This window comes from Felis catus, chromosome E3 (assembly GCF_018350175.1).
Source record: "Felis catus isolate Fca126 chromosome E3, F.catus_Fca126_mat1.0, whole genome shotgun sequence".
Lineage (NCBI taxonomy): Eukaryota > Metazoa > Chordata > Mammalia > Carnivora > Felidae > Felis > Felis catus.
Genome location: NC_058383.1, coordinates 5,670,996 through 5,896,371, shown reverse-complemented (window position 1 = coordinate 5,896,371; position 225,376 = coordinate 5,670,996). Strand labels below are relative to the sequence as shown.

Below are 225,376 nucleotides of genomic sequence, written 5' to 3'. Positions count from 1 at the left end.
ACACGTCAACTCCTTTATTTCCCACTGTGGATGGCCTTTTTCCTTGTGAAAAAAAGATGCTCAGCCATGGCAGCTCTGAACTCACCTCCTCACAGCTTGGCAGCCCAAGAGGAGGGAATACAAATTTTAAAATCCCAGGGAAGCACTCTGATTGGCCTGGCTCAAATCATGTGCCCTCCCCTTGGGCCAATCCCTGAGCTAAGGTGCTATAGTTGGCAGCTCCCACTAGAATGGCCCCCTCAGGGTGATCTGGCCATTCCAGGGAGTGGGTGGGGGGGTCTGGCCAGACAGAAAGGGTCCACTGAACCCCCAGAACAGGAGCTCTGCTTAGCTCCTGTAAGGACTGTCCCACATGGCCAGGCAGGCACCTGTCTTTCCCTCCCCATGTCCCCACCTTGCCCTCCCTCAGCAGCCCTGGCAGAGAGGAATCAGAGTGTACAAGAAATTTGATGCTTACTTCCGGAGACACAGGTTGCATGCAGAGAGTTACAGAAAGCAAACTGAAGAAGAAAACAAGCAAATTGAGACACAGAGAGGTCTGACAGCCCAGCAGGGGCTCAATTAAATGACACACTCTGGGGAGCCTGGGTGGCTCAGTAGGTTAAGTGTCCAGCTTCAGCTCAGGTCATGATCTCACGGTTCGTGGGTTCAAGCCTCGCTTTGGACTCTGTGCTGACAGCTCAGAGCCTGGAGCCTACTTCGGATTCTGTGTCTCCCTCTCTGTCTGACCCTCCCCCGCTCACACTCTGTCTCTCCAAAATGAATAAATGTTAGAAAAAAATTTTTAATAAATAAATGACACACTCTTCCTCTCTCTGTGGTCAGGTCTCTTGACAGCTGAGCCACTGTGAACTGTCGCTAAGTTTCTATACCAGACATCTCCCCCCGTGCCCGCTGGTGCCCCATTTCTACTCTCGGCTTTTGTCAAAATCCTGTTCAAATGTATCATCTAGGCACATCAAGGCACCACATCACTAACTATTCTTGTCAGTCTTTAGTAACTGATGAACTAGTCCTTCAGATTAGCCAGTGGGAGAGCCCATGCTCTCTCAGCAAGAGGTATGAGACTCGGCATGCCACACTGCGTGTAAAGAAAAAGCCTCCTGGGAGAAGATGTCCGCACTCCCTTGTGGGGATTCTGAGCAGCCAGAAAGCAACGTGAGGACCCAGGCACTGTGGGGCAGAAGAATGCTGGGGAGACACCATTGGGTGCTCATGTTTGAAATATTCGTCATGTTCCAAAGAAGAGGTGACTCTATTTCTTGGGAAAAAAAAAAAAAGTGGAACACGGTCTGATTCCAGGTCAGAGGCCAGCTTTGCACGCTTCCTGGAAGTTTACAGACAGGGGGAGCTACAGCAACCCTAGGTAGTCTCCAACTAATCTCACCAACCCCCGCCCCTGCCCCAGACTCTCAGTGCTGTGGCCTGGGCAGCACAAACAGGACCCTCCTGAAAGAGAGGTCAGTCAGAGGGCCCTGCTGCTCTTGGGGAGCCCAGTATGTCACGATTGAGCTGAAAGCTGCAATGGCTGACGGTTGGGGCCTCCACGAGCTTTGGACCTCAAGAAAACGCTCACCGTCATTTTCTGCTTCTGTGGGAGGGGGAACCGAGGAAGACGGCAGCACAACGAACAGGGGGTTAACTTCAGGAGCGGCCAGTCCCACCTCCGCTATCTGCCCTTCCCTCAGCCTTCCTGACCATATTGTTCCTTCGGACGTACTGTGCCAATATAAGCAGTCATCAGTCGTCATTACTCTTCTTGTTAATTTAACCAAAAGTCGTGTTTTGTACCGGATAGGTGCAGATGGCTGCGAGAAAAAGTTAATCGCTGCTTTTGGTCACTGAGACCCGGGGAAACCCGGCCAGGTGAACAGAGGCTACAGCTGACCCGTTACCGAATGCAGACACCCTTGGAGTCAGGGGGCGGGGCGGGGGGGCGGGGTACGTGGAGAGAAGCTGCTCTCATGCTTACAAGTTCATGAGTAAGGAAGGAGGCTCCGTTGGGACCCTTCGGTATTCGACCTCCGTCTTCTGGGGGCCATTACAGCAGGGCTTTTCAATAGCATAAAGTTTATTTGCCCTCCCACCCCCATCCCCACCGCCAAAAAGCCGTAAACCCAAGGAAAGAAGAGCAGATGAGTTTCAGAATATTTCTCTGAATGGCTGTCAGACTCACAAGTCTTTTTCCTCTCATTGATTGCGCGGCCACCCTCCCCAACACCCATGCTTTCCTTCCCTGGGTACCGGTCCATTACTCCATGCACCTGCCCGCCCAGCCTCTGGGCACTAGCTCTGAGGAGCAATTACCAGGGTCCTGGCTGTTTGCAGAAGCCGCTAATATCAAGTCTCATCAATGACCATACTTCCAGGAAGCCACAGAGAGCTCTGTCCCCTGCCGCCTGGAATTTCATTTGGCTCTGGCACCAGAACCATCTAGAAGGGGATCAGCGGCATGTCTGGGCACTTAAGCCGTTTGTGGTAAGAGGATCCGGATGTGCAAATGGCTGAGTTCCCTGATATTGGGTTGTTTTTTCCACTAGATGAAAAACAGACTTTTTTTCCCCCAACTGGCTGCAGCTCCATTCAAGTACTGACAAAAAGAACTTATGGTGGCACATTATATACACGGTGAGTCTTTAAAAGAGAAGACTTGCTTGGTGTGAGGCCCAGCTTGGTGACACGGGGTGTCTGACGTTTTTGTTCAGTAGTCACCAAGCCCCTTTTTGTGCACGGTGCCGTGGGGCCTGAGCTGAAAAGGAAACAGCAAATGCGTGATGAAGGAAGACTGAGAGGCAAGGGGAGGGCACGGGCATGCGAGGCTGAGGATGCCTCGAAGACCCAGGCTGAGGAGGGCATAAGAGGACCTGGCCAGGTTAGGGACTTGTACCACCAGGGCAGGGGCTTCACGCAGGCCAGGCCGGAAGTAAACGCCCTCCCCCTGTCACCTGTTACCTGAGCAGCATCTCAGGTGGTGGGCTGAGTAGGCAGGTGAAACGGGTGAGGCCAGAAGCAGGGAGGCCAGCTAGGAGGCTTCCTTACGAAACATTTATTCAGCTCCAACTGTGTGCGGGCAACATGCTGAGTCCAGAGGTGCGACAGAGAGAAGACGGACCAGATCCTGCCTCCCCAGGGCTCCGATCTTGGATGATAATCAGGGAAACAGATGTTGTGATACATCATGAAGAAAATAAGCAAAGAGGAGAGGAAGCCGGAAGCAGGGGCCAGCCATGTGGATGTTGGCTCTCTTCCAGCCAACAGTGTAAACAGAGTGAGATGAAGGTGTTCAAAGGGCTTTGGATCCTTTCCTTAAACCGTGCAGAACCCTTTCGGAACGTGTCAAGCCCTGGGGCCACAGAACTCTCCTGAAACGTGCACGCAGCCCTTTCAGCCCATTTGCACAACCCCACTCTCTCGGCTTCCTCTCCCCCCAATTCTGGGCCGTACTGACGAGAGGAAGGGGGAGCTTCACTCTCTCTTCCAGTGAGCTAAGCATGCTGCTGCCAGAGCCAGTTCTGAGCCTTTTCCCCACGCCTTATTTTATTTTATGTTTTTGAAGATCACACTCCTACTAGGAAACCTGGCTCATGTGGATGCCCCACGTGGGCAGAGGTGTTTTAAATGCCACGTAGACAGCACAACTGAGCCATGTCTGGATGCCGTACGTTTTTAGCCACATGAAAAGAGCAGGGCTTTGTTGGCGCTGCGGGGATTAAGTTTCAAATCTGTTAGATCCGAGATCTCAGTGGCTGCCAAGGCAAGTCACCCGGTTAAATAGCGACGCTACAAATAGATCACTGCCAGGAACTCCTCCCAACAGTGGGGCTGTGGGAAGGCTTCGATGCGAGGAAAGTGGGGGGAGCCTTTACTTCCCTCAGCCTGTGTCCACACGGCACCCCGAGTCACGACGGAGTCCTCCCCAGGACACGCACTCGCTCGGGGCTCCTCTGCCACTTGGGAAAGGTGATTTGGGCATGTGCACCTGGACCTGTAGTCTTTGTGTATATTTATGCGTTTGTTTCTGAACGGATGGCGTGGTGGCTTTGGGGCACCTCGAGCTGAGGACATAAGAAGGAGCGGGTAACTGGCTTTTTCAGGCCAAGGTTTCATGCTAAAGCCTGCTCGTCCCCAGTGTGGGAACCAGTTGTGCCAAAGAAAAGCCTCTTGGCCACGCCAGCCTCCTGTGACAGAGAAGGATCTGGGGACTCCTGATTCCTTTTAGGAGTATGTGTGGGAATATTTTCCCCGTTGAATGAGAAGGGAAAACCAACTGGGTGTACTACAATTTTGTACTACAGTTCAGTTCAGATTACCCCAGAATTCTGTGCCCCCGGGAGTTAGCACAAACCCCGTAAGTCTAGGGCTCCCCAGGGCTACCCGAATTTCAGACACCAGCCACGCTTCAGGGACCACCAGGCCACCCACACTTCTGAGCAACTGGCTACAAATTTGGGGATTTCCACAACACCCTTGAATTTGATAATTCTCTGAAACGACTCACAGTATTCAGTGCATTACCGAGTTACCTGTCACGAGGGATAAAGATACCTGTGTCCTGCAGCTCCAGGCTAACCTCACTGTTCCGCACGTCCGGGAGGGGGCTCCACCTCTCCTGATGAGATTGGAAAAAACTCGCACGTGCTTCGAAATTCTGATGTGTCCGCTTTCCGCCCAAACACCCAAGGCGCTGCCTGAGTTGAGAGAGATTTCCCCCACATTTTATACGATCAAGAAAAGAGTTGGTCCCCAAGCTTGCATTTAATTCTGCTACCTTGGGTCTTGAGCTATTAAAACTTTATAGAATTCTTTCACAGCCTTCCCCTGGGACCTTCCCGCACTGGCGGGTGCTACACTTCAGAATTTATGCTCTTTCCTTCCTGAAATTGAAGATTTCATGTCTTTCCTTGCTACATCTCACCTGGGCCACGGTAGAACAAATTACCTTGGCAGAACACATCCTTACCAACTGGTAACACCACAGGACAGAAACTAAATCCACACTTGAAATAAATCTGAGCAGAATATTTTGAAGATCATCCAGAAATAATGTGCTGCTAGCTAACCCATTACTTGGAGATGGCTGCATCTGGGCGTGTGATCTCGGGGTGAGGATTCACCCCACGGAGTCCCCAGGAGCTGGCCTGGGAGGCACAGGCCTGGAGAGGATGAGCTGGAATTGGAAGAGTAAGGACTGGGCCTTAGGTAGTGGGGAGGACGCGTCCATCCTACTCCTGATTATTCTGAAAAAGAGTTGAACTAATTCAAATTTCTGGTTATTGATTCTAAACTTTTCTTCCCCCAACACAAGCCAAGAGAGAGGCACCCGGCCCGAACTCCACTGGGCTTTCTTTGAACATATTCTTTGTCGATAGAGGTGACCTCAGACTCCAAAATGAATCTCTCTTATGGGCAGCAGAAGAGAAAAACAGGAAGAGAGGCCAGAAGTCTCAGTGGAGGCAGGCACCCACAGCACCTTCTCCTCAGTTTACCCCTGAGACCTCCATCAGAAAAGCATCCAGGTCACCACGGTCCTCATCAGATAGAGGAGGAGACCGAGATGATCAACTTGTGAATTCTTGTCCTCCTTCCTAATGCTATACAAGGCGCATGTGGCTTTCAAGTTCCTCAGATATTCCATGGGGGCCCCTCCTTCGGTGCTTCCTATGAGGTCCATTTGTCCCGACTGGACTTTTTCCAATCCATTCCTTTATGAAATGCCAGGATGATGAAAGGAACTTATTGGAACCTGGGGGGTTATATGAAATGGGCGGGTCACCTTAGCCCGGCCTGGGCCATCACACAGAGGTCATCTGGACACATGACCGTGACTTAGCCGTTTGTAGCGACGATGTGCTCAGTGGGAAGAGGCAATTTCAGACTGTTCACGAGTCATAAACGCCTCCCTCCAAAAGCACATCTTAAACTTTTTAGAAAATGCTTAAGTAAAAAGAACGATAATCCTTGCTTGGAACTGAATTTTTTTTTTTTTTTGTAAGTATAGCAGCTCCATCGTGAATCATACTAATTCTACTCTAAAATTACACTTGACCCCTCAAAGGAATTGATCCAACTGCATACCTCCAGACCATGATTCAGCCCTTCTGAGTGCTAAAAATGTCATTTTGCTCTCCAACGGCTTAAAACAAATTGATGTATTTATATCCTACCAATCTGTAAGTTCTCAGGGTGTGAATTGGTTGTTTACTGTAAAGAGAAGGCAAAAAGTAAGAATTGTAATAGTGGTGGGCTCTGAGGGCTGAATGCCAAGAGCCAGAACAAGCCTTCTGGGATCAGATTGGATAACCCACCTCCGGGAGCTGGTGAGGGAAGAAAGCACCCCACGCGCCTAAGAGGAGCAAAGGCCCGCCCCCTACTGCTGATAATTGCAAACTTGTCCTAGCAGTCATCAAAGGAGTGTGGGTGACAATGGCTGGCGTTTGTGGAAGTAGGCACTTAATCCCTACAGCAGCCTTGGAGGTAGCTGTGGGCATCGTTCCCATGGCACTGAGGAGGACACTGAGCTGGAAAGCACAGGGCAGAGTCCCCACCGGGTTCTTCGCCGATGCTTCCCAAGCCCCACTGTGCGCTTAGAGCCCAGGCCTCCAGGCTCCCCGGCCACCCTAAGCCCTGGCACGTAACTTTCATCGGAAGCTCATAGGAACCGACTGTGTGTTCATATAAGAAGAGATCTCTGCCGTGAGCCTGGGTCCCACCTGAGTGCCGCAGGGCAGAGATGGCTCACAGCGATTAGTGCAGACCGACAAGGCCCAACTGGCCCCACTTCTTTCCCACAGGACAGTGCTCTGGACAGCCCGACGAGGAACCAATGTTTCACTTACTTCTCTCCAGGCTGAGCCATGAACAGGGTTTAATTAACATAAAATACTTGAATGGTCATTTTGACCTTCACTCGTGTGTTTGGGGTCCTACCTGACCAGCGAAGCGAAGCGTTGCCTTTGATTTTTCTCCCTCGATTGGATTGGTCATATGCCTCATTTGGTGAAAAATGGGCTCCCAACACTGAGAGTTGTATTTTTTAATAAAAATGGATTTGTGATCCGGGGCTTACTTGTGTTTACAACTCATATTGGCAACAATACGGTAATTTGTACGTCAGAAAACAGAACCGCCGCCCCAGAGGCTGCAGAGCTGCCTCCGAATGTCACGCTCTGTTTACGAAATGCCACGCCGGGCCCCAGGGGCCTGCAGCCTTGCTCGCCTGGACGCAGGGCAGCCTGAGGACCCAGATGAGGGCATGTGCTTCAGAAGAGGCCTATCATTTTATGGGGAGACAGAGGTCTGGAACGACAGACCTGAGCAGGACTCTGGGGTTGACCTTGGCCAGACCCCAGGGCCTCCGGTGTGTCACGTGCCACTGAGCTTCAGGGCCCTGGGCAGATCAGACAGGTGGCTGTGATGAGAGGGACACAACCGGCTGGCCCTCCCTGTGCACTCCTGATGGTGCTGGCTTCCTGCTCAGAAGGGCCATGTCGTGGCTGAAGAATGTCCCCACCACCACCCTGGAAGTTCATGCCCACCCAGAACCTCAGAATGTGGCCTTGTTTGAAAACAGGGTCTTTTCAGATATAATTAAGGTCTTACTAGAATAGCACGGGCCCTAAATCCAACGGGATGGTGTCTTTAAAAGAAGAGAGACACAGACACGCAGAGAAGGCCATGAAAGGAGAGGCAGAGACTGCAGTGATGTGTCCACCAGTGAAGGGACACCCAGGACTGCCAGGAGCCACCATGGCTGGAAGAGGCAGGAAGGACCCTCCCCTAGAGCCTGGGGTGAGGAGCATGGCCCTGCAGACAGCTGGATTTCTGGACTTCTGGCCTCCAGAACTATGTGATAATACATTTTTATTGTTTTAAGCTACCGGTTTGTGGAATTTTGTTAGGGCAGCCCCAGGACACCAGCATAGGCTGCTTTGCCGTTAGGTCCAGAGCATTCTGGCGCCTCTGATCTTCCCCTGGACTCAGAGGAGGCAGAGGCGGGGAGAAGGGAGGAATAGGACGGCGCTAACTGTCCCTGTCCCCACACTTTTCCTCAGATCAGTGGCCTCACACACCCTTGGAACCCATGGTGAAAGGGACCCTTTCACGTGGTGAGGAGGAGAGAGCCACCGCTGTGCCCTGGGTCACCTGGAGCCGATTTCTCCTTTGTTTTTTTGTTTTTTAATTTGTTTAGTGTTTATTTATTTTTGAGAGAGAGAGAGAATGAGTGGGGGAGGGGCAGAGAGAGGGGGAAACACAGAATCTGAAGCAGGCTCCAGGCTCTGAGCTGTCAGCACAGAGCCCAACTCAGAACTCGAACTCACAAACTGTGAGATCATGACCTGAGCCGAACCGACTGAGCCACCCTGGCACTCTGCCCATCTCTCCTTTGTGACCTCAGGCAAACCGTGGCCTCCCTCCCCGCCGTAAACCTCAGTCTGCTCCCTCTTCAACGGGCATTCAGTGCCTGCTCATGTTCAAGGCCTGCCACAAAGTGGACTCTCGCTAAATGGTGACCAGCAGGCACGACACACTGGCCAGCATAGTGGGAATGGAAGTTCAGGGGTAGTAAGTGTCTTCTTAGGAAGGCTTCCTGTGTCCCTCCCACGGAAGACCCCGGAAGGATGAGAGTAAGCTCAGCCACGGTTGCCGGCTGACCCAGAGCAGCGTGTCTCTCCTGAGATCACGTCGAGATGCTCTGAATGGACACTCTCGGATGACCCAGTGACCATTGCCTCCAGCCAGCGTACCAGGACGCATGGCTGGCAGGAATGAGAAAACACACCGGAAGTCTGGAGGAGGAGGAATCGGGAAGGGCCAGGCCTCTGAGCAGCACAAACTAGTCAGCTGTCTGCCCTGAGCGAGCCCGGTGTGGGTTAGTGAGCGCCCCCAACACCTCTTCGTGCCTCCTCATTCCATTCCAGATGCAAAGCTCACAGAAAGTGAACGGCTAGTCCAGAAGGGGGGGGCGGGGACTGCACGCCCCTTAACTACTGCCCGGATCTGCCTTTCTACCCAGATGGTGCGGTAGGGCAAGGTGGGAGAGGATTCCCCAGGAGGAGCCGCAGGCCTGGTCGGGGAGGGTGAAGTGATGGACCCCAGGGGCCAGAACCCGGTGCCCGACCTGCACCTGGCTTGATCCTGAGAAGCGGGGACAGGAAGGTGTGACATGCTCGCCACCATGGGCACCTATGTCTACAGCCCCCGCCACTCTTCTTCTGAGGGTGGGATCGCTGTGGGGCGTCTGGGCCCCTGGGGGACACAACGTCACCCACGGGGCAGAGCACAGGACGCTGCTGCCTGGTTTAACCCTGTCAGGCACACGCTGCTTCTGCAGGGCACAGCTGGCTCCAGAGATGGGAGCCCGAAACCAGGGAGAGGGGCAGGACTTTGGCGGTGGCATTGGCAGCCACACCCCTTGGACAGGCTCCAGCAAGCCCACTGCCCTCATCTGCTCAGAGGTCACAGAGAAGGACGGCAGGGCTGGGAAGGGAGGGGCGGGGGCTTGCCCAGGGCCTGAGGCCAGTGTGGGACCCAGGCCGGAGCAGCGGGAGTCTCCCAAGAATGTGATAACTTGCAACCTGTCACGAAGCCGTAGCTCTCCCACAGAGGGAGGAAGAATGTGCAGTGGGCCCAAGAATGTTAATTAAAGTGTGCGTTAGCAAAGGTGCAGTTAAAATCGAAACAAACAGGGTGTGCTAAGTGCAGGAAGTTTGGGCAAATGGGCTCACAGTGTCCCTTTGTTTACCGAACACCTGTTACCTGGCAGGCAGGCCCTCAGTGCTGGGAACAGAAACCTGCCGAGGATACAGGCACCTGAAGGCAGAGACTTGATGCGTTTACACCTGGACACCAGGCCGAGGCCAGGGCCTACGCATTGTGCATGGACGGTGCTCAGTAAACCTCAGCCGAATGAATGAATGAACGAATGAATGAAACATGATTGAATGAATAAATAAGCCTAATAGGGGAAACAATCTAAACGTCTAAATGCAGTCAGGAGGGGAACAGGATTTGAGCTGCAGAGGAGAGAGTAATCAATTCAATCTGTGAGCAACCCAGTAAGGCTGCCTGTGGGAGGCAGCATTTGGTCTAAACCTGCAAGATTGAATAGAGTTTTGGAGACTGGAAAAGTAGGCCACAAATATATGTGTGTGTGTATATGCATACATATATGTATACATACATACACATATATCCATTATATATGTATATATACGTCTCACAAATATATGCATACATATATATGTATGTACATATATGTACATATATATACAGATTCTAGAGCACTGAGGCATCTTTATACGTGGCAAAAGGGTCACACCAAGATCCCCAGAGGAAGTCGAGGTGGGGGACAGAGTTTGGCCCCAGGCTCCAAGGGGAAAGTCCAGTTCCTGGTCCTGTACTGGTGTGGCGTCACAGCGAGCAGTTAGCTGCCTCTCCCCTGGCAGGGAACACAGCGAGACCAGAGCCTCTGGGTCGTTCCCTGGAGAAGGGGCCCATAACAGGCTGAGGGGCAGGGGCAGTGCAGGAGGGAGCTTGGCCCTTTCAGAGCCCTGATCTGCATGGCAGCCAGACAGGCGGGTTCCTTCCATGCCTGGCTTTCAGAGGAGAAAGTGGAAGCTTAGAGATGACACTCCACCAAGGCCGTCCGTCTGGGGAGGAAGGAGCTTGGACTTGCACCCAGAACCCAGAACCTCAAGACCAAAATTTATGACCTTGCACACCCGGATAGTTGGCAGAGCGGGGTGCCCACTGAGAGGGGAGTGAGGGGGCCCCAGGCTTCGGGAGGAGGCCGGGGGGTGGTGTCAGAACCCTGCCCTTGCCAAGCAGGCCCTCTGCTCAGCATATCACTCCCCTCCCAGACTTGAGTCAGATGTGGGTCCCAGAGGGAGTCCTGGAAGGGAAGTGGGCTGGGAGCTGAGCTCAGTGCTCCTCTGTCCTGGAGCAGCCCCCTCCCCTGCCATTTCTCCTTAGGCCAGACCTTCGAATGGGAGGCGTTGTTCCCTTGGGGTCACAACGAGGCCCCCTCCCCCATCAGAACTGCAGACACGAATAAATCAACTTGGCCATTTCTGGGCTGGTGGGAGTGAAGGGGGAGCAAACTCCTGTGTGTGTGTGGGGGGCGGGGTTCCAGGTGAAAAATGACAGTGTCGCCAAGTAGGCCTGCAGCCAGGGGTGGAATGAAGCTCCCTGCAATCCACGCAGGTCCAGGGAGCTGTCACCCTTGGAAAGGCTAGGCCATTGCCTGGCTGGCACACCTACAGGGTCCCTCCAGGTGGCCCATATCCCCCTCCTGTCACCCATCACTTCCCAGATGAGGGTTTTAGAAAGGGACCCACTTTAGAGCTCTGGTTATCATGGGAAAAATCAAACCCATCAGAAGAGAATATGCAAAGATACCTACTGTCTTATCGGTGTCGTGAGAAAGGATCGTTGAGGTAAAATACTGACTCTCATACAAATATAAAATAAACGTGTGTCAAAGATCTTACTGAACTCATCAGTTAATGAGGGAATCAGTGAGATAGGACCTGTGGTTTGAAAGAGAATTGAAAGAATCACACAAGGAAGGCAGACACTGATTTGCAAACAGACGCAAAATGGCGGCAGCAATATTCTGCCCTCCAGTAGACACACTTGGCTTGCTTTTCGCTGGACAAGAATCAACTGCATCATCATCAGCTTTCTACAACTTGCAGACGTGAAACAGCACAGAAACAAGGAAAGGCAGAGACAAGGAAAGGCAGAGACAAGCTAGACAGGCCCCTCTCTCATCCCACTTGCCTAAGGAGCTGTCCCCACAAACTGCCAGGAGGCCTCTCTGTGTCCCACCGCCCTCTGGGCACAGACTCCCCTCCCCCTTCCACCAGCCTTGCCGTCACTCCAGCAACGACCGTCCTGCATCGTCATCGCATTGTGACGTCTACTGGACCACTCCCAGCAGCATAAAAACAAGCTGTTATGCCTCCCACCTAAAATCATAAAAGAAATGTCTTTAAAGAAAAAAAGTCCTTGATCCCACTTCCTTTGAAAGCTACAGTCCTTGTCTTTGCTTTTATTGGCGGTAAAACCCTTGGAAGGGTTCCCTCTTCCCTGCTCTCTTAAGCCCACCTGGCTAGAATTTGCTAGCCTCTCCCCCGAGGTGCTTGGGATTTGTCTGCTGGTGCCACGGTGACAAAGTACCACAGATGGGGGGCTTGGCCAACAGACATTTATTTCTCGCGATTCTTGGGGCTGGAAGTCTGAGAGCAAGGTGTAGCAGAGTTGGCTCCTTCTGAGGCCTTTCTTTCTTGGGGTGTAGACAGCAGTCTCCTCTCTATGTCCTCACGTGCTCCTCCCTCCATGCATATCTGTGTCCTAATCACATCTCCCTACAAGGACACCAGTGCTACTGGATTAGGGCCCACCTCTCATTCTACCATAATCACCCCTTTAAAGGCCCCCAAATAGTCATGTCCCAAGATCCCAGGGTGTTAAGGCTTCCCTGTATGAGTTTGGGGAGGACACACCAGCCCATCACCATTGTCAAGGTCAACAGTGACCCCTGTTTTGCTCACAGTCCCAACTCTCACCGGTGGCTTCTCTGCACCATGGGCTTGTTCCTTCTCTTCTCTTTGACTTCTTTGACTTTGAGAAGGGCCCCAGAGCTCAGCCTCCTTTTCCTCTTCATATGGCCTTACTCCCTTAACCTCGTTCAGTCTCCTGGCTCTAAATTTCATCCATAGACAGACAACTCCCAGTTGTACATCCCCAGTCTGGATCTTCCTCCCAAAGTCCAGACTCCTGTCCAGCAGCCTGCTAGGAATTGTCCAGTGGACATCTAAACTCAACCTTCCCAAAGCCCTAACCCTGACTTTCCGTCCCAAACCTCTCCTCACAAGGTCTTGCCCACACTTGTTGGTGGCAGCCAAGGTCTTCAGTCACGTCTGACTCTTCCCTTCCCTCATACCCACATCCAATCTGTCTGGAAATACTCTTGAAAATACATCTGGAAAGCATCACTTCTCACCACCCTGGTCCAGGCCACCATCATCTCATGCCTAGATTACTATGGCCTTCTGCTAACTGGTCAACCGGCTATGTCCTTGCCTCCCCCTACGGCAGGTAACGCCATTCCTTTTATCAAAACCCTGCAGTGCCTCCCCCTCTCATTCAGAGTAAAAACTCAAATTCTTCAGTGGTTTCCCTCAGCTGCCACCATGCAGCTGTGGAAACACACCAGGCACACTCCTGCCACAGGGCCTTTGCACTGACTGTCTCCCTGCCCAGATGCTCTTCCCCTGGATCTCTACTTGGCTACTTCTCTGGTGTCCTTCAAGTCTTTGCTCCAATGCTGCCCACTCTCTGAGGCTTCCCCTAACAGCCTTATTCCATATCGAAACTCCTCCCTAGTACTCAGCCCACACGACTTGGCTACACTCTCAGCCCTTACCTGGCTGGGCTTTTCCTTTTTCCATAACCCTTCACTCCTCTAGCCGGATACAGAAACTCCAGATGTATTCTGCTTTTTGTTTACTGTCTCTCTCCCGCTGGAATGTCAACTCACGAGTGAGGGATGTCTGATGTCTGGTTCACTAATGTCTCCCAAGCACATAGAACAGAGCCGGCACCCAGCTCCTTCACCAGTCTCATGCAGGGTTCTTTCCAACATGAGAAAACATTTGCTTTCCTTGCCTCCGCACGCCGCATCTGTACCACAGCCCGGTGCCTCCCCTCCCTGAGGCTCGGCAGGTAAAAGGACACACCAACCAGGGTCACCAAGCCAGGAGGACGAGAAGAATTCGAACCCAAGACTTTCTCACCCCAAGCCTGCAGTCTTTCCCCAAGAGGTGGGCAGGCCTTGGAGGGCAGCACCTGAGTTGGGTGTGTCAGGTCTGCCCTGTGTCACCTCCTTGTCCTTGTCCCCCCAGACTCAGCAGCAGAGCCCTGGTGATCCGATCAGAGGGTGCCAGTGTTGACAGAAGCTCGTACGCTCCCAGGAAAGACAGGCTGTGTCGCCGTGGAGAATTTAATCTCCGAGCGCGTGCCCTTGTCCAAGACCACGTCCGGGCAGCGTGCAACCCGATAAGGCTCTGCCCCAATTAGCCTCGAAGTCTGCAGCACCTGGCACGAGATCTGGGGACGCTGGCAGAAGCAGCTGTAATCCCATCCAGAGAAAGGAAAAGGGAGAAAGAAGAAATGTCCTAATGCAGCTGAGAACTGCTCCTTGCCGTCGGCCTACTGGCACTTGGGTGCACAAGGAGGCACCTACAGGGCCGTGCCAGTGAGCGCTGATTGAACACCTGCAACCAAGTGAACACTCCTGGGTGGTAGTATTTGCCCCATGAGAGGCCCAAACTGTGCGTTTTGCAAAACGGCCTTCAGATGTGGATGGATGAAGCGGCCTGCACACCCCCACCCAGTCCACACACAGACACGGGTCCCGCCGTGCGCCAGACCCGAGTGAAGGACCCGAGGGTGTTTGGGGAAGGAGTCCCTTGGGCCCATTTCTAGTTACTATGGGAGCTAGAGAGCTGCGGGGTGGGGGGCACTGGGGAGGGGGAAGTCCGGCCTGGACCTTTCCCAGCTCTGTACTGCGCCCTGGGATGCCGTCCCCTGCTGGCCCCTGGGGAGCACTCCTGGGGGTGAATGCTCCCCAGAACAATGCAGGTGCGGATGAAAACCTAGTTTCCTTCTGCCCACAGAGGAAGGCTCGCCCTTTCACAGGACTTTACCAGGTGATTCAGGAGAGCTGGGAGGAAGTCGTCAGGAAATATATAAACAGCCTCATTTTAAAATCCTGGCTTTCAGATCCCACAGACTACAGTCAGTCCCAAATGGCCGGTTCCTCCTGGCACCTCTCTGCCCCCATCAGGTGGCCCCTGGCACCTTCTTGCTCTCTGGACTCAGAGCTTATCCGGTGGGTCTGTGGCTGGGGGCGTGGAGCCCGATGGGGGCTCAGAGGCCATCTGGGAGGCAGAGATATCTCTCTGCAACACCGAGCACCCTCTGTGATAATCAGCTTTTATAAAGAGACTGTAGTGCAGCTTCCTGCATGGCCCTTGAAAAATTTCAAACCAAGCAAATGCAGAGAATCCATTTTCCTGCTTACAATCCACACTCCTTTCCTAGGGCTGCCGTAACCAAGAGCCACAGGCTGGGTGGCTCCCGCAGCCGAAATCTATCGTCCTTGAGTTCTGGAGTCTAGAAGCCCCAGATCAAGGGGGTCGGCAGGGCCAGCTTCTCCTGAGGCCTCTCTCCTTGGCCCACAGGGGCAGTTTTCTCCTGTGTCCTCCCCCTCCCATTGTCTTCCTTCTGGGGGGGGCCTCTGTGTCCAAATTTCGCCTTTTCATAAGGACACAAGTCCTATTGGATTAGGGCCCATCCTAATGACCTCATTTTAAATCAATCATCTACAAACAACCTATTTCCAAATAGTCACATCCTGAGATCCTTAGAGGTTAGAACAGAGGAATGGGGTGGGGGGTGGGGGCACGTGGGACACAATTCAACCCATAACGACACCTGAAGGAGGGAAAAAAAGGTAGATGAAATGGACAAACCAATTATACCCCAAATATGATCTGCTGTCTGTGACCACCCCCCAAGTTTGGACAAGGACAAGAGGGGGATGCCGAGGCATATGCTCGAAGGGCAGACCTCAACACCGGAGGTCAGTCTGGAGCCCTTGAGTGAGTCCAGACACCCTCCACATCCGTGGGTCAGCTTCGGGATAATAAACCACGTGGGGTTCTCATGGGGCTCACAGATAGAAAGCGTTTACAGAGATTTTTGGAATCATTCAAAACCCTCACTCGGCTCCCCAGGAACTGGTCGCCCCGGAATGACCAGGCTGGCAGAAATATGTCCGTTCCTGGGCACAAGGACCATTTTCACAGGAGACGCGTGGGTTGATTTGACCCAACAGCCTGCTCATCTCCACCATTTTACCCCCACAAACTGCCCCGGGTTGAGCAATTGTCTTAAAACCATGGCAAAGTTGAGGATGGATGGAATTGTCTGGAACATCTATAAAGGGAACCCAGAAAGCCCAGGCAGCCGATCATGCTCAGGCTCTGTGGATTGTCTGCCCAGGGCAGCTCTGGCCGCCGAGCTCAGGCCTCCATCTGGCATCTCGAGACCTGTTAAAAAGGCTGATGTGGTTTTCCTGTTGACGAGACAGACTGAATAAAGGAGAGAAATATAGGAGTGTACCCACAAGGGAGGGCTATCGGTGAATGAGAAACGTCAGCGGGTTTCTGGAAGATAAGGAAATGAATGGGACCACGTGGCACGGTGAAATGGGGGGGAAGCCCAGACGCAGGATCCAGTGTGGGGGCACTCCAGACCTGATGGAGGCTGGGAGCAAGAGAGAAATCAAGAGTGGGGTGGTTATGAAACACCTACTTCTGTGTGCCCTCCACCAGCTCCCTTCCCAGCACCTGCCCCTCACAGCTCAAGAAAACTATCACTCAATCCAAGGCAGACCACGGGGCCATTAGGAGAGAGGGACCCTGTGCCCAGAACTGCCTTTCTCCAACAGGACTCTGGGGCCGACCTTCCCTCTACCCTCAAAGGGAGCCCAGTCATTGGCACACCCGCCTGAGGTTCAAAGAGCCCATTCAGGGAACCAACACAAGAATAAAAAAGAATATAACCATCACCCATTGGGAGAGGCAGGAAAGCAGGGAAGAGAATGGTGTAAATGAACTAAATTATCATGGACCATAACAGGGTGGGTAGTTACCCCCTAAACTTGGTAAGTGAAGCAGCAGAGGAAGAGGCAGATTGTCTCGTATGCCAGCCGCCATCACTAGGCAGAAACGGGGAGGTTGTCCTGAGTAAATGGGATGGGGACCGGGGATGGGCCACCCTAAGCTCTTCCATTCCGTCTGATTTATAACTGAGCATCTATATCATTGTAAACAGCCTTGGTAAATTTTCTTGACACACGAGAACATTCTCACAAGACTGATGGGGCATGGGCACCAACCACAATGGAGAAAGTTTCTGGTTGCCCCATTTTCAGAACTGTTGGCGAACATCTTCTCAGAAGACATTACCCTTCCTCTGTCCCCAAGTCATCTGGGGCAAACGAGCTTATATGCCGATTTGGATAGAAAAGGAGTAACGGTGCAGACTGAGGGGAGGAGCAGAAAAAAATGTTTAGAACTTGGAGTATCCAATCCACTTTATATTTGTTTTCATAATATATTTTTTTAAGTTTCTTTCTTTATTTTGAGAGAGCAAGGGCGGGGCAGAGAGAGAGGAAGAGAGAGAATCCCAAGCAGGCTCTGCACTACCAACACAGAGTCTGATGCAGGGCTCGAACTCTTAAACCACAAGATCGTGACCTAAGCCAAAACCTAGAGTCGGACACTTAACCAACTGAGCCACCCAGGTGCCCCACCTTATCTATCTTTCTTTCTTTCTTTCTTTCTTTCTTTCTTTCTTTCTTTCTTTCTTTCTTTCTTTCTTTCTTTCTTTTCATTTAAAAGGCAGTGCTGATAACAGTAGGCCTGAGAGCTCACATGGTGTGTGTCCAAAGATGACAGCTCAGTGAATGCAGATGGAATCCAGAGGTCCTTCTGAGCTGTGTTCTAGAACTTTCTTTGCATCTCATGGGCTCAGAGTGCAAAAGAGGAGAAATACAAATTCACAAGCCCAAGCTCTCTGTTCTATTTCTCTTCTAAAGTAAGAACTTTCACCACAAATACATGTGTGAGCAAAAGCTACAAAGTCCCCCAGCTGAGCAAACCGCCAGGTCTGTGTGTGTGGCTGTCTTTACTGCAGGCGGAGAATCTTGTTCAATTAGATAAAGATTGATAGGTGAGAACAGAGGGGCAAGAAATCTCTGCAAACTGCCTTTCCTGCACAGGCCTGCATCCTGTTGTTTGCCTTTTAGTGACATTGACCCTAGTCATAAAATGCTCCTGACTCAGGAATTTGAGACCAGAGAGGTGAGACCATCACTTTTCTTACCTGCCCAGCCCACGTTGTGAGGTTGGAGTTCCCTAGAGATGAGACACACCCAGCTGGGCCTACCTCTATCGGGATGTGTCCCCTAAGGCCGAGCCCAGTGTCTACACCGCGGATGAGTCAGTGCGGCAGGGGAGGGAGAGACGTTATGGGTCCCAAGGGTTGGGTATCTGGATTGCTGGGTGTTCATACCCTGTGCGGGGACATGTTTGAGATGAATAGAGACGTGTGTGTGTAAGAAAAGGCACTGCACCAAACACATCATCACCATCGTCCCTGGAAGTTGGGAAACAGGAGGAACCAAGTTTTAAATGTGAGACTCTCTCTATACAGAAGAGCCAGTTGTGTACATTTCAGTCCCAAGTCCAAAGGCAGGAGAAGACTAATGTCTCCCACCTAAAAGAAGGTCAGACAAAACGAATTCCCTCTTATCTAGGTTTTTTGTTCTATTCAACTGATTAGATTGGGGCCTTCAACTGATTGGATGAGGCCCACCCATATTAAGGAGGGCCAGCTGCTTTATTCAGCCTACGGAGTCACATTCTAATATCATCCAAAAACACCTTCACAGATGCATCCAAAATAATTTTTGACCAAATATCTGAGCACCCAGTTGTCCCGGTCAAGTTGAGACATAGAATGAACCATCACAGGTAAGCACCAATAGTGGGCACCATGACCCTGGTGTCTGTGCTGAGGGTCTTGTGTGCCAGTGTCCCTGAAGCCACAGCCTTCCTGGGCCCAAGCTGAGCCCTACTGATTCATTTAATAAACGCTTACATAGCACTTGCTATGTTCCAGGCACCATTTTATAAATATGACTGATTTCTTGGTGCAAAAACAAAAACTGATTTCTTGGCACATGTATCTTGAGAAACTTGAGAGTATGCTTTTAGGATAACTTCATGGCAGTGGGGTTGCAGGGAGTATTTTTAATTTTCATAATTATTCCCTAACTGTCTTCTGGTACAAGGACACTGATTCATACTCCCACCAACAGTGTAGGAATATGTCTACTTCACCAGCCCTGGGGCATCCTGGTTTTCCATTTTTGTTATCTGATAAGTGAACAACAAATTTCACTATTGTCTGTTTTACATGCCCTTCATTAAGAATGAGGCCGGGCATCTTTCCCACATTTGTTGGCCATTTGTATTCACTTTTCAGTAAATCGCCCGTTCACATCCTTTGCCCATTTTTTCTATTGGGTTATTTTTTCTTGTTGACTTATGTGAACTCTGTAAGGCAAGGAGATTGGCCTGCCACATATGTCTGCCACAGACATTGCAAATATGTTTCTCCCAGAATTTCATCTCCCTCTTGACTCCGTTATGGTCTACTCTATCAAACAAAAGTCTCCGATTTTTATGTAGCTAAATTTATTGATTATTTCCTCTCCGAGCTCTAGGCTTTGCATTTTATTTCACTCATGCTCTCTTCTGTAATTTTTATGTCTTTATTGTTTTTAAATTTTTATTCTGAAGCAATCATAGATTTGCAGGAAGTTGCTAATATAGTACAGAGAGGGGTCCCTGTACCCTCACCCAGTTTCCTCCAGTGGTTACAGCTTTTGTGGTTATAGTTCAACTTGAAAACCAGGAAACTGACATTGGTTCAATGTGTGTGTATAGTTCTGTGCCATTTTGTCACTTGTGTAGATTTGTGTGGCCACCACCACAACCAAGATACAAAACTGTTTCATCTCCACAGAGATCTCCCACACACTGCCCCTTAGTCAGACCAGTCCTCCTTCCCCTACTCCACCACTAGCCCTTGGAAAGTACTAATCTATTTTCCATACCTGTGATTTTTTTTCTTTTTTCTTTTTTTAAATTTTAAATAGAGTATGCAAGTGGGGAAGAGGGGCAAAGGGGGGGGGGGGAGAGAGAATCTTAAGCAGTCTTCCACATTAAGTGCAGAGCCTGACCAGAGCTTGATGGCACAATCCTGGAATCATGACCTGAGCTGAAATCAACAGTTGGACGTTTAACTGACTGAGCCACCCAGGTGCTCCTATGATTTTTTCATAAGTGGAATCACACAGCATACGACCATTTGAGATTGACTGTTTTCACTCGTCATGATGCCCTTGAGATCATCCAAATTGTTGCCTGTTTTGACAGTTCATTCCTTTTTACTGCTGAGAAGTATTCCATAGTATGGATATTCCATAATTTGTTGAACCACTCAACTGTTGCAGGGCACTTTGACTTTTTCCAGGGTTTTTGGCTATTTCAGATAAAGTTTCTATGCACAATTGGACTTTTCTGTGGACATAAGTTTTCCCTTCTCTGTGATAGATATGCAGGAATGCAATTGCTGGGCCGTATATTAAGCATATGTTTAATTTTTTTAAGAAACCGCCAAATTATTTTCCTGCATGCCTGTTTTTTCTAATTCACCCTGTCAATCTCTGTCTTTTAATTGGTATATTTAGACTATTTATATTTAATGTAATTACTGCTGTCAGGGCTTAAGTCTACCTTTTTTTGCTTGTTGGTTTGTTTTCCATTCTTTCTCTCTGTTTCTCATTTCTTGTTTTCTTTTTTCTGCCTTCCTGTGGGTTACTTGAACATTGTTTAGAATTCCATTTTGATTTATAAATAGTGTTTTGGAATATGTCTCTTTGCATACTTTGTCATGATTACTTTAGGTATCTCATGAAACATCCATAATAGATCATAGTCTACTGATACTGGCGTTTAACCAGTTCAAATGAAATATAGAAACCTTACTTCCCTTACACCCCATTATACTCTCCCATTTATAATATAATTGTCTTAAATATTTCCTCTACATATATGGAGGACTTGTCAAATATGCTAGAATTTTTGCTTAACCATCAAACATAATTTAGAGAACTCAAGAATAAAAGGAAAGTCTGTTGTGTTTACCCATATGTTTACTCTTGCTATTGCTTTTTCTGGTGTTTCAAGATTCCTGTTTTTAATCATTTTTATTTCTGTTTTGAGGACTTTCTGTAGCCATCCTTTTAGGGTAGATGAGCTGGTGACAAATGCTCTTAGATTTCCTTCCTCTGAGAGGTTCTTCATTTCCTCTTCATTCCCAAAGGATATTTTTATTTGATATAGAATTCTGGGTTGGTATTTCTTTCTTTAAGCTTTTGAAAAATATTGTGCTGCTTCCTTCTGGCCTCCACAGTTGTTGTTTTTTTTTTTTTATGTTTATTTATTTTGAGAGAGAAAGAGGAGAGGTAGGGAGGGGCAGAGAGAGGGAGACACAGAATCTGAAGTGGGCTTCAGGCTCTGAGCTGTCAGCACAGAGCCCAATACAGGGCTTGAGCCCACAACCCACGAGATCATGACTTACAAAAATTTGAACATGGTGTGTCTTAGCATGGACTTCTTAAGGTCTGTCCTGTTTGGGGTTCACTCAGCTTCTTGCACCTGTAGGTTTATGTCTTTTGCCAAACTTGGGGAGTTTTCAGCCATTATTTCTCTGAATAATTTTTAGCCCCACTCTTTCTCCTCTCCTTCCAGGACTCCTATGGAATGAATGTCAGACCTTTTGTTGTCATCCCATAGGCCCCTGAGTCTCTCTGTTTTTGTGTGATGATGACTTTTAGTCTTTTCTCTCCATTGTTCAGACGGGGTAATTTCTATTGTTCTATCTTCATGTTTACAGATTCTTTCTTCTGTCCATTATTGTGCTGTGAAACCCACCCATTGAGCTTTTATTTTGGTTCTCTCATTTTTCAGTTCTAAAATTTCCATTTGGTTCTTCTTTATAGCTTCTATCTCTTTGCTGGAACTTTATGTTTCTTTGCTAAGATATTCTACACTGTCTTTTGTAACATGCGTGTTTGTTATTTCCTGTGGAAGCATTTCTATGATGGCTCCTTTAACATACCTGTCAGATCATTCTGATCTCTGTGCCACCTCAATGTTGGTTTCTGTTGATTGCCTTATCTCATTCAAGTTGAGATATTCCTGAGTTTGGGTATGATGAGTGATTTTTCTACCGAAACCTGGATATTTTTGGTATTATATCTTGAGGATCTGGATCTTATTTAAATGTCCTATTTTACCAGGCCTCCTGTGACATCTCTCTGGCAGGAGAAGGGGAAGGCCTCCTCCTAGCTGCTATAGGTGGGGTAGAAGTGGAGGCTCCCCTCTAGGCCTCAGCTGACACTACCCCAGGAGGGAGGGGGAGTGGCCCTTGTTACTTCCCACTGGGTGGTGCTTACCACCAGGCTCCATACACAGCCTCCACCAAATCCACAGAGGGAGGGGGTGTCCTTACCACCAGCAGGAATAAAATTTGTGGCTCCCCATTAGGGCTTTCTCTGCCACCATTTTGTCAAAGGGGAGGGGGAGTGGGTTGGGGTGCCTCATTACAGTCTGGCAGGGGTGAAGGTTTGGGCTCCTCACTCAGCCTGTGTTGGCAGGGGTAGGGCCTCTGTTTTCAGTAGTGCTTGGCAGAAGTGCAGAGGTCATTGTCTAAAGTTGCCTGCTTTACTAGGCTCCCACTTTCCTTGTCCTTTGGCTAGAGAGAGCAGATTCTTCGTAGGGCTTTTTTTTGTCTGTACCTGTTGGCATTTCTAGGTTGCCAGCCTCTCTGATACTCAGTCTGAGATATATAAAGTGCACACACACACTTATACATACACACACATCAAGCTTCAAGGAACTCACTACCATGTCATTCCTTGGGTCCTAAGCTCCCTGGCCCGTCTGCCTTCTCCCCACCTTTCAGAGACTTCTTATGTTTGTTTTCCATACAATGTCCAGGGATATTAGCTATACTGAGCAGGCAGAATAGAAAAAAATACCTATTCCATCTCTTCAGAAGCCATGGCCTTCTTTCTTAGTAATACATTTAGCCCTCTGATCCATCTAGAATTCATTTTCACATAAACAGTGATGTAGGGGACCCCAGCTTCATTTTTTCCAGACTATTCCAAGTCTCTTTCAATACCGCTTATTGAATAATCCCACATTTTCCCACTGATCTGAAATGTTATACATCTTCCCCTGCACATGTGGGGCTGTTTCTGAATGTATTCCCATTGGCCTGTGTGCTTCTTTAGCGCCAGATGCTTACCTATGCACCAAACATAGGCGGTGTTTGCTGAAACAAACATTCTTCTTCTGTCCAAGGGCCCACCTCTTCAGACACTGTCCCCACTCTCTGAAAGTCACCATGATTCAGAGCAACATAAATTTAGTGTCTCACTGTTCTAGAGGCCAGGAGTCCAAAACCAAGGTGTTGCAGGACTGGTTTCTCCTTGGGGCCTCCATGTTTCTCCACTAGCTGCTGGTTCCTGGCAGTCTTTGGAATTCCTTGGTTTGTAGATACACTGCTCCAATCTCTGCCTCCATCATCTCATGGCTGTCTTCCTACTGGGCGTCTCTGTGTCTTTTCTCCTCTTATGATTGATAAGGACCCCAGTCCCATTGGATGAAAGGCCACCTACTCCAGCAGGACCTCATCTTAACTAATTACATCTGCAATGACTCTATTCCCAAATAAGGTCACATTCTGAGGATGGGGGAAGGACATGAATTTTGAGGTGATGCCCTTCATCTCTGTACAATCCCCAACAGGATGCACTTGTCAGGACCCCCCAGCATCTCCAACATCCATCCACCTTCCCCAGCTCCTCAGTTTGTAGCAGGAGCTCCAACTTCACAGCCCAGCCAGGGCCTCCGTCTGCCCCTGGGTGGGGATCACTCTGCACTGCAGAAGCCCAGCAAACCATCTCCCCCAGCCTGCTCACACCTCCTCACTGTCCCCCATGTGGGCCTTTCTTGGATGTGCAAGAGAAGAGGAGCGGCCCATTAGGGGCTCAGACAGGGTGCGAATTCCTTGGTCTAGACAGTAGGCAGGGTGGGACCCTGCCCCTGTCCCCCCCGCAGATGGACACCAGCAGAGGATGCAGTCAGGGGCCCCTCTATTGGGGCAGATGGTGTCCGGCGCTCCCCTCCATGGAAGGGACAGACATCCGTGAGAATATTTTTCCACTTGCCACCTTGTTCAAAATCCATAAAGTCCTAATCACTGGAGTTGCTACCCTGTGTTGAGAACCAGTTCACTGTCAGGCATATCACATAGACTGTTCCTATTTCTGGGAAAGCTCTGTGGTGGACACACTGCTCCCATTAAACAGAAGAGGACACAGGCTCTGAGGAAGATGCAGACAGATTTGAACCAGCTTCACCTGGCTCCTCCCCCCACCCTTGGGGGCCCCGTGGGGGCCTCACAACCTGGCTGTTCTGCTGGGTCCACCCTGTAGTGCTTACTGTAAGACCACTGGGTTCAACCTTAAGATAAGTTGTTCACGGACATAACCTTCATCTTGAGCCAAGGAGAACCCAGAAGCTTCGCATGCAATTTGTCCAATCAGCATGAGGGAAAAAGGGCCCTCCCCACAAAGTTATTTTCATGAAGAGCAGAGTTTTAATATTCTTTCTCTTGAATTTGGGGAGTTTGCATTTAAACTCTTTCAGGCACCCCCTCTTTTTTTTTATTTTTTTGCAGATTCATTAGCACTAGATCAAGGCCCTGCTGGGACCTTTCCAGCCATCGGCCACAGGTGATGGTGTTTCCATGAACCACATCACCACCTCTCGGGGAGCAAGATGCCTCCCCCCACTCCAGCTACCTCAGCCCATCACTTCTCCCATGTGACCAGGCCCTCCTGGGTCTCAGTTACCTCTAGTGAGGACCGTGAGTCCCGGTGGCCCAGAGGTAGTCTTGGGTGCCAGACTCCAGGTTTCACATCCCTGCTCTGCCGTCTACCAGCTGAGCGAGCTTGGGTGGGCAAGTAATTTAACTTCTTCCAGCCTTCCATTTCTTCACTGGTATGTGCCCCATGGGGCTGCTGTCAATTGAACACCACAGTGCATGCAATGAGTTTGGCACAGCATCCAGCCCATGGACTGTTCTTCAGAAATGCAAACCGCCAATCTTGCCATCACGGTTATTACAATTGCTGCTCTTCAGGCAAGACAACAATAACTTGCTGGTCTAAAATGCAGGAGCCTCTGGACTCCCAAGGACCAAACTGGAAACAGAAATGTAAGTCACTGGTTAGACCAGTGTCGCTATGAGCAAGGGGGTCTTGATTATTGGCTTGCGTCCGCTAATGACAGCTTGACATTTGTGCTGTGTACACATCCACCTGCACTTGCTGGCACATGCGGCCTTTCCTGCATCTGCGGGAGGGGGGCTGGAAAGACAGCTGTCAGTCATTTTGCAGACAAGCCACAGAGAGGACTTCACCGAGGTCACACATGCGCTGGGCAGACCATGGCGCCAGCCGACTCTGTCTGGTTCCATCCCTCTAAGCTCTTACCTTGGGCTCTTCTGCCTTCGACCCCACCATGCCTGCATGGGAGAATTCTGGAACCCTCTCTGGGGACATCTTTGCCACAGCCCCTTCATTTTTAATGCAGATGTTTCCTGGGGAGATCTTGGGCAGGTTTGGGGGTGACCTTCACCAGGAAGCCTGGCCTCCCTAGGGCCTGAAACAGCACCGGCCACACTGTGGGCGTTTTCCCATCCACGTCATCCATCCTTGTGGCTAGAGGAAGCTCCAAGCCTTGCTCCAGGATTTGGAGTATGTGATGGGTGGATTTGGATGTGTGGTCAAACCACAATTGCCCCCAAACACTTGATAGCTTCGTTCCTTTCACCAAACTGTAACGAGCACCCACAGTGTGCTTTATGCCTTGGAGATACACTGAGAGGAGCCCGCCAGTCCCCTGCCCTCATGGAGAGACAAACGACAAACTCCATACAAGCAACTGAGAAGATACTGGGTGTGAGGTAGGTGCAAGGTGTTACAACAAGATGACATCATGGAAAGTGATCGGATGTCCCCTTCAGATGGGCTGTCACAGAAACTCACCATTTAGAAGGCACCCACACTTGGTCTGAAGGAGCCAAGCATGTGAATATCAAGGAGACAAACATTCCAGGCGGTGAAAACAACCTGTCAAAGCTCCTGAGGCAGGAGTGAGTTTGCATGCTTAGAGAACAGGGGAGGACCAGAGCTGCAGTCAGGGCAGAGAGGACTCTACAAGGTGTGGAGACAAGCCCGACTCCAGAAGGCTGGAAGCTGGGGTTCAAGATCGTGCTCTGTTCGGGCAAGCCCCTTCCCCACCAAGCCTCATGCGGCCCAAACAGGGAGTGCCCTATGTAGACACCACCCATTTATCCCAGTCACCGGGCCTCAGGACTCCCCAGAGTTCCACACTATGCAGGCAGTTTGGTTGGTTGACAAGGATGGGACACACAAAGTCCTTGAGACCCAGACGCATTTCTGTATGTCATCTTCAGCAAGGACCACTGCCCCCAAGGTCTTCCCCGTGCTATAGGCAATGCACCCTGTGGCCGGCTCATGGGCACCCACAGCCTGACCTCTCTATCTCCAACCACCGCCATGACAAGGGAAGCCGCACTTGGCTAGGCTGCCGTTTGCACATTTCACCAGCACGTTTCTGTTAACTCTGTTCTCCAGCATAGCTGGCAGATGAGACCTTCTGTCTCAATCAGATAGCCTGGTTAATGGAGCATTACCTCTATACCTTCCATGGATCTCCCTATCCCAAAGAATTACAAAACAATAAAATGCATTTGGCACTAAAACCTCAGTGACCATAATTTAATCTGGCTCTGATAAACAGAGAGTCTCACCAGGATTTTTTGTTGCCTGAGAGTCATAATTATGAGTATCGGTTTCTATTTGTACCGTAAATGTGCAGATCTGCTGGTTAATAGACATTTCTGGTAGGCGAAAATGCTGTATCGACCATCTCTTATGATCTACACCCTTTGCCAACCCGGAGAAGTAACACATACAGATGAGGACAGTTTCCTCCATCCCACAAACACCTGACTTAATGAAGATGTACAATACTCTATTTACTTGCCCTCATTCCCTCCAAAACTTGCATCCTCAGTGTATGACAGACGTTTGCAGACACCGAATATCTTCGCACTCCACTCAGGCAAGATCTTCAGCAACGTGCCTTTCCTCCAGGAAGCTGGATGATGCTTGAGAATCAGCAATCTGCTTCTGGGTCCTTCTGCCCTTGCCAGTCAACGAACTAATACAAATCTACTCCATCAGCCCCTGGTAATTAGACTCTGCTGAACTGATATATCAGATGAACACAGCAAAGTTTAAAAGAAGCCCAAATTAATCTCACTGAGAAAAGGGGCCTGATGCACTCTGAGACACTATTGATGTCAGGAAGATGCAGTAAATTTTATTTTTATCATTCCACATAGATTGATGTTCTCATTACCTATCATACTCACATATGATAAAAAGCAAATGTACAAGTGCCTGTTTTCCACAGAGGCGATCTTGTACGCTGTATTGAGGATGTGATCATTATACTTACACATTTTATAGTAATGTTTTCTTAACAGCCAAAAGCACTTTCATTTAATATTAATAAAACAGATGTTTGGTTGAAAGTGGCTGGAAACCATATGGCGTTCGCACGTTCAGAAATGGCAGCGCCTCCCTCTGCACTGTTCTCTAAGGGGCCCCACCCCTGCCCACAGAATCTGGGGCAAGCCGCTTCATTCAGTCCTGATCCCCCTATCTTGCCTCGTGTCCCTAAGTGAGGGTAAATGGGGGAGAGTAGAAATCCCATTATCGTTAGCCAAGGTCCAAAAGATGAGGTGCCCCTAAAATGGACAACACACTCCTTCTGCCATTTTTGCATCATCCACCCTTTCACCAGAACCAACTATAATTTTGAAAGGAATTGAGAGGCACCAAACAAGTGGCTTTAGCAGCAGAGTCAATCCCGGTAGTGCTTAAGGGGTGGTGGGAAAGGACAGTGCTTCTGTACTGAGCCAGAACTCTGAACACATACGAGCCTCTTGCAAACTCTGTTCTTGGGGCCGCGTGACAGCGCTCCCGCCCAGCTATAAGCCTGGCCACTACTCCCTCTCATCATCATAAAAAAAGCAGCTGGTTGGTAAATTTCCCCTTGGCAACCTCTTGTTCAGAGAGAAGATTTTTGAAACGTGTGGGGATGTTTTCTCTGTAACATTCTGGAAGATCCAACACTCGGCTTGTCCCTGACAACCTGCCCTATAAATAAAAGTGAAAATCCCACACCAGTGATACGGAGCTGGGGCTGGCCTCCTTGCCTTCCAGGCAGACAAACCCCTTATCAGGAATGCCTCCTGTACAAGCCAGGGAAGGAGTACGAGACTAGAGCGGTGAAGATTAGGACATGGAACTTGATGAATTTATCTGTTGGCAAGGCTGGCCAGCAATACAAACACGCAGAGCAATGGTGGGGTGAAAAGGTTGGACACTGTCTGGCTTTGAAGAATAAAATGCTTGCAGCCCTGATCAAAACGGGGATCCTGGAGCACCCCCAGGGAGTGGCCCTGGGAGTGTGCAAAATTGATGGATGCTTTGCTGTGTTCACAAGAAGCCACATTGAAGTCTTATTTCAACTCGAGGCTGAACTCCTCCAAATGTTACACTGCACAAAATTCTCTAATCCACAGGGACGCCAAGACCTCCGGTCAATTACCCAGATAACCTGGCCTTGGGTAGACACATTATCTGGGAATCGATTGTTTCATTTGACACAAGCAGGGTGCCTGATGCGCGACAGGCATTTGGTAATGCTTTTAATGAATGGCAGAATGAGTGAATTAACAGATACAGGGATGCCACGGTTTTCTCGGGGGTGATGGGTTAGCACTCCCAACAAAATGTGTTTATAGTCAAACTGCCTTGGAGAAACCCTTGCCTGAGCCAGGGACAGCCAGGACGAGTGTCACCCTGGCAGGGATTCATGGCCACGTTAACAGACTCTATTGGGAGCATTTGCATCATTTCCCAGAAGGGCCAGCTTTCCTACAGGACAGTCCCGTGTCCCTGGCTGCACCCATGTGGATGGAGCAGTGGGCTGGCTGGTGTTCCGTGCCTGGCTGCACAAAGCAATCGGCTCGTGTGCCAGAATCCACTCTGCCCAGCCTGGGGAACAAACGCACTTCCCACCTCAAGCTGGAGCCCACGGTCCTGTGCGTTTACATCAGTGTTTTCCTGTCCCACCACCCACCCCTCTTACAGTTATGCCAAGCGTGATGATTAAATTCTGGAATTTTAAACAACTACGTGAGGCCATTGCAAGGCTGAGCTGGCCGTTTGAAATCCGGACAGCTGTAAGCTTCATTCGCCCCAGGAATCGATTTGCTGTTCCAAGCCCCAGGCCCTGGGCACCCATCCACACTGCAAACACGGAGCCTGCAAGGCCAGGAGCTCCTCCCCTGGCTCCCGGAGAGAAGGGTGTGCAGGGGTGCCAGGAAGCCAGGGAATTTCAAGGGAATGGTGGAAAATTATGCTCACTACCAATAGGTAAGAATGTCTCAGCAGATGAATAATGAAATGGTCTTCAATAATCCATCGGTTTGTATTTAAAATTCCAAAATGTTATAAAATCTATCTGTCTGCAAAGACACTGTTTCCGAGTGAGGTCGTACTCACAGGCACGGCGAGCTAGGACTCGGACGTCTATTTGGGGAGGTCATTATACAGCCCACCGCATCCGCAAAGACTGGGGGCGTCAAGGTTACCAGGGAAGTTGCTGAATCCAAAGTCACTTCTGTTGCCTGTCCATCCACATCTCATCTTTCCTGGTGTCCCCAGGTCCCCCGGAACCCCACTCTCCCCGTGGCTCTCCTCCTGCCTCCCCCCACCTCCCCCACGGGCTTCCTCATCCAGGGGGGGTCGCCTGGACGTCCTTGAGGTCAGAAATCATGGCGGTGGCATCGGCCACTCTCCCTCTTACACATCTGATCCCACAGCAAGTCCCATGTGCACCATCTTCAGAAAAGACCCCGAATCCAACCGAGTCTCACCGCCCCCCTGATCTCAGGGACCTTCATCTCTCCCAGACACCGCATGAGCCTCCAGAGGGATGTCCCTCTTTCTGTCCCACTCAAATCCATTCTCAACAGCAGCCAGCGTCACCCTGTGAAAACATGTCAGCTCAAGCCAGCTGTCCATTCAAACGCTCCCATGGTGCCCATTTGACTTAGAGAGAGCCGAGTCCTTGTAAGACCTACCAATCCCTCCCGGATTGGGCCTCTGATTATTTTTCTGAGCTTTACCCTACCCCCACCCCCACCCCCATATAGCCTCCTTCTTTTTTTAAAACAAAAATTTTTTTACATTTATTTATTTTTGAGAAACAGAGTGAGACAAAGTGTGAGCGGGGGAAGGGCAGAGAGAGAAGGAGACACTGAATCTGAAGCAGGCTCCAGGCTCTGAGCAAGCAGTCAGCACAGAGCCTGATGCAGGGCTCGAACCCACGAACTGTGAGATCATGACCTGAGCCGAAGTCGGACGCTCAACCAACCGGGCCACCCAGGTGCCCCCATATAGGCTCCTTCTAGTTCTCAACGGCCCCCAGCATACTCCCCACACCCCACACTGGGCCTTTACACAGGCTGTTCTCTCTTTCTGGAATGGTCTTTCCCTAGATACCCAATTGGCTCCCTCCTCCACCCCCTCCAAGTCTCTGCTCCAACATTGCATTCTCAGTGAGGACCCCCTGGCCATCCTATGAAGATTACAAACTGCCCCCTGGCCCTCCCGATCCCCACCGTCCTCCACTCAAACATACACTCCCAGAGTGGGGATCTTTGTGTCCATCCCCACAGATCCCAACGCCTAGAATAGAGGAGACACTCAGCCAGTGTTTGTTGAATAAATGAAGTGAAGTGAGAAAAGGATGCCAGAAAAACAGAACGCTTCAACTATAAACTATATCATATACCAAAAGGTGTATATAACCTTTACATATAGTTTAAAGAACAATACACACCCAAGTACCCAGCACCCAGCTTAAAATAAAAAGATGGCTCGGAGCGCCTGGATGGCTCAGTTGGTGAAGCAACAGATTCTTGATCTCAGCTCAGGTGATGATCTCATGAATCGTGAGTTCGAGCCCTGTGCTGACAGCACGGAACCTGCTTGGGATTCTCTCTTTCTTCCTCTCTGCCCCTCACCGGTTCACGCTCTCCCTCTCTCTTTTTGTCTCTCTCTTAAAAATAAACATTTTGGGGGCGCCTGGGTGGCGCAGTCGGTTAAGCATCCGACTTCAGCCAGGTCACGATCTCGCGGTCCGTGAGTTCGAGCCCCGCGTCGGGCTCTGGGCTGATGGCTCAGAGCCTGGAGCCTGTTTCCAATTCTGTGTCTCCCTCTCTCTCTGCCCCTCGCCCATTCATGCTCTGTCTCTCTCTGTCCCAAAAATAAATAAACGTTGAAAAAAAAAATTTTTTTTAATAAATAAATAAATAAACATTTTGAAAAAATATATATGGCTGTTCATTTGAGTTCCTGTGTGTCCCCCATCACAGCCCCCTCCCAACCCTCCAAGTTAATCTCTATCCTTCATTTGCGTGAATCATTCCTCTGCTATTTCCCCAGTTGTATGTATCCCTGAATACATATAACACATATATTCTACATCCACATAATATATATGATAAATATTGCCCATTCACAAGTTTTAAAACAGAAGTGCTGGGGCGCCTGGGTGGCGCAGTCGGTTAAGCGTCCGACTTCAGCCAGGTCACGATCTCGCGGTCGGTGGGTTCGAGCCCCGCGTCAGGCTCTGGGCTGATGGCTCAGAGCCTGGAGCCTGTTTCCGATTCTGTGTCTCCCTCTCTCTCTGCCCCTCCCCCGTTCATGCTCTGTCTCTCTCTGTCCCAAAAATAAATAAACGTTGAAAAAAAAATTTTTTTTCAAATAAATAAAAAATAAAACAGAAGTACTGACCGTTGTAGTCTCCAAATTATGGGCGACTTTTCATTTTCTTCTCGTTCTTTTCTGTATTCTCCAAGCTTTTATGATAAATATATGTTATGCTTCCAATCGGAAATGATGAACTACTTGCCCAGAGACACCTGAGCTGTTCCACTGTGACACAGGAAACATGCTTGTTTGTGAAACAAATAAATATTGTTTCTGCACACATGTCCCTCTCAGACCTACCCTCAAAAAAAAGCTTTAGATTTGTTTCTTGTAGTGGAGAAGGAAATATCGCTGACACGAATCTCGAAACCAATGTGCCCAGAGTGGCTGTCCGGGTGAGCTGGGGAGAGGCAGATGTCCCAGGTGCAGCCCAGTGCTCGGCTCTGGTGGCAGCACCTGGCGTGTGTGCTGTTTCACTTTCTGTGATTTGTGAGCTGATGTTTGTCGTGAGCAGGGACTTGTCTCTTCTATTATTAAGGACACCAACAGTCCTATATTTTTACTCCTTCGCCACTGCCTCTCCGGGGCAGTGGGCTGGGGGCTATACCAGGCCCCCAGCCCCGCCCACCCTCCCCCTTGACATGACCTCAGCCATGCCGCTCAGAGCCCCGGCTCCCTTCTGTGCAGCAGGCAGATGGAACCTGGAGATCGGACCTGGCCCTGTATGTTTGTGGTTTTCATACTGTTTCTTAGCCTCTGCCTGGGCCTCCCTCTGGTCCCAGGGAAGGCTCCGTTTCTCCGTGCCTCTGCTTCCCCATCTGTGAAATGGAGATGACAAAGAATTCCGACGCGGAAGATCCGAGGGGGACCTCAGAGCAGGGCCTGCTCACGGAGAGCTCTCTGTAAACGTGGGCTACAGTCCTTACACTTTTTCCCCCTCTACTGTTTCGGGAGCTAGAGATACTCCATTTCTAGGATTTTAGCAGTTGCTCTTACATTTTTTAGCAGGGATCTCCTGTATCATGAAAGGCCGCCCTGAATCACAGGGCTTCAGTGCACCTTACACATCCTTTTGTGCCTCCCCTACTTTCCATGATGTGTGGTATTTTACTAGCATCTTGTTTTTAAGCGTCTTTAACGTTAGCCTTTTGTTATTACAGCCAATATTCACTTGGAAGCAAAGACTTGTGGATTTTCTCTGGGGGCTCCCCTGCATTAACAGCAGCCCTAAAGCCTCAGGCCCCGCTGGTCCGACTGCCCATCACCTCCCTGACTGGACGCACACCCGCACCCCGACACGGACGCTTATGCCCACAGACACACGCACACAAACACGGACACACAGAGATGCCTACGAGCGTGCACACAGACACACGCACATGCACGTGCACACACAGCCGGTGACTTCGAAGCCAGGCTAGTCCCGAGTTTTCACCACTGTACGACGATTATGTAAGATGCGAACTACAGTGGGGGGGGAGGGGGCGGGGGCCGGGCAGGTGAGGGTATATTGGAACTCTCTGTACTATTTCTGCAGCGTTCCTATGAGTTTCAAATGAATTCAAAATGAAACGTTTTTAAAAATTAATTTGGTGACTTCTTAAAAATATATATTCCTGGGCCCAATGCAACTCTGTGGAATCAGAGCCCCTGTGGGTGGGACCCAGGCAGCTATGTATTCTCCAGACCCCAAATGCCGTCGCAGTCTGATGTATTAGCGGTTAGGACTGCCGACAGATGACTTTGGCGGGGGACACAGTTTAGCTCCTAAGGGTTGAATATACTGATTTCCTCTGGCCTCTGCCTGTCCTTCCAGGACATACATGTCCTGCTCCAGGCACAGCCCCAGGGTGGCACCATCCCCAGGCCGCATAAAGCACCCACCCTCACTCTCCTGCCATCTCCCCTGGTAGGACTGAGGGTGGCTGGTAAACCTTACGTTGGGAGCCCAGGAAGGACCAGCACTGGGCCAGGGGCAAAGCCCAAGTGGGGAGAGGCTGGATGGAGAGGCCATAGGCACTCAGAGCGTGGGGCTAGATGCTGCTTGCTCCAGAGAGCTCCATTTTTAAATTTTTCTTGACATTTATTTATTTTTGAGAGACAGAGACAGAGTGTTAGTGGGGGAGGGGCAGAGAGAGAGGGAGACACAGAGTCTGAAACAGGCTCCAGGCTCCGAGTTGTCAGCACAGAGCTCGACGTGGGGCTTGAACCCACAGACCGTGAGCTCATGACCCAAGCCGAAGTCGGCAGCTTAACCAACTGAGCCACCCGAACGCCCCAGGAAGCTACATTTTTAACAGAGGACGCTTGCGTTCCACAAAAGCTGGGAACCCCAAGTGCTCACCCATAAGGGCCCATCAGGGCTGAATGCACTGGCCAATAAAACTCACTACTGATGATGGAAATGTGCCACATCTGCTTCGCCCAATACTGTAACCACTGGTGCCATGGCTATTGAGGACTTGAATGTGGCTCATGCAACTGAGGACCTGAATTTTGACTTTTATTTAATTTTCACCTAAACAGCTGCATGTGGCCAGTGGCTGGCGGATAGTCACCAGCACTAGCCCCTTGCGCCTCCTTCCCATCCCGTGCTGTGCGCAAACACCAGGCTGGCATTTTACGTCAGCCTTAACACCCACCCTCAAAGTGGGGACGTGGAGGACCAGGCAGGCCAGGGGGGGATTTGAGTGGTCGGGGCGGGGGTGGGACTTGCAGGCACTTAACTGAAATCTGCCTCCTCCCCAACCACTACTGTCTAGGCAGCCACAGCACTGGTCCCTGCAGCTCTGAAACCAGTTTGGAATTTACCTCTGGAGGAGAGCCACTCAAGAGAGGGCAGCCTAGCGCTTCATCAGTAATGAAGGAGCAGCCACAGCCCTGAGAAGCCTCACCCACTCTAGGTTCCTGGAGCCCCAGGGGAGAAGGATGCCTCCCTTCTCTCGCAGACTGGGCCAGGCCAGGCCAGGGCACAGAAGGACCGCCAGGACAGGCTTCACCCCAGCCACGGCACAGACCTCTGCCCTCCAGGCATGGGCAGCAGAGTGGCCTCGACTCCCCTGGGTCCCCACTGGCCTCATCTGGCCTGAGATGGGAGTCCATCGACTGGCCCCAAAGGTGGCTTCCCACCCCCTGGGCACAACTGCCAGCTGGAATTGTCTGAATCCTCTATGGTAGCAACAAAGAAGCCAGGAATACAGCAGCGGAATCCAGCCCCCGAGGGAAACCAGGAGCGAGACCTTGGCAGGAGAGATAAAAGGACAGTCTTGCCATTTTGGTCACAGAGCCTGTGGTCTGGAGAGGACAGCCCGAGAGGCACCGGAATGCGCCAGTCTAGAGCAGACCCGAGATAAGGATTTGAGGCAAGTAGTTTCTCTGGGAGGTGACCCCCAGACCCCGGAAGCACTGCGAGAGGCAGGGCAGGTGTTTTAGATTGAACTGTGTCCCCACAAAATTCTATTTATTTATTTAGAGTAAGAGTGAGCAGGGGAGGGGCAGAGAAAGAGAGAGGCAGAGAGAGAATCCCAAGCAGGTTCCTCATTGTCAGCAGAGACCCCGACTGGGGGCTGGAACTCACAAACTGCGAGATCATGACCTGAGCTGAAACCAAGAGTCGGACACTTAACTGACTGAGCCACCCAGGGGGCCCCTGCCCACAGAATTCTTATGTTGCGGTCCTAACGCACAGAGGGGCTATATTTGGAGACTGGGCCTTTAGGGGGTTCCTAAGGGTGGACCCCGCTCGAATAGGACTGATGTCCTTCTAAGAAAAGGAAGAGACACCAGAGCACTCATTCTGTCTGTCACTCTGTCTCTACCTCTGTGGCTCTCTGTGAGCAGAGAAGAGGCCAGGTGTGGATGTGACAAGGAGCCAGAAGGAGAGCTCTCACCAAGAATCAACACTGCAGATGCCTTCATCTTGGACTTTCAGCCTCCAGAACCGTAACAAGATACATATTTGTTGCTTAAGCCGCCCAGTCTGTCATTTTTTGTCACAGCAGCCCTAACAAACTAATTAATACAGGAGGGAAAGTGGCTAATAAGTCACCAAGCCCATCTTTCCTCTTCCCTAAATCCCCCAGGGCCCAGTACCAGACAGAGACCACCCTGTAGCTCAGAGCCCCCCCCCCCCCCCGGACTATTCAAACCAACGAGTCCTGGCTGTTTGCCTGCCCTGACTTTCTCCAGGGAAACCCAAGAAAGGATTCGGCCTCTGCTCTCCCCTCCCTCTGGCTTCTGTTGCCCACTCCCTCTGGCCTCTGCCTCCTGACTCTGGCGCCTGCCCACCTGGCCTGCCTGGATGTGTGCCTCTCATTTCCAGGAGAACTGTAACATTAAACTTTTCTTTCAATGACATTATCCTCTGCACATTGTCACTCAGTCACCTTTATAATTTAAGACATGGTTACGGATCACAGACCCAGGGGAAGGTGAGGTCACGGAAGACAAGAAGGAAGAGAAAGACTGTTCAGAAAGGAGGTAAGGCTGTCCGTGCATCCTGGATGCTGGCCAGAGCCCAGGGAGCAGACTGGCACACCCATCAGACCCACCCAGAGCCCCGAGCTGACTCTGCCAGCGGGCCAGCAGGCCAGTGGGTGGCGTGCATGGAGGGGATGCATTCAACAGGTGCACAGAGCGGACTGAGCGTCTGGGCACTGACCCAGGGCCCAGGAACAGAGCCGCGCTGGGAGGAGAGGGGAGGTCAAGGCAGGTTATGTAAGACTCATGCACATTTGCAGGCTGGTGGGAAGGGTCCGGGAGGGCGGGCCAGGTTGCACATGTCCCGTTGGGCGCCTTCCCACACAGGCTGTGCCGGTGACTTCCCTGAAGACCATGAATAAATGATTACAGATCGACATTGATCCACAGACCTGAGGCCCGTTTTATTTCTGACTCCTGTCTTCTCTAGTGATTGCTCTGAATGGATGTTGAGAAAGTAACCCCTGTTCCCTAATAAAAATAGCAGACTCCCCGCACCTGCGAAATGCTTTCCCAGCATGCTCTTCCTGCTGGTAGCTTGTCCCACCCTGGCCACGGCCTCGGCGCCCCTGATCATGGGTCCTGCTGCCCGTTTACAGAGAAGGGGGTTGGAAAGACGCCCTATGAGGGTGGGGCCTGTCTCCACAGCTGCCCTCACAGACTTCCTCACAGTCTCCTCACAGCTGGTGGGAGCTTGTGGGGTGCAGGGAGTCGGGTGGGGATGGAGTGGGCTGGATGGACAGATGGTCTGTTACAGCCAGAGCCCCTTCTCTCACAGAAACAGAGGCAGGCATTCTTTTGACAAGAGGCTTTTTTTCAGAGGAGCATCTCTTCTAGAAGGTTTCTATTCCAAAGACCGAGGCACGTCTGACATGTTCTCTTACCCCAGCACTACAAGGGCATAAATTTCCCTTGCCAGTCTCCACTCCTGCCCTGTGAGTTACAGCAGCTTCTCAGTCATTTATTATTCTTCATTATTACGGTGACATATTCAGCCATCTAATTCATGGTCTCCAAGCGCTGACTTCATCTCGCTCCCTAAACGCTCACCGGCTGGAATTTCTTCTGACAAACTCCTGGCCCCACTCTGGCATTATCTTTCCCCAAACAGGCATGATCATTTAGAACTTTATTGGAGATCTCGTAAAAGAGCCCTTCAGAAACAATCAGGGCTTCGATGTATCACCGATCACTTAACACTTAGGAAGGACACACATAAGGACAAGATGAAACTGCCTGCTCTCACTGCGCCACAGAGGAAGTTCAAGGTGCCACCACTGCGGTCATCCGGGGAGGCATCGGAGATGTCCCCTGGCTCATCAGAGACCCCCTGACTGCCACATCCATGGAATGCCTGAGTAGGGTGGAGACTGGAGCCAATATCATGGGTTCCCTCAGGCTGCCAGCTCAGCTGGAGGGGAGGGGCGGTGAGTCCTCAGACCCTCTGCGGTCACTCCATTTTTTTTTCTTTCTTTTTTTTGAGAGAGAGCATGATTGGGAGCAGGGGGAGGGACAGAGAGATGGGGGAACAGAAGATCTGAAGCGGGCTCTGCGCTGACGACAGCGAGCCCGATGCACGGCTCGAACTCACGAACCTTGAGATCATGATCTGAGCCGAAGTCGTAAGCTCAACAGACTGAGCCACCCAGGCACCCCTGCGGTCACTGCTGCTGTGGCCCCACTGGCTCATGCACCCAGTTCCCGCCCGCGCGTTGCCTCCTACTCACTGCCCAGGGGGACCCCTGCTGTGGACCCCAACCTTCCCTCCCTCAAAAGTTGCCTGCCCTCCTTCTGTTCCTTTTAGGGACCTGCCTGCACTCACTGGTCTAAGGCCATGCCGTCTGGTACCACATTCTGCAGTGAGAGACATATTCTCTGTCTGCACTGTCCAATAGGTAGCCACCGGCCATGGGTGGCCGCTGAGCACTTGAAATGTGGCCCATGCAGTTGGTATATGCATTTTTAATCTTATTTAACTTTAAGTTAAAATTAAATAGCTCTTGGGGCGCCTGGGTGGCTCAGTCAGTTGGGCGTCCAACTTCGGCTCAAGTCGTGATCTTGAGGTTTGTGAGTTCGAGCCCCACATCAGGCTCTGTGTTGACAGCTCAGAGCCTGGAGCCTGCTTCAGATTCTGTGTCTCCCTCTCTCTCTGTCCCTCCCCGACTCATGCTCTGTCTCTGTCTCTCAGACAGAGAATATTATATATTTATATAATAAATAAATGTTAAAAAAAATTTTTAATTAAATATCCCCATGTATGTAGTGGTGACCAACTGGAGAAACAGGTCCATGGCGGGGTGGGGGTGGGGGGCTTGTCTGTTCATGTGGCATATGTCATCTCTCCCAGAAAATAATCGTAGTTAACGCTGTCCAAGTTCTTGACAGGTGCCAGGCATGATGTTAAGTGTGCTGTCCACGATCCCATTTCGTGTTGATGACGACCGTGTGAGGTAAGTATCCTCATACCCCACTCTACAGATGGTAAGACTGAGGCTCGGGGAAGGTAAGGCACGTTGCTAAAAAGAGCTTCAGACCTTGGCAGTCCAGACTAGAGTCTAGGAGAAAGCGGGCAGGCTTCCTCCACGCCACAGGGGTCTGTGTGATAGGCTGGGCTCTGTAGGATGTCTCTTCTCGCTGGGTCTCTGGAGCAAGATGACGCACGGCCGTCCGATGCCTGCACTCTCAGCAGGAGCAGGGTCCTTCCCACCGTCTCCGGGTGGCTAGGAATATTACTGTCCCTTCTCTGGTTCACGCAAGCTTCACACCGCCGCCCCCTCCCCCACCCCAGCATAGGGTGGTCCACCGCAGCCGGGGTCTGGTGTTACCCTCTCTCTTGTGAGCCTCAAACAAGAGGAAATGTTACAACAGCAGCCGTTTAGGTACGACATGAAGGGTACTTTGCAGACACGAGAATGGGCTTCAAGGGAGATGACAGCAGCAGCATCTCTGAAGAACCTTAAAGCAGTGCGGCTTTCTGTCTGGGATCCTTATGAGAGGGTTCCGTGCAGAGGCAAGGGGAGGACCAGAGGACCCCTGCAGTGGCCCCTTGGAGCCTCTAACTTTTTCTGTGAAAACTGCTCTTTGTCATTAAAATCCCTCTGTCCATTGCTTGAGGAAAGGGAATACGGAGCAAGATGTAAAGAAGTAACTCTGGGACTAATGGGGTGCCCTCTCTCCTAGACTGATTCTCCTAGGATTCATCTCTTCTTTGCTAACCCTTGGTTTCTGCTCCTCTTCTCAGGGAAAGTCTGTTCCTCCCTCTCATGAATAGCTTTGTCTTCTGCACACTCTCTGAGACTTAGGATAAGAAGGCGTTCCGGCAAATGGAGCCGTTGCGACTAATGGTGCGTCCTTCCTTCCTGCCCTGGCTGGAACATTCTCTGTTCTTGGGTCCGGGACTCCCCTACCCACAGGAAGTTGTGTGGGGCTTCCTTTCCTGATCAGATGCTCTGTCCCTAAAACAGAACAAAACCTCCCTCACCGTCATCCCCTCTTCCAACTCACTGTGGGGGGGATGTCAGTCGTTACTAGGCAACCAGCTGTTCGGTGCACTTTTCCCACCCCAGAGAGCACCCAGGTCAGAGGCACGCAAGTCCAGAGGCAACGTTACATCTTCTTTTCAATTTCTTTCTTTCTTTCTTTCTTTCTTTCTTTCTTTCTTTCTTTCTTTCCTTCCTTCCTTCCTTCCTTCCTTCCTTCCTTCCTTCCTTTCTTCCTTTCTTTTAAGCACTGCTACTTTTATTCCTCTAAGATCAGGCTATCATTGCTTTCTTCTCAGTCTTGCTAACTGGATGAGAAAGAGAGACACCTCATCCATTTGTGGCAGGATCACACAGATTCACACTGCGTGCAGATGTGCGTAGTGTGGTCTCTTTATTCCTCTACAGATGATATCTATAAAATAATTCGATCTTCCCCCCAGGCCTACACCCCATTTGTAGCTGGAGGAAGGGGAGGGGAGAGAAGAAAATAAAATTTAGTGCCATCCAGTAAACACAGCGTGCCCTTTCATAATCTAGTGGTCTTTTTGTTCCCTTCAGGGTTTCTCTGCCCTCAGGTCCCCAAGAGGACCCCCAGCCCCCTTGAGATGGTGTTCCAGCCCATGTGGATGTGGTTGGTTTTGTGACCTCATGACACTAGGGCAAAGGGGCCCTTGTGCTTGGATGAACACGTGGCTGGTGCCTCCTGAGAAGAACTGGCTATATACAACCTGCAGGCCTCCGTGCCCAAGGAAAACGTGCGGTGCTTTGTGCAAAAATTGTTAAGAATTTCGGGGCGCCTGGGTGGCTCAGTCAGTTAAGCGACTTCGGCTCAGGTCATGATCTCGCAGTTTGTGTGTTCCAGCCCCGCGTCGGGCTCTGTGCTGACAGCTCAGAGCCTGGAGCCTGCTTCGGATTCTGTGTCTCCCTCTCTCTGCCCTTCCCCTGCTCTCTGTCTCTCTGTCTCTCTGTCTCTCTCTCAAAAATGAATAAACTTAAAAAAAAAAAAAAGAATTTCAAGATGGTGACAGGGCACATTAAGCCAAGTGCGGGCCCTTCTGGGTACAGACCCATGAACTGCACAAGCCACATACCCACAAAGTTGGTCCGGCCCCCAGTGTTCATGTGCAGACCTGCCTCTTGTTAAGGTCTATGGCCGAGTGAAGGCTGTTGGAGTCTGCGCTCCTGGGACTTGGTCAGATCCAAAGATGGCTCTGACCTTTCTTGCCTCTGGGAGGGGTGCTATGCCCCATCCCCCACCAGGGCCCAGGAGGTTAGCCCTACAGCCCTTTGATATGGAGCCCGCAAGTCTCTGCCCAAAGGTCCCAACTCCAAATCAAGCCAGAAGCCCACACACCTCCTCGCTCTCCCAGGAATGTGGGTACTTCCGGTCCTGCCCACCTCACATGGAAACAAGGGCACTTGGAGGAAGTGGACTGACTCAGGGCTTCCCTCTTCCTACCAGGTGGGGAAGGCAGGCTGAGAGGCCACCTGCCCCCGCCCCCACCCAGACTCCTAAAAAGGAGGTGTAACAGAGGCCCCTATGTAATGCCTCACCCATGGGCACCCCCTGCCTGGGGAGAGGTGTTTATGATACAGGCTCAGTGTCCCTGTCTCCATGTCCCTCTTACTGCACGAGCCGCTGGGCTCAAAGAGACAGATCCCCTCCAATTCAGTGCTTCTTGAGCTACTAAAGGGGGAACTAAAGTAATTTCAAGAACCTTTACTTCTCTTGACCAAACCTGGCTTCCTAATCTGGCTGCATACTTAAAAATCCTATTTTGTGCATCAAAACTGATATTAGCTTTCCTCCTTTTTGTGAGTCCTCTACCCCTGTCTCCCAGGAAACTGAAATGGCTTTGTGTTCTCATGGCTGGATCTGGAGCCCTGGCAGAACAGTTTCACAAGGACAAGTGCCAAAGGACAGAGGGCATGGCCCCGTGGCTCACTCATAGCAGGAAGATCCACCCTGCCTGGGTGAGGTCCCTGTGCTAGGGTGCCAAGGGTGGGAGATGCAGAGATCCCCCCTTTCAGATGAAATCTCAAGGAGGAACAAATGTGAATTTAGCAAAGGTGAGTGGAGATGAACAGGTGCAAGAAAGCAGGGGTGGGGTGGGGTGGGGTGCGGGGGGGGGGGGGGGGGGGGTGGCAGGCCACCTGCCCTGGCTTAAAGGGGCAGTCCCCGGCTCATGCTCACGCGGCCACAGCAGGGAATGCCAGCCTGCTAATGTTTTCGCAGATTTGTTATGTGTTTAATGTTGACAGTTCATTCCAGTGTTTAAAAAATAATAAAACCGTGTGGTACATCATGCAGGAACCAAACAAAGCATTTTCTGGCTGAATCCAACCACTAAAAGAACAGAAGGAAGACTGGACACTGGGAATGAGGGAGTGAGGTGAGGCGGGAGGCGGATCTGGCAGGATCATGTTGTATTCTGAGAGAAATGTGTTCCCATCCCTGGGAAGCTGCGATGTGGTCTCAAACAAGGCACAGTCACCACCAGACCTGCGTCTTGAAAAGACCCCCACTGGTTGGTGCACAGAGCCTGGCTCCAAGGAGAGAGAGTGTCCTCAGTTGGGAGGACAGAGCTGACCATGTGGTGGCAGCAAGTGAGGAGAGATGTTTAAGAGGTAACACTGGTGAGCCCTAGAGGTAGACAGTCATTAAATAAGCCAAGAGTTGATTCCCCGACACAAGCCAAAACTACACATTAAAATCAACTCGGGGGGCGCCTGGATGACTCGGTTGGTTAAGCTGCCGACTCTTGATGTTGGCTCAGGCCATGATCTCACAGTTCGTGAGGTCAAGCCCCATGTCGGGCTCTGTGCTGACAACAAGGAGCCTGCTTGGGATTCTCTCTCCCTCTCTCTCTCTGCCCCTACCCCAGTCTCTCTCTCTCTCTCTCTCTCTCTCTCTCTCAAAAATAAATAAATAGACATTTAAAAAAAATCAGCTCGGAAACTGGCAGGGATGTGGACCAATGGAAAGTCTTACTAGCTGCTGATGGGAACGTACAAGGGTACGCCCACCTTGGAGAACAGTCCAAAAGTTCAAGAACTTCTACATCTGCCATGTGGCCCATTCTTTCCTGGGTGTCTACCCAAGAGAAACACACGTCTCCACACAGAGACTCATACCTATGTCCACAGCAGCTTCATTTGCAGTAGCCAAAAAGTAGAAACAATGGAAATGTCCATCAGTGGGGGAGCATACACATAAAATGTAGTGTGTCCACACAATGGGATGCTGCTCAGGCAGCCTGCTGATCGATAACAATGTGAGTCCTTTGCAGCTCATTCTACTGAATGAAGGGAGCCAGGTAAAAGAAGGCTACATACAATATGACTTCATTTATGTAAGATTCTACAAAATGCAAATGAATTGAAAGACCCATCAATGGTCCCCTGGGGGTGGGAGGGGAGGGATGAATTTCAAAGGGCCAGAGAAAACTGTGCAAAGCAATGAAGTCTTTATTTTGAGTGTAGGGTCGGTCTCTGTGTGTGTAATATATATATATGTATATATATACATATATATATGTATGTATATATATATACATATATATATATATATATATATATAATACATACATACATAATATGGGGCACTGGGTGGCTCAGTAGGTTAAGGGTCTGACTCTTGGTTTCGGCTCAAGTCATGATCCCGTGGTTCGTGAGTTCAAGCCCTCCGGCATCAGGCTCTGCAGTGCTGGTGCGGAACCTGCTTGGGATTGTCTCTCTCTCCCTCTCTCAAAATAAACTTTAAAAAAATCTTTAAAAATTTGTACACTTTAAATATGTACAGCTTAGCATACTTCAATTATATCTCAATAAAATTGGAAAACATTAACTCAAGGAACTGGAATAAAATATTCTTTTTTTTTAATTTTAAATCTGTTTTATTTATTTATTTTTATTTATTTATTTATTTATTTATTTATTTATTTATGAAATTTATTGACAAATTGGTTTCCATACAACACCCAGTGCTCATCCCAAAAGGTGCCCTCCTCAATACCCATCACCCACCCTCTCCTCCCTCCCACCCCCCATCAACCCTCAGTTTGTTCTCAGTTTTTAACAGTCTCTTATGCTTTGGCTCTCTCCCACTCTAACCTCTTTTTTTGGAATAAAATATTCTGAGGAGACCCCCATGACCACATCTGGCTCTGCATTTCTACCTCTTTTAACCCAGCTTCTAATTTTAGACAGAAAATAAAAAGGAGAGGTGAAGACACCAAAGTGAGATCTCACTTTAGAAAGGTGTTGAAAATATATTAAACACTGAGATTTACCATAATAAATTAAATGAATAATTTCAGATCTCTCTTGTCAAATGCTAAAAAAAATTTTTTTTAATTAGCAAGTGCAGAGAAAACTAACGTGAGCTAATCATTTTAAGGACTATATCCTAGTATGTTCTAATGAGTGGCTTTTTAAAATTTGGTTTTATTTTTTTTTAAGTTTATTTATTTATTTAGAGAGAGGGAGTGTTGCGCCAGCAGGGGAGGGGCAGAGAGAGAGGGAGAGAGAGACAATCCCCGCACTGTCAGCTCAGAGCCCAACGTGGGGCTTGGTCTCACAACCATGGAATCATGACCTGAGCGAATATCAAGAGTCGGATGCTTAACCGACTAAGCCACCCAGGCGCCCCGATTTTATTCTTCTAACAGCTTTTATTTCCAGATTTTCTTAAAGGGGCTTTCTGATTACATGTTTTTAAAGTACAATTTGGAGAGAACAGGTCAGGTTTTAAATGACTGTATAATGATGTTCCCTTAGGGCACAGACTTGGAAGCTGGCCAGTCCTTAGGTTCAATCCCAATCTGTCTCTTGTTTATTGTGACTCTATTTGTGCCTGTCACAAACAAATAGTTCCTCCATTTGTAATACAGAGCTAATGACCTCCTCGTCTCCAGTAACACATACTATAGAGATTGAACATGGATTTCCTCCCTCTGCAGTGGTAGCTGATAATTATTAGATTTTATACTCAGTCCTGAAATTGCTGTCTCCCAAAAGGATATTTGAAAGGGGGGAATAGCAATGTTCATTCCCTTCGTTCAAGTCTGATTGTTGATCACACAATGAACTGGACCCTTCTGGATGCATCGTAAAACGTTCTCAAGACAATCCCACTTTTCGTTCCTCACCTGCCAGGCAGCTGAACCACAGCTTTATGAAATACGACACGAGTGTTCTTTTATAGCCAGGCATTCATCTTCAGACTCCTTGGCATACGAGTCCCTCCAAGTTATTTTATTATTTCCAAGAAACTGTAACTGAGCCTTTTTATATACCTTCTGTTGTCATAAGAGTGATCATACATAAAGCATGTCAACCAAATATGAGAAAGGCATCCTTCATGTAGTTTACGGTTTCCTGGAGACAAACGCTCTCTGGGCCTGGTCAGCTGATGCCTCTGATAGGGCATTGAATGTAGCTTTTCAAGGAAAGGAAACCTGGGGCCCGACCTGTAGAAGGTCCTGGTCAGTTCAGCCAGTGGTCTGGGGTCTACCTGGGGTCTGGGGTGCAGCCAAGGTGCTGAGCTTGGGCTAGATGGCTAAGGACCAGTTGGCTGTGCTGGTCTCAGCCACCCCTCCCTCTGTGTCCCCCCTACTTTCTGAGGTTCCAGTCCAGCGTGTTAACCCCTTGTCGCCTCCCCCTTTCCTGTCTCATCTCCTTGTTCCAACGAGGCAGACCTGGTTCAGCTTGCCTTCCTGGGCCTCGATTTCTCAGTCTTTAATATGGGGATAGAAAATATGCCAGCATTGGGTTTTTTTGCTTTTTGTTTTTTAATAAGGATCAAATCAGATGGTGGCAGTGAACACGCTTTGTAAATTACCCAGAGGTGCGCTGTTATTGTCATTATCATTCCTGCTTTGCGGCAGGGAGCCCCAGGCCCGGCGGCATGCATATAAACAGCCAATGTTTGCCACTGTGTCCCTGCAGAAGCGCTGCTCCCGGGAGCCGGCTTAGCCCAGAGCTGAAGAAATCATCCACGACTCAGGAATCACCGGCCTCCCCGCCCCCCAGCATCTCCTGCCTCCTAAAGGGATGGCCCGAATCCCCCAAAAGTTATGAAAAGTAAATGTAGTCTCATTAATTCTGGAAACAAGCAAGTGCAGAGGGAGAAGAAAGATGACGACCCGAATTCAAGGACAAGGCAGAAGGGGACCTGAAGTGCTTGCGGGGGGGTGGGGGGGCGGTGAAGGTACAGGGACCCCAGACTCCTGCACGGGAGCTGACAGCCAGGTGGAATAGGAGAGGTGGGGCAGGCCTCGGATAGGGCGGGGCACAAGGATGGGGCGAGGCACTCCGGAAAGGACCGGGCAAGCCGGATGGGGGCGGGGTGCACAGGGCGGGGCCGGGGCCCACAGGAAGGGGGCGGGGCTTGCGCGGGGAGTAGAGGGAAGATGTGGCAAGGTTGGGGCCAGGCGGCAAGCTGGCAGGACAGCTGGGGCCGCCCCAGGGCAGTTGGGGGATGCCTGGCAGCGATTACCCTCCGGGATGACTGTGGCTCATCCAGAGAAAGAATCAAGGGGAAGAACATGTCAGATGGGGGGAATAGCATATCCAAGTGCGGTGGGTTGAATTGCGACCCCAAAATGTCATATGTTGAAGTCCCACACCCCAGCACCTCACAATGTGACCATATTTGGAAATAGGTTCGTTGCCGATGTAATTAGTTAAGATGAGGTCATCTAGTAGGGGTCCTAATTCAATGTGTGCTGTGTCCTAATTTTGGGAAAATGTGGTCGCAGTGATGCTCATGTAGAAGAGGCCGCGTCGAGGGACACAGGGAAGACAGCTACCTACAAGCCAAGGAAAGAGGTCTGGGACAGATTTGCTCTCACACCCTCAGAATGAACCAACCTGCCCACACGTAGATCTTGGACTCCTGGCCCCCAGAAGCCCTGAGATGATAAACCCATGTCGTTTAACTGCTTTGGTACAGCAATTCCAGCGACCAAGTCACAGAGGTCTGAATGAAAGGGCACGGTGTGGAGGACTGCAGAAAGTTTGCAGCCAAGCAGGGAGCAGGAGTGGTGCACATGAGGCTCAGGACAAGGGGGATCAGGGAGCCACGTTCAGGAGGTTAGGGTTTGTCTCGCGTCCATGGTGAGGCACGCAGGCCTTCTAGCCAACGCAGAAGGTGGTCAGTGTGGGCTTGAGGAAACCCACTCTGGCTGCAGAGACGAGGAAGCTGCCACGGACACCTAAGCAAGGGATGGAGTTCAAAGGCAAGGGAATGGCAGGAAGAGGGCCGCTCCGGGAGTGTGCGGCATCCTAGTCAACAGGACTCCCAGGGGCCAGCACGGGGTGAGACATGTATCAGGCCGTGCAGGGCCGCCGTAAGGGAGCACCACACGCCGGGCGGCAGAAACTGCAGGCATGTATTCTTTCACAGTCTGGAAGCTAGAAGTCCAAGATCAGGGTGTCTGCTGGGTTGGTGGGTCCTGGGGCCCCCCTCCTTGGCTTGTCTCCATGGACATCTCCTCACATGGTTGTCCCTATGTGTGTGTCTGTGTCTTAATCTCCTCTTCTTAAAATCTTTTTTTTAATGTTAATCTTTTTTTTGAGAGAGAGAGAAAGCAGGGGAAGCAGCAGAGAGAGAGGGAGAGAGAGAATCCCAAGCAGGCTCCATGCTGTCAGCGTGGAGCCTGACACACGGCTGGATCTCATGAACCTGAGCGGAAACCAAGAGTTGGACGCTTAACTGACGGAGCCACCCAGGCGCCCCTTAATCTCCTTTTCTCATAGGGACACCAGGTATGTGGGGGAGGGCTGCCCTAATGGCCTCATCCTCATTGATCTTTCAATTCCACTGTACGTTGTTTGAGCCCATATGACATGAGACACAATTAAACGCCCCTTTCACATCTCCATTTCCCTGCTGTGTCACTTGCTTCCCACAACTCTACAATCTCCTAGAATGCACTTGGGGAGTTTTAGCCGAGGGCGAGTGTGTGTCATTTGAAGCTTGCACGGATCCGTAGCGGTGGCTTCCTGTGGAGGTGCTGCACTGGGCTGGCGCTCCAGTCATGGGCTCTTTGGAACAAACAGTGTTGACATCTGCGTGATCTTGACTCACAAAGTGTGAATGGAATTGTAATCAGCTGTGGCCCTAGTGGCTTCTTCCCACAAGGCCGGGGGTGGTTGACTTCCCAACAGTAGAGAGTCTGAAAGCCTGTGTGTGTTCTTTAAACTTGTGTCAGTGGTTGACTCCGGAGATGGTGTGAGGAGAGGCACGGCTGGGGCAAAGGGGGCCTTCCCAGGCCAGCATGGTGCCAGTGGGGGGGCACAGAAGGGTCTGGAAGGAAGACAGGCCCGGGAGCACACTGGGCGGAGAGCTCTGCTGGCCTTTAATAGAACCCTCAGCTCCACATCCCCGAAGGCAACATTCCCAGCTGGTGGTCTGCCTCATTCCGTATACCTCTTTTTTTTTTTTTAATGTTTATCCATTTTTGAGAGAGGGGGGAGGGAGAGAGAGGGAAGGACAGAGAGAGGTGGGTACAGAGGATCTGAAGCAGGCTCCTCACTCACAGCACAGAGCCCAACACGGGGTTCAAACTCACAAACTGTGAGACCATGACCTGAGCCACCCAGGCACCCCTGTGTGTACCTCTTTAAAGACCCTATCTCTGACACCTGAAAGGACCCAGGACAGGCCTACTGCTCCCCCCAGTTGGCCCTCACAAGGCAACCATTTTTCCTGGGAATCTGCCAGTATCTGGGTTCAGCCTTCCCAGCCCGCTCAGAAATCTAATTTTCATTCATTTGAGTGAATTTATCGAGCTGGCACCACACCAGACGTTGATTTTCTGGGCACAGTGAAATGGATCCATCTGTCTTGGGGGTGAACTGGCACCAACCAAGTTCAAAGAATCTGATAAATAAAAACCTCAATGCCAATTTAGTGGTTGGCCCTGTGAGACAACAGCCATTGGGTGTGCAGGTTGATAGGCCAGTAGCCTCTCTCCCTCAGAAGACCTCCGACGAGAGCCAGGTGACCACTGGGGGCCACTTTGGGTGGACAGGCTTTCTGGCAGACTAACTACCGTTTCTTGTCCAACAGGCAGGCCTCCCGGAGAATGACTGATGCCCTAAAATTTGCCCGATTAGCCTGGAATCAGAACAAGGAGAGTGAGGAAACCTGAGCGGGGGCTCTGGGCCTGCACAGCCTGAGGTTCCCTCTCCCATGGCAGGGATTGGCCATCGCGAGCTGGCCTCGATGCCTCCACCAAGATGCCTCCTGCCTGACCCCAGCTGGACGGCCTGCCCACAACTGTCCCCGGGCCCTGGCCTGCCACTCCCCTTCTTTCTACCTGATCTATTTCCAAACAGAGTAGGATTCAATTGGCCAGATTTCCATCGACTGAAATTGTAAAACGATGCCAGGCTACCTCCAGGCATGTGTCCCCAAATCCCAGAGTTCTGGATGTTTCCAAAGCCTCCAGCCTTATTCACAGACCCTGGATGCTGCCAGAGGCAAATCCCAGCCAGAGCAGAGATGTAACTTCTCTGGGCAGCCCCACTGCCAGGGACAGATTTTCAGGCAGGAAACCCCAGCATCAGGACCTCTTGTTTGCTTGGGCCCCTGTGAGAGCTGGAAGATCCTGGGAGTCCTAGAACATTCTAAGTGGAGAGAAAAGCCAGGAAATCAGCAAATGTGGCTAGTAATTTGCCTAAAGAGATAGCAGAAGAGAGTGACCTGAATTCCCAGGGATCCAGTACTCTGTGCTGATTTCCTTTCTTATTCTAAATAAATATTCACTTCCATACCTAGGTGCATATTGCACTTATGTATTCTTTTTCTCAAAGGGAATCCCTCAGATAATCAGAGCTCTGCTCTCCCACTCCTGCTAGTTTGCCTTGAGTCCTCATTCCAGGATGGTGCTGGGAGTGAGGGAGTACCCCCTCGAAGACGAGAGGCTCCTTTCCTTCCGGAGTCACAGAGACATTGCCCAGGAAGCGGGTTGAAATGATGAGCCAGAGAAAGAACCTAGAAGTTTTCAGCGTAGAGCCTTCAGTGTGTAAAGGAGCACTGGATGTGAGCTCTGCCCCCACAGTGAAGAATACTCACTAACCACTGGGCCCTCTCCAAGGAGACCACCATGTTGGAAATACCTACTTGGCTGGTTGCAGCCATGTTTTTGCTTCATTTCATTAAAGGGAGAGACTTTCATCTCTTAATAGCACACGTCTTCGTGTTCTTTTCCAGGGACATTTTTAAGCTTAAAAGAAAAAAATAAAACTTTGAAAATCGCTTTAAACGTTAAATCACGAATTTTTGTGCCTCCCCCTCAAATTCAAAATAATGTAATTTTTGCAAACGACAGAAACATCAGACATCTTCCCTCAGTCATCTGTCTGTCTGACTGACACATTTTTAGGGACAGGCGACTGCAGTGCTTAATTTATGTCTTTGTGTGTTTTAACGAGCTTTGTATAATTATTTTGATCTGGGAGTTGCTGTATGGCTCTGTTTCTCTCATTAGTCATCTCCTGAGGAGTTGTTTGTCATCTCCTCACCTGTGGAGAGTTCTCCCCACCCTGCACTCCATTGTGTGTCTGCGGGTTCCCTCCCCATCCCACCCCCGCATAAGCTGGGCTCCATATGGGAGTTCTTCGGGTGCCAGATCCTCCCTTCATTCAGGATAAAGTCTGTCACATACAGACGTGAGGGGGAGGAGCAGTAGCCAGGGCCCCATCACCATGTGAACTGGTGGTAGGGCCCTGGACGCTGCAAGTTTCACCTCCAAGAGCAGACATCCACCTCCCCCTTACGGAGTCTGCTTCCTTCCGCTCTCTGCCCCCACTCCCAGCTGGGGCCCCAGACCCCTTGCCTTCCACAGTGTAAAATGGCTCCCCCACCCTTTGCAAGAGTTGCCACCACTCTGAACAGCAATCACAGAAGCTAATGCATGATTCATAGGAGGCTCTTGGCCTGGGAGTGAGTGCCAAGGGAGAGGATCATGAGGCCCACAGAAGCACTTTGGTTCAGGGAACATTCTCTCATTGATGCACATCTGTGCTGCCTGGAAGTGCATTAAAGAGAATCAGATGTGCTGCTACTTCTAAAATAGCTTTTGAATGTGCAAAGTGCCCAGGGAGGATGGGGAATGGCACAAAGCTGACGAGGCACTGGGCTGCTAGAGTTTCATTCCGGCTTTGTCCTTGAAGCACAAAGCACCACGTGCCCAGTAGTGGCCCTCCTGGGCGCTTGGGGAAGAGAGAGGCCTGTCTCAGCAAGTGCAGGACCACTGAGACCAAAGAGCCCAGCACTCCACCCCCTCAAAAGTTCAGCTCTTTTGGCTCTGTGGCCATTTCAGAAACACGGATATCTTTGTCATCCTGCCTAACAAGGAAACCTCCCTATAGCCCTCACCAAAGGCCTCACTTTGGCCGAAGTGGCCAAAGGGCCCGACATCCTGGTTCAGCCCCAACCCCACCACCCACCACCTCCCTACAGTCCTCGGGGGAGTCACCAAGCCTGGGGATAGGAAAAGCATGCCCTCCTGATGTAAAACTCCCCAGACGGTACCCCACCAACTTCTGATCTGCTTGTCTCTGTGCTATAGGGTATTCAAAGGGACCACTTGTCCTGGGGACAAGACCCACAGAGCTGCCGGCCAAGGAACACTAAATCAAGAATGTGTGTGAAAGCCAGGGCATTGGCCCAACACACATATATCCATCATGGCTTCCAGCGGTAAGTGATTTAAATCTCAACACAAATTGGCCTCACAAAAAGAGGGAACTTATTAGTACCCATAGGTGAGGTTGCCTTCAGGCACAGCTGTATCCAGGCATAGAAACAATGTTGTCAAGACCCTCTAATGCTGCAGCCCATGACCCTGCCTTCCCCTCTGTTGGCTTCATTCTCAAGCAGGCCTGTCCCATGTCATAACTTTACAGCTTTGCCACCCCAGTGGAGGGAAGGAAGGAAGGAAGGAAGGAAGGAAGGAAGGAAGGCAGGCTCTTGTCCAAGAGTTCAATGAGAGTCCCTGTGACCAGGAAGATGGATTGAATGATGAGCTTGGGGAAGAGAGATGTCAGCATTCCCGAATCTACACAAAATGAAGGAAGAGATTCCTAGAGGAAACTCAGAGTCATCAGAAGTACAGGGACAGTGTGCTGGGAAGAGAAAAACACTGAGGACCCAACATGGAATGAAGATGGGACCCTGTGGCTGGTCTGCTATTTACACAGACTGAAGCAATTATTCCTCCTTTCAGGTTTGTTCTCCCCAGGGCTCAGGTTACAGCACTTGGTATTTGAGCTGAGCTGCTGAGAGTAAGCTTGAGTTTTCCAGGTGGGAAAGGAGGGAACAAACAACGTTCCAAGCAGTGGGACCAGCATAAGCAAAACCACTGAGGTGTGAACATGCATGATCCCCATTCTTGCCAGCACCGCATGGGCAACAGAAATCACAGAGTGGGAAGAGCACTGGTTTAGGAGTCAAACATGCTAGGTTCAAACCCCAGCTCTGTCACTTCCTCTCCGTGAAGTCTTGGCAGGCCCCTTATCTTTGCTGGAGTTCAGTTTCCTCCTCAGGACACTGACGGGCACAGGAGATTCTGAAGTCCTTTATGTCACTGATATGTGCTGTTTTTACAATCACACACACACACACACACACACACACACACACACACCAGCCACCCATCCTAAGCCTTTCCCTGTATACTCTGTATGGCAGAAAACTACATTTCCCAGGCTCCCTTGCCCTCTGGTTTCTAGGTAGGTTTAGTCAATGGGAGTCAATGGGAGGTTTGGTCAATGGTTTAGTGCGAGACTGAAAGGTGATACAATGATGCTCAACATCATTAATCTTTAGGGAAATAAAAGTCAAAATCATAATGAGATACCACCTCACACCCATTAGGATGGCTACTATTCAAAGCAACAGCGACAACAGAAAAGAACAAGTGTTGGCAAAGACATGGGGAAAGTAGAACCCTGTGCACTGAAGGCGGGAATGTGAGTTAGTGCAGCCATGATAAAAACAATATGGCGGCTCCTCAAAAAATAAAAACCGGATTACCATAGATGATTGAGTGATGCCAGTTCTGGGTATATATGTATAAAAAAAATACAGCAGGGTCTCAAAGAGCTATTTGTCCACCCATGTTCATAGAAGTATTATTCACAGGAGCCAGAATGTGGAAGCAACCCAAGGGTCCATCAACAGGGGAATGGATAAACAAAACGTGGTGTATCCATACAGTGGGATATTATTCAGCCATTAAAGGAAGGAAATTCTGGGGGTGCCTGGGTGGCTCAGTCAGTTAGGCATCCAACTTGGGCTCAGGTCATGATCTCACAGTCTGGGTTCAAGACCGGTGTCGGGCTCTGTGCTGACAACCCAGAGCCTGAAGTCTGCTTCAGATTCTGTGTCTCCTTCTCTCTCTGCACCTCCCCTACTTACACACTCACTCTCTCTCTTAAAAATAGGAGGGACATTCTGGCACCTGTTACAACACAGATGAACCTTGAGGATGTTATGGTAAGTGATAAGCCAGTCCCAAGGAGACACTGTACGATCACATTTATATGTTATCTAAAGTAGTCACATCTATAGAGACAGAAAGTAGAAGGTGGGAGCCAAGGGTGGGTGAAGGAGTTTGGGGGGGTGGGGGGGCCAGAGGGGACAGAGTTTCAGTTTGGGAAGATGACAAAGTTCCAGAGATGGATGGTGGTGTGAATGCATTTGACACCACTAATCCGTACCCTTAAACGTGGTTAAGATGGTAAATTTTGTTATGTGCATTTCATTATAATTTTTTTATTTTTAAATATTTTTTAAAGTTTATCTATTTAGTGGCGCCTGGGTGGCTCAGTCGGTTGAGCGTCCAGCTTTGGCTCAGGTCATGATCTCCCAGTTCGTGGGTTCGAACCTCACATCGGGCTCTGAGCTGACAGCTCAGAGCCTGGGGCCTGCTTCAGATTCTCCCTCTCTCTCTGCCCCTCCCCCCACTCATGCTCTGTTTCTCTCTCTCTCTCAAAAATAAATAAACATTAAACACTTTTTTAAAACTTAAAGTTTATTTATTTTGAGAGAGATAGAGAGAGAGTGAGAGATAGCAGGGGCAGGACAGAGAGAGAGAATCCCAAGCAGGCTCCACACCATCAGCTCAGAGCCCGATGTGGGCTTGAACTCACGAACCGTGAAATCATGACCCAAGTCGAAACCAAGAGTCGGATGCTTAACAGACTGAGCCACCCAGGTGCCCCTTATCGTATTTTGTTTAAAAAGGTAAGGTGGGTGGGATAGAGGAAGAAGCCAAGATCTGCCCCCTGCCCGGGCGGGGTCTCCAGCAGGGCTCCTCCTCCTCCATGGCTCTAGCACCCTCCGCACAATCCTTCCCTCCATGATCCCTGCCCCTGGCAACCAGCCACTGCCATGGCTCCACCTGCCGCCAAACGGCCCCAGATCCTGGGCTTCGGTAAAACCACATCCTCCGTCGGTTTTACCAATCCCGGGGATGGGTTGCAGCTTCCGGGTTGCTAATCTCTGAGTTACCCTTTTGGCTTCTCTGCTCATCAACGCCCCGGGTTACCAACAAATTCACTTTGTTTCAATACCGAGAGCGGTTTCTCTTTTCCTGACCGGGATGGTCTTGTAATACACGTTAACGCGCGTGTGGCCAGCGGGCAAGGGGCTCTCCAGCAGCAACCCCCAGCGGTCCCCGACTGGCTGGGCACACACGGGGACCAAGCAGAAGCCTGGAGGTTTGGCTGCCTCTGGGGCAATCTGCTCAGCCAAGCCCCAAACCCCCAGCGTGGAGCCTCCGCTTCCCCAGCAGGTGGGCACACGAGGCAGACCCTCCACAGGTGATAAGGAGAAATCAAAGAGAATCCACAAACATTCTCCACATGCTGTTCTGTAAGTAGCTGCGGAGGTTCATTATTTATACCTGCTGGCAGGGGGCGTTCCTGGGGCCTGGGTTGGGCCCCCATCCAGCCCTGTTATACCTTGGGGTCGTCGACCCTGGGAAGTCGTCTCAATGACCCTCAAATCCTCCCGCTTTTCCTCAGATCTACCCCCTTATTCGAGATCTGCAATCCTGAGCTCATCTCCCTCCCAACTCCAGGGCCAGCCACACTGTCCCCCTAAGGACAGCCCTTCTGCACACCCAGGAGGCAGAGAGGAAAGCCGGCTCCACTCCCCAGCTGGGCTGGGCCCCACCTGAATTCTGACACTTCTTTTTTTTTTTAATTTTTAGGTTTTTTACTGTTTACTTATTTTTGAGAGGGAGAGAGAGCACAAGCGGGGAGGGGCAGAGAGAGAGGGAGACACAGAATCTGAAGCAGGCTCCAGGCTCCGAGCCATCAGGACAGAGCCCGACGCGGGGCTTGAACCCACGAACCGCGAGCCGAAGTCAGGAGCTTAACCAGCTGAGCCACCCAGGTGCCCCCTGAGGCTTCTTATCCACGGCCTCCAGCTTGCCTCCAGGTCACGGGCAGAACGCGTGTAGAGGCCGCTCGCCGCTGGACCAACTCAGTCGCAGAGAGCAAAGGTAAGAAGATTGCCTCCTAGGAACCCCAAAACCAGAACCACCCCACCGAGACGCAAGAGGAATGAGGCACAAAGAGGGGAGATGATGTCCAAGGTCACACAGCCAGTTGAGTAGTCAGGGAAGGGAGGACCAGGAGCCCCAGCACGCCCGGAATCGGATCGCGAGTGGGGGGCCGATGTCAGGCTTGCGTTCCCTGAGCCGTGTCTGGCAGACCTGGGGAGAGCCGGCCACCCTCCCTGCGCTGGGCCGTCGCTGTCCTCCCTCACCGGAGGCACCCGCCACGTTGGTCTGGGCCCTGGGCTCCTGCCTCAGCCCAACTCTGCCTGCCCTCTCCCGAGGGGCGCCCTGCCCTGCACCCTGGACCCCTTTCCACATCTGACTTTGACCGTGCCGCGTTCCCTCCCGGGTCAGCCAGCCTCTGAACTGCAAGCGACAGAAATGAACTCTGGTTAATTTGATGAGAGAAGGGAATGGATGGAAAAGGTGGTGGGGGACTCACAGACTCACCGGCAGGCTGGAGAACGAGACCCCAGGCAGGTGGAAGCCAGGCCAGCTGGGGCAGCAGCCCAGACTAAGGTCGGGGAAGACATGGCTGCCCCTGGGGACACACTGGTCCCCAGGAGGCCTCTGCGGTGCTTCCTGGAGGCAGAGCCAGGAAAGGAGTCACCCTGAACACCACCCGCTGTCGGGGCTGAGTCCTTGTGGTGCCAAGGGCCCCAGGCCCAACCGCGTCCTGACAGACCCTGAACCTTGGTAGTCTCCAAGGGGAGTCCAGCCCCAGTCCCCACTGAGTGCCTTCCTCCTCTCCCAGCTTGGCCCACAAGGTAGGAAATTCTGCTCTCACTGCCGCCTTCCCAGGAGACACTGAGGGCAGCATCCGCCTGGTCCTCCCTCCTCCATCCCTGGTCATGACAGGCCAGTGACCGCTGTGATCGTCAAGGGCTGCCATCACTAAGAAACCAAAGACCGGCAGAGGCCTTGGACTAGGGAAGACGGGACCGTGCCTCCTGCTTCTCTGCTTGGGGAGATGGTCTCCCCCCCTCTACCGGCCCATGGATGTGGGCCACAGGACCCGGCCCTCTGCTCTGGCCCCAGTACGTGTTCACGGTGCTCACCAGACTCTCCGGGGAGGAAAGACAAAGAAGAGGAAACCTGTTCTGGTTTCTTTGGTGCCTAACTCCCCTCTCCGGTGTTAAGCTCTGCTTTTATTCTATTAAGTTACGCTTTATTTAATTTATTTTTTTAATTCACATCCAAGTTAGTTAGCATATAGTGCAACAGTGATCTCAGGAGTAGATTCCTTAATGCCCCTTCCCCATTTAGCCCATCCCCCCTCACACAACCCCTCCAGTAACTCTCAGTTTGTTCTCCATATTTATGAGTCTCTTCTGTTTTGTCCCTCTCCCTATTTTTATATTATTTTTATTTCCCTTCCCTTAGGTTCATCTGTTTTGTCTCTTAAAGTCCTCATATGAGTGAAGTCATATGATTTTTGTCTTTCTCTGACTCATTTCAGTTAGCATGATACCCTCCAGTTCCATCCACGTAGTTGCAGATGGCAAGATTTCATTCTTTTTGATTGCCGAGTAATACCCCATTGTGTATATAGACCACATCTTCTTTATCCATTCATCTGTCAGTGGACATTTGGGGTCTTTCCATCCTTTGGCTATTGTCAATAGTGCTGCTATAAACATGGGGGTGCATGTGTCCCTTCGAAACAGCACACCTGTATCCTGTGGATAAATGCCTAGTAGTGCAATCGCTGGGTGGTAGGGTAGTTCTATTTTTAGTTTTTTGAGGAACTTCCATATTGTTTTCCAGAGCGGCTGCACCAGTTTGCATTCCCACCAGCAATGCAAAAGAGATTCTCTCTCCGCATCCTCGCCAACGTCTGTTGTTGCCTGAGTTGTTCATGTTAGCCATTCCAACAGGTGTGAAGTGGTATCTCATTGTGGTCTTGATTTGTATTTCCCTGATGATGAGTGATGTGGAACATTTTTTCATGTGTCAGTTGGCCATCTGGATGTCTTCTTTGGAGAAGTATCTATTCATGTCTTTTGCCCATTTCTTCATTGGAGTCTTTGTTTTTTGGGTGTTGAGTTTGAGAAGTTCTTTATAGATTTTTGGATACTAACCCTTTATCTGATATGTCATTTGCAAATGTCTTCTCCCATTCCATTGGTTGCCTTTTAGTTTCACTGATTGTTTCCTTCATTGTGCAGAAACCTTTTATTTTGATGAAGTCCCAATAGTTCATTTTTGCTTTTGTTTCCCTTGCCTCCGGAGACCTATTGAGTAAGAAGTTGCTGCGGGCAAGATCAAAGAGGTTTTTGCCTGCTTTCTCCTCAAGGATTTTGATGGCTTCCTTCTTACATTGAGGTCTTTCATCCATTTTGAGTTTATTTTTGTGTCTGGTATAAGAAAGTGGTCCAGGTTCATTCTTCTGCATGTCACTGTCCAGTTTTCCCAGCACCACCAGCTGAAAAGACTGTCTTTATTCCATTGGATATTCTTTCCTGCTCTGTCAAAGATTAGTTGGCCATATGTTTGTGGGTCCATTTCTGGTTCTCTATTCTGTTCCATTGATCTGAGTATCTGTTCTTGTGCCAGTACCATACTGGCTTGATGATTACAGCTTTGTACTATAGTGTGAACTCCAGCTTTGCTTTTATTCTTTGAACAAAAGAATTACAAGTTGCCTGGAGACAGAAGCCTTTTGCCCTTTGAAATCCAGCGCCCTCACCTGGCTTAACTGTGGGACGCATTTTCTCTGCTTGGGGTGATGTGGCAGGTATGAGGCGTCGCTAGGGTGGTGTGGACCTCATCCAGCCCTCTGCTCCAGCCCAGAATGAACATCCTGCTCTCTGCTCAGAACCCTGCTGTGGCCGGGAATGCTAAAGAGAACATTCTGTCATCCCCTCCCTGTTGGACCCATTTAGGCCCTGCTCAAATAGTCTCTTTAGGCCTTACATAAATGGTGAGGCCTCTTCCCGAGGAACTTCAGACAATGGGAAAGCAAGGCCTCTCCAGGAGCGTGACATATCATCACAGTAAAGGGGGCAGTGGCTCTGGGCCTGTTCTGCTTGGGGACAGGGGTCAGGAATTTACAAATATTTCCCCTTCCCGTTGGGCTAGCCTCCCTGTCCTCCCCAGCTCTGCTGTGATGACACTGGCAGTGGCCTCTTCTGGGCCCTTGGTCTGTCTGCCAGTTGATGCACATTTACAGGGCAGAAGAAGTTGAATGGTGTCCCCCAAATCCATAACCTCCAGAGCACAACCTTATCTGGAAATCAGGTCTTTGCAGAAGAATGATTGAGGCTGGAGCTTAGGCCATACTGAATTACAGTGGCTCTAATCCAGTGAGAATCTCCTCTAAGAGACAGAAGGGGACCTAGAGAGCCACAGGACAGGACGGGCGGAGACTAGAGTGAGGTCTATAAGCCTGGGGGACAGCCAGGAGCTGCCAGGAACCTCTGGAAGCTGGAGAGGCAAGAAGAGATTCTCCCCCTGGAGACTTCGTAGGGGATGTGACCCTGCTGATGGCTTGATGTTGGACTTCTGGCCTCTGGAACCCTGGGAGAATAAATCCCTGTTGTTTCAAGCTGCCCCTTTGTGGTGCTAATACAGAGAAGTGTCCAGAACTGCCCGCACTGCTTAGCCCTCAGCCACAGAGATGCCCACCGGTCACCTCCCAGGACTACACTGCAAGGCACGAAGCCAGGGCTGACTCCTCTGACAGGCAGCCTTTCTGCTCTTGGAAAGTAAAGTAACTCCCTGCCCAGTCGTCCTTCCCCCAGAGCCGGCCAGGTTCCGCAGCAAGTAGCGTTATTAGGTCCCAGGCAGCCATGCAGTGGGGCCCAGAACCTGGAGGCTACCTGCCCTCGCTTGCTTATGTCCAGGACTGTGCTGCCCAACATTGCACCCACCCACCCCCATTTAAAAACAACAAGTAAAAAAAAATTTTTTTAATGTTTATTTATTTTTGAGAGAGATACAGAGCACAAATAGAGGAGGGGCAGAGAGAAAGGGAGACACAGAATCCAAAGCAGGCTCCAGGCTCTGAGCTGTCAGCACAGAGCCAACGCAGGTGCTCGAACTCCCGAACCGTAAAATCATGACCTAAGCCGGAACCAAGAGTCAGATGCTTAACCGACTGAGCCACCCAGGCGCACCTAAAAGTAACAGTTTTTTGTGTGAATTACTTATTTTATGAATAGGCCCCTCCCATCTTGTTTTAATGTTTTATTTTATCAAATACACAAGGAAGTCATATTTCATAGCTTGGATAATCCCCCTGCCCTCCCTACCCTCTCCCCCACCCCCAGAGTATGTTTCAATAGAACCAAGACACAAGACCAAAACATTCAGATGTAATAAAAGTCATGAACAGGCAAAGGCAAAATCCAGGTAGCCGACAAGTAAATGAAAACAGAGATGCAGAGGCTTCTGGGTGGCTCAGTCTGTTAAGCATCCGACTCTTGGTTTTGACTCAGGTCATGATCTCTCCTGGTTTGTGGGTTTGAGCCCCATCTTGGGCTCTGCACTGTCAGTACAGAGCCTGCTTGGGATTCATTCTCTCTCCCTCTCTGTTTGCCCTTCCCCTGTTCTGTCTCTCTCTCTCTCAAAATAAATAAACTTAAAAAAGAAAAAAACAGAGATGCAGATACCAATTTTATCCACCAGATTGACAGCGATCAGAAAATAGGATACGAAATAGGATATTAAATGTGGATGAAGACAGGGGACACTGGGAGTTCTCCAGCACAGCGGGCCGAACAGCACTGATGAAGTGAGGTGTCTGGTTCTGTTCCGGAGGGCTGCCTCTCACGTTGGGGCCACACACCCCAGGAGGGGACCCGCACCAGGACACCCATCATAACCCTGTTGGAGATGGCATGTTGTGGAGGGAACCCAGGCTGGATCCCTCAGAGTCCTAGCAGGAAACAGATGGCATGCCCAAATCAGGATCCTTTGAGGAGGGTTAATTTATAAAGGGACTGTTTACAAAAGTGTGGGTACAGGGAAACCCCAGAGATAATGCAGAAGCCCCAGGTTCAGAGCAGCAGAGACGATACCGAGGCCATTTGGGTTTGGCCAAGTGTTGTGTGGACAAGCAGGATCCAGCCAGCTATGGGTCTGCTGCCAGAAGGATCCCCAGAAAGAAATGCCCTGCCCCCCTGTCCCTCTCCACTCACCCCCCTCAGCCCCTCTTGGGACTTCTCTTTGGCTACACCCAATCAGAAGCCAGAGAGCAAGGAGCCCATTGTTGGGGTCATATGAGGCATCCCGCTGGGCACAGAGCAGGAGGAGAGGGTGGAGGGGAGCCTGAAGGGAACAGGAGTGTCCTTCCTTCCAGGGCAGGAGGAGTGTCCTTCTCCGTGTCCTCCCGCCCTGGAGAAAAGAGGAATCACAGCACACACTTGCCTTGGAACACAACACGGCCATCAGAAGAAGTATAGACGTACAAACAACGTCATTGGGTCTTAAAATCTGGTGCTGAGTTAAAAAAAGACAACAAAGACACAAGATGGAGAGCCCACCATGTGCACACGTTTAAATGCTCATGTACACGAAGCCAAATCTTCTCAAAGATTCGCGGGACATCCGAGGCACCAACCAGAAGGAGGGCCGTGGGAGCAGGGACTGGAGATCTGTGAGGGAAAGATGAAGAGCAATAAAACAAGAGCCCCCCAGGACTGAGCAATGAGCAGCGTAGGATCGACTCAGTGCCTCGCCTGGAGGACAGTGACAGACTCCCTGAATCCTGCTCCCCAGACACCCACGTGAGCATCCCAGAGTGCCGGGGGCCCAGAACAAATGGTGGGGGTTTCAGAATCTTGGGGTTTAACGGGCCGGACCCAGTGTTTCTTAGGATGGGATTCTTCAGTGTTTCTACTCCTCCGTCATGGGGGGGGGGTGCATTTGTGGGATCTACTCTGGGTCCCTCTTCCTAACAGAACCCAGATTCCCATTTGGCCACCCATCTTGCCTGGTGTGGTCCATGTGCTCTGGGGAAATGAATCCACCCCAGGTCTAGAGGAGGTGTGCTAATGTTTGCAGGGACCGCCATGATGAAGTACCACAGATGGGGGACTTAACCATCAGCCATGTATTTCTTGCAGTTCTAGAGGCTGGATGTCTGAGATCAAGGGGTCAGCAGGGCTGGTTCCCTCTGAGGCCCCTTCCTTTGGCATGGAGATGGCCGTCTTCTCCCTGTATCCTCACGTGGTCATCCCTCTGTGCGTGTCTGTGTCCAGATGGCCTCTTCTTATAGGGACCCCAGTCCTGTTGGGTCAGGACCCATTCAGTGGCCTCTTTTTACCTTCATTACCCCCTTTGAAGGCGCCATCTCCACAGTCACATTCTTAGATCCTGAGGGTTAGACCGTCAACATGTGAATCAAGGGGGGACGCAACTCAACCCACCACAGGCTGGCTCAGTTGGTGTCTCAGTGGACAGAAGCCCATTGGCATCTCCATTTCCCTGGCCACAGGCATTACTGTCTGGTCAGGTTGGATCTCAGGCTTAGATACGGGACAGAGAGTCCCGTCACTGTCCAGATGACAGGGCGTGAAGAAGTGAGGTAGATGATGTGGAGCCATGAGGGGGAGCTGACTGAGAATAAAGCTTTTGTTGCAGAAGGCAGAGCAGAGAGATGGGAGGAAACTCTCCATGACACCTTAGAAGCACTAAATCAAACCCACGCTGACGCCTTCCTGCCTCTGGCCTTTTAGTCACATTAGCCAGGAAATATTTAACGGTGGAGCTGGTGTGAGTTTGATTTTCTAATGCAAATGCTGTTCACATCCTGGGTCTTTGCAGTTCCTGGCATTGCTCCCATGTTCTGCCTGGCTCCCTCGGTAGAGTGCTGATTCCTCTCCTTTCCTTTGGGTTCCTCCTTGGAGGCTTACCCTTTCCTGATGGGCCTTCAAGGCCTTATCTTTCAACAAAGCCACATTCAGGTTCTCTAAGTGTCCTTTGGGATTTAAACAGCAGGATGTCCCTGAGAGATGGCCACTGGGCCCTTATTACCTTGTGTAACCCAAATATGTCAGGCTGTCCACATAGACCAGTCACTGTGCAGAGTGTACTAATGTAGGTCTTTAAAACTGAATTCATCACGGGGAGCCGGGGGGTTGCACCAAACATCACGTGGAAATTTCCTTAGAATTCTCCCTAGACATCTGTTTCTCTCCCCAGGATTGCCCACCCTTGGAATCTGCTAAAATATCTCTGCAGTAGGGGCACCTGGGTGGCTCAGTCAGTTGACCGTCTGACTTAGGCTCAGGTCACGATCTCATGGCTCGTGAGTTCGAGCCCCGCATCGGGCTCTGTGCTGACAGCTCAGAGCCTGGAGCCTGCCTCGGATTCTGTGTCTCCCTCTCTCTCTGCCCCTCCCCTGCTCATTCTCTGTCTGTCTGTCTCTCTCTCTCTCTCTCTCTCTCTCTCTCTCTCTCAAAAAATAAACATTCAAAAAAATTAGTAAAAAAAAATAAAATAAAATATCTCTGCAGCTTGTCCATGTGACTCTCTGTGCCGCTCATCCTTTCTTCCTCCTGGGGGGCCGAGTCCCTCCCATCCACCTGCACCCCTTCCTTTGACCCTCCTCCAATACACGCCCCTTTAGTTCTCCTTTGTTCTGAGCATGAGCCCGTCCTGGGAGATTAGTGAATCAGGATCTCTGCCACACACGCACAGCCACACACATACGAGCTCCCACTCGGGCACACATTCACCCTCATACACATACGCCCACAGACCCACATGGTCATACACAAACACACACATCGTTCAAACATACAGCACCCGTGCACACTCACGAGACACTGGTACACAGGCACGCATTCACCCTCACACATGGACACTCACACCTGCACACACATGCTTGCACGCACACATCTTCGCTTCCTCTCAGGGGCCTCTGGCGATGCTGTCCGACCCCACCAGGCTGACCCCTCGCATTTCCTCACAGAGGGTTGAAGAGCCCGGGGAGTCTGACATTTCCCAAGCATCAGACCTCTTAAGGGAGCTATTTCTTCTCCAGCCTCCAGGCTCTGTGTCTGGTGTCAGAAGAGGGAGACACAGCCAGCCAGCCATTTCCCTTGGGGGGCGGGGGGGGACTATTGGCCTCCGGGTGTTTTGTTGTTGTTGTTTAATGTTTATTTTTTGAGAGAGAGAGCCAGAGTGCAAACAGGAGAGGGGCAGAAAGAGAGGGAGACACAGAATCCGAAGCAGGCTCCAGGCTGTGAGTCATCAGCACAGAGCCCGACGCGGGGCTCGGACCCACGAACCATGAGATCGTGACCTGAGCCCAAGTCAGACACTCAACCAACTGAGCCACCCAGGCGCCCCAGATCCTGGGTGTTTCTTGCTGTCAGGCCTGAAGAAGGCATCGGGCCATCCCCGCTCCCAGATTTCTGAAAAACCCCTGAGTGGTGCATCTGTGAAATACCAGGGCGTAGGAGGTCAGACCACCCAGAAATGCCACTCCTGACCCACCCTACCACCCTGTTCAGTTGTTGGAGACCTCATACCTCCCTCCAGCCCCGGCTGCCTCTGAGGGGATTGCTGACCACCCCACCCCCTACGAGACTTGTTGGGTTGCCTCGAAGGCTTGGGCCCACCCGCATGACTTCTGCAGGCCTGCCTGGTGCTCAGCACACATCCTCTTTACCGATCCTGGAGGCTGCTGAAAGGGGCTCTTTTCCATCCTCGACTCTGGTGAGTGCCACCGTGAGAATCGGGAGACCCTCATTTTGTAAGGAAATCTAATGTATTCACAGCAATTCTTGCCTGCAGGAAGTTCTCATACACACCCGGCCCACCGTGCCTGGATCTCCAAATTTTGTTCAAATTTCGTTCAACTGCCCACGATGGGGCAGGGGGGAGTCCATAGTGACTCATTTTCCCCATCTGCTGAGATGGCTTTTGACAAATGAAGCCCAGCCAGATGCTCCTGTGGGACCGAGAGACTGTCCACCTCAGAAGCGAGACCTTGGCTTCCAGGCCAGGAGCACCTCCCATGTGGATCTTCAGACTCTCATCCACCAGTATGTCTCTGCCTGCCCCCCCCCCCGCCATCCCCGTGAGGGCTCAGGACGTCCCCAAGCCCTTCCTCCTGCTCTCCACATGCCATGTCTTCATGCCCCTGCTGACAGCTTACCCTGAGCTCACAGTGTGAGATCCCCCTATGGCAAACTCACCACAACCGACCCGTCACAGGAGACCTTAGGGACAGAGTGAGGCTCCCGTTCTCCATTGGGAAACAGCTCTAAGTTCTTCACGAATGGGATACCTCTTTATTTATTTATTTTTATTTATTTATTTTTCAGAGAGAGACAGTGAGCAAATGGGGGAGAGGGACAGAGAGAGAGAGGGAGAGAGCAAATCTCAAGCAGATTCCATACTCAGTGCAGAGCTCGATGCGGGGTTCGATCCCACGACCCTGAGATCATGACCTGAGTGGAAATCAAGAGCCGACCGACCGAGCCACCCAGGCCCCCCACGAATGGGATACCTCTTAAGGCAAGGCTGAAAATTACTTCCCAGCCCTTAACGTCACGAAGCTTTTAGGCTTCCTTGGTTTAATGAATTTATATGGAAATCTGGCCCTCCAAATCTGTGCCTCCTCCTAAAAATAGTAATTCCGATCTCAGTGTGTTTTTCACAACATCGCCCCTTTGACACTAGCAGTATTCTAAGCTTCACGAATTCCTTTGGGAACATGACATTCGACGGTGAGGTGGTATGTGTGTGCCCACCACCATGCCTGACACAAAATAAGCTCTTGGAAAATATTTTTTGGTTGAAAAAAGATGAAATAAGATATGGCGTTTGTTCTCTTGGCTCTGCAGCTACCGTGATGCAATTCGAACCACCTGGAATGAGCACGGAGTCCACAGGGCAAGACTGCCCCCACGTCCGTCACCAGCCACAGGCTCAGGGACCCCCAGGCCACGTGCAATTCTGACCCACCGGCCACAAATCTGGAGGGGGGGTTCATGACCCCCATCAGGTTTAGGAATTTGCTAGGATAACTCACAGAGCTCAGGTAAGTGCTATACTCCTGCTTATAGTGTTATTATAAGGGATACGGATCAGGACCAGTCAGATGAGGAGCCACGTCGGGCAAGGTGTGGGAGGGACTTGAATACTCGGCTTCCGCGCCCCCTCCCCTTGGAATCTGGGCAGGTCACCTTCTGGCACAACAGGAAGCTTCGCCCAGCCTTGCGTCTGGCGTGAACCGGATTCCTGTCTCATCTGGTTCAGAGATGGCCATTTTTTCACTGTGTCCTCACATGGCCAAAGGGGCGAGGGAGCTCTGTGGGGTCTCTTTTATAAGGACACCATCACGTTCACGGAGGCTCCACCCTCAAGACCCTGTCACCTCCCAAAGGCCCCACTTCCTAAAACCATCACATTGAGAATTAGGATCTCAGCATAGGAAGTGGGGGGGCCACGAACATTCGGACCATAGCAAGCTGGTATCGTTGGCCCAAGGCCCAAGGCCAGTCTGCTAATCACATGGGTGTTCTCTCTGGCTCGGCCAGCCCCCATCCTGAGCCATTTCATTAACATAAACTCAGGTGTCATCCAAGGAGGCCATCATGAATAACACACACTCCTATCAACTCAGAAAATCCCAAGAATTTAGAAGTTCCCTCCTGGGATGAGAACAAAGACCAGTCAGATTCTTTATGATACAATAGCTCAGATGCCGAGCGATTATGTATAATAGGGGGTGCACCTGAACGCAGCACCTAGATCTCAGATCCTGAGGGTAGCTCTCTAAATGCAATCCGAGTCCATCTCGAGGCTCCAGGTGGCATCACCTTCAAAGAAACACACCCATTGCATAAAAACTACCAAAAGATATTCTGGGGCCCCTGGGCGGCTCAATTGTTAAGCATCTGACTTTGGCTCAGGTCATGACCTCATGGTTCGTGAGTTCAAGCCCCACATTGAGTGAGCTCGAGCGCCATTCAGGTGAACACGAGCCCTGCTTCGGGTGAACTTGACCTTTGCTTTGGGTGAGCCCCACTTCTCTCTTTCTCTACCCCTCGTGGGATACTTTCTCTCTCTCTCTCTCTGTCCCTTGTGCCCTCTCTCTTTCTCTCTCTCAAAAAAAAAAAAAAGGGTATTCTGATCTGGGGCGCCTGGGTGGCTCAGTCGGTCGAACATCTGACTCTTGATTTCAGCTCAGGTCATGACCCCAGGGTTGCGGGATCAAACGGTGTGCCCAGCTCTGCGCTGAGCATGGAGCCTGCTTAGGATTCTCTCTCTCCCTCTGTCCCTCTCCCCCACTCTCTCTCTCTCAAATTAAAAAAAGAAAGATATTCTGATCTATGCTATGGCTCTTGAAGAATGTTGCACATTGGTGTTTCCTCACGTGCCCTTCCATCTTTTGGCGTCTGGAATCCTCATCCCTGACAGCCTCCCCGGAGCTCCCGTCTCCTCCCCTGCCTCAGGAAACGAGCCGAGCTGCCAAAGACCGTGCCTCCAGTTTCATGAATGAGAAGAAACTTTCCAGATGGTGATGTCAGTGTAATGTTAGGTGTCAATTTGACTGGCCACGGGGTGCCCGGATGAAACGTGATTTCTGGGAGTATCTGTGCGGGTGTTTCCGGGTGAGATTCGCATTGGAAGGTGTGGACTCAGGAAAGAAGATGGCCCTCTCCCGTGTGGGTGGGCCTCATCTGATCCACTGAGGGCCCGAACAGAGCGGAAGACGGAGGAAAGAGGAATTTGCTACTTTTCTTCCTGACTCACTGCTTGAGCTGGAATATCACTTCTCATTTGATCTTCTATATCATCCGCTTTTCTGGGTCTCCAGCATGTAGATGGCAGGCAGTGGGACTTCTCAGCCTCCATGTCACATGAGCCAAATCCTCATTGTATAACTCTCCTTTGAGATAGGTAGGTAGGTAGGTAGGCAGATAGATAGATAGATCCTATTGGTTCTGTTTTTCTGGAGAACTCTACCTAATAAGCAAGCCTAACTTGGGTTTAAAGAAGACATTTGGTCCTGTCTCCTCTCTCCTCTGGTTGATTACAGCAATTTATGTCTGCACAGGGATCTGGAAGTCAAGGTGAGAAGCTCATTCAGTGTGAGCTTTACAACACCCTCGGACCATCCACAGAGCGAATGCTACTCTCTTCTGCTGTCGTGAAGGAAAGACGTAGTGCATTGTGACCTGCCAGAAGTCACACAGCCAGCAGACCAGCCCACCCTCAGCCTGGGTCTTCTGATGCTGAGGCCAGGGCGTTTCCAGAACACCACGCTGAGACTTCACAAGTAAAAACCCTGACCCAGAAACACCACAGGATCCTGTATTTATCTTTCGCTATTTACCAAAGTAGACGTTCTAGAAATCTTTTTTTTTTTCCCCAGTGTAATTTGAAAGTTTGAACCAAAAGGGCTTCTGAGAAGCATTCAGTTGACAAGAAGCAGACAGCTCCTCCTCCTTCCCGCCCATTCATCTGCTCCCTGAGCCCTCTGGACAACGGGAGAATTTAGTTTGAATGCCCGTTTCTAACAACTCCGTTTCCCGAGTTTCTGAGCAACCCAGGCACCCACTATCTGTCATCAAGAGGGTGACCATGGTGTCTGCCCAGCTTGGTCATGGACTGCGGCCTTCAGATGGGAGAAGATGCTTCCAGACTTTGCCCGGTCATTCTTCTCCACACCTTAACCCACCTGAAAACAGATGCAGCGAGAAGCATCTTTCTCTGCCCGGCGGTCTCCTCACAGATGTCTCCCGAAACATTTTTTCACCACACCTTTTTGCCTTCGAAAAGGGATCAACACACAGTCCCTGTCTGGGGAGCCGTGGTGCAGGGCAGTGTAGCAAGTTAAACCCAGTCTCCACCACTCACCGGGTAATCTTGGACGCGTTATTGGTCTCTCCGAGCTGTTTCTATGCTCACAAGGTAAAGGGCTTCCGTGCGACAGGGGACACGTCTGGGGGTCCTTCCCACTTGTTGATTTTCCTCAAGAAACCCTCCTGGGGGCAGACCCCACACCCCACCCCGCCACTGAATGATGGCGTGCAGTGCCCCCAACAACCCTAGAAGTCCTCACCCCATTGGGACCCAGCCCTCCACTGAGCCGGCACCTGCCAGACCACGTCACGGGCAGCCACCACTCCCGTGTCCAGCTCAGACCAAGGCGAGCAGAGAAACTACTCCCCTTGCCCGCCTCCTCCCGTGGTGACTGAGGGAGCGTGGGAATGGTTCCCCGGTTGCTCAGGTTCCCAGTAATCCTACAAGCCACACTGTTGTGCTTAACTTCCAGACAGAGGAGGAGAAATGGTGCGTGTCCTCTCATCCCCAGTCCCCCCACCCCTGCTCCCTGCCCCGAGCCGGGCATTCCAAGCAGAAAGCAGACCCCTTCGGGCGCCCAGCTGGGATCAATTCAGCAGAGCCACGCAGAATGTGAGAAGCCAATCACTTCAAAGCCAGGTTTGCACAACTGTGTCCATTCTTCCTCCAAGAAATTTCACACCTTGACACCAAGGAGCCGGTGTTTAAGAAAGAGGAATTTAAAGTTAAGTAGCATTTTCTCTTTTTTCCAAGTTTATTATTTATTTTGAAAGAGAGTGAGAGAGCATGAGCAGGGGAGGGGCAGAGGGAGGGAGGGAGGGAGAGAGCAAATCCAAAGCAGAATCCACGCTGTCAGCGCAGACCCCCCGATGTGGGGCTTGAACTCATGAACCGTGAGATCACGACCTGAGCCGAAATCAAGAGTCGGACGCTTAACTGACTGAGCCACACAGGCGCCCCCAAATAGCATTTTCAACTGTGGAGGGGTACGTGAAAGAAAATCTGTGTGGCCAGTGGCCCCCTGAGATACGTGAAAGGGAGCCCCTTCCCCCCCAAAAGTGAACCTCTCATGACATTCAAACCCCAAGTCACCTTATCTCAAGAGGACTCGTTTAAAGTGGGTCAGTGAAAATGGCACCTGCAACTACAGGTTAGCTTGCATTACCTGGCATACAGTGGTGCCCAATAAATGTTGGATGGATGGACAGATGGATAGATGAATGAATGAATGGATGGGTGGATGGGTGGACGGGTGAATGAATTATTCAATGCTCCCGTCACAAGCCAACATTCATTAAAGCCTTTCCATAATGATCTAGGTGTGGAAGAACTGTTTATGGAAAGGCAAGAACCCAATTTGCAAACCCTCCTGTTGGCTTCACAATAATTCATGCTCATCTGCGTCTAATAAAATATGGAAGCAATTTTACGGGAACATTTTGTGCTTTAGCGATTCATTTAACTATTTCCTCTGGGGGGCAAGTCATATATTCTCATCCAGATGTGTGGGGAGTTCCGTGAATAAATCTGCAAATATCAAGATGAGATGCTGCCCCCACCCCCACCCCTGGGAGCCTGAGTCTAACTAAATGGAAGCATAAACGTAGAGACCAACAGAAGCCATTCTGGCCTCCATTCCTCCTCACGGTGTCCAGGCCCAAAGCACCCCAGGCCCACCTGCTGCTGAAGTGACCAGAAACTGATACAGGAGCCGAGTGCCCAGGTCACTTTCCTCAATGTTCCTCGGTCTACTGGCAGTGCCTTGGAGAGATGAGCTGCTCTCCACCCCATCAGCCCCCAACTGAGACACCAGGAAGGACACTCAGGTGCCACAGTGGCCACCATTGGCCCTTCTGACACCACCTACGGCCCCATCACCACGTCCCCTGTGTGAGCTGCCCCCAAGCCCCTTGCAGATTTAAGAACTTATGAATACAAATGAGTAACACCTGCCTGGAGCCGCCTATCAATCCGTTCACATCCTGATTTTCTGGGTCACCAATTTTTTTAATTAAACTTTTAATTTTGAGATAATTGTAGATTCACATGCAGTTGTAAGAAATAATATGGAGAGATCCCATGTCCCCTTTATTCCATTCTCCCCTCCTTCCTGCCTTATGGTAATATCTTGCAAAACTGTAGTGCAACACTGAGTTACCAATCTTCAAAAATGTAACATTGCATGCCTATCCTTAATGTACGATCAATCGATCAGAAGTGTATTTTCACCAGATCAAGACTCTTGACCCAACCCCTCACCCACTGCAAAACCTGCTTGATTTGACCACCCAATATTTCCCATTTTGGTAAAGGGCACTCCCAGCCCAGGAGAAAATTCAGAGTTTTCTCTCTCTCTTCTTTGCATTCCCCAACTCAAATCCAAACTAGCAGCCGGTCCTACGTGTATGGGCCAAAAAGTCCCGAATCCACCCACTCGTCACTCTCTCTACCACAAGGACCCTGCCATTAGCCACTGTCAATGCTCTTCAGCAGAACCAGCTACAGAGCTTGCAAGAGCCAGTGAAGAATGAACACCAGGAGCCCTTCGTTCAAAAACTATTAAGGATTTCAATATGGTGGCCACATAGTATTAAACCAAGTGCGAGGCCCTTCTCAGTGCAGAGCCCTGTGGACCACGCAGGTCCCACGGCCATGAAGCCCATGCTGTCCGTCAAGCTGTGGCCACCGGGAGCACACTGTGGATGAAACAAAATCGGGTCTGTTAATTTGATGCAACAAGGGTGAGCACACACTACCAGGAACCCTAGGCCATCTCAGTTAGGACCTACTACAGGATGGAGGTTTAGATTTGGTGTGGGGGTGGGGGCTCAAGAAAGCACGGTTTGCTCTGGATTGGATGCTCTCAGGTGTCAGGGGTAATGCTGTGATTGGGCATCTTAATTCTTCTTCTCTGGAAGATGACAGAGTTGGAGCAAAGCTAGAGCTGATGTTGATTAAAAAAAAAAAAAAGAGGGGGCGTGCCTGGGTGGCTCAGTCGGTTAAGCGTCTGACTTCGGCTCAGGTCATGATCTTGTGGTTCGTGGGTTCGAGCCCCACATCGGACTCCGTGCTGACAGCTCAGAGCCTGGAGCCTGCGTCTGATTCTGTCTCCCTCTCTCTCTCTCTGCCCCTCCCCTGCTCACACTGTGTCTCTCTCAAAAATAAATACATGTTAAAAAAAATTATTTAAAAAAAAAAAAGAGTCACATTAGCCAGGACGGGGGATGTCTGGTTCATCTTGTGGTTTGGACCATATCCACACGTTGTCTATGTTCAGACATGATTTTAGAGAGGTCTCGTTGCTCTCTTGATCCAACTGTGGCCTTGCCTGAGGTTGCTTAAACTACCAGCAGCCTCTGCAGCGAGTTGAATTGCTCCCCCCCCCCACCCCCGCAAAAAGATATGTCCAAGTCCTAACCCCCGGTACCTGTGAATGCGACCTTATCCAGAGGCACTGTCTCTGCAGATATGATTAAGGATCTCAAGAGAGTTGCATTTCTGGTGGGCGCTACGTCCGATGGCTGGTGTCCTAAGAAGAGAACACAGAGACACAGAGAGGGGACCGTGTGAAGACAGAGACTGAAGAGGAACGACCACAGCCAAGGAAGAGCTGGAGCCATCAGAACCTCAAAGAGGCAAGGAAGGATCCTCCTCTAGAACTTTGGAGGGACCTCGGCTCTACCAACATCTTTTTTTTTTTTAAGTTTATTTATTTTGAGAGAGTAAGAGCGTGTGTGTGAGCGGGGGAGGCACAGAGAGAGAGGGAAAGGGAGAATTCCCAGTAGACTCTGCACTGTCAGAGCAGCGGCCAACACGGGGCTTGAACTCACAAACCGTGACACGATGACCTGAGCTGAAATCAAGAGTCAGACACTCGGCCGACTGAGCCCCCCAGGCACCCCCGTTGATTTCAGAGTCCTGGCCTCCAGACCTCTGAGAGAGAATGCATTTCTGTTTTAAGTCACCAAGTTTGTGGTAATCTGTTGCTGCAGGCCTGGACGATGAGTATGGTCTCTTATTACAATTAGAAAAGACGTCAGCCTGCTAGACCCCCCGGGACCTGGGCCTGCCTCTCGCCATCCTCATGTGCACACTGCTTCTCCCGTGTCCCCCCACCCCCGGCTTCAGCCACGCCTTTCTCTTCATCCAACACACCGGCCCTTTGCACGTGCCGTCCCCACTGTCTGGAATCCACTGCTTTGCTCTTTCCCTGGCTGATCCTTGTCATTATTCAGATCTCCATGCAGGTACCCCTCCTCTGGAAGACCTTCCTTAGCGTCCTTGGTTAAAAGAACACAGTCCCCCACACACACCTGCCACTTGCCCTCCATCCTGTTGCGGGCTTAATTTTCCTCATGACCCTGCAATTCTCTTATTTATTTGTTCACATGTTTATGCTTTGTCTCCACCCTCCACGTGAAGCCTCCATGGGGTCAGGAGCATCTCTGCATGCCCAGCACCCAGAACAGCTTATTTTTATTGAACAAATGTAGGAGGCGGGCGCCTGGGTGGCTCAGTCGGTTAAGCGTCCGACTTCGGCTCAGGTCATGATCTCGTGGTCCATGAGTTCGAGCCCTGCGTCAGGCTCTGTGCTGACAGCTCAGAGCCTGGAGCCTGCTTCGGATTCTGTGTCTCCCTCTCTCTCTGCCCCTCCCTCGCTCATGCTCTGTCTCTCAAAAAGTGAATAAAAACATTAAAAAAAAAATTTTTTTTAAGTCACACAGTTCGTAAGTGATGGAGGCAGGATTGGAACCCAGACAGTCTGTCCCAGCCTCTGTGGGCTTAAACATCCTGCTTGACATACAGAAGACTTCAGGAAACGTCTAGGGGATGAGTGAATCTCCCTTCAAGAGTGGCCACGAGCCCTTTGCAGGTAACCTATCGGGTGGGAAGGAAAAGGGCCCAGGAAATTTCTCCCATACCTGTGTCTCAACTACCGAGTGGCCCCACTGTTCCTTCCAAGGCTCAGGGGACAAGTGAGGAAGAAACGAGTAGCATTGTGGAAGGTTCTAGAACAACTCCAAGCCCCCCAAGTATGGGCTGCCTCCCAGGGTGTCCGGCGCCCCTCTGCCCCCAAGACCCTCTCTCAGCCACCTCCCTCCCCACCTTGGCCTGAGCTCCTGAGGGAAGGGATCTAGTGTTAACAGTGGTTCCCATGCCAGGCACCTCGGTGCTCCCAGGAAACCTGATCTCTGTATTTTGCCTCCTGCCCAGCAAGCCCAGCAAGTCCCGGAACAGGCCGGCACCAGGCACCCACGGGGCTTCTGTGGCCTGGGCCTTAGCCCACCTTTCTCCAGCCACGGCTCTGGGGTAGGGGGAGGAGAAGGGTGCTGCCAGGAGGAGGAGGGAGGGCACTGGCACTTTCTGGCATGTTTCACATCATATCAGCATTCGTTCCATTGGTAAACAATCCCAGGAAGCAGAAATAAAGTGGGTGGATCAAGAAATAAATTTTTTAAAAAGGAGAGAGAGCCATAAGAAGGAAGCATTATCAGAAACGGGAATGTGCGCTCTGCCTGGGAAGAAAATGATAGGGGGGCAAGGTTGGAACCGAGCGAGCAAGGAAGCCGGAGAGAAGAAAATAAAGCTTTCACGGCAGCCAAGCCGGAGTCCCTTCCAGGAAGAGAAACTGCTCCCGGGGGCCCCCCGGCCGGCGCCTCCACGGCCCTCAGCAATCCTTCCGGCTGCGAGCCTCGCGGTCACTGCCGGTTTATGATTCATAGGTCGGTGGTGATCTTTTATTTTCAGGTAAAAAAAAAAGAAGAAGAAAGAAAAGAATAACTCTGGCAACCTCCCTTCCTCAGTGATGCCCTCAGTCCCTAGAATGCTGTAAACACAGTTTATGGCTGCAGCTTGGGTTTTTTTTTGGGGGGGGGGGTTGTTGTTTTTTGTTTTGTTTTGTTTTGTTTTAAGGCTTGGGAGCTTCTGTCTCCTGTTGGCTGCTGGCTACCAAGGAAGGTGAGCTCTCCAGCCGCCAGCAGGCCTCCCTCCCGAGGTGCCCGACGCAGCTCTGGTGACCTAATGGGAAGCATTTTCAGATAGATGATTCCATCTGCCTGGTCCACAGGAAAACTTCCTAGAAAAATATCTCCCCGCTTGTTCTGGATGTGAAAGAAGGTATTTCCCACATCACATAATTAGTACCCTCCACCCTCCGAGCAATCAGCATCCGGGAAAGAGAGTTCTGATTCATGAAACTTCCCTGGAGTTATAATTAGGGCTCTCTCCATCTCCTTTAAAATTGTATCTGTCCTGTACGTTACGCTTAACTATTCATCAAGCGGCTTTGCAAATATCATCTCGCCTGGCCTTCTCTTCAGTATTCTAGGGTGAAACTCGCTCACAAAGCCTTCCTAATGTACCCCAGATCCTCCAGGAGGAAGGGGCGAAGCGTCGGTCAGATTCCAGGCCTGTCTGGACCCATTGTGCAACGTCACTGTCACCAGAGGGCTCGCACGTTTCTAGTGCTCTCCTCTCTCCTTTGACCTCCCATCCTGAAGAACTGGGGAGTGACAGGACTCAGGCCTGGCTCCCTCCCATGCTGGGCTGGCCACCCTCTCTCTGCTTTTCTCTCAAGAGGCAGCCAGGCCCCCCCACCCGGGGCCAGATGGGTCCCAGGCACTGGGGGCTGATATGCTCTGTCTTGCTCTCTACTTCTCTGACCCCATCCTCCGGTGCTAATGGTTTTGAACAATTGGCCTTTGTCCCAAACCCCTGGACCTTAGGAAAGAGGGAGCTCCACGGGATCCAGCCCAGATCACTGGGATTTGGAACCCAAGTCAAGAGACATTTTCTTATTCAGGGACCATGTCAGGGAGGGGGAGGCTGACAAGGCCAGATGAGGGCGTTGCTGCATTTCCGGATGAGCCGACACATCCCCCGACACAGTCCATCAGGCCTCACGGCTGGGGAACCGCAAAGCTTGAGGCCAGCCCCCAGTGCCTCAGTCTGGGCTCCCCCAAAAGCAGAGCCTGTAACAAGGATCAAGTGCTGGTATTTCTTGGGGAAAGAGGGCCGAGGGAGCAAAGAGAATGGAACAGGTATCCTGGCTGGAATCATGGGCTCCAAAAAGAATTTAAAGTCCTAACCCCCAGCAGCTCGAAATGTGGCCTTATTTGGAAATAGGGCGATTGCAGGTGTGATTCGTTAAGATGAGGTCACCCCGGAGGAGGGTGGGCTGCTCGCTACAATAACTAGGGTCCTTGTAAGAACACAGCCATGTGAAGACAGAGACGCACAGGGAGAAGGCTCTGTGACAACATAGGCAGAGGTTGGAGAGATGCAGCCAAAGCCAAGGGCGGTCAGCCAGCACCGGGAGCTGCAGGCGAAGGAGGAAGGGAGGCTTCTGAGGGAGCACAGCCCCGCCGACACGTTGATCGTGGACTTCTAGCTCCCAAACTGTAAGACAATACACTTCCGTTGTTTGAAGCCACCCAGTTTATGGCTCTTTGTTAGGGCAGCCCTCGGATACTGACAAGGCAGGGAAGAAGGAAAAGCTAATCACTGGTGATTACTCTGGTCACCACTAAAGGCCACCAGCGCTCAGTCCTCCCGGGACACCTGAGCAGCCATGGAGATGATGACTCACATTCATCTCTCCAAGACCAGGTACCGGGCACCCACACACTGGCTCCGGCGTCCAGCTGGGTGAATGTTGTCCCTAGGGGTAGCCCCGGCACATGGCAGGGCTGTCCCTGCGCATGGACTGAGCTCACGAGCCATCCATCAGGCTGCAGGTGACGTCAGAGGTGGATGAAGGGATACGGGGTGGAGCAGACACCGGGTTATGGGTCCTGACCCCATCATCCCTCCACAGCACTGCTTTTCTGCATGAGAGACAGGCCAAGTTCAAGGTGAAAACCGAAAGCCACCCACACAGGCTTACCATTAATGCATGCACTTTGGGACCTCTTATTTCAGATATACGCATGGATTAACTTGTCAAAATTTTATCAGAGGGAAAAAGAAGGAAGAGGAGAAAGAAGAGGAAAGTCAATGTTGTCATTGTCATTTTACAGGTAAGGAACCTGGGGTGCAGAGAGGTTCAGTGATGTTTTCCTGGGCGGCACAGCTAATAAACATCCCCACACTAATTCATACTAAGCCCATCTGACTCCCGAAGCCCACAGTCTTGAACGCAGAGGAGTTTCCTCTTTAAAATGTAAGAACCCACTGTCACAAAGTACATCTGATCTTTTAAAGCGAGAACCGAGAACTGGGAAGGAAGCTGGTGGAAACATTGTCCATATTCATGATATGTGGTTAAAAAAAAAAAAAAAAGATTTATTTGTTCGTAGAAATTTCATAACGCTGGCCATGGATTCACGTGATTTAGGGGTCTGTGGGTCTAAAGCAAATGGGCACAGGTTCCCGACACTGATACCTTTACTCTTGCTTTGTAAACTTTTTGCTCATAAGAAATTTCAGGGTAACGTTAACTGCCGTAATGAACAAGCTGTATCATGGCTCAAAAACAATGACTCCCCTTGGCATTTATGTCTTGTTTGCATAGAGTCCAGAATGGGGGTCTGGGGTCATGGGTGGTGCTCCTCTATGTGGTGATTCTGTGGCCCAGGGGACTTCCATCTGTGGCTCCCCCGAGGTCACCATTCTTGTCTGCACCAACCCCACCCAACCCAAACCAACCCAAAGTACATCTGGTTCTGAATAGGGTGACCATATAGCATATCTCCCAAATCCAGACACTTTGGGAGTGAAAAGGGGTGTTATTAAGAATTAGGCCACCGGGCACCTGGGTGGCTCAGTCGATTGAGCGTCCGATCTCAACTCAGGTCCTGATCTCGAGGTTTGAAAGTTCACAAGCCTCACATCGGGCTTGCTGCCGTCAGCCTGTCAGGGCAGAGCCCGCTTCGGATCCTCTGTCCCCCCTCTCTGTCCCTCCCCCACTTGTGCTCTCCCAAAAATAAATGTTAAGAAAAAAAAAAAAGAATTAGGCCAAGACAACAGGTGTAATGGAGTCTGCACAAACTGAGACATATGGTCTCCCTACCTCTTAACTACCTGGATCTGGAAATGACCCATCTCACTCCCCTTCACAAGGTATTATGATTATTTTTGTGGGACAAATCACACCAAAACAGCGGCTTAAGAGACAACGGATCATTTTTTTGCTTGAAAATGCAGGGTAATCTGGGATCAGCTGGATGGTTTTGCTCAGGGCCTTGCTGGGGGGTGCAGTCGTGGGGCGGGGGCAGGAGGTGGGTCGTCGAGAAGGCTTGTGCCCCTTCGTGTCTGATGCAGAGCTGGGAAGACGCCACGGGGCCACGTGACCCTTTATCTCCATGCCATCTCTCCAGCACGACAGCGCCCGGACAGCCCAACTCATGCCAGGCGGCCCAGGGCTGCAAATAACACCTGTCGCAAGAGAGAGCCAGGCAGAAGCTGCGTCACCTTCTGTGTGCCAGCCTTGGAAGTCATATGACATTGCCTCTACTTCCTCTGCTGGGTGAGGCTGTCACAAAGATGCTCCGCCAGTTCAAGGGGAGAAACAAAGATTCCACTTCTTGATGAAAGAGCAGCAAGAACGGAGGAGACCAGAAATAGTGTTGACATCATTGTTTGGAAATTACGACCTGTCACACGTGGTCCTACCAAAGTCTAAGGGGTGGGGCACTGCTAGGAAACAGAGATTGGCTGGGCAGCCCCAGGGGGGCTTATAAACAACAGAAACTCACTTCTCACCATTCTAGAGGCTGGGGGGATCCAAGATCAAGGTGCCAGCCTGCTCTCTGGTTCTCAGACCCCATGATGCCTTCTCGCTGTGTCCTCGAGCAAGCTCTTTGGGGTCTTTTCTCTAAAGGCACTAATGCCGTTCATGAGGACTCCACCCTCATGACCTAACCACCTCCCAACGGCCTCTCCTCCTCATGGCATCACCTCAGGGGTTAGGATTTCAACAGATGAATTTGAGCGAGAGGTGGGGGCACGGACATTCAGTCCATAGCACCAGCCCAACTCTGAAGTCTGGAAGAGAGCAGGGTTGCAGCCCACACTGGCCGTCTTTGCCAAAGCGGCCCAGACAGGATGACCTAGGAAGGAGCAGGGGTGGGGCAGGTTAGCCTGGGCCCCAGAAGCACATTCTTCCCTGGAGTCAGTCTGGGCAACGCCTGGCCTCCTATGGGATGAAGAACCCAAAAAAGCTACAGATGACGCCCCGCTCTGAGCTGAGTATTCTGTGTTAGCCAACACAAGGCTGGCAGCTGACGGTTAGCCCATTAGAAAGATTTTTTGAAGAAAAAAAAAAAAAACAATGATATTGTCGGTGGCTGGAAGTTATTATTAAATGAATCTCTTTGCAAATGAATCATGGGAACATTTTAAAATTTCACTTGAAAGGAAACCAACCATTTCTGCTTTCCAATTCTATTAGGATCCCATGGAATCCTGGCAAGGCTCAAAGTGTGCTTTTTCAGCGCAAAGGCGTGCTAGACCGTAAGTTGAGAGAAACAGTTCCTAGAAGGTTCTAGAAGGACCCACTAAGTGCACATCCAGGAGTCCTCCTAGGCAGCTAGTCAGGGCTTTTTATCCAGCCTCAGCATATGGCAGTCACTTATCATCATGTCTGCTCCTTTGAAGGCCAAATCACATCTTGTCTCACTTAGCAGACATGGTTTCTGTGATGGTTAACTTTATGTATTAACCTGACTGGATCACAGGTGAGATTATAGATACAGATATAGATATAGATATAGGTATAGGTATAGGTATAGGTATAGGTATAGGTATACAGATATATAGATAGGGATAGGGATATAGATACAGATATCGCCTACCTGTTCTGTTTTTCTGGAGAACCTGACTAATATAGTTTCCTTTTTGTGCCTGAAAACTCCTCCTTTTCAAGAGATTTTGTTCCCCTTTCCCCTCAACGTGCCATCACTATTCTGTAAACATTACAAGGTGAGAAGCAATTAATTCAACTGCAAGAAACAGGGAATTCCTACTTGGAGATCAGATGTTTGCCCTCTTTTTTAACTGGAAGTTTCTACAGAGGGAACCACTTGAGCTTCGTTGGTGTAAAAATGACAATGCTGTCCCAGGTTTCTGATTTACTCCGTGAGAAGGTCTGACACGTGGCCCATGGTTCTGGACACAAGAGTTCTCACCTGCAAACCCGAGTCTGTCCTGAATCACCTGCATTCTAATGAGAATGTCCCGTCCTGGTGGATCGCTGCATGAAAGTACAAAAAAACCTCAATTTTCCTCATGAGGCCCCAGGATGACAGCTTTCTCATTAACATTTTCCTCAGGCCTAGCTTAAATGAGAGTCACTCCGCCCCGAAACGGAGAGGTCCTCAACTCCTGACAGGTGGAGCCTTCCCCTCGCTCCCCCACAGGGGCTCTGTGCCCTCCTGCCATCTCCAGCAGGTCACGGACAGTGGACGGTGGCCCCACAGGACTTCCAAGAGCCGCCTGTGAGTGTCTAATCCCAGCTCCTTGCTCAGCGACACCACGCTGGTAGCTTGGAACCAGCCATACCATTCCTGGGAAGCCCGTTGGCCTGAGACCACAAAACTGCAAACGAGAGGAATAAGGACATCCCCGGTCTCCAGAAAGTTCCGACTCACTACCTCTGGGACTCCAGGAAACCAGCCTTCGCAGCCCCATATCACAGGCAGGTGGGCCAATACCCTTCTCCTTAAGGTGTCCTCACCCTCGCTGTTCCACACAAGCCTACATGGCTCCCCAAGGCGAGGCCAGCTAGACCCCGGGGGACTCGAGGGTATGGTCCCATACCCACACTCTGTTCCCACATAGTCCCCAGCGTGCTGGAGGCTTTTTCTTTCTCACTTTTTCTTTCTCAGGTATGGTCCCAGTACAGAGTGGCCTCTCTGATTTTACCAACAGAACCTTGTTTCCTAGACGCCGTGAGACCCAGGAAAGCCCGGCCTGTAGGCTGCACCTGCAGTGGGTCTATGCAGGGGCATGCCAGAGCGGAAGGTGCAGGGAGGTCACCTTGCTGAGTTAGACCGGAAGGGCAGGGGCAGGTGAACCGGCTCACGACGGAGGGCATCATCACATGTCTCAGTCCAGGCTCCCGACCCCCATCAGCACAGCCCCACGCAAGACCCCACTTCTATCTGTCTGTCTGTGAGCCCCGCCTCACCCCTTCCACGGACAACCTCCTGGTGGGTTCCACATATGCACTTTTATTCACGGGCGTGCAGAAACACCTGTGTTGTTGCCCATGGTGATGGACCTTCTGGTCCTTCCTGTTTTTAGGCGACACGAGGCTTGGAGATCCTGCTGTGTGTACGTCCAACCCATCACCCCTGAGTGCTGCACAACATCCTGAGGTGTGTTTCTGACCACCTTGCATCTGGGGCATCTCCCTCCTCGTGCGTAAATGCCAGTGCGAGGAGCATCCTGGGACGCACTCTCTTAGGGACCGGCGCGGACTGTCCTGGCACAGCGAGCATCTTCTGTGTGCCAGGTGCCCTGGGTGTGCCATCTCAGGTGCATCCTCCACGGACGCAGAGGTGTCCCTTTTTCACCTGCCAGTGGTGGGAATGATCGACCCAGGCTGATGGTTGGGTGAGGACACGGCTGGGAGGGTTTCGAGATGCTGTTCTGTGTCAGAACTCAGTAATTCCAGGAAGCCGCCTCGAAGAGGATGTACACGGACCGATGGTAGACCAGGGATCACCTGAGAGACTGTGTACCAAGAGTAGACCTTTCCTCCGCCAAGTCCCACACCATCCTTAGCCAGGTGACAATTAGAAACATTTCTCTTTAGGGAAAGCTGAGTGACATTGGGTCCCTGACTAATGAGCCAGCTCACCCTCCAGTGGAAGCCTCCTGTTGTTGAGAAAATGGGGGTGCCTGTAAGAGTGACAAGCTAGAAGGGATGGGAACCCGAGCTGGGGAGGGGGGGCAGCTAGCTTCACAGCCAGAAGGGAGAAGGCACGATTCTTCCACCTCGACAGCAGGAATGCAGAGAGGTGCAGGCGGGGGCAGGTAGGGAGCTCACTCTGCTGGCTTGGAATCTCTCGATGAAGTCAGATGTGGCTCCACAGAGCAGAAGGGAGGGAGGGCGGGAGCGAGGGCGGCTCGGGGAGAAGAGGAGAGGAGGTATGAAGTCGTCTGTGCAGAGAGTGGGAGTAGAGTGGGAGAGAGTGGGGCTGCCGGGAGCACCCCTAGGTCCGTGAGCATGAATTTACAATGGAAGGAGTCTCACTGATCGAGTGCTTCCTCCCCCTCCCCCGGCCCCCTGGGGGAAGCTGGGTTGGGGAGGGGGGGCAGGTGCAGGTGCAAGAGCAGAAGACAGCTGAGGGCGAGGGCGGTGATCACACAGGAGCAAGAATGAGGACGGAGTGTTTCAGGGAGACTGTGACGCGAGCCCTGGACGGCCCGGAGGAGCTGCCTGGGCAGGTGCCGGGACGGTGAGGTTGCTCGAAGCCTTCCTCCCACAAGGGGGCAGGGTCCCTGATCGCAGCGTGTTGGCGGAGATCGCTGGAGGTGAGCAAGTGGAGGTAGAGAGAAGCCACGGAGGAGTATGGCCATCTGTAGGGCCGTCGGGAAGAGAGCAGGTGGAGCAGGGAGGAAACAGCAGGAGCGGAGCTCTTCGGTGACCACACGGCCAGCGGACGGCAGCCACCGGGAAGGGCGGCAGGTGATACGGCTGGGTCTAGAACAAGAAGGGAAGAGACACGTCTTAGAAGCGACCTTGGCAAGCATGGAGGAGGCTGACCCCAACCTTAGATTTGGGGGGTTGCGGAGCGTCAGAGAAGAAAGCCTACCCCACCTCCCACCCCTCCACCCCCTCCCGTGGAGGGCAGCAGGGGAAGCAGCGAACCTGGTAAGAGCGAGGAGAACCTTCCCAGAAGAGGTCGAGGCCCGAGGCTCGGGGAGTCTGCTGGCTGCACATGGCGACATCAGTCTAGCCGGGAAAGGTGAGCGGGACAGAGACGAGAACATGCCTTGAGTCAGATTAGAGAAGCCACAGGTCTGGAAGGAGGGTCTGCGGCGCCACGGGGCTTGGTCCCTTGCAGGTGGCCGAATTAACAGGGGAAGCAAAGCATGATGGGACTAGCCCTCCAGGACCCTCCACCCACACCCCCACACACATAATCACGCCAAGCCCTGGGTTTGAATATTGCCGGAGCTTCAGGCAACTGCTGGGGTGACAGCTCCCCCTGGTGGCTGAGGCAAGAAGTTCTACAGAGAGCATCCCCAAACTTGCAGCTGGAGACCCCGAGGCAACGGGTCCCCAAGTGCCTGCAGCTGAGGGAGTGGGGCAGTGCTAACAACAAGGCCCAGGTGCACAACCCATTCCTTTCCCATTTGTTACCTGTGGGAAGATTCCAGCCCAATAAATTCACTGTCCAGAATAAAACCCAAGAATCCCCCAATCTCCGAATGTGTCTCTTCTGCCCGGTGTATTATCTGTACACGAGTGGCTTAAAACCTGTTACCCTTGAGGGGCGCCTGGGTGCCTCAATCAGTTGGGCGTCTGACTTCGTGTCAGGTCATGATCTCAGGGTTCGTGAGTTCGAGCCCTGCATCGGGCTCTGTGCTGACAGCTCAGAGCCTGGAGCCCGTTTCCGATTCTGTGTCTCCCTCTCTCTGTGCCCCTCCCCAGCTTGCACACACTCTTTCTGTCTCTCTCTCTCTCTCTCTCGAAAATAAATAAAACATTTAAAAAATTTTTAAAAACCTGTTACCCTTGAGAAAGAAAATGTATCGCCCTCCGATGGTAGGAGTTTTCATTTAGGAAAGCTCTTGATTGAATACACGTGAGTGTGGGGCACCAGCATCGGAATTTCCCTCCAACATTTTCTTACAAATATGTATTTTCAAACTTAATGGAAGATCAGAAGAATTTTACTGACCCTCCGTTCCTCTGTCCATCCAACAAGCCGTCTTATTTTTTGATGCATTTCACAATGGGTTGTGAGGTCAGTACATTTCACCCGTAAATACTTCAGCACAAATGTCATTAACTAGACACCAATATTTGTTTCCAGTCTGTTCCCCCCCCCCCACGCTTTGAGGCAAAATATTCATAAAATCACAACCTCAAGGGTACCATTCAACCGACTTTGACAAATACATACACCTCTGTAACCCATATTCCCATCAGGACAGAACAGTAGCATCACCCCAGAAAGGTCCCTCCTGCCTCTTCCCCGTGAACCTACCACTCCTCTATCCCAGGCATGTTCTGATTGCTCCCATCATAGATTAGTGTTTGCCTGTTCTAGAACCCACCATAAATAGAATTATAAGGTACAGACTCCTTGGCACAGTAGCACCGAAATTTCCAAAGTGGCCCAGGTGATTCTAATGGGCCAGCAGGGCTAGGAACATCTTCTCTGCGTTACAAATGAGAAAACTGAGGCTGAAACTGATTTTCTGGGGGGCGGGGGGTGTTAGGTCACAGTTAATTGGCTATAGATGCAGACTAGAATTCAGGTCTCCTTGCTGATAGCCCTCTGTTTACTGTGCAAACAGGGGCCACTAGTTGTTCTCAAACTTCAGCATCCATCAGAATCCCTGGAGGGCTGGGTAGATCCCATCGGACTGGGGTGGGGCCCAAGAATCTGATTTCTAGGGGCGCCTGGGTGGCGCAGTCGGTTAAGCGTCCGACTTCGGCCAGGTCACGATCTCGCGGTCCGTGAGTTCGAGCCCCGCGTCAGGCTCTGGGCTGATGGCTCAGAGCCTGGAGCCTGTTTCCGATTCTGTGTCTCCCTCTCTCTCTGCCCCTCCCCCGTTCATGCTCTGTCTCTCTCTGTCCCCCCAAAAATAAATAAACGTTGAAAAAAAAATTAAAAAAAAAAAAAAAAGAATCTGATTTCTAACAAGTTCCCAGGTAACAATGATGCTGCTGGCCCAGGGACCACACTTAAGAACCACTGTTCTGAAAGCCAGGTGTAAGATATATTATTGGAAACCAAGGGTGTCATTTCTACAGCTGGCCAAAATGGGTGAGTGTCATGACAACTAAGAGCTGGGGGCGGGGCATGAAATACTGATGGTGGCCCATTACAGGGGGTGTCCTCATCCCAAGCTGGCTTTGTTTCTTTTTTTTAATGTTTATTTTTTGAGAGGCCTTGCCTGTGAGTGGGAGAGGGGGAGACAGAGGATCCAGAGTGGGCTCTGTCCTGAGACCAGAGAGGCTGATGTGGTGCTTGAACTCACAAACCATGAGATCATGACCTGAACCGAAGTCAGATGCTTAACCGAGCTGGCTTTCTTAAGATCTTCCCCGAGGTCTGTATTCAGCAGTCACTCTAAGGACTTATTTTTGTGTGTTTCAGCAAAAGTGCCCCCATTTCACATCATTTTCTCTTTAATGGGGAGAAGTCCTCCTCTCTCCTGGTTGAATCATTTTTATGAGTGCCTCAGCTGATGCCAGGGCCCCTCTTCCCTCCAGCTGAGTTTATCTGGCCATTTTTAAGACCCACTACTACTTCCAAAGTCTGAGGGCAGCCTGGATGAAGCTACCCTCCAGGACAGAACCCCCCACACACTTTTAGGAGGTGCTTTTAGGGCAACACGCCATATAATTTTGTTTTAATTTTTTTAATGTTTATTTTTGAGAGAGAGACAGAGACAGAGCACAAGCAGGCAATGGGCAGAGAGAGAGGGAGACACAGAATCCGAAGCAGGCTCCAGGCTCTGAGCTGTCAGCACGGAGCCCGACGCGGGGCTCGAACCCATGAACGGCAACATCATGACCTGAGCTGAAGTCGGACGCTTAACCGAGCCACCCAGGTGCCCCCACGCCATATAATTTTTAATTTTCACATTTATGAATTGATTTTAACGTGCCTAAAGACAGTAGGGAACCCGTGAATTTACGCCTTTGACATATTAAACCGTTTCCTCTTTGACTATAAATTTAGAAAAGGAATTGATTTGAAGAAGCAATACAGACAGACTAAAAAGTCAGATGTTTGTAGGTATGTGAAAGCATATGAAGCTGACTGAGGTTTGAGAATCTCTACTTCAGCAGATTCCAGAAAACAGGGGCTGTGGAGTCTCAAGGAACAGTGTGTCCTGTGAGGAAAACGCACCTCCTTTTCTTGCAACCTTTAAATTATTGAAAAGAAACATAAAAGCAACTCCAGGGGTTTTTTTTTTTTTGCATTTGTATTTTGTGACTTATTTTGCATATTGGTCTTAATATCTTATAATAACTTGCTTGTTTTCTTTAAAAGATGTGAAGGTATCTATTTGCTGTAATTTTAAAGTGATGTTTATAACATTCTGGGACGAGCATTCTTTTTCCTTAAGGAACACGTTTTCAATGTTATAATGAAAGCCAGCTGAAATATACAATTCTGCATATAGAAAATTACCTTAGAGACAGATTTTCAATAGCTTTTACTTCTAAATGAGTCGTATTGTTATTAAAAAGTAACCTTGGGGCGCCTGGGTGGCGCAGTCGGTTGGGTGTCCGACTTCAGCCAGGTCACGATCTCGCGGTCCGTGGGTTCGAGCCCCGCGTCAGGCTCTGGGCTGATGGCTCAGAGCCTGGAGCCTGTTTCCGATTCTGTGTCTCCCTCTCTCTCTGCCCCTCCCCCGTTCATGCTCTGTCTCTCTCTGTCCCAAAAATAAATAAACGTTGAAAAAAAAAATTAAAAAAAAAAGTAACCTTATTCAATTGTGTTTATTTCCTTATTCTACACTCCCCCTCATTCCATATAGATGTGAGACAACCCTAGAAAGAACACATAGGATAAAATAAAAATTTTTAAACTAACACTGGACATTAAAAGTAGGAAGTCAAGGGGTGCCTGGGTGGCTCAGTCAGTTGGGCGCCCGACTTTAGCTCAGGGCATGATCTCATGGTCTGTGGGTTCAAGCCCCGCATCAGCTCTGTGCTGACAGCTCAGAGCCTGGAGCCTGCTTCGGATTCCGTTTCCCTCTCTCTCTGTCCCTCCCCCACTCATGCTCTGTCTCTCTCCGTCTCTCAAAAATGAATAAATGTTTAAAAAAAATTAAAAGTAGGAAGTCAATGTGGGGGAAAGTAAAAACACAAATATGCAGGTCCTCCAGACCCAAGTGGTTAATGGACTATAGTTGAGTTTCTAATTTGACTCTGAGCTCCCTGGCAGCTAAAGAGAAAAAAGACGCTGCACAACCTTTTCATCATTTTCATTTTTGGGGAAAAGGAAGCATGTTCATTTCCTCAGGGAAAACAGAGCTTTTCCCAGGATTTAGCAAAAGATGAGATTCATCAGTAACATCCATTGCCACACAGTACAATTCTTTTATTTTGATGAGAACTTTTTTTTAAGTTTTATTTATTTTATTTATTCCTTAAAAACAGGAATCTCGACACCTAGCATGGGGCTCAAACTCACAACCCTGAGATCAAGAGTCACACCCTCCTCTGTCTGAGCCAGCTGGGCACCCAAGGTGAAACTGATTAGGATGGAGGGAGCTTTGCATGATATAATGGATTACGCCCTTGACGTTCCTAGAGCAAAGAGAACAAAACTCCTCTGACACCATCAAAGGTAAGCTAGCCACATCGTTTTCCATAATTCTCATCTAAAGTCCTTAGAATCAGCCCTGTGTGTACATAACACTACACTTAAAAGTCTCTCTTTGGGACATCTGTGTGGCTCAGTCGGTTAAGTGTCCGACTTCAGCTCAGGTCATGATCTCACGGTTCATGGGTTCAAGCCCCGTGTCAGGCTCTGTGCTGATAGCACAGAGCCTGGAGCCTGCTTCAGATTCTGTATCTTCCTCTCTTTCTGCCTCTCTCTGTCTCTCAAAGATAAATAAACATTTAAAAAAAATTAAGTCTCTCTTTATAACCAACCAAAGTGTTTTGAGACATTAAACTGTTGATACATCAACTCTTCTCAAATTTATACTCTCCTAGCTCCTGGCTTATATATTCAGTGCCTCCCATACATCTTCGCTTGGAGTCTAATGGACATTTTATCATTTTTGTTAATGTTTGTTTCTTTTAAGAGAGACAGAGAGGGGGTGGGGGAGAGAGAGAGAGAGAGAGAGAGAGAGAGAGAGAGAGAGAGAGAGAGAATGAATCCCAAGCAGGCTCCACACATAGCACAGAGACTGACACGGGCTTGGTCTCATGACTGTGAGATCATGACCTGAGCTGAAATCGAGAGTCGTATTCTTAATCATCTGAGTCACCCAGGAGCCCCTAATGGACATTTTAAATTTAACATGACCAAAACTCCAACTCTTCCCCCCAAAACTGGCTGCATCTACAACCTCCCACCCTTCATTGATGGCAATTCCATCCTCCTATTTGAGGATGCCAAAAGCCTTGAATCCCTCCCATCCCTCATCTGATCCGTCAGGAAATCTCATGGTTCCACCTTCAAAGTACATCCAGAATCTGACCATCTTCTCACCACCTCTGCTGTCACTGCCACACATGAGCCACCAATAATACTCACCTGCAGTACCCAGTCGCCTCAACTTTAAAGTGTCTTTGCTTATTTTGAGAGAAAGAGCATGTGGGGAAGAGGGGCAGACAGAGGGGGAGAGAGAATCCCAAGCAGGCTCCGTGCTGTCAGTGCGGAGCCCAAAGCGGGGCTCAAACTCCCGAACCGTGAGATCACGACGTGAACCGAAATCGAGTCAAGCGCTTAACTGACGGGGCCACCCTGGCGCCCCTAGAAAAGAGGTTCTTAATCTATTTCTGTGCTGTTCTAGAAGACTATGAAATTACTTTCAAACTTTTTCCAAGGAGGGTCCCTATAGTTTGCACCAGGTTGTCAAAAGATACCTCTAAAACAGATCAAGAACAACTGATTCAGGAAGAAGGGAAGTTTGGGCAGGTCAGGTTGAAGGCCAGAACCCACAGCTGGTATTAATTAGGGACTAAAGGCTAGCAGGTGAGTCACTTCACCTCGCTTCCTCAGGATCCTCACCTATACATTGGGCTTGCAGTGGGGATCAACCTGGCAGGTGCTCTCTACACTGGCAAGCACTCACTTAGGAGAGCTGAGCTGGCCAAGGAAGGGTGTGCCTCGCTCACCTGCACAGCCAGCGCGCCATCTAGTGGGCACAGCGGGCAGTCCAGACAGCTGGCACACCTCTGGCCCTCCTGGGTCCCAGGCAGCAGCTGGCCGGGAAGGTTTAAGGGGCTCCAAGTCTCTGCAAACCGTAGAGCAAGACAGGCCTTTTGCCTTCCCTGCAGAGCAGAGGGGAACTATAGGGGTAGGTTTCCTGGGACAATCTTTCTGTCCACCCGTATCTCTCTGGTTCACAGGGACAGGACTGGGCAAGAGAAGTGAGGGAGGAAATTGACTCAGCACAAAACTTAAGGGAATGCCAAACAATTCAGTAATCAAGTTATCTTCCTGCAATGTTTTAGAAAATCTAATGCAAAAAGGATCTATGATGAACAAAATAGCAAATGCTCAAATATAGACAGGATCGGTTTTCCCGATCTTTCTATCCATCTCAGGCTTCGGTAGTGCTCCCAGGGCATGTTACGGATCCTGTGCCTCATCAGCCTGGTCTTAGGAGAGCCCCGGAGGGTCAAAGGGCCCCTGCCTGCTGCACCAGCCAGGTGACCAGGCTGAGCCAGAGCCTGGGTCCGGCAGCATACCATAACCAACAAATGCATGACCCTTGGGCACCTGGATGGCTCAGTTGGTTAAGAGTCTGACATCGACTCAGGTCATGATCTCACAGTTCATGCGTTCGAGCCCCAAGTCAGACTCTGTGCTGACAGCTCAGAGCCTGGAGCCTGCTTCAGATTCTGTGTCTCCTTCTCTCCCTGCCCTTCCCTTGCTTGTACTCTCTCTCTCCCTCAAAATAAATAAACATTAAAAAAAATTTTTTTAATTAAAAAAAATTGTATGACCCTGGAGAAAATGGCAAATTTCAGCTCCAAAGGGGACTCTTCATTTAGATGGGGAAGGAGACTGATTCAAATTCTTTCTTCATGGGGTGCCTGGGAGGCTCAGTTGGTTAAGCGTCCGACTCTTGAATTCAGCTCAGGTCATGATCCCAGGGTTGTGGGATCGAGCCGCACATCATCGAGCCCCACTATATTGGGCTCCACGTGGAGCCTGCTTAAGATCCTCTGTCTCCCTCTCTCTCTGCCTCTTCCTCTCCCCTGCCCCCCTCTCTCTATAAAAAAAAAAAAAGAGAGAGAGACAAAAGATCTCTCTTGAGTGATGGAGGGAGGCACAGAACTAGGGGCTGACCCTGCCTTCAAGGGGCCCACCATCTTTTAGCTGAGACCATGCATGGACTGGAGAGCAGAATATGAGAAGATTATCCGGTTAGACTTTGAAATAACAACAGAGTAACCCTTTACTGTAGCAAAGTGACAGATGACCCCTGAGGACTTTCCCTGCCCCGAGATTCTCGGTGTCTCCACAGATAAGTCATTGCACAGAGTTAACACTCATGGACTTGGTGTCCTTCACCCACTCCGCAGAGGCCCAGCCAGGCTGGTGGCATTTCTCTCCAAGGCAAACAGAGCTGCCTCCTTATCTGTCTGTGTTTACTGATGATGTCACATCCGTCCGGGTGTCCTGATCCATGTGACTCAAGGGTGAGCTGCTGGTTAAGGTGAGTCATACCTTGACCCACCCAACCAGGCAAGAATCTGGCTTCAGGAGGGACCCAGTCACTGGAGGACTAAGCTAGATGAAACCCTGCAGATGAATCAGAGCGTCTGACACAAGGAATGTCAGCGAAGGGGCATCTCAGTTCCCTGTGGCAGCTTCTGTCGATGCCACGTGTGTAAAGCTCCCAGTATCTCATTGCAAAGTCAGGCCAGGAACAATGTCTTCAAAAGGCAGAGAGGGGAGAGGGGCATGGCATGGAAAGCTGGGCCAAACCGGGTTGGAAAGAATCAGGTCACTGAGACCTGAGATTTGAGTGTGGGCCCAAATGCCAGCAGCCTGCCCCACTTCTTCCAAAGTCGTTTTCTCCAAATGGTGGCTTGGGAGCCACAGGGGGGCCCCAGGTCAGACTCTTAATGAACCGAACCACCCAGGTGCCCGAGGGTCAGGCAACTGTTGGTTATGGTATGCCGCTGGACCCCAGGCTCTGGCTCAGCCTGGTTATCTGGTCGCCTTCTCTACCATCGTTACTGCTAAAGATCAGTGATTTGGTTGGCTGGGTGGGCCAGCGAAACAGGTGACAAATCAGAAAGTGTTCACTCTTCAAAAAGTAATAGTAATAATAAAACTTGAAATACGCCCGCAAGGTAGTTGTACAGCCCTCGAGGCGTGTGGAAATTCCGTGTGACTTTGCAACCAGGCTCTGGAGCCTGAGGTGGGGGGTGAAAGAGTAGGCCGGCCCATCCCAGGGTGAGCCGCATTCTGTTGACGGTGAAAGGGAATGATCTGGAGATCAAAGGCAGCTGTGAAGGGGGCCGGGTGGGCAAGCCGCAGCCTCAGAATAGGGACGCATGTCCTTCCCTCTGCCTCCACTAAGGCAGCTCCAGCCGGGCCTCCTCCTGGCCAGCAGCCCTAGCACCGGTGACTTCCTGATCTACGCAACTGATTCTCCCTCCTGTGTATTTGGTGGGGAGCCTGGCGAGGTCGCTGCATCTCTGGAGAAGTGCCGTAAGGGAAAGCATGGCCCTCACTGCCCTCAGGGTCCCCTGGAATACTGTCTGCCCCCATTCCTATTGATTAGGACACACAGGTCCAGGAACGTGACGTGACTTGCTCCAAGCCACACAGTATCCGTTATCACTGAGACTAGAAACTAACCTTCCCGCCATGTTGGGCACACTGTTGTTACCCCCTATCACATTCCAATAGCGGCGGGAGACCCTGGCCGCCAAGTCGCAACGGGGACAGGCCCAGGAGCCCAGGCCTACCCTGAGGTCAGGCTTACTACAGCCTTACGCTACAAGGCATGATTTCTGCTCCTCTTTCCCAGCTGCCATTTCTACCTGGGGGAAGGAGCATGGCGTCTGCCTTCAAGAGTCTACTCAATAGCCCAACGGCCGGATCAAGCAGAATGGGAGGAAATGCAGACCCCCAGATATCTTGTCTGCTTAATATCAAAGAACCAAATGTTTTACAACCCAAGGATCTTTGAATGATACTTTGCGTCAAAATCCCATTTCCTTCTGTGTTTGGAAGAAAGCCACCGATACAGGGGGAATCTTCCAAGAGTTGTGAACTCAATTATAGGCCAAGAGATGGATCACCTTGTTAGCTAATAATAACACGCGAATACTTTTCTTTTTGTGGCCTCCGGGGATATTGTCATTGTCGTTGCTTTGTGGGAGCAATGACTGCCTTAAAAGCAAAGTGGATGATTTATCTCTAGAAGGCTTTTATTTGCCAACTTTGAAAAATGATTCAGAAATGTATTTCTTGGAAAGTGGGCGTAAAATCACGTTCTTTGATTAAAGTAAAAGTACTTTTAAAAAGTGGCTTAAGGATGTAAATTCACAGACAATTTTCTAGGATTTTCCAGGAGAGTCCCAATTTTAATATTTCCTGCTTTGGTCTCCATAATCATATTCTTATTTGGCAGTCCCCAGATCTTTCGGCTTTATTTCTAAAATATGGTCATCCTCCAAATGAAGACATTTAAATGTATCAAAAGTTGCAAGAAGCGCTTTCTCATCTTTTGGATTTTTCGTGTGAAGATTCGTTATGTTTGCATATGTCGACTTCAACGCAACCACAAATTTTCCCAACTTTTATTTTATTTTTTAAAATTGTTTTTAGCATTTATTTATTTTTGAGAGAGAAGGAAAGACAGAGTGTCAGCAGGGGCAGGGGAGGGACAGAGAGAGAGGGAGACGCAGAATCTGAAGCCGGCTCCAGGCTCCACGCTGCCAGCACAGAGTCCGACGCGGGGCTCAAACTCATGAACCGCGAGATCATGACCCGAGCCCAAGTCGGATGCTTAACCGACCGAGCCACTCACGTACCCCTAATTTTCCCAGATTTTAATTACAATATGTCACTTAGGGATGCTTTCAGCTGTAAAGAACAGAAAACTCAGGGCTCACATGCTGTCAGGGACCCCTTCTCTCTCTTTCCACACACCAAGCTCAATTTGTTGACACCCAGTCTCATTTGTTGCTTGGAGCTCACAAGATGGCTTGCATGGACATCACATCTGCTTTCTAGGAAGTTATTAAGGGGTCAAGCAAACAATTGCCCAAGCCCCAACTATTTTGCCTTTTACCTTCTCAGTAGACCTTTGTTCATTTCCTTTGTCTCTTTGGCCAGAACGTTGTCTATCTTGTCACTCCCCATTGCAAGAGAGACCAGAAATTCAAGCTTCTTGCTCTCTACACCCTATAACAGAAAAAGGGGATGGAGTATCTGATGTCATACGCCTGCTTGTTGTTTTACCAAGGCTACAGTAACTGCAGCCTTTAAATATCTCTAAATACAGCAGATAATGCATGGGATGTATGATTTTAATTGGGTGAGTGCATCCTTTGAGAGCATTAAAATAGTGAAGCTCTTTCCACTGTGGATTTGTGACTGCTACTTCTGGGCCCAGAGTACTGCCTGACATCATAGCCAAACGCATGCTTAAAGTTTTATAGCGATCGGATACTAATGGGACATTACAAACTGGCTTAAGTGGCAAAATCTGCCTTTTGGACTCAGCAAAGTTCCCATTGATTCTTAAGCCTTCTTTTGCTTCTTGGTCAATGTCAACGTTAGGGACATTTTTAAAGAAACACGTAATGACTAGTCAAGGTTTTTGCTTAATTATTTATAATTGCACGCATTTGCCTAATGGAAATTTTCATTTTATGCTGAATTTCAAGATCCTCGGGGCTAATACTTCCCCTTTTAGCGAAACGGTTGCATTCCTTCATCATTTATTGCTTTCTTGGATCCATGAAAACTCAGAGTCAGAGTGGTGGGACCACTGATAGACCAAGAGAAAGGTTACAGACGGTCTGAGCTGTTCTGGAAACAAATTCACTAGAAATGCCCAGGGCCCGGGGTTGAAGGGGCCCGTGTGGTGAGGTGGCAGCTGGAAGGCACGTGGACACAAACATGGGTGTGTAATCAGATGGAGATGCAGACAAAAAGTTCATCCGAGACAAGCCTTTGCTCTTCCTGAAAGAAAGCGTCCAAAGACAAACTGTCCTAGCTGGAAAGATATTCCCTTCTGTTCCACCCCCTCAGCACCCCTGCTGTTCATTTTGGGGAATTGCTTGACAATCCTGTTTGCCTTCTAGCTTCGTTACTATGGCCGCAGCAACAGGGGAAAGGACAGGAGAATTGTCTATCTGGCTCAATAGACCCCTGTCAAAGCACTTCAGAGTATCTTTTCCCAAGTCTTTCCTCCAAGAAAAAGCCCCAACTAAAGGTAAAATTGTTCCAGACCTTACTGCGCTTGTCTATCGAGATAAAATGTTGGGCACGCTGTGCAAGAATTTAAGTCTTACCGAGAGGAAATTTGCAGACATGGTCGATGTTTGGCATTTGCTAAATACAGAAAACAAGGCTGCATGGGAAGAGAAAGTCTGGAACTTTCTCTGCTGATATTTTTTCCTTGGAAAAATAAAAGACAAGGCAAATGAAGAGAGGCCAGGCCGATCCACTTGCACAAAGGCAACCATTTCCCCGCGAAGCCAAGGCACTGAGGGGTTTTCGGGACAACAGACGAGTGTCTCTTCCTTTCCGCCCTGGGAAAAGTAAAGAATGTTGGGGTTATCTTGGCTTCGGGCAAATAGCCTCTCCTCACAGAGGCCAATCTGCACCTGGAGAATAAGACTTCAGAATAAGTGCTGTGGACAGGACTTTAAAAAAAAGAAAAAAAAAATCAGAGAATTTTAGAACTGAGAGTAATTTGAGGACCAACCACCCTAATCGGGACGTGAAAAAACAGACCAAGAAGTGGAAAATGCCTTGCCCGGTCCTACATACTGATAAAGGGAATGTGATCCTTGGCCTCCTAGCCCAGTGCTTATCACCCCAGAAGCAGCCTCAAAGGGAGACTACAAAGGCCCTTTCAGGCTTCTGGCAGACTGTACAACCCAGAATTCCTCCAGTTACAAATACTTGAAATGACATATAAAATGTAACAAAAATATTTTAACACGCAGCCGAGTTTTGGGGGGCGGGGGGGGGGGCAGGGAGAAGGCAACAACAGATGTCAAAAACACAAAGGGAAGAAAACCAAGCGCCCAGGACAGATGATATAGCAGCCCTTATGGGTGTGGAGGGGAGTGTTAGAGCTGAAAACTGGCCCAAATGGTCAGATGTTTCCAATATTATAGAAGTTCCACCTGTATAGGGACTTGGGACCTGTACAAGATGGCGAGTAGACAGTAAGACCCATTCACAAAGATGGGATCCTCAGAAGACTGCATGCCAGTAAGACAGGTGCTAGAAGGTACTTTCTGGCCCAGGGAGAGGACAGAGGAATTTGCCTTCATTGGGGGGTTTAGTAGAAGAAAATACTATCCTAAGAGAAATTAACCCACCAAACCTATGACACGGGGCAGGGGCAGAGTCTGAATTTTATACCCTCCCTTGGTAATCTTCTTGGAGGGCCTGGCAGGAACAAATGCAAAGCTTTCCTGGAGGAACACTTTATAACTCAGGCCACATGGGGTTTTTCCAGACAAAGTGGATCACCACACAAGATGACCTCATAATAATTACCAGATCCACCAACGTGGGCCACGTTCGCACCAACACCGTGAAGAAGGCGGCCCGGGTCATCACTGAGAAGTACTACACATGCCTAGGCAATGACTCCCATGCCAATAAGTGCGTGTGCAAGGAGACCACCGCTATTGCCAGCAAGAATCTCTACAGTGAGATTCATCTCAACAGATGAAGCAGATTCAGAGAGGCCCGGTAAGCAGGATCTCCATTAAGTTGCAGAAGGAAGAGAGAGAAAGGAGAGATCATTATGTTCCTGAGGTCTCAGTCCTGGATCAGGAGATCAATGAAGTAGATCCTGACACTGAGGAAATGTTGAAGCTCTTGGACTTTGGCAGTCTGTCCAGCCTGCAGGTCACACAGCCTACAGTTGGCATGAACTCCAGGACACCACGTGACTCCTTCTGCTGTGCTGCGATATCGTCAATAAACCTTGGACGAAAACAACAACAACAAATTCCCAAAACGGATAAAGAAAGTTGTGATTCGCCATGATAGAGCATGCACAGCAAACACAACCATGGCTAAACAAAACAATAAATAACCAAACCAGACAAAGTAAAACAAACAAACAGAAATGACACAGAACTATCTGGGAGAAACTATAAAATAATATTGCAAGTGATTACAGAGAAGAAGGAATAGAAACCATAAGGAAATAACATCTGAAAAAGAAACAGAAAGACCCTATAAAAAGAGATTAGATTCATGGTTTTAGAACTGCCCACAAAGCAAAGTTCAGATCTAGGTGGCTTCCCTGGTGAATGCTACCAAACATTCAAGGAAAAATAAATACCAATTCTTCATAAACCCTTCCAAAGAACAGAAGATGAGGGAACATTTCCCAATTCCTTCTATAGGATCAGTATTGCCCTAATATCAAAATCAGTCAAAGACATCACAAGAAAACAACACATCAATGTCCCTTATGATACAAATGTAAGAATCATCAATAAAATACTAGCAAACTGAATCCAGCAATAATAAAAAGGATTATACACCATGACTAAGGGGAATATATCCCAGGAATGCAAGGGTGATACAAAATACAAAAGTTCAATCATTGTAATATACCGAATCGACAGAACAAAGGACCAAAAAACCCATGATTATCTCACAAGACACAGAAAAAGCATTGGGAAAAAAATTAACACTTTCATTATAATACACTTGACAAACTAGGAATAGAAGGGAATTTCCTCAATCTGATAACAAGGTTACCAGATAAATACATAAAAATCAATTATATTTCTGTACATTCTCAACGAGCAATCTGAAAATGAAAATAAGAAAACCGTTCAATTTACATTAGCACCAAAAATACTTAGGAATAAATTTAACAAAAGAAGTGTAAAACTTGTACTTTGTAAACCACAAATCACTGTTTGAAGAAATAAAAGACTTAGATAAATGGGTGGACATTCTATATTCGTGGATCAGAAGACTTAACATTGTTAAGGTAGTAATACTTCCCAAATTGATCTACAGATCCAATGAGACCATATCAAAATCCCAGATCCTTTTCCTGCATAAATTAACAGGCAAATACTAAAATTGATATGAAATACAAGGCACTCAGAGTAGCCAAAAACAATCTGAAGAAGACAAAGTTGGAGGACTCACAGTTTCCAATTTCAAGACTTAATGCAGAGCTACAGGAATCAAGACAGTATAGCATTGTTGTGGTAGGATAGGCATATAGATCAACTGAATAGAATGAAAGTCCAGAGATAAACCCTTACATTTATGGCCAATTAATTTTTGACAAGGGCACCAAGACAACTCAATGAGGTAAAGAATGATCTTTTGAACAAATGATGCTGGGACAACTGGATATCCACAAGCTAAAGGATGAGGTTGAGCCCCTTTCTTACACTATATCCAAAAGTTAACTTGAAATGTAGATCTAAATGTAAAACTATAGAACTCTTAGATGAACACATAGGATGACCTTGGGTTAGGCAATGGTTTCTTATATGACACCAAAATCACAAGCAACAAGAGAAAAAAATTTAGATAAATTGGATTTGAAATTAAATTTTTCAGGGGTGCCTGGGTGGCTCAGTTGGTTAAGCATCTGGACATGGTCCAGATTTAGTTCAGGACATGGTCTCACAGTTTGTGGAATTGAGCCCCACGCTGAGTTCTGCACTGTAAGCACAGGATTCTCTCTTTCCTCTCTCTCTGCCCCTGCCACCCTGCTCATGTGCACACATGCACCTCTCTCTCTCAAAATAAATAAACGTTAAAAAATTTGTATGTGTGTGCTTCAAAGGACACCATCACGGAGGTGAAAGGACAACCTACAGATTGGGAGAAAATATTTGTAAGTCGTACATCTGATAAGAGATCTGTAAGAGACTCACATCCAGAATACATGAAGAACACTGGCAACTCAATAATCAGAAGATAAAATAACACAATTTAAAAATGGGTCAAAGATCTGAATAGACAGTCTCCAAAGATGATATGCAATTAAGTGCATGAAAAGATACTCAACATCATTAGCCATTAGAGAATGCAAATCAAAACCACAAGATAGCAATTTAACCCAGGAGGAGAGCCTAAAAAAAATGGACAACAAATGTTGACAAAGATGTGGGGAAATTGGAACCGTCATACATTGCTGGTGGAAATGTAAAATGATGCAGCCACTTTGAAAAACCATTTGGCAGTTCTCAAAACTGTTCAGCATTGGACGGACCCTGCAAACGCACTCTCAGATGTGTACCTAAGAAACATAGAAACTTACATACAAATGTTCACAGCAGTATTCGTCACAAAAACCAAAAAGTAGAAATAATCCAGATGTCCACTGATGGATGAATGGATAAACAAAAGTGGTATATGATGAAATATTGGAATATTATCCAGCAACTAAAAGGAACTCAGTCCTGATACATACTACAACATGGATGAACCTTGAAAGCACTATACTAAATGAAAGAAACCAATCACAAAAGACCACACATTCTATGATCCCATTTGTGTGAAATGTTCAGAGTAGGCAAATCTACAGAGACAGAAAGTGGCTCTAGTGGTTGTATAGGACTAGGAGACAGGGTTGAAGGAAGATGAAGACTAACAGCTAATCATTACAGGATTGCTTTTGGGGTGATGAAAATGTTCTAAAATTGAATGCCCAACTTCACAAATAACCTAAAGACCATTAAATTGTACACTTTAAATAGATACATTGTATGGTATGTGAATTATAGCCCAATAAAGCTGGTTTTTTTTAACAGAAAGTGATAGTTGAAAGAGAACCAAGTAGAATTATAGAAATAAAAAAATATTGAAGTTTAAAACTCAATGGGCAGATTGATTACACAGGAATTTGACACAGCCAAAGAAAGAACGAGTGATGCAGAGGATGATTCTGGAAAAATTATCCAGAATGCAACACAGTAAGATAAAGATGTGCAAAATATCAAAGAGAAGTCTGATTTCTATACCCAGGTAAACTATCAGTCAGTAGAGAGAGCCCTTTCAAAACTCCAGCTCTGATTTCATTACAAAATTAAGTGTTCATTGGCATAAGATACAAACAATAAACTATTAAAATGTCGGTTCTGAATAGCATGTCAATACTACAGAACAACATTTTCACAGTACTTGTTAGTAATTCAGGAACAGTAGAGAAGATGGATTAAGATTTGAGCTTTCTTAAATTTGAACAAAGTTGAAAAAATTGAGCAAAGTTGAAAAAATTGAGCAAAGTTGAAAAGCAGAAGTGGTTCAAATGCCATTGAAGTGACAAAATTGGCTTTCACATGTATTTTATGGAATCATTGAAAGCTTCATGGTCATATAGCATTTAAAATATATTAATGTATTTTGCATTTAACTCTTATTCTTAGAAGGACTTACATGAAAGGTTAATAAGCCACTATACTTTAGAGCCATTATTTAGTGTTGTTTTTTTTTTAACATTTATTTATTTTTGAGAGACAGAGTGTGAGCAGGGGAGGGGCAGAGAGAGAAGGAGACACAGAATCCGAAGCAGGCACCAGGCTCTGAGCTGTCAGCACAGAGCCTGACACAGGGCTCAAACACACAAACTGAGAAATTATGACCTGAACCAAAGTCGGAGGCTTAACCAACGGAGCCACCCAGGTGTCCCTAGTGTTTTCATAAGTAGAATGAGTATTTAACTTTTCTTGAGTGCTAACATTCTCAGATTGTCCATACAACAGTGACTGGATGTCTGCCATGCACTGCACATTGTAAAAAGTTCAGGAATTTTTCTCAAAATTTGTTTATGCCAATGCTTTGTTACCTTTTGGTATTTGGTGAATTGAATCTAATATCTGTATATTCTCACCAAGGACTTCAGACCCATCATCTGTTTTGCAGTCTATTTTATCGTTTTTTGAAAGCTGGAAAAGCAAACCCCTGACATAGTTGCTTTTTGTGAAATAAAGAGCCTCTTGACTACCTCATAAATGTATTTTCTTAGAACAGTTCTTGAGCACCTACTGTGTGCCAGGCACTGAGCCACCTGCAGAGAACCAGACAGGAGTCAGCCCTGCCCTCGTGATATTTGCATTCTAATGGGAGAATGGAGTGGAAAGAGACAATCAATAGAGAAATGAACAAGGAAAGGTTTAGCTAGTGTATTAGTTTCCAACAAATTACTACACATTTAGTGGCTCAAAACAACATGCATTTATTCTTTTACAGTTCTGGGGCAGAAGTGTGAGATGAGTTTCACAGGGCTGAGATCAAGGTGTCTGCAGAGGTAGTTCCTTCTGGAGGCTCCGATGGAAGGGTCTGTATACTTGCCTTGCCAGCTCCTAGTGACCTCCTTGTTATTCCTTGGCTTGTGGCCCCTTCCTTGGTCTTCAAAATGCATCATGACAGGCTCTGCCTCTGTATCACCTCTCCTCCTCCCCTGACTTCTCCCATGTCCCTCTTATATGGACCTTTGTGACTACATCCAGTCCATCCAGATAATCCCAGATTATCCCCTCCTCTCAAAATCTTTGATCTCATTTGCAGAGTCTCTTTGCCATGTGAGTTAACATTCACAGTTTCCAAAGCTTGGACTTGGACAGCCTTGGGGAGTCATTCTCCAATCTACCATAGCAAGCGATAAGCACTATTAGAAAAGAACATGCCAAGGGGTGCCTGGGTGGCTCAGTCGGTTGAGCATCCGACTTGGGCTCAGGTCATGATCTCGTGGTTTGTGAGTTCAAGCCCCACATTGGGCTCTGTGCTGACAGCTCGGAGCCTGGAGCCTGCTTCGGATTCTGTGTCTCCCTCTCTCTCTGCCCCTCCCCTGCTCATGCTCTGTCTCTCTCTGTCAAAAATAAACAAACATTTAAAAAAAATTTTTTTTTAAAGAAAAGAACATGCCATGATAGAGAGGGTCTAAAATAACGTCTGCAGGTGGAGGGGTTAAGGAAGGCCCCTCTGAGGCTGCATCTAGGCTAAAATCCAAATTATGGCAAAATGCTGTGTGAGTGGGGGAAGCACATTCTGGGCTGAAGGAACAGCTTGTGAGAAACTCCATAGCAGAAGTGAACTTGGTGCCCTGGAGAAGGCAACGCACCTTGGACAGGGAGAAAGTTACAGAACAGCCAACGAGTCTCCAACTCACATTGCCTTTTCAGAATGGGAATACTTAAAGCCCCATTCTCCCTCTTGGCATTGCATATGGGAATTTGCCCCAAACTACTATCATATCGACAGTGACCTCTTGTGTCACAAAGCAGAGTGGAATTCTCATGTGCATCCTGGAGCATCCGGCAAGGCTGAGAGCCCCTTGTCAGTAAGTTCCGAAGAAGGTAAAACCTCAAAACAAGAGCCTGTTAGGAGTGTGGCTTTCAAAGTCTTAGTGATGTTGGCATCTGCGATTGCCTCTTACAAACTTTGTTAACATAAACAGGATTTTTACTTGTTTAAACTCAAGCAAAAGTTAAAAGAGGAAACCTTGGGTGCCTGCCCCTCGGGACCTGTGCAGGGCCCACCCTTCTTCAGGCCACTCCTGTTCTGGGTTGGGGGAGGGCCGCTGCAGGGCTTTCCCAGCAGATGGAAAACTGTTGGGCCAAGTGGCTTCTCCTCACCTTCTCCTGAGTCATTCCTTTCTATGGGTTTCACTTTCCTTGCCCAGAGCGCCAGGAAGTCTTAGTACAACTTCAAGTTCAGTTTCAAGTTTGCATGAAACCAACAAACGCACTTGAAGAGCCTGATACAACTGGCCTTTTGAGAGGTCTCCCACCTTTTCACACCGACAGCACCTTTGACTGTACCTCGACTACACCTTCCATTAGGGTCCTCCTTGAATTCTACTTCTTGCGTATGCATTAAGGGCTTCGGTCAAGGGCAGTTCATTTTGCGTTCCTGCACCCACACCTCCCAGCAGAGCGCCTGGCATGGAGCAGATAATCAATACTCATACTCTTGTTCAACAAACAACTACCAGGCATCTATATGCTAACTACTAAGCGGAGAGCTGAATGGCACTATTCTTAATGTCTGTACAGACCATGAAGACTTCTAAAGGAGCAGGATGGTCCCAACCAGGAAATTATTTCCATAAAGGAGAGTTAAATATAACAGAATATCTGTTTGTAGATTTGCATACAGTCATGAACCTGGTCCTTTGATCAAATATCAACCTTGGCAATCAAATCAGGCCATCTGAGATGCTTGCCAGTTTTAAGGTGGTTTGTTAATCTCTGTCTTTTCTGACTCTGAGCTACACTGCTGAGCTGTGGGGTGTTAAAGGTTAAGCCTCTGCTCTCTTTTCCAGCTCCTCGGTTGACTGACTGCCCCGCAGCAGAGAGTGAAATGACCCCATTCATCAGAAAGCACAGAGGTTAGTTCTAAGACAAAAGGAGACCTGCAAAGTTAAGTCAGGGATTTTCAAGTTTAAATGAAAACTAGCAGACATACGTGAGGAGCCTAATACATAACGATGGTAATTATAAGGTCATGAGTTCACCTCAATATGGCCAATGAAACCCAATTGGCAAATCTTATGAACCAAATGCTACCTGAGAACACATAATCTTTTGGTTCCCAAGCATGATGTTTTATAACTTGTAAAACCCGGTAACACTGTCCCAGAGTCCAAGTGGTTGTCTCTGTTCTAAGTCCAGCCACATTTCATTCTCTTGGTGTTCTCATCTGGGACACACAGTGCCTTCTTTGTGTACATTTCCAATTGAACTTTATCACAAGAGCGGTTTAGAAGCCTCATATCCTAACAGCTCATAAAAGATGCAATTGCACCCAAATGGAAGCTTTTGAAAACCAGAATAAGACCTCCTTGTTGGGAAGATGTCTCAGATATTAAGCCGTGGCTCCTGTCTGAAGAAGACTGTTCTGGATCCTCAGGGTCTGGGCTGGAGCTGGGGTGGAGAAGAGGACAGGGAGCATCAGGAGCCACACACCTGCTCACTGTAAGTGTTGAAAGGAAGAGTTACCTCCACAACACCTCAGCTCACCGTGGCTCTCTAAATCCAGTAACGATCTGCTGAATAGCACGGCTACGTAACATTAAAGGTCGTTCTTGATGTAAAGTTTAAAAATGTACTGCCGTTTCTGCGACCATATCTTGGCATTCATTAAGTTTCTAATCCAACAGGAGCTTCCAAAACTGCAGGTGGCAGCCTCCTTCCTCCATCTATGAGAGCCCCTGCCTTGGGATCCCTTAGGTCTTTAGGGTCAGCGAGAGGGGTGCGCAGGAAGGGGGTCAAGCAGCGAAATCAATACAACTGGGGGACGTGGGTCCCCCTTCCCGCAGCCCCCAAGAGACAGCACGGAGGGGCGCCCGCGGAAAGCGTGGGTCTTGGGGCCTCACCGTCCCCCCTGCGGGCTCTGTCCAAGTAGAACAGCATCGCGAGGTACCGATGCCTCGCGGGATCCGGGCGGCCGCGAGTCAGGAGCTCTCAGCGGGCAGCAACGAGGCAAAGGGTGGCCGCCCCGCCTCCGGCGCCTCAGGTGGGGCCGCCCCGCCCTCTCGGCCCAGCTCGCCTCCGCCCCGCCCACCCAGGCCACGCTGCCCCGCCCCCCCCGGCTCGGCCCGCCTCCTCCCCGTCCCTCCACTCTTCCGCCTCAGGTGGAGCCGCCCCGCCCACTCCGGCCCCGCCCACCCCTCCCGCCTCAGGTGGGGCCACTCGGCCCGCTCGCCTCGCCTCGCCCCGCCGCGTCAGGCCGCGTCTCCTCAGTTCTTCACGGGCCGCGGCGGCGGCGGCGGCGGCGCTACAACTTTTGACATTTTGGCGGCGGAGGAGCGCGCCGGCACTGCGGGACCGACGGCTGTGGCAGCGGCCGACCTTCGAGGGCTCCTCAGCCGCACCGGCGCTCCCGCCGCCCAGGGTCGGGCGGCCACGAGGCCCCGCCGCGTCGTCCCGCGTCGCCCCGCCGGGCGGCTGCAGCCATGTCGCGGGGACCGGAGGAGGTGAACCGGCTCACGGAGAACACCTACCGGGTAAGCGAGTCCAGGACGGTCCCGGGGCCTCGCCGTTCGAGGGCGGGAGGCTCGGGGCCCGGGAAGGCACGGGCTGGGAGGTCGAGGCCGGGGAAGCGGGGAGGCCCCGCGGCGGCTCGCGGTCGTCGCCCGGGGAAAGGTCGGGGCGAGGAGGGGACTTGACGCGGGAACACCCTCCCCCTCCCGGCGCTGTGACGCCCTGCTAGCCACACGTTTCACAGCCAGACGTGGGGGTGAGGGGAGAGTGTCCCGCCCCTGGGGGGCCGCTGCGCCCGGGCTCTCGGGGGCCCGGGAGCAGCGCCACTTTCCTGCCTGCGAGGAGGTGGGCGAGCGGCGCGCTGTGCTCGGGCCGCGCCAGGTGCGTCCGGGGGGCGCCGCGGGCTCGGGGACCCTGCCTCGCGCGGCGCCGCATTCCGCTGGGCGATTGTCCCGGGAGGCGACCGGGGTCCCAGGACCCCTCCCCCCGGCCGCCCCCGAGGTTCTAATGAAAATGGACCTTACCTGAAGGAATGCGTTGACGGTCACGCTCTTAACTTGTCTTTATTATGAAAGCGTTTTTTTTTTTTTTCCCAGAAGCAGACACAGATTTGGGATTAGTGGCCAGTTTAGTACGTTTAAGTGCTTGTAAAAGAATTCCAGTTGAAATAAGATACGTGCTTAATCATCTGCTATTAATAGACTACCAAACAACTTCTGTTTTAATTCAAAATTCAAGTTCTCTAAATTCATTTGTAGCCATTTTTAAGGCCCACCTTTTGGTCACTTTTATAGACTTTTTTTTTTTTTTTTTAGCCCTAAAATTTAGTCTCTAGGGTTGAAAGGTCTGAGTGAATTCTTGAAATCAGAGGAGTTCATTGACTTTTATAGGAAAGGAATAAAGACGAGTGTGAAAATATAGTCGTCATCTGTCTTTTGAGTTCAAAATAATTGATTCCCTTCTTCTGAATACACAAATGGGTAACGTGAATTATATTTTCTAGAAAGTTATGCTAGACGCAGTGGACACAGCATTTTTGGTCTCACCAGTAACTGTTTCCTTGACACAAGGCAGTTTTTAGAAATCGCAGAAACTTGAATGTTAAAGTTTTACATTTGTATTGAGATTGTTAATATTTAAGTGATCCTGAAGGTGGTGGGGCTGGCAGTGTGGGGTGTTGACGGTGTGTAAATAAAACATTCTTACTCTAAGACCCGCGGGATTGGAGCCACTCCTGCGAGCGTCAGTTAAGGAAAAGCCCAGCGCAATTGAGGAATGCGGATCATTGCAGATATCAGGCAGTCTGAGTGTCCACTGGGGCACGAAAACACCGTGAGCACCCAAGTTCCTATCTTCCTGCCTCCAGGAAGACAGGCACGTAGATCTTTCCAATCTGGGATGAGAGATCAATTTGAGACAGGCGATCAGATGCTCCGAAGTAACTCTGTTTTTTCTCCCACTTTTTCCTTTCACTTTTAGCAGTGACTCAGTGGAGGGGCTGTGCTCAAGTGAGTTGTAGTGTCACAAATGCCAGCCCCAGAGAACTGGGGCAGGATGCAAGAAGCTTGGATTTCATTGTTTGGGTGCTACATATTTGTAGACATGAGGCCGTGCAAATCATTCTCATATTTTGAAAAGTTGTAATACCCTGAATGTCAGAGACCAGTTACTTATGGCTTTCCATTCCCAAGTGTCTTAAAACACGTTGAAAGCTCACAAAATGTTTGTTGATTGACTTTCTTAAAAAAAAATTTTTTTTTTTTTTTAACGTTTATTTATTTTCAAGAGACAGAGACAGAGTGCGAGTTGGGGAGGGGCAGAGAGAGAGGGAGACACAGAATCTGAAGCAGGCTCCGGGCTCGGAGCTGCCAGCACCGAGCCCGATGAGGGGCTCGAACCCACCAACCGTGAGATCGTGCCCTGAACTGAAGCTGGATGCCCAACTGACTGAGCCACTCAGGTGCCCCTGTTGATTGACTTTAATGCCCATTTTTCCGTTAATGTTTTGGTGTCGTGTTTTTTATGTTGAATGGTGGTAAAAGAATTTACAGCTCCAGACAGCAAGTTTATATATAGTCTAGGAGGGGAATGCTGCTGGCTCATGCTTGGGCTATGGTGGAAATGCATAGTGAAATTTTACATTTGCAGGTCTGGTTGAAAGCCTGCAATCCTGCCCCACCTTCTCATTGAGTTCTTCCCCACGCCACCCCTGATGACCAAAACTGAAAACAATTTAAGCTTAATATGGTAAAAATCTGGCAGTGTTGATGATTCTAGTTTTTTGTTTTGTTTTGTTTTTTGTTTTTTTAAGAGATTTCCTTTATGTTACCTAACAATCTACAGTGTTTAACTAATGGAAACATAACCTAACCAGGTGCAGTTACAAAAGCCACCTGCAAATGAGATTTAATGGCTTGCAGCTAGTATGGATTTTAGATTTTTTTTTTTAAATACTCAAATTTCTCCAGCTTTGGAATAAAGGAATAAAATCTTTAGAGAAAGTGGGGGATTATAAAGTAGTGTGACTCTCTGTATGCAGTATTAAGTATCTTTCAGTATTTATTTACATATTTACTGGGTTTTCTAAAATGTATACTTAGACAAAAGATTATTCCAGACCTATGCTGAATCCCAGGAGGGTGTGTGTTTTACAGCTTCACAAACAAATGGTATGATAATAAGCCCCAAAATGTCAAGCAAGGTTACTGTTGCTAATTAGAGTTCCCAAAGATCCCTCCCCTTCTCCACATAGTATGCCCGTAATTTGCCCTCAGTGCTTGCTTGTGATTTTGTGTGATTTTCTGATGAGTACATGCTTTACTGGTACGAGGAAGAAATACATTTAAAAAAAAAACCTTTAATTAATAGTAACCACAACCTTCCTAGAAGTTAGAACTGTTAAAGCGGTAGGAAGTTGAGGAGGGGTGGGTGTGATGTCATCCAGGGATGTCATACCTGCATTAATCTTGCTAAGCAGCAGTGAAGGGGGGGAAGTGTTACTTAAAAAGAGGGTGGGAGGGAAGGGACACATAAGTCTTTGTTTAAATGTCCCGGTCTCAGAGAGGCCTGCTCAAACCACTCTTTAAAATTGTAGACAACACCATCCATCTCCCAATCCCACCTAACTTTACCTTTCCCATGAAGTGCTTACTACCTTAGGATATTCTACACAACATATTTATTTTATTCGTTTATCTCTCATCCCCCTCTAACTAAAATGTGAGCTCCCAAAGGAAAGCGCTTGGCTTTGTTATATTCTGAACACTTCTTGTCATGTAGTAGGCATGAGGGTTTGTTGATTATGTGAACATTTATTTGATTTACTTAGTAAACACCTATACTAGCCCCTCCACCCCCCTTGACACTTTCCATAAAGCATTTGTTTCATTCTAAGTATACATCAGCCTTTGAGGTGGATATGGATTTTGTTTACTGTTAAGAAACTGAGGCTGACAGTCTAGGGGTGACCAGCATCCACATGCCATTTACCCTGCCAGCCTCCATTCCTCTCCTTTGGGTATAGTGGTTTGGTTTCTAGTGGCCAACAAATGCACAAATCAAATGCCTTTTCATAATTTGGTGACCTAAGATGTCACCAAAGTTTTCTGCCATTTTGTTCATCATCTTTGTTTTTTAAAAAATTTTTTTTTATTTATTTTTGAGAGACAGAGACAGAACGTGAGTTGGGGAGGGGCAGAGAGAAAGGGAGACACAGAATCTGAAGCAGGCTCCAGGCTCTGAGCTGGCAGCACAGAGCCCGATGTGGGGCTCGAACCCACAAACCTTGAGATCATGCCCTGAGCCCAAGTCAGACGCTTAATTGACTGAGCCACCCAGGTGCCGCTCATCATCTCTGTTTTGAATAAAAATTTGTTCAATAAGAAAATGAGGTTCTTTTATCAGGTGTATATACTAGGTTTTGTCTGTTTAATGGTTTTTTATTTTCTGGACTTGGGTTTAATTGGGACGTGTAAGTGAAAGTCCCTGCCTGGTTGGCTTCCAGAGTGGCCTGTGGTGTATGGGTCTAGCTCATGTGTTTATTGCTGTAGTTATCTGTATACACTATTTGGTATCTTCATCTGTTCCTGTAATGGTTTCTTCAGGTATGCTGAAGATAAAATGGGATTTGCAGAAGCCCAGACAGCTTGCTCTTGGCTCCATGATGACTATAAAAGTAGGCAGTAAGAATCAGGTGCCAGGTAGCAGCCGAAAGCGTTGCCAGGTGTCAGTATTAAACTGAACAGCCTGGTATTGTAGCTTTTTGTCCAGTGAAGTGAAAATACAAAGCCAAACCATGGTTGTCTTTTTTTGTCATAACATTTTTCCTGATTGGAAGGAGGTTTTAGAACTATATTAACATTATTGCTATGTAGACAGAGCAGTGTCCTTTATTATGAAGCTTGGAAGGCTGGGACCCTTGGCCAGGGGACGCCATTCACAAGTTTCAGGTTGCTTCTGAATTAAAATTTGTGACATTATGCCAGTATTGGGCATTAATTCTTGCTTGGCACTTCTCTTGTAATGAGCCACAGGCAGGCCTGCAGGGGAAACCTGATGTGCATGGAATGTCAACAAATTGGATTTTTGGTTTTATCACCAGTCCACATGGCTATTTATTCTGTAATTTAAAAGCAAAAATTATTGTAAAAGTTGTATAAACATTGATTTAACTTATCTGTTGACATTTGCAGGTATATTTTTTATTTCCTAAACTTTTTATTGAACTGCAATACATGTGTTGAAAGGTGTGCTTTGGTGTAAATAGCTCATAAAACCATCACGAAGTGAACACATGAGTATAACTAGCACCCAGATCAAGATGCAGACCATGCCCAGCCCCCCTTGAAGGCCCTTTCACGCCCCCTTCCCTCTGTACTCCCTCCAAGATAACTTCCTTAACTTCTAACAGCACTGATTAGTTTAGCCCATTTTGTCTTCTTTCACCCAGTGTGTTTGTAAGATATGCCCATGGCGGAGTAATTGTAATTAGTTCATTCTTTTTACTGTGTAGTATTGCACTGTGTGAATGTATCAAGATTTATCTATTCTCCTGAGGGGCGTTTGGATTGTTTTCCAACTACTCCAGGGTATTATGAATAGTGCTGCTATGAACATTCTAATACATGTCTAATGACCATAGGCCCTCATTTCTCTTGGATATATACATGGGAGTAGAATTGCTGAGTTATAAAGTATTTGAATATTTAGTGTTGGTAGAAACCACCAAGCAGTTTTCCAAAGTGGTTGTACCAGAGTTCCAGTAGCTCATCCTTGGCAACAGTTGATATTTTCTTTGCCTTTAATTTTGGCCACCCTGATGGGTGTATGCAAATAAAATGTTAAAATTCAAAACAAAACCATTTGCTCCAAGTTTGCGGGTTGGATGTCTGCAGCCGAAGCAGAAGCCTGACTCCCTAGGAGATTTTTAATGTCAGAAAGTAGAACTGAGGACCTAGGGAATGTGGGTCTGAGAGAGGGCCATACAACTGTGGTATTGAGTAGAGTAAAACATAAATTTATTAGGCTATAAAACTATCATAGTTGTGCACATCAAAAAGTTTTATTTCATAAGGGGTTTTGAGGGCATAGGTGAGCCATGTCTTAACAAACTTTCCGAATGCTGGAAGAGGGGGTGCAGAGTTATGATTAATTGAATTTTCTTGCTAATTTGAGGGTTTTTCTTTTAATTTTTAATGTTTTCTATTTATTTTTGAGAGAGAAACAGAGCATGAGTTGGGGGGGGGGGGTTGCAGAGAGGGAGAGGGAGACACAGAATCCAAAGCAGGCTCCAGGCTGTCATCACAGTGCCTGACGCAGGGCTCGAACCTAGGAACCATGAGATCATGACCTGAGCCAAAGTCAGATGCTTAGCTGACTGAGCCACCCAGGTGCCCTGTTATTATGAGTGTTAATGAGAGTAACTTTTCTTTTTGTGTGACTTTTCTTGAAAATGTGCCTACTTTACTATTATAGGTGCAATAGACTAGTTTTTACTTGTTATTTTTTTATTTTAGAGAGCATGCAAGCAGGGGAGAGGGGCAGAGGGAGGGAGAGAGAATCTTAAGCAGGCTCCATGCTCAGCTCAGAGCCCCATGTGGGTCTCCATCCCACGACCCTGGGATCGTGACCTGAGTTGAAATCAAGAGTCAAATGCTCAACTGACTGAGCCACCCAGGCATCCATAGACTAGTTTTTAAAAAAGAATTTCAGTGAGTTACAGCAAGAGGTTTGAAGACTAGGACTTTCTAAAGGAAATGACACTTTTAATTTGAGTCTTTTTCCCCCACCTGGTTTGTTCATGCGTGAGAACAAGTCCCCCAAATCATACTTCTCAGCATTTCCCACATTCATATTTTATTTATTTATGTGTATGTGTTGGCTTAAATTTCAGAGGCTTCTGAAAGCTGTATTTTTCAGATACTAGAAAATTTCCAAGATTTCTGTGAGGATTCACACTGGAAGTAAAAGTCACCTGGGATCCCACAACGCAGAGATAACATTGTCGACTCTCACTGTCACTCTTTTCAATATTTTCCAGTCCATCTTGGTGTCAGTATTCTATGCCTCACCAGTTTGATGACTCTACAGTACTCCATTCTTCAACAATTTATCGATCCAGTCCCCTTTTACTGGACATAAGATTGTTGCCAGCACTTTGCTGTTAAAGCACTGTAGCAAGTATCATTGTAGGTAAAGCTTTGCACAAATCCGTGATGTTTTCCTTAAGCTGAATGCCCAGAAGGGAGTTGTGGGTCAAAGGTTAGGTACATTTTAAAGCATATTTGCTACACATTGCAAAATGCCCTCCAGAAGAACATGCCCCAAGTTGTGCTTAATCTGATTGTTTGAGAATGCACCTTCCTTAACCCTAACCAATTAAGTAGGTCTTTTAAAGTCACTTCCTTTTTTATAACCTATACAGGGTTTTTGCTTTTTGCTTTTAGTAAGACGAGTATAGCTATAATGTATAGTAGCTTATGGACATTGGCCAGGACAAGACCTGAGATTTCATGTCTTCCACTATTGGGTATAATTTCCCCAATTAACTTTGTACTTATAGATGTGTACAGAATAATTACATCTCTGTGGCTCTTCAAGCCTGTGTACTTTTGTTCTTATTTTCCTCAGCCTTGATTTTATAGTTCTATTTATGTTTTCCAAAACTTGAGTCTGTTTTTCAGGTTTATTATTTTAGGGACTGGGTTCTGGTTTTAGGAGCTGCCTCAAATCTTTGTGGATAAAGGTGAGACTTGTGTAAATGAGATAAAAAGTTGCTGGTTCCTCTTTCAACAGTAAATTAAAAATATTACCAGAACGTGTTCCCAATCCAGGGAGCAAAACAAATGAGCACCCCTCAGAGATCTGATTGCTCACAGCCTTGTAAAGCTACATATGCTTTAAGTAGAACAGCCTGTGGGTGAAGATACCCTCAGATTTGTTGCTTACACTTTTTATTTATATGGGGATTAGAGACTAAAAAGTCCGTAAGCCATAGCAATTTCTTCACCAAAAATACCCAAGTATAGTTGAGGTTAAACTCTAGGGCAGGGGGAGGGAGATTTTTACTTATCACTTACACTCTACCTTCTAGAGTGTTTATATTTTCTTTACATGAGTAGATTACTTTTATAATTTTAAGCTTAAAACAGAAATTGACATACCATTTTCATGGGTGAAAAGTTTTTGAAAACTAAGCTAAAATGTGCCATTTTCTACCTCTGTTTTGGAAATTAGCCTTTCATAGGTAAACCTAGTTTAAAGTCTCATCGTTTTTCTTTTAATTACTACTTATGGGAGTATATTTTTAGCGTTTACTAACCTGAGACATGAGGGCAACAGAAAAAGAATTCAGCAAACCTGAGAACCCCAAATTCCAGTTCTTACAACTATCTTTAAGCATCTTATGCCTGATGTTGCAAGCAGCTGATCCCTTTCAAGGTGCAGCTGTAGCCTTGAAAGGTATGAAAGCTGTAATAAGGACGAGAAAAGGTGCAAAAGTAGTAATAACCTGTCAAAAGTAAGTAGGGATAAAAGCTCAGATGATTAGAAACACATTGTTAGAATAACAAACATGAAAAACGTTGGAGTTGGTGGTCAGATCTCAGATGACAAGTCTGACTACTAGTCACCGAAAGTGTGTCTCTTTGGACTTGAGGATGGAACAGCTCCATACTGAGTTAGGAGGGAAGCCCCTGCCTGTGTGCAGGAGGCAAGAGGTGTGCAGGACACAACTCTGCTCACCTTCATATTACCAGGTTCACATGTCTGAGACCTAAGCTAGTAGAACAGTCTGTTTCTGACTACAGAGAAAAGAAAATCAGGAAAATCACAATGATAATTCCTTTTACTTAAGCACTGTGCTGTACGTATATATATATATCTTGCATGTTTTACTGACTAAGCCAGCCAGGCACTCCTGTATATCTATCTATCTGTATCTATCTATGTTTTCTTTAATATTAATGGATTTAATTGACCAAATGGTATATTTTATCATGGGCTTCATCTTATATTTGAAGAAGCTTAAGGTACAGGATACCAACTGTGTCTGACAGTAGAATATATTTCTAAATGTGTAAAGACACTTAAAAAATTTTTTTAATGTTTATTTCTGAGAGAGAGAGAGACAGAGACAGAGACAGACCATGAGCCAGGGAGAGTGCAGAGAGAGAGGGAGACACAGAATCCCAAGCAGGCTCCAGGCTCTGAGCTGTCGGCACAGAGTCCGATGGGGGCTCACACCCACAAATCTCAAGTATCATGACCTGAGCCGAAGTCAGATGCTTAAGGGACTGAGCCGCCCAGGCTCCCCTAAACACACTTTAAACATGCAAGACATTGTTCTATTAGGACATGCAGTCCAATTGTTTCACTCTTTGAGAAGACAGCTTGATATTCAGCTAACGCATCCATTTGCCTTATCCCAGATTTTTATATGTACTTAATGTCATGTTACTCCATTTGACCTCGTGCTTTAGTTTTCTCATCTGTAAATAAGGATGATAATAGTACCTATCTCATGTGGTTATTGTGCAGACTGAACATTGTAATACAGAAAGCTTTTAGAACAGTGTTGTTAGTAGCAGTAGCATATATTTACTGGAGTATTATCACTGTAAGAGCATTGATTTTCATCTATTTTGTTTACTGCTTATCTCCAGTATCTAGTAGAGTAACTGACACATAGGCAGAGCTGAGTAAATATTTGATAAAAGAATAGTGTTGAAATTATTGGTACAAATTTTTCTGTCAATGAGCTATATACTTCTTGAGGGTTTTTTTTTTTTTTTTAATTTTTTAATCTCCTATTGTGCTGGTGCATAGTAAGAACTCAAAACAATTTTTGAATAAATACTGAAGACCTATGCTTATCACGCAGTTGTAGCTAAAATCCTCACTTTGGGGGCCAGTGGGACTGAGATAGCACTGGTAATAATAGCTACAATGTTTTGAGCATCTGTTATGTATGTGCCAAGCTTATTGCCTACATTCACTCTTCACCTGTTTTCTTAGGCACCACAGTTGTGCCAAGCACTGTGGTTACCACTAGGACCCACAATGAAGAAAAAAAGTCTGTGCTTTTCTAGAGTTTATAGCTTATGACAGGTCAACAGCACCAAGGTTTTAGTCTCTCCAGCATTTCATCTCTACCTTGGTTTGCCCAGTATCATCAATTCTGTTTCCTTGTTCCTTCCCCACCCTCTCTCCCAGCGAGGTCCTGCCTTTACCAGTTCAATTCTTTTGACTTTGTTTTGTTTTGGTATTGGAAGAAAGGAAAAAAATAAATGCATGTGTGGATTAAGTTCAAGAGGAGGGTTTTTTTTAATTTTTTTTTAACGTTTATTTATTTTTGAGAGAGAGTACAAACAGAAGAGGGGCAGAGAGAGAGGGAGACACAGAATCCGAAGCAGGCTCCAGGCTCTGATCTGTCAGCACAGAGCCTGATGTGGGGCTCGAACTCATGAACCGTGAAACCATGACCTGAGCCAAAGTCGGATGCTTAACCGACTGAGCCACCCAGGTGCCCCATCAAGAGGAGTTTTTAAGGCAAGTTTTAAGAAGTCTTGGAAAGTTGGGTTTAAGAGAGAAGTAGATGAGAAACAAAACGAAAAAATTAGAAGTTTTGATTCCCCTCACTGTTATCTGAGAACTACATGTAATGAATTTGAACTATTTGTTTTTTAATTTTTTTTTAACATTTTATTTTTGAGAGAGACAGACCACAAGCAGGGGAGGGGCAGAGAGAGAGTGGGAGAGAGAGAGGGAGACACAGAATCCAAAACAGGCTGCAGGCTCTAAGCTGATGCGGGGATCGAACCCATGAACCATGAGATCATGACCTGAGACTAAGTCAGACGCTCAACAGACTGAGCCACCCAGTCGCCCCTGAACTATTTGTTTTTTAAATATTTATTTTGAGAGAGAGAGAGAGAGAGTGCGCGCGCGCATATACACAAGAAGAGGGGCAGAGAGAGAGGAAGAGAGAATCCCAAGTAGGCTCTGTCGGGGCTCCATCTCCTGAACTGTGAGATCATGACCTGAACCGAATCAAGAGTCAGATGCTTAACTGAGCCACTCGGGTGCCCCCAACTTGAACTGTTTTTAAATTATTTTAGGTTTTTGAACAATATTTCTCAGATTGCAAGGGCTGCAGTTTTAATGCAAAACAGAATGATCCATCTCACAGGGTCTGGGTGAGGGAAATTCAACTAGAATTATTCCAGATACAATGTAAGAGTAGCATTTAGAAAGAACTAGCAAACTAAAAAGAGAATGTCACTTGCTGTATGAAATCAGCAATTTACTTTGATCTAGTAAAGTTCCTGTAACCCATTGAGTACTTAAGACTTTCTAAACAAATGTGACTCAGCCCATGAGAAATTCTTTCCTGTAAATTCATTGCTTGATTTTTACTCCATGATACACCTTTTCAAAAACAATAAGTAGGCAGTAAGAACACTTAACCAAACAGTCTAGTGTGCTCTCTAGCCTGCAAAGTATATATCTGTTGACAGCTATTTTAAACTCAATAAGTTAATCATTACTGTTTCCTTATTATATACTGTTTATCTGTGATAAAGTTGTATATTTCTAAGTGATATTCAAATAATATTAAAGATGTCTGCATTTCTTATTTTCACATGTCAATCTGAATTGCCTTGGTGTTTTTTTGATACCTAATCGGTCTCCCTATTAGATCATGTGTTTTCAAGGGCAACACATGTGTTGGACACATCTGTGTGTCCAGCATAGGACTGAGTTCATTGTAAGTATATAATAAAGATTCAACACATGTATAGTTGTTTCAAAGACCCAAACACGAGAAGGACTTTAAAGAGTTAGTGGAACGAAGCCTAAGTACATGTTATCTTGTACTTGCCATGATACCCTTCCTGCCCCCCACCATAGGAAAATACCAGAAGAGAGGCCCATTTTCAGATTCCGATTGAGAGTTCTGTGATAGTCATCTTGGTACTGTGGCTATAGGGAGGATTGTGTTTCCATTCTTTGAAACAAGAACATGGACCTCTGTGAACCAAGCAAAAATGGATCCTGAGTTCATTTACTTCAGTCTCCCAGGTACTACTCTCTCGCACGTGTAAGGTCCAAAAGTTGCTTGGATTCTCGGGCATGGTCCCCAGGTCCCCTGTCAACTGAAGCCAGTGTGGGCCAGACATTGTTACAGTGTCTGATAGGTTGCTCATTGCCAAGGCTAGGAATGTGTGCTTTCGTTCCTGGAAACTTTCTTGGCACTGCCAAGAAATCCAAAACTATATGGAGTTATAGCACCTGTTGGACCTTGGACCCAGGATAATCATCTGCACTTAAACTATAAGGAAAGGTGGTTTCAAATAATTCTAGGTAAATGTAAAACTTTTTGTTTAGTATTTAAAATAGAATGAAACTTTGTAGTGTTGAAAGGATTCAGGCCATTACTTTTTCTTAAAGTTGTTTTATCAAGGATGGTTATGAACTCAAGTTGCCCTCCACACTTAAACAAAACAGTTGAATACCTAAATTCTTATACTAAATTACTGGGTGGGATAGCTCTGGGACTTTTCATGATAGGCTTGATAAACTCATCAAAAAGTTTGAACAGTTATAGAACACACTTCTTACTTTCTCCCACCAGTGTAGGATCTTTTTGTTTTGCTTAACTGTGCTTTTGCTTCAGAACAATTCTTGCTGTCTAAATGAGTAGTGAATAGAGAAAGTGATGTTTGTCAGAGAAATCTGTTTCTTTAAACAATGAACTGAAAGGTCATGGAGATGTGATTGCTTCTAGTAGTGTATCTTAAGAGGGAACAATACATAATTTTCTGGATGATCACACCGGTTCTCATCTCTTGGTTGGTTGGGTCTTAAGGAGCTCTAATAGGTGCTCTCAGAACAGTCAGAGAATATTCTTCCGGGAGAAGATAAGCCCAAAGAGATGGCCTGGTGCTTTGCTTATCACTGGCCCATTAGCTTTTCTTGTTCCAGTCATGTTGCAAGGGATGGAGCCTTGTAACCTTGGGGGTTTCATGGCTTCATTTCTGGCATGCCCTTTGCACTCTGAAGGACTGCTTTTACAGAAATACTTATAAACCAAAGTCTGGATTATGGATGAAGAAAGGAAAGGAAGAATGAAGGCAAAGCAACGTTTAAATCCTAGCAAAACTTTCATAGGGAATTTTCTCTGTGTGCTAAAGATTTCCTATGAAACTACCCTTACAGGAGGACACAGAAAAGACTTTTTTTTGCCTGGAGAAACATTTGCGAAACTCCTTCCCCAATCATAGCTGGAAAGATAGCTGCTAATCCAGCAGGAGATTTATCTCAAAATAGCTGGGTTATCTTTTTCTAGTAATGGGTCTAATTGATTTTCACTCTAGGAAGGGAAGTTGCTGCTGACAGCTACATGGGTATAAGTGCTTAGAGGCCAGTAGCACTTTTCTGGGTGTATAAAATTCACTCATTGTAAATGTAGAATTCAGTGATTTTTTTGGTGAATTTAGTAAATGTATAGAATTTGCAACCATCGCCACAATCCAATTTTAAACATTTTATTCATCACCCCCAGAAGGTCGTTTGTGACCATTGCCATCATTCCTCCTTCTCATCCCCAGCCCCAGACAACCTCTCATATGTTTTTTGTCTCTATAGATTTGTCTTACTAGATATTTCACATAAACCGAGTCCTATAATATATGGTCTTTTGTGACTTGGTTTTTTCCACTTAGCATGATGTCGCTACATGTTATAGTGTGTTTTGGTGCTTTATTTCTTTTTATGGCTTAATAATATTCCATTTGTGGATGTACCATGTTTATCTGTTCACCAGTTGGACATTTGGGGTATTTCTTGCAAGGTACTTTTTTAAGGGCCACATTACTGCTTAATACTTAAAAAGTAATTTAAAAATCAACTTGGAGAAACATAAGTTTGGGAAGTCAGAATTCACAAGGGAAGCCCTGGCATTTTCAGATTTTGTAAGCCTGCTATGATTTAGTAAGTGTAGGGCAGAGCCTTACAGCTTTTGTGACCTTCAGTTGGAGCTGTTACTTTGAGCTAATGAAGGTGCAGGCAGTGTATTACCTCACACCTGATTTTCACAACTAATTGGTCCACTGGGTCATTGTGTCTGTTGCAGTATGTTCAGATGAACTGAGGGCATACATATTGTGTAGCTGATTCATCCATGAGCACATATATCTCTTATGTAACAACAACAACAACAATCAAAAACTGCTGTTGATGAGTACATTTTGGACATTAGATGGTCCAGGCACTGTTCTTGATGCTACAGATCTCCCTTGGCCTTAATTTACATGCATTTCCTACTAAGGAAACAGTAAATAGATTGGTAATATCATGTGAGTTAGTGAACAGCCTTTTGAAGGAAGAGAAGCAAGGAACGGAGCCAGAGAGAGAAGGAAAATAGAGGTGCTACCAGACATGGTGGGAGGAAAGTGTCTCTGAGAGGGTTGGCACTGAGAACTGGTAGACATGTATCTAGGAAGAGAGCCTTCAGGCAGGAGAGCAAGTACAAAATAGCTATGGTGGGAATGGGTTTGGTGTGTTCAGATAACAGCCTGGAGGCCGTTGTGCCTGGAGCAGTGATTGGGGGCAGGGAAGGGGGTGGCCAGAGCCAAACCTGCTTAATTATATGAAGTATCCAGGCTTTTGGTACCCTACCCTGCTGTTAAATGGATAAACTCTCTGATGACCTTAAATCTATGTAGACCTGAGAGTTGAGGATGAAACCATTGCAATATACTAGTTAACTACCTTTCATTGTTTCTCCTCTCCTGCTCGGATATTTCCAGTTATGGGTACTTTTTTATTGCTGACAGGGGAGGCAGTTAAAGTTCTTTTTAAAAAGGTACTGTTTACAGGGCACCTGGATGGCTCAGTTGGTTGAGTTTCTGACCTTAGCTCACATCATGATCTCACGGTTCGTGAGTTTGAGCCCCACGTTGCGCTCTGTGCTTACAGCTCAGAGCTTGGAGCCTGCTTTGGATTCTGTCTGTCCGTCTGTCTGTCTGTCTCTCTCTCTCTCTCTCTCTCTCTGTGTCTCTCTCTCTCTCTCTGTGTCTCTCTCTCTCTCTCTCTGCCTCTCCCCTGCTCACACTTTGTTCCTCTCTTTCAAAAATAAATAAACATTAAAAAAAAATTTTAAGTTACTGTTTTTCACTCATCAGGTAGGAAAAAACTGTGGCAACACTAAGTGTTGGTGAGTGTGTGGTAAGATAGTACTTTCATACAGTGGTTGTGGGACCACCCACTGCTACAGCCACTTTCTCTAAAGTATATTGTGGTATATAACAAAATTGAGAAATCTGTCACATACTCTATGCCTCAGCAATTCCGTTTCTAGGTAATTTCTTACCTGTGTGTACAAGGAGACATGTACAGTCCCTTGCCACATACTTCATATTAGCCAAAACTCATAAGCCCATCTAAATGCTACTCAGTAGAGGAAATAAATTGGCTTACTTGATTGTGAGGGCTGGGAAGTCTGAAATCTGTAGTGTAGGCAAGCAGAATATCGTCTTCCTCAGAAAGACCTTAGTTTTATTCTTGAAGGCTTTTCGAGTGATTAAAGGAAGCCTACCCTGATTATTGAGGATAGTACTTAAACTGGTTGTAGATGTTAACCATATCTATAGAATTCCTTCACAGCAACACGTAAATTAGTACCTAATTTACTGACTGTTATGCAGACACCTAAAACTAACAATCACAATGGGATACCATGCAGACTTAAAGTAGTAGAATAAACTCAGTCAATATGTAACCAGGTGGGCAGGTCTCAGGAACATAACATTGAATTAAAAAAAAAAAAAAGTAAGAGTGAAATGTATTATGATACCATTTATTTTATCAAAATGTACAAAACAAAATTATGTATCAGTCAGGACTAAATATATGTATATGTAAAAGTATAAAATATGAGTTAGAAAATTAACAGCATTCTTAATTGATAGTTCCCTCTGGGGAGAAGAAAGTAAAGAGATACAAGATTTGGCTGGGGTGGTTAAAAACATCCTGTGGTTTTGTAATATTTTAATTCCTTTACACTAAAGAAAATCAGTATGATAGTGTCAACCATTATTCTTGTGAGGACTATAGGTAGTTGAGGAGTCTTCTTTTTCTTTACTTTTTTTGAGCCTGATACGGGGCTCGAACTCACGGACCACGAGATCGTGACCTGGCTGAAGTTGGACGCTTAACCGACTGTGCCACCCAGGAACCCCTCTTTTTTTTTTTTTCTTAAGGGAAAGAAAAGAAGGTCAAATATTTGTTTGCCCGGGTAGAGTTGGTCAATATTGGTTTAATTCTTCTGCTATTAGAATATTTTATTAATAAAAAATCAGGAGTAATATCACAAGAAATCCTCGAAAAAGAAAACATTGTAGTCTCCCATAATTTCTCACACGAAAATAATGCTCTGTTATTCAACCATTTTCAGCTTATACGATTGCACAATTCACTTCGAGGAATTGTATTGAGACCTGAGGGGTGAGCGCAAAGGTTAGCAGGGAGGCTGCCTGGGCCTGACCTTTGCGATCTTCAGCAAAGTTTTTATTTTATTTATTTAGTTTTAAATATTTATTTATTTATTTTGAGTGAGAGAGAATCCCAAGCAGGCCCAACACGGGGCTCGATCCCATGAACCCAAACCGTGAGATATGACATGACCCAAGCTGAAATCAAGAATGGACGTTTAACTGACTGAGTCACGCAGGCACCCCTTCAGCAAGGTTTTTAAATTTAGCATCTCAAAGCTTTGGTGTGTCATCCATAAAATGATGATGATAATAATCATGTTGTTAGGATCTAATGAAACAGCCCATGTAAAACATGGGCACAGAGCCTGAAATATGGTAGCACTCCATAAATGCCAAATTTATCTCACCTAGGAAAAAAAGAATAAAATATTCTCAACTGAATAGAAGAAATAATAACACCTTCGATTTCCTTTGTATCCCACACTTTTCTAGAGTATTTTATATTCATGGTCTCTCTCATCCTGATGTGACCCTTCAAGGTAGAATAGCCAGTATCATTTATTTTCATATTACAGAGAGGAACTCAGGTATCTGGAGACATCTGTGGAAATGGGAATGTTCATCCACTTGAAGAGTTGACTAATATTTTAGAGCTTTTGTCTTGCAATATTAATTATTACAATTGATTCAGTGTGCACTAAGTACCAGGTGCTTGGAAGAGCACATAAGTGTTGCATAAATACTACTTAATATCTCATTGAATCTTCATATTCCTCATGAAGTCCAAATTATCATTATTTCCATTTTATAGAAGAGAAGATTGAGGGGCGCCAGGGTAGCTCAGTCGGTTGGGTGTCCGACTTCAGCTCAGGTCATGATCTTGCAGTTCGTGGGTTCGAGCCCCGTGTCGGGCTGTGTGCTGACAGCTCAGAGCCTGGAACCTGTTTCAGATTCTGTGTCTCCCTCTCTCTCTCTGACCTTCCCCCGTTCATGCTCTGTCTCTCTCTGTCTCAAAAATAAATAAACGTAAAAAAAAAAAAAGAAGAGGAGATTGAGCCTTAGCGAGGTGGTGATGTGATTTCCCCAATTTTTTTTCAGTTTTTTCTCATCCAGCGTTAACCGGGCCCATTGCTACTGGAATGCATGTTACAAATTATAGATAATACAAATCGATAGATAATGCAAGTTAGAAGCTAGTAGCATAGATAGATAATACAGACTGAAGGGGAACAAACACACTATTCATGTTTGATAGGAAGCATTTCTGTGTTTTACATATTTGAATCTTGACTATTTCTGCTGTAACTTAATACTTCAAACAGAATATCTCCATTGTCTTATTTTCCTTTACTTGGCTTGTGCTCCCCATTGAAGATGGACATGAAAACATGACTCTTCTGACCATCTGTTAGTCTACAAGCAGCTGCTTTTTTGCCAAATTTACTCACTAATATCTTCCCTAAAGGCAGGGGACATAATCAAATACTGATGTTAGTCCAGGAATGGTGGCTTCCAACAACACAAGGAAGGGATAAGTAAAATTTTCTACAAATGATGTCTATCTAGAAGTATTCTCAAACAGTTAATCCTTATTAACAGATAATCTTGTCACATGAAATGAGAATGTGCCTTAATTAGTTTAAGCATTTGTGACATTACTGGATTAATTTGTATGAGATTATATAAAATGGCATTGAAACTTTCAAGGGTAAATATGTTACCTGAAGAACATTATAAAACTCCCTATTTACTTAGAGATTCTTAAATCACTTTTAAAAGCTTATTCCAGTGTAAATATTACCCACAATTTTCAACTGAGAAAAATAAAGCACTGAAATATCAAATAATTTGTCCTTGGTCATGTAGAGAATTGGAAAAAGAAACGTAAACTAATTCTTAGAAATTTAAAGTCAGCTCAGTTTATCTGGCTAGTCAAAATTGAATTAATGTATGCTTCATTGTCTTTAGTTCCATGTTGGTAAAGGTAATTGTTTTTTTTTGTTGTTTTTTTTTTTTAATGAAGGAAAAATCTAAATGGTGAGGAAGTTAAAACCTTCATAAGATTATATAATTCATTTTAAAATTATGATCTGTAGCTCCACAGTAGGTAGAGGAAATGCATGAGATAAATGGGCCAGCTAGAAATCTGGTGGAAAGTGTGTGGTTTATTCCTCAGCATTTTATTTGGAACAGCTAACCATTAATTCTCCAATGCTGCTTGTTGAACTTTTGTGCTAGAACCAACTCCTCTTCCTGAGACTCAGCCCAAGTAGAACAGTGATATTGCCAGTTATTTTAGCTTAGACTATCCATATTGCTCTCTGAATGGAAATGAAACTCATTCTGGTGGAAACTGGTTTGGCAAATTATCCTCCTTGCCAGGCAGTAACTGAGCTTTTGTTATTGATTGTAACAAAATAGTGTTTCTTGGACCGTTTTTGTTTGTTTGTTTGTTTTTATACTTGGTATTTAAACCTTTTATTTTTAGTGCCAAACTTAAAATGGATTTGTTCATTACTGCTGGTGATTTTCTCTAAATCTTAGGCCATGTAAACAATTCAGGTCTTAATAAACCTTAACACACCATATGACCTTTGACCCAACGACTGCCCTCTCAAAAAAGTGTGGGACCCATCCAGTTCACAAAGATATCCACTGCTACTTATAAAACTTTACAGATTGTGGAGTACAAAGGCAGCACTGCTTTTTTGTTCCTGAGTTTAAAAATACATGTACTTCAGCTAAAATAACTAGATTAATGGCCAAGAGCCAGGGTAGAAATGGATTTTCCACTGTTCAAGGGGGCCAAAGTTTCCGGGGGAAAAATTTCTGTAGCTGAACTTAAATAATAAGAAATTGAAGTGTATGTTAAACTTTCGAGCCTAAAAACTCTTGTATTGTTTTCTCTGAAGCTTATTGTAGTCCTAAGTCTTATGAGTTAACTTTTTTCCCCAGTAGAATCATTTGGATGGTTGGTTTATGCTAGGTGTTAATTTTGGAAGTTCTCATTAATTCATTGTTTTTGATATTTTAAGATAGGAGTTATATGTAAACATTTCAGGAATTATATCAAGAAATCAAATTATATGTTCCCCTTATTTGGCTTAGCTGAACTAAGAATAATCTTAAAAAACACAGATCTGGGCTTCTTTTTAATGACTGTATTCTAGTAGACAGAGTTAGCTCTGCATCTGTTTCCTTATATTCTTACCCATCCAAACTCAGCCTCATAAGTTTATTATAAGAATTTTAAATGATGTTTTTAAAGTTTTATCTTTAATTTTTTTTTAATGTTTATTTTTGAGAGAGAGAGAGAGACAGAGCATGAGTGAGGGAGGGGCAGAGAGAGACACAACCCAAAGCAGGCTTCAGGCTCTGAGCTGTCAGCACAGACCCCGATGGAGGGGCTTGAATTCACAGGCCAAGACATCATGACCTGAGCTGAAGTTGGACGCGTAACTGACTGAACCACCCAGGTACCCCAAGTTTTATCTTTTTATTATAACTTACATTCTTGTTGTCCAGACTTAGTCTCTTAAGATTATTGTAAGAATTTTGAAAGAGATATTGAAAAGTAGTTTTATCCTTTTATTGAAAAGCAATTATTTTCCAATAAAGTTATTAGATTTTAAAAAGTACCAAAATCTCATACATTGCTGATGGGAATGTAAAATGGTACAGGCACTCTGGAAAATAGTTTGGCAGTTTCTTATAAAGTTAAACATATACCTACCATATGACGCAGCAATTGAACTCCTAGGTATTTATCCTGGAGATATGAACACTTACGTTTACACAGAAATCGGCATGTGATTGTCCATATCAGGTTTATTTGCAATTGCCAAACACTATAAACAACCAAAATGTTCAACGGGTAAATGTATAAATAAACTATGATACATCTGTACTGTGGAATATTACTAGCCAAAAAAAGGAATAAACTATTAATACACCCAACAACTTGGATGGTTCCTAAGGACATTGTGCTGAGTGAAAAAGCCAGTCTCAGAGGTCACATACTGTATGATTCCATTTATATAATATCTTCTCAATGACAAAATTAGAGTGATTGAGATTGGTGGAGAGGGTGTGACTGTAAAGGGGCAGCATGAGAGAGATCACTGTGTTAGTGGAACAGTTCTGTACTGTATCTGTGGTGATGGTCACATAAGTCTATACTTGTGTTAAGATTTCATAGACACAATGCACTTTCCCCCCTCAAAATGAGTGATATAAAAACTGGTAAATACAGGGGTGCCTGGGGGACTCAGCCGGTTAAGCATCCCACTCTTGATTTCCGCTCAGGTCATGTTCTCATGGTTCATGAGATCGGGCTGCACATTAGGCTGTGTGCTGGCAGTGCGGAGCCTGCTTGGGATTTTCTCCCCCTCTCTCTGCCCTGCCCCTGCTCATGGACTTCTCGCTCTCAAAATAAATAAATAATAAAAACATTTAAAAAAACAAAAACAAAAGAAGCTTACAAAAAAACTGGTAAATACAAATGAAGTCTGCGGTTTAGTTAAGCGTTGTACCAATATCAGTTTCCTGGTTTTGATAATGTACTATGGTTATATAAGTTACCGTCAGTGGAAAAGCGTATGTGAGAACTCTCAGTACAGTTTTTATAGCTTCTTGTGAATCTTGAACAATTTCAAAATAAGCCTAAAAACAAAACAAGGGAATTGAGAAAAGAGGGTAGAAATAGCAGCTATGGCTTTAGGTCCCTGTGATCCAGTATTGAGACTTAGATCTTTCAGAGAGACTGGTATGGGAGTCATCTTTGGCTTTGGGGCTTTATGGCTGCTGGTTGTAAATGAGGCTCAAACAGATGACTGGCTTCAATAACACAGGATGAGTGGACTTCCAGTTAAGTACAGCAGATTGACCCTGAGGTTTTTCTTCTAAGAATACATGGAAATGATGGGGTGCCTGGGTGGCTCAGTCGGTTGAGCATCCAACTTTGGCTCAGGTCATGATCTCACAGCTCATGAGTTCGAGCCCCGCGTCGAGCTCTGTGCTGACAGCTCAGAGCCTGGAGCCTGCTTCGGATTCTGTGTCTCCTTCTCTCTTTACCCGTAACCCACTCGCATTCTGTCTCGGTCTCTCTCAAAAATAAATAAACATTAAAAAAAAAAAAAAAGAGAGAATACATTGAAATAACAAAGGAAGAAAAAGAAAAAGAGGAGAGGAAAGGAGGGTGGGTGGAAGCCATAAATTCATGGTAGAAAGGACTGAAAAAAGAGCAGTTGATGAACAGCCTAGAAAAATTTGGAGGAGTGGTAGCTGCCTTAAGAAAACTTAAAGACTCTGCAGTGGGAGTACTGATGAGAGCTGAGCCATTCACCTCAAAGAACCTGAGAGGCTGGAGAGCAGGCCCACAGAAGGTGGGGACAGAGGGGACGCCCAGGGCCAGAAAAGGAGTTACACAAGGTGGTTAAACTGACAGTTTTTCTTTCCTACCTGAACCACCACTACTACTAGAAGCTCTCTCTGCCTGGCAGACTCGAGATTTAATCTCAGGGCATACTGAATCATAGGAGGTCTCGACCTGGAAACAACAGCAGAAGGTGGAGGGAATAAACCTTAGAGAGCAGGAATTCAGTAAAAATCAACTCAGTAAACTGTGAAATTCCCAACCCAGTCACCTTCCTGATGGGTGGGGAAAGCCAGCCACCTGGCCATTGCCTCTTCCCCTACCCCTGATAGGAAATAAGAAACTTGTCTAGAGAGACTCAGTGGACCCTGGTTACTGTCACATGGCCAGTTTGTCTATAGCTGACTTGTCCAGTTACTCTGAATGAAGCCTGCTAGTCAACAACAACCCTAGTGTACACACCCACACCCACAAGCTTCCAGCCAGCATTTTAGGACTTTACTCTTAAATATGAACAGGCTAGGGGCTCCTGGGTGGCTCAGTCAGTTAAGCATCCCGACTTCAGCTCAGGTCATGATCTCACAGTCTGTGAGTTCGAGCCCCGCGTTGGGCTCTGTGCTGACGGCTCAGAGCCTGGAGCCTGCTTTGGATTCTGTGTCTCCCTGTCTCTCTGACCCTCCCCCATTCATGCTCTGTCTCTCTCTGTCTCAAAAAAAAATAAACATTAAAAAAAATTTTTTTTTTAAATTTCTAAATATGAACAGGCTATCAGGGATTGCCAGATGTCTGAGGAAAGCCTCCAACACAAAATACAGATGGATGCCAAACAATGAAAAGAAATAATTAGGAGATAATATGGGGAACTGGAAGAAAATAACAAAAAAGTTATAATTTATTCCGATTAGAGATACATCATTCACAAAACAAGAACTGGATACTTTTAAAAAGGGATAATTAAAAAAAAAAAAAACCTGCAAAGAGCCCAAATTTAAAATATATCAAAAGTTTTAAAAAAACATAATAGAAGACTTGGAATGTAAAGTTGATATCTGTCAGAGATGGGGGAACAAAAAGTGGAAAATCAAAGAAAAAAGGTAAAATGATTAGATAATAAATTCAGGGTGTGTAAAATCCTTATCAGAATGCCAGAAAGTAGGGAGAGACAAAAAACAAAACAGGAACATTTTTCAGACCTAATGGGCTTAACTTTCTATATGGATAGGGTCTGTTGAATGCCCAGTAAAATAAATAAGTACACATACTAAGACAGACCGTTATGTAGTACACAGGGATAAAGAGAAGTCTTCCAGAAATAAGCACCCCCAACTATGTCCTATGCAAAGGAAGAAGAAATGACGGCTGACTTCTCAGTAGCAAAACTGGATGTTAAAAATTGTGGAGCAGTATCTTTAACATTCTAAAGGAAAATCACTTTTGCTTTGTAATACTCTAGCCAGCAAAATATCAATCAAATGTCAAGGTAAAGATAATGTCAGACACATGGTGACTCAAATTTATCTATCATGCATCATTCCTTAGGTTGTTCTTGGAGAATGATCTTCAGCAAATGGGAATAAATGAAAGAGGAAGGTGTGGAGTCCAGTTAATGAGAGCTCTAACACAGGGGATCAGAAAAGGACATGCAAGGGTAGCAGCGTGGCAGGGACAGTCAGGCCAGACTGAGCAAGAGGACGGAGTCCTTGGAGGAAGTTCAGGGGAAAAATGGAATGGAAGATTAGCTGACAACTTTGTGCATTTGAAAAATAATATTGATAGACTTCTGCTAGATGGGATGGAGCATGTGGAAAAATTTAAGGTAGATTCATGGAAAACTAAGCCAGGGAGGGGTGGTGTGTGTGGAGGGTGATGAGATGATTGTTAACCCCAGAAGAAACAAAGACTGTACCAAGAAAGGAACATAATCCCTAGTTCATTCCTTGCATTGTAGTGACTGATATTTACAAAGTCATAATAAACCCTCTCAACTTACCAGCAAATTGCCATTTAATTATATAGGAAGGATTGGGGTAGGGAAAGTGGAGTGATATGGAGAGCTGAGCCCTTATCTAGGGTAGTAGAAAGCCAGTCATTATTGTCCAAAATTGAGAAATCAAGAATATTATCCAAAACTATGGCAATGAATATAAGAATAACAACTTAGTTGAAAGTGCTCTTAGGAGTAAGTTGAAGTTTAGGGAAAGGTTGAGCCAAGGGTTGTTTTTCATGATAAGCCTTTATCATTGTTTGATAAAAGTTATTATGTTCTCTCTGTACTGGTTTATAAAGGAGAACCTTTTATCCTGAAGAGCATGTGTATCAAGTATCTGCCATTTGAATGTTGTGTGTTTTTCATTCTTTTTATTGCCTGGTCTTGTACAAATAGGGTTCACATTTGGGGAGAGGAGGTAAGGAGACTTGAGTGGTCCACCCGGAGTGGCTAATGCTGTGAAGCTCATTATTTGTAGATGGAACAAATACATTCAGTCACCGTGTATTCTTAGTCAAGAAGTCAGAAACCCATAGGAATGATCTTTTGTCTGTACTTTAAGTTTAGGTCAACATTCTAAATAATTGCCTCTTATACTTATCATAGCATTTGTCTCTATGTTTGTGACTTTCTAGTGATATAAGAATAACACTTTTAAAAATGAAAACCATGACATTTGCAGAGATATGGCATCATGAAATCTATGAGAGGGAAACCATGTCTTTTCACCTACTATTGTGTGCACAGGACCTACCTACCACTCGGTGGTTACTCCATAAGTACTTAATGAATAAACTGATCACTAGGAAAAAAAGTGCCAGTGACCACCTGGACAGAAGGTCGCAGACTGTCCTGTGTCCTAGGGCCATCAGCAACACCCACCCTCATACCCTCTCCTGGCTATTAAGCATAGTAAAAACAAGATCTCTTAGAAATGTCTGTTCAGGGGCACCTGGGTGACTCAGTCAGTTAAGCATCCAGCTTTGGCTCATGTCATGATCTCATGTTTCGTGGGTTCAACACAGGCTGACAGCTCAGCCTGGAGCCTGCTTCGGATTCTGTGTCTCCCTCTCTGTGCCCCTCCCATGTTCGTGCTCTGTCTCTGTCTCTCAAAAATAAATAAACGTTAATTAAAAAAAAAGAAAGAAAGAAATGTCTGTTCAATTGATAACCAAAACATCGCTTATATAGTTATAAGGTTCCAATCATGCACACCTGTTTTTAACATTAGCGTGACAACCATTAACCTACTTAAACCCCACTGGGAGCATCAGCTTCTGGGCCTGTAACTCCTGTGGGGTATGCTTTGGAGGTATGCATGTCGGCTACTTGCTCCATTTATAGTAGGTTCTAGGCAGCCCTTGGGCAACTGGGAAACTGCCAGGATCACATGTGTCTTGCCAGTACGAGTGCCCTGTTCCATCAGTAAAGAAGTATGTGCTCTTCATTATTTTAAAGTAAACATTCATGGCTTTGTAGACGTACTGTCGAGCATACACAGGCATCCATGGCTATGTAGTGACAAAGTCTAAAGATTACTTGATCTACTGTTTGCTTATCTTATTAATTTGTTTGTTTGTTTGTTTGTCAGAATGTTATGGAACAGTTCAATCCTGGGCTACGAAATTTAATAAACCTAGGAAAAAATTATGAAAAAGCTGTTAATGGTAAGTGTGTTTTCTAAATTTATAAATACAGTGCACATATAAAAACCATTCAGTAAATATTTTACTTAATTATTTTTATGTGGTTAATAGTGAATTTTTGAAATATCTTGAAGTTAAAAACAATACTTAGGTTAATTCTATGGAAGTTTGCAATGATAGGATATTAGTGTATTTGAAATGAATAAATTGAATCATTGGCTATTCTAAGTGATGTATTTCAATTACCAGATCATGGTTTTTGACCGGACTCAATCTTTTACATCATTGCCATAAACATGTTTTCCACTTTGCAAACCAAATTCGTCGTGAACTAATAACATATATTAAATGTGTGCTTAAAATATTTGTTAGTGTCTTGCAGCAGAAGAATTACTCTCTTTTTATTTTTGTAGAATACTTTCTTGCCTTTGGGTGTATAACTTCTGATAGTGATATGAGAAAAGTTTTAGCCTGAACGGAAAAACATCTGAGTTAAAGGTTGAAGTTAAAATTTTCATTTCCAAAAGAGTGCTTCCTTTAAAATGAATTCAGGCGTTGGCTTTTGTCTCTCTTTGTGAACTGGAGTTGTTTGCTAGTTTCAAGAGGTTTCTTTGGAGGAAGCTGACCTGCATCTACACATGCATTTCCCTACTAAGAGGTGAATGTTATCAGTGATCACCTTAAAAACTTGAGATGCTGATAATCACTAGATTTTAACACAGTCATAATAATTCTCCCTATGTAACAAGTGTCACCCCAAAAATATTCAGACACCATTTTCACCCTCTACCTTGGTTCACTAAAACCACCATGTAACATAAGTAGAAAACTTAGTTTCCAATGGTTCACATCAAGTTCTGGGTCTTTTATGTATTTCTCATTTCCTTCTTTCACCGTGTCACACCTTTGGCTGCTCCCTCTTGAGGTTTTGAAAATAAATCTGTGACCTCATATACCCTTAGCATAAGTATGCCCCAGGAAGAGGGGGTATGGTAGCTAGAGTTTGGATGACAGGTGCCCAATTGGCATAATCATGGGAAAGTAAACTAATTTACTTTCTTCTGGATCTCTGTGCTGTTTGCCAGACGTTTTCACTGTTGGGAAACCATCCCTCACCCCCCAAGAAGTGTCAGCAACCTCTGTAGGTGACCCCTCACTTCCCTTATCAAAGAGCAGGAGACTGGTTTTAGAATTCTTGCACAGCTGACTCTCCCTCCATGACTGCTTAGTCACAAGGCCACAAAGTCATTGCTTTAGATGCCCCTGTGAAGGAAGTCACAATGACCTGCGATGGTTTTTTTTCTTTCTAGCACTTGGTGCCTCTCCGAGGCAGTTTTACAAGGTGACTCAGGGAGCTGCCAGCAGCTTAGTCTCTTGCTAAATAAGGCTTCTCCCCAAAGGGACTATTTTGCACTTTTAAAGTATTTCCAGAATTTCTGCAGGCCATCTGTTTTTTACTGAAGCCATCGAGAAATTGAGATAAATTTGTAAAGTCCTCGGTAAGAATTTGTAGTATAGTTGAGGATGCCAGATGTGCAGTCACCACTTAGGTCATAAGTCAGGACAACAGTCACAGCTAACAAAGAGCATGGAAAGAGCAGTGTCACAGGAATTTGAGCAGTGAAGTTGGTGGGGAACAGAGCAGGCGGGAGGCCTTGTCGGAGCTGTGCAAGCTGACACATGTTAGGTTTCAGGCAGAAAAGACAGCATCCAAGCCAAAATCTGAGGCCCAGACTGGCATGAGTGAGCAGCTGTTGGGGAATAGTAAAATACAAGGTGGAATGGGGTCAGATTGTTAATGCATGTGAATGCAGCATCAGTTATCTATAGCCACGTAACAAAGTCTCCCTAAACTTGGCTTAAGGCAGCAATAGTTTATTATTTCTCAAGGTCCTGTAAAGGCAGTGCAGTTCTCTGGACCCCTGGGGCTCAGTCCTACAATTGCAGTCAGCTGGGGGCTGGGCTCCCTCTTTCTGGCATAGCAGACTTCCAAGAGTGCAAATCCCTGTGGGAGTTATGCTTGCTGGTACCCCATTGGCCAAAGCAAGTCACATGACCAAGCCCCCAATCAATGTATAGGGGACTACAAAAGTTGGGAATTCTGGGAGGTATGGTTTATCCAAGGCGATTTCTGTAAAATCTGTCATGAACTCTGGAGTGTGGGCTTACACTATGGGCAGTCGAGGCCATGAAGGTTCTTCAGCACTCCTGTAACCTAATGAAATCATACTTTAAGGGAAAATTATCTGGTAGCAGTTTGTAGATTAGATTGATGAAGTAGTTGGTCAACCACTAAAATAGGACAAATATGCTTCGTTCCTTAAAACAAGTGATAGAAAATCTCCTAATGTATTCACAAAGGGGGGATGGCAAAATTATGAGAATAGTATTCTTTATTAAGTTCTGGATAAATTATATAGTTTTTAAAGTTAATTCAACTTTATTATTAAAGCAAGAATATTTTACCATTCTGAGGTTAAATAGTTTTAAACATAAGTCAACAGTTAACAAAAAATTTCAAATTCACGTGTGGATGCAAACCGAAAAATTTTTTTATGCATTGTACATACATGCCATTCTCCCACTGATCTGCTTTTCAGCTTATCAGTATTGTACAACTTAAAATCTTCTTATTAAAAGTTGCACCTATTAACTTGCCAGTTTATTGGCTATAAACCTTGTTTTTAGGTAGAGTCCTCTCTTTTCCAGTTCTAGCTGAGACCAAAGAGTCGCGAAAAGCACGGTGATTGAGAACTGAGGAAGTAAACTACCTTAGTTGGAGTTATGTGCACTGCCTCTGATTTGCCATTGACCTTGGGCACGTCCCAGCATATCTTCACTCCACTCTCCTTCATGAAACAGGGTGATAACATCACTGACCCATGTCTTAATATTCTTGGATAGGTAAACTTAAGTAAGGCTTGGAAAGTCCATATAAATGCTACTTGTTATTGTTCTTTTTTACTATTATACTTTAAGGTTATCCTCAGTCTTATGAAATAACTGTATAATAGAGCGTTACATTTCTTAAACTTGTATACATATTAGTAAAAGCTGTAACTTTTACATTTTTTTTCAACTCTACAAGAAATAGATGAATTTGCCATGAAAATGCTACTTTTTTGGCCAGTAATATCCTCAGCTAGACTTGTACATAATTTGTTCTGTGGCACCCCCTACCTTCTCCCCCCTACTTTTTATGCTTGAGATATCTTTTTTAATCCACTGTTGTAAAACAATACCCATTATAAATTGGGGCAAAGCACTTGGTATGGCCTCTGGGTTTCTTCGCAGTAAAAAGGAAAGGAATCTTAGAGATTCCTAAGGGCTCTTTTAGTTCTAACATTTTGTATTCTTCAGAGTTAGTCTTTGAGCAAAGCAAAATAAATTATTTTCTTCAAAACCACACTAAATAGGCTAGGTGTTGTTAAAAAGCTTGCTTGTTGTACACTATCAGTCTTACCAAACCTAGCTTGTTGGAAAGTGAAGGAAGGAATCCATATTTAGCAGCTTCCATGCTTGTGCTCTTAGGGCATTTTATAGATGACCCTCCTTTGTTTCAGAAAGGATAGTGACCTTGACCAGGGAGGTCGTGTCATTAGAAGTAAAGGCAGAATGCAGACCCAGGTCTGTCTTGCCCCTGACTACCTTTCCTAAAGAAAAAGAAAGGAAGGAAAAAGAAAAATCAAAAACAGATTTCTACACCTTATAATTTAGTCTTCAGAATCAATTTGAAAAGAGAAATACTATTTTTAAGAGAAATAGAATCCAATTGATATAGCAATAGAAGTTTTCCTTGTTTCTGCCAAAAAGGTAGTGGGGAGATGATAAAACATTCAATTATTTTTCAGAGAATTCTGTTGTGTTTTTGGAGTGATTAAAATAATGTATTTTAAATTTCATACCTTTCCCCCCTAACAACAATTATTTTATTGTTTGTGGCTCAGAATAAGTTTTTCAATAGAAAAGTAAAAGTGCCATTGGAAGGCCAGGTTCCTGGGCCACCCCATGCAAGTTCTTTCAACTAATAATGTTGCAGACCTGTGTAGCTGTAGAATAACCAGCTGAGAAAAGCTCTCTTGCTGGAGCGGATATGTTTCCAGCCCTAATTTGTTGTTGGAAACATATCCCCTCTGGAACTGGCATCAGAAGGCAGGGCCTTTTCTGGATTCAGCTATGCCAGGGCTGGTCCAAGGTGAGGATCCTGTGGAGCTTTCCATTGGGCGGGGGCCTCCGAAAGTGCAGTGGAGGGACGTCACAGCTATCAAGCACAAGCCCTGCCCTCCGAGAGCCACGCTTGGCACAGCCCAAACCTTTCTGCACCCAGAAGGGACTGAGGGATATTTGGAAGCAAACCTCCATGCACTTCCTCTTTTCCTTGTGTAAGTGATGATTTTTGTGTGTCGCCTTCCCTGTCTAGCTATGATCCTTGCGGGAAAAGCCTACTACGATGGAGTGGCCAAGATTGGTGAGATTGCCACCGGGTCCCCTGTGTCAACAGAGCTGGGTGAGCTGACCGTCATTATATACAAACACAAGTTGAGCTGGTTCATCCTGTGAGCCTTTCATCCTGTGAGCCCTCGTAAGAATACACAAGGTGGCCCAAATCCAGAATAGTAAGAAGGGCTAGCCCAGTACTCCCGTGTGTTGTTCACTTCTGGAATGATGGAGTTTGCTGTAGTCTGCTGAAAGTGGAGGCTTAGTTAGAAGGCAGGCCAAGGCCAGTGGCTGACCTCCCTGCTCCCTAGGAACTGGGCTTCTGCCTCTAAACTTGGGCCCTAGCCCTTCCCCTCGGATCCCCGGAGCATGAAACCCAGGGAGCTTTGACCTACATTCTTAACTGAAGGAGATGGGCACGGCGGGCCTCCCCACTCTGGCAGGAAAGTTTCCTGTGACTCACCTAGCAGAAAGCAGACTCCTTTACGTCCTGCTCTTGGCTCTCGCTGCTTCCACAGTTGCTCTCAGTTGTGATTTTTCCGGTTTTGCTGGTATGAATTGATCTCCTGTGCACACTCGGAGGGCAGCCACACCCTCGGCAGTGCCAGCTGCAGAGGGAATCTGGGTTTCTGTTTACAGAGTCCGTTCACTGCGTCCTCTCCTAAGGGTGGAACAGTCGCTGTTTTTCCTTTTCTTAATAGCCCCACACATAACCATTATTTTTAAAATTTGTTGATTCTTTTTATTTTATAAAGGATAAGATTTCTGGTTTCAAAATGCTTGTTATGATTTGAAAGGTTCAGAAAAGCAGAGGAAAATATTGGTAAAGTGTGTGTATTTAAAAGTGTGTTTCTGTAGAAAGGGGAGGCGGAGGCGGGGGCTGCATGTAGAACATACATTTTAGGGTTAAAATAATTCACATCATTTCTATATAAAGTGTCTTAAGGGTTTTCAAGATGGCTTGGAGAACTCTTACCTGACCCATAAAAGCGGAAGAACAAATTCCAGGTGTGATAACAGTGCTGGGGGTGCGGGCTGGGTTACAGGGTGTGAAGTGGATCTGGGCGCCCAGTAACATTCTCTGACAACTTCCGTTCTTGAAGAGTTTGTAAAGAGTCTTGAAACCTAAGCCTGAAGTGATGTCGTGTGATGATGAAGTTCGTGCTGCTGTATTTAATAGAATCAGTTACAGGCAGAAATTTTTCAAAGCCCTGACGTGTGCTTTGTTGGTGGCATAACGTGTGTGTGTTCTGGTGAGGTAGGAACTACAGAAACTCTGTCTTCAACAGAGTCAGTTTCATAAAATACACAGTGCGTTGTGCAGTCAGAAGCAGATAGTAAAACTTAGGACATTTGAGGGATGATGGTGATGATTAGAGGGTTCCAAAAATAGGACTAAATTAAAAAGACGCATCCTATTTGTGTCAGGCCCAAAGGGAAAATGTGTGACCCTTACATTAAACCATATGGTGCTGATTCACCGTCATTCAGTTTGCCTTTTTAATGTTTTATGGTTCTTGCCACTGTTTAAATAAGATTTCTGTTCCACACCTTACTTTATTCAGCTGCGAGTTCATAATGTTGAATCAGCTATTTCCACAGCAACCGTGTTGTTGCAAACACAGGCTGAAACCTTCTTCAGTTTCAATAAGGAAAATATGTTGCAGTGGTGAAATTTTCTTTCATGTGGATATGTATTTGATTCAGAGGGAATGGAAATAACTTCTGTGTTTTATTTTTGTCTCAAGTTGTCTTTTTGCTTATATTCACCATCTCATATAGTTAGTAATTTTCTGCTCATCTACAGCAATTTCATGGTAAAGTACTACCCTAGCAAGAGTTGCTTTTGGAGGCCTAATACTGACTTCTTGTGATTTGCTTAGTTTTTCATTTTGTTAAAGTTTAGACTAAAATATTGCCCTATATCTGTTTAAATTCTCTGTTTGAAAGAGTAATGAACAGTTCACAGAAAAAAGAGACCAAAAGTGGATTATATTTTCCTCATTTTTCAAGAAGGCTTGTCTTATTGCTGACTTTTGGTGTTGGTATTCATAACTTTATTACGAAACATTTATAAATTCCATCTGATAAAACTGAAGGGGTGTTTCATATGTGAAGATCATGAATCATTTCAGAATTTTCATTCCTTTCCCCCTTTCCCCTGATCTTCCCTCTCCCTCCACCTCCAAATCCTATAGTTTAAAATCTTTCAATTTAGGGACACCTGGGTAGCTCAGTCAGTTAAGCATCCGACTTCAGCACAGGTCATGATCTCATGGCTCGTGAGTTCGAGCCCCACATTGGGCTCTCTGCTGTCAGTGCAAAGCCCACTTCGGGATCCTCGGTCTCCCTCTCTCTGCCCCTCCCCTGTTCACTCACTGTCAAAAAGAAATAAACATTTAAAAATAAGTAAATAAATAGGGGTACCTGGGTGGCTCAGTCGGTTGAGCATCGAATTCAGCTCAGGTCATGATCTCATGGTTTGTGAGTTCAAGCCCCACATGGGACTCGCTGCTGTCAGAGCCCGCTTCAGATCCTCTCCCTCTCCCTCTCCCTCTCCCTCTCCCTCTCCCTCTCCCTCTCCCTCTCCCTCTCCCTCTCCCTCTCCCTCTCCCTCTCCCTCTCCCTCTCCCTCTCCCTCTCCCTCTCCCTCTCCCTCTCCCTCTCCCTCTCCCTCTCCCTCTCCCTCTCCCTCTCCCTCTCCCTCTCCCTCTCCCTCTCCCTCTCCCTCTCCCTCTCCCTCTCCCTCTCCCTCTCCCTCTCCCTCTCCCTCTCCCTCTCCCTCTCCCTCTCCCTCTCCCTCTCCCTCTCCCTCTCCCTCTCCCTCTCCCTCTCCCTCTCCCTCTCCCTCTCCCTCTCCCTCTCCCTCTCCCTCTCCCTCTCCCTCTCCCTCTCCCTCTCCCTCTCCCTCTCCCTCTCCCTCTCCCTCTCCCTCTCCCTCTCCGCCCCTCCTCCGCTCACATGCACATGTGCTCTCTCTCAAAAATAAATAAATAAATAAATAAACAAACAAACAAACATTTAAAAAATAAAAATAATAAATAAAATTTTCAGTTTAAAAATTTTGCTTGGGAAAGAAATGAATGGGATGCTGAAAAATTATTACTATTTATTTTTTTTTAACATTTACAAATTTTAAAAAGGTTTTTTTTTTTCTTACATTTATTTATTTTTGAGAGACAGAGACAGCATGAGCAGGGGAGGGGCAGAGAGAGAAAGAGGGAGACACAGAATCAGAAGCAGGCTTCAGGCTCCTAGCTGTCAGCACAGAGCCCGACGCGGGGCTCTAACCCACAAACTGAGATCATGACCTGAGCCGAAGTCGGACGCTTAACCGAGTGAGCCACCCAGGTGCCCCTAAAAAAAAATCTTTTTTGAGTGGAGGAGAGGGGCAGAAGGAGTGTGAGAGAGAGAATCTTAAGCAGGCTTTGTGCTCAGCGTGACGCTTGGCACGGGGTTTGATCTCACAACTCTGGGATCATGACCTGAGCCAGAATCAAGAGTCAGATGCTCAACTGACAGCCACCCAGGTGCTTTGAATTCTTACCATTTCTAAAACTTAGATTGCAAGAGTAGGTTTCAGTTTAATGTTGAGTTAAAAAATATTTTTTAATGTTTATTTTTGAGAGAGTGTGCACCCACGTGTGTGCATATGAGCTGGGGAGGGACAGAGAGGGAGGGAAACAGGATCCGAAGCAGGCTCTGTGCTGACAGCAGAGAGGCCAATGTGGGACTTGAACTCACCACAAGATCATGACCTGAGCTGAAGTTGGAAGCTTAACTGACTGAGCCACCTGAGTGTTCCTGAATTAAAATATTTACTAATGTTGCTATAGAATATACGGTCTTTCTCATTTTGTGTGTGTGTGTGTATACACATAATTTTTTTACGTGAAATTTCTGTTCTATTCTGATGCTTTTGTACTTTGGGAGGTGGGTGAAGAAAATATCCTTTCAGTAAAATATTTACCTAATTCATAGAAATTTGCTGTGAGGAGTCTACTTGGAAAACTTGGCCAAATGCATTTATGAGTATTAGAGTGGCAGAACTGAGCATTTCAGTCTCTTGTCTCACTTTAGGGGGGAAAAAAAGGAGCTAAAAGCTGGAGGAGAAAGTTGATTAGCTTTTTAACTTTTTATCATTTGGATTGGCACCTATTAAGACCAAGCTGTAGCATTGCCATTCCTGATTTCTGTCTATGGGTTTTTCCATTTAGATATCCCTCTGAGCACATCAGCTCACCAAATGCTATATGAATAATTTTAAGATGCTTTTGCCTAAAAGTACCAAATAACCAGTTAATAGTGGTGTCAACATTAAGGATGTTTATTATCCCACATAAAAAGGCCAGGAGTAGCAGGTTCCTGTTTAAGTAATCATTACTCAGAACTCAGGTTCCTTTTCTTTCTACTTACCCTCAAGTTCAACTCCTCATGGTACCAAGATGGCTGCCATCGCTAGTTTTACACATCACGTCCTCCTTCCTCCCGTTGTATCCAAAAGCAGGAAGAAGAATTTCTTCTAAGCTGTGCCCTTTACAAAGGAGGAAATCTTTCCCTGGGAGCCCCAGCACACACACCCTCTCATGTCCCATGACACTGCAGCCAGAGAGCTTTCCCCAGCACCATTAGCTAAGGAATACCTCTGAGGGGGAGAGGACAGAGCTGTCAGGGGGGACACCTGATGATACCACCATGTCTGGCAGTTCTGTTATCAAAGGTCTTGTTTCAACAACTTTCAGTGAAAGGAAAAGACTTACACAAATGTCCTCACTTTCTCTGTGCCTCAGACTGCGTAGTGCTTCTGCATTCTGTGAGTGTCTCTGGTTCGGATAATGTCTTTCTCCCACGTGGGATGTTTCACTATCATGTATATGCTTCAAACTTTATGATTGTTTTTCTGGATACTTGTTTTTTCTCCTGAAAACCACAGTCTTCCTTCCCACAGCCTTCTATTCCTATTTGGGAAGTGGGACTCCAAGCACAGAGGAAGGTTAAGGATATGGGGGTAGTTTCTGTTTTTCTGCCCTTTTTCTTTTCAGCCTTTACAGTGTCTTGTAATCATGAACTCCTTGGTGCATTTTCTCTACCTCTGCTTCTCTCTCCTTCCTTTTCTCTCTGTTCAATTGTCTGCATGACCTCACACTTTATTTTTGAAAACTGGGTGACTAGAGAAAAAAAAATCACCTGTAATTTTACCACTCTAATACACCTGCTTTGTCACCACTATACTCTTTTCTAGTCTTTTCTTCCTGTGAGTATGCTCTTCTATAGCATGCCTCACAGCGAACATCAAGGACTGGCCCTGCCAGACACAAGGTGCAGCCCCTGACGGGTGTTATTTCATCTCATTCTCTACACAGTCCTATGAGTTGGGTGTAGGCACTTCCACTTTTAGGTAAGACCTAGAAGTGAAAGGTGTGCCCTAGATCACAGTGGATAACAGATGGTCCAACTTTAGAATCTGAGTTCTTCACCTCTGCTCTGCTTACACTGTGCCTCACTAAGGCAGAGGGGACTGGAAAGAGCCAGCCAAGAAGGGGCCACTGAAAAGAAAGGAAATGGGAACCCCATGATGGGGACCTTTTCAATCTGCAGAAATCAGAGTGTCAGAATAGCCAAAGACTGTGGAGGTGCTGGCAGTGAGTTAATTAGAGGCCACCGGCCCCCTTGGAAATGGTGGTTTCACTGGGGTGCTGACCATAAATGCCAGGTATTACATTATGGGATTAGGAAGGATGGAAATTACAGAGCAGTTAACTCTGTGTGTGTGTGTGTGTGTGTGTGTGTGTGTGTGTGTGTGTGTGTGTGTGTGTGAGAGAGAGAGAGAGAGAGAGAGAGAGAGAGAGAGAGAGAGAGAGAGATAGGTGTTATACAATATATTATATATGGGTCTTCTCACAAGTGTTGCCTGACTTGCGCTTGTACTGCTGTGCTTTGTATAGAAACTCAGATCTCAGTTAAGTGCCTGCTGTGTGCCACTTGCTTCTTATTCTTACATTGCCTCATCTCATCCTCAGGAGCCTCATGGATGAGTTTTTCCTGCTTGAAAACCCAGTAACCCAGTGTTTCCTTGATGTGACTGATAGGCCCTAAAGGGTAAACTTGGTGGTCATTTCTGTGTGGAGGTGAGAGAGAACCTCCATGGGCAGCCACATTGGGTCCTGTGTCCCTAGCTGTGTGCTCTGCAGCCAGGCAAGACAGAACAGGGGTTGTAGAGTTGGTGATCCCTAGGGTGCATGGTAGGTGGCATCGGTGCTTCGTGGGTCATAGAGCTTCCTCCCACCCCAGCCGAAGCACAGGAAAGATCCGGTTACGTAGGATGTGGAAGCCAGGCCAGATTGTATCTTCCCTTGAGACCCTGGCAGGTAGCTTATTACTCAACACCTAAGAGATGCTCAGTAAAGTTTATATTGTTACCTTGCTGCTATCAATTCGTGTTACTTTGGGCAACACTTCGTGACTATGAGCAGGTTGGCATGCCTACAGGGGATGATGGCAACATGTCTTGAGTAGTCGGAAGATGAAATGAGATAATGTACCTCCTAGATTCTGTAGTTTCAAAGACCAGGAAGATGCTTCTCTGTTGCCACTTCATATATTCACACATATTTGAGAACTCAAGAAGAGTACAGGTTTTTTTTCATTGACATTATCCTGTAGAATAGGTAATGTAAGTTTGTAAGAATATGCATTTTCCTTGATTATTCCTGATTATTCATGAACCAGTTTTTCAGTTCTCTCCATTGTATCTTTGTTTTCTATTTTATGAATTTCTGCTTTTTCTTTTCTTCTTTATGCTGTCTTTAGGATGACTCTGTTATTTTTCTTTTCTTTTTTTTTTTAATATATATATATTTTAACATTTATTCACTTTTTGAGAGACAGAGACAGAGTATGAGCAGAGCAGGGGCAGAGAGAGAGGGAGACATAGAATCTGAAGTAGGCTCCAGGCTCCGAGCTGCCAGCACAGAGCCTGACACGGGGCTCAAACTCATGGACCGTGAGATCGTGACCTGAGCCGAAGTCGGATGCCCAACCGACTGAACCACCCAGGCACCCCTGTTATTCTTTTTCTAATTTCTGAACTGATACATTTAATTCATTAATTTTACATACAGGTGTCCCCATTTTGCACAGCAGTGCAGGACCACAAAAATGACCATGCAAGTTAAAACTATTGAAAGCCATCTTAATCATCAGCAGGGAAAATATGATTGTGCCATGACCTTGAAAAACGTTTCTCAAGGAGCACCTGAGTGACTCAGTTGAGTGTCTGACTCTTGATTTTAGCTCAGGTCATGATTCCAGGGTTGTTGGGATCAAGCCCTGTGTTGGGCTTCATGCTGAACAAGGTTCCTGTTTAAGTTCTCTCTCTCCCTCTGCCCCTCTCCTTTGCTTGTGCACGTGGTCTCTCGCTCTTTCTCTCTAAAAAAAAGGGGGAAAAAAAGAAAACAAAATTGTCAAAATCCTCAAAATTCTCTTATTCTCAGTTACAAATGTATAGGGAAGTGGAAAAAAGAGTTAAACGAGTATTTATGTTGTACACATTAAAGTATTAGAAACACTGACAATGGAAGCATTTTTATTGTAAAAAACTTGGGTGGTCTCAATGGCACTTGTCTCCTTCCCCTGTAACTCAAGATACAGAGTAGACCTCTTCTCTAAGCTTTTATGGATTGTCCTGCTCCTTCCTAACCCTGCATCAACTTCCAATATTTTATCCTTTGTGACTTCAATGTGACCAGATACCCTCTAGAGTTCTTTTAACGTGCAGTTTTCTGCTGGCATTGCTTTCTCTGAAACCTCTTCATTTTATTTTTCGTCACAATCACTTTGCTCGGTTATGTTGTAAGTTCAGGCTTCACCCAGTTCTTGTGGCTGCACGTCCAGGGTCTCTCCAAGGGCCACGGTGTCCACATGCCCATAGGCAGCTACTTCTCGAACTCCGTTTACTTTGTTGTTACTGTTTTTCATTTCTTTGCTGCACTTCCACTTTAAATTACCCATTTTTGTAACATGTCACATGGGTTTATCACCAGGGAAACAAGGAGGCAACACGTCTCCTGCACTTTGCTGCCCGAATGCCACACTGTCTTCATCTCTGTGACTTTAGAATGCATCCTGATAGCTAGAAGTAGACCTCAGAACAAATCGACGCTCTTATTCAAGGGCATCTTGGCTGTTGTTGGACTTTTGCATTTACATATATTTTAGAATCAGCTTGTCAAGTTCCACGAAAAAACAATCTCCTGGAATTTGGACTACAGATTGACTCTGTGGATAGATTTAGGAAGGATTGACATCTTAGCAATACTGAATTTCTAATCCACGAATATGGCAGTTTTTAATTGTAGAAGTCTTGCACACATTTTTATATATGCATTATTAGATATTTATGGTGTGTTTTGCTCTTTTAAATGGCTTTAAACTTTTTATTTTCTAATTGGTTCCATTGAGTTTTCAGTTTCAGTGACTATTTTTCATCAGTATTAAGTTCTATTTCATTTTTTTTGAAATCTGCAAATTAACTTTTGTCATATTTTTTATAACTGCTTTATTGAGATATAATTAACATAGAATACAGTCCATCCATTTATAGTGTGCACAGTTCAGTGGATTTTAGTATAGTCACAAAGTTTTAAATTATCACCATAGTTAACTTTAGAATATTTTCATCACCCCAAAAAGAAATCCTGTACCATTAGCAGTCAACTTCCCATTTACCCTCAACTCCAGCCATATGAAATGATTAATATATTTTATCTCTACAGATTTGGTTATATCGAACAGTTTCATATAAATGGAATCCTACCATATGTCATCTTTTGAGACTACTTTCTTTCACTTAGTATAATTTCAAGATTCACATTGTAGCATGTTTGAGTACTTTCTATTTATGGATGGATGATATTATATAGATATACAATGTTTTGTTTATCCATTTATCAGCTGATGGATAGTTGGTTTGTTTCTACCTTAAACTATTAGAAATAATGCTACTATGAACATTTGTGTACAAATTTTGTGTGTATGTATTATCTTTTTCTTTCTCATCGGTGTACACTTAGTGCAATTCCTGGCTCATATTATGATAACTCTAAATTTAACTTTTCTTGAAGAGGTGCCAAGCTGCTTTTCAAAATTAATGCACCATTTTACATTCCCATAAGCAGTGTGTGAGAGTTCTGATTTCTCTACATCCCTGTCAACACTTACTGTCTTTTTGATGATAGCCGTCCTAGTGAGTGTGAAGTAATATCTCACTTGGGTTTTGATTTACATTTCCCTAGTGATTTATAATGTTGAGCATCTTTTCACATTCTTATTGGCTATTGCATATCTTCTTGGGAAATGTATCTATTCAGATCCTTTGCCCATTTTTAATTGAGTTGTCTTTTTATTATTGATTTTGCAAATTAATTTTTTTAAGTTTATTAGAGAGAGAGAGCATGCACGTTCACGCACGTGTAAGCAAGGAGGGAGCAGAGAGAGAGAGAGAGAGAGAGAGAGAGAGAGAGAGCGAGTGAGAGAGAGAGAATCCCAAGCAGACTCCTCGAGGTCATTGCGGGCCTTACCAATCATGAGATCATGACCTGAGCTGAAATCAAGAGCTGTATGCTTAACTGACTGAGCCACTCAGACACCCTGGAAACTAACTTTTAATTTGGGTTTTGTTTTTATGTTTTGATTTCTTTTATTATCTATGCAGTAATTCCATTATTTCGAGTTCTTGAAGGTCTGGTTCTACTGCTGCTATTATTGTTTCTCTGGATTCTCATTCATGAAGGATTCTCTCTAATAAGGGTTTTATTATTATCTTACTGTTCTTATGTTGGGGTAACACCTATGGAGGATGTAAAAGTTTTGTTGCCACTGAAAGTCACTGAAAATGAAAAGGAGAAATGCCTAGCAATGGTGGAACTTCTCTGATTAAAAGGTATTCAAAAAATATAGTTTGCTTCTTAGAAAATAAAAATAACTGATGTAATATGACTTACCATTTGATAAAACTCTTTTTTAAAATGTGTTTATTTTGAGAGAGATAGGGTGTGAATGTGGAAGGGGCAAAGAGGGAGAATTCCAAGCAGTCTCCACAGACAGCACAGAGCCCAACACAGGCTCAGACTCATGAAACTGTGAGATGATGACCTGAGCCGAAAACAAGAGTCAGACTCTTAAGCGACTGAGCCACCCAGGTGCCCTGACATTTGATAAAATTCTTGTAAAATATTTAGAATTGGCAAAGCACTAGAAATACCCTTTTATTTTCTGTTTAATCCATATGAACAGGGGCGCCTGGGTGGCTCAGTCAGTTGGGCATCCGGCTTCGGTTCAGGTCACGATCTCACAGTTCATGGGTTTGAGCCCCGTGTCGGGCTCTGTGCTGACAGCTCAGAGCCTGGAGCCTGCTTCAGATTCTGTGTCTCCCTCTCTCTCTGCCCCTCCCCCGCTAGTGTGTGCTCTTGCTTTCTCTCTTCAAAAATAAGCATTAAAAAAAAAAATCCATATGAACAAAGGTATAGTGTAAGTTTTGCAGGGCAAAGGGAATCAGATTTTATGGAAAATATTTTAATGTAAATTTCCAAAATTTGTAAGTTATTGTAGCTATCTGAAACTTGAGAAATAATGGCAATTTTTAATTTTCTATAAATTTGCTGGATACACATCCTTCTCCTGAAAAAGTCCTATCCTGCTCATTTTCTCTTGAAAATGAAAGGCTCTTTATGAATATAGTCTCTTCTCCTCTTGTAGAGAATACTCAGAAAATGTGTCATTGTTTTTTTTTTTCAACTGTAATTGAAAGTAAAATATTTAAAAACATTTTTTTTAATGTTTTATTTTTTAGAGAGACAGACTATGAGTGGGGGAGAGGCAGAGAGCGTGAGGGAGACACTGAATCAAAAGCAGGCTCCAGGCTCTGACCTGTCAGCAGGGAGCCCAAAGCAAGCCTTGAACCCACTAACAGGGAGATCATGAACTGAGCTGAAATCGGTTGCTTAACCCACTGAGCCACCCAGGTGCCCCAGAAGTAAAATATTAATCATTCAAGGGAAATACCAAATTTTAGTCATTTTTATGATAAATGCTCTAAACCACTTGAAGGTAACAATAAGAATTAGCATATATTTTCAAGTCTCTTTCAAATTCATTTTGCTAAAGTATCACCTTTTATTAGTTGTACCTTAACTGCAGGGGTGAGCAAACCAGAGCCAGAGGGCTAGCCAGCACCTATTTGTAAATATAATTTTATTGGAACCTGGCCAGGCCCACTTGTTCATGTATTGTCTGTGGCTACTTTCAGGCTACTATGGCAGAGTTGAGTGGTTGCAACAGAGAAGTTTGGCCCACAAGAGGCCTAAACTATTTACAACCTGGCCCCTCCCAGGAACCTTACCCTGAAGGTGGAAGAACTTTAATATCACACAGTTGTTTACATGTGAAGACTGAGTGACTGTGTGAGCAATTTGATACCCTTTTTTTCTTGAAAGGCAGTTCCTTACCACCTGCTAAGTGCTTGGGTTTAACATACATTAACAGCCACAGTAGTATGTGCTCAAGAGCACAACCGCTTTGCCTTGTTGGGAGGAACGAATAAAAGAGCTGAAGAGCTCTGTAGTCATGATTGGCAGGTAAATATATTTTAATCCATTGTGTTTAATTGTTAAATAATAAGTCACTTGGAGAATTCATTGTCAGAGTGTGTGTTTGTAGTATTTGTAGTGCACACATAAATCTTTATCTTAGGTACACACTTCAATCCAGAACAGTACTCATTTAAGAGAGGAAATTGAAATATGTATAAAACTTCCAGTTTTGTCCCTAAATCAAACAATGTTTATTTTTAAAAACGTAGAAAATACTGAAAAAGTAGAAAAGGAAACCAGAAATGGTCAGAAGAAAATGTTTTAGCAAAATATTTAAAAGAAAGTATGAATCAGTCATTTCATTTTTAAAGCATGGAAAAATAAAGTTTGTTCTCATTTATTTCTCAAGAAATAACAGGAGACTTTCTTTGGAGAGTTTACAGTTTTGCTTTGAGGTCCTTATAGCTCACCATTACATAAATCTAGGCTGTATCTTGTTCTTGTTTAGTCAGCTATTACGTTTTGAATCATTTATTAATTTGTTTGGCCCAGTTTCTTAAATTGGGTACAAAACAGAAGATTTTATCTCCTCATCACTAAGGAACCTACAAAATCACAGGTGTTCTTTTGTTATTGATAGAATGCTTATAGGTCATACAATTTATTTTTTTTTTAGGTCATGCAATTTTTAAAAATATAATTTTGTATTGGCACTCAAAATCAGTCTTAGGTCTTAAAAATAAAAAAAAAGTATCTGAAATATCTTTTTTTTTAATTTTTTTAATGTTTATTTTTGAGAGAGAAGAGAGTATGAGTGGGGGAGGAGAGAGAGAGAGAGACAGACAGACAGACAGAATCGGAGGCAGGCTCCAGGCTCTGTCAGCATGGAACCTGACATGGGGCTCGAACTCACTGACCTTGAGATCATGATCTGAGCTGAATGAAATCAGATGCTTAATCAACTGAGCCACCCAGGTGTCCCAAAGATGTGTTTTTTCTGACTTGCTGTATCCTAAGGCACTCGAGGTTATCCTGCTCGTTATAGTTTGGCAGATAAAAGGTTGTGTTAAATAGTGAACCATCACGTCTGAAACTGATTGAACTGATTCATGAGTCTGCATTTTGTATTTTTTTTTAACTTTGTTTATTTTGAGAGAGAGACAGTGTGAGTGGGGGAGGGGCAGACAGAGAGGGAGAGAAAGAGAATCCCAAGCAGGCTCTGCAGCATCAGTGCAGAGCCCGATGTGGGACTCGAACCCACCATCTGTGAGGAGATGACTGGACATGAAACCAAGAGTCGAACACTTAACCACCTGAGCCACCCAGGTGACCCTGCATTTTGTGTTTTCATTGGATATTATGAAGATTTTCTGTTTTGTGCTTACAAGTATTTATAACATGACCTTTATTAATTTTTATTGTTTATTTTCAGTTTGGGATTTGAAAAAAAGATTGTCCTGGAATTGTACATGTAACAAATGCCTTTGGACTTTGCAAGTGACTCTTGTCCATTCAATTTTCAAGTAGAAAACATTCACTCAACATGTCCTTGTCCTTTTGGGAGCAAGAAAGATCTAAGCTATAGTAACTGTAGAGAAAGATAGGCTTATAATTTATAAATGAATAATTTATAAAGTCTACATATGCACCTGCCATTTGACTTTTTTTTAAGTTTTTTTTAATGTTTATTTATTCTTAGAGCACAAGCAAAGGAGGGGCAGAGGGAGGGAGACACAGAATCTGAAGCAGGCTCCAGGCTCTGAGCTGTCAGCACAGAGCCTGACGAGGAGCTCAAACTCATGAACTGCGAGATCATGACCTGAGGCGAAGTTGGACGCTTAACTGACTGAGCCACCCAGGCGCCCCTGCACCTGCCATTTAAGTCCCCATATCAGAGGAATATTGGCATATGTATAAATTCCTAAACTTTAAGAGGAGGTTCTGTATTGTAAATTGTACTAGCTTATAGAAATTGTTGTAAGAAAAGCATTCTTTTTCTTAGCTTTGATATAACTATGTGTGCAAACGAAGCACTATAATTAGTAAAAAGCGGAGATGTAAAAGCTGAATCGTCAAACCAAGATTAGTCAGTTGAACATTTAGTGCTTTCTGATTGCATGGTGGGCACATCCTGAATATACATCTGAAACATCATTGCCTGTTTTTCATAACTTTATTTATTTGCCCGATCTGTTACATTTTTGAAGTATGTGAAGAGAAAATTATCTTGTTTAAACCAAATTTTCACAATTAGTCAAATTGGTCTTCTCCTTAAAGGATATTGTGTGTGCCATCAACTCAGGATGGAGAGAGTGTGGGAGTCCTCATTCTTACACTCTCAGCTATAGCCAGAGGAGAGCTGGTCAGGGGCCATAGCAACTGCACAGGTCACGGTGAGGGGCAGTGGCTCAGGAGACCCAGAGGGCTCTGCTTCACCACCACCATCATTGTTGATAGGGCCTATTCACATTCTCTTAAAAATGCTGGAAGAGCTATCTTACTATGTTCATGACACCGTGCTAGGCCCAAAGTTATGTGTCAGAAACAAACTCACTAAGTTCTAATGTACAAATATAGGAGGGGAAGGGACTTTGAAGCATGCCAAGAAAAAGTGGCTCTAGCAACAGCAAAAGGGTGTGGCCTCTATGACAGGCTGAGGAAGGAGGATAGGTAAGTAAAAGGGCGAGGGATATGCCAAAGATAGGTGTAGTTCGAATCATGATATGAGCTGGACTTGACTTTCCAAGCACACTGTGATGCCGTGGTGGAAAACAACAACCATGGTGGGTGATTGGGTAGACTCCTTGTTAGTACAAGTGGGGTTCTGACAGTTTTTGATCTTCAGCCACTTGGGAGTAAATGTTCTTCCTTAGGTACTCTTTTGCGTTCCAAATGACTTAACAAACTTATTAAAAGTAAGGATGCGAACAAGCACATGAAAAGTTACTAGATATCATTAGCTATTAGGGAAATGCAGGTCATAACCACAATGAGCACTTCATAACCAACAGACTAGCTATAATTTAAAAGACAGGGGTGCTGGGTGGCTCAGTCAGTTAAGCATTTAAGCGTCTGACTTCAGCTCAGGTCATGATCTCATGGTCTGTGAGTTCGAGTCCTGCATCGGGCTCTGTGCTGAGAGCTCAGAGCCTGGAGCCTGCTTTGGATTCTATGTCTCCCTCTATCTCTGCCCCTCCCACCCCCCCCAAATAAACATTAAAAAAAAACTTTGACAATAACAAGTGTTGGTAGAGCTGTAGAGAAATCGCAACCTCTGTACATTGCTGATGGGAATGTAAAAGGAAGCACCAGTGTTGGAAAAGAACCTGCCTCAGAATTTTAACAGAGTTACGGTGTGAGCCAGCAGTTCCATTCCTTAGCTCTTTACATCCCCACATGAAATCTTAGCAGTGCTTTTCACAATAGCCCAAAGGTGGAAACAGCCCAAATGTCCAGCACCTAGGAATGGATAAACAAAATGTAGTATGTCTTTATAATGGGATATCACTTAGTCATTAAAAGGAATGAAATACTGATATGTGCTACAACATAGGTGAACCCTGAAAACATGCTAAGTGAAAGAAGCCAGATAAGGCCACATATGAGTACATGGTTTCATTTACATGAAATTTCCAGTCAGTGAATCCGTAAGAGAAGGCAGATGGGTGGTTGCTAGGGACTGGGAGAGAGATGGATGAGGAATGACTGCTGATGAGTGCAGGGTCTCCTTTTTGAGGGGTCAAATGTTTTCCAGCTGGATAGTGGTGATGGTTGTACAACATTGTAAATATTCTAAACATTGCCACTGATAAATTTGTGTTATGTGTATTGTACCCCCCAAAACCAAAAAAGGTAAGTATGCTGATCTGAGAAGTTCCCAGCACAGGGCATCCTAATAAATCCCTACTATAAACAACATACTAGACATTGTATTAATTCAGGAGGCTAGTTGCACACGTTTCCCAGTCCCATAGAAAGTGTAGGCAGCCCAGCAGCACTATCATGACCATCTAATCATGTACGACTTTATTCTCAACTTTTCAGCAGAAATCTGAAAATCTGAATAGGACCCCAGTTGGTCAGAAATATTTTAGACAGTTTGCTCTGTGCTGTGCAGCACGTCTCACACGTGCTACCTCCTAACGTTGCAGTAACTTGTGAAGAGTTTTATTTGGCCCCGACTCAGTATGAATAGCACAGTAAATGAATTTTGCTGGCGCTAACAAGAGTTCAGAAATCAGGAGGCTCATGCGGTTCTCGCAACAGTCCTCTGAGTTGGGGATGTTCTTCCCATTTTATGGACAAGTAAACGGAAGCTTAGTTTAAGTAACTTGTCAGCCTTCACACAACTAATTAGGAGTAGAGCTGGGGATGTGTTGATTGCATGGAGAGTGGAGTGCTTCCCCCAGACTCAGGGACCATCAGCCTTAGGACCTCTCAGGTGCAGCACAGCTTTTAAAACCCTGTACTTGGGTCTGAATTTGTGATTTTGTATTCCTTAAGGAGGACCCCACGGAAGTTGGATTTCTACATAGGGAACAAATTACGAAAGTAGTCTTTGAAATCTGGAAGACTGGGCACATGACAGAAGGATTTGGATCCCCTGTTCATTGTTAAACCTAGTGGAAAGAAGAAACAGGAAACCAGAATTTGATTCAGTACAGGAAATGGCCTTGGGACATGTCCTATAAAACCTGCAAAAGAGCTGTGAAGATGTGCTCACAACAATGTGTCTAGAAGGACTCAGAGGTGGGGGAGGTATCCTAACCGTCATTTAGCAGAGTCAGCTGGAGGGGAAGGCTGGTGAGGCAAGTATGTGAGAAGTAGATATACTCTAGGATGAGCTTAGAGATGTTTGTTGGTCAACCAAATGAGTATCTCATAAGGGTACTGGGCTTCTTTCAGTCTAATGTGAATCAGGTTTCTCGAGGCTCTCTTGAAACCATGGCTATCATTTACAACATTCATAAACTTGGCCCTACCTTTAAGATATCTACAACATAGTGAGGGACATTAAGAAAATATATACATACATACCTTTAATACAGGAGTGAGTGCGAGAGTAAGACATACAAAGGCTACAGGATTTCGTGGGAAGAGATGATTACACCCGAGTGGGGTAAGTGGAGGGAAACTGAGTGTCGGGGAATGCTGAATATCATGATGGTCAGCATTGGAGGTAGAAAGGGTGGTGGTTTCTGGTTGGGGGAACAGTTGGGGGAGGGATATATTTCAGTTTGCCTGGAATTTAGGACTAATAGGATCATGGGTGTAATGGGTACAAGTTGAAGTTGCAGCCTTGTTATTTTGAGTGCTGGCCTACAGATTGTGTTTGTGTCATTTCAAATTGAAATAAAAATTAGTATTAGTAAGGCTAAAGGATTTTGAGTTATTAAATGCTGACTAATACTTTAGGAGCATGGGTTCAAAGATAAAATAAAAACTGCAAGATGACTAAAGAGCAAATTGAATGGCAAGCCCTTTACAACTCAGAACTGGACTCTTAAGAGTCCAGAATAAGTCTCCCCCCTGTGACTCTTGAGTGAAGTGAAGCTGATATATAGATGACTCAGGTATTTATAACTCAGAGCCATGGCTGATAGTCAGCAGCTTCCATTTTTCTAACAGAATTTGTGACATACTAAGGTCTCTGTCCCATGTGCGTGCTGGTGTGTGATTAAGTATTTTAATCTTACCTCACTTTTATTTTCTCAATCCTGCCCAACTTCCCATTTCATGTTAATATTTTAAATAACTTATGAGTCCTCTAAGATGTTTAGAATTATACTTTCATTTTATAATGAGCATTTAAATATACTTCAAGTTTTTAAAAAATGTAATACCTACTGAAAAATGAACCTAATAAACACATTTTCTACCTTTATTATTTTAAAATGTTTGTTTTTACATAATTAAATCTGCGGCTATATAAACTACTTTGTGCGCTGCTTTTTTAAATTTAGCACTCCACTTCTATTTCTTTGTGTTAATAAGTAATCGGTTTATTTATTGTTTTTGATGGCTGCCTACATTTCACTTTACATTTTCTTCTGTTGGTACCAAGGCAGAGTCCATGTGTAGGGACTCCGAGGGGGAGAATTGCCGTATAAGGATGAGTACAGGGTTTGTTTCTTTTCTCTTGTGAAAAATTGCCCCTTAACCAGCAGGGGGAAGGAGGGGAGTCATTGCATGGTATGTTGAAAAGCACATTAAAAAAAGAAAGCACAGGGGCTCCTGGGTGGCTCAGTTGGTTAAGCATCCGACTTCAGCTCAGGTCATGATCTCACAGTCCATGATTTCGAGCCCCGCGTTGGACTCTGTGATGACAGCTCAGAGCCTGGAGCCTGCTTCAAATTCTGTGTCTTCCTCTCTCTCTGCCCCTCCCCTGCTCATGCTCTGTCTCTCTCTCTCTCAAAAATAAATAAAAACATTTAAAAAAAATTTTTTTAAAAGAAAGCGCATAAAACCAAATATTCAGGAATCGAGGGATTATAGTAGTTTTTCTCCCCTCGTTTAAATCACAGTATAAATGAACATTTACTATCTGGTAGCTTTGCTGCAGTCCCTGGGGAGAATACATAGAAGTCCCTGCTCTCTGGGAACTTACTTTCTAGTGGGTGGTAAACGAACATGCCTAATATGCCAGATAGTAACAAGGCGAGGCGCCGAGTGATGGAGGAAAAGGATGGAAAGGGGCCATTTTAGGGAGAGTGGTCAGGGACATGCAGTTGGGAGGGAGCGCCACAGGCAGATGTCTGGAGAGACCATTCCAGTGGAGTCCAGCAAGTGCAAAATTCCTGAGGCCTTGTGAACTTGGTCACAGTGTGGAAGCCAGTCTGGTTGAGACTCAGTGAAGGATGGGAGAGTGGGAAGGGATGAGGCTACAGGTACAGCAGGTGCAAGGGTGGGGCCGGGTCACATAGGGGTGGGTGTTCATAAGAATGTTGCCTTTTAATCTGTGGTGGGGGTGGGAATCCTCTGCATGTTTTGAGCTCAGGCGTGACTTGGTTTGACTTAACATTTTAAAAGCTTCTTACTGGCTTCTGTGCAAAGAATAGAGTGTAGGAGGGTGGAAACAGGGAGACCGGTTGGGAGGCTGTTGTGCCAGCCCAGGTGAGAAAGAATGGTGGCTTGGACTGGGATTGAAGGTAGAGTGGGGTTTGCTGTGCACCAGATGACAAGTGTGGACAAGGGGGTATGGTGAGGCGGGGGCGGGGGTGGTGGTGGTCAGGGTTTGCTTTTAGATGTGTTGGGTTTGGGATGCCTAGTAGGCAAGTGGAAATGTCAAGGCGGCAACTGGAAATGTGAGTCTGGAGTTCACTGTGTGAATGTGTAGTTCCATATCCCTGTGAACAAGTCAGGCCCTGTTTCACTTGCCCAACCACATTGATGCTTAACACTCCATGCCCTGTGGCTTCCCTCAGTAGGAAACCAACAATTACTGAGGATCACAGCATGCCAGGTGCTTCGTTTCTGTCTTCTCCTTTGATTCTCACCAGGTCCTGTGAGGGGCTCTTTATTTACATGTCCATCTTACGGATGATATATGTAATGGATAATCCTGTTTGTATGCCTCCCTAGTTCCCTTCCTAAAACATTTTTTAGTTTGTTTCCAAAGTTCAGGTGCATGGAGCAGATACCACTGACCACTCCGTTTGGGAGGTAGGTCGTGTGTGTATATGTACGCACGTGTGTTTGGATCTTGGTAGTTGGGGGTAGCTGATTTTCATGGCGTGCCTTGGGGAGTCAGCCCCACCACTTTGGTTTTACTTCCTGCATGACCCAAACACTATGAACTGAAATGGCTTTAAGCAACCAGGCCAGCCCTTACCCAAGTGATGCTGCCCAGCCCCCCAGAGGTAGCCTGTTCCATTTTCAGACAACACTAATAATTAAAGTGTTCTGGCTGATGTTGAGTAGACATTCCTTTCCCTGTAATTGACACACACTGGGCATCATCCTGTCCTTGGGTACCAAGTAGAGAAAATGTAATTCGTCTTCTACATGGTTTCTCATTGCATATCTGAGAGAGGATGCAGAGTAGTTGAGAGCACAGGCTTAAGATCAGACATGAGTTCACATTCCAGCTCTCCCACCTTTTAGTTCTTGTGTAAATGTGGGAAAACCCTTGAACCTCTTAAAGCTGTGGTTTCCTCCTCTGAACAGTGTGGGTAACAGCAGTACTCCCTTCTGGGTTGTGAGGACTAACTAGAAAAGGTCACCTCTGTACAGCAGTGAGCACAACTCTGGGCACAAGGGAAGAACTCAGTCAATACGTGTGAGCTGCTGTTACCTTTGAGGATCTTACAGTGTGTGCCGGTGTGCCATCTTGTCCTCTCAGGTAGAGAAGGTGAGAACAACATCAGAACTGCAAAAGAAGAGTTACTCTCTTCTTTGTGTTTCAGTTGTTCTTGTGGAGTAAGCAATCTAATAAAGAGAGTCTGTATTTTGTGTAAACTCCCTTAAATTCTCATCATATTAAGACTACCCAATGTCTAACATCTTGGGGTGTGTGGTTTTAGATCAAAAGAATAAATCGCTTCCCATCTGAAAGTTGGGAGCAGTAGCCTGTCTTATACTGTTTTTAAACTTGTTCAATTACAATTGGTTGCTTAAAACAATGAAAACCCTTACTTCTTCTTCACTTAAATTTTTTGAAGTGTATTTATTTATTTTGAGAGAGAGCATGCGATCAGGGGAGGGGCAGAGAGAGAGGGAGAGAGAGAATCCAGTCTCCATCCACACTGCCAGCACAGAGCCCGATGCGAGCTCAAACTCATGAACCGTGAGATTATGACCTGTGCCGAGATCAAGAGTCAGACGCTTAACTGACTGAGCCACCCAGGTGCACCCAAAATTCTTCACTTAAAATTTTTAAGATGGTTTTACTCAATAATACTGAACTGAAATAGCACCTTAGTGCCTTCTTTACCTACATATTGTCCTTATCTTCATGTGTTGGGGTCCTGTTTCAAATTTTTAAAGAACTTTTAAAACTTAAGATGTAGCATTTTTTAGCCTTGAAAATCCTATAATCAGTGACACCATAAGGAATAACTGGTTTTCAGTTTCATTCATTATTGATAATACACCTGATTTCATTTTTGTTAGTATCAAAATGGTTGTATTTTAGCCTTAATCTACTAATCAATGAAAAAATGAAGATGAATAATTAATGTTAACTTACTAATAGCTTGTAGAAAACTTTTAATCTTTTGATGCTGTTTTTTTACATTGACATGTAAAGAAAACAATTGCTTGTAATCTGTATATGGAGGCAAAATTGATAAATTATTCCTGGGTGATATATAATTGATAAGCTTGAATAAGTTAATGTCCTTTTTTTTTTTTTTTTTGAGAGAGAGAGAGCAAGCACAAGTGAGCGAGGGCAGAGAGAGAGAGAGACTCCCAAGAGGGGCAGAGAGGTGAGGAGGGGAGAGAAGCAGGGCTCGAGCTCACAAACTGTGCAATCATGACCTGAGCCGAAATCAGATGCTTAACCAACTGAGCCACCCAGGTTCCCTAATGTCATCCTTTTAGCTAAAATAAGGGTAGTACATTAAAATACACCTCAGGGAATATTTTTCCTTCATTGCAAATCCTGTGCTTTGACTTGACAGTGCTTGTGTACAGCAGGTGGACTAAATTAGTGTAATTGCTGATCAAAAATGAAGTAGGAAATAAACATTTAATTTGCTTCCCGAATCAGTTTATCAGTCCTAATGACAGAACCGGCACCTAATTCCCGAATCTTCCCCTACATTTACATAATATTTGGTTTAATTTTCAGGGAAGATGTCTCTACTAGGTATTACCTTAGGTGATGAAAGAATTGGTTTCTGATATTGGGCGTGCATTTGTTCTCTGCTTCACTGAAAAGACTTGAGTTTAAATATCCAGGATGTTTTCTAATGATAATTCCCATGGAGATTTAAGTCTCTATGCAAAGATAACTAATATTTTCCTTTTAAAGCATTTTTATATATAAGTTAAGAATTAATTCATATATGGAGTTTGTTGGTTTTCATTTATTCTTCCTTCACACTTTTTATCATTCCCTTTCTTAAAAAAGAAAAAAATTTATTGTTCCTTTCTCTAGCTACCTTCTTACTTCTTTTATTGCCAAACATCCAAAATAAGTGGTTTATACCAACTTCCTCCTTTCTGTATTATCTTTCCCTTCCATTCCCACTTTTTACCAGAAATCAGGAGCTAGAAGGGAGTCTAGCATTGGGTGTTTAGTGTGCATCTTGCTCTTGGAACCATTCCCTTGTTAGCACACTTAATCCTCGCAGCCGGGATTGCCAAGTGTCCAGAATCGAACCCACACAGTCTGGTATTATAGCTTTTTGTCTGGCAGAATGAAAATTTTGTAAACAAAAATGTCCCTTCATTTTTGGTTTTTGTTTTGTTTTGTTTTTTTTTTTTTAATATTTTTTTTTTAACGTTTATTTATTTTTGAGACAGAGAGAGACAGAGCATGAACGGGGGAGGGTCAGAGAGAGAGAGGGAGACACAGAATCTGAAACAGGCTCCAGGCTCTGAGCAGTCAGCACAGAGCCTGACGCGGGGCTCGAACTCCCGAACCGCAAGATCGTGACCTGAGCCGAAGTCGGACGCTTAACCGACTGAGCCACCCAGGCGCCCCTTCTTTCTTTTTCTAATATGTTGTTTGTGGCTCAGGATTCTCTGAGACCAAACCTCAGGGTTACTAAACCTTGGTGATAGGAAACAAAAGATGCCAGGAATTTGCTCCTGGAGGCTCTGCGGATGGAAACTGGTCTGTGTGGGTGCCAGCCCTGGCTGAGAGAGCTTGTTCTTCCGGGGCTTAGGATCCTACATATGGATGCTGGGTGCTCACACTCCAGATGCAGCCAGCGTCTGTACTGCCACAATAGAAGCCTCTCCATCTAGATCCAATTGTTGAGTAGATTAAGAGAGAGAGAAGGCAAGTTAGGGATCAGGCATTCAGGTTTAACAGAAAGCATTCTTCCTGTAGACTTTCTGTGATACCTATGTGTATAGGAATAAAATAAAATACTACAGATACCACCATATGATGGGTCAAACTTTTGCCAGATTTTCCTTTCTCTGCCCTACTATACTACTTTATGTTCTTTCTCACTGCAATTACCCTCTAATTCATTTGTTCAGTATACTTATTGACTAGACTTTTAAGGACTGTTATGTGCTGGGCAGGCACTGGTATCACACAGGTAACTGAGAATCAGAATGCAAGTTCTTGTCCATGAGTAACTTCTAGAAGCATTCAGACACTGCATGTGTTTTCCTCAGAAGAGGGCAGTGCTTCCTAATCACTGCTGGTTCCAGACGGCTGTTGTTTTGTGTTATTTTGTTTTTAATAAATTTGTTTTTTTAAAGAAGTTTTAGGTTTACAGAAAATTGAGCAGATCTTACCCAGACTTCCCACATACTCCTCTCTCTCCCACTCAGTGATGAACCAGTATAGATACATTGCTATCAACTAAAGTCTATAATTTACATTAAGGTTCACTTTTTTGTTTGTTTTAGAGAGAGAGAGAGAGAGAGAGAGAGAGAGACAACACATGAGTGGGGGAGGGGCGGAGATAGAGGGAGACACAGAATCCAAAGCAGGCTCCAGGCTCCAAGCTGTCAGCACAGAGCCGAACACTGGGCTCAAACTCATGAACCGCGAGCTCATGACCTGAGCCGAAGTCAGACACTCAACTGACTCAGCCATCCAGGTGCCACAAGGTTCACTTTTTGTGTTAACATGAGTTTTGACAAATGTTTAATGACATACGTCTACCATTACAGTATCCACTCCCCCACCCTCCTTGGCAACCACTGATCTTTTTATTGTCTCCATAGTTTTGCCCTTTCCAGAATGTCATTTAGTTGGAATTTTGTAGTATGTAGCCTTTTGAGACTGGCTTCTTTCACTAAGCAATATGCATTTAAGCTTGCTCTCCATGTCTCTTCGTGGCTTAATAGTTTCTTTCTTTTTTATCCCTGAGTAATATACTCAGTTGTGTACATGTACCACAACAGTCTATCCATTCATCTTGGTTGCTTCCAAGTCTTGGCAGTATGAAAAGGCTGCTATTAACATTCATGTACAGGTTTTTCTGTGGACAAAAGATTTTAAGTCATTTGGGTGAACACCTAGGAGCACAATTACTGGATCGAATAGTACGACTGTTTACCTTTGTAAGAAACTGCCAAACTATACCATTTTTGCACATTCTCGACATTTGGCGTTGTCAGTTTTCTGGATTTTAGTCATTCTGATAGCTGTGGAGTGTTTTTTTTTTAATTTTGGGTTTTTTGTTTTTGTTTTTAGAAAGAGAGTGGGGGGAGGGGCAGAGACAGACTCTTAAGCACTAATCCCAGTCACTTCTAGCTTTTGATTTAAAGTGATAGGTGTGGGGCACTTTGGTGGCTCAGTTGAGCATCCAACTCTTGATTTTGGCTCAGGTCATGATCCCAGAGTCATGGGATCGAGCCCTGCGTCGTGCTCCACACTCATCCTGCCTTTAAGATTCTCCCTGCCTCCAGCCCTCTCTCTCTCCCCGCCCCTCCCCTGCCCCTCCCCTTCGCTCACACACACACTCTTTCAAATAAAAAAATAAAGTGAGAGGTGTATGAATCTTTTTTTCACTTGAACACTTAAAGGCCATTATAGGGTTATTAACCTAATTTAAATATTGTTGTATCTCAAGGAATAGGGAGGCCAGAGAAGAGGAAGTGAGGGAGGGGAGCTGTTGGTCAGTGAAGCAGCAAGAACATAACATTTATTAAGTCTGCCATCTTAAATGAGTGAGATTAAAAGCACCCCAAAACTATTCTAATAGTAGTATCAAAGATCATTGATCACAGATCATAGTAACAAATTCAGCAATGAGAAAGTTTGGAATATTGTGAGAATTGCCAAAATGTGACAGAGTGACAAAGTGAGCAAATGCTATTGGGAGATGGTGCCAATAGACATACTTGATGTGGGGTTGTTACAAACCTTCCAGTTTATAAAAAATGCAATATCTGCGAAGCACAATAAAGCAAGTTATTCCTATAATTTGTGTCTTCTCTCTTTTTCCCTAGTTTAGCCTAGCTAGAGGTTTATCAGGAGCATTTTAAAGAGCTAGCTTTTGGTTTCATTGACTTTTCTTTATTATAGTTATCCTATTCTCATTTATGCTTTAATTTTTATTAGTTCTTTTCTTCCACTTGCCTTAGTTTAAATTGTTCTTCTTTCTCTGGCTTCTTAAGTTGAAAGCTTCGAGTATTGACTTTATATCTTCTTTTCTAATACATGCATTGAGTGCTATAAATTTCCCTTGAAGTACTGCTTTTGCTTGCATTGCACAAATTTTGATATGTTGTGTTTTCATTTTGTTCAAATATTTAAAAAGTTCTCTTGTTTTCTTCTTTGACCCCTGTGTTATTGAGAAGTATGTTGCTTCATTTCCAAGTATTTTGGGATTTTTTTCAGCTAGATTTCTGTTACTTGTTTCTAGTTTAATCCCACCGTGGTCGGAGGGCATTTTTTGTATGACTTCCATTCTTTTAAATTTGTTGAGGTATGTTTTATGGTGCAGAATGTGGTCTGTACTGGTGAATGTTTTGTGTGAGCTTAAAAAGAATGTGTATTCTGCTGTTGCCGGGTGAAGTTTACTCTGTCATTTAGATTCAGTTGATTGATGATGCTGTTCACTTCAATCATCCTGCTATCAGTTACTGAGAGTATTGAAGTCCACAGTGATTATTATAGTGGATTCATCTGTTTCTCCTTGCAGCACTGTCAGTTCTTCCCCATGTATTTCAGCTTTCTCTTAGTGGGCACGTGTACATGAAGAAGTCTACTCTGTCAGTCTCTCTTTTAATTGGTACATTTAAACCACTTATATTTAAAATGATTAGTGATGTCATTAGATTAACATCACTGTACTTGTTTTGTATTCTTTGCACTTGTTCATTATCTTAAAACAATCTTCCCCATTTCCTGCACTTTCTGGTTTTAATTGAGCATTTTATATTCTATTTTATCTCCTCTCAGCATACCGATTATACTTAAACCTTTTTTTTTTTTTTTTTTTTTTTGGGTAGTGGTTGTCCTAAGGTTGGGTAGTATACAGGCAATCTAGGTCCACTTTCAAACACCACTGTATCACTTCCCAGGCAGCACAGGGTCTTTATGCAGAGTGTTACCAGTTCCTCCCTCCTAACCTCTGTAGCACTGCTGTTATTCATCTGACTTATCCATAAGTCATACCCACTCCATATGTTGTTGCTATTACTTCAAATAAACAGTTATCTAGTGTATCAATTAATAAGAAATACAAGGTTTAATTACTTTCATTCATTCCTTCTTTAATGCTCTTCATTTCTGTCAACCTTAAAAGTAAAATAGCCAACTAGTTGACCAGCAAAATGAGTTTTTTGGGAATTGCAATAGGGGGTACGCAGACTATGACAAACCATAGGCAAGTCCAGAAAACACAGGAGAGGGCTTGCTTTTACAGAGGAAAGGACAAAGTGGGAGGGGCTTTTGGAATGAAAGGTCATTGGAGGAGGGCGAGAGTTCAGGTTTATGGTGACTTCTCATTGGCTGAATTGTTGCTGGGCCGGAGAAAATCTTCTTTCCTCCTCCTGGGGGTAGTAGGCTTCTTCCTGTTGGGAAATTCAGACATGCTGCCTTTTCCCTGCTGAGGTCTGCAAATGGCACAAGTGGTTATGGGCAAGAACTACCCCCTTGGGGGCTTTCTGACTCCATTTGAAATGAGGTTTCCTTTACTCATTTTCATTTCTTTATGTAGCACCAATTTTCTGTCCTCTGTGATTTTCTCTGGGAAGAGCTTCGAACTTCAGTTTTCCTGTGATGTCCTTGCTTTGTCCCATCCCACTGTTGTCTTTCAGTTTCCTCCCAAAATCCTTCTAAATGAAGTCTCAGATGTCAACCCTGTTGATGGATGCTATAGTAGTGAAGTATTAGGGAGGGGGATAATTCTATAATTCTAGGTTTAAATCTCCATTTTTTGTTTTGTGGGGTGTATTTGATTTTTAGTGGGTCAAAATACCTGGCATAAGGCTTTAGTAAAACAGTTTCTTTTGAGGCCTCGCCTTCCATACACAGAACAAAGCAAGAACAGAACAATGCTGGGCTGATTTCAGAACGGTTATTTTCCCCCTCCACCTGCCTGTAAGCCCCATGGGCATTTTCTCCAGTCTTCAGGGTAGGAACCTGGTGGGGGCTCCTAGAGGTAATACTCATGAAAGTGCTAGACTCCTCCCCTAAGACTGAGCCCTCTGGAATTTTTTTTAAAATTTTTTTTAACACTTATTCATTTTTGAGACAGAGAGAGACAGAGCATGAATGGGGGAGGGTCAGAGAGAGAGAGGGAGACACAGAATCTGAAACAGGCTCCAGGCTCTGAGCAGTCAGCACAGAGCCCGACACAGGGCTTGAACTCACAGACCGCGAGATCATGACCTGAGCTGAAGTCGGACGCTTAACCGACTGAGCCACCCAGGCGCCCCTGGAATTTTTAACTCAAGCTGGTTCGTGCTGAGCCTCCAGCAACCATAAGTTACAGTTGAAGAGTTTCTAGCAGTACTGGCTCCAGCATTGGTTTCTGCTGCCAGTAAACCAGGATTCTCCACATTAGCCTGTCTCTGGTTTTCAGGGCAGATCTTTACCTGTGAACTTAATTCTCTACTGAATCTAAGAAGCACTGTTGTTTTTCAGTTTATTTAGCTTCTTGATGTGAGTAAGAGAGTGATGACTTCCAAGTTCTTCACAGAAACCAGAGCAGAAACCAGAAGTGCCCTTGGTGGTTGGTTTCTAACCAGCAGTGGTCAGATGTGTCTGTTCTCCAATGGATCATTCCTGGTACAGTATAAGTATAGAAGAATTGTCAACACTTAAAACTGAAGTGCTAAGTATTCTGTTTAGTAAAGGGAAAGGCTCTGAGGGGGAGGAAAGAGTACTGTGTGTATTCCTTTTTGATAATAGTGGTAAGGGAAACAAAGGCAAGAGAAATGTAGCTTAAATCTCCTCAGAGCTTGCAGCCCACTCATAAACACTTGAAACATGAAGACCATGACCTTCCTCAAGCAACTCATGGCTGCCTTACTTCCTTAATGTTTTTGTTTTATTAAAGACTAAAAGTAAGCTTATCTTAACAGCAGCTAGCCCCTCAAGGTCCTGAAATCCTTGCTTTCAAATTCTTTAGAGGCTACGCTATCCCTAACCCCCACTAACTTAGAAGTTATAATCAGTCACTCCTCGCAACCCTAGGGTGGCTCTTTCTGCCCACAGGTTCTGTCCCTGTGTTTTAATAAAATCATCTTTTTGCACCAAAGACATCTCAAGAATTCTTTCTTAGCCATTTTCTCAAGAATACCTTCAACAGGAGATGGACAGTTTTTCCTTTGGGGACCCTAGGAAGGGGGAAAGAAACATGAGAGGAGCACTGAGCTGAGTTTAGGAGAGGTGGGTGTCCATTTGTCTATTTTAGTAAATTTTAGGAATTATTCTGAAACATTTTAAGCATACTAAAGTATATTAAAGAATACACAGATGTGTACATGTAAGGAACAAGAAATATTTAAACAAATGTGGTAACTAGTTATAAGTTGACAACCTAGTATGTGGGCTTTATTTCCAGAAAACAAGTACTCAGAAAGAAAGCGTGTTGAAAATCATGTGGGCCCATTCTGTTATTGTGTTTCATGCATTATTTAACTAATTTACTACTCCTGTCTGGATGCACACCTTACCAGCCAGTGTTTCCTTTCAGAGCTCAGGAAAGCACTGTACTCTCCTAAGCCTGTGAAGTAGATATTCTGGTTACCACCATACAGCTGACAGTACTGAGGCTGCATGAGATGACCTGGAGAGAGGTTAAAGAACTTACCAGAGGCCTGTCTGGCACCATTGCATCTTTCTGCAGATGCTTTAACCTTTGCCCGATGTTTGTGCCCCTTGAGTTCACTGTGGGTGATTACAATGCAGAGCACCCCACTTGCTGAAAATGCTCCCAGTCTTTTAGCTTTCACAGTACCCCACTCTTTTCCAGCCTCCTCAGCCAGCCTTTCATCTTCAGGAGCTCTTCTTAGACATCTTGTGTTCTGTCGCTGAGAGACCAGCAGTAGCCGCTGGCCTTTCATTATGGAAGAACGATGTCTTTTGGGAAACCTATTCTAGGTCTATATATAAAAGTTCATTTGTTCTGTGTCTAAAGGGACTCCACTCCTCTCCAAGAGGGAAAGAATGTTTGGGTTTGTAGCTACAACTTCTGTTTGGCTCAGAGAACTTTCTCCTTCAGATCTTTGGCCATTTCTACTATTTTCTAAGATTGAGATTGCCAGAGACTTACTATGAAATAGGCAGAGCATTGGTAGGTATTCTTTCTCATGTCAACACACTTCTTTATCAACCAGCACTGGATTGATGACCAGAGCAGGTAGATCTTTTTAAAAAACTTTTTAGAAGATTTTTCTATTTTTAAGTAACCTCTACACCCAGCATGGGGCTCGAACTCATTACACCAAGATCAAGAGTCACATGCTCCACCAACTGAAGCAGCCAGGCGCACCCAGACTATGCAGATCTCTTATTCCTCATCAACATTTGTTCTCTAGATTCAGCATCTATTAATTTTGCCTGAACGAGTGTTTACTGTACTTGTTGCATTTTACTTTTAACAGAAGCCCTCCTTTCTCTCCTCTTTCTTTTTTTATTTATCTATTTATTGCTGTGGGCTCATGGGTTCCAAGGTTTTTTCAATTATTTATATATATCCTCTTACTGTCCTTAATTACTTTGGTGCTCAAACCGTCCTATATTGGACCAATAGGAGCTCCTTCAGGCTGATTCTAATTCATTCACTCATTCATTCATTCTTTCTTGTATACTTCCTTATTTTCTTGCATAAAAGTACGTTTGAGGCTCATCTTGTCCCTTCTCAATTGTGGAATCAACAGGTATTTTTTTCTGAGGAATGCTCCTTGCTTTTAGTGGGGATGATACTAGAAGCTAAGATTTGAATACTAGGTGTGCTTATTGCTCTGTTGAAGTGTCATCTTGATTCTTTCAGCAAACAGATCTAGGAAATATATGCATGTATACAGTGTGTACTGTGTACATACATACATACAAAACCAGACCTGTGTATATGCATACATATATGCATATATACACATGGACATATAAAAATAAGCATATGCACTTACATTACATATTTTGGAAATATGTGCAAATATTGGCTCCCAATAACATCATCATATTTGTACATTTTCTCAATTCTGTGATACACCTAAAATAGTTCTGGAATTATTGGGGCACCTGGGTGGCTCAGTCAGTTGAGTGTCCAGCTTCAGCCCAGGTCATGATCATGTGGTTTGTGAGTTCAAGCCCCACATCAGGCTTACTGCGGTCAGCCTGTCAGCACAGAGCCTGCTTTGGATCCTCTGTCCCCCTCTCTCTGCCCCTCTGCTGCTTGCACTGTCCCCAAAATAAATAAATATTTAAAAAAATAAATAAAACAGTTCTGGAATTATTAAACATTTTTATCAGTTTAAACTAGTAGAACACTGTATGTTTATTATACTTGAATTAAAAAAATAAATTTGGGGGTACCTGGGTGACTCACCTGGTGAGCGTCTGACTCTTGATTTCAGATCAGGCCATGATCCCAGGATCGTGGGATCAAGCCCCATGTCAGGCTCCATTCCCTCTTTCCTCCCCTGCCCCTCTCCCCTGCTTATGTTCTCTGTCTAAAGTAAAAAATTAAATTAAAAAAACAAATTTATTTTAAAAATAAATTTTTTATAAAGTGAGTCTTGAAGAGATATCTGCACACCCATGTGTATGCAGCATTACTCACAATAGCCAAGAGGTAGAAAGAACCAAAGTGACTGTCAACATTTTTTCTTCATGATGAATAGATAAATGAGGAATATCCATACAGTGGAATATTATTCAGCCTTAAAAAGAAAGGAAATTCTGGGACACCTGAGTGACTCAGTTGGTTAACCATCTGACTTCAGCTTGGGTCATGATCTCATGGTTAATGGGTTGGAGCCCCTGCTTTGGGCTCTGTTTGGACAGCTTGGAGCCTGGAGCCTGCTTCAGATTCTGTGTCTCCCTCGCTCTCTGCCCCTTCCCCATTCATGCTCTGTCTCTCAAAATAAATAAACATTAAAAAAGAGAGAGAGGAAATTCTGACATATCCTATAGCATAGATGAACTTTGAGGACATTGTACTAAGTAAACCAGTCACAAAAGGAAAAAAATTTTGTATCGATTTATAATATAAGTTTATTTATAATAGTGAAGTTATACATAAACTGAAGTATTATAATTATACATTTTGGAATACCAAAAGAAAATGATCCTACTAAAATGATTTCAGAGTTTGTAAGTTTGTCATTCACCCTACCAATTTTTTTTCCTGTCCTGAACATTGTGATAAAATGTTATAGAGACTCAGGGCACCTGAGTGGCTCATTCGGTTAAGCGTCCTACTCTTGATCTCAGCTTAGGTCACAATCTCATGGTTCGTGGGTTTGAGCCTCGTTTGAGCCTGCACTGACAGCACAGAGCCTGCTTGCAATTCTCTCTCCCTCTCTCTCTGCCCTTACCCCACTAGTGAGCTTGCTTTCTGTCTCTCAAAATAAATAACTAAACTAAAAAAATGTTGTAGAGACTCTATTTTGTTATCTTCCTCTTAAGATTATGAAGTTTTATTCCAGTAGACAGTTACATTACTAGTAGATCACCTTGATTCGTGGAGGCTTACTGGTAGATTTTTTTCTGGTGGATCTATTTTGGTTTTGCCCTTGTCCTGTGACAGTGTTTATTCCTAAGGTATGTCCCTTCTTGATGTCACTGGGCAGCCTGTGGTATTTATGAAGCCTTTCTCACTTGGTGGGACTTGAATTCCCAACTTTGTATTCCCCCTGACAACTCAGTGTGTGTCCTACTGAGAATCTCTGCCAAACTCTACATCCTTCTAACTGCTGGTTTTTCTTAGAGTCTCACCCTGTGCATGTGCAGTTTAGGTGTTAGCCAAGGATTTGAGAGGAATCTATATACAGATTTCGGGTCTTCCTGCTCCATTGTGTGAGTTTATCCATTCTATAATTTATCCATTCCAGTGTTGATAGATGTTTGAGTTGTTTCTGGCCTTGGATATGTGAATAAAGCTGCTATGGACATTCTTGTGCTTCTGTTGGTAAACAAATGCACTCATTTCTCTTGGGAATATATCTAGGAGTAGAATTGCTGGATCACAGAGTAAGCAGATTTGTTTATCACATACTGTCGGTTTTGCCTTTTCCAGAATGTTTTATAAATAGAATCATACAGTATATAGCTTTTTTAGTCTGGCTTCTTTCATTTAATATATTTCTGAAATATATCTGTGTTGTTATGTTTATCAGTAGTTAATTTATTTTTATTGGATTATATTCCGCTAAATTCTTGAAATGAGTGTTTAGTGTTTTTCACACTCCTCTAACATATGCATTTGAAGGCTATAAATTTCCTCTAACCACAATTTTTAGTTGCATCTTACATGTTCTTATATCCTATATTTATCATTTTATTTCAAAATAATTTTAATTTCCATTGTGGTTTCTTCTTTGATCTGTAGGTTATTTAGAAGTCTGTTTCTTCATTTCCAGTATAGGGACATTTTCTGGTTACCTTTCTTTTAATGGTTTCTGGTTTAATTTTGATGTGGTTAAAGGGCATACTCATTGTGATTTCAGCCCTTTGAAATAGAGTGAGGTTTTCTTTTGATCTCTTTTTAATATACTCTTTGCTTTAAAAATGAAGTTATCAGATATAGTCTTCTATATATGTTCACTAGATCACCTGTATTTATCATCTTATTCAGGTTATCTACATTTGTACTGCTTTATTTGCCTACTCATTCTACCCATTTACCAAGAGAAGCATATTGAAGTCTCCTACAATTATTATTGATTTATCTATTTCTTCTTATAATTCAGTTTTAGTTTAAATATGTTGAGACCATGTTAATAGCTGCCTATGAATAAAAAAATTTTCCATATTCCATATGAACCTTTTCCCATTATGAAATCTTGTTTTATGTCTAATTCTAATAATGCTTCTCACCCTCTTTGACCACTTACTACATCTTGTTTGGTTTTAATGTACCTACATCAGCTTTCTTTTGTTTAGTGTTTGCTATATATCTTATTCCATCCTTTTACTCTCTGTATCCCTATATCTAAAGTGTATCTCTTTTAAGGAAAATATAATTGGGTGTTTTGTTTTGTTTTGTTTAATCCTAACAGTCTTTGTCTTCTAATTGGATTATATAGTCTATTTACATTAAGTGTAATTACTTTCTGCTGTCTGTCCTATGTTCATTTCTTCTCTTGTCCTCTTTTTGGCTGATTGTTTTTTCCCCTCTTGTTTGGTCGTTATACGCACTTTATTCTTTTAGTGGCTACCCTAGTGGCATCTCTTCTTAACAAAGTCAGATGCTGCCTGGCAGTTTACTTTTCTCTCAGACTATGAAAGAACTTTGGAACACTATATACTTCTAACGTACGATTTCTGTTTGTCCAATTTGTTTTCATAGGATGGACTAAGTCGTGATCAGTGGTAGAATAATTATGGTCTCCATGAAGACATTAATTAGAACTGTGGTACTATAGTTGGCCAGGTCAGAAGCTAGATTTCTGGAGGAGTGTTGGATGAAATGCTTACCCTATCACTTATTTGGCTTTATCCCTACATGCACCGTTGTTTACTGGTACAGTATTGACACTCACCAGAAAGGAGCACCTCCAGTTGCATCCAGGGACTGTGGGTGGGCAGCCCTGAGGGCTATTCTTAGATGCTGGTAAAGCTTTCAAGTTGAGTCACGTGTTCATGGTTACTAATCTGCCTCTGTACTAATTCCGTGCTGGTGACTCTAATCTGTGGGATACATACTTGTGTATTTAACATAGCCATCTGCGTGTAGTTTGCTTTTACTTCCATTATATTTCTCATCACGTTTGATATTTTAAAAATTGTCAGAAAAAGTATATCCTTTTTCCAGTGACGTTTTTGGTCAGGTTTACCATAATTCATGGAATGTAACTTTAGGTCCACAGTAGGTTGGCTTCTACTGTCTCATTTTATTGTTTGATTCCACTTGAAGTAACAGGGAGGAAATCGTGTGTGACTCACTCCATCATTGCTCTGTGCTTTCTGGAAATACTGTGTTCTGATTATCCATGATCAATTATAAATGAAAAAGTCTGTGTGCCTACACGTTGAGCACCTGTTCTGTGCTACTCACGTCTGTTAATAGTCTCCATCTGGTTTCTCTAAATTTATACTGTGAATTGATGAAGAATTATCTAGTTGTCAGGGTGCCTGGTGGCTCAGTGAGTTGAGCTTCTGTTGATTTCCTCGCAGGTCATTACCTCACAGTTCATGAGATCAAGCCCCACATCAGGCTCTGCACTGATAGCACAGAGCCTGCTTGGGATTCTCTCCTTCTCTCTCTGCCCCTCCCCCGACTCACACTGTCTTTTGCTCTCAAACTTTAAAAAAATGAATTATCTAGTTGAAAATATATTAACAGTCCAACAACTAATCTGTATTTCAAATGAAAACTTTTATGTGTTCATACAAGTAATACTCTTTAATTTTAGTTATTTAACTTTTTAAATCCATTCAGTTTAAATTCGTATCTTTATATAGTATTGTCCAAATTATTGGACATGTTTATTCAAAGTTCCTAAAACTGATAGTGGACATCAACTTTTAGTTATGTCAAATTCATGATTTTGAAATACGTATATATGTGAATCCTTTAGTAATGCTATTTAAGAATATAATTTACTCAGACTGAGTCATATTACTGTACTTGGGTGTTTCTTCCCAGAATGTGTACTCAGAACCTAAAAGGGAAAAAGGAAATGGTTGATCAGTACATATGGTCTGTGATTTCTGGGACCAGCACATCGGTTCCTGTTTGGGTGTGTGTTTAGTTCTGCTCCATTAGAATCTGGGCTCTGCTCCACCCTCCTTTTCAAAACAATTTTTTTCTTCTCAAATGTAATTTATGAAAAATTAGGTTACAGGGCTAAGAGTAAATAAACGTGTGCAATGCAACGTTTCAGACATAAAGGAACACTTGCTATATTTAAGAATAAACTTCTGTAGATTGAACATAAAGACTTTTCATTTTCTGTTTCAAGATACACTTTTGGCAGCTCCCATAATCACAGTAAAGATGTTTTCTAATCCTTCTTTGACCGAGGACTCCGTGGCTGCTGCTATAAAGTCAGCATTTAAATTCCACGAACTGTAAGGGACAGGAATAACCAGGATAAGGTCGGGTGTTCTGCTCCTGGCCACAGAGTGAATGGGCTGTTTCAGTGAGCCTTTCCACCCAGCTGCCTACAGGGAGAAAACCACGAGTTGGGAGGGGCCTCGAGACCAAGCACCAGGTTCAGCAGTGCTGGCTTTCACAAGAGTGCCACACTAGCACAAGCTTTTGTTTTGGCAACATGCTTCTCAGAGATCCACATTATATATGGTTGTAGAGATAAAGTTCATGACCATATGAAAAAAAAATTGTGAGTGCTTTGATTCTAGCTTGAATCACACTGAGTGATTTAAGCACAATTATTTTTAGACTTTTTAAAAAAAGTAGATCTGACTTGCCAAGAATAGAGTGCTTAATTTTCAAATAATTGAAGTAGGGTTTTTTTTTTGTTACTGTTTTTCATCTGTAGCCAAGAGTTATTTACGATTTTAAAATGGATGTGAAAGTAACTCAGACTATTTCAGTGTCTGAAATCACTAAATGATAAAATGACATTTAATATAATTATATTCTTGGGCATGTGAAGGCTTCCTTTGTGGTAACTCTGAATTATTTCATGTTGAGCTTTAGGAGAACGTAATTATGGGAGAAATAAAGTCAATGTCATTAAGGATGGAGAGTAGGTATCTTGATAACTTGGTGTGGTGGGGATGCGGCTGGCTGTGTGTCTGCCCCCTCCCTTTGGTTCATCCAGCAGGCTGTTCTGTTAGAGGTTCCTAGAATCACAGGCTGCTTAGGGGCTTACGAGTTACCTATCTGTAACTTTGTAAGGTTCTGTCCTTACAGGAAATTCTCTGTCCCCACCACCTGCCATGGTTATCTTAAGCAGCATTGTCCACAGTGGCCTTCATGCTGAGGAGGTGGTTTATCTGGGATACCATGGGTGGGGGCCAGGGGAATGACATGTTACATCTGGTTTTGAGGGATCTCTGGCACCTGTGAGGAAGAAGATCCAGAAGAGAACAAACTGGGAGTAAAGAGAAATGATGGGCAGGGGGACACTCCTAGTCCAACTGGTGGGTTTGAATGTGTTGCTGGGTGGCAGATTACAGTGACTCTTCCCCACTTGGCCTGGGACAGATGATTGAGTGCACATAGATTTCACTGTTATTTCCACATATCTTCTCTCCACGGCAGGGAAGGGCCAGCACATTTGTTGCCCAAGGAAGCAAGATGAGTAAGGGGCATGATTTCACCCTAGAGGTTGGCCCAAGTGATGACACCACATGCACAAGGGACTGCATCTTTGTCATTGAGTGTGACACATGGGTGAATTGTCGACCCCTTGTGACTGGCTAGCTGGCAGCCAAGAGCTGGGGCTAGAGAATATGGGGTGAACTCACTTTTAGACATGTTGACCACGACGTACCTCCTGGGACATCCAGGTGGACAAACGTGTTCAGGAAGGGATTGAATTTCTTTTTTCTTTTTTTTTTTCTTAATTTTTTTTAATGATTATTTAGAGAATAAATAAATAAATGTGCATGAAAGCGTGCACAATTGGGGGAGGGGCAGAGATAGAGAATCCCAAGCAGGTTCCATGCTGTCAGTGCAAAGCTGGATGCTGGGCTCAATCTCATGAACCATGAGATCATGACCTGAGCCAGTATCAAGAATCAGATGCTGCACTGAATGAGTCACCCAGGTGCCCCCAGAAAAGGGTTGAATTGGGGGAAACCTAGACTGTTTGAGAGTCAGATGTCTTAAACTGTTTCGACAACAGGGCACTGTAGTGTCATTTGTGTAAAGGTGACAGCTGAAGTCATAGTCTAGTTGGTATTCTTTCTCTTTTCCCATACCCACCACAGTCTTCATTTAAATTCTCCTTCATCTACAGCCTTTCAGTTCACCCAAGGAATTCCTTTCTATCTATATCCACTGAACTGTAGGGGACCTACCCAGCACATTTTGTTTTTATTTAATATGGTCTGGTGGTTATTCCAGATGATTCCATATCTGCCAGGTCTTAGGTATCAGACCCATTTGGTTCCTATAGATAAATGAGCAGGGAGAGAGAGGCTCTTGTTCACCTTTATCAGAGTTGAAGAAATTCAACTGCTTCCTGAACACGTATGTCCCAGTAGGTACCTCACGGTCAACATGTCTATCACACTGCCTCAAACTGCCAGAGATGTGCTTTGCAAATCAAATGATCATCCTACTGCCTTTGGAGTAAGGCTCCTTAGTCCTGGAACATTCTCTTCTGTCCTGTGACTGTACTTGTGTCAGAGACTTGGTGTAGTCCCGGGAGATACGAGGCAGAGCACTGTCCCTGCTGCATTTTCCCATGGCGTTAATATTTTCCGAAAGGACACAAGAATGAGAGAAAAAATAACCTTTATCTTTTATGCCTGACAGATAATCAGATTACTCTGGGGATTAGATAAAAATAAGTCATTTGTTCCTATAGGTAGTTACTATAATGACCATGATAATCTTTTGTAAGTGAATTTAAAAATTAAATCAGGGGGCGCCTGGGGGCGCAGTCGGTTAAGCGTCCAACTTCAGCCAGGTCACGATCTCGCGGTCCGTGAGTTCGAGCCCCGCGTCAGGCTCTGGGCTGATGGCTCGGAGCCTGGAGCCTGTTTCCGATTCTGTGTCTCCCTCTCTCTCTGCCCCTCCCCCGTTCATGCTCTGTCTCTCTCTGTCCCAAAAATAAATAAACGTTGAAAAAAAAATTCAAAAAAAAAAAATTAAATCAGATAAATAAGATTCCACTTAGGGAGGGAATAAATATAGAAAGCATGATGTGAATTTGAAGACAAAAGTTGGCATTCTTTGGGTGAACAATGTTGTGGAGTGAGTTTGCTAGGGGCTGTGTCCCTCTGGAACCCACCCTGCCATGGGTGTGAAGTCAGTGTTTGTGACAGGCCACAGGGCCTGATGCTTCCAGGCATTGAGGGCAGTGATAGACTGTGCTTCATTCCATTACTTTACTTACTTTAATATCTTTACAAAATCCACCCAGTGACTCTCCCCCCTCCCCCCAACATCTGGTTTTATTCACAGGCCAAGTTCTCATAGAGATTTCAAGTACCCACAAGAAACTCAATGAGAATCTTGATGAAAACGTATGTAAACTTTTGATACTTATAAAATATATTTATTTTACATTAAAAATTTGTTTTGCTTAAAGACTCAAAGCTGATGTGAATTTTTCATTTTCTTTTGTTAAAAGTTCAAAAAATTCCATAAAGAGATTATACATGAGCTGGAGAAGAAGACAGAACTTGATGTAAAATACATGAATGTGAGTACACGGTTTTGCTCCACCTCCGTGGGTGGAGGTAGGTGTGGGGCACGGGGGCCTGGCTTTCCCAGGAGGCTACGCTTGCCTGGTCTCTAAGCCCTAGGAGAACTTTCTCTCACTGTCTATCCAGCAGCAGCAAATACGGATAGAGATTAGTATTGAGTATATACACAGATGCATGAAATAGACAAGGTGCCTTCCAGGGCTCCATTTGCATTAACACCTGCGATCTTTATTAAAAAGCATAGAGGAAAATATTGCAAGGAATCTTGCTTCTAGAAAGCATTGTTTTCAAAGTACACACACATGGGGATGGCATCTGCATCTGTATTAGTGCAGCTGTTGCTTTCACAAACCAGCACTTGAGGACGTGAGACGTGCTTGGTGTTCTCCCAGTCATCACAGACTGCTCCTGCATGGTGTCCCTTGCCTGTCACCCGGTACTGATGATTCCAGCAGTTTTCTCCGTCTGCCTGACCCTCCACACACAGGGCTCTTTCCACCTCCCTTACCTGCTGTAGAGTAGCTACTTTCTTTGCCACCCAAAGCCCCTTTCTCATCAAGACCCCATGTGGCAGTAAGCAGTGTAGGTTACCTGAAATCTCCCTGCTGCCCCTGTGTGCACTCTGGAGGGACCTCGAAAAGCTGCTGAGGTAGATGTAATGGCAAGCATTTTCCATACATTATCTGATGTGTATCCCTATAGAAACTCTTTATGTAGATACTCTTCTTATCCTCACTGTACAGATTAAAGGGAGAACATGGGTTTTAGAGAAATTAAATAATTGCTGAGATCACACAGGAAATGAAGGATGATGCCAGAATTCTGACCTAGTTCTATTAGGCTCCCCAAACACTTCGCTACACAGCACCCAAAATAATTGGTTGTGATTGCAATTGTTAATTTTGTTTCTTAAAACTGTAAGTCATAAAACAGTCAGGAACATTAAATTGTTTTTTATTCCCCAAAGTACTTACCACTCAGTGTTCTAAAACATTGGAGAAAACAAGAAATAAGAGACATTGTTATCCTATAGGAGCTGCCCTTGTGGTCAGTGGCCCCTTCTGTGAACGGGGAACTTGAGGACAAAGTCACACGTTGAAGTGGAAGGGAGGCAACGGGTGTGCAGGGCCACGTCCAGTGGAAATATTGGCAGCAGTAACTGCCCAACAGTTTATATGGTGCTACACTAAAACAAGCACAACATTTCACTTACAGGCAACTCTTAAAAGATACCAAACAGAACACAGGAATAAATTAGATTCTTTGGAGAAATCTCAAGCAGAGTTGAAGAAGATCAGAAGGAAAAGTCAAGGAGGACGAAATGCGCTCAAATATGAACACAAAGAAATTGAGGTGAACTTTTCAGCACTTTTTTCTTTACTTTGTTGTTGATTTGTGCAGTTTACAGGGAAGCTTACTTACCTCACTCAGCGTATACTTTCATCTGCTCACTGCTCTGCTGCTGTTGAAGCTTATGAGCATTTTTGAGTTGGTATGAGCTTAAGGCCACAGTTTTCCAGAGTCGAGGATAATTAGTAGCCTCCTAAGAACATGGGCATTTTTTCCCGATTCAGGGTGGTTAGCATTACTATCCCCATTTTACAGATGAAGAAAATGAGGCTTAGGCTAAGTCACATGGTTGATACTTAGAACTGTGGTTTGAATCCGAAGTTTCTGGTTCTAAAGCCGTTGATTTTCCAACAGAACACAATCCTGTCCCTGAAACATAAAGTAATATTTTGTGTAAATTGCCCAGCACAGAGTGGAAGGCCTTTGGCAACGTTCTTCTGCACATGAGTCAGGGATCTTAATGAGAATGATAATACCTGCTCAGATCAGGCTACAACTTTGTTATTTTATCTAATGTTTATCTGCATTTAGTATTTATTCCATTATCAAAATAAACCAAGTGTAAAGATGATGGAAGATAAACGTCTGGCTGTTCAGCTCTGATTCCTCATGTCATACTTGTATAATTATTATTTATTTTCCTAGTATGTAGAAACCGTTACTTCTCGCCAGAGCGACATCCAGAAATTTATTGCAGATGGGTGCAAAGAAGCTCTGCTTGAAGAGAAAAGGCGCTTCTGCTTTCTGGTTGACAAACACTGTAGCTTTGCAAATCACTTACATTATTATCATTTACAGGTGGGTTCAGATGGCAAGTTGTGTTGCATTATTAATAATTTCATATTCAAATGCCCTAGAAATTACTTACCTTCCATATGTGCCTCAGTGTAAAGTGATGGACCTATTTTGCCAATGAGAAGACTCCAAAGAAATAGTTTTGGCCAACTTGAATATGTAAACTTTCAGAAACGTGGATGAAATGGTCAAATGTTGCTTATAATATTTAAGTAATATATCCATATTTAAAATATTTCATAAAATGCTTAATAATTGAGAAACAGCACTTTTTCTTTTCTCACCTATGAGTCTGCTTTTCTCAGACTCTCTCTGATGCATCCTCAGCATCAGTGTCCTCACCAGAGCTGTGGGATGGGTCCCAGTGGGCCCCAAGTCCAGCCCACCTGGGTGGTTTGTGATATTCACCTTGGGAGTCCATGTACAGAAGTGTCCCTGGAAGTTCTGTCCCAGCATCGAGACAGTTGTTGTGGTTACTTTTTTATCCTCCTCAAGGTGTTTCCTCGTGATCTCATCAACTGAATAACTGGCTTTATGGCCCTGCTTCCAGCACACATAGTTTTGAGGTTATGCCCCCAGAAAGCATTACAAAATATGTGTTATTTCCCTTTCCCGTCTTTTTAAATTATAAATTTTATTGGGCCTTTGTAAGCATCCAAAATTAGCATTGAGTGAAGTCAAATATTCATTGTTATTTGTAATGTAATTTAGAGATTGCTCCATGGTAGAAGCTTTGTAAGCACTTGCATATAAGGCAGTGTCCTCTTTTTCGGGGGAAACAACTTGGCCCTATCTGTATGCATCATGCAAATGTTACATATTTTATAAAGTGTTTGCAACTTTAAGGACTACTCATCTACCAAATCTAAATTCCTAAGGTCTAACATTGTTACAAGAAAGAATTGCAGTATTAGATGATCACGTTTGTCAACAGTGCATCTGTACTAGTTTTGGCAGAGTCATTTTCCATGGTGAGGGTGCCCTGCTGGGCCAGGGTCAATAGGCCAAGTGACCGTGAAGCTCTCTTCCTACAGCAAAGCCTTGCCACTGAAGGGATACTCACTGTGACACAAGGCAACCTGGCCTGTTTCCAGAGAGCTCTAGTTGGTGGCAGACTCTTTCTTATGGTTAACTTTGGATCCCAGCTATGCTTCGTAGCATAAACTAAGTCTACTTCTTTTCTCGATTGGAAGTCACATCACCTTTCTGAAAACTGCTCTTGTGCCTTCCCTTTTCCTGGCTGCGGTGTCCCAGTCCTTTCAGGGGCTCCTTGGATAAAGCAGGCCCAAGCAGTTGGTGTGTCAGGGTTACAGTCTGAGGGCGTAGAAGGGTTGGGGTGAGGGCTTTGCCCTCTCTCAGGAGTAAGAGGAAGAAAGCACTGATTGGCATTTCTGAGGCCACTGGGGAAACAGTAGGGCTTAATAAGATTGCTCAAGCCTCCCTTTTGGTGTTTGAGCTTGTTCTTCATCATTTACAATTCTTGTAGTAGTCTTAAACTCTGCATTCATGCTGTGGGAATGGAGAAGCTCCTGTAGAAAAGGAGCCTAATCTTTCTCAGCCAGTAACCCAGGGCAGATGCTCAGAGATGGTTAAATGTTCACTGGATTTAACACAATGTCTCAGACTTGTGGTAGTAAGTCAGTAAAACATTATCACTGATAGTTGATGTAACTTTTCTCAGCTCTTTGAGCAATACATGTTTGTGTTTAGTTGTGTTTCTTTTGGATTTATAGTCTGCAGAATTACTCAATTCCAAACTGCCTAGGTGGCAGGAGACCTGTGGGGATGCTACCAAAGTACCTGAGAAAATCATGAATATGATAGAAGAAATTAAGACCCCAGTCTCTACCCCAGTGTCCGGAACACCTCAGCCTTCACCAATGATCGAGAGAAGCAACATGGTAGGAACTGGTTTTCTCCCCAAGATTTCACATTTACTAATACGATTTGGGCCAAATTTGCACGGAGGACCAAGGCTTTTGTTAGTGGGAATCACAGGGCTTCCTTTATTCTAGGGCCTGCCTTTTCTCACTTGTATCCCCTTGCCTTTAGATTTGACACTGGCTGTGCAATGGTTAGCAGTGTGTAGTGCTGTGGATACCACTGTTATCTTTGTTTTGGAAATGTTATTGTTACTGTTTTTAATTGTAATGATTCAAAATTTGTATGTTTACTCGTAGTGAAGGAAGTGTAGGTGTCTTAGAGAATAATTAGCAAAACTCTGGTGCCATTCATCACAACATAATCTGGTACTGGAAAAAAAAATATGGCCACCCCAGTATTTAAGGTAATGCAGTCAAGCATTGTAGTTTGCTGTTCTTTGAACCCGGGTTTTAGTACTTTGTGCAGACGTGTGGAGATTTGTTTCCAGTGGGTAGTTTGGATACATGAGTCCACCCTAACCTCTGAAATGATAGCAGAGATGCTAAAGACCAGTCAGCAACCTACAGAATAAATCCATAACTGCGTGGGGAGTAAGAGAAGCTGCTGTCAGTGGGCCAACAACCCTAAAGGAGTCTAAAAGAAAGGCAAGATCAGTGTGTGGAGAATCAAAAGAGAAGGAAACCTTAGCTCTGAGCATGTGCAGGGCAAGACTGCAGCAGAGGGCGGAGCAGTAAGCTCAGAGTCAATGGTTTGCAAGAAGCGGTGGAGAACCCGGGACATTACATTCCTGTATGATTCGCATCCTCTAAGTTGGTCGGTTTCTTCCCCACTGTCTCACTTGCGCTGAATGTCCCACTTGCGCTGAATGAACAGTAGGCAACAGGGATTTGGTCTACTGGCCAAAGCACCATGTTTTCACTGCAGAGGTCATACATGCTCCTGGAAGTATCTTCCCTGTCCTCTACCCCACTGTAGGTAGCCTGTGATAAGGAGAACAGGCAAAATCCATACTACCATAAAGAGTGAAAAGAATAGAGAATGCTGTAAGATACCAAGATGGACAGATAACCAGGAATCACTGAGCAAGTAAGGAAAACCAATACCATAAAAAGATACACCAAAAGAAACAAAAACCAGAATGGCCAATATTGGAGGCAACAGAGGAAATAGTGGAGGAGAAATCTTAAGAAAGAGATGAAAAGATATTACATCCCCAGGGAAAAATCAACTAGAGATTTTGGAAAGTAAAAATTGGATTATGATTTATAATTGAAATGTCTGGGATTTGCTTCAGCATAATCCAGGCATGGGGGAAGATGGGTGTGGCGTATATGAAACAGTAGTGGCCATGAATTTGTAACTGTTGAAGCTGGGTGTTGGGTACATAAAGATTTATTGTGCTCTTCTTCCTACTTTTGTACTTGCTTGAAATTCTTCTAAAATAGGTTTTTAAATTTCTCCCTCCCCTTCCTCCCTCCACAAAAAAAACAAGAAAACCCCACACCAGTAGACGGGCTTGTTAGCAGAATGGAACTGCTTAGAAAATTAAGCCAAAGAGCTCTCCCAAAATGCCAAACAAAAGAGAGGATGTAAACTTAATGTTAGACAGGTTGGAGATACCCAGTTGCCTTCTTAGAATCACCAGATGTCTAATAGGGATCTCAAATTCAGCTTGTCCAAAACCACACGATTGATTTTCTCACTCTAAACATGCTTCTCCAGTCTTTTCCATCCAGGAAATGGCAGCTCCATCCTTTCAGTAGCTCAGGCACAAATGTGGACTCCGCCCTCCCTCCCTCTCCCCCTCCCCCTCCCCCTCCCCAGTCACAGCCAACCCACAGGCATGCCCTGTTGTTTCCACCTTCCAGGTATATTCAAGGCCATCCACTTCTCCCCCTCTGTTGCCCTGACTATGGTCCCTGCAGAAGTTACTGCAGTAGACCCTGCCTGCTCTTTAACACTGAATGAGTGAGCCTGGACAAGAGGAAAAAAACAAACCTCAATAGATCGTGGTCAAGTTGCAGAAAGAGGCAAAGAGAAAATTCTAAGAATTTCCGGGAGGGGGGAAAGTAAATTACTCACAAAGAAAAGAGAACACTAATGGTACCAGATTTCTTGTTACCAAAACAAGATGTTAGAAATTAAAGGAGCAATGCACTCAAAATTCTTTGGAAAAATTATTTCAAGTGTAGAATTCTGTAGCCAAGAAGACAAATCCTATAGACCTAGAGAGGACCCTAAAATCCATAGAGACAGAAAGTAGATTAGTGGTTGCCAGGGGATGTGGGAAATGGGGAGTAATTGCCTTAAAAAAAAAAAAGACAAAATGAAGAAAAGAATGTGATAATCTTGAAATAATTCAGAATAGGGCATTACCACCCAACTAAGAGAATTTGGGGAAGAAAGTGGAATTTAAAACATGTTCCAACAGCCCTGGAAATCTCTGTAAGTCCATTGCTGTGTTACACTAATATTAAACTAATAAGGAATTTTTCACAGGTTGGGAAAGATTATGACACCCTTTCTAAATATTCACCAAAGGTGCCCCCAGCTCCTTCAGCCAGAGCATATACCAGTCCTTTGATTGATATGTTTAATAACCCAACAGCAGTTGCACAGAATTCAGAAAGGATAAAGAATTCAACAGGTAAGATATTTATTTTGATTTCTTTTTAAATACCTTTTTTTTTTAATTTTTTTTAACATTTATTCATTTTTGAGAGATAGAGCATGAGCGGGGAAGGGGCAGAGAGAGAGGGAGACACAGGATCTGAAGCAGGCTCTAGGCTCTGAGCTGTCTGCACAGAGCCTGACGCACGGCTCGAACTCACAAACTGTGAGATCATAACCTGAGCCGAAGTCGGACGCTCAACTGACTGAGCCACCCAGGTGCCCCTTTTTAAATAACTTTTTAAATTTTTTTTAATATTTTGGATAAATGTTACCATGAAGTAGAATTCAGCATTGCCTTATTGGAACTTACACTTCAAAATAAATAAAGGTACGGGTTTATTATAAAACCATAAGACATTTTATAAGTGACACTTTAACACATACTAATTCCATGTACTGATTCATGTTTATATAGAGTAATTGTGCTATTGAAAGGTGTTACATTTTAGGGGCATCTGGGTGGCTCAGTCGGTTGGGCATCTGACTCCTGTTCGGCTCATGTCTTGATCTCTCAGTTCGTGGGTTTGAGCTCCACATCAGGCTCTGTGCTGACAGCTCAGAGCCTAGAGCCTGCTTCGGATTCTGTGTCTCCCTCTCTCACCCTGTCCCTCCCCCGCTCGTGCTCTGCCTCTCTCTCTCTCTCTCTCTCTCTCAAAAATTAACATTAAAAAAAATTTTTTTTTTAAAGAAAGGTATTACATTTTAAAATATAACGTACAAAGAGCCTCCACACTGAGTGCCATTTAAGTGGCAATTGTAATAAAATTTCTTTTTTCAATAAAACAAATTATTAAAGTTCCCATAACAAAATTATGGTTATTAATCTTACCAGTAGGCTTGGTTTGAATTATAATCAGCGTTTTTCATCATCTCTAACAGAACTTCATGCTTTCTGAACACTTAAGTTCTCACTGCTTAAATTTCTGTTGATGCTGTTTCAATAAATCAGGACCAGTTACTGTTTGCAGACATTTCAGGCAGCTTTGGTTAGGCTCTGCTCTGTGCAGAGTTTTTGACACCAGAGACCCCTCTCTCTGTGATAGGTGTCTCACAGGCTCACTCATGAAAGTCATGGCCTTCAAGCCATGGGCTAGAGAGAGCCACAGACTGCAGCGTTTGCAGCCCTGTCCTGGGTGAAACGGGAGAGGAGATTTTCAGAATGGCTATTTTGTTTCTTTGGAGTGGGAAGTATCAGCCCACGCTCCAAGGGAGACAGAAATGTACAAAGTCCGGGCTGTGGGGTCAGGCCACCCACATCTGGTGCCCAGCTAGGCCACGTGCTAGCTGTGATGCCATTGAGTCACTGTGGATGATAACTAGTCCTTCCCTCAGAAGCTGCGAAGCATCAAAAGCGTGGACGACATTGATTAGGGAGGGTTCAGTAAGTGAACACGGCGAGAACAGCTGCATTTCCAGTCTCCTCTTGTTCCTTGCAACCCAGAGCGTGGGCAGTGGGGTTTGAGTAGATCCCGCCCTGCCTTGGGATTCATGTTGGGAGAGGAGGGCGAGGAAGGCATCAGACCCTCTGGTGATGCATCAGCTGGCCTCTGATTACCTCAGAGCACGGGTGAGGCTTGGCCTCTGTGTGTCCTCTCTGCGTGGGGAAGAGCGTTTAGCCTCAAGGGTCGTCCTTGGTGAGGGGCCTCAGGCCGCGGTTCTGCTTCTGCTCCTCGCTGTTCCCCGCCCATCCGTCCGTGGGTCCAGGCGAAGACTAAGGCTCGGAGATACGGCGCGTGGAGCTGAAGTGGAAGGATCGCTGGCAGACAGGAGTGGGTGGCTTTCTGGGGTTTGCTGTTGTGAACTTGCCATGTTATCGCTCTTTGAAAAGCAGTCGCTGCCGTGCTCAGTTTTAACAGATTCTTCAGATGATCCCAGTTTACAGCGATCGGTTTCTGTCGCAACCGGACTGAACATGATGAAGAAGCAGAAGGTGAAAACCATCTTCCCACACACCGCAGGCGCGAACCAGAGCTTGCTCAGCTTCGCCCAGGGAGATGTCCTCACGCTGCTCGTCCCCGAGGAGAAAGACGGCTGGCTTTATGGGGAGCATGACACCACTAAAGCGTAAGTCTTGGGGTAGATGCTGCCCGCGCGGGAGTCAGGACCGCCCGCTGCTTCAGGGAACCGCTATATCTCCGTTGAGCAGCAGAGTCCTTGTGGTCACTGTAGTATTTTTACCAAAGTTAAGTTCCTAGTTTAGTTACGGTTGTAGTTTAGTTCATCGGAGTTATACTCTGTTCCGGGCCATTTTCTGTATGTCTGTGCATCTGCAGATGAGTTTGATTCTTGAATAGATCATATGAAGTCGCCTCAGAAAGTACTTTAAATACTCTTTCTCTTCCTTTTTTTTAATGTGACTTTGGATTTCTCAAGGATAATATGCACATTAGATTTTGTTAAGATTTAGCCCACAAATAGTTTAAAGGCTAGTGCCCTCATTTCAACAAGCAGGTGCATAGGCTTTACTGTAAGGTGGTTAAGTTGGTTTCTGTGTAGATTATTTACCTATTAAATAAATGTGGAAAAAAAGCCAAAAAGAGAATCCAAATAAAATAAATGCTGTGTATAAGATAGACATCATGTAACATGGTGAAAAGGAATTGGTCTGCTCTGGAGCTGCCCCAAGTCCCCCCGTCGTGTGTTTATTGTCCATTTCTCTGCTGCTGACCCCACGATCAGGTTTTTTTCCTCACTCACCTGTAGGAGGGGTTGGTTCCCGGCATCTTACACGAAGTTGCTGGAAGAAGATGCAAAGGAGGCCATGAGTGTGCCCACACCAAGGTAGGACCTGACTGTGGCTCCCATTTCCCAGTGACCACAAACTCACCTTTGACCGCATGTTCTCGGCCATATCAGAATTCCATCTGCATATGGAGCCAGCCCCACAGGGAAACCTCCGATGGTGTAGGAGAGTACGAAAGGGGGATTGTTACCCGCGGCTGTTTCCCTTGTGGCTTCTGCTGTGAGGGCATGTCCCCAGACTCTGCTCCTCACCCCGTCAGCCCTCTGGAACCACCCACCACACCCCCCCCCCCAACTGGTTACTAAATCCAAGGCGACCATCATGGTCATTGCCACTTAGGAAGCGCCAACATGCCTTACACTGACTAGCTCATTTAATTCTCAGAACAGCCTTATGAGGTAGGTCGCCGCTTTAAAATTGAGGAAACCGAGGCACAGAAAGGTGGAGCCAAGGCTAAAACCCAGGAAGGTCTTTCCCACACCTGGCTGTGAAACTTGCATGTCTGTTGCACAGTTGTAGTCGGCTGCCCCGTGGGGTCCTCAGAAGTGACCCCTCCAGACTACCCTCATCTTTACCCTAAACTGGCACATCCTCAGTGGTTCCCGCCTCAGGGAAGCCCTGCATCCCATCTAGCTGTCCCGGTGCACCTTTGAGCACCACAGTTGATGCCCCCAAGTCCTGATCAGTGTCGTCTCTGTATCCTCATCCCTGGCCGTGTAGCTCAACAGCCACTGGGCCAAGGAATGAAACTAGGTATCGTGTTTACGATGTCAAAATGCTGAGGTTCTTTTTGTTTTGTTTTAATCTGAAGTGCTCAACACTTTTTAGTCTTCATTTTCTTATCGATCTCCTTAAATTAATCAAGAGCCAGCCCTGAATTAAGCTAGTTTTCTTTTGAGTGCACATTTATAAACCGGTGAAGACATGACAGTACTTTTTACATAGAGGTCTGTTATGTGTCCTCTCCTCCCCACACCCTGTGTGGTTGTTAATCTGTTGCAGTTCTGGCCATAGGATGTTCAGGATGTTCGGGGTTCAGATGGTGGGATCTTATGTAATGCACATTCTCTGCCTGTTGGTTGTTAGCCCAGCGCCAGTGAGAAGCATCAGCACCGTGAACTTATCCGAGAAAAGCAGCGTGGTCATCCCCCCGCCAGATTACTTGCAATGTCTGTCCCTGGAAGCGGCTGCAGATAAGAGAGCAGACATTTCCAAAAGTATTTCTACCTTTAAAGCACCGGTGTCCAAACCAGAAAGCACCTCTCCTGTGAGTGGAACTTCAGCGTGACCCGCTGTGACCCAACTCCTGAATGGCAGTGGGGGGTGTGGGCTGTCGTTCCCACAGGGACGAAGGTTGCAACCGTGGGGTGGGCTGGGGGCAGGCCGTGTGTCCGTCTCTTCTGCGTTCCCTTCTCTGTCACACTGCTGCTCAGCTTCCTAAACTCGGTCCCTCTTCTGTTTGTATTTTATCTGTAAATGCAGTTTATCAGATGGTATCAGGTTTTACTCTCTCCTCACCTTTGGTCCTGGCTCCAGTCCGCCAGTCACTTCACCTTTTTCTGCATTTCCTTCAATTTTCATACTGTTCCCTGAAGGGAGACTTCAGGTTAAGAATGGTAACTATATCTCAGTGCCTTCAGAAGGTGTTTAGTGTGCACCATGTGCTGGGGAAACACTGCTTCATGTACGTTCTCTAGAATCCTAAACAACCCTATAAGAAAGACCAGAGGGGCCATGGGTGCCCAGAGCCCCCTCATTCCTTGGGCAGCTGTGTCTGCCGAGCCCCGGTCCCTGGTGTGGGCTCTCGAGGTACAGAGATGAGCGACACCAATTCCTGGCTCTGCTGGAACCTACATTCTACTGAGAGGAAGTGGGCGGTGATGGAGGCCATGCAGACAATCACAGCAAGGTGAAGGGATAGAGGGGAAGGAGTGACAGCTCAGATGGATGTCCCAGGTTTGCATGCAGGCACTTATGAGGGATCCCGAGGGTGCGCCCCTGTGAGAGAGGGCGCGGCATCGGGCAGGGGAGAAGCAAGACTGCGAGAACATCTAGGGCGCGAGGGCTTTAGCCAGGGCGATTTCCTGAAGAGCCTGGATGACCAAGGGCAGCACCCCCCTGCAGCCCAGTACCAGTCTCTGGGTCCTGAGTGGGATCTGGGCAGCACGTGACCATATCCGCACCCCCGAGGAGGCAATGTCGAAGCTGAGACCTGAATGGCGAGGAGCCCATCATGCAGGGTTCAAGGGGAGAGATTCCCAGACACAGGAGCAGAGGAGGGCACGTACTTGGTACACTCTGAGAACGAGGCCATGATTCCAGGATGGCAGAGAATCGAGAAAGGGGTGCGTGTTGTCAGTTTTGTCTCAGGACAGACTATATCACAAAGGAGGGGCAGGATAGAGAAAAGGACAGTGGCCTGGAAGGCCAGAAGAGCACACCTGGCAGATTCGGTGGCAGGGCCAGGAAAAGGGACACACAGGGAGTGCCCAACTGAGGACATCCACTCTGTCGGCCAGGGAAGTGAGATCATTAGCCGATGGGGGCAGAGTGAGCAAGTCTCAAGAAAGAGAATCTGTGACACAGGCATTTTGAGGAGTGAGAAGGTGCCTGTGCTCCAGAAAGGTAGTCGCAGTATGCCGATGCCTGTTTACAATTTGGGGTCATGATCTCAGACAAAGCCAGGAGGTACGGTCGTTTGTCCAGCAACATGCCGCTGCGCAGCTCAGGCAAGAAGTAATTAAGTGTTGGAGGGTTACCAGGTGGTGGGGCTGGAGGAGGAGCAGAGAGTTCCAGGTGTTTGCAGGGGTGGGGCTGTGGTGTTCCAGACCATGGAATCCAGGCATGGCCATGGACAGACGGTACCGGAGGGTGGGAAAGGAGGGGGCAGGTGGCGTCCGGACCTCCGTGAGGCTGCATGGTTGCAGTGGGAAGGAGCCGGGGAGGTGAGGGCCAGAGTGTGGGCTGGACTCCTGGGGGCTGCCGGCTTCCACCTGGAAACGCCCCCGGGCACTGTGGGTGGTCCACGCGCACTTGGGTGCAGTGATTCTGGGCTACTGTGATTTTTATCTTCCAGTTATTGTGTGGTCCTTTCAGTAGTGCACGCTGAGGCATCTCCCTGCTTCTCACGGGGTGTGTGAGGCAGCCCTGCCCCAGCCACAGCCCTGCCCCAGCTGTCAGCACCCCTGGCGGCCTCTGTTCAGCTGTGAATGGTGCCTGGGCGCAGTCTCTGGATTACATGGGATGGGCACTCTTAACAAACGTGCCCCGTGTTTCAGTGTGCGAGCCTTCGGGTGTTTTGAAACATGCCTACTTCCTCATAAGCTGCAGTGGCGTGTTCTGATCCAGGAAGTGCAAGGTTTTGCAATTTCATTCAAAAATGTCTGTGTCTGGCTCCTCTCAGAGAAGCATACTGTATGGTAATCGTTTGCACCTTTATTATTCCAAGTTACTCCGAATACCTAACTCAAAAATTATTTTCAGAAGAATGACACACAGCTTTTGGAAATGGAGCTTTTCCATTCTGTTGTCGTGGAAAAGAAATCACTTGGAAGGACAAAGATATCAAATGCTGTTTTATTAAAGGCCCTCGTACATTTTAAAGCAATATTCACAGCGTTTGGAAAGGACTTTAAGGCATTTTGAAAAGCATACAATTCCTTTTACCAGGGGAAACAAACCTTACAAGTGCATGTCACAAAACTCAGGATCCAGGAATACCAAGGTATGCTGTCCTGGTGTGACCTGTCTGTAATGCCTTCTCCTGTTTTTGATGTTCAGCTTTTTCTTAGGGAAAAATTCAAACATATACAAAAGTGGAAAGAGTCAGATATCTAATGACCTGATCCTCTCACCCCCAGCTTTCACAATTACCAGGTCATTTACCAGTCTTTTTCACCTTGCCCCCAGCCACTCCATCATTTCAGTGTTAATCCCAGACTTCGTGTCATTTCACGTATAAATGCCTTAAATATAATACATTTTATTTATTTTCTAATTTTTTTAATGTTTATTTTTGACAGAGAGCACATGCGCGCGAGTGAGCATGAGCGGGGAGGGTGGGGGGCAGAGAAAGAGGGAGACACAGAATCCGAAGCAGGCTCCAGGCTCCGAGCTGCCAGTACAGAGCCCGACGCGGGGTCGAAGTCACGAACCGCGAGATCATGACCTGAGCCAAAGCCGGACGCTCAGCCGACTAAGCCACCCAGGCGCCCCTAAAAATTTTATCTTTAAATAGAATACCTTTCATTTTTATACAACCACAATACCAATTATCATATCTTTAAAAATTGACAGTAATTCCTCAATGTCATCAATCATCATTCCTCAATCATCAAAGTTCTGATTGTCTTATTAAAATTTTTACAGTATAGTTTGAATCTGGATCCAGACCAGCTGCATACACTGTAATTGGTCACCAAGCCTCATGATGAGTGTTTGTACCTACGAGTCTCTTCATATCTTTTTCCTTGTAATTTACCTGGAAGAACCAGATTATTGTCCTGGAGGGTGTCCCCAGGCTCAATTTTGCTGAATGCAATCCCGTGGTGTCCTTTACTGCATTCCCCTTTCTCCTGTATTCTCGGCCTTGATCAGATTCGGTATTATTGTTTTGTTTCCTTGCCTGTTTTGTTAGAGCGTTTCATCGGTGGTGGTGGTGGCTAGTCCATCCAGGGGGACATATGTCTAGTTATCTCTCTTTTTATGGTATCAGCAGCTTTGATAATAACCGCCTTGCTCCATTACTTTAAGGCTACGTAATGTCTTTTAAGATAAAAGAACCTTGCCCCAAAATCATAGTTAACACTGAAATTATAAGCGAAAACACTGACATTTTAGCCAACACAGTCTCGGTTTTAGAAAACTTTCGGTATTGTTACCGTGTCAGTAAAGCTTTATGACAAAAGTACTGATGCAGTTGTTATTATGCTGAATTGGATACAATGAAAAATCCTGTTTTCTCCTGCCCAACATAATAAAGAATAGCTAATACCATCCTTCTCAAACATTTTCCCAAAAATTGAACAGGAGGAAACACTTCCTAATTCATTCTGAGGCCAGCATCACCCTGATACTACAGTCAGGCCCCCTATTTCTGTCTTGTAAGCCAGAAGACATTTTTCTAGTGTTTCATCTTAGCAGCCATTAATGTTTGGTTTCATGTAACATTTTTTAAAAATGTTTTTATATTAGAGAGTGGGGAAAGGGGCAGAGAGAGAATCCCAAGCAGGGCTGCAGGGCTCAATCCCACTAACTGTGAGATCATGACCTAGTTGAAATCAAGAGTCAGATTTAACCCACTGAGCCACCCAGCTGTCCCTCATATAACATTTAGAAGCCCCAAATATCTTAACGAAAATGCTTTCTTTGTATGGGTTCCAGTGGTGCTTTTAGTTATCATTCACTTTGCAAGTGTCAGAATAATGAATGCTGATGAACTCTTTTTTTTTTTTTTGAGAGAGAGGGAGAGGGAGCAAGTGAGGGAGGGAGAGAGAGAATCCCACGAGGGGCAGAGAGAGAGAGAGAAGCAGTGCTCACTGGAAGCAGGGTTCAAACTCACCCAATGTGGGACTCGAACTCACAAACCTGAGTTCATGACCTGAGCCAAAGTCAGGTGCTTAACCGACTGAGTCACCCACATGCCCCAATTAATAACTGAAACCTTCCATAAAAAAGGCATGTTTAGTACTTCCAACAGGCAAAGGAGTCAATGCCTGTAGTGAGGTCGCATAACTTTGGTAACTAATGTTTCCGTGGCATCAGACAACTGTGACCAACCATACTTCTTTTTTAAAGACAGTTAAATGCTGTGTGAAGATGTACAGTGTAGAAGGGATCTGTGGACCACGGTGAGGCCTTCACGTTGGAATTCATCCATTGAGCATTGATTGACAAACTTACCATGCATGGTCCAGGCCCTGTGCTAGCCCTTGGGAAACAAACAGGAAGAAGAGCAGCCTAGGAGTGGAGTCCAGTGAGCAGTGGAGCCATGTGAAAGTGTGGGGGGCAAAGATGTGACGTGGGGGGGGAGGGGAGGGAGGGCTCGGGCTCCTGGCAAGCACCAGGGGTGGCTTCTTGGTCGCAAGCATTTGAGCCAAGTTCTAAAGGAAGAGCTCTGGCCAAACAAAGCCTTCCAGATGTGCATTGTGGGAACCGTGGTGGCTACGTGCGGTCCGGGGCCACAGCCAGACAGGCGGTGGGAGGGACAGGCTGGGAGAAAAGCACACCGAGCCAGGATGTCTGGGCCATGCGTCGTCCTTCCTGTGTCCTCCTGCACGGCAGGCATCTGCTGATGGCCCTCAGGGTGTGCGCTGGGGCCTGGTGACAGGCAGGAGGTGGTGCAGTTGTCCAGGGAATGAGGGCGATGGGAGTCGCATTCGGTGGAGATGGGAAGGGATGACAAGTTATTTAAGAGGTAAGAACTGACGGAGCTAGTGACCACTGTGGCCTGCTTGGAGAAACCATCGTCCTGTCTTCACTTTGGAAGCAGTTCTGGTTTGCTCACGTTAATGTATGCTGGAGCTTTTTTTTTTTTCCAATGTTTATTTTTGAGAGAGAGCATGAGCAGGGGAGAGGCAGGGAGAGAGGGAAAAACAATCCAAAGCAGGCTCCAGGCTCCGAGCTATCAGCACAGGGCTCGACATGAGGCTTGAACTCACAAACCCAGGATCATGACCTGAGCCTAAGTCCAGACGTTCAACTAACTGAGCCACCCAGGGCCCCAGGAGTTTTTTTGATAATTTATGTAATTCTGAGTTCCAGATCTTTGAAATGCCAACATTAAAAAAAAAAAAAAACATTCTTACCTATAATTAAGTTATACATGTGAACTACTAGAAAAACATTCTGAATAATGTAAAATAATCAGGGTATTATGTATTTTTATTCCTTAAAGACAAAGTTACTTATGGATTTTTAAAGTACAGAGTACACAGGTGAACTCAAGCCCCACTTCAGGCTCTGTGCTGTCAGCACAGAGCCTGTGTGGGATTCTCTCTCTGCTCCTCATGCATTTCAGCTCTCTTTCTTTAAAAAAAAAAAAAAAGAAAAGAAAAGGACAAAGTACAATTTGAGAGACCCTTCTTCTCACTTATGATAAAAATGTTTTCATCTGTGTATATATATTTCATGCTCTACTATATTTAACATAGATATGGCTTTATGGTGAAAATTTTGTCTCGGATTCTACTACAAATAAATTGATAAATTACCCCACTCTTGAGACAGAAATAAGGATGCTCTCGAATTAGTAACATTTATCCCTATTGAAATAGTTTTCATTTATGTATTATATATATTAATATGTATGTATATATAATGCACATATATACTGTACATATATATACATGTATATACACATACATATATGTATTGTATACAACATATATGTATAATATCTATTATACATAAATGAAAACAACTATTTCAACTATATTATACATAAAAGAAAACTATATACATATGTGTGTGTATATATATATATATACACATATTTATTTATTCATTCATTCATTCATTTATTCATTCCCCAAATGCTGCTGTTTGCTAGATAAACACTTGCTGAAATGAGATTTCCTGTAACGCTACTGGGCCATCACAGCTGTGGACCTAAGTTAAAGAGCAAAGTCCAAGTTAAAATATCTAATCATTATACCTTATTTAAAATACTTCTTTTCAACGTTTATTTATTTTTGGGACAGAGAGAGACAGAGCATGAACAGGGGAGGGGCAGAGAGAGAGGGAGACACAGAATCGGAAACAGGCTCCAGGCTCTGAGCCATCAGCCCAGAGCCTGACGCAGGGCTCGAACTCACGGACCACGAGATCGTGACCTGGCTGAAGTCGGACGCTTAACCGACTGCGCCACCCAGGTGCCCCTAAAATACTTCCTGATTATTTATTTATTTAGAGTACACACAGGGGACAGGGAGAGAGAATCTTAAGCAGGCTCATGTTCAGCATGGAGCCCGATGGAGGATGCAATCCCATAACTGTGAGATCCTGACCTGAGCCAAAATCAGGAGTTGGATGCTTAACTGACTCAGGTGCCCCCAAAATACCTCTTTTTAAAGTAACACAATTTGCTACTTATAAAAATAACCAAAGAACTTTTGTTCTGTTAGAAACTATCCATAACTTCACCTTCAAGATGACTGCTGTTAGCACTTCAGTAGATCTTCTTGAGAAAAATATAGGCAAATCTGTTTTTTCAATTTTTTGATTGATTTATTTAATTTTTTTTTTTTTGAGAGAGAGCATGGGGGGGGGGGGGCAGAGAGAGAAGAGTGGAGAGAGAATCCCAACCAGATTCTGCCCTGTTAGTGCAGAGCCCTATGAGGGCTTGAACTCACAGACTGTGAGATCATGGCCTGAGCCGAAATCGAGACTCAGATGCTCAACTGGCTGAACCACCCAGGCACCCCGCACACAGATATTTTACCCTCCCTCCCCAGCACCTGCACACAGTAGGATCAGAACACTTTCTCAGACCAGGCATTTATGAGTGCCAGACGAGCCCCATGCTGCTGCCTGGGCTGGTGTGCTACAGGAAGGCTGCCAGCCCAGCTCTCTAAGCTCCCAGACCGTGGGGTGGACTGTGGGGCCTTGGGAGATGGAGGAGAGGGAGACACAGAGCGAAGGACTAGGAGTCCTTCAGATTGAGAAATGGTTCCGACACCTCAGCTGGCCGTGCATCGGTGTGTCCTGCCCCTCCCCCATCAGAACACTCTGTATGACAGGTCCCACTGTCCCCTCTACGCTCTTCCTGAGGTACTGGCAGGTAACGATGATAGCTGCTTCGGTTTTGTGGTCTGGAGAGTAATGGAGAACACCAGTTCATAAAGGTCACAAGAAAATACTAACTGGTTTTTAATTTTTTTTTTTTTAACGTTTATTTATTTTTGGGACAGAGAGAGACAGAGCATGAACAGGGGAGGGGCAGAGAGAGAGGGAGACACAGAATCGGAAGTAGGCTCCAGGCTCTGAGCCATCAGCCCAGAGCCCGATGCGGGGCTCGAACTCACGAACCGCGAGATCGTGACCTGAGCTGAAGTCGGACGCTTAACCGACTGAGCCACCCAGGCGCCCCCTAACTGGTTTTTAAAAATCAGCAACGCCCACAAAGTCAGAGGGCCTCCCTGAACAAGATACTGCCGGCCACGACTTCAGGGGCGCTCTCCCCCATCACCCTCTTCAGGAAACTCAGTTTTCCTTATCTGTAAGACCAGAGAGTAATGACCCCAAAATACATACAGAGTGCTTCCCAGTTGCACAGTGAGATTAAATGATTGATATTCCATTTCTGTCACTGACGTTTTGAAGTCCTATTTCAAGATCCTATGCAAACTGCCAAAGAAAAAACCCCACACCTCCAACGGCGGACACCCTCACGTGCTCCTCTGCTGACCCCGTTCTGTTAGCCGAGCGACTGCGTTTCATCACTGGCAAGCCAGATCAGGAGTTCCGCGAACATAACTAAAACCTGCGGGCCTGCTGCGGGGAGGCACACGAGAACTGGTTCTGCTCCCCAGAAGTGATCTCAGGAGCCCTGGAAGCTCCTGGCATTGGAACCGGCCGCCTCAGCTCGGTAGCCTCTTGCCAGAGCAGCCGGAGGCACAGGATCTAATCCTCCAGTGTCAGGGCATGGGCAGGGCTGATCAGTGACTCATAACAGTTAGAGGATTGGACAGAAATGTCCCAGGACTGGGTCATGCAGGCAGTGGCTACCATTTTGGACAATCAGGTATAGATCATACAAAAATAGAACAGTGTTCCATTTAAAAGCCTGATCTAGAAACATGATGGCGGAGAAGCATGTAGCATGACTCAGGCCTGCCTGGTACGCGGTCCTGGGATTTTGTATCTCAAAAGTTTTTATGCCCAGCCAGGCTGATAATTTATTTTTCCTAAACTAAAATTTTTAAACCAGCTGATGATGTTGGGGAAAGGTATGTTCTGTCTCAGCCAGATGCTGGGATCCATGGCAGCTGGCAAAGCATCTTAATACTTTTATACTTAATTTTTATGTACAACTGTTATTGTCAGTTACATGTAGTCTTAAAACACCAGGATTCTTAGGCTTAATTAAGTATACTAAACACCCAATCCTGGGAGCTGCCTACCATACAATGTTCCTGGGCCCACCAGCCCCACAGTTCTGTAGCTACCCTGTGATGTTCTGAGACACCGACTTCTCCCTGGAGGGCTTGGGGGAGTGGTCCTTGGGACTGAAGCTGGAGGGTCTGATGGCCACGTTCTGTTGTTGCACAGGGCTGTTAAATAATCAGAGAACCAGGCTTGAAAGAGCTGTTGAAAACTAAGTTCTCCTCCACATACATTTGCTTCTCAAACTCAGCATTCACTGCCCTGTGCAAGCCACAAGTGTGTCTGAGGGAGGGCCCGGAGTGTGGCCTTTTTGGTTTGTTTTGTTTTTTGTTTTTTTGCTTCTCCTCTCCACAGGGGACACCTTGGTTCCCCAGGGTAGTTGACTCTTCCCTGTCTGGCCTTCAGTGTCCCCATTTTAGGAATAAAGGGGTTGAACTAGTTCAGAGGTTGTGATTCGTGAGATCAGTCTAGCCCACGTTGAGGATTGGCATTAGCTGTTAACATCTAAAACAAGCATCAGGATGGGACGCCTGGGTGGCTCAGTCATTTGACTGTGCGACTTCGGCTCAGGTCATGATCTCATGGCTCAGGAGTTTGAGCCCCGCGTCTGACTCTATGCTGCCAGCTCAGAGCCTGGAGCCTGCTTCAGATTCTGTGTCTCCCTCTCTCTACCCCTCCTCTGCTCATGCGCTGTATCTCTCTCAAAAATAAACAGACATCAAAAATTAAAACCAGCATCAGGGCTGCCCGTGTTGCAGGTAAGAGCTGACTTCCAGCAGCTTCAGACAGGAAGGAACTATCTGATGGGAACAGCAGCCCAGAGAGGGTTGGTATCGCAAGGCCTCCCTCAGGGCTCTCTCATCAGTCACCCTGTCTTCTGGGGACATGGGCTCCATATCACCAGTGGGCAGAGAGCAGAGGTCACCCCCCTCAGCATTCTCACTGGGCCACAGAAGTCCTTGTCTCGTCTGAGTGTCTGCCTACCGCCAGGAGGACGACTGTGTGGGGTGGTCTTATGCTGACCTGGACCGCCCATAAGCCGGGACCAAGTAGTTGCCTTCAGGTACGTGGGCATGTGGTGGACACCCAAGCAGAAGCCTGGCTAGTGGGAAGGGGAAGATGGATGGACACCACGTGGCAGCAAGTGCCCACTCAAGGTGGACTTGGGTGTTGTTTTCTGGGGGAATCACAAGATCTGCCCTACTCTGCCTGTTCCTGCTGGGTCAAAATAAGCTGGTTATGGGTTATCTTGCTGACCAGGCCCAAGGCCTTCACTGCCCTTACTGTCTCACAGATAACCTTTTCCGCGCTCATAATGACATGCCTAGCCCCTCGTGGTGCCTGGTTTTGTCACTTGATCACCTCCTGTTGTGTTGAGTACACTCCAGGCCAGCACCATGCTGCTTGCCGGAAGGGGACACAGAACATGCAACCGGCATGTCTGAGGCCATAGGTGCCGGCCTTTGTGAAGTCTGTAGAAAAGTGCGGGATACGTACTGCTGACTCAGAGCAAGGCCCACATTGTAGGAGTTTTTCTGCCGGGGGGCTGCAGGACCCTGGGGAGCTCAGCTCCACAGACCTGCTCTAGCATGTGCTGTGTGCCCTGCACCGTGCGTGTGGAGAATGTGGCTCACGACCTGCAGCCTGTGCAGAGGGGCCCTGGGGCAGCAGGAGGCATATCAAGACCAGTCCGGTCCAGGGACGCAGGACCAAGAAAGGCCTCCAGAGACTTGTGTTTGGAAGAGGGAAAGACAGATTGGGGAACGCAGAGACCAGGAGACCCGAACCCCATGACTCAGCCTCAGGGAGGCTGTGGAGGGACAGGTTCAGTTGGAGCTTTTGGAGGCAGCAGGCAGGATGGACGGACGGGCTTGGGGCACTGGCCAGCGCAAGGGACGGGGTCGTGTGGTCAGCTTGGAGGGACGGTTCCGCAGACGCTTCTGAGCACAACATGAGCCTTCCTAACAGACTGAATGAGGGCAGCGCCACACGGCCTGGGGGTGCCCTTCACTGGCAGGAAAGGGAACACAGGAGTGGACGTAGTGGAAGTATGTTAAAGAGAGGAGAAACCTTTCTGAAAATGTCCTGTTTTTCTAAAAGCAGACATTCAAGAATGCCATATACAGGAAAGTGCAGGACTTTTCACAAAGCAGCTACATATAACCAGCACCAGAGCAAGACCTAGATTATCAGCCCCCCAGAAGCCCCCCCCCCACACACACACACACACGGCACTGCCCCTTCTCAGTCCAGACGGCCCCAACTTCGGACCCTGTGATGGCGCATCTGGTCTGGCCCTCAGAGGAACCGAACCACACAACGGGCTGTCCTGTGGCGCTCCATCACTGCGTGGATCCACTGGATAGAAGGCTGTTGTCCCTTCTCCTGTTGATAGATGTTGAGGCTGGCCCGTCAGGGCTGCTCTGAGTATCCCGGTGGGGTTTTGGTGCCCACGTGCACGCGTGTAGGTTGACCAGGGTGTGTGCGGGGTACGTACCACACCAGGACCTGGGTTTGCCCGGCACTAAATAGCTTTGGGCTGTCCCAGGTTACTCTCACCTTCCTTCCTCACAGTGGAGTCGTCACTTGTCACTTTAGGGTCGACTGTGCTGCATCTCTGCAGCCATTTTTGTTTCTCTCAAATGTCTGGACCGAGTACTCAAATGGCACAGCCCGTGAACATGTGGCTAAACTCGTTTTAAAGTTCAGTTGGGTCAGGGGCGCCCGGCTGGCTCATCGGTAGAGCATGTGACGCTTTATCTCACGGTTGTTGAATTCAAGCCCCACGTTGGGTGTAGAGATTACTTAAATAAATTTTAAAGTTCAGTTGGGTCAGTCGGGACTCAGGAGGCCCTCCTGGGAACAGACCCCAAAGTTTTCCCTCTGAGGCTGAGTCTGGCTGGCAGGTACTCCAGGGAGGGTTTTGTTTCTGGTTTCCAGTTCAGAGCGCACGGAGCTTTCCTCAGACTTGAGGACGCACATGGCAGGGACAGTGCGTGCTCCCGGGAAAGGCCGCAGGAAGGTGGTTTCCAGACAGTATCAAGGAGCAAGAGGGCCGAGTGTGCCTCTGCGGCCAAGTGCAAGACGGGCAGAAGCCACACCTGGCTTTGCAGGAAGTGTGCTTTCCAGGCCAGGAGGGAGGACACTGGAGGCCTCTCTGCAGCGTGAGCTGGTGCCTCTGCACACGGGCTGTCTGCTCTAGGCAACATGCCATTGCCAGCGGACTGAGCACACGTGCCATTGCAGGGCAGGCATCCTGGTGCTTTTTAAGTAAGTCATAAATTAGCCTGTAACCGTCACGGAACGAGAGCGCTACCCCACAAATGACTTGCTCTGAGGCCTGCTGGGGAAGCTCAGCACGCCTAGTAGGAAGAAATCATTTTGCAGCCATTTAAAACCCTATTAGGACATGCTGAGCAGGGCAGCCGCTGTGTGCATCTGTGATGAAAAGTAGACACAGGGGCGCCTGGGGGGCTCAGTCAGTTGAGCATCCGACTCTTGATTTTGGCTCAGGTCACGGTCCCAGGGCTGTGGGATGGAGCCCTGTGTTGGGGCTCAGGGTTTGGAGTCTGCTTGGGATTCTCTTTCCCCTCTGTCCCTCTCCCCCCACTCACTCTCCTCTCTCTCTCTCAAATAAATTACAAAAGAAAAGGTAGACACTGAATTGGGGCACAAGGCTGACTGGGGTTGCCTTCAGGTGCTTGGGGCTCCCCATCAGAATGACCTTGCTTACCTGCTGGTCTCGAGGTTCAAAGCACGCTCAGAGGTCTTCAGAGGCACAGAGACAGGAGGCACAGGTCTGAAGTACCCCAGTGCCCACAGCCTCTCTTGTACTTCGAGAATCTGTGTCCACAACCCAAGAGGAGCATGCAGAAAGAGCCCTGACCTGGGCTTTGGCCTCCAACTATGGCCTTTGACCCTAGGCTGGCAACCAGAAGTGAGAAGAGCTATCTATCCTTCAGTGTTCAGAGGCCCGTATGCCCTGAGGCCACTGGGAATCCTGGGAGCTTCCAGGAGTCTGGTCTGGTCTGGTCTGGTGGCCTGTGGCTCAGACAGCATTACACTGCCCTCTCCTGGGCAGCCATCTGAGAATTAGCCCCACAAGCTCAGGCCAGTGATTTTTTTCAACAGCCAGAGCAGATTTAAAGCAAATTCTGAAAGCCTTCTAGCTTTATAAAACGAAGGACAGAAGGCACACACACCCCTGGTCCCTGGCCACACTGGGAGACCCCCCAAGTCCCCAGGCTCTGGTAGTTCCTGAAGGCAAGGGCAGTGTTGTCCCTCTGTCGTCTCATCTTCTGGAACTTCCCACCAGATCTCTGGCTAGCCCTTGGCACATCTGTGGGCACCAAAACCCAACAAGGTTTTATTTTTGCTTCCTGTTTGTCATGGCCTCATTCAGGACTGGGCTCCCAAAACACCAGTTGTAGGCACTACGGCTGGGCAGCTTAAGGGCCATGGTCTTCCAAGGCCTGAGACATGCCAGCACTTGTGAGGGCCCCTCACTGTCTTCGGTTTTCTGTTCTTGCCCTTATCCCTTAGGTGACTTTAGACAGACGTTGAGATGGCCTCAGGTGGGCTTACACGCATCAGCCATAAATTGCTCCTTGCACTTTAGATATCTTTAGCTTTAAGGTCTTATTGAAAATGTCCTGGTTTCGTGACCCTTCCATAAACTTCATCTTTATCTTCCTCACAGAACGACGCAAATGGGACAGCAAAGCCTCCTTTTCTCAGGTACGTTGAACTGTGTTCCTGGGGGTCTTGGTAGGTGCACAGCCCGGGGCAGGGGGTGGGGGAGGTGTCCCGGCCGAGGCGCCTTAGGCCTATGGGGTCCAAGGAGAAGGCGGCCGCCTTGTTCTCACAGCACAGGAAGCCTGCCCGGCCTCTGCCGGGGTCCCCAAGGGATGCCTCCCGGCCATGTTGCATTTGGCACCTTGATCCAGACCGCGTCCTTATGGCTCTCTCACGTAACCCCTCCCACACAGGGCCACAGAAAGGTGGGCTCTCCCATTACAGCATCTACAGCCCTGGAGAGTTCTGTGACGGGTGGGCATGGGTGCACAGAGAGGACTGCCACCGTGAAACGTCTGTGTCTAGAAAATGTCCAGAGTTTTATACAGAAGCCTTCTAACTTCACAGAGCAAGGACGGTAGTTCACAGCTCCTCTAAAACCCAATTCCCATCCTGTAGTGTGTCTGCAGACGTGGTTTTTCCTCTCCCCCTGCAGCGGAGAAAACCCCTTCGCGACAGTGAAACTCCGGCCGACGGTGACAAACGATCGCTCTGCACCGATCATTCGATGAAGAGCAGGCCGGGAGCTCCAGTCCCTCCGACGTTAAGTTCTCACTTGCAAAATGATTTGTTGTTTGGTGTGCGCTTAACTGTTGCAAAGCTTCGCCAAAGGGTGCCTGATTTTAAATGTATTCCACTTGAGCAAATCGACGCATTTTTCTCAATTTAACATAGTTGGGTTGATATATTTGTCTTTAATAGTCTAGTGACCCACTCAAATCAGTGAAAATATTTTCTTCCCATTCTGTCAGAAGACCATAAATTTGGTTCCAATCCTTACTGTATCATTTTTTTTTAATATTCTGATTATTTTTTAATAGAATGAGGGATAGTCTGCTTTTGTGACCAGCTCTCTGCATGAAATGAGCACAGTTTTATTTTAAAAAGCATGTGCTCTTATCTAGCGTTATAACATTATCTAAAGGAAAGGTTGTGTAAAGTTGCATCTTAGCATGCAAATCATAATTTTAAGCAATATAAATTATGAATAGTCTATAAAATTTAATTTTTTAACTTAAAAATTCTTAATTTTTGTTTAATCAAATGTAGAGCTACCTAAGATGGAGAAATCCCCAAGTTCCCCTTGATTTAGACATAGCTACAGAGCACGGAGGTGTTTTGCCTGTCCCTGTCACGGCCACGTTTAGTACCTGCATAACCCCAGAGCTACGGACTTTGGTAGCTGGGAGTCACCGACTGGATTCCCCAATGAAAACACACCAGGCTGTGCTGCAGGTGATGGGCGTCACTCACGCGTGTAAGGACCCTGCATGTGCAGACCCGGGGCGTTCTCACTAAGCCGGCTGACCGAAGCTGCCTCCATCGCTGGTGTACTCTGAAACCCCTTGGGGTCCAAGTTTCTCCATGTCTGAGTCGGGTACGGACACACCTACGCATGCCCCGAAACAGCGCGTACAAAGCCACATGCCCGAGTCTCAGCGGCCGGGATGGGAAGTTCTGCATTTCACCCGAGACCTGCCCTGTGCCCTCAGAATCCGGGGTGTCCCGTGCCAAGGGACCTCGGAGCGAGTGGCCGAGTTGATCTCTGGCTGCCAGGGATCGGGCCCTGTTTGGGAGGAGTGCAGAATCAGGACTCACACCCAGACAATTCACTGTGTGTGGGCGAAGAGGGCCCTGTTTTTTTATCACAGCCCCTTTGGTCTCGCCGTAACTATCAACGTTTTTCTAGACACTTGAAACTAGTCCTGGGCAAACGCAGGTAAACCAGTCTGTGTGCGTGCCACTTCTCGTTCTTGCTCCTGTCCTGGCCGGGTTGGCAAACCAGACGAGGTCCCCAGGAGCTGAGGAGTCAGACCCGTGTGAGGGCTCTCCAGGGGCTGAGTGGTTGGCGGGCAGTACACCTGTCTTGAGGAAAGACGCTCCAGCCAGGAAAGAAAACACGGTCCACTTTAGTTAAGTGGTCCACCGCTCCTCTAAGAGGAGGGTTCACGGAAGCCCGGTATTTTCAACGGGGGGGGGGGGGGGGGGGGGAGGGTTTAAGACACAGCCCCGGTGTGTTACAGGGGGTGGGGGCCCTGGTCTCCAGAGCTCCGTTCTCTGGGATCCTTTGGCTTCATTACAGATTATTAGGTGCGGTCTGCGGGGACCCGGGGACCCAGGGACCCGTTCTGCACCTCCAGGGAATGGGCCGCAGCGGGCACACACTTGCCTCACGGAGGGCGGGCGGGCTTGCCTCAGGCCCCGGGCATGGAGTAATGTCAAGGTATTATGTTTCGTTATAATAATAAAACTTCGAAAAGCACATTCTCTGGAGCTGCGAATGCCTAGAGGACTAGATCAAGATCGGCCACGATGGACAGTGTTGAAGCCAGGCGCTGGGTATGTTATTCTAGTCTGGTCACAATTTCCAACGTCCACACAAGTTTATTTGTACAAGTGGCAGTGTGCACACCAGGCAGAACCAGGTCAACAATGGTATGAATCTCATTTATTTAAAACAGTATTTCTCACCTTTCTCAAATTGAAGACTGCAAAAAATAGAAGCAGTGCTTTATTGAGTTGTCATTCACCCCGAAGCAGTGCTGCTGCGTCCCCACGCCGTGACCCCTGCGCCCCACGAAACCGCAGCTCACGCGCACGCCGTCTATCCCGCCTCACTTTACAAAACAGTCCTGGAAGCTTAATCAAATAAAGCTACTGTACACGACATTTACATTAGAAAAAGACAGCTGGATGTAGGAAAGCCAGGTGTGTTGTTCCCTTTAAGTGAAGTTTGCTCCACAGTTGGGGCATCTTCGCTTCCTCAAGGCAAAACAGCAGATGAACCCAAACGGGAACAAGATGATGGCCAAGAAGATGCCCAGGAAGGTGAAGGAGTCCTCCAGAACCCCGACTCTGCAGAGAGAATGGGGGGGCACGCGCGTTAGGGTCCCCGGCAGAGCCCGAGGCTGGACCCAGTTCTGTACCCACCCCACACCCCGGCACAAGAAGGGACTGAGGCCGCGAGGACCCAGGGCCCCGGGTGTCTCACGGTGACCAGGTCCACAGAAGCAGCCTTCACCCCTCCAGCAACAAACCCCCGGCCTCTTACACATGCCCATTTACCCAGGGGAAGGCTAGCTGCCGCTCTCAGCCGCTACGTTACCTACAGGAATTACCACTTACAAAGACAAGAACGTTCAGTTGCCACATAACCTGCCGTGTTTTCTCCTCCGTCACAAAAGGAAGAACAAGAAGCAAATGCTAGTTTCTACAAAAATTCTTGTATCTCTGAAAACAAGACCCAAGAAAACCGTATCATTTTAGAGTTTTTCTCCCCAGTGTTGAAAAGTTTTATTCTTCTATTCCTTAGAGGGAAATTCCAAAAACTTATGAAGTTTAGAATTCAGACTTGGGGATGGGTACAATAGATTTTAGTGAACAATTAAAATCAGCCATATTCACAACGTCTGGAAGAAGACAGCACTTAACAGGGTGCCTGTGTGCTCAGTCGGTTAGGTGTCTGACTTTGGCTCAGGTCATGATCTCGTGGTTCGAGCTCCGCGTCGGGCTCTGTGCTGATAGCTCAGAGCCTGGAGCCTGCTTCAGATTCTGTGTCTCCCTCTCTCTCTGCCCCTCCCCTGCTTGTGCTCTCTCAAAAATAAAATCACTTAAAAAAAAAAGAAAAGAAAAAAAGGCAGCATGTATCTTGAAAATTTAACCTGTTTCTTCAAAAAGTCAAGTTTACCTTCAATGCGCACAACACACAATTACCACAAGGCGCCTCCGGGCTATCACCCCAATCATGAGCCACGCGAGCACAGGTTCAGTCATCTGAAGTCACCACTCACATTCCAGGGTCCTTTTCAAAGGCTTGCTCCCAAAGGTGGGAAGCAAGAGCCGTGTGCTCAGCTCTGCCTCTGCTCCTTAGGCTACTTCTGGAAAGTTCTGGACACAGCTGAAATTAAAATGAGAGCCGCAATAGCCAGCTCAGCCCTAATGAGAAACCCATCACATTCCGGAGACCGAGGAAGAGCCGGTGGAAACAAACTCTCCCAGGCGGCCGGGGACGCCTCTAGCCCTGTCTACCGCGATGCGAACCGAGGGCTTTTAGTGAACAGGGCCCTTCACCAGATTTCACGGGAACAAATGTGCCAAAGTGCCCAGGGCTGAGTACTGAGAAGGAATAAAGGAGGGGCTCCACGGGGGGACAGGAGCTGGGTAGTGAGCAGGAAGACCTGACCCACTCCTTCCTGGGGAGGCCCCCACTCCGGTGCCCCCTGCCCCGGGTTCACCCCAGCTGCCTTGGTCTCCCTAAAGCCAGGTCTCCCCTCCGTGCCTCAGCCTGTCTTCAAACACTGCTAAGGATCTCTTGTGCCCTTCCAGAATGTTCTGGAAACAGCTGCTTCTCCTTTTGCCACCTTGTGTGTGCAGAGGAAGGTTCGGCTTAATAGAAGCACCCAACAGAAGGCTTCCTCCACTCAAAATGCCAAAGCTGCTAATGCTGCTCCTCCTGAGGGCCACACTGTGCCCAGCCCTACGGAGCAGGTGGGGGAACTGTGAGAAACCAGACTAAGAGGCCTGGTTTTCCACTGCTTAAAGAAAAAAAATCAAACTCAGTGCCCACTTCTCTTCCTACCCACTCAGGAGAGGGTTGCCTGAAACTTCCACAGTGGACAGACAGTAGGGTCAGAAGCGCTTCCCCAGGTGCTGGTCCTAACACACTAATTCCCCTGATAAACTGCAGAAAAGGGGGGGAGGGGGGGGATGGTTCTCTGGTCAATTTGGGGAAACTCTCTCCCCATCGTGGTATCACAGCGCACAGTTTAGGAATGGCTCTGAGAAGTCCTGTAGTAAAGCCATTTGTTGAACTGTTGTTTCAGCCGGCATTTCCCAAACCGATGTGTGTGCCAAACGGTTAGACTGGACACAGGCAAGGCCAGATCTGGGGGAAAGTTAATCAGTAGGCCTGAATTTCTCTCAGCAGAGTTACCTTTCCTTGAGAGCACGCACCAGCAGAGAGGGGGGAGAGAGGATCCCAAGCAGTCTCTGCACTGTCAGCACAAGAACCTGGCACGGAGCTCGAACCCACGAACCTGGAGGTCATGACCTGAGCCGAAATCAAGAGTCAGACTTGTTTAACTGACTGAGCCGCTCAGGAGTCGCCTTTCTAAGGACTGCAAAGGCGGTCGGGTCGCTACACTGCTCTCGGGCCCTCCCATGGCTGCCCCTGCCCGTGGGAGTCCGGACACAGCTGCGCGGGGCCCACCTTAGACCTGCCCCACCAGAAAAAGCACCTAAGGCCATGCTGCCAAAGTCAGGGGTGAGGCTGTGGCCACCAGCTGTGTCCCCACACACAGACTGGACAGGCTGCCCCGGGCAGGGAACACACCTGCTCTGTCCACAATCCCTGCCCACAACTCCTGCAACTACTGATGCTAATCAAGCCACTAACAGAGCAGCTGGAAGCAGCCGCGCGGCCCTGTACCAGTTGGGAGTTATGGCACCACCCAGGTGCCACTGTCCTTCCTCCTGGCCTCTAGCAACGTTCCACCTACAGCTGAAGTCCCGGGAACCACACCAGTTCACACGTTCGGTCAGAATGTCCAAGGAAACAGCGGGGGGGCAGGGGCGAGCCGGGCCTCACAGCTGGGCCAGCATCCCCTCCAGGGGCCAGTGAGGCCCGAGGACCGGGACTACCGGGCTGAGCACCCACCCAAGCTGGACACCCCATGTCATCTCGTGTCAGGATCCAACCTGTCAAGAGGCACAGCCTAGAATCCGTGGTGTCTGCTCAGAGGCTCCAGGTGTCCGGCGGGAGGCTGGGGCCAAGGCCTGTCCTGTCGTCCTCAGTGCCCTCGAGTGGGTGCGTGTGGGCAGCCCGCACCCCTGGCTACAGGAGCCCCCCCCCACCACCCTGCTCCGCCCCAGCTGGGTGCAGTCTCCCCGGCGGTGCGGGGGCCGGGAGCTACCCACGCTGCCTGGCAGGCCCGCCGACGTGAACCGCCCATCCTGGGGGCTGCTTTTCCCGGATGCTCCAGGGCCCGCCCACCACCAAGCGAACCCGGGAAGGCTAGGCCCTCGCTGCCCTGGAGCCCGGGGGACCGGCCCCCCTGCTCAGCCCCCGGCAGCTGCTCTGGGAACCTAAAGGGCAAAGTGCGGGTAACACGGGCTGAGCCGGCCCACCTCCATTTCCCAGACACGAGTAACACCAGCCTGCGGTGCTTTCCGTCCAGACCTGTCACTCACTGTCACCAGAGCACAGCCCAGCTCGCACCATTCACCTTAGGGGCCATCCCTGCCAGCAAGTCTGCGACCAGACCACCTCCCACAAGACAATGACCAGAACCCAACCTGGCTTTGAAGCCTGAGGGACAAAGGGACGGCCAGCAGGAGCCTCCAGCTCTCGGGCACCACACTTCCCACTGGAAAGAGTCTTACCCACAATTCCAAACAACAGAAAGTTCTGAGAAAACTTTTTTCATAGGCTTACAGGAAACTCACCTGGCAGCCACAGGTGACCTGAACTCATGTGGCCATTGATGGTCATAATGCATTCACTTAACATGAATATTCACGTCTTGCTACAAAAATATTAATGTTTTGACCAAGAGTAATGCCCCAGACCTCAAAAACAATGCTGACATAATTTAGTTTTTAAAAATCCAGACTCTTCTGGGCGCCTGGGTGGCTCAGTTGGTTAAGATTCCAACTTCGGCTCAGGTCATGATCTCCTGGTTGGTGAGTTCGAGCCCCACATTGGGCTCTGTGCTGACAGCTCAGAGCCAGGAGCCTACTTCGGATTCTGTGTCTCCCTCTCTCTCTCTCTGTCCCTCCCCTGCTCACACTCTGTCTCTAAGATAAATTAAAAAAATTTTTTTTAAAAATCCAGAATCTTCTGAACTGAGAAACATAATCTGATCTCTGGGCCATTCTTGATGCAGCAACACTCCAGGTTACAGAGCAGACCTGTCCTCAGTTACGGTCCCCATGTGGCCACCACAGGAGGGATGGGATGCCATGTCCTGGCCATCTCCTGCCGGCCTCTCCCAGCTTCCCACACTCTTCTCCCCAAACCCCCCCGGAAAGGCCCCAATCAGTTCAGGACAAAGTTTCAACTCTTTCAAAGTGGCTCAGAATCCAAACTGAGCAGGTTGCTCTCGCTGAGGATGGAAGGCCCCGCCCCCATTCTTGAGCAACAGATTGTGTGGTTGTATGTGGGTGTGGGTGTGTGTGGTTGGGTGGCCGGCAGGGGCGGACGGGGGGGGGGGGGGGGGGGGGCGGGGGGGGTGGTCAGGGAAGCTGGGGAAATAAGGAACTTGACAAGTGCTGAAAATGCTTATTGGATGTCTGACTCATCCTATGGAGAGAGGGGCCGCCCGCCATCTATCCAGAGCGGGCCTGGGTGACGCGCTGGATGGGCAGGACGACAGAGGCCCTGCCTGCACGGGGGTCCTGCTTCACAAGGGACGGCAGCATGGGAGGCCCGAGCCCACGCGTCCCAGGAGGTCCCGAGGCTGGGTGCCCGCTTTCCTCACAGCAGCCCCGCCCAGGGCTTCCCAGTCCCCTCCCCACCACCGGGGGACCTGGTACCACGAGCTCCAGCCGCCCCCCCGTTCAGCCGCCCCCGGTTCTTCCCCAACTACTCACTCGTCGAGGCAGAACGCAGCCCGGGGGCAGTGCCCAGACCAGCCCTCACCTGAAGGACTAGCCTCTGTGGGGAAAGGGAGCGGTGGACTTCTCGGGGTGGGGAGCAGATGCCCCGGCACGCGGCCACCCGGGTCATACCCTCCCGCCTGGCGCATCTGTCCGGCCTTCTGCGGTCCCAGGGCCTCCCCTGCAAACAGGCTGCTGGCAGCTCTGAACGGCCTCACGCCTCCCCGAGCAGATCACGGGGCGGGGCGAAGGGGTCTTCCACGACCACGGCCTCTGGAGGTGCCGCGGGCCACCCCGGCTCGGTCCTCGGCCCGCAGACGGGAGGCGGCCCCACGCTCCCTCGAGTGCTCCCACAGGCTGCACGGCCCGCCGAGTCCCGGCTCACCTGGGAGCTACTCCCCCTCCTCCGGGACCGAGGACCGATGAGACGGTGCCCACAGATCCCTTCCTCTCAGGACCCCTCCACACACTCCACCACGTCCCCCCACGTCCCGTGTCATACCCTCACTGCCTGCCTGTGCCCCCACCGGCTCTACCAAGGTCACCAGTCCCCTCCACGCTGACCACCCCAGGCCACGTGCACCTTACCGCTGGCTTCAGGCGACATCTGACCCTGATCTGTTCGTGGAGCCTCTCTTGGCTTCCAAGGCCCCTCTCATTCCCAGATCTCCTACCCCCTCTCTGGTTATCCCCGAAACTAAATACCCGAGGACGCCCAGCCCGTGTCAGTGGGGAACCCAGAGCAGGCCAGGCCCTGCGTCTGCTGCTTTACGCGCGCTCCGGCCTTGACCCGTGCTGCTCAGAGCGCCTTCTCCCCGGCGACCCCAGCACAGCCCCTGGTGCACCCAGCCGGGCCTGGTATCCCGGACTCTCGGTGCCACCTCCCTGGGATCAGGATCCAGGCACAGCCCACACCCCCCCAGGGGAGGCCCAGCTTTGGAGAGCCCGGGGGCCCGGCTGAGCAAGACGGCACCCGGTCCCGGCGGGCAGGGCAAGAAGGAGCACTCTCATCCTCTGGGCTCACCCGAAAAGCTCTCTTGCAGCCGACTAAAAAGGGAAGACAGAGTCAGGCTGCTTAAGATGATGGCCAAGTGACAAGGGACACAGGCCTCTCGCGCCAAGCCTCCCTCAGAAGAAATCACAGACGTGTGACTTGGGCAAATCGCTGCCAAGCTACCAGGGAGGGAAGGGGACAGAGCCTGGCGGGCTGCACGGAAAGGGAGAAAGTACAGTCACAAGACAGTGTCCTGTCTCCCAACTCTAGACACCGTGCCCAGGGGCCACCTCTCCATCCTGCCCAGAGAGGAGCGGCCTCAAGGCCACGCACCCACTCCCCAAACCACAGGAGAGCCTCCCTAGGAAGCGCCGAGACTCTCCCTCCTTCCCGCTGCCCACCTCCCTTCCCCCACCCCCCCCCACACTCCCCCGTGCTGCAGAGGCACAGAAAGGACCGCTCCCCAGACAGGAGGGCGCTGCCGGCAGGGGGCAGGCAGGGGGCAGGGATGCTCTTGCACGAAGAACCCAAGTAAGTGCTGGAGGGGCCCTTAGCTCTGGCATCCATCCTTCTTGGGCCACAGAGGAATGTGCCAAGAGGGAGTCCATGTGTGGTCCCAACACAGTTCCCGGACTTGCTCTCAGAGCACCCACTCCTCACTGCCTTCCGCCCAGAGGAGGAAGGACGGGGATCCCCACACAGAAAGAAAGAAGCCTGTCTCCGACACAGGAGTCCCGCACCTCAGCCTTCAGGCAGCCTGACCTCGATCGGGATTCTGCAGGACTGGGGCTCTGGGACCCGAGGCAGCAGAAGCCGCTGGCCCCCAAAATGACAGAGCTCCCACCCCAGGGAAAGTCCTCCCCATCTGGCAGCAGCCACGTGGGCCTTGCTGCTGGTCTGTGCACAGGCACGAAGGCCAGAAAGGGGGCTTCAGAGAGCATCCCAAGACGCTCCCGTTTCCCAGAAGGGAAAACAGGGCCAGGATCTGAACCCAGTTCCTCCAGCAGGCTGTGCACTGGGACAGAACACTCGGACGTAGCGTGGAGGCCAGGAAATCCCAGACCGCTCTGCTCCAGACAGACCCCTTCCCCCGACCCCCCTCTAGTCTGCTGGCCTGACACCACTCCCTAAACTTGGGAGATCACTCAATTCTCCCACCCAAAAATAGGCCTTTGGAATCCTCCAGCTGGCCCAAGTGGGGACAGCACTGTGCAAGCAGCCAGGGCTCTGAGCACCCGGGACCGCCTCAAAGCCAAATACAGCGGTTTTCCCCTCACCCACCTCTACAAGCAACCCCCCGAGACACCGGGGACCAAGTCCCCATCCCTGCTCAACCCAGCGGCACGCTGCCAGCGCCCAGGCCACAGGCCTTCTTCCCACCCTTGGGCCCTTAAACCCCAACAGCTGTGACGCCCCCAGGTGCCCAAGAAGAGAAGGGCGGTCAGGAGGGTGCGGGTCATTTGCCCTCCACCCGCCCCCTCCGTCTCCTCCAAAGGCGTATCAAAGAGGGGCCTGTTCCGAGGGGCGCCTGGGTGGCTCGGCCAGTTAAGTGTTGGATTCCTGGTTTTGGCTCGGGTCGTCATCTCGTGCTTCATGAGTCTGAGACCCAGGTCAGCCCAGCGCTGACTCCGAGCTGATGGTGCAGAGCCTGCTCGGGAATCTCTCTCCCCGCCTCCCTGGCTCACATGTTCAACCTTTCTCTCCAAGTAAATAAATAAACTTGAAAAACCCAGAAAACAAAGAGAGATGCCTGTTCTGAGTTTACATACGAGGCACGTGGCCAGCCCACGGCCCCAGGGCCCCCTGCCCACAGCCCTCTTTACTAAGTACTCAGTTGGCTCTGGGAGTCCCCCTCCTCCCCTCATCTCTGCGATGCCCCCCCTCCTGGACGGCACTCACCCCCCACTCGTTACCCCTGTGACTCTGAAACCTTTAACTTCCCCTTGACTCCACCTTGGGCCTTCCAGATACACCTGTGACACGAAGCCTAAGTGTAAACCAGTGTTTCTCAATTCCATCTCGGAGACTTCCAACTTCCTCCTCCCACTCAAGGGGCTGACCTGGACTCTCGCATCAACCAAGGGCAAGGACCAAGTCTTACCCGAGTCTGACTCCTACAGACACCTGCCAAACTCCAGAGGCTCTGGTTTGAGAATACGGAAAAATCGATCCTGCCCCCAAAGAAGCCCGGTGTTTCTGTCCTCCTCCAGCTGACCGCCCTGCAGGGGATGAAGCAGCCCTCAAGAAGGGTGCTCCCCTGGCCTCCTGGACCCCCCGGCTCCTTGAACACACTGGCCACTGGGGCTTTCCTAGCTGCCCCTTCCCAGCAAAATGAAACCTTTCACCACCTTCCAGAATCAACTGCAAAGCAAACTTACACGTCCTAGAACCAGGGACATGAGACATTAACATTTCTACATCCCACTCATTTGGGGCTCGGTGGCCCCAAAAGCACTCTCCTCAGGAAAGTGAACCCCTCCCCTATGACCCGTGCGACGTGTTTAGATCTAAGGACAAAAGAACCCTCTCTCCCCCACACCGCAGGTCAGTAGCTTGTCCCAAGACAAGACTAGCCCACTTCCGAACGAGTCTGCCTCTCTGAGATTCTGGGTGTTTGTGTTCTCGGGATGGGAGGGGGAGGGGGGCAGCCCCCGGCCGGTGACATACCTGCAGACCGGGCAGCCTCCAACGACAACGATGGAATTGGCAGGGTACCTGGTGACATTTCGACTGTGGATGTTGTAGACCCTGGGGTGGTGGGTGGGTATCCCTGTGGGCAGGAAGGCACGTGAGAAGGGGGCAGGGAGGAAATCTGGGAAGCGTGAGAACTACTCCTACCTTTCCCCCCGACCTCCCCCCACTTATCCTTTCCAAAATCAAGACGACAGCCGCCTTCGCCGAGAGCCCGCGACGGGCTTGACCGGGTGCTAACTTGCAGACGGCACCTGGTTAACGAAGTTAATTGGCAAGACCGCCGTGGCGCGTCCCGAGAAGGGCCGGCCTAGTGCTCGCGAATCCCCCCCCCCCCCGCCGCCCCCGGGTAGGCAGAGGGCCGCACGGCGGGATCCCGCTGCGGGAGCCTCACCCGCCGCCCCCGTCCCCACCGGCTCGCGTTCCCGGCCCCGGGGAGGCTCCTCGGCAGCACCCGCACGGGGACACCCCCCCCCCCACGCCGAGCACTGCCGGGCCGCGCCCCCCGCCGCCGCCGCGTCCGGAGAAAAGTTGGTTTGGGGTTAAAGGTCGCCACAGCACGGAGACCAAAGTTTGCTCCCGGCCCCCCCCGCCCCCACCCGCCGGGCGCACCTGTGACGAGGTAGGGGTAGGGCGGCGGCGGGGGCGCGGCGGGGATGGCGCCGTAGCCGTGCGGGCCGCACGCGAAGTCGCCCTGGCCGGCCTCCAGGTTGTAGGCGGGCGGCCGCTCCTGCAGCAGGGGCTTGTGGTCCATGGCGGGCGGCGCCCACCGCGCCCGGCCCGGCTCCCGCCCGGACTCCCGCTCGGACTCCGGCTCCCGCGCCGGCTCGGACTCGCGCGGACTCGCGCGGACGCCCGGACCCGCCGGCGGGACCCGCTCCTCGCGGGCGGCGGCGGCAGCAGCAGCGGCGGCTGCGGGGCTGGGCCCCTCTCGGAGGCGGGCGCCGCGGGCTTCCCCTCCGCGCCTCCCCCCGGCCAGTCACAAGACCCGGGTCACGTGGCGCAGCTCCCGGCGGGGGGTGCGGCGCGGGGCGGGGCCGGCGCGGCGTCTTAAAGGGGCCGCGCCCGCCCCGGGCCACCCGCTAGGCCGCCTGCAGCCTTGACCCAGCGCTCCGCCCTGCGCCGCTTCCGCGGCCCCCAGACCTCCCACCGCGAGGAGACTGCCCGCCGCACAGGGGGCTGGGGGGAGGTGCCGCACTTGGGTCGTGACTTTTATGGCCCGCGGACCCCGCCCCTTCCAGAGCCGGGGTCGGCACCACCCATCTCCTAGCGGAGACCCCCGTGGTAGGCGGGAGATCCGATGGCCCGAGCCCACTCACCACGGGGAAGGGCAGGGACCCGGGGCGGCCTGGAGGAGGGTCCAGGATGGGCGAGTCCCCCGGCTGTTATCTATCCTGGGCAAAGGAGCGGGGGGGGAGGGGCTCTGCGTTCCGAGTGACCCCGGATCCCAATCAGGGCCGCGGCCGGAGTCAATGGAAGCTCAAACCCCTGCGTGAAGAAGCAGGGCGCGCATCTCGACGTTGCCTGCTCGCGCTCGGCTGATGCTCATTCCCTCGATTTTCGTCTTGACAAATTAGATCATTTCTAGGAGTTGCAGCCACTGATTGCAAATAACTCCCCATTTGGGGACAAAACCCTAGCTATTGAGCACCTCCTACGTGACAAGCACTGTTACGGTTGTTCCTCGGTTTCACTCATCGGCACAGCAACCCCGGGAGGTACTTATTAGCCCTGGTTTACGGCCCGGGCCGGGGACAGAGGCTCAGACAAGGGGAGTGGCCTAAACTTGGCGCAAAGACCAACCACTCGGTTGGGTTCCCTCAAAGAAGCATTTTCCCTGTCACCTGCTAATGCTTAATGGGTTTGTAAAAAACTTTAAAAATAAAGATCTGAATTTGTAGCTCCTCTAGGCCTTTCCAGGGCCTTCTGTAGCATTTGGTGTTTCCCAGCCTCTTTTACGTGACCTGCAGTTTGATCCAGCGCGAGGACAAAGGACAGCTGAGACCCCAGCCTATTTTGAATTTCTCCGAAGAGACCATCTTCTCTGTCACAAGTGTGACTCCTCAAAGCTCATCCCCACCTTTTATCTCCTGAACCGGTCACCATCATCCCAGCATCCTGTGGGGCAGAACGAAGGATGGGTCTGGCTAGCATCCAGGGAGGGCCAGGTCAAGAAAAGAGACTGCAGAGGGGCCAGGGCTCTGGGGCCAGCAGAGGTCCTGGCCTGTGGGAGAAATGGCTCCACAGGAAAAGAGCCCCCACCAGGGAAAAACAGGGGTGCATCCCCAACCTCATCGACCAGTGAAACGTGGGCTTAGGTCAAGCCTGCTAACACTCTGTCAGCTGTGCACACCCATATGGGGTCCCCCGTCCTTCCCCAACACCCAACCGTGCCAATGTAGTAGCAGGTAGCTGGTGAGGTCATTTCTCATTGGACTGCAGGTAAATCGGCAGATGTCCCTTCAATTTCCCGGGTTAATTCTCCCTTCCTCACGTGCCTTTGTTTGCTAATCAAACTCCACAAAATCCTTAGCCTCTGGCTCCCTTTTCCTCCAATAATTGTTTCCTCCTCCCCTCCCCCCCCCCCCCCCCAGCTTGGAAATCCATATTCCTGAATGAGAGGATGTGGCTTGGGATTTCCCAACATCACTCTGGTAAACATTGCTCACAGACACAAAACAGGTCCTGCTCCTTAATTCTTGAGCAAGTTGAGTGTGACCTGTTATCCCACAGGTCACAAAAGGCCTGGGGGGTGGGGGGAGGGGCAAAGATGACAGGCCAGGGACACACAGAAGGAGCAGTCTGGTAGGGAGCCAGCCAGTAAACTCACAATGGCAGTGCAGTGAGAGGGTGAGAGGGGCCCATTAGAGGGGCCCAAGAGCCCTGGGTGCCCCAAGAGTACGAGGGCAGAAGTCCCGTCTAGAATGCCAGCGCTGCCTTGGCCCTAGGGACCAGGAAAGGTGTGAGAGAGGTCAAGAGCCCATTGAGCTTTGGTCACCTCCTGGATGGTTGTGGAACACTCGTGATGCTCAGGTTTCTGGCTCAGGCGACAGTATCGCCCGAACACAGATGTGAATCAGACAAAGCCGTCTGCAGGCTCGCACAGGCTGACTTGTGCACGCAAATCCCGAAGAAACACCAAACCAAAGAAAGGCGAGGCAGGAAAGTAACTATAAAGCATTAGCCTTGTGATAAAGATCTGAGACGATCGTAGGGGCTGACGGCCGATCACCCACTCCTCAAGTATTCATGAGCACACACCCTGCCCAGGATGCCACAAAACTGGCAGCATCCTGCCTTGTGGGCTACACTCCAATGGGGTGGGGGCAGTGTTAGAAAATGGGGAGTGCCACAGGGGGGGAAATGAGCAGGGTCAAGGCCACGGGGGTGAGATGGGCAAGGTGGCCCAGCGGTGTTTGGAGTGGGCACGTCCGGGAGGTGAGCAGAGCCCGGATGGGGGTCAGAGTTAGCTGTGGGACCAGAAGGACCAGCTTGGTGTGTTTGCTTGTGTTCTGGGCGGAAGAAAAGTAACAGCATGTGTATAAAGTAGGAAGAGGGAGGATGTGGGAGAAAGAGGGGGGGCGGCGGAAGGAGCTGGGGTCCAGTGCCCGGCAGATGGCGGCACAGCCCCTGCTGGGATCCCAGAGTCACCCACAGGAACGGGAGAAGGTAGAGCGCGCGGGTGCCCGTGCAGGTGGACGAAGGCGGGTGCTGTCTTCTGCCTGCTTCTCTTTTCCGTATGACACAGGAAGCGAGGGCAGCAGTGAGACCGAGGATAGGGGAGGGGTGTTGGGGTTCCAGGAGAGAAGAGAAAGTAGGGAAGTCACTGAGGAGAATGGGTGTGCGGCCAGGCTACGGAATCAGGGTCTGACCGCAAGGCAGCGGAAGAGCTGACCGAGGTCAGAGATGCTGACTTCAAAGGGAGACCAGGAATAAACTATGTGACAAAAACCGGATAAAAAGGCCCCAAACGGAGTCAGTTGTGCTCAGCCCCATGTCAGCAAACCAAGACTTAACTACCTAGCCAAACTGCAGTTTCAACCCTTGGCAGGAGTGCAGTTTTAAACCAGTAAATCTGGAACATCCTGGTCGGCAGTAGTGAGGTGATCCACGTGGCAGAATCCTTCTATCCCCCAAAGGGGAGGTAACCCACTCCCTCCCTGCCTTTCCCCCTCTGCCTGTAAAAGTCTCCCATTTTGTGCAGGTTCTCCCGAGCTTCTTTTTTATTTTTTAATGTTTTTTAAAAATTATAATGTTTAGCACGAGCAAGGGACGGGCAGAGAGAGAGGGAGACACAGAACCCGAAGCAGGCTCTGGGCTCCAAGCTGTCAGCACAGAGCCTGGCGTGGGGCTCGAACCCACGAGCCATGAGATCATGACCTGAGCTGAAGTCGGACACTCAATCGACTGAGCCACCCGGGGGCCCTATTTCTTTAATGCTTTATTTTTGAGAGGGGCAAAGAGGGGCAGAGAGAAAGGGGGACAGAGGATCTGAAGTGGGCTCTGTGCCAACAGCAGTGAGCTGGATGCGGGGCTCAAACTCACAAACTGTGAGATCATGACCTGAGCCGAGGTTGGTCGCTTAACCAACTGAGCCACCTGGGTGCCCCTCCCAAGCTCCCTTCTATGTGCCGGATGGGATGCTGCCCAACTCACAAGTCACAAAATAAAGTCAAATTGATCTTTACATATACTCAGGTGTTGTTGTTTTTTTTTTTTTTTTTTCTGAGAGAGAGAGAGAGAGAGAGAGAGAGAGTGTGTAAGCACATGGGGGAGGGGCAGAGAAAGAGAGAGAGGGAGGGAGGGAGAATCCCTAGCAGGCTCCACGTCCACGGCACAGCCCAATGTGGGGCTTGATCCCACCACCGTGAGATCATGACCTGAGCCGAAATCAAGAGTCGGATGCTTAACCGACTGAGCCACCCAGGAGCCCCATTTGGTTGAATTTTTAAACACCTACAACACAGTTGATATCTCAGTTCATCCTCGGGGCCATCCCATGAAGTAGACTTGGACAGCCCCCAACTGCTTGATGAGAAAACCAAGGCACAGAGAGGTCCCGTAACTTTTCCAAGGTCGCCAAGCCCACATCAGCACTCAGGCCACTAACGATCACTGTGCACAGCTCTCGTGCAAAGTGCACAAGAAAAGCCAGCGGCCGCTGATGTTAACACGAATACGTTCCTGTGCAAGAAGACTTGGAACATCGCTTCCTCTGTGCACATCTTACAGATGGCTGAAATCCGGCACGTCCATGTGTGTACGTCGAAGAAAAATCTTTAGTATTGCCATTTCCATAAAAGTAACTGCTCACTTAACTGCTATGTGTACACGTCTTCACCAGGAGCGCTCTGTAGGGGACCCGGTCGGGCCGGGGAGGTGCCGCCGTCCTCCAGACCTTGACAGTCACCGAGGACTCTCCCCAGCTGTACCCAGAGGAAACCAAAACAAGGATCATGCCCTTTTTCACAGACTTTGAAAAGTGCTGATAACCCATCACGTGAGTGTCTTGCACATTCAGGAAACTAGCATCTCACATGGCTGGGATTGTGGTATAAAAAAAAAAAAAAAAGCAGCAGCAGCAGCAAATATCATTTCAAAACCCAAGGCTGTAACCAATTACAAGTGCCTGGCTCAGAGAAGGCTCTCACCAAATATTTGCTAAATGTTTATCTTAGATAAACACTGAGTTTTAAGTTTTCTGGTAAGCCTGTGATAAGCCTTACAATTCTGGTAGGCAAATATTTCTAAATATTTTATAAATTAAGCACATGTGTTTCTATGCAACACAGATGACAATTTCTTGCTGGGTCACACAGTAAATCTCATCACAAGTGACATGTATCCATAGATTTAAATCCATACTACCCCCTTCCTTCTCTAAGAGGTGGCCCTCGCTCCATAGGCGGGCCTGAGAGAACACATTCATACACTGAAACAGGAAAGGTCTTTGGGTCAACACTTTCTAGCAATTCTCATAAGAACAAAGAGCAAATTCTGGAGAGCAGGTCTCTAGCTAAATAAATTTCCAAGTAGCTGTTCTCAATACCCCTGAAAAGCAGTTCAGTATTAATGGCTATAACTGATGGGCTAGACCAGTAACAGGAGAAAACTCGGAAGTCAGACCCATCTGTGGTGACCACATGCAAAACTGATTTAACGCCTTTTATCGCCACCATGTTCAGAGTGCTTTTACAAACTTTTTTTTTTTTAATGTTTATTTATTTTTGAGAGAGAGACAGAGACAGAGCATAAGTGGGGGAGAGGCAGAGAGAGAGGGAGACACAGAATCGGAAGCAGGCTCCAGGCTCCGAGCTGTCAGCACAGAGCCTGATGCGGGGCTTGAACCCACAAACCACGAGATCATGACCTCAGGTGAAGTCGGATGGTTAACTGACTAAGCCCCGCCCAGGTCTTCTTGGTTGGGGGTAGGGAAAAGTCCAAGAAAACGGCAGCCAAGTTTGGATGTTGAGGGCGGCACACGAGGAAGTGGGCTGAGGCTGGAACAGCTGGTGCCCACCCAGATTTCCACACAGAGAACAGCTCTCAAGCCTAAACTGGTCACTTAGCCTTCGTAAGCCAGGCTTTCTTAGACTAAGACTTCAAGCATTCTTCCAGAACTATTACGATGGCTCCTCTGTGGGGGCCACGTTTACCTCATCACCTTCCACAATGATAGAATCCCCATTTCTCAACAGGACTCACAGGGAGAAACCCAACCTTTGGCACGTCGTTCTGTGCCGAGTGCTAGGTTGTGATTCATGTTACCCACGTCAGGGCCACGATCCTCAGATTTTATTACTCCCAGTTTACATATAAGGAAAGAGCCAATCTCTCCGCTAAGTCGGGCCCACAGAACCCCCCCGTGGGCCGGGATAGTGTCTTATCCCTGTATCTCCAGTGCCTGGAACAGTAGGTGCTCCATTAACTGTTGACCTCAAGGTCACTTGTCAAGATCATGTGCCCAGTAAGGATTCAAACCAGATCCCCCCTGCCTCCGGATCTGCACTCTGGCCCATAGGCCATGAAGTGCGTCCCCCTTCAGGCTAGGAATAGGTCTGGATCATTCCAGAAAGACATTCCTGGTTTTAAAAAGTCAAGAGTGCCCAGAACACAGGGAAGACGTCCATGAAGAAGATTCATGCCTTTTGGGATCTCACGCAGTGTGATTACAGGGCATCATTCAGGGAAAACAGTGTACCTCCCAGACTCTACCCTCTCCCAGAGGTCAATCACAATTATTCAGATTTACAGAAGGGATTTCCCTTTGACATCTGTCACTGTTTAATTTGCGACAGTAAAGAGAAACCAAGGTAAGCTTGTTACCATTTACCAGAGCACTGAATTTATGACAACTGGGTATCTTCTTTGGCCGGGGGGAAGCAAATGGCCATTTCCAAGTGGAGATGACAGGCCACCTTGTTAGGTCGGGGGGACCTCCATTAAGCTGCCCCAGCCGGTGAGTTTTACAGCCCCTTGCAGGGCCTCCGAGGGTTCTGGCCTCCCTTCTCTGTCCTTATTCTGTTTTGCCAGTGACACCCAGAGCTTGCTTCTCCTGCAGGTCACAGAAGAAAGCAGAAAGGACCAAGGCTTTGACATGGTGTCGGTAAGGAGCTCTGTGAAACCAGGAGGCCTGGGAGGGCTGAGCGGGCGGGGGTCCCCAAGGAGAGGGGCCACCTCTGCTGCAAAGACCCGCCCATCCTCATCCCCTCTCCTCCTTCTCCAGCCCCTCCACCCTCTCCTCCGGCCAGCCCGCCCTGTCCAGTGGCCCCTACCTGCCGCTTGCACCGTGGTCATGGCTAGCTTCGGCGAGCTGCCCCTGGGCGTGGGGAGGGAGCCTGAGGACGGGGCCGGAGACAGCCCCCTTGTGCTCCAGCAGAAGACAAGCAGTGGCTGACATGAAGCAGTCATGGAGAAGGCCACGGGGGAGGAGCCATCGTGGGGCAGGGAAGCCCGGGAGGAACCGCGTGGGGGACAGAATGCAGTCTCACAATCCTGCCCTGTTCCAAGATTCTCAGGTTCTGAGAATGGAGTCCCGCCATTAGGGAGAGGCTGGAGGTGCCACCCACCAGATTTTGTCTCTGGGAGGTAGGACGAAGCCCATCTAATACCACTGCCAAGGGCATCTTTGATCAAATCCGTGACTTAGGAGGTAGGAACTGTAGGGCTGACCAAATGTGACAGACGCCAAAGACAAACGGCCAGGGTCCAGTTTTGTCCTGTGTCCTGCAAAGTGTCAGTAGGGACAGGTGGAGCAAGGATTGTAGCCATATCCATCTGGCAAGAGTGGCCCCCTTTAAATTCCAGGAACTGATGCCCTTCACATGAGACCGTCATTGCTTCCTTCCTGTGGGTTATTTTCCTGACTTTCCTTGGTCAAATTCCTTCTGGGGATCCAGTGTAGACCTAAGAGAAAGGGGGTGCCCGGGGGCTGTGCAAAAGCCGGTGTCGGGATCCAGAAAAGCAAGGGCTGGTGGGAGGAGCAGACAGGGTCCACTCCGCCCAGGGCACGTCCCGTGCTATCAGCACTTCAGCTGGCCACTGCGGGTCAGAGGTCATAATGGGCGTGTGACATGCGGACCAGCTCCTCGCTGCTGGCCACATACCACATCACCTAAAGAATCCTTTTTCCAATCTGAGCTCTAATCTGAAGTTCACATCACTAGAGTGAGCAAAACTGGATATTGTAGAATAATTTTTGGCCTTTGGCACTTTCTATGATGCAACCTTTGGTCTTCTCTGGTGTCAGAGAAGCCGCCTGAGGAACAGACACGTCCCGTTCCTGTACGCCTATGTATAGGAACAGGGACTTACAGCCTGTCCTTTTTATAAAAACAAAAACCCCCAGCCTGAGATGTAATTGTGAGGTCTTTCTTTTAAAGGCTACATAACCTGGGGCATCTGGGTGGCCTGGTCGGTTAAGCATCCGATTCTTGATTTTGGCTCAGGTCATGATATCACGGTTGGTGAGCTCGAGCCCCACATCAGGCTCTGCACGGACAGAGTGCAGTGTGGAGCCTGCATGGATTCTCTCCCTCTCTCTTTCCTTCTCTCTCTGCCCCTCCCCTGCTCACTCTCTCTCTACACACACACACACAGGCTACACAACCTTCTTGTCCAGCTCATGGTTACTGGTCCTGGCCTCTGTCACCTGGAAGCCTCCCTAGGGGGTCCCTGCCTCCACTCCCTCTGCACCCCTCATACCAAGCACGAAAGAATCACCCTTGGGAGCCACTGTGCTCAGCAGCATGTAATAGCTCCCCTTGCTTAAAACCTTCAATGGCTCCCCACCACCTGCAGCATAAAACCCCAGCTCTTCGGTGTATCGTCCGAGACCTCATGGCCCTGTGGGAAGCACTCCCCACATGGGGTCTTTCCTCCCTCCTCTGAGCCCCCACTTCACCAATATGGCATGTTTTCCTGGGAACCTGAGCTGACTGGTATTGTTTCCTACGGGTCGTCCTCCCCAGCTAGAGAATCAGGGAGGCAGGGCGCTCTCCTGCGGTTTTCTGATTGAGCACACAGGCTCCGGGAGGTCAAGCGGTCGGATTGTAGGCCTCCATTTCCTTGACCTACTAACTAGGAGCCCACCTATGACTCAGCTTCCTCACCTGTAAAATGGGGTAATAACGACTTCATCAGGTTTTTGTGAGAGGTGGCTGAGGCAGCGTGTGGCACCGGGGTAGCGTCCAGCAGCAGAATGTGGCCACTGGCCCTGAGCACCGGGTGCTGCCCGGGACCCTGCACGGGCATCTGCACATCAAGCACTGACATCAGGTGAAGAAAAGGACAGTGCCTCTGCCCCCACAGGCATCACATGGAGGGCTTAGGGAGAATCTCATCATCCCTTCCCTTCCCACTAGTTAACACGCATATGTGATTTCACTAGGGTTGACTTTTCCCTCTCGTGGACACTCAATATTTTGTTGTGCAATTTGCTTTTTTCACTTGGAGATCTTTGCATCTCCACGGAGATGCCCGTGATTGATCTCCATCCTCTTACTACAAGAGAATAAACGTCCCTGTGTGTTGGAAGGCCAGGTTCCACACTCAGATTCCGGAACCTAGATCCCTTCCCTTGTTGACGAGGTTCCTGTCCCAGAGTGCCTGGCACGAGACGACACCCACACCCCCTGTACTTTTAATGCTCAATTTTAAGCTCTTATGAATGAAATTTTACAAATCTTTCTCTTTTTTTCTATATCTAAAAAGCAATTACAAGGGTGCCTGGATGGCTCAGTTGGTTAAGCGTCTCTTATCTCCACTCAGGTCATGATCTCATGGTTCAGGAGTTCGAGCCCCACGTTGGGCTCTAGGCTGGCAGCGTAGAGCCTGCTTGGGATTCTCTCTCTCTCTCTCTCTCTCTCTCTCTCTCTCTGCCCCTCCCCTACTTGCACGCGCATGCTCTCTTTCAAAATAAATAAAAAATAAACCTTTAAAAAAATCAATAAATAATAAATTTCAAATTTATATTTGAATTTCAATTTCAAAACAAATAAAAAATCATCAATATCATCTTCATGATTTCCTTTATTTTTAAAAAAAATGTCATTTTAGGGTTACAGCTATATTTATTTTGATATCTTACCAGGGTTAAAGGCCCCAGAGAAAAACAATTCCATCTCAAACCAGCTGAGTTAAGACATTTTGGTTACAGATGGATTCTTGTCGAGGGCTGGAACTAGGCCATCAGACTAAAGTTGCTTTATAGAAATGTCATTTGTTGTGTTGGCCAGATTCAGATAACCCACACCCTTCACACGGGTTTTAGTCCTTTGTAACCTTATGTCTCCCCTAAAACAATGCATTTTTATTTTATTTTTAATTATTATTTTTTTAGAGAGAATTTATGCTCAGAGCAAAGCCCAATGCGAGGCTTGATCCCATGACCCTTGGGATCATGACCTGAGCCAAAATCAAAAATTAAGAGTCAGACGCTCAACTGACTAAGCCACCCAGGTGCCCCCCCCCACTTTTTTTTAAATTTATTTTTAGAGAGAGTGTGAGTAGGGGAGGGGGAGGGAGAGAGAGAGAGAGAGAGAGAGAGAGAGAGAGAAAGAGAGAGAGAGAGAATCCCAAGCAGGTTATCAGCAGCCAGCACAGAGCCCGATGTGGGGCTCGAACCAATGAACTGCGAGATCACGACCTGAGCCAAAATTAAGAGACACTCAACTGACTGAGCCGCCCACGTGCCCCAAAACAATGCATTCTTAAAGTCTTGCTGGGTGGTATTCCAAAACCCACCTTTGGCTTTTTATGATTCATTAACCTAGTCCTGTCACTACAAAATAGTGACTTCATCTGTTAGCATTATTAACAATTTACGTTTGCCTTATTTGCATCGTATTAAAATTAGCAAGGCCCCTAGAAATTTTATTGTCCAGAAATGAAGGATCAAATCCTCACGTGATGTCTTCAGGGCACTCGGGTGATGGACTACCTCCCCGGGAGCACTCTGCGAAGCCTGCTCACTGCCGGCTTTTGTGTGTGAGCTCTGGGGCGCGCACCTGCCCTTACTCGTGAATAGTCACCAGCACCAATGGTTCCTGCTTTTTCTGGGGCTTTGTTCCTTGGTCCCCAGCATTTACCAGTTTCTACTTACAATGACAGAAACAAGTGCCAAGGGTTGCTTTATAATCAGGGGGAAAACAACACACATATATATGTAATGTTAAGAATCTCCTACTGTACTCGTGTGCTATGCTACACGACAAAGCACCACAGATTTAGCGGCTTAAAACACCACACATTTATCATCTCATGGTGTCCTGGTCAGGAGCTCGGGACGGGCTCGGCCGGGTCTTCTGCTCGGGGTCTCACAAGCCCACAACCAAGGTGTCACCAGGCTGTATCCTCCCCTCAAAGCTGAGGGGAAGAATTCATTGCCTGGCCCACTCAAACTGTTGGCTAGATTCATTTCCTTGCAGCTGGTGACTGAGGACCCCAACTTCTTTATTTTTTAATGTTCATTTACTTTTGAGCGAGAAAGAGACAAGACACGAGAAGGGGAGGGGCAGAGACACACAGAATCCAAAGCAGGCTCCAGGCTCTGAACTGTCAGCACAGAGCCCAACCCGGGACTTGAACTCACGAACCCTGAGATCATACCTGAGCTGAAGTCGGATGCTTAACCTACTGAGCCACCCAGGCGCCCCTGAGAGACCCGGCTTCTTGCTGGCTGTTGGCCGCCCTCAGACCCTAAAGGCTGCCTGAGGTCCGCTGGCACGTGGCCCTCCCCAGAGGTCATTCACAACATGGCTGTTTGCATCTGCAAGGGCAGCAGGAGAGAGTTTCTAGCCTCAGAAAAGACCAAGTCCCTCTTAAAAAGGCTTTTATCTAATTAACCCAAGCTCACTCAGGACAATCCTTTCCAATTCACTCAAAATCAACTGACTCGGGACTTTAATCCCATCTGCCAATCCCCACATCTACTAGCCAGAAGAGTCACAGGCCAGCCCACATTCAAGGTGGTGGGGGGAGGGGGCGGGGGGGGGGGACGGGAGACTCTAGAGGGGGCAGAGGTCAGACAGCCACTCTGGGGTCTGTCTGCCACACCTACTTAATGAAAGCAGTGGACCTGAGACAGAATCTATCACCGGTCTGCCGCACTTACAACCCTCGCCTCATGGTAACCTTCCAGAGGTGTTTCATCGCAAGTGCCTGGCCGCGCCGTAACCCCAAAGGCCCTCTCCTCCTAGGCTCCCCCAGCTCACTGTTACTCAGCCTCACGTCTCCCTGGGCTCCGGCCACCCTGCCTCCTGGCTGGTCCTGAGTTGTTGCACTTGACGTTCCCACCGTGCGATGGACTCACGTCCTCACTCCTTTCCTCAGGCCTCTAAGATGCCTCCCCAGGAGAGAAGTCCGAAAACTGCTGAGAGGCAGTAGAGAGCAGGGATGAAGAACACAGGCCCTGGGGCCAAGTGCCTGAGGGGTGAATCCCCGCTGGCTCTGGGCAGTGTGACCTCCCCAGGCCCCAGGGTCGTCCTTGGTCACGGAAAGACAGAGCTCTGGGCCCTTACAGCGGCCTGTCTCAGGCACACAACTGTCCACCTCACTCCTTTCCATCCGGGCTGAGACGTCACGAATGGTTTCAGGGCCAGCTTGCCTTCCTTTTTGGCTGTCCAGAGGCCCTGGTCCAGGATCCTGCCCTGCTCCGGTCTCTTCCCTGGTCCTTTGTGGTTTCTAGAGAAATCTCCCTTTATAAAATTGTTCTTGATTTCATTTCAGGAGACATACTAGGTGCCTTATGGAGGCCCCTCCATACCTAAATCAAATTCATTCTCGTTCTCTCTTATTTCTCCAAATCACTTCCACTACCTGCCCCCCCCCCCACCACTCTCCAGCATATACTGAGCACCTACAATGCCTGAAGAACTATGCCAGGCAGCGAAGGAGCTTGTCAAACAACCCAAAGTTCATACTCTAAAGCTTCGTTTAACTGACGATCTTCATCTTTTAGGAATAAAGAGTGACAATAACTGCAAAATATAAACTGGGAAGAGATCATAGATCACTTCACCCTTAAAACATATACTTGAAAATACAATAGGGGACCAGAGAGAGGAATTCAGGAATTCTGTATTAAGGATCTTACATTAAAGGCAGCAGTAACATACAGCTGATGTTTTACAAAATTAGACTACAGGTTCTTTAGAGCAGGAGCCTAGAGTATTTCTTTTTTAAAAAAAGTTTTAAATGTTTATTTATTTCTTAGAGAGAGAGCATGAGCAGGGGAGGGGCAGAGAGAGACGGAGACACAGAATCTGAAGCAGGCTCCAGGCTCCAAGCTGTCAGCACAGAGCCCGACACGGGGCTCGATCCCACGGACCACGAGATCATGACCTAAGCCAAAGTCAGATGCTTAACTGAGACACCCAGGGGCCCCTGGAGTGTTTCTTTTTGTACCTGTACCCACATTGTCCAAGCCAGTAAACAGGCTTGAAAGTCACTGAAGATGCTGTTGGAACTGACTCGTGTGGGTGACCTCGGCAGGTTCCCACCTGCAGCCCCCACTCCAGCACAGCCGGGAGAGCCTTCTGTTCACCTGGGATCCGATGCCAGCAGCTGCACAAGGGGGTGAGGACACTGCTGCTGGTGAGTGGTGTTTTCCACCTGTCTCAACCCCTGGGTCCAAAGCAACACAGAAGGGACAGTGGAAATTCATGTAGTCCTGGGCACCAGGCTGAGCCCTGCTACTGATTGCCTCTAAAAGTGACAATTTTTGACTGCTGAGTGTGTGAACTCCCTTCTGTTGCCTGGAAGATCTGGAAATCAATAGGGGCACTAAAAGGTGTGATCCTTGCTCCCTCAAAAGCCAACTCCCTAAGACACAGACAAAGGACTTTTTGGTGCTGGCTAACTGAACGCTTGAGCCTGGGACTTTGGGTCTGTGTGAGTGACAAAAAGGACAGACGGACTGGAATGCACTCCACCTGTGGCGGCAGCGGCACCAGCATCCGGGATCCAGAGCTCAGTGAAGGCGGGTGGCGCTGGGGCAACGGCCAACAGTATCGACGCCCCCACCCTTGTCAGGCTGTCGCTGCGGCAAGACGTGCACGGTGATCTGGGCTCTCAGGGGCCTTGTTCCTGCTGTTCGCTGAACCTGTCTTCCCAGCCTGCTGTTGCACAGGATACCCACTGCAGCAGACTCCCTTCCGCTTTTTCTCTGCAGCCCAAGAACGCTGAGAATTAGCTGCGTGAACGTTGGCAAATTACTTGATCTCCATGCCTTCACGCTCTGTCCAATGGGGCCGGTAACAGCTACCGGGACTGTCCCAACACAGACTCTGCTCTCCTTTCCCGCAGGGAAGCTCCCACAAAAGGTGCGGCTGGGGGCGCCTGGATGGCTCAGTCGGTTAAGTGTCTGACTCTTGATCTTGACTCAGGGCATGGTCTCACGGTTCGTGGAATCAAGCCCTGGGTTGGGCTGTGCACTGACAGTGCAGAGCCTGCTTGGGATTCTCTCTCTCCCCGTCTCTCTCTGCTCCTCCCCCCTTCTAAATAAATAAATAAATAAACTATTAAAAAAAAAGATGTGGCTAACTTGGGCTCAACTTTTTGAGAAAAATGAAATGGATGTCAATTTACAACATTTATTAAGCTGTTTTTTTTTTTTTTTTTTAAGTCTATATTTACTTTGAGACCAAGAGCACAAGCCAGGGAGGGGCAGAGAGAGAGGACAAGAGAGAATCCCAGCATGGAGCCTGACTTGGGGCTTGATCCCACAGTGAGATCATGACCTGAGCTGAAATCAAGAGTTGGACGCTTAACAGACTGAGCCACCCAGGCACCCCTTAACTTGATTTTATGTACACGTTTCAAATCCCAGATGCACGTAAGAAATATTTTTTTAAATGTTTTTTACTCTTACTTTTCTGGAGGTGACTCAAACTTCTTTTCATGCTGCTATCACCACGGTGTCACCATCATGCCAGGGCTCACTCTGAGCTCTCGGACAGATTTCCAGGGCACATCATCTTGTCTTTTTTTCTGGACCGTTCAAACTATGACATTTAAAAACATCCCGCGTGGTGCTGTCACTGGTAAGTTATCTCATTCATATAAAGCTAGCACAGTTGCTTTTACCATGCGTCCTTTTAAAAAAACCTCTTTAGGGGCACCTGGGTGGCGCAGTCGGTTAAGCGTCCGACTTCAGCCAGGTCACGATCTCGCGGTCCGTGAATTCGAGCCCCGCGTCGGGCTCCGGGCTGATGGCTCAGAGCCTGGAGCCTGTTTCCGATTCTGTGTCTCCCTCTCTCTCTGCCCCTCCCCCGTTCATGCTCTGTCTCTCTCTGTCCCAAAAATAAATAAACGTTGAAAAAAAAAATTAAAAAATAAATAAATAAAATAAATAAAAAAACCTCTTTATATTGCAAAATATAACAGAGAAGACTGAGGCATATGTGTTGTGCATTATCATAAAGCAAAACTTGTGTAACCACGGCCCAGGTCAAGAACTGAAACACTGGCAGGATTCTGAAAGCCTCAGCAGGTCCCTGTGGTGCTCCAAAGGCATCCACATCCTGGTTTTTATGGTAACGTTATGGTAACCGCTTATCTTTGTATTTTTACCATAAACACATATCCTCAAACATTATAATTAAATTCTTGCCTATTTCTGAACTTCACATATAAAAGAGCTCGTATGTACTCCTCTGGGTCTGAGTCTGGCTTTTTTTTTATTCACCATATGTTCAAGACTCATCCACGTTGTTGCATCTGGCTGTACTTCATTCATTCTTTGTTACCGGTGATATTCCACTGTAGGACTATGTCACATTCATTTATCTGTCCTACTGCTGATGGATACCGCGGGCCGTGAGAAACGGTGCTGCTGAGAACGTTCTCGTATGTGCTGCTGGTGTGGGTATTAGCAAAGGCACTACGGACCACAGGGCATGCCTATCTTCAGGTTTGCTAGACAATGTCAGACCGACCTCCCCAGTGACGGCACCAACCTATACTTCCACCTGGCCTATATGGTAGGCGTCTCCTTGTGGGTTCAATTTGTATTCCCCTGCTCAGTACTTTTTCATAAGCTTATTAGCCGTTTGTATTTCCTCTTTTAAGTGCCTTTTCAGGTCCCTTACCTTTTCCCAATCTAGACGTTTGTCTTTTTCTTGCTGGTTGGCAGGAGCTCTTTCTATATTCTGGATCCTAGCCCTCTGTTGGTTACACATTTGCAAATACCTTCTGCTCTGGGACATGCTTTTTGACCCCTTTAATGGTGTCTTGGTAAAGGGAAGTTCTTGACTTGAGAGTAGTTGAATGTATCAATATTTTCCTTTACAGTTGGTGCTTTTTATACCTTTTTTGTAGAAATCCTTCCTTAGATCAAGATCATTAATATTTTCTTGTATTATCTTCAATAAGTTCTGTTTTTCACATTAGATCTGTAATTAGAGTGGCCGTATGTCTAGGTTTATGACTCCTGTCCTAGCATCTCCTCCAGTGAGCATCCCCCTTACTCTCAAAAAATGTCTGGGGGCACCTGGGTAGCACAGTCAATTAAGCATCTGAGTTCGGCTCAGGTCATGATCTCACCATTCATGGGTTTGAGCCCCATGTTGGGCTCTGTGCTGACAGCTCGGAGCATGGAACCTGCTTTGGATTCTGTGTCTCCTTCTCTCTCAGAAAATAAATAAACATTAAAAAAAAATTTTTTTTTTAAGTGTCTGAAAATTTTCTTAAGCTTTTCTTCTCGGAGTCAGTTAGCAGCAGATAATTCTACTTCTAGCCAGTAGGGACTACTGGCCCTTGGAGAGGTACAGAGAAGCACACGAGAATGCCTCAGAAGAGCAGGTCTGGGTCTGGCTTTCACACCTGGTGGCTGGGTGGCCCCCAACCTTGGGCACTGCCCGCCTGGGAAAGCTGGGCGGAGCTGAGGCCGGGAGGTGCGTCGTCAGTCCCCACCCAGAGCAGATCCCACCTGTGGCAGCAGTCAGCAGAGCTCCACTTCTGTGCTGGAAAGAGAGCTGATGGGTTTGAGACAGGAAACATCACTCCAGGGAAGGTTAATAATAAACCCCATTTGTGTAAATGATTGTAAAACACAATGAAAGGCATTTTAGGCACAAGTGGCTTATTTGACACATATTTCTGGACTCAAAAATACAGTAGGTTTCTTTTATGTACAAGTGTAACACAGATTATGGTTTGGTTTTGAACATTCTGTGTGAGTTTACTGCCATCAGAAGTTCCTGGGGCACCCAGCTGGCTCAGATGGTGCAGCACGCAGCTCGAGATCTTGGGGTTGTGAGTTTGAGCCCCAAGTTGGGTATAGAGATTACTTAAAAAAAAAAAAAAAAAAAAAAAAGTTCTTCAAACAACTGTCAACCAGTAGCCATCACATGGTCCAGCGCAGAATGATGCATAAAGGAAGTACAAAGTAAGTCCTATGTGAGAAGCTTCTGGCCCACGAGATAAAACAGAGACCCGTATGCCTATTGGTCTTAAAGGTATGAGCCCAAGCCTTATTTTGCTTCCTGGAGCATAGTTAATCTTAAGCAAATGAACCCGGGTTTTCTTTGTCTACTCCTGACCCTTGTACTTTACCACTGACCTTATCTTTAATTAACTGCCTTTATATACACAATTCACATACACCCCTATGGCTTATAGTCCTTCCTGCCTTCTAACATAGTTCCGTCTCCCCCACTGGACCTTTTCAGCTCTGGGGGAAAAGGTTTCTTGGCGAATTTGGATCCCCAAGAGTGCTGGCACTAACCTAACACATAGTAAGCACTCCGAAGACGGCTGTCAAATGAACGTTTGACTCGGCCATGTCTGCCTGAGTCTATATAACCGGGCGGAGATCAGACAGCTGAGACAGTGACTAACACTGGCTTCCAGGGTGAGCTCACTGTTTGTTTGCTTGTGTTTTAGATTTTAGAGGTGCTGTGGGTTTCCTCTTAGAAACAAAAACATGACTTCCTCACTTTAAGGCACGGTTGCCTATATTTAAACATGGGATTCAGGACATGCCCTTTTCTACAGATGGTTTCTGCAAGTTTTCCTCTGTCAGAGCTGGAGGAAACACCACATGTTTAACTGCTTCCTCTAGCATCGTAAGGATCACAAGGAAAAGCGAAAGTGTTGAAATTAACTTAATTAGCAGATACAAAGAAAGCGCTGTGTACAGTGTGGGTCCTGCTGGCTGAGCGGGGAGAAGGCTGCCCAGGGTCCCGCCTTATGAATACCGGGCTCAGTGCCGGACATTTGACTCCTTGGCTTTACAAAGGGAGGGATGGCAATAAGCAGAATTAAAGTTAAAGTACCATGAACCCCTTGTGATTAAGAGCTTACTCCAAGCAAATGAGTTTCCACAGAGAAAGGAAAAATCAAACAGTAGTTCGCAAAAGGATATGGCATCAGAAGGATCCTAGGAACAACCTAACCACCCCCATTCAACACATAGGGAGCTTCCTGGAAGCCGTGTTAAGAAAGGGCCAAGGCAGCCACATTCGTTGTTGGTGCAGGTGGGGGGCGAAATGGATTGAGGAACGGCATGTGCGGGCCCGTTCTAGCTAATCTGTGCCCTTTTTGCTCAGGCTCTTCCAACATTTTTCAGTGCATGATTTACATGTTATCTGGGGAACTGGGGGAGGGATATTCATTCCTTTAATAAAAATTGAATACCTACTATGTGTTAG

The 225,376-nt window shown here is 47.2% G+C and overlaps 3 protein-coding genes, 5 long non-coding RNA genes and 1 pseudogene across 13 annotated transcripts; 5 read left to right on the top strand and 4 right to left on the bottom strand.

Annotated features, from left to right (window-relative positions):
* The first annotated feature begins 40,590 nt into the window (after positions 1-40,590).
* LOC123382609 lies at positions 40,591-47,218 on the top strand. The gene is made up of 4 exons (XR_006591211.1): positions 40,591-41,691; positions 41,933-42,014; positions 45,571-45,705; positions 46,383-47,218. It is a non-coding gene; the product is annotated as an uncharacterized LOC123382609 (long non-coding RNA).
* Positions 47,219-59,682: 12,464 nt separating this feature from the next.
* On the top strand, positions 59,683-68,713 carry LOC109495113. The gene is made up of 7 exons (XR_002738957.2): positions 59,683-60,931; positions 63,790-63,869; positions 63,948-64,198; positions 65,003-65,199; positions 67,222-67,443; positions 67,540-68,078; positions 68,443-68,713. It is a non-coding gene; the product is annotated as an uncharacterized LOC109495113 (long non-coding RNA).
* Positions 68,714-72,690: 3,977 nt separating this feature from the next.
* LOC123382554 lies at positions 72,691-80,351 on the top strand. Its single transcript, XR_006591087.1, has 3 exons — positions 72,691-72,843; positions 75,891-75,988; positions 80,214-80,351. It is a non-coding gene; the product is annotated as an uncharacterized LOC123382554 (long non-coding RNA).
* A 305-nt stretch (positions 80,352-80,656) lies between these two features.
* On the bottom strand, positions 80,657-103,757 carry LOC111558237. Of its 3 annotated transcripts, none has more exons than XM_045047718.1 (5): positions 102,996-103,757; positions 93,334-93,573; positions 92,106-92,218; positions 81,787-81,870; positions 80,657-81,618 (listed from the first exon to the last, which is right to left on the bottom strand). In XM_045047718.1, exons 2-5 carry the CDS (start codon positions 93,505-93,507, stop codon positions 81,165-81,167), a joined length of 825 nt encoding a protein of 274 aa, XP_044903653.1. In that variant the 5' UTR covers positions 93,508-93,573; positions 102,996-103,757; the 3' UTR covers positions 80,657-81,164. The 3 variants fall into 3 exon arrangements, with proteins under 3 accessions (XP_044903653.1, XP_044903655.1, XP_044903654.1); XM_045047720.1 differs by having other exon boundaries at positions 103,500-103,757; XM_045047719.1 differs by lacking the exon at positions 102,996-103,757 and adding an exon at positions 102,369-102,536.
* On the top strand, positions 94,134-95,831 carry LOC101082364 (annotated as a pseudogene).
* BAIAP2L1 (BAR/IMD domain containing adaptor protein 2 like 1) lies at positions 102,676-195,724 on the top strand. Of its 3 annotated transcripts, none has more exons than XM_045047717.1 (15): positions 102,676-102,998; positions 127,923-127,998; positions 132,398-132,484; positions 170,357-170,418; positions 170,526-170,597; positions 171,817-171,954; positions 172,597-172,749; positions 174,480-174,647; positions 177,172-177,277; positions 179,151-179,367; positions 180,007-180,084; positions 181,133-181,313; positions 183,716-183,770; positions 194,850-194,887; positions 195,381-195,724. In XM_045047717.1, the coding sequence occupies exons 1-15, from the start codon at positions 102,948-102,950 to the stop codon at positions 195,612-195,614; spliced, it is 1,716 nt and encodes a 571-aa protein (XP_044903652.1). In that variant the 5' UTR covers positions 102,676-102,947; the 3' UTR covers positions 195,615-195,724. The 3 variants fall into 3 exon arrangements, with proteins under 3 accessions (XP_044903652.1, XP_044903651.1, XP_023102305.1); XM_045047716.1 differs by having other exon boundaries at positions 102,677-102,998; positions 177,130-177,277; XM_023246537.2 differs by lacking the exon at positions 183,716-183,770 and having other exon boundaries at positions 102,679-102,998; positions 177,130-177,277; positions 195,381-195,591.
* A 1,652-nt stretch (positions 195,725-197,376) lies between these two features.
* BRI3 (brain protein I3) lies at positions 197,377-207,103 on the bottom strand. 2 transcript variants are annotated; one of them, XR_006591085.1, is made up of 5 exons: positions 206,838-207,103; positions 206,202-206,304; positions 205,636-205,753; positions 198,071-198,175; positions 197,590-197,800 (listed from the first exon to the last, which is right to left on the bottom strand). XR_006591085.1 is itself a non-coding variant. In XM_023246539.2 (3 exons), the coding sequence occupies exons 1-3, from the start codon at positions 206,977-206,979 to the stop codon at positions 197,668-197,670; spliced, it is 378 nt and encodes a 125-aa protein (XP_023102307.1). In that variant the 5' UTR covers positions 206,980-207,086; the 3' UTR covers positions 197,377-197,667. The 2 variants fall into 2 exon arrangements, 1 of the variants encoding a protein (XP_023102307.1); XM_023246539.2 differs by lacking the exons at positions 198,071-198,175; positions 205,636-205,753 and having other exon boundaries at positions 197,377-197,800; positions 206,838-207,086.
* On the bottom strand, positions 198,535-201,657 carry LOC109495111. Its single transcript, XR_002150317.3, has 2 exons — positions 199,878-201,657; positions 198,535-198,842 (listed from the first exon to the last, which is right to left on the bottom strand). It is a non-coding gene; the product is annotated as an uncharacterized LOC109495111 (long non-coding RNA).
* Positions 207,104-213,491: 6,388 nt separating the features above from the next.
* LOC111558238 lies at positions 213,492-216,504 on the bottom strand. Its single transcript, XR_002738872.2, has 2 exons — positions 214,001-216,504; positions 213,492-213,780 (listed from the first exon to the last, which is right to left on the bottom strand). It is a non-coding gene; the product is annotated as an uncharacterized LOC111558238 (long non-coding RNA).
* Between the last annotated feature and the right edge of the window lie 8,872 nt (positions 216,505-225,376).

Excerpts from the sequence above, each read along its gene's own strand:
- LOC111558237 (XM_045047718.1), bottom strand. The coding sequence starts at position 93,507 with ATGGTTGCCTTTGTGCAAGTGGATCGGCCTGGCCTCTCTTCATTTGCC. Across the intron at positions 92,219-93,333 it reads TGTCTGCAAATTTCCTCTCG|GGTGTAGAGAGCAAGAAGCT; the intron begins GTAAGACTTAAA and ends TTTCTGTTATAG. Across the intron at positions 81,619-81,786 it reads GTTCTCCTCGCTCTTACCAG|ACCCAGCCGTATCACCTGCC; the intron begins GTTCGCTGCTTC and ends TTCTTGTTCTAG.
- BAIAP2L1 (XM_045047716.1), top strand. The coding sequence starts at position 102,948 with ATGTCGCGGGGACCGGAGGAGGTGAACCGGCTCACGGAGAACACCTAC. Across the intron at positions 127,999-132,397 it reads TTATGAAAAAGCTGTTAATG|CTATGATCCTTGCGGGAAAA; the intron begins GTAAGTGTGTTT and ends TTCCCTGTCTAG. Across the intron at positions 174,648-177,129 it reads TGATCGAGAGAAGCAACATG|GTTGGGAAAGATTATGACAC; the intron begins GTAGGAACTGGT and ends AATTTTTCACAG.
- BRI3 (XM_023246539.2), bottom strand. The coding sequence starts at position 206,979 with ATGGACCACAAGCCCCTGCTGCAGGAGCGGCCGCCCGCCTACAACCTG. Across the intron at positions 206,305-206,837 it reads CTACCCCTACCTCGTCACAG|GGATACCCACCCACCACCCC; the intron begins GTGCGCCCGGCG and ends TCCTGCCCACAG. Across the intron at positions 197,801-206,201 it reads GGAGGCTGCCCGGTCTGCAG|AGTCGGGGTTCTGGAGGACT; the intron begins GTATGTCACCGG and ends TTCTCTCTGCAG.